A 278978-nucleotide genomic window follows, 5' to 3' on the forward strand; every position below is an offset into this window, starting at 1 on the left:
TCGGTTGAGGAATTTAACTCCCCGGTTCCGGAGGATTAGCTGTGGATCAAGTTTGGTTCAAGCATGACTTTAGCTATTTTAACATAAATGGACCCTGAACTAGTCCTAAACTGCACCTTTAACACCGACTTCAGAAGATAAAAGTTGCTGAACCACGGATTAAATATTTGTACAACTGGCCCTAAGGGTCAAAAACATTGAGGTGGAAAATTTCGAGGACGGAATTCTTAAAAAATCAACTTTGTTTTATGATAAAAATATAATGCCATAAGTAATTTTTTTTTTGTTTTTTGGTAACTTTTTTGATAAAGGTGAATATTACAGCCATACTTAGATAGGATACTGATTAAAAGTACTCAAAAAATGCAGAATTATGTGTATAATACCACATTATTTATTCAGATTCTAAGAGCGTTCCCGGAATTGATGTTTTGACCTAATTTATTTTTATTTTTTATATCACAAAGTAAAACGAAATATTTTTGAGATTATATTGTAGTGGCCTCGATTTTTGATCACAATATCACCAACATTTTAATCTAACTATACCCCAAAACAAGCGTTCCCGGAATGACCGTTAATTGATGTACGGCACTTAGAAATGAAATTAAAACTAGCTTCTCACATACATTTAATACATTTATCCATAAAAATAGGTGTGGAATGGTAAATCTATATAATATCAACTTTAAAAACTGCTTGCACACGGAGAAAACAGACAACATAGAATTAAATGGATCGCACCTTAATTTAAGCGGATTTCTGCATGGTTTTTTGCTAATATGACTTTCACCTTAAATTAAGGTGACAAGTCACATTAATTTCTTGAATGCCCAAATTAAAAAAAAAACTGGCAGCCACCGGGGATCGAACCTACAACTGTTGGGTTACTAGCCCAGTGCCTTATCACTGTGCTATCTCACTGTTGGAAATGAGTATGATAAACTGCAAGTAAAGCTAAAGTGTGACTATAATTTAAAAATTTTTATTTTTGGAATGATATCACCTTATTTTAGAGTGGTGTGCGCATCTTATTTTAAGGTGCACCACCATTTGTACGGGAGATGATTAAAATATTGAACTAACTATAAGAAATGTTGTTTTTCTTGGGACAAATTTTTTAATGCATAAAAAATAAAAAAATCAATTTTTTTGTGGTGTTGAGAAATGAAAAACTTAAAAATAATTGCCTTTAATGAGTTTTAAAGTCATTTGAATTTCAGTTTTTGAGTTATTGACTGTTTTTGAGTATATTAGCCCTGTTCTTTTGGCAGGTGGCAAAGTCCTACTAGTAGTTTACTAGCGATTTTCAATGGAACGCACTTTCAACGAATTCAATACATCTACTAGTAGTAAACTACCACCTCCAATGGAACAGGGCTATTAGATGCAATAAAAAAGCAATGGAAAATTTTCTAATCGAAACATATACATTCCTAGATGCGTGCCTATTATTTTAATTGGTACCTAAATGCGAAATTTCAATTAAATGTTGTTTTGATTAAAAAAACGCCTGGACATAAGATTTTCCACCTCCATGTTTTTGACCCATAAATCCAGATGTTAAATTCATCTATACAGTGTACAGTTATTTTGTCAAGTGTTTTGAAAAGGAAATAAAAGATAAATGCAAGTTATACAAAATTTATTGAATAACACAGGTCAACAGGTCAGGAAATTATGATAGATATATTGATACTCATCTGAAAAACATTTTTCTTTTTTTGCTTTTGAAGTCAGCAGAGCAATTTCCAGTATTCAAGAAAATCTGTCTTTTACAAAAATTGTCGGACGTAATTTTGGCAAAAACTCAGGAACGTCTTAACCGATTTGGCTGATTTTTGTTTTGTTTTCTTCATTTTAATGCTGTTTTCATATTCATATTCAGAAAATTAAAAAAAAGAAGAAAATTAAGAAGAAAAAAGAAAAATTAAATCGAAATTTTCGTTTTATTCGAATTTTTGTCAAATGGGAGCTTGAGGCATTATTTGATACCTTCTATTTTCAATATTTATGGTAAAAGTAATTCACTCTGATGGTACCAAACTGTAGTCAAACTAATTCATATTGAAACTCTTTATTTTTTGAAACATTAAATTAATTTGTTTGCAGAGTATTTTTATTATTTTGTTGCATATACAGGGTGTCTAGAAAGTAATGGATGAAACGAAACTTAAGATCTCTCAGAATTTGGTAGCTTGTTCAGCCCAAATCCTTACGGTTTTCGATAAAATATGCAGTTCTTGTGAAATTTCCCTACTTTGCAACAGTATTTTGCTTCCTCTGCTCATAATTGATTTTTGTTTTTACAATTCTTTCAATAAAACATTGCTTAACAATAAGAAACAATTAATTAATAAAAATATTTTTTATTTCATACGCCATTTTTCTGCAAATTAATTAACAGTTTCAAGTTTCGTAAAAACTCAATTTCTTACTTTTATTTCAGAGCAACAAGACGAAAAAAAATTGTATTGTGTGACTCTGGTTTATTATTTTTAAAACTTATCCCGGTATTGCAGTTTTTAAAAAAGTATAAAAGTTTCCAACGTTGAAGTTAGATCAAAAAATATTACAGTTTGAACTCAAAAAACAGGGTTTTTCAGAGCAAAAAACCCTTGTATTCATCATAACTTTTTTCTTATAATTTAAGTCGAATAAAGTGCTTTAGAAAAAATGTAGATCTTTCAATTTTATCTACATTTAATACCTTAACAGTTTTTTTGTTCAATGCACGGTTCTTGCACTATAGCTCATAAAACTCGTGTTAGACTCACAGGGTATGAAAATTGTATTTTTGCTCCCAACACTACAAAAGCAAATCTGAGGAGGGGAGGGGGATGATTATCTATTGTTTTGGTTTACCATGAAGCCAAAAAAGTGCAAATTAAACCCAAGCACAAAAAATATTTTTATTTTTGTCGATCTGTGTAATCACATAATTTTTTTTACTGAATTTAGTAGTTAGGATTTAAAATTAATTTTAATCCAAGCTAAAACAAGAGTGAGTTAGTGAGAAAAATGGAAATATGTAGTTTTAATGCAACGTGATCACACGGGAACTCTTTGATAAGGGCAAACAATATAAAAAATGGGAAATTCTGTTAAAAGGTATATAGGCTATAGCAAAGAGTGAACATTTTCAAACACATTTAAACAATGGAGCAGAAAGTTTAGATTTTGGTTTTAAACAATTTTTTAAATTAGGTAGGTACCTACTCAAACACCGCAGCTGCAAAGCACGAGTGGTGAATTGACGCAGTCTTACTACACTCATGTATGATTCCTGAGAATCAAATGGCGTCAAAAATACCGTAATTTAAATACGTATTTGTGTGTACCGGGCAACCTTAAATCCATTAAAAAAACCACAAGATGCCCTGCACTCTTCCTAGTGTAAAGTTAAGGAAAAGTGAAATGAAGTTAAAAGGAAAACCATGTGATCACTGTGGTGTATACGTACTTTTTTTCGAAATATTTTTTCTATACGATGACGAGTGCGCATAGAAAATTAATAATATTTCTTGGGGTTTCAAAATAGAATTTGAATGTTAGTATTTATGTATATATTTCTTTAAAAGACGTAAGCCTCAGATGACTGAAGTGATAATCCCCATAGAAGAATCCTAGTGGACTTTAGCCGTGTGACATATTGTGCGGCTAAAGTAGACTGGTGAAAAGTGGGCATTATCTAATTTCTTAAGTTTGTATTTTTTCTTACCGTTTTGTTGATGTTGCGTCTACAGTGTTCCTACTTGGATTCAAAAAATATAATAAACATTCACATATATTTTTGTTTTAAAATTAATTGTTTATTTTTTCATCTTTTTTAGTCAATTATATGCTAACACGAAACTCTATAATTTAATATAATTATTAATTTAATATTAATTAAATTTAATATAGAATTGCTAAAAATTTAACAATTGAACGTTTCTGCACTTTTTGTTAATAATAAATATTATTTTTTTTTTGTTGTTTTTTTTTTAATAGTTCCTAAATTTCACAATTTTTTTTTTCTCAATTTGAAATTTATTGCGTATCATATACAAACGCAATTCTGTTAGAAATAAACTAATTCGTTTTCTTATTCAATTTTAACTTAGGTATTAATATAATTTTTGTTGTTGTTGTTAATTTCATGATTAAATTCTTATACAATAATCAACAAGAAATTAAATAACATTAATTTTCTCTTCAATTCATTGAATACAGAAGAAAATAATATTTCACACTAGAGATATGAAAACAAAAACTACGGAAATAATAGATTTATGATTTATGTATGAGTATGAGTAAGTTTTGAAAAAGGCACGAAAGGATTGCTGTTTTTTGTTTTGTTGTGTAAAATAGAATTTTCTTCATGATCCTTAGGATGAATTTATCGTTAGTTTGACAATTGCTTGTGGTTATGTTAACTTTTATTTTTTTTTTTAATTTTGAAATATAACGTTTTTCCGATCTTAACTTATCGAAATATTTAATTCAATTTTGAAATTCTACAATCAAATTTAACCTAATCTTAAAGTGGTTTACCAATTAATTATGTTAAAATATTAAATGTATACAACCAATTTTTTATATTAATTTCTTAAAAATCAAAACGTGGTTTACTTAACCCTATCTATTTGACAAAAAAATTGAATAAAAGCAAAAATTCCACTCCAGTAAAATTTTAAGTTTTTGGGTTCCCACCATTTTTCATAGTCTAGCTAGAATCATATCTCTTTCTTGAGATTATTTCATTGCCCACTCACATTTTCCTCAAGGAAGAAATCTGGGTCCCTTTCGATTCATTCTGGTTATAAATGATTTAACATTATGCATGCGTTCGAGTGAATTTCTAATATTCGCTGAAAACATGAATATAGGAGATATGGGGTTCACATAGCTCATGATTCTTTTCTTCACTCCAAACTTATGAGATGTGATTAAATGCCTAATCAATGGAGGGAAAGTTTCCTTCTTCCAATCATGAATTTAATTGAATTGAATCTGTGGAGGGAAGATCAGATCATCAATACTAAGCTCTCTTGTTTGGATTCAACGCCTCCTTTGAGAAAAAGGTGCATTCAATAGTACCTAAAAGTACCAATGAATCTCGCCTAATAATCATCTGAAGGTCTAGCACAGCTTTACTAGGACGCATGTGCCATCTTGTTCTTTTTATGAGTAGCTCACTTGGACTAGGAGAAAATATTATCTCCCAGAAAAAGAAAACCTTTCAAAGAAGTACTTCATATTAAAAGGTTGAATATGGGGTACTTAATAATCATAAAAAGTCTATTCAATTTTGCAACAAATTTTGTGAATTGGTAATAAAATATTAAAATTAAATTAGTTTAACAAGCATTTTCAATCCATTTTTGCTTTAAGTGTTTGTTTTTTTTTTTATAAAAAAAACCAAACATTCGTTGAAAATTAAACCACATTATTCTATAAGGTTGAACTTTTTTTTTACATTGAACTCTTTTCTAAATTCTAGACATAGTATGAAAGAATGATAACTTTTAGGTTTCAACACCTTATGTTCTGTTTTTTTTTTTTTTTTGTTTACATAGTTTAAAATTTTATAATACATACCTATACTCGAATGTTAAAAGACTTCTTTTTTATAAATTTTTAATGCATGAACAATGCATGAACATTGAACATTATTCATTTAAATATGATCACCAAAAGAACGTTACTTTTTCGACTAGTTCGTAAAGTTATTTTCTTTTTTTCTGCATTTCAAATTTATCTACATTTTAAATACATAGTTGTTTTGTACAATAGTTATTTTTTTTAATTTTTATTTTTTTCAATACAAAAATATGTACTAAAACCTTAGTTTTCTATAAATTTAATTACAACAACACGATACAAGAGGTTTTTTTCTAATTTATCCTATATTTTTTGTAATATTTATAATTGCTTTAAGTAGTTGTTGGTTTGGTTTAATAGTTTAATGTTTTTTTTTATACCCAGTTTCTTCCATGTAATTATAAAATAATAACTACATTTTGGCATTTACTCGTATTTAGTTAGTTTAAATATACACATACTAACATTTTAAGGTACATGATTCGAACATAAATAGTGTTTTTAAGTGTCTACGAAAAAAAATATAGGTATCTAATGACAATAAAAATCTATATTTTCTGGGTATAAATGAAACTTAAGACAATAATTCATATGTCAAAGAAAAAAGAAAACAGGTTCGAAAAGTTAACAATCTGTACATTATAGATAAGAGATTTGATACCAGACATAGCTACAAAAAGCCTCAAAGTCAAGATTAGCACCTTGGCAACGTATGAATTTACATTTGTCGCGTTCAATGCTAGTCTTTCTCTCATGGTAAAATTCAAATAAGAAGCTATTTTACTCTTTATGACAGATAGCAAATTAAAATAAGACATCAAATTCAAGTGCAATACCAATCGGTAGCCGTCGCGTTTTCATACAATTTTTCGATAATGTTGACGCTTTGATAAAATTTATCGATAACTTTTCGATATAACAATTCATTCAAAGACGTTTTTCTGTCTTTCCTCACTTGCGCTTCAGAGAAAGAGATAGCGAAATGAGGCAGAAATTTTAAACAAATTAAAAAATCTTTGCACACTTTTTAACACTTGACATTTGTTTTTTTTTCTCTTTTTGTCTAAGGTTAGAGCGAGAAAAAATGTTGAAGTGATGACAATCCGCTGTTTTGTTTTTTAAGCAAAAGCTGCTTCAGAAAATAATAAATACCTACATGCAACTGTCAAATACCTAAACGAACTGTCAAATCCATAAAATGGAGCGTCTGAAACCTTTAAGGCTTAACCGTCTTTTTGTTCAATTAAACTCTTTAAAATAATTCCAACTTCTTTTTGACATCAGAAATCTTATTAAGTCCCAATTTATTCACACTCCACTAAATTTAAAGTCGCCTTTTAAAACGGGAAATTTTAAAATTTGTATGCGACTTGATAGATTTCTCATTTTTAATTGCGACTTTAAATTTAATGGAGTTCGAATAAATGGGGCCTTAGACTCATCTATATGTTACTTTTCAGTAGCATTTTGTTTTTTATGAGGAACAACAAAAGATCAAATCTACGAGTTCTGACACTGACATTTTCCAGTACGCACATGGAACAGCTGAACTAGTGTCCACGGATCTGATTAACGGTAAATAAAAAGTTAAAAGTAATTTTTTCGGTAGCTTCTATTCCATCCATTTTTTCTTACCAGAATTAACTGTGGCTCGAATTCGAATTAATCGTACGCAAGAAGTTTAACCATAATTAACTCAGTTCTTCAGAATTAGGTAAATAATTTTTAAAGATACCAAATATCTTTCGAAGTGCTATTTTATTACTAACTTGTGAGTACTTTACTAGCAATTTTCAATGTAACGCTCTTTCAACGTTATAATTAATGAAATTGGATTACAACAGGCAGAAAAGCATTAGTAGCTGAAGTAGTAAATGTATTAGAAACTAGATCCATTAATGTCCGAAGCTGTATGGAAATCACCTTTTAATATTGAAGAAAATTTCGATGGTGGTTTAATCTTGGTTTGGATAGTGAATTCCATATTCCAGTTCATGCTCTTCATATCAAATATGTAAATCAAAATGGCTTCGAACGCAAAACTAAGCTGAAAAGAGCACATCATAATTAAATTTCTAAATAACTATTTGATTTTATAAATTTTTGGAAAGAAATTTTGATCACAAAAAAAAAGTAATAACTATAAATGCTGTATGCTAAACAAATGCTTAACGCTCAAAATTAAATCTAGGCATGATCAATCATTTATGTGATCGATCCGCAAAAGTTGCTTAATGTAGGTACAGATGGTAAAGTGAAACTTTGGGGAAATTATAGCAATCAATCAGTCTAAAAGAATAAATCCAGATATAGCTATTTTCAAAAGACTAAAAATTTCAAAATAATGAAAAAAAAAAACAATTAAACACAAAAGAGAAGAAACCAAAAAATATTATTTATATTAAAATGATATTTTATTATGTATATGTATTTTTATTTAAACAAAAGACAGATTATATAAAAAAAGAAAAACAATGTGAAGAAATAAAAAAATTTAATTTTACACTACTTAGAAAAAGGCTGTTATAAGATTGTCATTTTTATAAAACATTATATATATTTAATTTAAAAAATTTAATTATATTTTTTTTTATATTCAGTATAAATTTTTATATATATAAATGTATATATATTTCTCTTTATATAGGTATATATTTTGTTGATCCTTTTATTTAAATTCCATTGTTTGTCTAGTTTAGAGCTAACCTATTTTTATTAAAATTTAATGTTAAAACTTTTTGAACTTTAAGAGTGTTGTGGTTGCAAAGATTTTTTTTTGTTGTTGTTTACGAGTAAGTAAAATTACCTAAATTTATATATATATAGATGAAAGCGAAGAATAATTGATTTCTATACAAACTTTATACCTAATCACAGAGTTTGTTTTTTTTTTCAATTATATTTTTTTAAATATACAATACAAATATATTTAACAGAACATTTAATGAAAACCTTTTTTTACTTTTGTTTTGCATTATTTAGTAAGAGAATATAGTGTTGTTTGTTTTGGGATTTTTTAAATTTACATCATTAATTTATTATTATTTCTACGATATTTTAGGCATCGACAGATGACATAGGCGTTTTGACAAGTAATAATTCATTATAGTCTGAATCTTCATTACCACTGTTGTCATTTTTATCCATTCGCCTTCTTTCGGATATAATTCGAAGGATTTCAGCAGAATCTGATTTGCTGAGACCTTCAGCGATATCAATTGTCGCTGAACGTTCATGTAGGGTTTTATTTGTGGCAGGTAGAAGAAGTGAACTTTCGTCTATGTCAGGATCTTCGTCAAGAGCTTGCTGTTTAAATAGTTGCTTTGTACTACCGGAACGACTGCGAGGTGGCATTGATCTTGGCACAGAGAGTAATGTACCGCCACCGATGCCACTGCCACGCCCTAGGCATCCTTGATCCGATGAAAGCGAACGGCCAAATGTCGATGGTGTTCTTCTTTCAGTTTTTGGAGGAAGGGTATCTTTGGTTGATGGTTGGGGTAAGATTAATGGAGGTGAACACTTGTCCGTTGGTATTGCTGGGCGAATACTGGGGCTTATGTCTACAAGTTTGGCAGTGCAATCCTCGCTACGGATACTTCGCTTGTCATAGGTTTGCTGTATTGTTGGTGGAGGACTTGTATCACTCTCGAGGCTTTCAAATATTGTTCGACTATCGGCTGCAACCCCACCCCACGGTAGGCTGTCGCAACTCATTTGCTTAGATTCGAAATTTCGACGACGAATGGCCTATGTCAAGGAAATAAAAAATTAGATTAGGTAAATATGTTGTAAACAGTCTTTTTAATTATAAAGGTTTCAAGCAAAGGATTAACACTGAGAAAATAAAGCTCTTTTTTTTGATACTCTGTTTCTGGAACAGAGTTAGAAAGGAACATGAAATGAGGCTTCTTCCCAAGGGTTTTTAAAGCTGAATGAACATTTGGTAGGATCCCTAAACTTCGGAAGAGGCAAAAATGACATTTTAGTCCACTGCTTTGAAAAGATAGTATTCCATTGGAAAAACAAAGATTTTTATTCCTCCTTATATTATTATTTAAAGAATTATGAATACAAAGAATAAGGCTTTTCATTTGCAATAAAAAGAAAACTGGAATGGTATTACCTTTCAATATGTAAATAATTGGATCTAGACTCTAGATCCCATTAGATTCTAGATTAAACAGTTAAAATAGACACTTATTGTACTAATTTTAAAAATTTTATTTCTTTGAGTTCAAAAACCTAATTTTGAAATAAATGTAAATGGAATTAAAAGGGGTAAATACTTCACATAAATGGGTTTATTTTTTATACATGGGTACATTTTACGAACAGCTTTTACATATTATTAAAAGGGCAAAAATTATAATGGAAGCCAACCAGAACTTAACAAAAACAAGACCTCTTTAATATTTACCTAAAACCCTAATAACGCATGTGTCTAATGTGCTGAAAGTTTTTCAATTTAAAATGAGTAAATAGTTTTATTAAAATAATTAAAAACATCGTACCTGTTCGTCTAACGATCGTTCCTTTGTAAGTACTCCCCGTTTTCGTTGGAATGTCGTACTACTTCGACGTCCCATTCTGCGACCTGTCACGGGTGGTACTTGCAAGCTGATGGCTATCGCTCGTCTAGCTTCGTCTGATTCATTGAAGTCATTACCTTCAGCAACCTCTTCAGATATACTATTTTTTTCACCAAGCATCGCCAACGATTGCACTGTCAAATTACCTAGATCTGTCAATCCCATACCTGATTGGTTAAAGTATTGCACCGTTTGTCGCCGTCCTGTATTTGTAAATTTCTTATCCAATGACGGAGTACTGTATGTAAAGTTTGAGGGTAGCGATGATACCTTTTCAAGGGGCTTTTTAGCAGCTTCTTTTTGCGATTGCAATTGCAAACAAAGCGCTTGCTCCTCCTCAAACTCTTGCTCGCGTACTAGTTCTCGCTCAAGCTCAACATCCATGTCCATTTCGTCTTCCATCTGTTTGTGGCTCTCCTCGAGGTGTTTCATCAGTACAGCCACGACGACATTTACTAACACAAATTGTGCCATCAGAACGAATATCACAAAAAATATCGGAGCTATCACTGAGCTGACGCAGCAATTGCGCACGCAATCGGCAGCGTCATCACAGTTATCTCGCAAGGTATCTTTCATGATGCCGTTCCAGTTATCGCCTGTCGCTACGCGAAACAATGTAAGGAAAGCCATACCGAAATTGGCGAAATGAGCATGTTCTCCTAGGCCCTGACATGGTATCTCATCAGAGCACTCTAGACGGCCAAAGAGTTCAACGCCCAAGGCGGCAAATATAAAGAACAGCAGGAAAAAGAGCAATCCCAGGTTACCAACTTGTGGCAGTGCCTGCATCACGGTATCGAGCAGTGCCCGAATTCCTTTGGCCATTTTTAAAAGTTTTAATACACGAGCAATGCGCAGCACTCGCATTACCCGGATTATTGTCGGATTAATTGGTATGATATTAGTCTCAAGCTCTTCCAAAACGATTCCCACTATGGAAAGTATAACAATGCCAACATCAAGCTGATTCCATTTGTCTTTCATATAGAGACGCATTCCCAATGCAACTACTTTCATGACGGCTTCCAATATAAAAACTGCAGTAAAAAAATAATTGAAAATCTTTAATACATATCCAAGGAATTCGGGCATTTTATAATATTCCATAGCCATGGTAACAACATTTAGGCCGATTACAGCGGCAATTGCCAGGTCAAAGTACTTAGATGTCACCACGTTGTGCACAAACAATCGAGTCGGTGAGTATTTCGAATAGTAGGGTGGCTCATGCATGCGTCGGCGTTTTTTCTCCATCTGTAGTGCACGCTTTGCAGCGCGTCGGATTTTTTCCTCCTTTTCCTGTTCCTCGCGACAGCGATGAAAATTCTCAACAACCACTCCGACGAACATGTTCAGGACAAAAAATCCGACGAGCAGAATAAACGCTATGAAGTACAGCAGCCGCCATTCGTTATAATTTACAATTGGCTGCTGATCAACACCGACCGCATCCAGGCCGGTGTACATTATGTTAACCCAACCGTCACGTGATGAAAGAACGAAAAGGGACATTAGAGCTTTTCCCAAATCGTCGAAATTGTATTTTCTATTTATCCATGCGTTGCCTTCGATTTTCAGACAATCACTCATGTTGCGGACGTTTTTGATATTCTCACCCTCACAGTAGTAGAATGTTCCTTTGAAAAGTTGGACACCAAGGATCCCAAATATAATAAAGAATGTACAACAGATAAGGACGATGTTTCCAATAGGACGGAGGGACGATAAGAGCGTTTGCACGACTAATTTCAAGCCCGGGGCCCGATTAATAACACGTAAGGGCCGAAGGGACCGAAGTAGTCGAAACACCTAGAAAATTAAAACAAAACATAATTAGTAAATATTAAATACAGGCTTTCAATAGGTTCAAATAAAGAGATAAATTAAAATGGACTCGATTATATAGTTGGGGTAAATGTTACAAAAGAATAGATAATGGTCAATTCTTAAAAAAAATAATGGGAATTCATTCAAAAACTATTTACAAATGTGTTTGGTTTAATTTTAAAATTTTAAAGGAATGATTCTTTGTTTTATTTACAATATTATTTATCTAAGTATTACTTTGTTTCTGGTTAGTGCCTAAAACACAGCTGATAAGCGAAACGAACATTCTTGTTTTTCTTTAAATCAAAAGCAAAATGTTTATGCATATCGCACCCTCAGTGCAAAAGAGCGATAAGTCAAAAAATGACATTTTTGAGATAATGATGAGGAAATGTTGCTTTTTAAATTATCTTTCTTTTGAAGGGCTGAACTTTTTTGAGTTCTCGCTCTTTTGCAGTGAGGGTGCGATATTATTCACATAGATTTGTATCATTAGCTGGGTTCTATTTTCATTGTATTTATTTGTGAAACAATAACAAAATGAAATCCTGCTTTTGTTGTAAAGCTAATAAAAACAATGATCTGATCTGGATCACGAGGAAAATAAAACACAGCTATTGACAAAACAAGAATAAATTCAAATCCAAACCTTTACGAATAAAAGGCTCAAAAATGTTTACTATGTAATTAGACAAAAAAAAAAGAACCTAAAACGATCAGTACTCGTATATTAAACAGCATTGTTATTGGTAGGAAATTATTGGCAGTAGTATGAAAATCACCCTATTTACCCCGTTTAAACTGCTTTTTTTTTAATGTTAATTCTTATAAATTTGAATTAAAAATCAATAACATTAGTTTTTTATGACTATAACAGGTTTTTCATTGATATAATATCCGGCCAAAGGATGCTATTTGACTTCTTTTAAAACATACATTTTTAGAGCCCCCGCAGAACAATACACACTTTCTATCGGCCGATAGTTAAGTCGGTCTCTTAATCAGTATGAAAATGTATGAAAGTTCGCACACTACAACGATTAAGTATCTGCCGATCAAAAATTGTTTTAGGTCGAAAATAAAGTTTGTTTTGCTATACACTTAAATATTTCATACCAACTCGACTATTTAGTTGGCTGACTGTGTGCACTATCGGGAGATAGTAAACAGGGTGAAAAGTTTTCAAAATCAAATGCACGACTGTGTCGCACATACTTATGCTCTTGCAGTTCAAAGCAATTTTATATTAGTTAACTTGTAGATTATAAAAATTTTAAAACATAAATTTTAAAAAGTTTGGTTGATTACTTTTGTTATTTGGCTTCTAAAAATGCAGTTTTATTGAAATTGCTTCCAAAATTACGCATGCAAAGTTAAATCAAAATCGTTAGAGCTGTTTTAAGGAAAATTGCCATAGCTTCAAAATTTTGTTTGGGGTACACTTTCTAAGCGAGATATAAAAAAAATCATGTTTCAGAATTCCATAAAAATCATCTGTACCAAATTTGATGAAAATCCGTCCACCACCTGTTTAAGCTGTGGAGATTTTTTTCGTTGAATGCAATACTTTACATATCTACACTAAAAACAGTACAAGTATTTTAGTGATCATTTGAAATGGGATATTTCGCTGTTTTTTTTTCAAGATTTTTTCCAATTAAGAATTATTAGGTTTGGCATTGCCAACAATTTCCGCCAGTAAGAAATGCTACATTTATTGATCAAAGAAAGATTTTTGTAAAATGTAAACAAAAACAATTTTAAACAATGAATGTTGGGAAGAGAAAAGTTGTGTGCAAAAAAATGGTGCAATACATCTTGTATGGACTTCATTGAATGATTTTAGAAGAGATAAGATTTTTTGTTTCGTGTCAGACAACCCAGACCTTAAAAGTTTGGACCAAAGTTATTATTTTCCTCTTTTTACTATTTTACATTACACTTCTCACTATTTCTTCTCATTTACTTAAATACGATGATTTCGTCAATTTTTTTCAAATCGTAGTTATATGCAAATATGAATTAGATTTGAAATACTATGACAACTTAATCAACTAAACCATCGGTTGTCAACCTGTGGTCCGTAAAATTTCAGGGGGTCCGCGACAGTTTTCCATAAAGCATCAGAAATACGTCTTTAACATTATTCTTATGTGACGCTCATCAAACTTTGTTCTTTATCTTTTTCACTAATTTCCTCACTCCATTGTATTGCATTTTATTACCCCTCTCAATATTAGATACATGAATCTAATTTTAATTTTAAAAGGGCCAGGAATTGCTTTTCTATGTAATGACATAGCCTACTGCCTACTGCTGCCGGAGCGAAATTTAATTTTCTGGAAATTCAAAATTCAACAACCCGCAAAATTTAATGATTTTTTAAAATATCTTTTCCTACCACTAGGGATCGCGCATTCCAATGCAAAAATTTATGCTTCCTTGTAATGTATTTTTTTTTTTATTTCTATTCAGCGCAGAGTTGATACTTATAAGGATTATATAAAATAAATTAAGAAACTAAACTAAAGTTTTAAACTGAAAACTAATTAAAAAATGTTTTTACTCCGTAGGCCCTGATCTATAGTTTGTTTTTTAGGTTAATTTTTTCAGGTTTCAATTGCAATGAGGAATTACTATTGGAGGCTTTTTACAGAAAAATAAACGCATAAATTAATTAAAAAAAAAAACAAAATGCAAAATTAATTAAACAAAAAAAAATGCAAGATATATGTGTTTTATAAGCCCATTTTGTTTTTTTAAATTTTAATTTTCAATGCGAATGCGCAACCGCGACCCTTAGCGGTCATTTTAAAAACTAAAAAAATCTTTTTATCCTTTTTTGAACCCAATGCAACTTTTGCGGGGGGTATAATTTTTAATTTAAAGATTCTTTCACATAATAATAAATTAAATTTATTCTTGAAAGGGGTCCGCCAACTGACAATTTTTTTGCTAGGGGTCCGCACACTCTAAAAGGTTGAGAACCGTTGAACTAAACCAATTCAAAAATTAAAGTATGTACTCGCAATAACAATTTGGAGTTTAAATCGTCTGAAATTGGGCGCTATTATTTTACAAATTGTTCCCGACAAAATGCCTAAAAAATATATGATTTTCTTATTCTTAAGAGCCGATTTTTCAATCTTTTAATAAACAGTCAGTCAGAATAAAGATATCTTATAAGGCTCATAAACAATAATTAGATAAAAACATTGAATTTTTCAATCAAGAAAAATTATTCTACAGAATAACAAAAAAAATGTCAAATTCAAAAAAATTCAAAATTAAACGTCATTTTTATTCATAATTGTTTTTTGTTTTCTTGTGTTCCGCTGTATTTTTTTCAAAATTTCTTTCAAACCAGCTTTGACAATTAACACAATATTTTTTTTGAGATTATTCCTTAGAATAATTTTTATTCGTCCCTGAAAGAAGCAGATAGTTTTATTCCAAGGAATTAGCTATATCTGCCTGTTAAAAAATTGATTTTTTCTCTATCTAGGGAATAAGTAGGTACTAACTGACTGTTTAACTGGCTATTGAAAAATTGGCCGTAAGGCCCATAAACCATCATATAACAACATTGAATTTTTTAATCAAGAAAGATCACCCATTCAGCTATTCTACAGACTATAAAAAAAATTCTAATTCAAAAATATTAAAAATTAAACGTCATTTTTATTCATAATTGTTTTTGTTTTCTTGTGTTCCGCTGTATTTTTTATCAAAATTTCTTTCAAAACAGCTTTGACATATAATTGACACACCATTTTTGTTAAGATTATTCCTTAGAATAATTTTTATTCTTCGCTGAAAGAAGCAGATAGTTTTATTGGTCTATTAAATGTGTTTTTCCTAGGAATAAGCTACATTATATCTGACTGTTGAAAAATTGATTTGTTCTCTATCTTCGAAATAAGTACTTACTGACTATTGGCCCTAAATCAAACAAATCACAATACTCACTCCACTCTTTGTACTATTTATTAAAATAAAAATAAAAGGGTGCTCAACTTGTAGGTATTGAAAATGTGAGAGTGTATCTACTTGTACTTATTTCTTTTACAAAGCAGGGAATACTGATAATTTTAGTTTTAGGATCAAGCAAAATGATATGAAAAGTAAGATATACGTGTAATCCTATTGAAGCAAGTATAAATAGTTCTTTAAAATTGCATATTTCTACAAAACCTATTGTTATATTTAACTTTAGACTTTCAAACTATAAAAATTCTTAATTTTGTTTATAAGTTGGTATAACTTAAATAGTAAATTAAAATAAGTGTTGTTTTTTTAGTCTTACAATACTTAACATCCCAATATTTGTTGTCTTCTCAAATTAAAAGCTCCATTATTTAATGCATCCCTAGCTTAGTCAATAAAATTAAAAATTGATTATTAATCTACCATATTTTTTTTGTGTGTGAGAACTTTTTTTTATGAATAGAACATTTAACACACCACATTGGTTAACCATTCATTAAACAATACCACCCACGATGATACTTCATCGCTTCAGGTTTAACCGCTCCTTATAGCTTACCCTTAAAATCCCAAATATCCTTGGACTCGATTCACTTATCAATGACATTAGCAAATCAATTATTGATATTGTTACAAGAGATCCATCCATAATGTTCCATCCAGATGTGAAGTAGGCATCCGGTCCATAGAACATTCCAGTGGCGACCACCTGTTAACAAATGTATAGAAAAAAGAAACAAGCTTAGATGAGGAAATAATGAACAATTGTATGTAGGAAACTGCATGTGTGTGTGTCTGGGTCATTGTGTATGGTTAAGACTCAAGCAGACTTTATAGGCTTTAAGGAACATAAAAATCCAATCAACGAAATATCCAACTGAGGGAGCCGCCACAGTTGGAGTTCGACAATAAAAAGGATCAGGTTGGCCTTCTGTGTGGTATAGAATGAATGCCTTTGGGTTATTCGAGATATCCTTGGTCCTTTATTGGGCGACAATAAACACAGAACAAACACTGGGCCACCTATTACATACACTTAACAAAAAAGGGATTTGAGAGGGTATTTTACCTTAACGAACATTTCCACCGTAAATACTACTGTGAACACGTAATTGGCTGTGCCTAGGAATAATCGTTCAGGGCTATTAGGTGGTATATTTGGCCTTTCCATTGCCAGTGTTATACAATTGAGGGCGATAAACAGCAAAACAACGTTGTCAAACCATTTTTGATTCACAAACCAGGAACATATCTGCCGAAACCTGTGGAAAAAAAAAAATATGTAACAACAATAAATTGGATGCTCATAAATCTATATCGATTTGGGTTGGATACAAAACTCCGTATAAAAGCTATTACCCACTATTTGTATAGGTATTCTTTAACGGCTTGCGTTATTTTGCCTTTGGAAGGGCTTTTATTATAACTAAGAATTGTTTTGAAAGTGAGACTTGTGTTTTGCTCTTCATAGCTCAACCGAGGAGCGTTAGATCATTGACCTCATAAGGTTAAAATTTGTGTCAACTGATAAATCAGATGAAATTAAAAAGGTAAAAAAATATATAGTTGGCTCTTTGGGCCTTAGTGGCGGATTTACAAATTTTCAAGATATAATCTGTATAGTTTTTGCCGTTCTTGTCCCTACATTTGTCATATCCTACATTATTTTTACGATGCAACATTTTCGTTGAAATTGCACGTATAAAATAATTTTTGGGTAGGTATATGTTTGAGCTAATCGAATATCAATCATGTAAACGTGAATAAATAAAAAAATTGCCAGTACTTTTAACCGGACTCGATCTTTATGTATTTTGATGCGCTTAATTAGAATCTAGGGCCTATTTCACAGCTAAATTGTTTACATTTGAAGAATGAATTAAAAAAAATTTTTTTTTTATTATGGACCAAATTTGTATACATATTGTATGTGTGTATTAAAATTTTTTAGTTCTAAGAGCAAGTTCGTGCGACCCAGGCGTGCATGCTAAATAAATTCTTGAAAATGAATTACATTGTATTTGTAATAAGGTATCTATAAAATGAGTCTTCAATCGTTATTGTAACCATCATAATACTGCATTATACTTTTCAATCAATGGAACGTCGAAATTCATAGTACCTACTAGTAAAAAGTGAGAAAAAAGCATGTTTTCTTCGAGAACCCCGATCAAATATTGGGAGGTCATTTGCTTGACATTTTATTCCAACATTTGTTTGCAAAAAGTTGAATTGGGGTTTGAATTTAATAAATACTTTTGTTAATTTTATTTGAAAAAAGGATTAAAAAGAAGAAAGAAAACAGAAAATAAAATAATGAAAATAAATTCATAATTTTTGTTTATGTTTTGTCGACTTTCTTCATCTAACTGACAGTGGCGTAACCAGAATAAATTTTGTAGGTGCTGAAAATGTGTTCAATACTTAATAATTGAGAGGATAAATGTACGAAAAATTTGTCTCTATTTTTAATTCCTCTTTGATCGAGAGTGGAGCGCTGTTCTGCGGTACTATGTAAAGTAGTTTAGTAGCATTTTACTGCTCTCGACAGCTTCGTACTACTGTCTCTTCCTTTCACATTCAAAGTAGTGTTTTTTCAAAGTTCCAAACATTTTACACAAACATCAAGGTTTTGAGTCATCCTTAAAAAAACACTTTATTTCGTTTTGGAATTGAGGACTTTGTCATTTGTGCTGAATTAAAACTGTTAACAGATTTATTCCTATCACGTCTAGTTTTTCTACTCAGTACTCACCACAATTTTCGATTTAAACGCCCATGTTCCGCAATTCGACCAAAAGTGAATTGAAATCACTTTTCAATTTTACGTGAAATGAAATAAAATGTTCTACATTTCGATCGATTTCAAACACTTCGAAATTGCTTCGAACTTTCAAAACTGAAGGATCATCCATTTTTATATTGTTTCTAAGTGAAACAATGCTGCAATGGATGCAATTTAACTGACAATTTTAATGAGAAAAGTAGCAGAATTTAAAAGAAAAAAAAAAGAAGATACATTTTGCAAGACAAATTAAATAAGTGAAATGTAGGACTTGGGTGATATTATTGCAAATTTTAAAAGAATAATGAATTAGGTAAAGTGTAAAGCGAATGAGCCTGCAAACACAGATGCAGTGCGCCATTCCCAGTGAACCTATCTATCCAAAAAAGTTATGAATTATGATATTTCATGCCTCATGTGTTTTATGTTTTTGTATTAAATCAACAACAAATAAACATTACAAAACAATAAACATATATTAGTTTTGATAATATTTTGCCCGAAAATTGCACATTCATTGAAAAATCACCAAATTCACGAACAGAAACAAAGTGAATTGAATTCGATCAGAAAATCTAAATGAGTGAAAAAATGCATAACACCTAATTTCACTTTCCGCAAGTTAATGCACAAAAATGCATTACGTGAAACTCTCAAATATATCCAATTATATGTTTTTTTGTAATATGTTGCTTTTTTAATCCAAATCAGAAGCGCAAACTGGAATTTGCTTAAAGAAACCATTAGTTATGTTGACCACTAAGATTTTGAGATATTAAAAATTTCTATTTCCAATATCTTTGAGAAAAATGTTATTTTTGAAAAAAATATATACTTAAGAATATCAAATACGGCGATTTGAGATTGCATTAAAAGTTTTGCAAAATTTAACGGTGATGTAATTTGACGTCAAAGGTCAAATACTATAAAAAAAATCTGTAGAATTCCGAATTAAACTAAAATCAGAACAAAATTTACGCCAACCCTGAACGTCAGCTAAGGCTCTTATTCAAACAAACAAAAAAAGCCGTTTCAGAATTTGGAGGGGACTCAAGCATCTAAGCTGCCCCTTAAACTCTAAGATTTACGAACAAGTTTTAGTTAATCATGCTCATTATGTTGAAATCAGCTAAATAATAACATGATCTTAAAGGCTTGGGGGCTTGAGCCCTCTCAGCCCCCCCCCCCCCTCCCCTCAATACGCCACTACTAACTGATGAGCCCAACTGTTGAACCTGGGCGAATAGTCCATAAATGTTAGGCATTTTTCAGCCCAATCTGCGGAAAAACTCCTACTGGGCTGAATTTTGGTATATACCTTCGTTACGACCTTTTGACCTCTATAACTTCTAGCGCCGGCACGATATCAATGGCGATTTTTCACATCTTCATTACAACGTCGTAACGAAGGTATATACCAAAATTCAAACTAGTAGGAATTTTTCCGCAGATAAAACCTAAAATTACTGGGCTAGAAACTCATTTTGGACTACAGGGCATAAAAACTTTTTAAATTGAAAAAAATATTAATGTAAACTTTTTATTTAAAAAAATGAAAAATTGTGAGGATGCTGCAGAATATGATTAATACAGTATTTAATATTCAATAGAAGTAAACATTATTCAATTTATTTGAAAAAAAAAAAAAAAAATACGAAACGGAAATCGCAACGTATAGAGCAAAGAATTAGTTTTTCTGTATAAAAATTAGATTTGAAAAAAAAAAACATGTGTGCTACCACAAAAAGCTTATAGGTTCACCATAGTATAAAAATCTCCCAAACCACCACTATTCAAATCAATAAGTTCGTCACGTTTCAATTAAATCCCCGGCATACAAAATGTTCTTTTTTTCCTTTTTTTACCAAATCCTAGAATCAAAAATATAAAATATCAAAAAACAGCAGAAACAAAATATAATAAATCCATTTGAAGGCATTTACACTACCCTATATATACGGACACCAACTGAATTAAGTAAAAACCGAATTGAAAGACTTTGGAATCAGTCCATAACTTTTTTTTTTCTGTTGTATCTAAAATCACCACCCAATCCGTATACAAAAACTCCCGCATCAAGTTTAAAAAATCCTTACCTATTGTCCTCAGGAAAAATGTACATCGAATACGAGTCACGTTCCTCGGTAAAATTTGTTGGCTTAAGGCGTTCTATAAGAATTTTTATCTTCGAAACTCGCTCCGAGTTTGTCAGAATGGAATGCGATTGCTGTTGATTTAGGTATTTTTCTTTCTTTTTTGCTGCCTTTTCATCTTTGGCCTGTTGCATCACTTCCGGTTCATTAAGATTCGACAGTGATTTTTGCCATTTATCTAAATCAATTTTTGAATTCGTATACGACAATGATTTTCGATTGGCCTCCAAGTTGTAAAAATTTAAATTCGACGCCTTTCCGAAGGCTATTTCAATAGATGACATTCTTCTACCCGAATAGTTCTTTATCGAGTTATGACGGTTTATGTTCTGGTAAAATTGAGAGTTATTGTAAGCACAGGAAGCACGTCTGCCTGAGCCACTGCCACTTTCAATGCCACCAGTACTGCTTGCCACTGATAGACGACGTATTGAATTTTGGGGACTATTTTTGTTGGTGTCTTTAGTGTTGTTTTGTATACGGTTGGCTGATCGTAAAAATGGGTCAGCTCTTTGAGTGCCCTTCCCAAGTAACTGGGAGGAGTCTCTTCCATTATTTAAAATAATATTTTCCTCATCAACTTCTGCCGAACCATCGATTGGAGGTTTTTTCTTTTTCGAACTCGAACGTCGAAAACGATTGAAGCTCGGTGTTCGCTGAACTTGAGGGTTTATGATAATTCCACTGCTATTTGAATTTGCTGAATTGGGTGTGGATTTAAGTTGATTATCGTCAGCAGATGATGGAGAAGTAGTGGAATTCTTTGTTATGTCATCTGTTAGATTTCGATTACTACCTAATTGATTAATACTAGTATTGCTTCCTAAATTACTAACACTCAATATGTTCACAGGCGCTTTATGTGGCATCACTGGAGAGGGTGGAATGAATTCAATTGAAGGAATACCTTCATCTAATGAACATTGAGCGTTGAGAAGTGTCGGTGGTTTAAGAAGTGAAGGCGAACTGTGACTTTGCTGTAGGTAAGAGAAAAAATAAAAAATTAAAAAAATATATAAATTTTGATTTGAGAATACTAAAAGTACCTTTAAGACACTTTCTAATCGAGCTGTTGCTGCTTCGAATTCTTGCTGATTCCAATTCTTGAAAGTCGTTCCTGACTCAAGAGTTGTATTGGGTGAGTCTTGTGGTGTTGCTGCTGTTGTCATTATTATGGGTGGGTCTCTTACTGGACGTAGTTTTGTAAGTTTTGCGCTCTCACTGCGGCGTTCCTTTATGGAATATGTCTAGATGGAAAATTAAGGTATTTATTATATCTGTTTTTGAAAATGCATTTGATACCTAATAATTGTATAATAAATGGTTAAAAAAAGGCTGTTTAAATAAAGTAGTCATTAAATGATTCGGTCGTTTAGGCCAAAGAGTTGGTCGTCTAGGCACAACAAACTTTAATCTGCGTGTGGAATGTACAAGCATTAAACAGTTCATATAGAACATGGCTGGTATTTTAAAGAAAATAGCCAGTAATTACCGCATACCTTTCCGGTGTGGTCATTCGTTTACGCGTTTTCTCAAGTTTTGGATTATTATAAGTGCGAACTGAGAAATTCCGCAAGTAGTCAGACTTTCACTTGAGAAAAATCTTGACATGAGTGACGACTAACGACTACGAATAAGAATTAACTTAAGGGAATGCTTAAGATATTTTTCAGCTTGAGTAATGACTATGAATTTCGCCCTTCTTCAACAATAATATTTTTTTTTTCCAAAACAAACGAGGTATTTTTTATGAAAATCAGTTGAAAGTGAGCGAGAAAAAAATTTTAAACAATTTGAAATCAAGTAAAAAATGCAGAAATTTCATTAAGAACAACCACTAAATTGCATTGTGCCCAAATTTTCAAATTTCTGCGCCTGGGTTGAAATCGTTTAATATTTTTTTCTTAGCCAATTTTCAAAAAATAACTCGATTAATTTGGAAATAAATATTATATCTGTATATATTTTAGATTTTATTATTAACTAAAAAATAAATTAATACCTTTTTCAAAATTTTTCTATCATCCTCCAGTAGCCTACTAATGTCTTTTTCTGATGACTTTTTAACAGCTGAATTAGACTCATTGACTTGATAATCAAGGGTTGGCTGAAGCATCCGTTGTTTTTGAATATTGCACTTTGGATCGATTGTTATTTCAGTTGCGTCATTAAGCTAAAGTGGAAGAAATTAAAAAAAAAAAAATTAAATGTTATATCGTCGGTGAAACCAGAAAAGTGTGTAACTCCATTTTAGCAAATTTTATAGGAGAGCAAAAAAACAAAATCGTTTTGAAGGCATTTGTATGAATTTTCATTTTCTTATTTGCTAATAAAATAAAAACTATGAACTTTAAGGGGATTCTGAGTTTGAGGAACGGTAGGTATTAGGTTTGTCTAACAGACGGCATTCAAATCTAATTTTCAGAAAATTTGGAGTTACACACTTTTCTGGTTTCACCGACGATATGCAAAAAAACAGAGTTACGAAATGAATAACCAACCTTTCTAACATCTTCAGCACTATGCCACTTATTGCGAATTTCATAGTAGCTTTCATTGGTTGATGATGAATCCGAAGTACTTCGTGATTCGTCGTACATTATATCACTGTAGTTCTCAGCTAAAGTCTCTTCACGGAGCTTTTTAACCAATTCTCTTTGCTCCCGTTCTCGACGTTCGTTACGCTGGAGACAGAAATTTAAAAAAAATTAATTTGAAATTTATAGAATACATTTTTCCCCCAATTTTTATCCAATTTTTCGGTACAGTGTAGAAATCTTTTTGTTGCAATGAGTACACATTTCGTACTCATTGCAATTGCCCACTTCTGTAATATGTTTTTTTTTCAGTTCATTATATCAATTAAGTTTTGGAAAATTAATTTACATGAATATGTAGCTTTTTTTTAAGATATACAAAGATTACAGATAATGGACCGAAAAATCAGAAACTGCACATTCTATTCGACTTCGTGTTCGTACCTCTGAACTGAATCCTTCAACAAGAATAGCAACAAGCAAATTAAAGAGAACATAATTGCCAAATGTCATCAATGCCACGAAGTACAATGCTGCCCAATGGCTAGTCTTTTCCATGCCATTGAACAGAACTACGTTCCAATCCTCTTGTGTAAGGATCTACAATTTGTCGTCCATTAACATAACTCATAATAAAAAGCTCATTCAATAATATAAATTTTGATTTATAAAAAAAAAAAATTAGAAAAAGCAAGAAATTTTGAAAAATAAAATCTATTATACTTTTTTATTTTTATTTTAATAAAATTGTCATTTTGATTGATTTTAGTAGCAGCAAACCGACGTGTGTTTAGTTAAACTTGAAAAACTTTTACTTCATACCAGCATTACAATAATTACATATAAATATAGAAAAGAAGTCACAAAAATTGGGGCGGTTATATTTTTTCGAATGCAGGAGGTTTCTAATTTTGAAAAAACAATTTAATTTCATAATAGTTTATAATTTTTTAATAATTTAAAAGGTGGGCCTTTAACATTCTAAATAATTGTTATATTTCTGTCCATCTAAATAAAATAAATTTCGAAAAATCATTCTTCAAATAATATATAAATTCTTAGCCGTTTTTGGTTTTTGGGTATTAAAATTTTAATAAAAGGCATTCAAATTATGTATAATATGTACAAGTTAAAAAGGAATTCCGCTATAAGTGTGCACTGGCCTTGCGACTTAAAAAAAAATGTATAAACTTTGTAATTAAAAAAATGCCAGTCCAAGCTTAGGCGTCAAATATTTAAAAAAAAAATTAGAGTTGAATTTTATTTCAATTTTTGTTATCAAAAACTTGAGTAAATCTAATGAAAAAAATTATCACTTTGGGCAAGATTATAGCTTGCTTTAGATGTTTTTATAAAACAACAAACATATGTTTTAAATGACAAAATTTCTAAAATTAATATTTCTTTTAATTCGCTGGTAAAATTATTGAATTTCTATTAATTTTTTTTAATTCAAATTATGATTGGTTTCAAATAAGATTACATTTATTTCATACCTAAAAGTTTACCGATCGATTCGCAATAATTTTTAATTGGTCGTTCATACCGAAAATGTTGTCTTTCTCATCTATTAAATTAGTGTATTTTTGTGTTAAATTTTTTTTTTGCGAAAAACCTATAACCTTTTTAAAGTAGCAATAAATCATGGAAAGAGTGTCATATAATATCAAACTTTTTGAACTTTGGAATTAACAGTATGAAACTTTTTTTTGGGGTGAAAGTTTTTGCTTTATCTTTTAAAATATGAACCTTAGAAGAAAAAATCTACGTTCGACACTTTACATTTCTAACGATATTTTTGTTTTATTGTTTTAACCAACAAAAATTGGTAAAAAATACGCATACGCCACAGTGACCGTTTAAATTTAAATATTGAAATAAAATAAATTTTGAATAAATTTTTTTTTCGTTGGACGTTCTGTTGATCTCTTAAATGATAAAATAATGACAGTGTTGCTTTATTTAACGCCTAACCAGTAACTGGAATTGGAGTGTAGAAAAAAGTTTAGTCTCGAATTGATGATAAAATTTCACAATTGTAACATTTGGAGATTTTTTATTTAAATTTCACCAGCGAATTATAAATAATAATTTTTTTAACACTATTGTAGGTACTATGTTTTATCACAAAACTAAATTCAGGTAAAGATTTCATTATTTTTTTTGAACGAATTTAAATTTAGATATACGTAATGTAAAATCTGAATGAATAAAAAGCATGCTTATAGCTTATATTTTGCAAAGTATGTAGGTTTTAAGCTTTTGTACAATTCTATATGAGAAAGAGTGAATTCTTAGGTGCAAATAATCTAAAATACAATAAAAAAAATATGATTTTTATTTTTTTTATATTTTTTTTTCAGTAACTGCTGACTAAAATTTAATCAAATTTGAATAAAACTAGCAAAGGACTTAATTTGTAACTATATCAATTTTATATTAAAAAAATATACGTTAGCTTACATAAGCTTAGTAAATAATAGTACAGGAAAGATAGACATTTTCGTGGAACGAAATACAGGACGGCTTAATTTTTCAAATCTGAAAAAGGGGTATTAGAAAAGCTTAAGTCCTGGTTTTCGGGACGCCACCCCCCTGGCGAAATCCGCCATTTTGGAAAACGCGAATCACTCTATATCTCCAAAACTATGGGTCCTATAGAAATGGTTGTCAGACCAAAGTTCTTGGAAATTTAATTATCTTTTTCTTTGTAGTACATTATTTTTCTCAGCGGGCAATAGTTTTGAGGTTATGTTGTTTTAATTTATTTTTTTTCGGTTTTCTTAAGATTATAACAATCACAGTACTAGTTACATAATTTTTTAAACAGTAAAAGTTATAGACCATCAAATTTCCAATAATTTGGTATATTTTCAAAAGTCATGCGATGTATGAGTCGAAAGTTATTGAATTGAAAACTATAGTCTAAGTACAGGAAAGTTAGTAAAGAAATCAGGCATTTTGTGGAACGAATTAAAGGGAGGCTGATTTTTTCAAACCTGAAAGAAGGGTATTAGAAAAGCTTAAGTCCTGGTTTTCGGGACACCAACCCCCTGGCAAAATCCGCCATTTTTTAAAACGCGAATTGGTCTATATCTCCCAAACTATTGGCTTGATCGAATAAGTTACTGAACCAAAGTTGTAGGTAATATAAATATCTTTTCTTGTGCATGCACTGTTTTTCAGCGAGGACAACACTTTTTAGGTTATGTTGTTTTATTTTTTATTTTTTCTTTTTTTTTAATTTTTCTCAGTCTCTATGATAGAAACATAATCATTAAAGTTGTAGAACATCAAATTTACATTAATTTGGGATACTTTTGAAGATTATATGACTTTTCAAACCAAAGATACGGAACTTAAAGAGCAATCCCTCTCAATATTTTCAAAAAATATACTAATATGTTTTTGCATAAGTTATGAAAAAAAAGGCTAAATCGGGTACCTAATGTAAAAACAAGAAAAATATGATATGAGGGGGAGTTATTAAGGTGGTTAATGGTAAAACTTACAATATTGAGGTACACATATTTTGTTTTAAGTCAATCATCATACTTTTATGATGCTAAAAAATTATGTTTCTATCTGTTTCTATCTTCTACTGAGAAAAATTAAAGAAAAAAAAACAGAAAAAAATTAAAAATTAAACAACATAACCTAAAAAGTGATATCCTCGCTGAAAAACAGTGCATGCACAAGAAAAGATATTTATATTACCTACAATTTTGGTTCAGTAACTTATTCGGTCAAGCCAATAGTGTAGTAGATATAGACCAATTATTCAAAATGGCTTTCACCAGGTGGTTGGCGACCCGAAAACCAGGACTTTCGTTTTTTTACTATCCTTCTTTCATCGTTCCACAAAATGCCTGTTTTTTTTACTAACTTTCCTGCACTAATATTATAGTTTTCAGATCAATAACTTTCGATTTATACATCGCATGACTTTCAAAAATATACCAAATTATTGGAAATTTGATGGTCTATAACTTTTACTGTTTAAAAAATTATGTAACTGATACCGGGATTGTTATAATCTTAAGAAAACCGAAAAAAAATAAATTAAAACAACATAACCTCAAAACTATTGCCCGCTGAGAAAAATAATGTACTACAAAGAAAAAGATAATTAAATTTCCAAGAACTTTGGTCTGACAACCATTTCTATAGGACCCATAGTTTTGGAGATATAGAGTGATTCGCGTTTTCCAAAATGGCGGATTTCGCCAGGGGGGTGGCGTCCCGAAAACCAGGACTTAAGCTTTTCTAATACCCCTTTTTCAGATTTGAAAAATTCAGCCGTCCTGTATTTCGTTCCACAAAATGCCTGTTTTTTTACTAACTTTCCTGTACTATAAATGAAAAACAAAAATTAGTTTGTATATACAAAATGTTTATTTATGGCATGGTGTGTAAAGAAGCTTTGTTTTTGTTTTGTTTAAATTAATTTAAGCAAGGCAACTTAAGAGAAACAAATATAATGCAAATTAAATGTGTTATCTTTTTGTTTAATACTTAAATGTAAGTTGTCACAAATGTGAATTGGTTTGTAATTTTCAATTTGTTTTTATCAAGTTTAAGAACTTTTTAACACAAGAACAACCAGTTTGTTTTGTTTGAGATTGGTTTTTGAAGAGCATTGTTCTTTGGCTTAAACTAACATGTAGTGTTTTCTGTATTGTGACTGATCGAGTAGTAGTTGACTTCCTAAAACATGGTTAGAACAGCATTGATGGTTCCATAAAAACCGAATCTCTACGCATCGGATGATAAGATTGGGTGAGGCACAGTTCAGTTATGCGGAAAGACTACTTTTTTTGGTTTTATACATGAAGCTGAAGATCGCTGTATCGATAGTTTGATTTTTTTTAGGAGAGGAGATCTCGGTTTTTTTAAAAGATATTACAAAACAGTAAAAAGCATTAGGTTGGGGATGGTTTTCTCTAGACTTTGTTGTTTTTTTTTGCGTTATTTAATATTGTTTTTATTCAAAAAGAGAATATTATAATGTTTATTTTTTTTTGGGAGAGGGATACCCACTACAAAAGTCATTTTTTTAAAGTAATAAAATATGTCACGTGTAGACAACTGAATTAAACTGTAGACGTGATGTTTTTTCTTTTTTTTTTCATATCGGTTTTTTAGAGTCAAAACTGCAAAACTGTGAGGAAATATGTGTACGCTTCAAACTCAAGACTGATAAATGATAATCTTTAAAGACAGACTAGGTTCTACAACGATTAAAAACCCTCAAAGTAATTGATTTTTTTTTTACTAACTATTTAAGGTCTAAAAAACAAGACTTTAGTTAGTTTTACTAACTATTTAAGGTCTAAAAAACAAGACGGGAGGGGTAATTTTCTAAAAAACGACATAAAATTTAAAAAAAATTATTACAACGGCAACACTTGCAGTTATGAATGATACTTTTTTCTAAAGCTAAAGTTATAATTTTTAAATCAAGTTATTTCAATTAATAGTTTTTGAAATAACCGATCTTAAAGTTTAAATTAGGGGACAAAAAGTTAAAAAAAAAAACACGATGAGTATATTTTTGTCAGGAACGTTAATTTTAATACAAAATTTACTGATGCAGCCTCAATTGATTTTCTATCAACTACTGAATGGTTTTCTATGACTTCTAGTTTTTGAGATAATTGCAAAATAAAAAAACTACTGTTTTATCAGATTTGTATTTTTATTGTGTTTTGATAACTTTGGCATTAACTGGTCCACCAACAAAATATCTTCGATATTTAGTATATAAAATTAGTTTGCAGCTTTGTGCTCCGAAGGTATCAATTTTGGAAGTACTCAAATGTGTGATTAACTTACATATAACTTAGCTTTAGGATCTAAATTAAAAATTACAAACCAAAATGTTTTATTATTAAACAATAAGATTTACTGTGTATTTTTTTAATCAGAGTACCTACTTGTTGGATAGTTGATTGTTTGCGTAATATTTTGTTTGTAAATGATTTAAAAAAAAAGAAAAAAATTAAGAAAAAACAAAAAAAAAACAAAACAAACAAAATTAAAATAATTGTATCATGTTAAGTTTAATCCATGAAATAAAAAAAATCCATATGAAAGATTTTATTGATGGAAAGTTTAAAAAAAAATCACATGATTTCTTTTGTCTGAAGTTTTTATTAATAATAAATGAGATGAAACATAAATAAAACAAAACCAAAAAAAAAAAGAGAAATTATGTTTTGATGTAGAGCTTACTTGAAAAACTGTTACTGTTGCCCATAAAATGTTGTTGAAATGTTTGCGATCACATTCACATAGTGGATGCTTGTTGATTATTTCAGGACAAGTACATTCCCTTTCTTGTCCAGATTCGTCCATAAATTTACAAAACTTACCGCCAAATAGATACATGCCAAGTATGCTGTATGTATAGTATATATTTATGTATATTATGTATTTTTTTCTATTTTTTTTTTTCAAAGCGATTATTTTTGTTTTTGATTTTTTTTTTTTGATTAATTGGTTTTTAAAAATAAATTATTTGTTATGTTATATAAATTTAATATAGGCAATGAGAAATAATATTTATTTGTTTTCTTCTGTTTCAATAATGATTTTGTTGACTTAAATTAAAAATCATTGGATAATTTGTATAAATTATTATATTTTTTTTTCTAACATAAAAATCATAAATTAATTGTTTATTTAATTTTTTAAATATGCTAGAAGAAATAGCAGTGGGTAGTGATGATAGTAGTAGTAGTTGTGGTGGTTGGGATGATGAAATTTGTTTGTTTTTTTTTTATTCCTTAAGGTGTGTTTTGGTTAACTGAGAGTGTTTTTTTTTTAATTTGAACTGGCAAGGGAGATTTAAATTGTTGATCAAATAGAATTTTTAATTAAGAAAATTTAAAATTAAAGTGAAACAAAGAAATTATTGAATTCAGGCGAATTATTTGAGGAAATGTATTACAAAGGAGTAACATCATGCTAATGTGATAATTGGTATCAAGAAAATAATGAGAAAACTGATTTGATATTTTTTTTATTTTAATTCTTATATGTATTTTTATTAAGTGGTTAAATCTATTAAAATCCGCTTAAATTTACTTCGTGGTGTTTTTTTTTTCAATATCTTCCAGTAATATAGAAATAATTTTCTTACTTTTTCTGTGTAATTTTTCAAAAATTTCTCAGCCTTTTGGGTAATTTTTCGTTCAAAAACTAAAATTTTTCCCCTTTGAATGTTGATAAATAAAGGGAGTCTTTCTCCAAATACTACATAATAGATTATGTTGTTCTTTTTATGATTAAGTATTGAAATTTGTATACATATTTTGCTTCATTATTCGTGCTGGAGCATAAAGCAGAAGCTCAATTAATTTCGGTAAGATATAGATATAAAATTGCATTAGGTTAAAAGATACTGCAATCCAATCTAAGTTTTCTTATAGCTGCACTGTGCTCCGCACATCACAAATAAATATTTTCTGAGATGTTATATAACTGAAGAACTATTTCGGTTATTTATTCACTAGAGTTAACGCGGATTTTCAGTTCTCATAATTTTCTTGTTAGACATTATAAAACATTGCAACATTTTAAACAGACATGCAATATATATTGAAACATTAAGGTTTATGCAACAGAGGTTATCAAATTGAATATTTAGTAAAAATGTCAAGTAAATAAAATATTCTTACCTGTTAATAAAGATGGCCACATGAGATAGCTCAATGACTTTTTATTTTTTAAACTAAGACTTTTGCTAAATATGCAATGACCTACAAGAACGTGCACATGAAATCTATTTAAACCAAAAACCTAAAGCTTACTTTCAAATAAATACGTTTGATTAAATTACTATTCACATATCTACAATTGTACATTATACATATATGTAATATATAAACACATAAAAATATATGTTAAGCCTTCTTTTCAACTTGTAAATTGTTTTAATTTTAAAACTTTTACCTCAGGCAGAAAATTTTAATTTTCATAAGACATATACTTTTCTTATAGGTAATTGTTACTTTTTACAATTCTACTTTTTTTTTTAAATCCCTAAACAAATGTTTTCCGAACAAAAAGAAATTCGGAAAGAAATATTTTTTACAAAAATAAATATTTCAAGCAAAAGCATTCATACTGATAAAATATAGTTTCTATATATATTAAAATGTAGGTTTCTTTTTTTTTTTTTATTTTGATTTTGTTTTAGTATTAACACCTAATAAACTTTGTATGTACAGCTGATTCGGTTGCCACAAAAAATACAAGTCCATTTATACGTTAACTTTACAAAAAAAAATTATTATACCAGACAAAACAAATTATTTAAACAGAAATATTCAAAAAACAACAATTTTGATTAGAAAGGATAAATTTTAAATTTTTATAAAATTTCAATCTGTATTCTACCTGAAACACTGTGACGAGCGCCCACAAAAGGGTGTCAAAATTCTTGCGATCGCATACCATCTCTCCTTTAACTTCTTCGCAGAATTTGCATCCAAACAGATTCATGCCGAGGATACTAAATTTTTGTTTTTATTTTTTGCGAATTGTTTTTTTTTTTATGAGTTACAAACATTGTTTTTGTTTTAATTCGATTTTAAAATTTTAAAAGTTTATATATGTTTGGATTAATCGATAATAATTACAGCAGATTTGTAGAAGAGGAAAGATAGAAAGAGAATAATTGAAGAAAGAAATTAAACAAATTAAATTGTATAGATAATAAAGTTAAAGATAAAATAAAAATTATAAAAAAAAAAATCAATAATGAAGAAAAAGATACATATATAAATAAATTTATTATGTGTGAATGAATAAAAATTTAAATCTATTGAATTGCTTTAATATTCCATCGAATACTCTAAGTAATTACCATAAAAGAGTTTGTAGAATAAATATTTTAGCGAATAAATAAATTGGATAAGGTGCTCAAAAATGGGGAACGAGTAGCACCTAAGATACACTCTTAGTTTCAAGAGAGTTTTTATGAGTAATTGGCTCCTAATAATTAAAATTGTTATATTATTTTGCATTCCAGAACCCTGTATAAGAAATATTGTGTAGTAAAAAGTGTGCTGTATTAAATTTCGCATAATATGCGTTAAGTACGTTGTGAGCTAAACCAGCTAAAATAATTAGAATTGTTGTCAAAAAGTTAAGCAGTTTTTAGAAGAACATTTAAACCTCTATGACATTTTAAAATTTTTTATTGTCGACATTTTTTATTTTAAAATTTATTTATTAAAAAACTGTTCATTGGAAGTCCTTTATTTCTAAATTAAACAATAGAGTCTAAGATGAGGTTGACAAATTTTGCATTTAATTTTTGTAATTCATGTGTCTTCTTCATTGCGAAAGAAAATTTTTAAATTTCCATTGTCTAATTTTTTAAATTAATATTTTAAGCATACTATTGTAAATATAAGTATCATACATTTATTTTTCCATAAAAAGTAAGGTAAGTAATTGCTTTCCTATATCAGCAAAATGTGGATTCTAGTTTTCCTATTTTGAGAATGTTAAGATTCTAAACAGAAATAAACAATACAAACTTTAAAATACATTTTTTTCCTGTAGGTATATCAAAAATAGAACTCATTGCGTTGGTAAAAAACCTTTAAGAATTTTTTTAATTATAGCAGACCAACCAACGCCAAAATGTATTGTAAGACAATTCTGTAAATGCAATACCTATCGTTATTAAATTATATGTTATTGAATTATTTCTGAATTATTGTGAAAGTTGTTTCAAAACAAAAAGTAAATGATATTAAAAAATAAAATATAAAAATTAAAATTAAAGTTGAAGAGGAAAATTTAAGCTTCTTAATTAAATAAAGAAGATTTAAATAATTATTTTGTATAGCTTTAATTTATATTGCTTCTACGCAAACATAATATTCAGAGTGAGTATAGAAATTTTAAAATTTAGCTTCAAGATTACTTTGAGTTTTGTTTATTTTCATATATTTAGTTTTTTTTTATTTCTTCTAAATCTAATAACAATTATTTATCTAAGCAAATAATTTGCTACACAAAAGAAAATTTTAATTATAAATTACTTAACTATTTTCATAAATAAATAAAGCTAACACATATAATATAAAGAGATGTATAATGTTATGTATGTGAATGATTAAAATTAAACGGAACAATTATTTTGAAAGATTAAGTCCATATATAAAAATATATATTTTATTTTAAAGTTGTGTAAAGAAATTTTAGTTTTATATTTAATTTTTAAATGTTTAAATAGCGAGGTTACAATTTGTGAAATTGTTTTGCTTATTTTATTTTGTGAGTGTTAAGGTAAATTTTTTTTTGTTAAGGAAACATTAATAAGTTGAGAAAAAATAAAAAAAAAAGACAAATAAAATTTGTGTCCTGTGAATTCTAGAAGCAAGAAGTGGTAATATTGAATCATTGAGAAAAGTGAGAATAAAGGGTACGAAATTTGAATTTATTTTGTTAAGGTAGAATAATAGAATAAGATTACGACAGCAAAATGTTTGTGTGTATATTGAAATAACTTTCTTAAATATAAGAAAAAAACAAACAAACAAAAAAATTAATTCAAGGTTGGATTTTTTGAAATAATAATGTTCCCAACGACGATGATGGTGATGGATTCCACACACACAAAAGTCTTCATTGGATGGGAAATGGAGGAAAGGAAAGAAATAATTATAGGAATAGCTGTATATTTCGGAGCTGCGATTTGAAATTTGAAAAATTGACTTAGCTATAGAAGAAATATGATAAAGGTATTTCTTAGAGAAGGCTAGGAAACAGAAAATTGAAAGAAATGATCATATTAGAGAAGGTACCGATTTACAAAAATTTTACGATAAAATACAAATATCTGGAAATTACAAAAACATATTAGGTAGGTATTTGAATTTTACTGAACTGGATTAAGAAAAAAATACAAACAAAAATTAAAACAACAAGAAATTGAACACAATTTTTACGAGCGTTATTGAAACATTTTTTTTTCCTTTGAAATACTAGGTACCAACTAACTATATGAACTGATTCAATTGCATATTTCAATAAAATATTTAAATATATTAAATACTCTTGAGTTTTTTCGACAAAAAATTGAAATGTTTTGCGCGTAATAACAATGATTAACTATTGAATTAGTGTCTTGTTTTGTTTTCCGATAACACTAATCTTGAAATCGAACCACCACATGTGGACTTATATTTTGAACCAGAACATGTTAATTTTAATATGATTTTCGAAACAAGTATAGGAATTAACTTTCTATGAAACTAACCAAAATAAAATTTTTGCATTGATTGATGGTCTAAAAAGCTGTTTTTTGCACCTACTAGTGATTTTTTTTGTTGTAAAAATTTAATTTTTGCTAAATTTGGATCTATAACCAATCAATTTTGACATTTTTAAAATTGAAATTTAGATCAACTAATGGTTTCGCGAATGATGTTTATAAGCTGGGGTCGAACTACGGCATACGTTCGATAACGTATGGTTGCTATGTGTCCCTATTTTTGTCTACTAATTAAATAGAGAGAACAATAAACAAAACGTTGACGGATCAACGGCGTATAGAAGGGGGGGGGGGGTCACGGGGTCATGACCCCCCCCCCCCCAAGAACTCAGAACTTAAAAAGGAATTTGTTATGTGATACTGAAATCTCTTGAGTAAGATTATTTTCAAAATGTTGAAGTTTTAGAACATGAACGAAAATTAAAAGTAAACAAAATTTTTGGTATTCAAACAAACTATTTTACCATATTTTGGGGATGTGGTCATATTTTAAGCGAACGCTATGCTGGATTAGGATTATTTTGATTCGTTCGATAATATTAGTTGAGCTATAGAGTTTTGTATAGAAACAAAATCCGGATAAGTATTATATCCAAAGCTTTTTAAAAGAAATTGAATCTAGTAGGTACACAAAAATAATATCTTAAGGGCAAGACACTGCTTACCACCAAATAAAAGAAGCAGCCATATCTTCTATTTTTTTATATGATGAAGTGAATAAAATATGTTTTAAATAGGGAAGCTTTCTGTGGCCTTGCTGTGTGGAGGTCAATTCTGTTGATAAAATTCGTCATCGGCAAAATGTTAAAGAAGGATATCATTTCTCAAATCAGTTCAATACATTCGTCTGATAAAATTTGGTGAATTTTGTTTGCTTACAGAATATAACAGTATTTTGTACATACTAAATTAGCTAGATCTGTTGCATTTTTTGAAACAACTATCGATTTGTTAATCATCAATGGCCAGCCAATTATAGAAGCAACCTTATCTAAGGCAATTTAAATATTATTATTAAATATCACTTAGGGCTAATTTTTTGAATAGTTAGATAAACCTAAGTTAGAGCTTATTCCTAGGAATAAAAGTTTTTTTTTATAGTGACATTTATTCTTCTGATAGTCTATCTGACGATTGAAAAAGCAGGGCTTAATCTAATAAATACAACTGAATGTTTTTTTATATTGTAAACCGCTGATTAATACCTGAAAACGGACAAATTCCAAAATATCGCCAAAATTATTTTTTTTGTCTTTACTATTTTAATAGAGGTATTTTAAATTCCCATACAATTTTAAAACAAAATTTAAAAAAAATTATATTTTCAATGCAATTTTTTTTACAAAACTTTGCGATTCGTTTGCCTCAGGTTAGGAAGACTTTTAATTCAAAAGTTAAAACTGTTATTAAGTAAAAACGATTTTTATATTAACTTTCTGGGCTAGCGGAAAACAATGAACAGTTGTTTTTAGGCAAATTATTCAATCGAAGTACTCGTACAGTACATTTTATTTTTAGGAGAGGATAGCCTCAATTGGTCAAAATTAAAGCCTAGTACGCTGCTGATAAGAAACGAAAAATCCCATACAAAAATGAAACAACGAAATGGTAAACCAAAAATTTCGTTCAACTTTTCGTTCTGTAGTACGCTGTTCGGCACAACGAAATTGAAAGTCTAAACTTCTTTTTCGCACACAAACAATTGCCGGGGACATTCATTGTGTGTGGAAAAATGAAATTTTGAGTTGTTTTTGTTTGTTTTTGTTGTTCATTTTGTCATTGCATGTCTTTCTGCGATGCGTGTTTGCTTTTTTTTCATTTATGTTTTGCAATTTTTGAGTATTTTTCGGTCCAGATTTCGCAAGCATTTCGTTGTCCTCGTGGAGACCGACGAAAAATTTCGTTTCACATCAGCAGCGTTCTAGGCTTTAAGGCTTAACGCTAAACTTAAACGAATCTCATACCGTTTTTGTTTGGTTATTTTTAGAACTACATTCGAAACTTTTCGATTCGAAATGCAAGACGCACAAATTTTAATGTTTAATAATTCAAAAAGCCCATTTTCAGGTTTATGCCTGCTATCAAAACTTTTGAAAAAAAAAAAAAAATTGGCATGACCCCTCCCAAGAAGCAAACCTGTATACGCCCCTGTGACGGATGATCGTAATCGTGTGAGGAAACTAAAAAGCTTATTTCGTACTCCCAACAGTATTTATAGCTCAAATTCCCAGAGCAAATCAATAAAGGAGAATGGGCATTTTGGACGTTTGGCGGCCAGTAATGAAATTGGTATCAAATGAAAGAACTATAACTTAAGAAAATTTTTAACTATGGCCGTTTCGTTGTATTGCATTTGGAATGGAATATATTGCAATATTAGTAATGTTAATGCATCGAGGAATATGCGATGGACAAATTGAATTACTATTTTAATTTAATTATGAAATATGATTTTATGCCATTTTGAAAACCTGAATCTTGATTATCCGACCAATGGAACACAAAATATAAACTTTTCAAGCCAACCACTTCAAGATTTTGTTTTTGAGTTACCAAAAGGAAAAACAAACAAATTAAAGAAAAAAGTCTTAAAATAGACTCGAAATTGATGTTTTGGGTTCTATTCGTTGGATATCCAAGATTAATATCACAGAATATCATATTTTGCACTTAAAAAACACGTTAAATTTAAAACATTGAGACAATCTGCATTAACTGTTAAATGCAAAAAATGCATTTTATCTGTTTGTGAAGTACGTTAGAAGGATAAAACTACTGCACTATGTATGTAAGACTTAACTATATACATCAAAAAATAACAAAATCATTCTTGGCCGCAAAATTGCCTATTCTCCTATTAAATTGTGTGTAAAAATTTAATGGTGAGATTTAGATGACTGTTATCCCATTGTCCTCCAAGTCTGTATGATTGAAGATTGATTGTTCAATTCACAGATTGAAAAGATTTTTTTTTTTTCAGATTTGAATTTGTTTGTTAGCCAGAATATATGAATATATGGTTCAATGCAGTTTAGCATGAAAAGTGTTAAAATTGGTATATGAAGAAAATAAATATCAAAATAGTTCCCAATAGATTGACAGTCATATTGGCAAAGAGACATTTTTTAAACTGATAGATGTCAAAACTGACGTTCACAAAAATGACATTGAGTTTGCGGAAATAACTCAAGATACATCGACTCTAATTTTAGAGAGATATCATTTAAATTAAAAAAATCAAGAAACTAAATACAAAACATAACCGCTTAAAGTGCTTATCTTGAGTTCTATTGATCGCACCGTCAAGATTAAGGTATTTATAGAGAGGTAAAATAGCATATCATTAGTCTGAATCTAGCCCACTTTCATTAATTGCAAGATTTAAGTAACTTAGCTCTCCGAACACAGATGTCATGATGAGAAATCTTTAACCAGAACAAGAAATTGCAACTTTTAAAATTTCAAAAAGCTAAAAGCGTTGAAAATATATGTTTTTTGCATTAGACTCTTTAAAGTTAAATTTATTCAAATCATTTTAACACCGTTTGTTTATTACCTTTTTGACATTCTACAAGACAAAAATGCAACGTGCATATTGGAAGAGCTTTATTTTATATCCAAAACGATGCCAATTTAACACAGACATCATAAAACTGGCGGTAAATTCAGAATGCCTTTTTTTAATCAAATCAAAACCAATCAGATCACTAAGTCAATGGATTTCGTTATCCAGGCTGACTACTACCTTTTATTTGTGTTACCAAAACATTTCTTTCAAATTCATCTAAAGTATGTTCAATTCCTTGTCATTTAACTTTTTTATTTATTTAATATAACTTCGAAGAGTAATTTAAAAACTTAAATATTACTCAACCAAAAATACAAAAATAAATCTTTCTATTAGAAAAAATATCTAAAGGGTTTCTCTGTTCAACCAAAATACCGTAACGAACTTTTTAAAATGAAATATTTAAACATGAACTTACCTAAATATAAAGATGAACAATACCAGCAGTGAGAAGAATACCGCCACATTGTCCATTGTTCGCAGCATCACAAATAATTGTCGTCGGAGATTTGGCATAAATCTAACCAGCTTAAGTATACGCAACAAGCGAAAAGTTCTAAGTACACTTAGACCGGAACCACCGCCGCCGCCACCATTACCGCTGAATGTCTGACAAATTTCAATGGCACTAGAGAAAAAAAAAAACAAAAGAGAAAATGAGACAAAGGTTAGATTCTTGTGCAAAATAAAACACAAAGAAAATTCGAAGAAAATCACGTGGAACGCAGTGAATCTTTGTGTCTTTTTTTTATTTGTTGTTTTTTTTTTTTTTAAGTTTGTGATACTAAAAAGGTATTTTGTTTATCTTTTACTCTGGGGAATAATTTGTATTTGATTCTTAAAAGCTTTGACTCAAATCTATAAAATTGGCTGGAACATGACTCGGGCGCAACAGACGAAGACGTGGTCTACTTGTACCTTTATCTCCCGGTCGTCCGATGAAATCCTCCAAACCAATGTTAAACCGTTAGAATAAATTAAGTTTATCATTCATTCAATGCTATACTGAAACAGGTTGTAATACAGTTTTACATGGATATTCCAGGTCACTGTAATATGATAAAACGAACTTATTTTTTTTTATATAGAACCATTTACAATTATGCGACTAGAAGTTCTGTTTAAGCAACTAAACTTCTGGACAAAATCTGTTGGGTTCAAAAACGTATTTTGATTTTATTTGAAAATTTGTTTGAAACGGTTTGAACAAAAAAAATTTTAAATATGAATTTGCTTAAGATGGAATTTAAAAAAAAGAAAGTTTTAAAGGTTTTGAAACCGACTTAAAAGCTACAAATTCTTGCCCCACGTTGGGCGCCACCTGTGTAACGGAATGGATGATCCTATACCACTATCTATGAAGTTATGCTTTTCAATGAGTTTCATCAATCAACAGGATCTCAATAATTCTCAAAAAAAAAAGTGGTTTAGGTTGCCCAGTCGACAAAGTGCGGGTAGGCACGCTAGCGATGGCCAATAGGCTTGCTCGTCGGAGGGGTGGGTTTTTGCACCTGCCACTGGACTGCCGTTTACGTATAAACGTGCCTTAATATGAAAATGAAATAAAAGAAAAACTAATATCTAATAACAAAATCACTTTGTTTAGCTAACAACACTTCACTTAGGGAAGTGGCATGAAGGAAGATAGTTTAGACGGGGTAAAGAGAAGACAGGGTTAGTTTTAACTCGACGTTACTTTAGGGGTTATCGCGAATAAACATAGAGTGGAGCGGTAACCAAGGCGTTTTTTTTGCTTAGTGCAATAAACAGTGGGAGGGTTACACTCGGGAACGAAGAACATCTGAAGTTCCCAAAGTGAAGTGTTGTTAGCTAAACAAAGTGATTTTGTTATTAGATATTAGTTTTTCTTTTATTTCATTTTCATATTAAGGCACGTTTATACGTAAACGGCAGTCCAGTGGCAGGTGCAAAAACCCACCCCTCCGACGAGCAAGCCTATTGGCCATCGCTAGCGTGCCTACCCGCACTTTGTCGACTGGGCAACCTAAACCACTTTTTTTTTTGAGAATTATTGAGATCCTGTTGATTGATGAAACTCATTGAAAAGCATAACTTCATAGATAGTGGTATAGGATCATCCATTCCGTTACAAGTTCAAAGCTGGCGACAAGCATTTTAAATCTTTTGCCACCAACGACCCACTACATACCTACCCCTAAAAAATATATCTGGGTACCTACCATCCGGAAGAGTTCTATGCATTGGCATGCTTGGTTGAGAAAATAAAGTTTATGGTGGCACAGCGTCTCGCGCTATTGTGGTAAAAAGGAAGTGGTTTAATGAAGGAGACACTTGTTGGCAGGTTTGGTACTATGGAGGAGTTTCAAAAGTTTTTTTTCTAGCACACACAAGGATGCATAGGACGTAGAAGCTTATAGAGGTACGTTGTAGGAGAGAGAGCTTCTTTTAGTTTATATTTTTCAATTTCAAAGTGAATAGCTATTTAAGTGTGTTAAGGACACAGTTTCTGAATAGAATATGGCTAAGCATGATTTAATGTTTTTCGAAGTTCTGAACAAGCTATTTTGGTTTTATAATATTTGTTTTGTGGATTGTTTAAAGTTTTGGTAATTTAAGTAAATTTATTCACATGGAAAAAAGTTTGATTTAGAAAGTTTTAAAAGGGTTTTAAGATGCGGATTACTTTGTTTTATTTTCATTGCAATTTTAACGAATGCTAGATTACGATGTGAACACCCTAAATTTGTCTGTAATATTTTTTCAGTGTAATGTATAGCATTTTATTTTCATTAGATAAGGTTTCATCAAAGAAGTTCCTACTTTAAAAGTGATAGTCCTATATTTTCCTTGTCAGTATCTGTCGCATCTCCGAATAATAGGTCTGTATGTAAAAGGTATGAATGTTGTTGAAAAAAAAGTTAAAATGTTTCTTATTAAAAGTCGAAAATGCTCCTCTCATAAACAAAACATGTATTTGAAATGAACGTAAGCTTAAATTCAGAGCTTTACGAATAGCTAATAAGAATCTGTTAGATATTTTTAATTAACTCACATCTCCAGGCAATTAAAAGCATAGCTCACCTTAAAATCACGATTATTCCATCGAACACATTAAACCCATTGGCTATATAAGAAAATGGGCCCTCAGCAACAACTTTCAATAACATTTCTACCGCAAATATGGCCGAGAAGACAACATTGCTGGTTTCCACAATGGCGGTCAGTTCCTCCGGTTGTTTGTGGTATTCAATTCCCATGCTGAGCGTATTGATGAGTATGGCCAGCAAAATGCTCTGCTGGAAATATTTATGCTCCACTAGACGTTTGATGTGGCGACGTGCAAAATGAAGTATTCTACTGATATAATGGTAGACCATGATGATTCCAGACATTAATTTCGATCTGTGCTTATTTTTCTCCTCGAGAGGAGATAAGGCGTTCTGGTATAAGTCATAACAGCAAGAATAGTCTTCGATGTAATTCCCACCACCTCCATTACCTCCGTTGCTACCAGCACCAGCTCCACCACCACCGCTGGAATGGGTAATGGTGGCATTAGTCCCTCGTAATATATTATTCGCATTGGAGCTCTCCAGATTCTGATGGTTTTTGAGTGCCTCAGCTGTGTGTGGATCGAAACGTGCTAATGAAGTATAAAACGACTCCAGTGTGCTCTGTCCTGTTGGAAGAGCTGCAGAAAAGGCAACTGAGAAAGCCAGCAGCTCTTGACACGTCATCGCGTCATGCAGACCCAGTTCTGAACAATCACTATAAGGATTGGCCAGAGCATGACTAGCAATTGTTTGTGGAAGATTAACCTGTCGATGAGAGAGAGAGATGATGAAAAAGAAGAAAAAGAAGTAGAATAAGCAAGCAAGCGCAAGCATTGAAAGCTGGTTTACGTGGCTAGAATGTTTGATTATGATTTAACGACTTACCTGCCAGATAGTACCATCACCGGTTTGTGTCATTTTCTCCGATGAACAGACGTTTTTGTCCTGAGTTGGTTCCGGAATAGATGGTGGAGTGTGCAATATTACAAACTCATTGAACATAACAGATGAACGTCGTCTAGCTGATGACGGTGGACTAAGGAAGCCCGAGGTACATGGGTGATTCTTTAATGAAAGATGTTTGAATATAAAATCGTCAATATTTTACTAAGTCCTGGTTATGTAATGCAAAAATGTGTACGTGTATTGATTCATAGAAAAGGGAAAAATGTAGGGAATGCAAACGATGGAAAAATAGGAAAAAGTTTGTTTTATTACCAGATTATGTGTTTTTTGAATGACAAAGAAATTTATTTGGAGTTTTTTGTGACCTTTAACTTAATTGGATAATAACTGATTTTTTTCCACAAATTATGTCCTTAAAAAGGAATTTTTATAAGGGCTTTAGGGCCATTTTTTTCACTCGGAGTTGAACATAACTTGAGAATTTTAAATATAAAAAATGCTTTGTGATTTTTCGGATACAAGAAATTCCAAATGAATATGTAGTTAACGAGTTGTACCTACATAGTTGGAAGGTATTAAAATTAATTACTGGGATCAACTTCCTCATAAAATAGTGACCTCAATATTTCGTTTATTTGTATTTGTGTTAAATTTGTATTTGTTATTTTTTGTTTTTGTAATATTTTAAAATTAACCCTTTCGGACCCAGCGTTACTCTCATGTAACATTTTTTTTTAAATTCGTAAAAAATATTAAATTAAAAAATTTTTAAGGTTTCGATGGCTTAACTAAAAGATAATAATGCCTAGTTACTGGATTATTACAAAAAGTTAGTCAAATATCACAGCTTTAATTTTTTTTTTATCGAAAAAGAGACTGAAATTCACATTTTTTTTTTTGCAAAAATTTTTTTTTTATATATGGTCATAATTTTGAAAAAAAGATATAAAAATGTTAATGCAGAAAGTGTTTTGTTTTTTTGCTTAGAAGAAGTAGCATACATTATAGTTTCATAAAAAGTTATTTTCTCAGTTCTCCGACTTTTTTTGGTGGTCATAAGCTGTGCATGTTACTTACATGTAACATGAGAAAAACACACTAGTTTTGCTATTTATTATTTTGGAAAATAACTTTTTGCTATTCATAATTCTTAGTTGTGATGTTTTTGACCCGATAATACCGAAAAAACATTTTTTAATATTGATTTTCATAGCTTGGGTTCGAAAGGGTTAACAGAATTTAAGAAGCTGAACAGATTTTAAATAGATGTCAAAGAAAATGAAGTTCTTCTTCTATTGTTGAGTGCATGTGTTATTTAATAACATTTTGAGTGTGTTGACACACCCAGGCCAAAGTTGTAATTCACATTATTTGCACGTACACTGTGGCGTATATGTACTCTTTTTTTTTTTATATATGTAGGTATATTTATTGGATTTTTTTTCAAACTGCATGTGAAAGTGAAAGAGTGTTGTAACACATTTTAACAAATTTAAGTGTTTTTACCAGCTTAGAAGATATTTAGAATATATCAATGATGTTAAAACCTTAAAAATGTCCAAAAATACTGTTTTTTTTATTTCAAAATTAGGACCTTATTTGCCAAAGTACACAGATGTTGTTGAACCAAAACTGTTAGAGCCGTTAACGAAATAAGTATAGGTTTTCTATACTTATATATGACAGGTGCTGCCAAACCTCTAAAAAATCAACAAAAACTACCAACTTTGAACCAAATCGGCTTACTGGTTTGGGCTGCTGCCTGATTCACAATATTATGTCTTTTAATGTTTTCTTTTCTTTTTAACTGTTCAACTATTGAAATTGAGATAACTTGTTTCCATATAACTTGCCTTTAGGATACAAAATAATAATAAAGATGTTATGATTTTTTTTACTCGATTTAATTCAAATAGGTTGAGTTTTTATTTTGAGTAGCTTCCTCACGATAGACAAAAGAAAGAAAGCAAGAGTGTTGACCGGGATTTTGGCATTTGGAAGTAAATCAAAGATGGCAACACTACTGTACCGATGAAAATCCTCTTTTTTTTTATAGATTTTGAAATTAATTTTGTAAATTTGCTTCATGATGGTGACATTCCGGGAAAATTTATATTCTATTTTGTTGGAGACTTTTTCAGTAATTTATTTTTTTTTTTTTTAAACTATCCATTTCTGGTTTTTAAAACGAATTAGGCCCAGTTTTATTGAAAACATAAACAAGAAGTTTTCCAAATGCCCTCTTAAGGAGGGCAATATTTTCAAATTGTTTGATTCCTTGCATTTTTCTTATTTGACTATACTCTTGATAAATGACAGAAACAACAAAAATTCAGATACAAATTACTTACAATTAACTGTTCCGAATCGATACCTGTTGGTATCTTCAGCAAAATCGTTTTTTGTCCACTGCTGCAACTTGTATTGTCATCCTTCATGTGATTTGGCTTGGTCTTCTTTAGATTCGACGCTCGTTGTCCATAAGCGGAAACCTCTGCCGATAGCTCAGAGTTCTCCGATGACGAATTATGCGTCCCATTGTTAGCCACCATAACTGGGTTATTCTGTTGGTGGTGATTGTGGTTAAGTGCATTCTGCACCAAACTGTTGTTGATTGTATTCCCAGTACTAGAACTATTGCTACCCACATTGCCCATTGGGATGGTGTGAGGATGAGGATGCAGGATGGAATTTATCGATGAGTAAGATAGATTCTGATTAAGTGTTATTGGCCCTCCTACAGCTATGACACCAGTACCAGTGCTTGCACCACCACCACCACTGCTTCCAACGGTTGTTGTTGCATGCATTGGCAATACAGTGGCATGAGCCACTGTTGACATTGCATTGCCACCATTGGCATTGTTTGTTGTGGCTGTTGATGTTGTTGCTGCAGCCGCAACAATTGTTGTGTTGACATTATTATTCGAGTTTAATGGCACCATTACAGTTATCATTTGATCTTGAATGTTGGACGGCTTCCGATTGATATATTTGGGGCATTTGGGGTGATGACATTTGATCCGGCTGGGCGAGAATGTTAAATTATCAGCATTCGGTAAAAGACCTTCCTTTTTCTGTTGACGTTGATGTCTGTGTTTATTAGTTTGGAATTGATTTTGAAAAAAAAAATAAATATTTTCTGTTAATAAAATGTCATTTTAAATTTTGTGTATTTTTTTTTCAACATTTATAAGAGATTTTTTTAGTTTAAACTAAATGAAATGATTCAGTATGAGTATTTGCATTATGCATGAGTCTATAAACTAAATAGGTATAGTTTGTGATTTTAAGCTTGAGGACAGTGATACTTAAAGAACTTTTATACAAAACCCATAGGCAATTCATATTTAAATTTACATTTTGCTATTGCACAAAGCATGAATATTTTGAAGATTATCTAGTGGTCTCAAAGTTGATGATATCTTATCTGGGGACTATTTCTTATAAAATTACATTTACTACTAGATCACCTACATAATATCAACTTCATCGAAAGAAATAAAGGAAAATCAGAGTAATGCGCAACAAAGATACACACAACACAGATATGAAAACTGAAGTTATGAAAAACTTGATCTATGTATACCGAAGCTATGAAAATGGCAGACACGATATTCTTGAGTGGTTTTTTGATTGGCAACATTTTTGAGAGGAACGATATGGAATTTTTAAAACATAAATAGAAGATTATTATTTCTCCTAAATTAGTAAAAGAAAGTGGTTTAAATTTGTAATTGACAAAATGGGTGGTAGGTACCGTTAGTAAGAATGTTTGAAAAAATTTTTTTTTCTAAAAGATATTATCAAAAAGCATATTATTCAGAATTGATCGGTCTATAAAAATCATAGGTGACTTTAGTGTAACTTTCACCAGTGAGACAGGGCAGGTAATGAAAGCCATTTTATCCATGATTTGTCTGTTTTTGTTGTTGTCTTATTTCGGCGTTATTTTAGAAATGGGTAATTCAACAACAAAATTAAAGCATTCAATTTCTACAATTGATTTCAAAGTGAAAAAAGTTGACGAATCTACAATTTTACTGAATTTGTAAGCAAGTATACGTTAGCATAGTGTCAGTAACATAACGTAGAAAATGTCTTAGGCTGGTAGCTGGTAGCGCACTTACAACCAAATAGTTTAATCACCAGTTGAACACTTCACAAACAATCAACGAAATAAACCACCACGTACACAATATCTCTACAGTCTTTCTTTTTCATAGATATTGAGGTTAAAAGTCCGCGCTGTTACAAACGATTCTATGTGACACAAACTTACAAACTAATTTGACTCAACCGTTTATTTTGTGACAAATCACAAATCATTTAGTTAATAATTTCCTCATATGCGTGCGGTCCCATAGAAGTCCATGTGTTTCATTTAAGAAACCAAACAATTGACAAACTAATTGCAAGTTGCAAGTGCGCAACTAGCCTTAGATTGCATTAAGTATTGCCCCTTGCAACTTTCACTATCCTACACAGAGAAAAATAAAGTATTCAAAAACAAGATAATGCTCTTTTTAAATCCCATTTACTTAAAAAAAAAAAATAAAATTTCTAATATAAATACAATTAATCCGTTTAACTCTAATGAAATTAAATTTCATTTTTATAAGAATTTTTTTCTTAAGAAAATTAAATACATCGACTAAGAATTAAATTAGTTTTATGTGTATTCTATTAAAATTAAAAGATTAAACAAAAATAAAAAGATGATCACCTTAATTTAAAATTACACTTTTTTCTTTTGGTACGTTTTGCAGCGTACTTATTTTAAGTCGGAAGTCTTCTGATGCCTTTTATAATAGGGTAATTCCATGAACAAGAAACTCTAAACTCTAAACTTTTTTCCTTTTTCCAATAGCAAATTACTATTAACAAACGGCAAATCTTTATGCAAGTTGCAAGAAAAGCTTCTTTGTTATATTCCCTTATGGCTAGAAATTAAATTCAGGGAGTTTAAATAATCTAAAAGCATTTTTAAAGAATAAGCTTGCCAACTCTACAGAAGAATTTTACATGAACGTGACGGAAAAACAAGCTCTTTGAAAACAAGATGAATTTATTATGAAACTTATAAGAAAATTGAAAAAAGTAAAGAAATTATCTATTTATCTAAAACAAGATGAATCTAAAAGTGACGATGACAATATCGCCTTGTAATTGCTCAGATAAATTAACATTTAAACAAGCTTCTTTACACAATATTCGATTTTAAAATTACTTTAATGAAAATGCATCTATTCTTTATTTTCGCAACAATGAATGCTAGGTAACATAAGTTAATTAATGTAACGTGAGTTACCTAAATAATTTCAAATTTTTCTTGGAAACATTGAACAAATGTTTGGTTTTGTCACTAATTTTGAAAGCTTGTGATTTTATATGTATGGAACCTTCATTAAAAACTATTTATGTATTGGAAGTTTTTGTGAATGTAACGTGAGTTACATGGAATTGCCCAATATTTTTTTGCTTAGGTACTACCCACAAAGTTATTTTTTTAAGATTTGTTCGCTTTCTTATGAGGACGCTATTGAAAAATGCTTTAGTTTTCTTTTAAGAATATGATAACCTTGTGTAAAAGTAAATGAAAATTACATTTCATCGATCATACATAAATATGTTATGTAGATGTAATTTAAAATATGAACTATCTTTAAGTATCACTGTACAACATAATAATCCATATTATAAGATATAATTCTTAGAGCATGCACACATCAGGGACAGTTTTAAAAAGTTTAACAAGAGTAAAATATTGCAAAGGAAACTCAGGATATAACACAATGAAAACAATGGATATGATACGGAAACCAAGTAAAACGTTATAAGTTTAGATAACCAAAACCAATAAACATAAAATAAAATATTTCAAGCTCACAGAGCCAACATAATGACTGATCTTTTTTTTTTTAATTAATTTAAGTAGAAAAGCTAGGCAATTTTATGAGGAATGAGATCAAAATCTGTATTGATGCTATATATTTTAAAATGAAACATTTACTAGCTCTATTTTTCACTAGAACAATCTTATGGCCTAAATTTTCATTTTCTTTAGCTTTATATGTATATTTTCTTTGCGGTTTATTTATCTTTTTTAGTTTAATTATTTGTATATACAAAGTCTTGGCCTCCTCGGGATGGGTGGTTGTGATGGTAGTTGGTTGAAATGCATATAAAATATTTTGTTTTTTTTTTTCTTTTAATAACAATAATGTAGGCATATATAAATATTTTCTATATTGTTTGCTATATAAAAACATTTTATATATTTTTGAACAAAATAAAAAAAAAATTATTATTAAATTTGTCCTCGGAAGTTTTATTTACAAACGTTTTGATATATTTGCAGTTGCTTATTTTTGGGGGGAAGTTTTGTTATAAAAAAATGTTGCGTTCTTTCTTGGGGTTGCACAAAATAAAAAAACGTAGAGGGAACCCAAAAAATTGAAAACTTAAAGTTTTTATAATAAAAATAGTAGAAAAAAACCGAAAGGAAAACTGAAATAACACCATCATACTTATATAATCTGTACTTCTTAAGTAGTCTTCTTTTGGAGCGTCTCCATAGGTGGGCGATGTATTTCACTATTTCCGCATAGCAAGTGGCAGGCTCTGAGTTATTGGTACTTGAAGCTAGTGTCGATGTAGATGTGTAGCGAGCACGTTCTTGACGCATTCGTTCCATTTCGCGCTTTTTCGTTTCGGCGAATTGTGTGGCAATGACGACGAGGCACAAGTTTATCATAAAAAAAGATCCAATCTGAAATGAAATAAAAAGAAGCAGTTTATGGTTTTATATTTTTAAGGTATCAGTTAAGTTATTAAAAGAACTTTTGCAAATCAAATTCACCCTTTTTCATCTACAATTCATTAACAATAAAATGCTTGAATTCATCAATTAATTGACATTAAATTACATTGCTGTTTTATTTTTCCTCAACCTGAAGACCTTGTCAATTCAAGGGACAGAACATTAGACATATACCATCAGGGGCGAACGCAGAAAAAAATTTAGGGGGGGGGGGGGGGGGGGAGAGTTTCAAAAAATGAACTTAGGTACTATTTTTTTTGTATTATTAATCAGCCCTTTTGAGCTTCAATTGGTCAATTTTTAGCAAGCTATTGCAAGTTTCATTGGAAGGAAATTAGCACTGTCCGCTAAACTGTTTTTTTTTTTTGTTTTGTTTTTTACCCAAATTTAAGTGAGCTGGGCCCAATTCCGCAGAGGTGAGTTTTTTTGCATGAGTTTTTCTGTGCCTTCTTCGCAAAGCAATTTACACTTTGTATATACAGATACTGAAAAAATGTTCAAAATACGAAAATACGAAATTCGGGACGCGAACAACTTGTCGCCTGCAACTCACAATACCTAGAAGAAAAGTGAAATTTAATTTTTCCGGGTAGAATCTTGTTGACGTGAAACTCACAATAGTGATGAATTTGTTTTTTTGGGGAACATATAGTCACTTGAAAAGCAAAGTGACTGTTGCCAACGTAATTCGGAACTAGTGCGAGCGGGGGCCTTAAGGTAGTGGGTGGTTGGCATGGGATTCACTACCAGAACGACTCAACGAACAAACCAAGCTCGTCAGTTTTTTAACTGTATAACTGGTTCAAAAACGGAACGGAACTCTTTCGAAACGCCTTCATAATTGTCTTGGTTCCTTTGTTTTGCGATAATGTGTGTAAAGTAGTCCAGTCAATGAGAAAAAATATGAAAAAAGTTATGACGTCAGCTTAGTTTGGATGCAGCATTGAAGAGGCGTTTCTTTTGAGTAATAATCTCAATATCTCGACAACGACTTGTGGCACAGAAAATTTGTGAAATATAACTTTGTAACTATATCAATTTCTCCCATTCACGCAATAGCTAAGATCGCATTCTTTATTTGTAAAAAATCACTTAGATTTTATAATAAGTAAAAAATGGCTTCAATCCATCAGTTTTCAATTTGTTTTCATCCAGGACCCAACACTCAATCCACATTCACATAGCGAAATTATAACATAATATGTATCTACTTTATAAGTCCTAAGGTTTGGGATTTTCAGCAGCATATTAGTGTTTCTTTTTTTCTTAAAAAAATTCGGGGGGGGGGGGGGGGTGGATGGTTTAAACCCTCAAAACCCCCCTGCGTTCGCCCCTATATACCATATAAAGTTTCTGGTTAAAATAAAAAATTAAGAAAGTAAAAAGTTAAGCCTCCAAAACATACATATACCCTTTAAAAGCTTATATTTTAGTTCAGTTCCTATATCTCGTGATTTGAATTATTTGAAGAAATTTTTGATTTTCAGAAGACGAATTTGAATTTGGTTTGCAAATGAATTTATTTTGCAAGATGAATATTTTAGTTTGCAAAGGGTTATCTACCATAATTTGGAAAAAGGTTGAGCTTAATATAAAACCTTTAAGTTATATTAAAAAAAACTAACACCAATTCAAGTCTAAAAAATGCTTTAAAAATAAAATAAATTTGTAGTACTTTACAGTACCTAGTTATATTATTAGGCCCAAGCGAAAAAAATACAATTTTTTGGTTCATGTCCTTGGATTTTTAAAGTTTTTGTCGAAATATCTCAAATTTTTTTTTGTCTCATTTACTTACACCTATCATGTAGATACGGATTGACTAAAAAAAAGTTAAAGAATTGATACTTTTTCATAAAAAATTACGTACAAAAGGGGAAAAGCTCCAATAGACGACTTTTATGGAATTCATGCCTAGAAAATTACCAGACCGGTCTAATACCTAAATGTTTGTACCGAAGAATAACGTGACGTTCTTAACTTTATGGCAAGGACCCCATCTTGCATAAATATAGAAGCTTCGAGCCTTGAGTCTATTTCGAAATCGTAGAATCAAAACGTTCCCAAACACCTTTTTGTATTGGTCTGGAATTAGGGCGTTTTAAACAATATAAAAGGAACCTTATCTATTTACTGAGATAGCAGAACAGCCAATAATGATCAGAGGATGTTTTTTTTAATAAAATAACGAACTGTGAAAAGCTCTTCTCGTCTGATCTTATAAGAAAGAAAAAACTACCACAAATCTTAGAATATTACGTACTGTCCAGACGATCGGAGCTTCTATATTTATGCAAGATGGGGTCCTTGCCATAAAGTTAAGAATGTCACGTTATTCCTCGGTACAAAAATTTAAGTATTAGACCGGTCTGGTAATTTTCTAGGCATGAATTCCATAGAAGTCATCTGTTGGAGCTTTTCCCCTTTTGTACGTTATTTTTTATGAAAAAGTATCAATTCTTTAACTTTTTTTAGTCAATCCGTATCTACATGATAGGTGTAAGTAAATGAGACAAAAAAAAATTTGAGATATTTCCACAAAAACTTTAAAAATCCAAGAACATGAACCAAAAAATTGTATTTTTTTCGCTTGGGCCTAATAATATGGCAAGGTACTGTACACCAGAATACAATTCGACTCTGATTACCACAAGAAACACAAACGCCTAGAATTTGATAGGTTTGGTGCTTTAAATAAAAAAGTTTGAATGAAATGAAAATCTTTTTAAATACATGCTAATGTGCACGATGATTTCCTAAAGAATAAATGTTAAAGACTTCCAAAAAAAAAAAAAATTGCTAAATGGTTTAAAAGGTACAAAGCATGTACTAAAAGCTCACCTCTCTTAAAAAATAATACTGCCAAAATTTAAACTGCCTAGAGACTCTACAATACATTACTCTGACTGCTGAGTAGATCCATCGTCTACCAACCATTATGAACATCCACAAGGCTCATAATAATCGTATTCAAAAATATGACCCTGCTCGTTAGATGCTTCATGTAGATTTATCTACATTTGCACAATAAACTGTGGAAACATACATCAGCTCACAGTCGAAGTCGACCTGTTGTCCTATTCATATGCAAATTTTATTGCACAATTTTATATAAAAGGACAACAAAATGAATATTACGGTGCACGTTTTGAAATACTAAAAATACTTTTGCCATGCATATATGGCTAAGAGCTCTTATTGAAGTGTGTTCCTTTTTTTTTTTTTAAGTTCACTTCACAAGCTACAATCTCCTCTGCAATGTACCTATACCTACTACTCATAGTAAGCAGTACAAATGGATTATGTGTATTTGGATGGTGTGTGCGGTGTACATATATGGTGGTGAAGAAATATAACACGTGCACTTAGGAAAAGTTCGACTGTACTATCAGCATGTTTTTCAATGTCAAGTGATGAAGCTTACATTTATTCTGACTAAGAACCTAAAGAAAATAGATGATCAATTTTTGTTTGTTTTGATTTAACGTTTCCATGCAGAAGAATTTTCGGTTTTATGAATTTGGATATAATCCTTGTTTTTGTCGTTCGTCATTTAGTTTTAACTTTTAGATTTTCAATTATGTTAGCAATCCTATCAAGACATTTGAGTATTATTTAAAAATCAGATCGTTTTTCTTATGAAGAATGACCAATACTCTACAAACTCTTCAGACGATGTATTGAAAAAAAACATCAGTCACATAAGACCACTCTTTTGGAGAATATTGATAATGCCAAAATAAGTCTCTAACATTATTTATGAGAAAGTACCCGTTGGGATTGCAAGCCTTCTTATAATATTTTATTTCCTAGAACCTTATCTAAATTTAATTTCTTTCCTCGATTTCAGTATCAAAACTTCGAACTTTAAATTAAAGGCGTGTTTTTTCTATTACTCAGTAGCTACTCATTTTTGATTTTATTCGCAAAACAGTAATAAAAAAATACAACTAAGTATTTGTTTTTATTGTTCTTCGAATAAAATAAAAAAAATGAGTAGCTACTGAGTTGTAGAAAAAACACGCCTTAAATTGAAGCAAAATGGCATAGAGCAATGAAAAATTTCCAAATAAATAAATCCTAACTATAAAAAGGATGTAAAATGTGTAATTGGTCCCAAAAAGTCAATGATTTATTTTATTTTAATTTTTGTTTAACGCCTGTTTTACCTGTTCTATATCGTTACTCTCGAATTCGGAATCTATGAATATCAAGAATCTATTACAAACAGTGTACAGTATACACTACAAAAATGGGTATACTTACACAATGGATAGAAACAAAAAAGCTGAGCAAAAAACTTCAGATGCAATCGAAAAACATTCCAAACCTGGTTCACAACATCAGAATTTTTATCTTAGCAAGTTTAGGATTTGTAAAAATATTTGAACTCGAAATAAAGGTTAGACATGCACCGAAAAAAAATGTTATAATAACAGGTATCAAATTAACATTTTTGAGTGACAAAAGTCGTCCAACAACTAAAATATCAATTTTGATATGATTTATCATATCATTTTGACATTTTTTAATTTTAGGAGGATAATGAAAATTTCACTTTGACATGTTGACTAGATTTTACGTTTCAGTTTATTAAAATGATATTTCTTTCTTTTTCTTTTTTATTATTTTTATAATTTTAAGTTCTTTCTTTCTTTTATATTATTATTATTATATTATTTTTCTATTTTCTCCCAAACTATGTGAAGTAAAATCTTATTGCCGATCAAATTTTCTCAGTAAATCATACATTTTACTTCGAAAATTCGAAAATAAGTACACATACTGAGAGTTTTTTATTTAATATTATTAATGGACCTTAAATTATAAGTTATTTTAAGAAGATTAGAAATTGTGCAACTAGTTTTGAATGTTTTACTCACACTTAAGTTGTTATAAATTAATACATGTGCAAAATTTCAAAAATATATTTGATAAATTGATAAATTTCGAAAATTTTCTAAAATACGTAGTTTGAATTTTCCATTTGCATCCGTGATCTTTGCACAAGTCGTCTTAACAACCACTTTTCTGTCTGTTTTAAAATTTTGAAGATTCAGTGAACCAACTAATGACTCGTCGAAAAACAAAAACCTTACGGTTTTAACCTCACTAAATTATTTTATTTTTAAAGAATGTAATCTAAACGCGATGTATGAAATTAATTTAAGGAATACATATAAAAGAAACTCCAGATATACCTTAGAAAAATCGTTTTTTAAATATAAACCGATAGAGAATCTCTTATATATGTAAATAAAGAAGGACAAATTTACCAAGTCAACAAACTTTAGTTCATATCCCAGAAAATCATGCTCTGGTTTCTTGAGAGCTCTTAAATTTTCATAAATGAGAAACGTTTATCACATTCGCTCAGTTGAGAAAATATAACCGAATTACCCATTTGAAACGAAAGAATTAGAACAAATTATGCTATTACCTCTGACTTTTTCTTCCTATATATTATATACATACATATACAAGTTGCAACCACCCCCATTCTTCGACTGAATCTGTTTTTCATTTTCAAAAAAATAATTAAAAAAACACCCAGGCTCTTAGGTTCATATAAAAATTGTATTTCTTGTTTCTTATTTTTCTAAGAAAATTTCAAGTATGCAACAAGTCACAAATATCTGAAGAAAAGTGTCTGAAACCACCTTGAGGGGTTGTTCGCTCCTGCAAGATTAAGTTGGTGGTGGTAATGGTATATATTTTCTTTATACGCTTGGGGCAAAGTTTTTTTCAGCCTCAAAATTCTTTTGCTGGTGAAGAAAATAGAATTAAAAAAAAAATATTCACTCCATCCCCACTGGCTAAAAGCGTTGAAATATTCCTTTATAAGCTAATTTTTTACTTCTTAAATTGAAAAATACGAAATTTTTCACACTCTTTGAATGCTAAATAGGAATGTCAAGGATTTTCAAATTGCCTGATGGTAGTCGGCGGGAAAAGTTTGTGGTTTTAATACATTTTTTTCCAGCTCATTCAAATAAAACGAACGACACGAAAGGTTGTTTTTGAAAAGGAAATTGAATTTTCTCTTCAAAGAAATAGTTGAGTGAATTCTAACGTTGCCCAATGTATTGGGCGTTATATAGGTATAAGATAATATTTACAATTTATTGTTACGCAGTAAAAAAAGTGTTGCATGCGATATGAGAAACACTTTTGGTAATTTTGACTTTCTTCTAGATATGTTTTCGTTTAAGTGTAATCGCAAAGGAAACTGAAAATGAAGACTTTAATAATTTATTAATTTAGGGAATTGTGTTTGCACCTATTAAACCGTTTTAGAATTTTTTTTTTAACTAATAGAAGATTTGCTAATCTGAAAAAGCGATCCCTGGGAGTCATGCGGGCAATTGATATGAAGACTGCCTATATCTCGATCAAATCGAAGGAAGAAAACTCTAAGAAACTGCTACAAAAGACTTCTAAGACAAAAATAAGGAACTGTAACCTAAATACAAGCCTGATAGAGGCAGGACAATAGCAATTATCTTACGGAACTGGCCAACAGGAGAGCACTAGAACATTTCCCTTGTAACTGTCAAGCTCTATCCCATACAGAATCATCAAGTCTCTGAGGCTCTGTTCTAATCACTTTAATCAAACTCAAACTCCCTAACATCAAGCAATGACAATTATAAGGACAGGAGTGACTTATAATCACAGAAACCGTTTTGTATAAGGGACTTGCACATCTTGTTTTCTGCTGAACGAACTTGCTTCAGGTTCTGGGCAGTGTTGCCAGAATCAAAATTTGTTCCATAAAATTAAAATCAAGCCTTAGAATTTGTTCTTTGTTTTAAAATCTGAGAATTACAATATTTTCCATGCTTTTTAAGTCATAGGTATCATTTTGTATTTTCTAAATTTAAGGTATAGTTCTAACAAATATTTGCAATGTGTGAAGTGTGTGGTAATCACACTGGAGATTTCTGGAGTAGAAATTCTAAAATTTTATGACGGCCAAGCCACACATTTTTGGGACAGAAAATTTTATTTTATGTTTTTTATATTATGTTTCAACAAGAAGGGGAAGTGCTCCGTAATTTGTATGATCTGTCTGTGATTGATTCAGTTAATGAGTCAGTCATCGAGTCAGTCAATCAGTTAAGATTTTTGTCATTGTTGAAGCCCTGTATTACAAATTTAATTTGTTTTTACTTTCATATTATTGTGTTACTTATAAGTTCGAAATCTTATTAATAATCCATTTATTCAAACAAGAACACAATTTACCAATTTCACATAGAAACTCATAGAACATAGCAACGAGTAAAAACAATTTTTCTGCTCATTATAAATCTTATCCATCTTACCTACATATATTTGGATTAATTCCAGGCCAAAAAAAATAATAAATGAAAGAAAACACGAGCAGCAGTCAAAGATTAATTAAAAGTCTCCTTTTTGTATGCCTGAAGCTATAGGTACAACAAATCCCAATACTGCATATATACACAAAAGAAAAAGGAAAAAAAAAATACTAAGTGAAACCTTTAATTGCTCCTGCCAACACCATTCTGTGTCGAAATTTTCACAAGTCCTGACCTACAACCCCCATCCCCCAAGATAACTAAGCCACTTAGCTTGGCCAATGATGCACAGGTTGTTTGCTGTTGCTGGTTTTCAGCAACAGGCGGAATGAAGTGAGGAAAGGTCTCCAAACCAGCAACGAGTCAGAAGATTTCTTTCAAAGAGGGAATGGACAAAAAAAAAAGAGTATTATATTGAAAAATTGTTTGCTGCCTCTTTTGCAAACTTTCCATTACGTTTTTTTGTTTTTGTTCGTAACATGGGTAAAGCTGAATTTTTTCAAACTTCAATATTTTTTTGTAAATAAAGGAACTTCTACCTTCAACATGTATGTATGTATGTATGTATGTGTAGTGTACATGTACAGACACTGTCTGAATTTTTCCCCATCCACATCTCATGTCTTTTTATTTTCAATGTACGAAATAGCATTACAGGTAAACTTTATTAACAACATTTTTGCTTCTTTTGTGAGGCATATTGTAGGGATGAATGGGGTTACATTTAACCTTACAATTCATGACATTTATTACCGAATCGTTAGAGCCGTTAATTTTGATCCCAAACAAATTTTTATTTTTCCCTCTATGGAATTACTACAAACTCTCAACTAAAAAGTTTGAAGCAAATCGCATAACTGTTGCGGTTGCCAGAATATTTTAGAGGCAAGGAGCCGATTTTGAAAAATCTTAAAGCCAAAAAGAGCCGCTTTCAAAAATGGTCCAAAATAACGCAAACAATTTTTTTGGTATGAGATTTTTTATATTTTTTTTTTATTTTCAGATAACTTTTGCTTACTAGACTTCAGGTATAAAACAATTACAAAAAATTAAATTCCTTAATTTGTGCTGTAGGTACTGAAACAAAGTGTTTCCTTAGGGCTACTTCTGCTGAGAGTAAATGAGTTTGAAATATTGAAGCCGTTCATTTGAGGTGTTTATGCAGCAAAAATTTACCATTGCTTAAATGTTAATAACTATAATAATAGTTGCCTGTCTGAGAGCTTAAATTTTCCATTGAAAGAAAATTTCTATGAAATAAAATTCAACTCGATAAATGTTTTTTGATACAGGTTGAAGATGATGACAAACAATAGCTTAACAATAATATTTTGATATAGTCGATTGTTAATTTCAGTTTAGTTGTTAAATCAACACTATTGCTTGAGTTAACTTGAAAAAGAGTCATATATTACAGGTGAGCGTTTTTAATTCATTAATGGACCATGTTAGTTTATTTTTAATTCCTTGTTAAACTGACATGAATAATTGAATTAATTTGACAATAGGTTAGTTTTTTATAGTTAAATAATCATTTTGAAAAAACAACAACACGATATTAAGTTGAATTTTGGTTGATTAGACGTTCTTATTTCTATGAGCATAAATCTGCTCTTGAAGTTCTTTGCTAGCATACAAAACTAAAGATTATTTCTTTTCCTAAGCAAGAAGATATAATTGCTTAAATGCAATTGAACTTTTATTTGCAAGGAAAAATTTTCCTGGAATAAAATCCAAAATGGATGATTCTATCAAAGGCTACTTCCACGTTTGACAGGGTAAGGACAGGACAGTTTTTCCTAAATTAGCACAAGTTTTTAAAAATAAGATCGACTCAAAGTTCTCCTAGTTCCCCTAAATCCAATTGTGTTTTTTTTTTTTTGTGTTCTAAAAGTTGTTCGCACCCCAAAGAGAAGGCATCAGGTGTAAAAAAACTGATACAACATGAAATTTATTCCAAATGGGTCGATTTTAACCTTTTGCATTTGAAATTTCCTAGATTTGACTGGCACTACTACTACAGCAGGTGGATTCTGAACTCGATTTATATTGCGGAAAATATCTGATTGCTTAGAATAACTTATCGTCCAGCTGGGGAATTCAAACTTTGATTTCCATCCATCAAATTGGTTGTGATGAATTTGGAGTTAATTTGATTTGAGTAACAATGGTGGAAGCACAATGGGAAGAATGGATTTCATTGAAAATGTTTAAATTTTTGCACAATGAAGGCTAACATTTTTGTTATTTTGCAGGTAACGACTGTTCAACTGCTGTATTATAATGGAAAAAAATGCATTTTTGTTTTAAAGGCCTAGACAATATTGGTGAAATGACATCTAAGCTAAACCTAGACTTCACACCGAACCACAGATTTGACATCAATTTTTTTGTAACACACGTAGTTGCTGGTTATGTTTCATTTCTTCCAATAGTTTGTCGAAAAATGTATTTGTTTTTACTTACCACAATCAAAAGCACAAAATATATCCAGTCCCAAAAGCTGTGTGCATCTTGAACATAGTACATTATATCCGTCCATCCTTCTAATGAAATAACCTGAAATGGAAAGTAAACTTAATTTATTGTGTCGTTCCAAAGTAAATTTTTTTTATTTAAATTAAATTTTATTTCTTTTTTTTATTAATAAAAGTGTTTTATTGTCAACCTTAATACGGCATAAAGAAAATTCTAACATAATATGAAAACAGCTTACACATTATGCATGTGCTTTGAAAAGTAAAATGGATCACATATTTATATTTCCCAAATAGCAATGAAATAATAATTCTAAAATTATTTCTGAGAAGTATTTTCTGTTGGGAATTTAAGCGCTAGGTAGTGGGTTTTGTTTTTGGAAAACGGTCTTATTTGGCGAAACCCTACTAATTCATGAAAAGTATCACAATGTAAATTAGATTTATTGGGTGTTGCTGTGCTAAATTGGTTTTTGATTAGAATACCTAGCAACACGAAGAGCATTTTCACATACCGGAAACTTCGGAATTATATTTCTGAAGTTAATGGGAATTTGCCTGCAAAATTGCACTGCAGATCGCCATACACGTTTAATTTACTGGGTATGCAATTATTGAATAGAATTTATATGGTTAAGGATTAAGGTTAAGGTTGGGTTAGTTACTCATGGATTTTTGTTCAAGTTTAATTTAACTGTGTACGTAGTTTGCGAAGCAGCAAAATTCATCTCCGCTTTTGACTTAATTCACAAAAATATTGATATCTTTATAGACAGCCAGGTTGCAATTAAAGCCATTCCCTCAGATGTCACGAAGTCCAAACTAGTTGACCGGGGTGTCGAGTGTCAATATATAGTTAGATCCCTAAGCACAACAATGTCCCAGGACATCGTGATATATCTAGAGGGCAATGAAATGACAAATGAACTGGGCAAAATAGGATCAACACTTGATCCGAGCCAAACCGTTTCATGGGTACCTACTTATGCGAATGGAGCACAAATAATCATTTTTATCAAAAAAACAAAACCGACTTCCATGATTAAAAACGGGGTTTTATGGTTTTTTAATAGTTCCTATGGCTTTAACTGAACGAAATTGAAATGGGACCACACTGCAGCCACTAGCTTTCCAATACAAAAAGAATTATCAAAATTGATTGACTCTGTCCAAAGTTATGCGGTAACAAACATAAAAAAAAAAAAAAAAAAAAATACAGACGAATTGAATACCTCCTCCTTTTTGGAAGTCGGTAAAAAAGCAGACTAATGCAAAGCTTGAACTCTGCAAATAATAGATGGTCAGCACTTGAAATCTGCTGGGTTTCAAAGAATCTGTGGCCGACCGTTTCTAAGAACAAAACTGAAATCATCAAGCTAAGCAGACCTCAATTGTCCCTTTTGGTCGGTATCCTTACAGGTCACAACTCATTGGGAACCCACATGAGCAGAATGGGTATTGTCTCATCCGACTTATGTAGAGGGTGTCAACACGAAGATGCTGAAGCAGTTTAGCAAAAAGTAGGAAAACAACTCTTCGATGAGCTAGATGACGTCTCGTCCTTGCCACATACATAATGAAATTCATCCAAATTTTGAGCCAACACCTAATTTCCCATAAATCCTTATCCATATCCTTCCAAACCTAACCCTGGGCACAATGGATCCATAGAGATCTGAGTGAATTCATGAATTTTTATAATTGGTTTTGACGCCAAATTTCACCTTACATAATATTGGGTTCGATATACCGCTTTTTATATGCCCGCTTTTCAAAATCTCACTTTTAAAATTCGGTTTTTTTATAATCCTCCGTGTTTCCGTTTTTTATAATCGGGATTCAGAGCTGGCCATAGTTGTTCCATCGCTATGGTACACATTCTGGACGAAATTAGACGAGAATTTGACCAAAAATGTATAACCTTACTTTGCATTCTTACTTTCATTCCATTCTTTGTTGGAAAATGCGACATTACTTTGGCTTTAGTGAAAGGGCTTTACGACTTATTGCCAGTTTTCTGATAGATAAGTTTCAAAGAGTTGTGGTAGGGGACAATTGCTCTAATGTTAGGGCACTGGTTCAAGGTCTTCCTCAAGGCTCAATCATTGGCCCCATTCTTTTCTCTCTGTACATTAGGGTGTCCGTTATTTCCCAAAGTGATGTTTTCGGGGGAGACACCCCCTAGATCGAAAGCCTAGGGCCTAAATAAGGGGAATTTAGCAAAAAAAAATTATTTGGAGGTCATTAACCCGTGCCTCTAGGGTCATACTTTCCCCATACAAATTTGTATGGGAAATTTTTAACTCATACATAAAATTTTTTTTCTCTCGAGTTAAATCATATTTTTTTTTAATGTTTGATAATCCTGGTTGGAAAACAGTTACTTTAAAAGATCACATTCAAAATTTCCCGTTAAAATTTTTTTTTATATTTTATTTCGGTTTTTGAAATTATTAGCTATTTTTGTAGTTTTTGCTTTCACCTATCACACAATTTTAAATGCAGTTTTATTGGTTTTTAATTCTTTTTAAATATTGCATTAAAAAATTTGTGATTAAATCAAAAATTTCAATTTTTTGAAAATTTTTTTGGAAATTTTTGCCGTTTTTATAATTAAAAAAATATTATTAAATACTTGAAAGGAGGATGTTTCTAATTATTTTTCCACCACTGTAAATGACCTACCATCAGTTTGCAACTATGCATCTATCCACCCCTATGCTGACGATGTCCAACTGTACTTTTCGAAACCCTTTTCTGAATTAGATGAGCTTGTTGCCAATCTGAATAAAGACTTATCATCAATTAACAAATGGGGCTTAATCAATGGGCTTACCTTAAACCCTACTAAATGCCAGGCAATCCCTATTTCTAACCGAACTTTTGAACTTTCTTCTGTACCTAACATTATTCTGTCAGAATCAAGGATAGAGCTGGTTGAAACTGTAAAAAGTCTTGGCTTTGTCATAAATCGTAATTTATCTTGTTACAACCATATTAACACGGTGGTTTTGAGAATTTATGCTTGTGTTCGGAGATTATGGATTTCCGCTAGTTTTTTGAAACCCGTAAAAGACTCGTTGTAATGCTTATCATGCACATTTATTAATTATGCTGACGTAGTTTATAGCGATCTAGATTCACTTTCAAGTAATAAGCTACAAGTTGCTTTCAATGATTCAGTTAGATACATTTATCAAGTACGTAGATACGACAGAATTTCCTTGATGGCGAGCAATATTTTACGTTGCACATTAGAACAGCATAGAATTATTAAAAACTGTTTATTTCTATTTAAATTAATTAGTACGAAAACGCCTGACTATCTGTACTCCAAGCTTCAATTTACGCGCTCTGTTAGAACTTTCAATATTGTAAATGCGGTTAAAATTTATAATTCCTTGCCTCAAAACATTAAGCGGATATCAAACTCTGGAAAATTTAAAAATGAGCTGTTGAATTTTTATGCATTTCAATAAAAAAAAAACCCTTCGATTTATCTTTCGTTCTCCTGATTCTTCTCCTATCTTCTTCTATCTCCCTTCATTTTCTTTTTCTTCTTTTATATATTGTAAGTAGTATTTGATTGTATTTGATTGAGTAAGATTATTATTAATTAATATCTTTTTCGTTTTCTTTGATTTATAAATTTATTTCTTTGTAATACTAATGTACTATAAAAGACTTTGTCTTAATGTATACCACTTAAAATTTAATAAACTTAAACTTAAACTAAAACTTAAACTAAACTAAATCCTGCTTTTTGTTACGCTTCCAGATTTATTAAGTATGAAATTTTTACACAGTCAAGTGGGCTAATTTATAATGCATTTTTGTACGTAAGTCACATAGAAAAAAATGTCATATGATAGATCGCCCTTGGCTTATATCAATATGTATGGTTTTTGAAAGTTCTAATGCATCAATCTAACTACAATAACGAAGAAAATAAAATAATAACGGATACCCGAGTATACGTGTACCCGAGAAATGCGGGAACCCGGTTATTTAGTTACCCGAGTACTCGTTTACTATAGTATATGAAAATAACGGGTACCCGTATACCCGGGTATTTGTGAGGACGGGTACTACCTGGTCGAAATCAAGAGCTATAATAAAATCGCATTGAACTTTACTTTTTCGTTTCGTGGAAGAGATATCAATCATGTGGTACCTTTTTTCAAGTTATCATCCTTACTAAAAAAAAACAGCATTGTTGATGCTCTTTACTCTATAAATACATCTTCCTACATCAAAATCAAAGACCCATCCAAGATACCAATAACTTTATGGTACATACATAATTCCTTTGGGACCTTAGTCTACCATTGCATTATCCCCAAAAAGAAGCAATCAACGTCATTTGAAAACAATCTAAGCTTATAGGGTGGTTCACAGATTCATATTGATTGTTATAATGTGTAAACGAGAAAACAAATGGATTTTAATGAAGTTTAAACAGATAAAACAATTCAAATATTCCACCCCCATGATTTTGACCCTTATTAATTTTTTGTTTTTAATTCTGAAACTAAAAAAATTCATATTTTCATTACTAATCAATAAAACGAAAATTCTCATCAACCCATCTAGATATTTTGTAATGCAATCATAACTAGAACAAATTACACATACATAAATAAATTCCAATTAGTTTAGCAAAACCACTATATTTTCAAATTACACAAGTGGGGGTTTTTAATATTACCTTGACTGAATGCTTAACCATATTTTCATTCCAACAATAATCCAGCAGCAGTGGATATTTCTTTGTTCCCACTTCAAACCCTTTGCTACAACTAATTCAATTTTAAGCGGGTTAAAGTTATATTTTGAACGTTTTAATTTACCTTCTATTGTATAAAGTTTAACATTCCCCCTAAAGAACAACTAAATAGGGCTTTCAACTTTGTTTTTGGGGATATCGTTGGAAAAGGATCATCCCTATTAACATTTACATAGCTAGTTCCGGAGTGACTAGGAAGTTTTAATACAACAAAATGTAAATGAGAGACGTTGATTGTGAATAGAATGAATTTTAATTTAGCAACCAAACAGTTCATGGCATTGGAATAAAAACAAAAACAATTTACGAAAGGGATACGCGTTAATTTTCTTTTTTTTTGTTTTGTTTTTCTTTGTAAGTTAGAAACAAAAGAATAAATTTACAAGGTAGGATTTATGTTGGACTTTAAAAGTGATTCATTTCTTTTTTTTTTAAATTTAAATGCTAAGTAACTAATTTTTTATTTAAATAAAGATATTGGTGGGCATTTCTGTTTCTTGTCTAGAGTCTAGCTCTTTTCAAAATGACAAAATCAAAGTCAAACTGACAATAATTTACAAGAAAAAAATGCTCTCAAGCTTTCTTATTTATGACCACATTTTAACAATAATTAACAACTATAAAGAAAAACTGGGCACATTTTTGCAGTGCTGCATGCTGGTCAACAATTAAACAAAAAACAGTTTGATCAACATGTGTCATGTTTGATTGTTATAATGTTATCTCAAACTTTTACTAATGCATAATTTGATACATTATAGAATAGTGTTCCCTAAAAGTATTGGTAAAGGCCCTCACAATTTTGTAGCTTGTTCTTCCCGAATTCTTACGGTTTTCGATTAAATGCTGCTGTTGAATTACCTATTGCAGACTATTATAAATACGCGCAGGTAGCTTCACTTATGCTTAGGAATATAGTAATATCCATATTAAGGATCAAAGTGGATGGCGACGGTTTATGGCATAGATCCTTTGTATACATGTAAATAGTTTTATCTGTAGAAGTAATTTAGATATAAGACATAGCTGTAATGTAGTTTAAGATTTCCTATCAATAAAGAGTTCAGTTTTAGACACGACGATGAGCTGTCGTTTTTATTTCATAATAAATGGTGTTAATTTCGTCAGCTGTGCTTGTGAAATTTGAAAAACCCTGCATTGAACAAGAATTTTTCTTCCCCAGCTTCAAACTTATTTTGGTTTTTTTTTGTTGTGTTTTTATCTTTGACTTAAACATTGGTTAAAATCATACCGCATTTCTCTACAAATAAATTAGCACTAGCAGTTCCAATTCCAAGATTGAATGTAATTCAATTTGAATTCGAAAAAACAGGACGTTGAGTTTTGTATCGAGTCAGGTTTTCCAATATGAATATCCAGTTTTCAAGGAAAAATCTGGAAAAAAGAAGTTGAAGTTCTTGGAGAACTAGACCTTTTAAAGACCTGGATTTTTTTTTCCATTAACGTCATCATGACGTTTTTCTCGAAAACTAGGAAGTTTTTGTTAGAAAATTTCTTTATTTAAACTTGTGGTGTTAAGAAAGGTTTCAAGGAAAATGAAATATAAGCAGGGAAAAGCATTTAAGAGTTTTGAAAAATTCTACTCCCTTTTCTACAAAACAAGAGAGATTAGCGTAAATATCAAAGCAGTCAGAGACAAAATTGTTCTCAAAAGAACCTCAATGTAAGTACCCATTAGGGTGCTTTTTTTTAATAGCGACCATCGATATTATTTGTCACTTCCATTTCAAAATTTTTTTGGAAATACCCAACACAAAAAATCCCTAAATATTTGGGCCCTTAAAATTAAGATTTAGCACTCGCCATCCGCGCTTGAAGATTTTTCATACAAAATACATGGAAGTTTGATAGAATTTTTTTTAATTAATACTTTTTTAATTAATTCTTTCAAACTTATGTGTATTTTGTATGGAAAATCTTCAAGCGCTAATAGCGAGTCCTGAATCTTAATTTAAAGGGCCCAAATTTTCAGGAATTTTTTTTTCTGGTATTAGTTCGATTAATGGGTGCGACTTTGAACAAAATTTTTTTTCGGAAGTTTTTTTTCAATTATCTTAAGCATTTTGCCCAGTCATTTTTCTTGTTTATATTGCTATTTATTTATTTATTTTTTTTTTAATTCAAGAAATTTGGATCTTTTTGCATCGTTATCGTTTTATTATGTTTTAGTGGAGTAACTAAAGTAAATTACGGATCTAATTTTTATAATTTCTGCTCTTAAACGTCGGAAATGAAAAATACTTTAACGTCTATGAGTTCACAATTGCCGGTGTTGCCGTTTTTTGTAAAAAAAAAACTTAAAATTTTTTTTTTAATTTCATAAATTAAATGATGTCAAAATCTTAGCTATTTAGATTATTTACAGAAAAAAATTATATAGGAGTGAAGGACAAGACTAAAACGTTTAGGCGGTAGAAGAATTGACTTCAAATGTAAAAAAATGTATTACAACACAACGGCAACACTTGCATTATTAATATATACATTTTTATAAAGCCAAACATTTTTTCCTATCTGTAAAATTAAAATCAAGTAAACTGAATGATGTGTTCTTCAAAAAAATGGTCCTTTGAGGTACTTGAAAATTCAAAATAAAAATTTAAGTCCTTCCTGTGTGTTACCTATACTTTTTCATTTTCGCACACAAACCAATACTGTTAAATAGCAAAAAAGCAAATGTTGCAAATTATACTACTATTAAAATTAAATTACACGAAATCAAACACTGCCTTCTCGAGGTATTATATCATTTCGTGCAACCACAATTTACGCCCGCAACTCATTAATGCATTATCATAAAGTATGTTATAGCGCCATCGCTAATGAAACACAAAACCGAGCAATATAATAAAACTGTAGAAATAAATGTACACACGTATGTGAATACAATACACACAGATACCGTAAGTGCCACCACCCACCCATCCACCTACAACAAAAAACCACCAATTCCTCATACCACTTTAATTCATAAATCCTCCCCCCCCCCCCCCCCCCCCCCAAAGCAATAATTACCATCAACACGAATATACAAAATTAAAAGCCACAGTCCCGTCATCTAAAGCAAACATATTTTTGAAACGTTTTACAAACACCCTCATGCCCAACTCGAGGGGGCACTGGCTCTAGCAATTTCCCTGATTAAATGTAGTGATAGCAACGACCCTCTATATTTAACTATCAAAACTTGATACCAAAAAAAAAACGACAAAAAAAAAAATAGCCAAATTGGCCATTAAACTAAATTGTGCTCATCGCACAACCATACTGGATACACAAGCCAGAGCATGGAGTTCAATCGAAAACAGGTGCTTGAACTCGACCCGAACGCATGACCGGCTTTTGTGAAGGTACCATCATCATTATCACCATCAGCGTCCTCGCACTACCATCAGGACAAGGACACAACCAACCAACAACCAAGTAACCAACAAACGGCAGGCAATAGGGAAACACAAACGGCTGGACTCTCGACTCGACTTCATTATTTGATGTGATGTCTGCTGGCATAGTAGTAAGGATTATTTGCGAACCAAGCAAAGAGGATCATTTTACAAAATTAACATTTAATTTGTTCCACATGGACACTGGAACAGAAGTCCATACGATACGTGGCCATAAAAGTCCTTCTATATATTTCGTACTAAAGCTGGGCCACTAAATTAGCCATTCTAGTTCTATAATAGAAGGACAAACAGTAAATTGCATGTCCGTAAAGAAATGGTCTGGTTACTACCAACCATAGTACATTATTTGGCCTATAGTGGATGTGCGTAATTTGCTTGAGGGCGGAGGCAGCGGACGTATCTTAAACGTTTTGAATGTGGGCTTTATATTGAGTTCAAGTGAACAACATTGTTGAAGTATAAACATATAATCTATGCATAGGAAATGGAAGTTTCTGTTTGTTTAGCGAAAACTGTTGCCAATGTAAACAATAAATCATTGAACTTGGTTATTTGGAGTTTATTTTTTTGATTCACAATATTTATTATTTAAAAGAACAAGACAGGTGGTTTATGAAATTAAGATATAATATGTAGAATGATTTTTTATAAATAATAATCGTGCACTCAGTGTTTCACAAGTAGCACCAAATTCATACATTTTTATCGATTTTAAATTGGTTTTGGTAGGTAGGTAGGGTACCTACTAAGCATTATTTTCAAGATCTTAACTTCACTTATAATTATATTGGATAGAAGAAGATATTCGGATTAAAAAAAAAAATCAGTGTTTTTTTTTAATTTCTTAATTAGGTACTTCTTTACTACTTCGTGAAAATGTATTATTCATTCTTCCTTTTGTAGAACGTGACCTTGTTGTTAGTGCGATGGGCTTAAACGCGAGTAGTTTTAAGTTCAAATCCAGCTTCTACTTCTCCGATTTTATCTTTGAAGAGTGTTAGTAATTGCAGAAATCCAATTTAAAAATCTAATAGAGTTATCAGACAGGCAAAAAATTGTTAGTTAATGATCTTTATGCTAAATCCTTAAAATACCTGTGAAATTAATTATGTTAACTAAGATATTATGGCATTTGACCTGCAAGCGAAGAAACTCGAGTTCGAATACCGGTAGGATGCAAAATAATATGCAAAACTGGGTCGCATGTACTTATTCTTATGGTAGAAGTTGCTTAGAATATTTAAGCTTCTTAAACATTTACTAAACAATATTTCAAATATAATTTTATAACAAATTCAATAATAAAATGAAAAATAATAAAGTTACAAGAACGAAGAAATGGTAATGTTTTGACCTTCGAACAAATTTCTTGTTTAACAAATCAATTTTTTAAAAAATAATTTTAAAAATCGTCACAGCCAAAAACTTCATTGCTGGCCAATTTGTTTGGGAAAAAAGAGAGGCTCACAAAAGAAACATTTTCTGAAGTGTAGCTAATGATCCAAATTTGAAGGTTCAATTTTGAGTCTCCACCGATATTTTAATGTTTGAAAAACAAACATTTCACTAAATTTTAACAAAAACTTCTTGGGAATCTCTTGCAATTTTGTAAAACCCCCAAGCGTTTACCAGCGTAGTTTAGTGTGAAAGTAAAATGCGGATTGACAACACTCCATACCGTTTTTAGCAGCAATGAGATTTGACTCTGGGATTTAATTTTATATTTCGGTTGAAAATTACCCCTTAAATTTTTTTTTAAATATTTATTTACTTTATATTTCTGGTTTCTACTCCAGTTGTAGTATAAATCATTCAATTCTGATATCAATTTTTTAAGGTTTTCTCTCACCCATATTGTGATTTACAACTATCAATCCATAGTTGATAAATACTAAATTTTCCTATTTTTTAAACCTAATTAATAGGAAAACTGGTCAACTTTCTAATGGAATTTTGTAATTAGATTACATTTAATAAGGGTTAGGACTATTCTCTGCTTTCAAACTACTATTGAAATCTTCTTGTTGAAAACTTTTTAAAGACCGTATCTAGATTTATTTACAATTTGTAGTTTTTTAGTTGGAATTCCTTTCTCAAGAGTGATTCAAGTGAAAATGAATATCGTATAAACTAACACGTTTCAAATTCTTACAATTTCAACGAAAAGCTTTAAATATGTTAAGGGAAAGGAGATAGTAAAACAAAACATACCACGTTTTCAAATGAGTTTGAAAAAATCATTTCATTGAGCCTGATCCCTGGTTCAGCAATTGGTCACATTTTGTTCTCTTTTGTTTGTTAATTTTGAAATAAGAAATGGTTTACAAATTGTTATTGTAATTGTAATATGGAGAAATAGCCCACTGATAACCGTGTGTCTATAGTCTTAGCCTCCACTGTTTTTTTTTAATTATTGAATGACCACCTTGGGTCATATGCATAACAAATAGTAATCAAGGGGCACGGTAGTGCCCAGCCAAGTTCTCTAGCAACTTTGGCACTACACCCTTATTTACAGGAAACAACTCAGGCCATTTTCGACCCCCCTCTAACTTCCACACCAAAGATGCTAGAAATTTCAAACTCGCTACATTTGTTGAGCTAGTCAAAAACAAACACATCACAAAATTTCAGCCTCCTACGATGAGTAGTTTCTGAGATATAGGGCTTCAAAAATCGCAAAAACCGTAACTGACTGACTGACTCACTCACTCACTCACTGACAGATCATCAAAATTATGGAGAACTTCCCGATATCGTAGAAACTTGAAATTTTACACGGTGATAGGACTCGTGGTGTATATAAGGGAAAAATCGAAAATTTGAGATTTTCAATTTAGGGGGCGTGGCATCCGCCCATTTCCACTGAATTTTCATCAAATATTATGGAGCACTTCTGATTATCGTAGAATCTTGAAATTTAGTGGAATGGTAGAGCTGGTAGTTTTTACAAAGGAAAAAATTTAAAATTTGAGAATTTCAGCCAGGGGGCGTGGCAACCGCCCATTTTCACTGAATTTTCATCAAATATAGAGATTTTCAATTCTACAGCCATACCTTGCAAAAAGTAGTGAAATCACAACAAAAACATTACTGTTAAAAAAAGAGCCAAGTTCTCCTATGTTGAAATTATGCTGGCACAAAAAGTATTGAGATGTAAAAGTGTACCAAGATCTAAAGTTTGGGTTCAAATTCGTATCAATAAAATTTTGATTGTTTACTTGGCAATTTTTGAAATAACTTTAAAAATCGATGGTTAAGAAAAATTGTCAAGAGAACAATCAAAATTTTATTGATACGAATTTGAACCCAAACTTTAGAACTTGGTACACTTTTACATCTCAATACTTTTTGTGCCAGCATAATTTCAACATAGGAGAACTTGGCTCTTTTTTTAACAGTAATGTTTTTGTTGTGATTGCTTTTACTTGAACTTTTTTATCCACATTTTGTGCATATCAAACCTAGTTTATACATATTAATTTTATATTGCCAGTATTTACTACTTTTTATGCATACGGGCCATTATGTCAATATTATATCGAAGAAATTTTGTTCGAATTAATTAATAGATAATACTTAAATAACCAATGTGGCAACCTTTAAAACTAGTCTTGATATATTCATAATAGTAAAACAGATATGTTTCTTGAAATTGTATTTACCAGAAATATTGCAACCCAAGCCATTCCAATGTTATCAAATGATATCGTTCCCTGAAATGGATTTGGACCCACAGCTGAGCAATTAGTGTAGTACTGGTTCCAATTCACACATGATACGTTTGTTGGATGATTGAAGGATAATGGAAGTGCAGATGCTAAAACAAGAAAATAAATTGGTTAGTTAAATTGTTATTTTGAATGTTCGTAATTTGAATAAAATTGTTGTAAAGAAGGAATATTAAGGAAGAAAATTGAAAATTTTCTTAGAAAACAACTCCTCAAATTAAGATGTTTCTGAAGTTTTTATAAAATTTGTTTAAAAAGAGTTTTGAAAAAAATTTTGATCGATTTACTGTTTGTACCTATCCCATGAAGAGTCGGGAAGGTTAGTTATTGAATCTCGATCCCAAATTAATTGAAGTTAAACAAATCTATCTAGATTGTTTAAAAAAGGTCTAAAGTCTGAAAATATGAACACGATGGCCTAAAACATCTAACTTTTCATAGGTATTTGTTTCATAACTAATATTTGTTTCCACAAATACACAAACTTTTTTTTTGTCATTTAAAAAGAAAATTACTGAAAAAAGGAACTTATTTCAAAGAAAGATAGACATATTTTGTATCCATTACCAGACTTATGATTTGTATTAAAAACATATAGGTTTCCTATTGCCTATATTTTTAAATTTTCAACAAGATAGAAAAGATCCCTTTTGTATGAATACATAACATAAATACATACAAACAAAAAATACTTACCATTACATACAAGCGCTCCAATACGATATGGTGGAAAGTCTTTGCAAAGATGCATTCCAGAGTCTTCTGGTATCGAACAAATGTAATCTTGTTCTTTGGAGAATTCATAATAAAATGAAATACTGAAAGAACACAATTAAATAAAACAAAACCAAAATCAGATATAAACTATTTTTTTGAAAATTCAATTTAGTCTTATAACCTTATATAGCGTCTAAGCAAAAATGCAAAAATTAAAGCCATATTTATAGTTCTTATAAAATAATTTTCTAAATATATTGGCTTGCAAAAATGCACATACATTCGATTATACACTTATTAGTTTAAAAAAAAAATTATCTTAATTTCTAAATCTGTAAATTTTAAATTATACAGAATTTATCATTTATGGTAATTCTGAATATTGTCTTGCGTTAGTTATATTTTTTTTGTATTAAAAAAGACTTTTTAACTTAAGAACTATATTTCAAAAGCCATTTTCAAAAAAAAACCTAAATAAGTAAAGTAGATTTTTCTTCCTGCTTGATATTGTTTTAATTTTTTTTTTCTTGCAAAAAATACACCTTTATGGAAAAAATTCAAAAATGTTTATAAAAAGAATTTATCGTCAGTTAAAGTGAAAAAAGTATTTGCTTTCTATATAGTCTGGTCGATGAAAATAATAATATTCTAAGAGAGCTAGGTTAACTCTTAAGTGTCATTGCTTAAATCATAACTTTTTTTAGAATAACAAAATATCTTAAAAGTCTTTCACATTCGAAAAGTTTTTGTGACATTTTGGGAAAAAAAATGAAAACTTTTGAGACATTGAAATTGGAGATTTTGTTGACCAGTGTAATTGTAGTGTACTCTTGACTGATAATTTTTTTTGTTAAAACTTTCAAAAAATAAAAAAAAAAGTTTTAAGTATTTTCTAGAAAATTATTTTTAAACAGGTACTATCACCCGTCTTATGTTATTTAAACTTAATTGAAACCCCATTTTAGGAACTTCAAAAACTGGTACAAGGGCTACTATACAAATACATGTCTAAATAAAGTCAAGTTAATATTTCATCTTAAACAAAATTTTGTTTTCTTTTAGGCAATACCTAGATTCTAAAATATTTAATTCGAAAATTATGTGCAAGTTTTTCTTCTTTTGTGTCTTAAAAAAAAAAATACTTAAAAACTCTGTTTTACAGATATTTACATTTTACTGTAAGCAAACATCTAAGCAATTTGTAAGTTTAATGTTTTTGTTTAAATGTTATTTTTTTTTATTTAAGGAACTTTTAAAATATTATGATGGGAGAAAAGATTTATTTTTGTTAATTAAGAAGTGTAATTAGTTGGTATTATTTTGTTATACATTTATTGTAATTTGTTTGGATATGGTCAACGAAGGTATAGGTAGATTATGTCAATAAATACTAAAGTGTTTTTTATTGTATGTGTTGGCTGAATTGTGTATAGAAAAACATTTATTGCAATAAATTTCATTTAAACATTATGAATACCTTTCTGCGAGTCTGTAAGTGTTAAACCTGCAAAAAATATAATTTTTTGAATTTGTTTGTGTTTTTTCTTTTTTTTTTTTAATTTCTGTTAAAAGAAAATATAAATTAAATAAGAAAATAATAAAAAATTATGGAAAGAAATAAGTTTTTAAAGCATACACACGAGATATTTTAGAGAAACCTTTCAAATACACAAACGTGTAGCTACATAATATGGATATTAAAAAAAAAAAAATAAAAAAATTAAACTTTTATGAGTGATAATGATTATTATATACACGAAGAAAAATGTGCTTTAAAAGTTGTTATTATAGATATATGTGTATATACAGCACAAGACCACTTTGACAAAAATCGTTCACACTAGGGTTATTACAAGTGCAAAGGCCCTTTTTCATATTCATTGATAAATAACAAGTAGTTATATTTGGTGTATAAGTGTTTATGTGAAAATACAAAATAATATTTTATAGTTTCATTTCATGATAGTTAAATTTTTATATGAATATGTAGAGTGAAGGTGAAAGTTTAAAAAAAATACCAAATAATGAATTTCTAATTTCTTCATTAATCTTATCACTTATTTTTTTTTTCAGAAAAAATTTTTATTCACCTGCCTGAAAGAAAAATTGAAATAGCATTTTAGAATTATGATCTAGATTATGATCTACATTCAAATCAAGATAAAAGAATATTCCACAAATTTAATTATTACAATGATTTATTGTATTTGTGTCTCTGGATTGTGTCTTAGCTTAAAACGAATTCTTAGGATCATAAAATTCTCGATTCACAAAATGAAATATTTTATAAAATATTTGAAAGGTCAGAAAATTTACTCAGAAAAATTGGCTCTTAAAATTTTAAATAAGAAACAAATGTTACGCATACACCACAGTGACCCAATTATGCTATAGTTCATGTATTTTGATATCTCTTTGACAATTCTAAGCCGGAAAGTTTATCTTCATGTAATCTGGCGATATCGTGGGTGCAAAGCCAAAACCACGAATCTGCAAAATTGTATAGTTTTGAGAAAAATGGCTTCAACATTTTGGAAACACATGCAAACTAATTTAAACTCGTGCAACAGAAATCGATAGTTTAAACTGCTTGGCAACTGATGGAGGATTTGGGCCGACCGACGCAGTGAATGGAGGGACTGATGACAAGTTAAATGGCGCATTAAAGTGAAAATTTCGTTCATTTTTAACTATAGGAACTATTAGAAAAGCCATAAAACCCAGTTTTGATCTATAGAAGTCGGTATTGTTTTTTGATAAAAATGAATGGAAATATATTGCCATATCCATTAAACTGTTCGTTATAAATTCTGACTTTCAATTTACCTATAAAAAAAAAAACACAAAACGGGCTGTTTTTCCTCAGAGTGCTTCGGTACTAGGTTAAAATCCTTTTTTTCCCTCAAAAAATACAATTCCATAAGAAAAAAATTAAAAACAAAACTTTATTTATTTATTTGATATTGACCAATGAAACCATATGGTCAAATTTCATTTGAGTACCATTTATTTTTAACAGTTTTTGCTTTTATTTTCTTGTATTAAAAAACTACTCTTCTTTTTATGGAAACATGGAGATTTATATGTTCGCTTTGATTGAATTCAGCATCCAAAGCACTTTGAAGTAATGTGTCATATGACCAAGTGGCGTCAACATAAATTTTCAAAATTTCAAATTCTCTTCTTGATTTCAAAACAGAATTCACTCAAAGTGACTAATATTTAAATAATTAAACGTCAAACCAAATTTCCTAGTAGAAAAGCCAAATAAAATTTATTTGATTATTCAACAATACCTACAAGGCAAAGAAACATGGTGGTGGAATGATGAAGCTAAAGCAGTTGTAAGTAAAAAGAAAATGGCTTTCAAAGCTTGGTCGAAGTGCCCCTCTAATAATACAGAGCAAAAGTCACGCCTCGAAGTGGAATACAGAAACTGCAAGAAAGAAGCGAAGAAGATATGTGCCCAAATTCAAGCCAAGAATACGGAAGACCTATATCGGGAGCTAGATGAAATTTCTACCCCGACTGCTGGTGCTATTCAAGAGCTACGACAAAACGTGAATAAGGGCGCAACCATTTTCAAAATAGCCGCTCAAAGAAGAAGAAATGCTCAAGAGATCTGTTCGCCGAAGTTTATTAACAATGCTCAAGGCCAACTACTTGTGGAAAACGACGAAATCCTCCACAGGTGGCGACAGTACTGTGACGAACTTCTAAATGAACAATTTCCAAGGCTACACTTTCCAATAGCTTCACCTAACTTAAGCGAAGTATCCGATGTCACAGTCGAAGAAGTTAGTGAGGCTGTAAAATACTCCAAAAAGGGAAAAGCTGTTGGGCTAGACGAAATACCCTCAGAGTTTTGGAAAAAGATGGGAGACATCGGGTCTAGATGGCTCATGGTTCTTGTTTCCAAGCTTATACGAGGTGATCGAATGCCTAATCAATGGAGGGAAAGTCACCTTCTTCCAATATACAAAGGAAAGGGTGATACTCGAAACTGTGATAATTACCGTTCGATTAAGCTGATGTCACACACCATGAAGACCGTTGAGCGAGTCTTGGGTAGCCGACTGCGAAAAATAATAAGGCTATCTGATGACCAGTGCGGGTTTGTTGCGGGTAAATCAACCACAGATGCAATCCAGAGTATAAGAATCATTATGGAAAAACATCGAGATTCCTTGGAGGATTTGCATGTGGTATTGGTTGATTTTGAAAAAACATTCGATCGACAACCACGAGATCTGATATGGGTGGCCCTCAGACAACGAGGAGTTCCGGAAACCTATGTGCGGATAATTATGGACATATATGATGGAGCAGTAACTAAAGTAAGATGTGCAGCTGGAGTCACCGAAGAATTCGAAATCACAGTAGGTGTACACCAGGGAAGCGTCTTGAGTCCTCTGCTCTTTATTACCGTTCTTGATTACCTGCTTGAAGGCAAAGTGACGGACCCAAAAGCCATCATAAGTGAAGACCCGATATCCCTGCAACGAGCACTTGATGTATGGGTGGATGTTCTAGAAGGTAGTGGGTACCGCATAAGCGCGAAAAAGACAGAATACCTATGCTGCCCATTTTCTGATCCACACAGGCCTATTCCTGACATTTATTTGAATGGTGTAGTGCTTCCCAAGTGTGAAAAGTTTAAATATCTGGGGTCTATGATAAATAACGAAGGTACTTGTGATGACGATATCAATCATCGCGTAAGCGTAGGGTGGATGAAGTGGCGGGAAAATTCTGCCATCTTCTGTGATCGAAAAATGCCCCCTAAGCTGAAAGGAAGACTCTACACCGCAGTTGTGCGTCCAGCACTCACATACGGTTCACAATGTTGGACAATGTACAAAAAGTATGAGAGTAAGTTAACGGCAGCTGAGATGAAGATGCTTCGTATGACAGCAGGAGTAACAAAGCTTGATAGAATTAGAAGTACGAAGATCCGAGGAAGCCTTCATGTTAAAAACACCATCTCCCAAAAAATTGAACACGACCGACTCAGTTGGTATTGCCATGTTCAAAGGAGAGATCCTGAGAACCCCGTCAAAAAAGCAATATCATACAACGTTCCAACACGAAATAGAAAGAAAGGTAGGCCTAAAAACTCCTGGTACAAGCAAATGCAAAACCACCAGCATTCAGTTGGCCTTAGAAATGGAACAATACAAAACCGGGAGGCTTGCCGCTGATTTCTGAGGTCAACCCGGCGAACCCCACAGGCGGATCACTAGTGTGAAGCAGTTACGTGGGATAGTTATGATCCCCTCGACATCGAGATCATAACAGCGCCGAGAAAAAGGAAGAAGAAGATTCAACAATACCTACATATAAAAAATTTCAGAATTGAGTGAAAGCGATTCAGACTGTTTTATTGGATTTCAGAATGATTAATCGAAAATGACATAAGTTTTACCTTAATAAAGAAACAAAAATCTTTCACTCAATCTTTCACAACTAAACAACCTACAAAACTTTTAGAAATCAATTTATATGAAAAGGGGGCTTTTGTTGAAGCTTAAGCCCTACTATTTAATTCCTTTCGGATGTGTTCGATATTCTAAGATTTAGAGACCACGCATGCTACAAGCTTTCTATCGGCCGACAGTTTAATCGGTTTCTTCATCAGTTTCTTGAGTATTGGCCAATTAAAAAGTTTGAATGATCGACAAAAACTTGTTTTGATACACAATTGCCTTCAATTTTGACATAAGTAAAAACGCTTTTATCGTAGAATCGAATTTCACAGTTTGGCCGCTTCAGTTAGTAGTTCTTAAAAGGTGCAAGAAAAAGTTGGTGAATATTAAGATAATATGAAAATTTGCTTGAGAAAGTCCCTTTTGTCAGTGGAAATATTTGAATAACAATTATAAGTATTGTACAAAAATATGTAGTACCTAAAGCGTTTGAACCTATAATTTCACAAAATTGTGTAGGAAAATACAATCTTCCATTCTTATAAAATTATTTATGCCTGATTTACACTATTGCGAGACGACGAGACGAAAGCGAGACGAGATTTTTTCTTGGTCATTTAAATTGTAAGCCATTTGGTAATGTTAAGATTTTTTTTTGGTAATTGTCTATTTTTGACAGGAAATAGAAGAATGTGTTTAAAAAAGAAATAAATTATTTGGCCAAACATCTAAAACTATATATCAATTTTACTCTCGCAGAGCTCTTTTCTCGTCGTCTCGCAATATTGTGAATCAGGCATTACACAAGAATGGTTGAGAGTGTTTAGTACAACTAGGTCACAAATTTATTAAATTTATTATTTATTATTTTATCGCGCCTGGAATCGAGGTCAAAAACATGTTTTATTCATTTGGCATCTATAACTATTATCATTGAATAATTACAAATAGAAGTGACACCGCAGATTACTCATGCGACTATAAGAGTACCGGAAGATAGATGAACTACAGGTTTGCGCCTCAACTATCATGTATTTTCGAGTTGAGTCTTAACTAATAATTTTTTTAAACCTTCATAAAAAAATTAATAATTATTATTATACATTTCAAAGAGCTTATATTGATATAAGTTTTCGTATTTTGAAAAGTCATATTAGTCTAGAGAACAAGGACGATGCCTTTTACTCCTACTGGCCTAGGTTCGAATACCGGTAAAATTTGAAAATTTTTTTTAAGGAGATTTTTTTTGAGAAATTTAATTAATTTTTATTCTAGTAATGTAAAAAAAAAAACAATCTCAATTTCCCGTCAGATTCGAACCTGGGCAGGTAAACTTAACAGACATTCACCTTAACCTCTAGGCTATCTCCACTTTTTGAAATAGGAAAACTTTTATCTATAAGTATAAGCTGTTTAGGATTTGATTTTGGGTTGCTGGATTTGCTTTTGGATTGTTGGCTTTGCTTTTGGATTGTTGGATTTGCTTTTTTAATTCAACGCACGATACTAGCGACTACAATTTTACAGCGGAAGTTTCCCTGGGTGTCCACTTCTATTTGTAATTATTCAATGCTATTATTTGTTTTTATTATCAAGCTCGGTATTCTTGATAGAGATTTTGAATCCTTTACTTGGTTGCTTTTTCTTATTTATTTTATTCAAATTAATAAAAACTACTTTATCTGTTGTGAGCTAAGGTTCTTATTGCAATTTAATGATTTTATATAAATATCAACATTAATAATGCATAAGTTCCTTGACTTTTTCTGTAATAATGTGTAATACACTGAGAGAAAAACCGCAACGTAAAACGTAATATGTTCAACGTTGATTTAATGTTGAAAAAACTAACATGAAACACTTTTAAAATAAAATTGAAACAACAAAGTAAGAAATTTTTTTATTTTTGTCGGACTTCAGCTTTTGTTCCATTTTATCACCCTATATTCCAACGTTAGCACGTTAGTAAAGCATTCGCCTAGAGCCCAAGAGTTGTAGGTTCGATCCCCAGCTGCTTCCAATTTTTTCTTTTTGTTTTCAATAAATTTATGCTTTTTTTTCAAATTTGAAACAACTTTGATTTAAAGATGTAATCAAAAAATTATCAAAATATTCCGAAAAATAGCTCAATCAACAAGGTTTTCGTTGGTTTTAAGTTGTTTTTTCCCTCAGTGTAGGAATAAAATTTTATATAAAAGTAAGTATAAACATTAGACTGATTCAAAAAAAAATTTTTTTTTTTTGTTCAAAGCATTGTTGAAAATATTGTTGGAAATGACGAAAAAAAAATACTGTAAAAGTTTCAGCCCTTAATGTTAACATTTAGTACCGCCGCATCGCAATTTTCTATTTCCCATACGATTTGTATGGGAAAGATTGTGTATTTGTGTTTAGAATTTTGTATCTTTTTAATGGTTCATCCAAAAGGCTTGACAAAATCATTTTCTTTTATAAAATTGTCCGCTCTACAAAAAAGCTCTTATTAATTTTTTTGATTTACCCCCGCGTTTCGAAGTTATTCAACTTTAAAATATAAAAAGTACTTTTTTCTCATTTTTTTCCGATTTTTTGACGAAATTATTATGTTTTTCAAAAAATTTGGCAAAATTTTCGAATATTTGTATTCTATGTTGTGTTTTGGTTTCACAGATCCTTTTATATAACTCACAAACCCCTAAAACTATCATATTAGATTTCTTCAATAAATTCGAATTATTCATTTTTTCAACTAAAAATTATTTTAATTAAATTTTCGCGTCCGTTTTTTTTTAATTTCATAAATGCAATCCTGTAGAGCGTTCAATTTTATACAAGAAAATGATTAAATCTAGCCTTTTTGATGAACCATTAAAAAGATACAAAATTCTAAACACAAATACACAATCTTTCCCATACAAATCGTATGGGAAATAGAAAATTGCGATGCGGCGGTACTAAATGTTAACATTAAGGGCTGAAACTTTTACAGTATTTTTTTGTCGTCATTTCCAACAATATTTTCAACAATGCTTTGAACAAAAGAAAAAAAAATTTTTTTTGAATCAGTCTAATAAACATAGTCAATCCACTACTTATTCTCTACAAGTTTATGTGCGATTTTGAAAATAGTGCAGTAATGTTGTTGAAAAAAATATAATTTATCTTTATAAGAAATCAAATAAGTAGATACTTTACAACATTTAAGTATAATATTCCAATTATTATTGTGTATTAAGTGTTTACTAAATATATTTTAAAAAGTGATAGAAATCAAAACATACATTATCTAATATAAATTGGCTTAACATTTAAAAAAAAAAAAACACTGAAAACATCAAACACCGAAAAATAAAATTAAAATTAAAATAAAAAAGTAGTGTTTCTAATCTATAACCACATTATATAAATAAAATTAAAATTAAAAGTAAAGTTCAGAGTATTTTGTTTGACAGTGATGCAATAGCACAGTTTTAGAGAAATGTTTTTTTTTTTTTTTTTTTTTAATTTAAGTTTTTTGTAATGTAGTACGAGTACGATTATTTAGATGAAAGAAAAGTTTGCTTGAAAGATAGAGGAGAGGTAGGTAGGTACATGTGATAGGCATATATTTTTAAATTCTTACGAGTTAACACGGACTCGAACTCTGTAATCGTCATGTAGTTCCCTGTAAACAAAAAACCCGGAATGATTTGGATTTGTTTCGTATGTTTTTTTTTGAAATTTTTTACATTAAATGTTGTTTGTTGTATAAAAATTCACACTACAAATAATAAAAAAAAATATATAAAAATAAAAAAAAAAAAACAAAAATTGTTTTAAACGCGTTTGATGTATATATTTACACAGTTAAAAATATAATCAATACAGTTTATATACATAAGTTGTTGTTGTTTTTTGTCAATAATTATGAACAAATTTTCTAAGATACAAAAATAATAGGTACAAATGTTGAATTTAATATAGGTATTTACAAAAAATCAAATTAAATAAGGGTTGTTTAAGTTGTTTTTAAAGAAATTTTTTTTAAATATAAGCAGTATAAGCATTTCTAATTTCTAATTAATTAAAGTTATAGTAATTTTTTTTTCATAGAAAGCAATCTTTAAAATAAAAGTATTTTATGTATCTTTAAAAACAACTTGTATTTTGCGGTATTGTGGGGTTTAATTCTATTGTCTTGAATATTTTTGTTTTTCTTTTATAGTGGTGCTTTATACAAAGGTGAAGCGCACATATATACAATACATATATGTAGATAAATACATACATACATATATTGTATATTAACTAAGCTTTGAGTGGGTTAAGCGATAAAAGGTGAAACAGTTGAAACAACAGAAACCATTAGTTAACATAGCACGCCTCTTACACATAATATTTTTGTCCCAAATGAGAATGAGTTTTGAAAAAGAAAATTAGTTTGTTACAATGATGTATAAATAATCAAAATTATTACTTATTTTACCTATATGCACTTTTCATTAACCGTAAATTTTAAAACATGAGTTTATAAACTTATAAAACGACGGACTAGATTTTTGTAAATAATACATAATATGCTTATTTAAGATAAAATTTTTATATTCATCAGTTGTAATACTCTTAAAATATTTATTTATTATTTCTATGTTTTGTGTTGTATGCGAATTCTGAAGCCTATTCTGTTTTGTTTGTTTAAATTTTTGTCAAACTAAAAGTACTTCATTTATACCAAATGAGAAACATAACGTTTATGTATTTTAAGTTGGTAACAATATTTAAGTTTCTTAAATAAATATTCGATAGTGAAATTCATTATGTAAGAATAATAAAATAATAAAATTAATTTTCAAAATAAGTCTTACAAAAGTTTTCAAAATGCAGAATTTGATTTCTTCTATAAAAAATGAGTTTTAAAACAAATTGAAACCCCGTTCAAAGAAAGCGTCAATAAACATATGATTTTCAGGAATTATTTAGAAAAATTTAAGTATGGTGATGTTTAGTTCAAATCTCTTTTAAAACGCCACTGGATTTTTTCTATACAGATGCATTTTCAATAGCAAAAAAGTTTTTTTTTCCTTTTTTCATTTACTACTACTAATAAAAACACTGTTTTCAAAAACTTGATTTTTCAAAAAAAAATTTTTGTTGGTATGTACTTAAATTCAAAAATTTTATTTTTGAATTCATATTGTAATTCTGATGGTGATAAATGAAAAAGTCATCATCCTAAAAACACCGATTTAATAAATTTAAGATTTAAGTTTGTGAATATAGGTACCTAATTAAGATCTTGAATTCTTGAACAAAAAAGGAATAAAGATTAAATAATAGTACCATAAATAAAATTTAAAAGTGAAGAGAGCAGGAATGAAGAGGTCATACTGAAATTGTGCTACTGCTACATGTTTGAGAGTCGACTGTTTGGTAGTTTTATACGACTTAAAGTATACTTTGACAGTAGAGATATCGTTTTAATATTCCGTTATTTCAAAATACTCCCAAAATCTGGGAAATACTGGCAACAAATGTTTATTTTTGTTTGTTTGTTCTATACATAATTGAGAGAAAAATTTAGGATATACCGGATTTGACGCACAGTATTCTGTGTATAAAATAACTGTAAAATTCTTTGAACTGAAAACATATCGTTTCGCTGTGACTTCAATTCGATCGAAGTAGCTGGTAAGCTCTAACAAGAATTAGTTTAGCTATTATAATACCAAGGTAATGATAGTTTTCACATTTCATTTTCATTCGAAACCAAATTGAAATCAATACTTACCAAATTTAAGCTTAAACTTTAAATATAAAAAAGTAGAAAAGTCGAACTTTTTTTTCAATAATGCTGTGTTAATGCTATTTAAACTTAGGGTTTTGAACTGAATAAAATTTCAGCTAAAAATTTGCACTTTTACTACCCAAAAAAAAACACTGTATACTCTGTACACTGTACACTGTGTACTCTTTTGATTCCCATATCAATGGAGTAAATAAAGCAAGTTATTAAGGAGCCCAGTCGAACAGCTCTAATTTTAATGATTTTTTTTGAAACGTCGGTAAATGAAAATAATTTACCTCTATAGGTTAAAAACTGCCGATGTTGCCGTATTGTTTTTTAAAATTAAAATTAAATTTTTTTTCCTACAAAACCATTGTTTTTGCTTAAATTTCATAAAATAAATGATACCAAAAGATTCTCTAGGTAATTTAAGGAAAAAAAAATATACGGGAGTAAAATACAATTTTCCATCATTTAAGCGATAAAAGCAATTTTCTCACAAACTGACTTTAAACACAAAACAAATATTTTGTACACAACGGCAACACCTAAAATATTTGCATACACGTTTTTAAAAAGCCTGAATTTCATTTCTATCTGTAAAATTAAAATCCACTAAATTTAATGAAGAGTTTTTGAAAGAATGGTCCTAAACTCAGAATTTTGGAATAAAAAACGTTATTAAAAATTTTTAATGACTTTTTTTCAAACTTTTTCGTAGTAAAATATGAATTTACTAAAAAAAATGTTTGGCCATAAATATTATCAGATGAATTTTGAAGAGGAAAAGGTATTATAGTTTTGAAAAAAAAAATTAAATTAAAAATTACCTCAATTTCCTTGGATTTTTTTTTGAGAAAAACTGAATTTTTGCATTGAAATAATAATTGATTTTCTCAAAGACTTTGGCAAATAAGAATTTTTAACTTTTGCTATTTAACTTTCAAATAAGGACTTTTGAATGACTTTATATTTAAATGTTGAACTTTAAAAAAAAAAAAATAAGTTAATTTTTTTTTTTTTACTTCTAAATGAACTTCTTCAAAAATGAAATGCTTTTTAATTTTTTTTATAAAATGTAATACATATTGACATTTGAAAAATAAATGCATTTTATATTACGAAAAAGTTTTAAAAAGGACATGTTAAAGATTTTTCAATAATTTTTTTTTTAAAAATCTGAGTTTAATTACCATTTTTTCAAAAACCCTTTCCTCAATTTACTTAATTTTAATTTTACAAATATGAATAAGCTTCTAGTTTATTAAAAAGTGTATATTTAAATATTAGCTGTGTTTTATTATCCTCATGATCCAGATCAGATCATTGTATTTATTTGCTAAACAATAACAAAACAAAATCCTGCTTTTGTTGTAAGGCTAATAAAAACAATGATCTGATCTGGATCTTGAGGAAAATAAAATACAGCTATTGTAGGTGTTATTCAAATATTTTTTTTTTAATCAATTTGTGAGAAAATTGCATTTATCGCCTAAACGATTTAAGATTGTCCTCTCCTATTTAGTTGTTTTCCTTTAATTGCCTAGACAATCTTTTGGCATCAGTTAATTTATGAAATGTATGCAAAATTTTTGAAAACAATTTTTTTGTTATCAAAAATCTTTAATTAAATTTAAAAAATCAAAACGGCAACAGCGGCAATTTTTACTCTATAGACTTTAAAGTATTTTGAATTACTGACCTTTGAAAAAAAAAGATCATCAAAATCATCATAAAAATATATATACAGGGTGTCCCAAAAGTAATGGATCAAACGAAGTATGCTAATAGGGGATCTTAAGGGCTCTCAGAATTTGGTAACTTGTTCATCCCAAATCCTTACGGTTTTCGATTTAATGCAATTCTTGTGAAATTTCGAAAAATCTCGACTTTGCAACAGTATTTTGCTTCCTGCTGCCATTATTGATTTTTGTTTTTTACAATTCTTTTACTAAAACATTGACAAATAATTAGGAACAATTAATTAATGAAAATATTTTTTATTCCATAAGCCATTTCGATGCAAATTAACTAACAGTTTCAAGTTTTATAAAAAATCAATTTTTAACTTTTATTTGAGAGCAACACCGCAAAAAAAATTTCTATGGTGTGAGAATGGTTTATTATTTTAAAAAGTTGCCCTGTTATTGTAGTTTTCAAAAATGTATAAAAGTTTCCAAAGTTGCAGTTAGATCGCAAAATATTACATTTTGAATTCAACAAAACAGGGTTTTTCAGAGCAAAAAACAACCAAAACAAACACATTTTCTCGAACTGTTACTTGTTTATTTTTCTTTGAACAAAAGCCTCTATTTTTGTTTGTATTTTTGCTTTGAAAAACCCTGTTTTGTTGAATTCAAATTGTAATATTTTGCGATCTAACTGCAACTTTGGAAACTTTTATACATTTTTGAAAACTACAATAACAGGGCAACTTTTTAAAATAATAAACCATTCTCACACCATAGAAATTTTTTTTGCGGTGTTGCTCTCAAATAAAAGTTAAAAATTGATTTTTTATAAAACTTGAAACTGTTAGTTAATTTGCATCGAAATGGCTTATGGAATAAAAAATATTTTCATTAATTAATTGTTCCTAATTATTTGTCAATGTTTTAGTAAAAGAATTGTAAAAAACAAAAATCAATAATGGCAGCAGGAAGCAAAATACTGTTGCAAAGTCGAGATTTTTCGAAATTTCACAAGAATTGCATTAAATCGAAAACCGTAAGGATTTGGGATGAACAAGTTACCAAATTCTGAGAGCCCTTAAGATCCCCTATTAGCATACTTCGTTTGATCCATTACTTTTGGGACACCCTGTATTTGTATTATTAAAAACAATTGAACAATATGGTACAAAATCTATTTTATAATAGACATAGAGCTTTCTTTCCTTTAATACAAAATTTTGTTTCTCATGAAAAAACCACCTCCATCCAATTAATTTAAGTCATACGAGTGTACCATATACACAATATTTGAGGTTTTGCTTGGTGGGAGTTTTATAGTGAAAAATACCTACGTGCAGCCTCATCCATCCATTGAGCATATTCCATCTTTGGCCAAACACCAAACTAACCAAATGTGTACATTTCCCTTGGATAGCCGCACACATTTAATATGCAAATTACTATGAGGAAAGTCTCCTTCATGAGCATATACATGTGCAAATACATATGTATGTGTACATCCGGATAGGATCCATTAAATTGTCACAGCTGGCAAAAGTTGGAAGTGCACATTTTCCTTAAACTATTTGATGAACCAAACAGAAATACAATTGCAACACTTGTGGCACGAACTTGTTCTTGTTACAATGACAAATAGTTACATTTAATGTATGACCAGTAAAAACAAGTTATAAAAATAGAACTTTTTGATATAAAAATAAAAAATGTTGTTTTCTATTACCTGAATGGGCTTAGCAACACGTTTGAAATTCGAAATCAAGACCCAAATACACGCGATTACCTTGTTTGAAAAAGTTTTATAACTATTAACAGATATTTTAAATGCAATTTGGTGAATTAACTTGTTATATTCATATGATTTATCATCAAAGCAATTTGAACCAAAATAATTGTTTTTTTTTCATAAATCCATAATGTCACCTTTAAAGTAGGTACTTTCATATATTGCAGGCAAAATGTAATACTAAGTGCTTAACTTTGGGATTTTATGAGAAAAAAAAAAATAAAAATAAACCTACAAGACACAGGAATAATTTCCAAAAAGCCAAAAACAAAGTGAATGTGAACTTTGTTTACACCGATTTTATCCTGTTGACATTTCCGTTTTGGATCTTCTGGTGCTGGTGGAATTTGAAAATGAGTTTAAAATTTGTTCTTAACGAGTTTTGTTGGTAACGAAATGGGAACTAAGTGAAACCTTGTTGTCTTTTATAAGTGTTTTGAATGACGACATACAGAGGTAGATAATGATTTTAAAAAGTTCAAACACGTACCTTTACACACACATATACATTTAATCGAATTTTCTTTTGAAAAGTTAAGAGGATAATGTTGATTGTGAAAATAAGTTTCTTTTTATTCTTGTTTTGATTTGAAATGCATTGAGATTTAAACGAATTCATATTTTGTCTTATAGTTATAGATACGGTGACCATATTTCTAAAAGCAAAACTGGGGACAAATAAAAAATTCGTTGGGTCGTTCTGAAAACATTGATTTTTCAAAAAAAAAAACCTAAATAAAAATTGAATTTTTTAAAAATGAGTTTTCATAATTTTTCCTTATTTTGATATCAGATTTCTTAATCTATTTGATGGAAGCATTTTCGTTGAAATCATTTAAGTTGTTTACGAAATCAGAAATTAAGAAAACGGTTATTGTAGGTATTGTTAATAACTTCTAAAAAAATGATTTGAAATTGTATATAATAATTGTATAATTAATTCAACTTTTAACATGTCCTAAAAAGTTTTGAAAATTAGCTGAATTCTTTACTCTTCCATATGTTGCTCATTATTCGAAAAAAACTTTTCCAGCTATAGCTTTTCAATCTGACAAACACAAGCTGGAACTTAATAATTTGCAAAAAAATTTAGAAACTAAGGATTCTCATACAAAACCAACTCAACGAAATCGTAAACGAAAATTTTGCTTTTCTTTGCACATAACGCAGCTTAACTAACGAAATTCTTACCCGTGCTAGAATATTTGGAGTGTTTTGAATCGTTTGTCACTCACATTTTCTTGCTCCAAAAGATGTTTTTGACTTTGCAGACTCAGAAATTGGCTTAATGATTTGATCCGAAAAATTAGAAAAACTTTTAATTTTCAACCACTATTTTCTCATTTTCGGTACAAAGTATTTAAAATAATTTGAAAACAAAAACCAGAGAATTTGTAAATACGTTAAAATCACGGGACAAATAACAAAATACGGGACAAGCTGTAGAAATACGGGACGGACAGTCCCGGGTAAACCGGGACGGAGGTCACCGTGGTTATAGAGGACATTGAGGTTATACCGATATGAAAAATTAATAGGATTGGAGCTCTTTTTGAAACTATACTGACACAATGAGGCCTTTTTTTATGACTTTGTGAGATCTAAAAAACTTTATTTTATAATTGTAAAAACAGTGGTGCTCGTGAAAACTTTTATAGCTTCAGTCAGTTCTTACCCGATTTATGAAAACAAAAAAAAAAAAAATAAAATGCCTGATTGGGTTGATCAAGCTGATTAAATTTAAATATTTTAAAGTTTTTAAAAGAAAAAAAAAAAAGAACAACTAAATAAATTTTTGAGCTCCAAATTAAGGACGCTACTGGATGTCTCTTCTTAACATATATTTTTTGAGCCGGTTAAAAAAAAATAATTTTTCACAAATAATTTTTTGAATCCCATTTATGAAACAAAACAAAAAAAAAACTTCGGAAGTCCATTAGGAAGTCCGTTAGGGCATTGCAAAAACACCAGGTTTCAGCACTGAAACAATACAAAACGGAAAAACAAAAGAAAACAAGGTATACTCGATAGATTTTTATCAGTTCGCTGTGACGTCATCGCCATCTCGCTTAGAATTAAAGCCTAACTGCATTGGCTCAAAAAGTGGAAAAGTACAAAAGTGAAAAGTTTTAAACGTACTTTTCTTATGGTATTTCCGAATGAAAAACCTTAAAAAATGATGCGGAGACAATTTGGATAAGTACATACTCTTTTTCACAAAAAGTGAGAAAATATTTCTAATCTTGCAAAAAGTGGTGAATGCGTAGAAGAAACAAATTCCAACAACAAACTCGACTGTCAAATTAGGAGATGACAATTTTCTAAAAAAAGACTCACAAGCCTATGTTAGAAATGAATCTGTTTTAGGGAATAGTTTGAAAAAATCTATTTCAAACGCAAAGTAATAAATGAAAAGTAAAATTTGTGACAACTGGTTTTTTTTTCAAAATTGTATGTAATAAAGTACCTAATTAATATGCTTTCAAAATTAATTAATTTTTTTAGTCAAAAACAGAAAACCGGATGCAAAAATGTCTTGTCGTTATCGAGAAATAAAAAAAAACAATATTAGTTTTTTGTGTTTGTGTTTACATAACTTACATAACTTTGAGGAAAACCTTATAAATTAATCTATGAACAAATGAACATGAATCATTCTTGTATATTTTTTAAAGATGTTGTGAGGATACAATACACGTTAGAGTGTCAAGACCAATTAAATATGTAGGTAATTGAAATTTCGTTTTTACCTCTATATGTTGCTTCTGCCGCTACAATTTTTTTAAATTTTTATATGGAAATTTGTCGTTTCTCTATCATGAAAATAAGAATTATTTCTCATATATCCAATTTTGTGTACCTATGGTTTTATATATATATTTCCATTAAACTTCTAACAAAATTTGTACAAATCTTAACTATTGGTTTAAACAAAAAAAAAAATATGACAACACAAACAAGTTAATAATCTCTCTCACAGAAGATTAACCACAACATTACTCAGAAATCATTTTCCCCCCAAAGGATTCAAAATAAGCCGATAGAAGTTAACTATCTGCAAAGTTGAAACTTTATCTCTTAAATTTCATCAACCATAATAATCTGATTTAAAAAACAAAAAATAACCTCAATATCGACACACAAATCCTTATTCGTGGAGTAAAATGTATTCTTCTTTGTAAACTCGTAATCCCTTAAAAAATAACAAGACAAAAACAAAAAGGTCGGAACCACACTACCGAACAAACGAGAAAAAAAAATCATCTTAATCCACCAAGCGATCCTATCTCTGTCTATGCAAAGTATTTTTCTTTTTTTTTTTCTTTGTTTTTGTGAGCCCCATATAAGTAGGAATTTGATTTCCCTTTCCAAAATATAAATACCTCATTCGCTCAAAGCCTCAAGTGGGGAACATGGAGCATCCGAATCAGAAACCAACAAAGTTACTTTCACATGCTTTCCACAAAATCTCAATGTATTGATTACATTGAATGAAAAACACTCGAAGTTGTGTTTCGATGCGAGACTACTTTTTCAAGGATGAAGAACCTTTCTTATTGTTAAGGGAATCTACGGCACCGGAAAAAAAAACTTAAACACAAAAAAGAAAAAAAAAACCTTAAAGTTCCACATTTTCATTCATTCATTCAATCCGTTTTCTCGCAAAAAAAAAAAACTTTGAGCTCAGTGTAACGAAAAAACAAGAATCCAAACAGAAAGCGTATTCTGCTCCACAAAATGGGAAACAAATTGCTTTGTGCTACTTTTGGGTTGTGTCTGGGCTGAGCTCACTGGCAGGTCATTTGGATGATATGACAAAAGGCGGATTATATCTACTTGCTTCCACGGTTTAAGGCCCCAAAATACATACAAATTTCTTTTCTCGTTATACAAATTAAAAGTGGCCTTAAGAGAAAAAGTGTAAGTCGGTTTTTTAATTCTTTCAATACTTTTATTCCTTTTTTAAGAAATCTTCTGCTAATTCAAAGAAATTCAATAACTAAACTTTCGGTGGAAAATCCAACCGAAAGTAACGAATAACGAAACGTTACTTTCTAAACTAAACTAAGGGATTAACGATTGTAACGAAATTAACGGAAGTACCTTAAAAGTACCAAAAATACTTCACCTACCAAACTTATGAAATACACATAGCAAAAATATATTAAAAAATACATAAAAGGACGAGTAACGATGTCAAACAAAAAGTAACGTTTACATGCAAGAACTCATTTTGTTGTTACTTTTACAAATAAATGTACAATAGAATATAATAAGTGACTAAATTTATAGCGCCCTTAATCCCTGTATTTTGTTTTGTTTTTTAAATCGACCCTGACAAGAAATACCATTTCCCATATCCTTTGGTATTTTTTGGGAGAATATAAGATAATTTGAAAAGTGTTTTTTATGTATGTGTGTAGCAGCCCACAATGATGGTAGCAAAGGGATATTGTTATCTGTGAAATAAGCTTCAGCATGTGGGTTGTTAAATGTCCAACCCACTACCCACCTGTGGCCCCAGAATGTCTAGGGGCTAAAATAAGACTCTGTTACAGATTCTACGTTATTGTCTGTTCAAATATTCAACATAATAATATTTTTTTTTTGTGTGAGTGTTAGTGAGGGGGTTTTCAAAGAGAGTTTCGCATTCTTTTTTTTTTATTTTATGTGTTTTTATTTTTTTTTTTTTTTGTTGTTCCAGCATAACTTTTTTAACAGTAACCAAAAATGAAAAGGATACTTTTAAAATAGGATATAATTAAATTCAATAACATTAATGTTTAATGGAGTTTAATAGAAACATTAAAGACCAAACTTTAATATTTTGTTTTATAAATAGGTTAACATTAAAGTTTCTTTAACAAAGTATTTCATTGGAATAAAGTACACGACACAAATTTTTAAAAGGCGTTATAAGGTTTTTAAAAAATATAAATGTTTTGTAGGTGTATGTTAAGGTTAAACCCCCATAATAGCCAGACGGGCTCCTTATTTGTAGATTTTTTTTTCAGTACCTACTCTAGGTGGCCCAGCCAAAATTTCAGGGTTAAGTCATTTGTGATTTGTGAAATTTGGAAAAAGGGGGGGGGGGGGGCGAATCCCGAATTTCGGGATATGATCATTTACAAAATGGTTGTTTTATACGGTCATTGACCGATTTCGGGGTCTGATCCTGGCGCACCTACACATATAAATTATACAAATTTCAACACATTTTTTTAAGAAAAATTAGCACATGCTGCGGAAGAAATTACAGTAGTTTACAGCCAAAATAGATACTGCAATCATTTATGTTATTCCTGTGTAGTTACACCTCCAGACCTCGGAAATAATAAATTAAAATTAAAATGGACAATCTTGAGCAATAAATCACCTGAATAAATTAGTAGGAAATACTTACAAACTCTTTCGAATTCTCGAAGTTTTGCACATGTATAGTGAAAAAAAAGATAGCTGTCTTTGATGACTTGTGCTTCGTTTCCCAGATATTGAGAGTTACGCGTTTTTTAAAATGGCGTTCGTCTCACAGAATTAAACATTACGCAAACTTTTATTTTTACTCAGAATCAAGGACGTATGCAATGGTGGGAAGGGAGGGGTGGTCAGTTGTCCTACTTAGAAATTTTGAACGGTAGAAAAAAAATAATAATAATAAACCTCTATCTAAATAATGATTTTACAGGTGATGTATATAGTATATGGTGTAAATGTAAAATCTTTTTCGACACATCATTTCACCCTGATCGAATATCAAAATAATAAGATAACGTAGAATGGAATCAGCTTAACGATTTAAATGTTAAAAAAATTGAATGAACAGAAAAAAAAAATAAATACGGTAAAAAATAAATATCATACATTATTGACTATTTGCTAAATTTTTTGCTATGAATTCTGAAATGTGCGTCAGAAATGTTTTCTTGTCTTTTTTTGTTTGGAACATTTATGCATTTGGTAAAAAGCCTATTTATTGACAGTCTTATGTCTCAGATATGTATTTAGTTAAGTTACATTAGTTTTGATTTTTTAAGTTAATATTGTTAAACACAATACTAAATATTACCATAAAAAAAAAATACTAATACAATACAGGCATAATTATTATTACGAAAAATCACAATTTTAATTATAATAATTATATATTATTTTGTTAATTAAATGTTTTCTTATATAAATATTATAAATATTATTTATTTTATAAATTTAATTTAATTTACAAAAAATTAAAATATTAAGCTAAATGTCACTTGAAATGATAAAATTATAAGCACAACAACATTTATAAGAATAAACTTACTTTGGCCATAGATAATTTTCAGGTATAGATTTGACACAGCGTTGTCTGAGAATTCCTTCCCACATTTGGACGCCAATTATTCCGAAAATGAAAAATACGAAGAAGCACAATAATAGGACATTGCCCAGCATTGGCAAGGTATCTAGAAGAAGCATAACCAAGATTCTCATACCTGTGGATTAGAAAAAGAGTTAAGTTACACCTTTTAAATATATTAATTATAATTTTATTGGTGGTTTTGAATTATATTGATAACATTATGTAAGGTAGGTGCGGGTAATAAAGCATGTCGTCTAATAAGGCCTGTGTAAAAGAAATTTAAATTAAAGTGACTGTAGTAGCTCCAAGTAGCTGTGACACTCATAAATGAAGGTTAAAATTGGTAGCCACGTCATCACTTATGTGCATTCGTCAGTGCTAAGTCATTTATTTTTTAAGGGATTTTGGCGCATCTAGAATAAGAAATCGACTTCTTCAATCGTAATAATTTTGTGTTAGATTACTCTTATGCAGGTATTTTATAGTACCTACAAAAATTAACTATATCTCTGTTTTTACCTAATATTGATCTCAGTTAGAAAATGTGCTGAATATTACCGAATTTTGGCCTTTATGGCCATATTACCCTACCATATTATAAGGGCCTATGCCTGTGTTGTCTTCGCTTACGCCAGAGGCTGACATGTTTTATTTACTTTATAAACTTTATTTGTTTTCATAAAGCATATTCATTTTATTTAAAATTTTTCTTAGTTAGGCCTTATTAGCCGCACTTACCTTAGTTATTCTTGTTTCTACATTTATATAGGATTTTTTGATTTGAATTTTTTTAGATCATACAAAATTAGGACACTTCAAAATATGGTCCACCCTAATCTAGATATTTCCAAAATGACCAGTCATAGGATATTTCACTTTATTCTTTCTCTCAAACTCCTATTATACGTGCGTATGTATACAAACTTGACAACTCTATAATTTCATTTTCAAAGAATGCTTTTATCTTATTATATTATTTAAACTGTGCAAAGTATATCTTTTTCCTTCAGAAAAACGTAATAGTCACAAATAATCTTGCAAATGCATCCAATCCAATATCATTGTATTACGAGTTCAAGAAATGACGTGAGACCAAGACTGCCAAAACAAACAAACTATAGGAAAATAAACTTGGTCGCATATCACGTAGGAACTACGAGTATACTTCTCTGTATATCTACTTCTATGTCAAGGATGAAGGAATGGGGACCACTCATGGCATCGTCTTTCCTAATCCACTTAGTGTTGTCGGTTTTGTTACATCTTTGTTGACGGATTTTATAGATGGGTTGGTTGGTTTACCCTGATTTCTATTTTTTTTTTTGAAATGTCATTCCTGCTACACTACACAGCTCTAGAGAAAGTAAAGAATCATCGTGCAGACGAAGAATTGGAAAATCACGTTTTGAACGAAAATGTCAAGAGAAAAAGTGAAGAGCAACATCTCGAATACGGATGAGAGAAGGTTTGGCAGGGTTATATTTTCTTTTATAAACTAGAAGCAATAATACGAGTAATTTGTGGACTTGAGCAGAAAAATGTCAATTAAGAAACTAATATTTATTATTATTTTTAATTAAGTATTTACGGCAAAACGAATTTTTAAGATCATAAATTGCATAAACACAAAAAGATTCTTTGTTTTTGGTTATTCTGGCTTAAATAATGCCTCTTGGTGAATAGTTTTGTTTAAAGTTGCTATATTACTCTGTTAGGAGCAAAAAAAAAAAACATTTTACATTATAACACTATGATTTAATATATATACAGGGTGTCCGGTAAAAAATGGATAAGCCTGAAATGGCTGATAGCTTAACTAATGACTGTACTAAAACCAAATAGAAAAAATTACTATCGCAACCAGTTTAGAAAATATTAGCTTTTTTTCGTTCAGTGTATTTTGAATTTCATCATCTTACACTGAGGGAAAAAACAACTTAAAATCAACGAAAACCACGTTGATTCAACTATTTTTCGGAATGATTTTGCGTTGAAGACGAAAATTTTAAAATCAAAGTAGAACATCGGTCGTTTAAAGTGGTTTGCCGTTATAGAACATCTTTAAATCAAAGTTATTTCAACTTTGAAAAAAATCATCAATTTATTTTAAAAAAAAAGAAAAAATTGGCATCCGCTGGGGATCGAACCTACAACTCTTAGGTCTCTAAGCGAATGCTTTACCAACGTTTTTCGATGCAAAATGTAAAAAAAAAATCTATAAGAACATAGGTGGCCAACTTTTTAAAAAATATTCACGTCCAAAGGGAATTGCGGAATGGTAAAAGTTTTTATCAAATCTAGAGTCACTAGGAAGTTATTGGTACCAAAGTGCAAAAAAAAGCCTATTAATTTAATAAATTATTTTAACTGTAAAATCTTAAGTTTTTCACATTGCTAACACAAATGCATGAATTCCATTAGTCATATTTTACAATAATCTTCTAATACATAACCATTAAAAAAATGTTATAACTTGTTATAACCGTTGAGAATAGTGGCTATAAAAAAGTAATTTAATTTTTTTTAAAATATACTACTTCTAATATACAAAAATGTTCTTAATAAGTTTGCATCACACCCATACAAAAAAAAAACTGTTTTACAATTATAAGAAACTAGATAGTGCTAAGGTCACTAGTAAATACCTTTAGCATTCTTGTCAAAAAGTAAATTTTCACTGTACAAACGCCGAAAAAGAAGTATAACTTTAAAAAAATAATTTCGATTATTAGATTATAGGGCATTTATTAGTGTTGAAGGTTTGAACGAAACAGCAACAAAAACTGATGTTTAGAGAGTAACTTGCAAATATCTACTCAACACTCAAGCTATTAAAAATTTCATAAATAGGAAGTTTTTATAACATCTCTAGCCTTGAAGCAATTAAAAAATGTTGATATATTGGAGTACATATACATATACAGGGTGTCCCAAAAGTAATGGATCAAACGAAATATGCTTATAGGCCAACTTAAGGGCTCTCAGAATTTGGTAACTTGTTCATCCCAAATCCTTACGGTTTTCAATTTAATGCAATTTTTGTGGAATTTCGAAAAATCCCGACTTTGCAACAGTATTTTGCTTCCTCCGCTCATAATTGGTTTTTGTTTTTTACAATTCTTTCACTAAAACATTGCCTAATAATGAGAAATAATTAATTAATCAAAATATTTTTTATTTCATACCCCATTTGCTGCAAATTAATTAACAGTTCCATGTTTTATAAAAACTCAATTTCTTACTTTTATTTCAGAGCAACATCCCGAAAAAAATTGTAAGGTGTGTCACTGGTTTATTATTTAAAAAACTTGCCTTGTTATTGCAGTTTTCAAAAATGTATAAAAGTTTATAAAATTTAAATTAGAACGAAAGATATTACAATTTGAGTGCTAAAAAACAGGGGTTTTCAGAGCAAAAAACAAACAAAAATCGAGGCTTTTATTCAAAAAGAAATAAACAAACAACAGTCGACAAAATTTGTTTATTTTTCTTTGTTATTTTTCTCTGAAAAGCCCTGTTTTGTTGCATTGAAATTGTAATATCTTTCGTTCTAATTTCAACTTTGGAAATTTGTATACATTTTTGAAAACTGCAATAACACGGGAAGTTTTTAAAATAATAAACCCGTGTCACACCATACAATTTTTTTTTCGGGATATTGCTCTGAAATAAAAGTAAGAAATTGAGTTTTTATAAAACATGGAACTGTTAATTAATTTGCAGCAAAATGGGGTATGAAATAAAAAATATTTTGATTAATTAATTATTTCTCATTATTAGGCAATGTTTTAGTGAAAGAATTGTAAAAAACAAAAACCAATTATGAGCGGAGGAAGCAAAATAATGTTGCAAAGTCGGGATTTTTCGAAATTCCACAAAAATTGCATTAAATTGAAAACCGTAAGGATTTGGGATGAACAAGTTACCAAATTCTGAGAGCCCTTAAGTTGGCCTATAAGCATATTTCGTTTGATCCATTACTTTTGGGACACCCTGTATGTACACAGATACTATTCGATTCATATTCAATTCCCGAATTTGATTTATGTTAAATTTTTCATTAAATGGATTTTTCAAACTTTTAAAATATTTATCATATTACAAAACTGACAAAAACTAATTAATTTTTGACAAATATGACATGCATAATAATAGTCATTCATTTCAAAAGAATTTCTCACATTGAGCATAAATATGATATAAAATAATTGATTCACAAAAAATATAACATGATTTAGTCTTTCAAATATGTACAATGTACCTGCATAATATAGCAAAATATTTCATATTTGCATTTTGATTATTTTGCATTGTTAAAATAATTCAAATTCAACCCGTTTATTTTAAATTTAGAATTTATATCAACGAGTGTGTAGTAATAAATTTAAGTTTTTTTAGTTATGAATTTACAAAACAACAGGGTTGTGAAAAATGCATCCTAAATTGAAGTATTCTCTAGTGTATGCGATGGACTATCAATCCAATGTTTCCGGGCTCAAATCCAGTTTATACTACCATGGAAAAATTACAGTTTAATTCATTAATTATACTATCTAGATTCAGAGGAACTGGCTACAAAGCCTTAGAAAAGCCTAAAAAACCCTTAGAAAACTCGATAGAAAAATTTAGATATCTCCCTGCCCCCTATTCTTGCAAAATAATTACACAAAGAATTAAGTAAGAGTTTTGTAAGGCAACAGGCTATTTTTCCCCGGATAATTGTATTTTGTTATCAGAGCAATCAAGTGCACTAATTTCCGCGACGAGACAGTGAAAATTCGGTTATATCATAAATAAATTAAACAGCTTTCCAAAAATCTGCTACTTTTGATGCTATTAAAGAGATTTGATTTTAAAGACTCCATGAATAAGGAAAACCTTTTAAAATAAAAACATTTAATAGATAACATCATACTCTTAAACAAAAACATTATCCTGAAAGTTGTCGTTTTATAAAACAGCAATGTATTATGTATATATTATAGTTTCCCATTGCATTCGTTATAAGTTGTTTAATACAATTATCATTCCATAAAGACAATAAATTGGCGCATATACCAATCCTCATTGATAACATATTGGAAGCGCAGCCTTTTCAATAAGTAAAAAAACAAAATTATTGTAGCTCTGCATCCATCAATGTGGTAGACATATGAACCAATTAAATTATTTATACAAACATATTATCCTTGTCCCCAAATGATACAAAAAAAAACCCATCAACCCCAATGAAAAAAGCTTCAATATTTATGATAATATTTTTGTGCGAAACAAAATTATATACTCACTTGGAATTCGATTGATAGCTCGGAGCGGTCGCAATACCCGTATCGTCCGTATCGCTGTTAAATTTAAATTCTCGACATGCATCACATATTCGAGGAGTCCAGCAAGGACAATGAAAAAGTCCAAACGATTCCACGAGTCAGCCAGATAGGTGTTCTTTCCATACATTCCCATGGCGACCATTTTGATGCTCATCTCCAGCGCGAAAAATGCAAAAATTATATCATCGAACATCTGCAAATAAAGCCCAATAAAACCAATCAATGATCTGAAGCATGACAATTCAATTAAATTCCCGCGCGCCGCCCGCTGACATACTGGTTAACGTTTGTGTCGGTCGTGCCGTAGCCGTAGCCGAGCCTTGAATTTCTTCGTGTTGTGTTTGTGTCTGATCAAATGCGGTTTTGATCTAAATCCTATAAGTTACTGCCAAAAGTAGAATTTTATTGTCTGGTGGTTCTAAAATGTACGTGTAGGTAGAATATAAAAATAACAGACAAATTGATGGTTTGGCTTTTAAATTTTGTATCTTAATTATTTATCAGAACGAACGTGGAGGCAAAATAATTATAATTAAAGAGAAGCTTTTTTCGTGTTCATTTTGTGGATGCCTTCTGCCTCAAGTAATAAAGTATTTTAATTGAGTCATATTGCAACGTTGTTGGTCGCCGCCGCCGCTATATGGCTTGGCACTTGTATGTCTGTCCGCATTTTCTTTTAGCAAATATTGGATTAACTAGAGCGAATGCATTTCGTAAATGAGTAAGAGAACGCTAATGCATAATAGATTAGGGATTTGTAGAGGTAATTTCCAAGGACATTACAAACGTTATGAACTTTGTGGTTCTTCTCACTAAAGAATATTAGATAAAAGGTCAAGGTAAAGAAAACCTTGAGTTAGAATGTTGTTTGGTGGTTAAAACCAATTTACAATAATTAAACCATTATTTTACCCTTGTTATGTTTACCTATATAAACAGTGTCATACATACCAAAAGCTCATGGCCAAATGCTCCAAACCTCTTAAGTACATCATAGTATAGAATGGTAATGACTTGAAGCAAGGTGATATTCATTATCCATTCAATAGAACTCCTACAAGACAAAGAGCCATGACATAGAGACACTTTGTTCCATACTTAAACACACCATACCGTCAATTAACATCGACAGCTTATATCTTAGTGAATCTCATCCCGCACAAGACACAACAAACGATGCTCAACAAGCATAGAAGCATGTCCTTAGTACTTAAATTGAATACGTAAGAAGGTATCTTTCCTTGGCAATATAACCCCACGTTTCTCTATACACAACCACATAATTGCGACGAAAAATGCCTCAAACAAAACGAGCGTTCTACAGGTTGATCTTTGTCGACAATAAAGGAATTCGGAAGTGTTTAGTTAAGAGGAGCATATAATGAGAGAGACGAAACCATCCAGATTCCAGATATAGACAAACCATTGATAGGTAAGTGTATACCTATTATGTGTTGTATCGGGCGTCGTATATGGCCTAATATACGAGTAATTACCATACCATCAGTAGTAGTTGGCGAGATAAAGTTATTATTTCATCTTGAATGATTTTTGTTAATTAGGAGTTTGATGTTTTACTCGAAGGGAAATTAGAAAAAATGTGTGTAGTAACGAAAAATTATAATTTGAATAATAGCGTTACGATGCTTTCGCAAAGAGAGCACGGAAGATCAATCCGCTTTAACAACGCTAACAGCAATGTGTATTAGAAGAATGGACTTCCTCGCGAAAATCATGAAAAAAGGATATTAATATTAAACTAGCTTCTTTGAAAATGTGAATGTATGTTCCCTCATAACTTCTTAAATACTTAACATAATTTTGTAATTAAGATATCACAAGAAGCATCTTGCTTGCTTGCTGAATATACATATAATATTGTAACGAATTACTGAACTTCTTTTAAGATAAACATCTGAAATAAACACCTGAACGCACCTTTAGTAAAAAGTGTGAACATGTCTTTAAATTTTCTGAACACACCCCTGGACTGGACATTCAAAATATCCCAATAGAAGTATGAAGCGCCCTCTCCTGGAAAGGAAGCTTCGAGAAGCAAAGACGAGAACCATCGAAAACATTCTCGAATTTCGAAATTCAGGTAAAAGGGCAGTGTGGACACCGACCGGGGACAATTTAATTTTGGAAGTGACAGATTACAGTACAATATGAAAATAAAGTGTTGGATATTGTTTGTAGTAAATAAAGTAATTTAAATAGTGTGCTTATTTGAGCGAGTAATAAAAGTAAATTAAATTGAAATAAAGTGTGTGTTTATTTTAACGGAAAGTAAAAGTGGAAATTAAACAAACAAAATATAGTGGAGTAACTAAAGTAAATTATAAGGGAACCCATCCGAACAGCTCTGATTTTGATGATTTTTTTTTTTCAAACGTCGGCAATTAAAAATACTTTAATGTCTATACTCTATAGGTTAAAAATTGCCTATGTTGCCGTATTGTTTTTAAAATTAAAATTAATTGTTTTTTGAATAAAACCATTTTTTTTTCTTAAAGGAGAATGGGCATTTTGGACGTTCGGCGGCCATTAATGAAATTGGTATCAAATTAAAGAACTACAACTTAGGAATAACTTTTATTATGGACGTTTTGTTGCAAAGCATTAAGAATGTAAGATATTGCAATATTTGTAGTGTTAATGCTTTGTGCAATGTGAAAAGGAAAAAGTTTTGATTATTGATTTTGAATGAGCATAATATATGCTCTGTCATTTTCCCTGAGCCTGAAAGTATTAATCTTGAATATCCGACCAATAGAACTCTTAATATAAGCTTTTTAAACCAACACTATCGAGACTTTTTTTAAGATTCAAACTAACAAGGTATTGAACAAAAAATTCAAAAAAAAAAAAAACTCAAAAGTGTGGTTTTAAAAATGTTATATTTTGGTCTCTATTTGTCGAATATTCAAGGTTAGGGTCTTCAGGCTCAGGAAAAACGACAAAGCATCAGCATTTTGCATTTAAGATATACTTTTAAGTTGCAATGTTGAGCAAATCCTTAAAAAGTGTTGAATGCAAAAATGCATTTTATCCATTTGTAAGACACGTAGCAGGAAAAAAAAAAACGTTTGCAAAATACTTTTATGACTTAACTACATCAATAAATGACAAAATCATTTTTGGCCGCGCAACGTCGTTCCATACAAATTTGCCCATTCTCCTTTCACAAAATAAAGATATACCAAAAGATTCTCTAGGTAATTTAAAGAAAAAAAAAATATATGGGAGTAAAAGACAATCTTCCATCGTTTAAGCGATAAATGCAATTTTCTCAGAAACTGACTTCAAACACAAACATAAAACACAACGGCAACAACCACAATATTTACATATGCGTTTTTAAAAAGCCAGAATCTCATTTCTACCTGTAAAATTTTAATCCACTAAATTTAATTAAGAGTTTTTATAAGAATGGTCCTCAACTCATTATTTTGTAAAAAAAATGTTATCACAAAATTTTAAATGATTTTTTTAAAACTTTTTCGTAGTAAAATATGAATTGTTTTAAAAAAATACAGGGTGTCCCAAAAGTCAACATCGAAACGAAAACGGTAGGTAGAGTAGGTGGTGACAGTTATCAGAAAAATAATAGAAAAAAACGCAGCCATATATTTTGTGAGTTATGGGCATTCGAAAAAAAAATCGAAAAAATGGTCACCCTGTGACGGTTTTTCATGTGCCGTGACTACAAATCTTAATTTTTCTCATTTTTTTTTTGTTACGGAACCTTGAATAACTCAGCTGCATCAGTTTTAAAGCAAATATTACTTTTTTTCCCAACTAAGTACTAAACAATTTTATAAGTTTCTAATTCAATGAACCGTAGTGTAAAAAAATGCAATACGATGTTTCGGAAAGTTACCTGAAAATTTGGTGTGTTCAATTCTCTTTTCAAAATGGTATAACATTGTTGAGAATATTCCATAAGTAACCGATATAAAATTTTTTTCTTAAGAAACCCCACTTTTTTATTAGGTAATTTTTCCATATTATTTAAGTTTTTGTATTCTGAAAGGTTCTGAAAGGGTACAAAACTTAAATAATATGGAAAAATTACCTAGCAAAAAAGTCGGATTTCTCAAGAAAAAAAAAAATTATCTCGGTTATTTATGGAATATTCTCAACAATGTTATACCACGAATTCGGCAAATAAGAACTTTAAACTTTTATTTAACTTTCAACAATAAGGGCTATTGAATGAAGAAAAAATAACTTTCCTAAATGTTGAACTTAAAAAAAATAAGTTAATTTTTTTTTTCAAAACTTCTATTAAAAAAAGTTCTGAAAAATTTTTAAAAAGGACATGTTAAAATTTTTTTAATAATTTTTTTTTTTAAATCTGAGTTTAATTACCATTTTTTCAAAAACCCTTTCCTCAAATTACTTAATTCTTATTTAACAAATATGAATAACATTCTAGCTTTTTAAAAATGTATATTAAAATATTGTAGGTGTTGCCGTTGTGTTCAAATATTTGTATTTGTGTTTGAAGTCAACTTTTGAGAAAATAGTATTTATCGCGTAAACGATAGCAGATTGTCCTTCACTCCCATAAAGTTGTTTTCCTTTAATTGCCTTGACAATCTTTTGGCATTAGTAAATTTATGAAATTTAAGCAAATATATTTCCCTAATATTGCCATTTTTTGAGCTTTAGTTACTCCACTAATGGTTGAAATCTTAAAATTCTCATTAATTTTTACGCAAACTTTACAGAACACCGCAGTCAGTAGATTGCCTAGGCATCGGCCTTTTTTTTCGTAACCTAAAGAACATTTCTACAGAACAGTACCTACATGAAGTTCTATATCATAGAATATCGCTTAAGCACGACACTAAATGAGTATGTTCTAACTTAATATTATTTGTACCAATTTTTTCCAACAGTTAAATTCTAACAAATGACCAAGTAACTTAAGAGGACATTGAAAATTGGTATAATATTAAACAAAAAACTTGGCCTAATTTAAAATGACGTTTTTTTGGTCCACGGTAGAAATGATACGCGGAAACTAAATTAGCCTTGGGGTTATTAAAAATTGCCCGCCTCATCAACCCAAATCACGCAAAATTATTTTGTGGTACAAAATACGCGGCCCACAAAAACCCAAGGGGCATAAATGATGTACCCAACGATAGGAAATTTTATCTAGATGTGCAGAATGTATACTTTGTTTATTTTTTTTTTACCGAAATAGATAAAAACAATAAATTAAAATTGAGGAAAAACACAAAAACAAATGTGCTGAACCACGCCCTCTCCCTTCTGGAAGTGGAAACTTCAAAAAGCAAAGACGAGAACCTTCGAAGACATTCTCGAATTTCGAATAAAATTAAGTGTTGCATATTCTTAGTAGTAAATAAAGTGATTTATATAGTGTGCTTATTTGAGCATAAATAAAAGTTACAATTGGCACTCGAATTTTGAGTGCGGGGTCGGCTAGTTTAAAATTATTTCATTTTCTTTTTGTTTTGGTTTTCTATAACTTAAAACATTTCATATCGATTATTTTTGTTTTTAGCACTTTTTTACAATTTACTTTCAAGTTTTTTACTTTGAGTGTTTTACATGTAAAAAATCCACAAAAATGTTGAAATAAGACTGTATTAAAAAAAAACATCTTATTGTTTATATGAATTCATTAAACTTACCTGCAATATTTTACATCGATTTGTGACACAAGCATCATCCACGCATGGCTGGTACATCCCCAGGGTAACACAGTTCAAAATGATAACCAAAATTGATATCCGCTCGAACCATGTGTTATTAAAAAAATATCTTATATCAGTTAAGGAAAATTTTAATATTTGAAATGTTCGTTATAAGTTTTACACAAGTAGCTTCGGTTTTTAAGTTAATGTTTTATTAAAAAAAAAAATTAGAACTTTCAATGTCGCTCTTAATACCAATTTCAGGAACTAAGAACCATGAGTAGGACAAGTGGGTGAAGAAAAAAGCCAATGACGAAAAAAAAAACTAAATCAAGTAGGAGAGTTCAGTCAACCTCGAAGTCAATAAATTCAATGAAGCAAACAATAAGAAATAAAAAATCATTTTCAACTGAAAATTATCTTTTGTAAAAAAAAATATTATTCTTTTTAATAGGCTTTAAATATTGTAACGATGAATTACCGAACTACTTTTAAGATAAAAGTCTGAACACACTACCTGCTACAGTAAAGGTAGAAATGTGAACGGACCTTTAGTAATTAAGAAACTACCCTCTGAACGCATCCAAAGAAATTCCCTCGACTGCTGAATATCCCAAAATATCCCACTGGACTGGAAGTACGAAGCGCCCCCTCTTGGAAAGGAAGCTTCGAGAAGCAAAGACGAGAACCTTCGAAGACATTCTCGAATTCCGAATTTCAGGTATAAAAGGGCAGCGTGGACACCGACCGGACACAGTTTAATCTTGAATGTGAAAGAGTACAGTACAAAGTGAAATAAAGTGTTGGAAATTGTTAGTAGTAAATAAAGTGATTGAAAAGTGTGTTTGTTTGAGCGAATAATAAAAGTAAATTGATTTGAAATAAAGTGTGTTCTTATTTGAACGGAAAGATAAGTGGAAGTTAAAATAAACGAAATAAGTTTTATTGTGAACCCGGAATAAAACATTACATTGGTGTCAGAAGTGGGATAAAACTTATTTATTTGTGCGAATCAGATAATTTCGCGAATAAAATAAAAAGTGCGCGTGTGTTTTAACAATAAACAAAGTGTAAAACATTTTGAAATAAGTAAAAGTGCTCGCATTTTAAAAAGTTAAAATGGGTAAGACATTAAATCAGTTAAGTTTGACTGAGCTGAAGGCGGAATTAACTAAACGAGGTCTTCCTACTGCTGGATCGAAAAATGACCTCATTATTCGCCTGCAAGATTATTTAACCCAGAAAAGCGAAGATTTGGATACATTTCAATTCGAAGTTGAAATGATAGAAGAACGAGTAAGTACTAGTTCCGATATGTCATCCATGATGGCTGTTCTCCTTGCAAAATTTGATGAACAAAGAGAACAAATGGAACAACAACGAACAGAGCAAAAGAGTGAACAACAGAATCTTCTCGAAAAAATGGAGAAACATCTAGAAGAACATCGCGATGAGCAAAAGAATCTTCTAGAAGAACAGAAAAATCTTTTAGAGGGAAAGCTTGGTGATTTCGAGAAGAAGTTCACTGCTCTTGACGAGCGTGTTGAAGAAAACAAAGAAGAGCTGTTGGCAATGGACACAAAGTTCGAAGAGAAATTCCAAGACATTACTAAAGAGTTGGACAAGCTTCGAAAAATTAAGGCCCGAGAAAGTTCTGGTGAGTATTCAAAGAAGAAGGAAATGCATCCACCAACCTTTGATGGACAAAGTTCTTGGTCGATCTACAAGAAACAGTTTGAGGCAGCTGCCACAACAAATGGCTGGGATGACGAAGACAAATGTATAGCGCTGACTCTTGCTCTTAGAGGTCCTGCTGCTGAGTTGTTACAAACTTTACCACCAGAAAAGAATGGTAACTTTAACGCTCTTGTCCAGGTCATTGAAAAACGCTTTGGAGATGGCCATATGCAGGAAGTCTTCCGCGTCCAACTCAATACAAGAGTCCAGAAAAGAGGAGAAACTCTGCAACAACTCCAAGCAGATATTGAAAGGTTAGCTCATCTGGCATATCCGACAGCAGGAGACGACATTATCAATCAGTTTGCGACAGAAGCCTTTGTACGTGCTGTATCTGATATAAATCTTCAGCGAGCAATTCGAACAGCTGGAAAACGTTCCCTTCCTGAAGCATTAGCGTTTGCACTGACTATGGAAGCAGCAGAACAGGCTTCTCAAGGCGTTCATCGGGTAAGAGAAGTTGCAGTGGAAGAATGCTCTTGTCAAAAACTCGCATTCCAAAGAAACCAGAGGGACGGAGCTGCTCGATGCTGGAACTGTAACAAGACCGGACATCTCCAGCGGCAGTGCAGATTGCCACCAAGAAGAACTGCTTGCCAACACTGTGGAAACAGGAATATTGCCCAACAACAGGTAAGCGATACAACTAACACTCATGCTCATCTTGATTCCCATTCGGGAAAACGAGTAAGAACCAACTTCGAGGGGCAGAAGCTGGTTTCTGGTATCAATGGCTCCAGAACCACAATTCAAGTCTCACAGACTAAACGAGACAACAAAAGTCTGACAGTGGAAGCGACCATAAACAACAAACAACACGTGGCTACAATTGACACCGGTGCCACCGCCTCTATTGTACGAAGAGACTTGGTGAAGATGACATGGCTACATAACACCAACAGCTACCGTCTGAAGACCGCCACAGGAGAAGCAGCAAGGGTGTACGGTGAAGTTCGTCTTACGATCCGTATGGCAGAACTAGAGTTTTCGCATGTGTTTTTGGTGGCAGATATATGTGACGAGTGCATCATTGGAATCGACTTCATGAAGGAGCATGGAATCATTTTGGATATCGGTAATCAAGTCCTGAAATACAGAAATGTAGAGATTCCAATGGTCTATGGCACTGAAAACTCGACAACAATTAGAACTGTCATCAAAGAAGACATGTGCCTGCCTCCTTCTTCAGAAGTTTTTGTGTGGACCAAGTTAAAGGGGAACTTTGGAAGCCATCGATACCTCATGGTTGAACCAGAAGTTGAGCAAAGTTCCGAAAACATCATCATCGGGAAGACTCTTGTGGCACCAAAGAACAACATGGTACCTGTACGGATAGTTAACATCAAACCGTACCCAATCAAGCTTAAGAAAGGCGAAGTTGTTGGGCAATGTGAATCTGTGGCCGCAATAACTAAGATCAACGAGGTGGACACACAGATGACTATGAACTCGGAGAAACTAAAGACTCAAATTCTTAAATCAGACAACTTGAGTCAACATCAGCTTAATGTTGCGGGAAGGCTTCTTCACGAATATTCGGATATCTTCTCTTCACCCAGCGGGCAGTACGGCCGAACACAACTCGTGCAGCATCGAATCGATACAGGAGATGCTAGGCCGATTCGTCAACCAGCAAGACGTCTCCCCTTGGCCAAACAAGGTGAAGTTGAAGAAATGATATCGACAATGAAGAAAGATGGGCTGATCGAAAATTCCAAAAGCCCTTGGGCATCACCGGTAGTTCTCGTCAAAAAGAAAGATGGAAGCACTCGATTTTGTGTCGATTACCGCAGGCTGAATGATGTGACGAAGAAAGACAGCTACCCACTGCCAAGAATCAGCGATACTCTAGATGCAATGGAAGGAGCACAATGGTTTTCGACTTTGGACTTGAAGAGTGGCTACTGGCAGGTAGAAATCCATCCAGAAGATCGGGAAAAGACGGCTTTCTCCACAGGAAATGGTCTGTGGCAGTTTAATGTCATGCCGTTTGGGCTATGTAATGCCCCAGCTACTTTTGAGCGCTTGATGGAGTGCGTTTTGAATGGATTAACCTGGAAATCTTGCCTAGTCTATTTGGATGATGTCATCGTTTACGGAAAAACATTTGATGACCACTGTGAAAACCTAAAGGCTGTATTCCAGAGGCTACGAGAAGCACATCTTAAGTTGAATCCAAAGAAATGTGCACTTTTCAAGACCGAGGTTAAATATTTGGGGCATATCATCTCATCCCAAGGAGTGAAGACTGATCCTGAAAAAGTTGACACTGTGAAGAACTGGCCAACCCCTCAGGACAAGCATCAACTTCGGAGTTTCCTGGGTCTGGCAACGTACTATCGACGGTTCGTGAAGGATTTTGCGAGAATCGCCAAAAGCTTGCACCAGCTTACGGAGAAGGGTAAACCCTTTAAATGGTCAGGTGAGTGTGAGAAAAGCTTTCAGGAACTGAAGCTACGGTTATGTGAAGCTCCTGTGTTGGCCTATCCGACTCCAGGCAAACAATTCATCATTGACGCAGATGCAAGTAATGTTGGAGTTGGTGCTGTTTTATCGCAAGTTCATGACGGAGAAGAAAAGGTCGTTGCCTATTTCAGCAAGGTACTCTCGAAACAAGAAAGAAACTATTGCGTGACCAGAAGGGAACTTCTAGCTCTGGTATTGGCAACAAAGCACTTCCATAAGTACATCTATGGACAGAAGTTCCTTCTTCGCACAGATCATGGTGCACTAAATTGGCTTTTGAACTTCAAAAATCCAGAGGGTCAAGTAGCAAGATGGATCGAGATACTCCAGACGTATCAATGTCAGATTCAACATCGAAGAGGAAAGCTACATTCAAATGCAGACGCATTATCTCGGCGCCCGTGCAAGCAAGACTGCAAGCATTGCACACGGCTAGAGGAAAAGGAAGTTGTCGCTGTAAGAAGAACGAGAGCTGATCCCATTTGCGGCTGGAGTAATGAAGAACTCAGGATGGCCCAACAGGAAGATTCGGACATCGAACCCATCCTTGCATGGAAGGAACATGAAGAGAAACCAGAATGGGCCGACATCTCCGACCGAAGCCCCAATCTCAAAGCATATTGGGCACAATGGGACTCACTTCATGTGCAAGAAGGGTTACTCAGGCGTAAGTGGGAATCCGCAGATGGTAAATCTTATGTAATGCAACTAATCGTACCTCAGTCAAAGGTTAATGATGTTCTCCGAGAGATGCACGAGGGAACTTCTGGAGGCCATTTAGGCATCAACAAGACGCTGGAAAAGGTACGCCAGCAATTCTACTGGTTATGTATGAGAGAAGACGTTGAAAAGTGGTGCCGAAAATGTGATACTTGTGCCGCTAGCAAAGGACCAGCTAGAAAAATGCAAAGCAAGATGCATCAGTACAATGTGGGCACACCTTTTGAGAGGATTGCAATAGACGTGGCAGGTCCTTTTCCCGAAACCAACAAAGGAAACCGGTATATCCTCGTAGTGATGGATTACTTCAGCAAGTGGCCTGAGGCATTTGCCATCCCAAACCAGGAAACCAAAACAGTTGTGGATAAGATTGTCTTTCATTGGGTGAGCAGGTTCGGAGTACCCATGGAACTTCATTCCGACCAAGGAAGGAACTTCGAATCTAAGATTTTTCAAGAGGTTTGCTCACTCCTTGGCATCAAGAAGACGCGAACAACACCGCTTCATCCACAATCTGATGGGATGGTTGAGCGATTTAACAGGACACTTAAAGAACACCTGTCAAAAGTAGTCAACGATAATCAACGAGACTGGGATCGACATATTCCATTATTCTTGATGGCTTATAGAAGTGCAACACATAGTTCCACTGGACATACACCATCGGAAGTCCTTTTTGGTTCTACAATACGGCTGCCAAGTGAGATAAAATTCGGATGTGTTCCAAATGAGCCACAGGAAATAGATGAGTATGTTGATAACCTGAAAGAAACACTGGCTGACATTCACCAACGGACAAGGACAAATATAAAAGCGTCTAGTGACAGGATGAAAACAAGATATGACGCGCGAGCGACAGCAACAGGGTTTCAAGAAGGAGAACTTGTGTGGTTTTACAATCCCCACCGACAAAAGGGACTATCACCGAAGCTACAACAAAACTGGGAAGGCCCTTACACAGTAATAACCAGAATCAACGACGTGGTTTACCGTATACAGAGAGGGGTAAGAGGCAAATTAAAGGTAGTTCATTGTGACCGTTTACATCGTTATAATGGTGAAAGAAGCAATGGAGTTGTTCGGGACGAACAATCCTAAGAGGGGGGCAATGTAACGATGAATTACCGAACTACTTTTAAGATAAAAGTCTGAACACACTACCTGCTACAGTAAAGGTAGAAATGTGAACGGACCTTTAGTAATTAAGAAACTACCCTCTGAACGCATCCAAAGAAATTCCCTCGACTGCTGAATATCCCAAAATATCCCACTGGACTGGAAGTACGAAGCGCCCCCTCTTGGAAAGGAAGCTTCGAGAAGCAAAGACGAGAACCTTCGAAGACATTCTCGAATTCCGAATTTCAGGTATAAAAGGGCAGCGTGGACACCGACCGGACACAGTTTAATCTTGAATGTGAAAGAGTACAGTACAAAGTGAAATAAAGTGTTGGAAATTGTTAGTAGTAAATAAAGTGATTGAAAAGTGTGTTTGTTTGAGCGAATAATAAAAGTAAATTGATTTGAAATAAAGTGTGTTCTTATTTGAACGGAAAGATAAGTGGAAGTTAAAATAAACGAAATAAGTTTTATTGTGAACCCGGAATAAAACATTACAATATACTCCTCAAAAGGAATATAAAAAGAAATCCATCAATATTATTTCTATTACTAAAGATAAGAAATTCCTATTGTCAAAATATCAATTTGTGTTGCTTCCATTTCTAATATTCATTGTTATTGTTATTCCTTCTTCTTTTTCCAAAACAAACCTTACGATTAAAGAAAAACTTTTTCTCGTAAAATAAATAAAATCCAAGGACATAATATATTTTGTTGTTTGTAATCCAACAAAAACCAAGAACTCGAATTATATTTAGCTCCTCCTCCTCACAAATTTTCAACAAAATAAAATTTAAAATATAAGAAAATAAAACATCGATTGAGTTTGTATTTATAAACTTCTTTTTTTTTGTGGTAGTATAATGATAATCTAGATCTGGATCATAAATTTTAAAATGTTTTTTTTTTTTTTTTTCAGATTGACTAACATGGAGGGAAGATTTTTACATTTTCAGGTATGTACATATATGTATCTTTAGATAAATAACCGTACGAGTGTATAAAGATGAACCCATTTGTAAAATGGGAGCACAAGCACACTCTTTGACCGCTTTTCTCTGTTTTTTTTTTTTACTTGCTCTATAATAGGGCAAGTATTGGTTTCATGTAGAAAAAAAAATTGAGATTTTAATCAAAACCAACATTACGATGATGGAGAATATCAAAAAAGTGGTTTTCGTCATGCCGTCCGTCGGTCTGTGCGTGTGTGCGTCTGTGCGTCCATCTGTACATCGAGCTAGGGCCTAAACGGATATATGTATTTGCTTGAAACTTGGTACAGATGCTTTTTACGCTATTCCCTAGACCCATTTTTTTTTTATTTTTTTAATATCGCCTTATTAACGCATATCTCCCATATAACGTTTTCGAGGTATTGCAACTTTCTCGAAAACGGCTCTAACGATTTTGATCAAATTTGGTATACGTAATAGACTTATTGATTCTAACAAAACTGCGTTTTTAGTTTTTCTCAAAAAATGAGGAGAACGGAAATATGGCGTTGCCGTTTTTCAAAAATTGACATATTTTTTAAGTTCATAAATTTCATCACAGCATAAGTCAATTTTATTAAAAATTTACAGACATCATTTTGAAGTATAAAATATAAAAAAAAAATAAATATTTTGAAAAAAAAAAATTTGAAATTAATTTTTTTTTTCTCCACACTAAACAAAATCTTAAATTTGCAATAGATATTTAAGATAAAGATACAGTAAACTACAAGAGCAAGTACGTGCGACCCAGTCGTGCATTTTGTTTTATTTTTTTTATTGGGAAGTTTATTTTGGTGGGTGTTGGTTGGTATAATAAATCGTATTCATCTGTGTCCTTGTGTGAACATGGCTTTTTATTATAGTTTGACATTAAAAAAGTTATGGTGTATAAAGTATTTCTGTGGCTCCAGATGTCCCAATACCAAGTTAACAACTTGGTTCACGGGTCTTCAATGGTTATTTTTTATATTTAATTAAGTATTTTTTCAGGTCAGAAAGATTTAAATCAATGGGGGTAAGGTGTGAGGTGGTGAGGATACTACTTATGGACACTAATATGGTGACACTTAGAGCAATGCAAATAGGTCATCCATGGTTAAAAGTAACTAATATAGTAACTAATTAAGTAATTATCCTTCAACAAAAAGTGTGTGTTAGGTACTTGTATAAAGTGTAGTAGCGATTTAATCGCATGGCATCTTGTTCTTAAAATCGTTATTCTTATTCTCTAGATTTGACGTAACTGAAAATTCTGTGATTTTTCGATGAAGGCTCTTGAAAAATTAGCAATCAATGATGGAAGTTTTATCTTGTTTTCTAGTTTTTTTTTTGGCGTAAAACCATGTCCACTAATTTTCAAACATAAACACATTTGTGTTCTTTTAGTTTTGTACACTTTTCTGAGCCAAAAAGCGTTCGGCTTTTTCTTAAAAACCTTTTTTTAACATGTTCTTTTTTTATTGAAACTTTTAGCTAAAGACGAACCTCAAAAATATTTAAAAAGATTTTTTTTTGTGATATTTAATCCTCTCGCCGTAAATGAATGTCAGCTTATGATTCTAAGTCTAACGTGATTTTTTTTTCCACTCATAACCACGAATGAAAATGGATATAGTCCTTTTCTTTGAAGAAGCATGGTGAAATGAACAAATCTGTGAAAGGATTTACTAAAGTTGAGTGATTAATCAAACCATTTTTTTATTTTTAACCTTTCATTATTATGAGTTTGAAAGAGACGTCGAGGATATATTTTTTACACTGAATCATGGTGTGAAGGATAAGGAAGTGCACTAATTGAAAGGCTGTCATCAACATTTTCTGAGAAATGTTTAATGGAAAATGTGAACGGTGAACCGCAAAAATATGCTAGCTCCTTCGTAGATGGGCTATACGATACTTTAAGTGCAGTGATTTGTGGGGATCAAGGGTAGAGATTCTATGTCAGGAGATTGATTTATATATCTTGCAACGATGTTGACTTAGATGAATAACAACTGTTGTTTAATGTATGATGGCTGGATGGTTTACTAAGAAAAAAATTATGAGTTGTTATTTGTAAATTCTATCTTCTTATGAAAATGTAGCGGCTGATACTTTTTCTTCCGACAAACAATAATGCACAATCATATAGAAAGAAATAGAAATTTTCTTACACTGTTTGGTACATAGGTTTCGAACAAATAAAAAAACAAAAAATTGCTTACTAGCTTCTATAAAACGTTGGCCTAAGAAATCTCCCGAATTTCAACAGAATGACTTTGTTGATAAGTACACTGAAGAATTTCAAGCCTGATATTTATAGAAGAATTGCTGAAGTGCATAAGTATTACAACAATATAGCCTCCATTCAAATAGAACATATATGTACCTAGAATAAACAAAAACAAAAAAACAAAAAAATACGTATACGCCACAGTGAACACACATATTTCTTCTTTTGCTTAGGTTGTGTGTTATTCCTCGGCTTTTAACATTTATGAAATAAAATTTAATACTAACGGTTGAAAAATTAATGTTAAACTAGTCCCTCGCTTGCAAACATTTCACTACTCAGAACATGGTCTACAGAATAGGGGAAAACATAATTGCATACAAATAATATTGAAAATTTCGAATTTCATTACATAGCTAGTGCTGATTTTTTTATATTTTACAAAAAACTTTACTTTCAAGTCTTGGTGTCGTAAATTTTATTAGAATTTGGTACAGATGATTTTTCGTAGTTTCTAAGGTTGTTTTTTTTTCTATCTCACTTGTAAAAAGTACCTCCCATACAAAATTTTTAAATTATTGCAATTTTCTCAAGAAAGCATCTATACTCTGAAAATTGTAGCATGAAGTTTTATGAAAGGCATCGACTTATAATTTAGTTTTCAATATCAGGTTTAGCTATATAGCTTCTTAAAAGAGGATATAGCTTTTCAAAAGATGGTATAAATAGACGGAAATAGAAAGTGGATGTGCGTAATGCTTTTTGCAGTATAAGAAAAATATTAACAAAAAACTATTGATAATAAAAAAGTAGAGTACGGGTTCTTTTAACCACAGAAAATGAGAAATAACCATTATAATATTTCGGGAAAAATAGAAGTTTTTTAAAAAGTGAAATAAAGATGTAGAACTTGTATCAAAACATCCACGTACATATTTGTATGAATTTTTTATTATTTTTCAATCTTCATAAACTATCACCCGTGTTTCTTCTTTTAGATACTTTACGAAACTTTAGAGAAAAACACTCTTTGTAAATAACAATCATACAAATTAATTATTTAAAACTTTCCGTTATTGTGTTTCCTATCCTGGACTAGCATTTAGTTTTATAATACAAATATGAGAAAAAAAACAAACACATAAGCGTGGCATTGCAGCACTACTACATCATTATCATTGAACGTACGAGTATATAAATTCAATATACGTTAAGTAGAAAAATAAATACGTATACGCCACAGTGAACGCGAGTAAATGTTTCTTTATTTATTTAGCTCATGTGGTTGTCTCAATTCCTACTTTAAATCCATACTGGTAGCGTCTTCAGTGTATCCCAAATTTTAAAAAATATCGAACATTTATGTTATACAAACCTTAAATTCAGTTACAGCAAAAACAAAACAGATACTAAAAGTATTCCACATTTTTCCCTTTAACAATTGTACCAAGTAAAAAAAAAAAAAAAAACAGAAAAAGCAATGAACACAAATAACTTTAGTAGTTTCACATATGAAACTTTTTTATCTTATCAAAAGAAGAATATTCAAAAGATTAATTAGAATTAGAATAAAGATCAAAAGAGAAAAATTAAACCTTTTAAGCTAAGGTAGACAACACTTTTGACTTTGTCATTCGATCTTACTTAGCAGTCCTTAATTCAATCGAAGGAATTTAAAATTCAATATGAACTCAATTCCATGACAACTCTTTTTTTAAACACTTATCTATGTGAACACATATATTTCCAATTGAAACTTAGTTTTTTTTTTTCATGTGCATAAACACATACCTCCTATGTATATAACATTCCGCATTGCATTCTAAACTTCGCAGCAGTTTTTACATTTTTGTGTCCTCGCAGCTTAACATTTCAATCTGAAACCCACACACAACTAACAAGGCAAAGGGATAATGGTTTGTCTGCAAAAAAAAAAAAAAAATAAAAAAAAAATAAAAAGATCATCGTATCCTTGTGCTAGTTTTTTATTTAATTATCACACCGAGCAAAGGAATTGTATAACTTTGTACCGTCATGTAATGTGACTCACGAAGTGTTATAGTGGTGGTGAAGTGTGTAGTATAGTCCCACATCTTCCCGGAGAAGTCGTTGTCGTCGTCAGTCGTCAGTCGTCACTGCATTGCATTGCAATTAGCGATGATAATTGCATTTGCTTTTATGCTAGGGAGAATATTTGCCCAAAAGAACTTTTACTCGACTTGTTTGGCGCGAGTGTCGTTTTGAGGATTCAGAAACTATTTAAATTTCCAAAGGATTACATTCATTTTACCAACCAGAATTGTGGGTGGGTGTGTGTGTGTTGCTTGTGCAATGTGTCTGACAATTATTTTGTCACCAGTTGATGGCGGCTTAAACAAGCATTTGAATGCTCTTATTTTATTGCTTGTTTCTTTGTTCCTGAACTTCCATCACACAGTTTTACACATACGAAGGATGATGCTTTGGTGATGTTGGCTCAATATAAGCGTGAAAGGATTATCAACATCAATTCTGGGGGAAATCAATTAGGTTATTAGGAATTGCTATGGCAATAGAGGGAGCTCTTTTCGGGATCTAATTAAAAGTGGCGCTAAGAAGTGAATGGTTGAATAAGCATAAAACCATGTTGAATGAAAACGAATACGTTCGAAAAGTTTTTTCATTAGAGTCATTCTCTCTCTTATTGATTTAGCTTTTATGGGCTTAAACGGATTTTAGGACGATGTTAATTAAATTGGGATGAATGAATGTTTTCAGAGAACTTTTACATGTATGTATTTTACCTGTTGTGCAAATTAATTCGTATGGTTAATTTGTTTTGGATGGCTTTTTGAACACAAAATTTTAGTGAAAAGAATTCTAATGCTACTTTTGTTCGTCAAAATTAGTTTTTTTCAATAAGCTACCAGCTTGTCTATGCTCTAACTTTGGACGTTACATTCAATATAAAGTTCGATAGTAGCACGTTATTAGATTAGTCCAATCGGATTAGAAAATGGAATCGCATTTTTAGAAGTATTATTCATATTATCATAGAATAGGTTATAGGTAGTTGGAACCGTAAGTTCTAAAAAGAGGATGGTTCTATTTCCATATTTATGTTTGGGTAATTTTTGTTTACTATATAAACTCTACATATTAAATTTTTTTAAGGAGAATTCCCTTCCTCTTTTGTACTTATTTATGAATACATTTTATTCAACCTTAGCTCACAGTATACTTATTTTAATTCTTCATAAAGCTCAAAGGAAACTTAACCACAATCATACACAAAAAAAATGGTTGTTTTCCCTCTCAAATATAAACCGAAGAAAACAATGAAGAAAATATGAATTTTCTTTTTTTTTTTGTTGTTTGTTCTGGCCGAGTGGTTCTGCTTCAGTGGGTCTAGTCAAGAAAATAGCGGATGTAAGCCTCTCGGCAACACTGATGCAAGACAATTTTTCCTTCTTCCGCTCACCATCCTAGATTCTATAGAAACATCAAGTAATCATCAAAAAGAGATGCGAAGTGGGCACAAAAAAAAATGCAAAAGGATACTGCAGTCACCGGCCATGAAAAACAATGGCGAAAGGTATCATTTTGTTTTGTGTTTCCTTTGGCTTTGTTATACCAAACTGTACCTATACATATGATTGCAAATGGAAAATACACTCAACAGAAAGTGAAAAGATGTTGAAAATTAAGACTTTTTCTAAATAAATACAAAAATAGAAAAGGCTAAATGTAAGAATAAATCAATGAACAAATCATTCAAGATGAAAAGTTGAAGAAAATTGTTGTTTAATCTTTAAACAAATATAAAAAGACAGTGGGTATTCATGTTATAACAAAAACTGTCTAGGCAATGAACAAAATAATTAAGGCATATAAATAAAGACTGATAGCATGTTGAGGTTATTTAAAACTTTTCAAGAACTTAGTAGTTGGTATCAATTTCAAGGGATTTCATCTAAAATACTTAAAATTAATTAATGTATATGGTAACATTAACAAAAAAAAAAAAAAAAAAAACAAAGTTTGAAGTTCTTGACGTTGCTTTGAGGGAAACTACGTTCAGACGATGTGGACAAGGACACATCTTTTGAATAAATAAATTGATTGTTAGAGAAATAAGTTTCAATAACAACAATTCAGTGAGCGACCCCATGAATACACAATTCTGTGCAATTTTGGATACCTATGTAGATCAAACGGAATTTCAACCAAATGAAGTCAATCAGTCAATGGAATTCAGTTAAAAAGTGACTTCGGCAATCAATTATGTTTTTGACCACTGTTAACTCTTTGTTTTCAACCCTAGTTTAATTACTTATTTATGTAACTTCCTAGCATCTGTGAAATATGGAAAAAATCGAAGGACCGATTTGCTTCAAACTTGGTAATTAAGATTACTAAAAGTAGAAATTGAAATTTACTTTACCTGTCGTATGGTCAATAGCAGAAAATTTATTTTTCTAATTAACCACTTTTATGAAAACTTTTGTGTGAAATATTGCAATCGTTTTTTATTATATCAACCCAAAACCATCAAAGACTGAACAATTAATGTTTGTTTAACATGGGTTCGACACTTTTATCTAAAAACTAAGGACGTTCATTGGGCCATAACCTTAAATTACTCTAATAATAATCAGAACTACCATATTTTTTTATTCTATTTTTTTAATTTAATACTAACTAGCTGACCCAGCCCTCGAAATTCGAGTGCCAATTTCTTTATTTTTTTTTTATTTGCAACAATTTTGAACACAATAATACCAAAATAGTTTCTTTATTTTTTATAGTATTTGTTGTTGTTTTCTTACGATTAACTACACTTTTTACACAGGAATATATAATATACCTACTTTTTGATATATTTTAAGCCTGATTTAGATATTGTTGAACTACGTTTTAACTACGCTCAACTACGTAAAAAAAGTATCGAAAAAGAAAATGCAAAGTGTAATCTCCTTAAGGGCATTGTGTTTGCACCTTGCATTTCAATTCAATTCAACCTGTTTCATGTTCCATTCGTTCAAATTCCATCCGTCAATCATTCAACCTCCACCAACTTCACTCAAATTTGTCATTCACACCATTTTTTTTTTTTTTTTTTCACTTAGCTTGTAGGAACATGAAAACAGACCGAGTTCTTTTTGCGATTGTGTATGTGTCCTTTGACAACAATTTTAACACGTACGTCAATCTGAAATCAAAACAACTTCTGCAAAATAAAACCAGAGATTCCTTTGATCAATAATTTTGTTTATTTTCTTCGGTAATATAAATTCAATTAAATCAAAATCAATAGGAAATTGCAGATATTATTAAGATCTGAGTGAAGATGAAGTAGAAAGTTAATTATTTTGGCCGTATGCTGTCGTTTTACAGAGACAAAATATCCTGAAGACAATCACGGGAAGAAAAGTCACAGTAATTTGACTTTTTCACAATAACTATGCCAGGAAAAAATATATTTTGATCGCAAATGGTTTTTTTTTTATTTATTTTATATTTTTCCGCAATAAAAAAACGATATTCAATTAGAATTTACTCTTTATTTGAAGTTGGTGTTCTCAAATTAACAATACGAAGAAAACTTTCAGCTTGACGTTTGAGAAATGTCTAATCTTCCAGGAAAATTTTAATGAATGCGTTCAGACACTTAATAATGATTAAAGATATGTTCACATTTATTAAAGGTGCGTTCAGGTGTAGATCTTCATAATATACAGTAGTAAAAAGGTAATCCGTGGTACTATGTGGTGATAAGCGACATTTTTTAATCAAACAAATCAATTCTTAAGGCATTACCACGACAACTGCGTCGCACAACAACGTTTTTTTTATGTTAAAACCATAACTACAATGACCTAAAAAGTGAAAAAGTGGGAAATTTACAAAATTAAATTTTTTTTTATTTCTTTCTAGCAATATTTGTTTTTTTTTTTTAATTTTTGGAAAAAACTACCAAACATTTTTTTTTGAAACCAAAAAATAAGCTTTTTGTATCATTATTTTTTATTTTGTCGTCGTAAAAACTGTCATAAAATGAGTTTGAATCTATCACTTTTTGCAAAAAGTTGCCGTTGTAGTTATACTTTTAAAGCCTTGAAGCTTAACTACAATGACCTAAAAAGTGAAAAAGTGGGAAATTTACAAAAGTAAAAAAATTTATTTCTTTTCAAGCTCCATTTGTTTTTGGAAAAAACTACAAAAATTGTTTTTCAAACCAAAAAATAAGCTTTCTGCATCATTATTTTTAATTTTTTGGTCGAAAAAACTATCACAAAATGAGTTTGAAAATGTTGACTTATTGACTTTTTGCATTAAGTGGCTTTTAACTACATTGGCTCAAAAAGTGAAAAAGTACAAAAGTGACAATTAAATTAAAACAAAAAATGCGAAAACCATATTTTTTTGCATAAAAACAATTTGTTAAAGGCATAACTACAATGGCCTAAAAAGTGAAAAAGTGGGAAATTTACAAAATTAAAAAATTTTTATTTCTTTCTAGCGCTATTTTTTTTTAGAAAAAAACTACAAAAATTGTTTTTTTAAACCAAAAAATAAGCTTTCTGCATCAATATTTTTAATTTTGTGATGGGAAAAACTGTCACAAAATGAGTTTGAAAATGTTCACTTTTTGACTTTTTGCAAAAAGTGGCCGTTGTAGTTATAAATTAACTCTTTTTTACAAAATTTTCAAATTCATTTTTTGACAGTTTTTCTTACCTTAAAATCAAAAATAATGATACAAAAAGCTTATTTTTTGCTTTAATAAACAAAAACAAATAGCGCTAGAAAGAAATAAAAAAAATTTAATTTTGTAAATTTCCCTTTTTTTTCACTTTTTAGGTTATTGTAGATAAGGAACAAAAAAGACGTTTTTGTTAGTTTTCCCTGAACCTCATAAGAAAAACGCTTTGCCATGCGGCGATAAAATATTAGTGCCTTTTATGCAAAAATGTAAACGTCTAAAAGTGAAAACTTGGTAAAATGGTAAAGGAACTGTCAAAGTCAGCTATTACATGAAGCGTCAAGAGGCTTGACTCTTTTTTCGAAATTTCTTTTGATAACACACCCATAAAAAAAAAAAAGTTCTGACCTGGGGTTGCGACTAAGTTTTTCATATAATTTTTGGGTCGCTGAAACCGAATCTGGAGTCCGTTTTACCCCATCACGTCAGGTTTTCGAGATAACCTAAAAAAATGTCACGAAAACAAAAAATTTTTTCTCTGATCTGGATATGCAAATATGTAAATCATATAGTTTTTGGATCACTGAATACAGATTCGAAGTCAATTTTGCCTTATCACGTCAGGTTTCTGAGATATCCTCAAAAAATGTCAAAACCAAAAAAATTTAAATTCTTATTTGGGGTTGCGTCTAAGTTTTTCATATAGTTTTTGGGTTGCTGAAACCGAATTCGAATTCTATTTTTCCGTATCATGTCAGGTTTTTGAGATATCCTTAAAAAAATGTCAGATAAGAAATTTTTTTTGAGTTTAGACATTTTTTGAGGATATTTCAAAAACCTGACGTGATACGCCAAAATAGACTTCTGACCCAAAAACTATATGAAAAACTTAGACGCAACCCCAAATAAGAAATTTAATTTTTTTGGTTTTGACATTTTTTGAGGATATCTCAGAAACCTGACGTGATAGGGCGAAATTGACTTCGAATCTGGATTCAGTGATCCAAAAACTATATGATTAACATATTCGCACATATAGATCAGAGAAACAAATTTTTTGTTTTCGTGACATTTTATGAGGTTATCTCGAAAACCTGACGTGATGGAGCAAAACGGAATTCGGATTCGGTTTCAGTGACCCAAAAACTATATGAAAAATTTAGTCGCAATCCCAGGTCAGAACTTTCATATTTTTTTGTGTAGCTGCCCTACTAACAATTTTGCTTCTATAATGGTTTAAAGAAGCAACAATTGCATCTGTAAAGCTTTATAGAACCAAAATTGTTTGTCGGGTGTGTAATCATTCTGTGAGGCGCGTACTATTACACGATGCCTCTTGAGTCAAGGACTCAAATTTGACATTTATATTTTGAATTAAAATTTGTTGTTGTTGTATTGCACCAAGAAGCAAAAAGAAATGTGAGGGAATGTTGAAAAAAGAAAAAGTGGAAAAAGAAACGTCAAAAAAGAGTCTCGGACTCACGACCCACGACTTTCCGGTCGGATAATTTTTTCTTTCATCTTTTTTCTTTTTTGCACTCATTATGTTTAAAAAGAGTCGCGCCTCTTGAGGCTTCATGTAATTGCTCACAAATTCTTATGTTCTTTCAAGAGAGAAAAGGACGAAAATAGATTTCATTGGTATCAAAAGTGTTTACAAAAGTAATAGACTTGATTTTAATAGAATTCGATTTTAACAAAAAAATTCATGGTAATAAAACAAACATCTTACTTTCTAAACTTAGATAACTAAAACAATGAAAGTTAACCATAGTTTACGTGCGATCTTAAAACAACGCACCAATGTGAACCCACCTTAATGTTTTTTGATTTTCGCTGAATGCTTTCATTCATTCATTCAGTCATGAATGACATTTCATTCCAGTCGATTGGAAATTTTCCAATAGAATTCCAGTTGTTTTTGTTTTTGTTTTTTTTTAATTTTGTATCGAATTTTAATTTGTTTAATTTCGTTATTTCGGTTAATAAAAAGTAAAAAAAAATGTGATTCTGCACATCTACGCGTCATTCTCTTTCGTTCCGTGTATAATTTATGCCCCTTCGGTTTTTGGGGGCCCGGTAATTTGTACCACAAAAACTATGCTCGCCGTTTAATTATATGATGATGATTATTGTTTTTTTTTTTTTTATTTAAAAAAATGAATTTTTGTAGCACAGATTTTTAAAGATGTTGGCTATGTCCTTATAATAACATTTATGCAAATAAGATTCTCTAATATATTTAGACAAAACGGCAAAATATTTTTCAACTCTCCCTGTATTTTTTATAAGTAAAAGGAAGGATTTTTTTAAATATACCTATAAAAATGATAGAACTTTTTTAAATCCTATAGACACAACACTCCTGGAAGGAAGCACAATAAACTTTAAATGTTGCAGGTGCAATTTTCCCACATCAATTCATTCATTCAAGCTCATTAATTAGTTGCTTGAAGTTAAAAAACGAACAATGTGAAAAAATATTTTCATATTGATAAGGTTTTTGGGGGTATAATGGTATATAAAAAAAAATTTGTTAGTATCGTACCTTTGAATCAAGAGTGTATGTTGCAGTCTTTTGAAGACCAAGTCAGCGCACAATTATTTGTTATCTGCTAAAATCAACTATGTATATTATTTTAAATCATCACACATCAGGACGTCCTCAATTCTTTATTATATTCATTAGTTACATACATAGCTGTTTTCCATCCATTTTTCCAACATTTTAATGTTCAGAAAATATTGAATCGATGCAATTGTAAGCGAAGCTGAGAAGGTCTTGCAGATTTTCTTGAACCTTTTATTTTTTTCTTTTGAATCCTTTTCACAAAAAAAAGTTTTAAAAATTCGGTGCGAAGTTATTTCAATTTTAATTTTAAAATTTAAAAACAGCGAAAGTGACAAACTCGATATATGTACCTACGTATAAAACTTAAAATATTTTTTAGAGCAAGTAGTTTTTTTTAGAATTATTTTTTCCCTTATAGTTTTCGAGATTTTTGTTTTCAATTGTGGACTTCTATGCCCAAACATTGTTCTATAATGGCAACAAAATAAGAAGTAATTTTCTAATTTTTAATTTCTTTATAAATTAGAGGAAGAGGCTAATAATACAGTTTAATTTTTTGCATAAGCAGAAAAATAAAGTTTTGTCTGCTAAATGTACCTAATTCAGTCAAATAAGGTGAAAAAAGAGATAAACATCAGAATGAATGCCAATAGAATTGTTGTTCATGGTCAAACCGCGAATTGGAGATTTTAAAAATCGAATTCTTGTTAGAAAAATAATTTGTTCGCTCATTACCTGGCTAAAGGTTCTAAGAAGATCGTGTGAAAATTTCAAGCCGATCGGTCCAGTCGTTTAGAAGATATTTTCCTCACCGACTTTAAAAACACCGTTTCGAGAAAAACGAAAGAACCATGCAAACTTAGTTAAATAGTCTTTACAAATACACTTTTTTCTTCGAAACTTTTGGACAATATTCTTATACAGGATGTCCGGTAAAAAATGGATAAGCCTGAAATGGCTGATAGCTAAACTTATGACTGTACTAAAACCAAAAAGAACAAATTTCTATCGCAACCAGTTTAGAAAACATTAGCTTTTTTCGCTCAGTGTATTTTAAATTTCATCATCTTACGTTTTCGTTCACCACAACCACGAAGTTTAAAAAAAGTTAAATTACTTTTTTATAGCCACTATTCAACGGTTATAATATTGGTTGATGGTAATGTATTAGAAGAATCATGGTAAAATATGACTGATCAAAAAAACTGATGGAATCCATGCATTTTTGGCAGCAATGTGAACAAAATTTAGATTATACCTACAGTTAAATTAATTTATTAAATTAATAGGCTTTTTTTTGCACTTTGGTACCAATAACTTTGTAGTAATTTTAGATTTGATAAAAACTATTACCATTCTGCAATCCCCTTTGGACGCGCATATTTTTAAAAAAGTTGGCCACCTACGTTCCTTTAGATTCTTTGTATACCACAGGTGTTTAAAATTTTTCATAAAATATTTTTTTTTTACATTTTTCATCGAAAAACTAATTTCAAAGAAAAGGTGTAACAGCTGTAAAAATTTTTAAATGCTCATGGTTTTAGTGAATTATTGTTGAAAATTATAAAAAAAAAAGAAATTAATAAAATTCATTCATTCGTGGTTATGGTGAACGAAAACGTAAGATGAAATTTAAAATACACTGAATGAAAAAAAGCAATATTTTCTAAACTGGTTGCGATAGAAATTTTTCTTTTTGGTTTTAGTGCTCTCATAAATTTAGCTATCAGTCACATCAATTTTTTACCGGACAGGATATACAGGGTTGTATATACATAGGTATGTACATTAGGGTGTCCGTTACTTCCCAAAGTGATGTTTTCGGGGGTGACACCCCCCAGATCGAAAGTTTAGGGCCTAAATAAGGGGAAATTAACAAAAAAAAATTTTTTGGTCATTAACCCGTGCCTCTAAGGTCATTCTTTCCCCATACAAATTTGTATGGGAAATTTTTAACTCATAAATAAATTTTTTTTTCTCTCGAGTTAAATCATCTATTTTTAAAATGTTTGTTGATTCTGGTTGGAAAATAGTTCCTTTAAAAGATTACATTCAAAATTCCCCGTCAAAAAAAATTTTTATATTTTATTTCGGTTTTTGAAATTATTAGCTGTTTTCGTAGTTTTTTGAATTTTGTTTAAAAATTATTCACCTAAAAAATGACACCAAAAAAGTTTGAAACAAGAAAGGGTAAAGTATTTAATAATATTTATTTATTATAAAAATGGCAAAAATTTCAAAAAAAATTTTAAAAAATTAAAATTTTTGATTTATACACAAATTTTTGAATGCAATATTTGAAAAGAATTAAAAACCAATAAAACTGCATTTAAAATTATGTGATAGGTGAAAACAAAAACAACGAAAATAAAACAACAGCTAATTATTTCAAAAACCGAAATAAAATATAAAAAAAATTTTTAACGGGAAATTTTGAATGTTATCTTTTAAAGGAACTATTTTCCAACCAGAATCAACAAACATTTTAAAAATAGTTGATTTAACTCGAGAGAAAAAAAATTTTATGTATGAGTTTAAAATTTCCCATATAAATTTGTATGGGGAAAGTATGACCTTAGAGGCACGGGTTAATGACCTCCAAAAAATTAGTTTTTGCTAAATTCCCCGTATTTAGGCCCTAAACTTTCGATCTGGGGGGTGTCACCCCCGAAAACATCACTTTGGGAAATAACGGACACCCTAATGTACATTCAAAATATGCAACAAAAATCATTTGATTTTTTTTTTTTTTTAAATAGGTATAAATAGATAAAACCACTGGACGCGAATATGTTTTGTTTAAAAAAACAGATTTTCTAATGCTTTCAATCAATGTAAATCGGTGTCTGATAATTTTTGCCTTCCATGAGCCGTTTTCGGGAGGCACGCATATTGTTACTATTAAAAATTAACTTTTCAATCTTATCTTCTTTTGGATTTAACTTTGACAGATAATTTCGACTTATATTGCTTTCTTGTATCAGCAGAAATACTTAGTATTCAACCCAAGCTAAGCTTTCCCTAAAATCATTTGCACAATGAACGATTCGAGTTAAAATCAACTCAGCATAATGTCACACTCTAATTCATGACATCCTATATCGAAACCACTTCCTTTAATTCCTGTTGACTGTAAACATACCCTACTTGTGTTTTTTTTTTATTATCAAGTTTTATCATCTCTTAGTCAACACCCAAGGGCATATGCAATCATATTAATGGTAGGTTGATCGCTATCGAAATAGGCCATGTGAGAAATCGAAATTCCTTTTGAAAAAGCAGCGAGAAAATCGATGAAAAAGCATTTTATGATTGATTGTTGAATTATTCAGGAATGATAGAAGAGTGCAGTTTTATTTTAGTAAGCTACACGCAAACCTTGTTCGTGTATAAGTAACACTATTTGACATTTCATAAGGAGTATTATGCTCTAATAAATTCACGAAAGCAATTGAATTTGTGTGAAAAGAGATTAATTGGCATTGACATTGAGATATCTATTTTTAACCTTCATGGCAAAACCTAGCAAGGAATGGTTTTTGAAAAGTTCAAAAAATCTAACAGAAAAATGGAAAAAGAAAATATTTCTTAATATGAAAATTTTGATATTTCTCAAAGAATAACAAAATGATATCAAAAATGTTTTAAAGTTTAAAGTTTTAATTAAATACAGATGAAACAACGTAGTTACATTATCTCTTGAAAATAAAATTTAATTTTCCACAATAAAGAGCAACACAGAGAATAATTTTAATGAAAAAGCGAGTTTTTTTTTAATTTTTTTTATCTCAGGAAAATAAACAAACTTTTTGATAAAAAGAATGTCATGCGAATTTCAACGTTCCCTCTTGTCCTTCATAAAATAATCTCCCTTTTAGTGGATGAAATTCCAACAATTTTTGTGCTACCGCTACATTATATGCAATGCGCAATGTGGTTTTTGGTCAAGTCCCCAAGTCGACTTTTTCTTTTCTTTTTTTTTGGTATCCTAAAGCATCATCACTCTCCCATGGAACTCATCGTTACAAAATTGTTACATTTTTATGGCACTTGTAATGACAAGGGAAATTCGTGTTGTTTGACTGAAACAAATTTTATGGGTCTAGGAACTGCATCAAGGGCTGATGGTGACTTTTTTGAGATCATGTAATTTATTTTTATGTGTGGTAAAGAAAAAAGAAGCAAAAAATCATCAGGTTTTATACAAAAATTCTTTTTCGTAGTTCGTCAGACGGATGCGTCTCCTTTAAGAGTATCCACCGTTTTGAAATTGTTTTTTTTTTTATTTAATTTGGAGCTGAAACTAATTTGTATCGGTTTTATTTAAAATTTAATACTTCACTATTTGTAGTTACATACATACTAAGATTTCATGATTTTTAAAGAATATAAAACCCGTCTGTGTAAAAGGCATATATATTTTTAAGTTAGGTAGTTATAATTTTTGTTATTTGTTTGACATAGGTACTGGAATTTAAAAAAAAAAAAAATCAAAGTTCAAAAATGTGGGTTTGAAAAGCTGCAAAAATTTTGTTGATACTAGTTTTTATGGGCTAAATTAATGTTGTTTTTACTTGCTGTATCGGGCAAGTATTGGTTTCATGCCGAAACAAAAATTTTTTTTTTTTTTTATATCTCACTTAGATAGTGTACCTCCCATACAATTTTTTCAAATTATACCAAATAACTGGAAAACGGCTCTAACGATTTTGATGAACAAAATTTGTGTAAATTTTACAAACAAGACCCATCTTTTGATTTTAAAATCATAGAACCGTTTTTTTTGGTTTCAAAATTTCACTTACAAGACCTACCCGATTTCAACGAAAATTTTTGTACAAAAGCGTTTAATTAATCGTAATTTTCAAAAAGCACATCTCTGGATTTTTAAAAAAATATTTCAAATTTTTTTTTTTTTTTAAATAAATTTTTTGAAAATGGGTTTTTGAAATGTTTCGAAATTTAGTTCTTAAGTGTAAATTAATTATTTCTTCAAAATGGCATACCAACTTTTTTTTAATTTTAGGAAATTTTTATATATAAATAATTAGATTATTTTTAAAAAAATACGGCAACGATTTTCAAAATTTTTTTTATCAAAATTCCTTTTCAAACAAGAAATCAGATGGCATACTGTTTTGTAATCAAAACCTTTAAAAACGGTGTTTTATTAATTATAAAAACAGATTTTATGTACTTTTTTACATTATGGGAAATGGTTTAATTAAATCTAATTATAATTTTGCATCATTGTCCGATTATTGTAATCAGGAAAGTTTTTAACGGTGTGCTTTTTCTAGTATGTTTTAATAAAACTTAAACCGATAGCACACAAAGAATAAATTCACAAATTCAATTTTATCTTCTGATATGGTAGCGAATGTAAACATAGAAATTCCTACAAAGGTATGCGCTTTCAAACGACTAACAGAAAATCATAAATATTGATTCGCATATAACGACATACAACGATTTGAATATGGTTCCCACGTAAAAAGCATTCATAAAATGTTTGCAATTCTCTCAAGCTCGTGTACTTGTTCGTTCGTAAATTCATGATATTTGTCCTCGAAAATCATGTTAAATTGATCAAAAGACGGCAAAGGATATTTTTTTCTGCATCCCAGTATACCTAGTTTAGTTCAAACTGATATGCGATGTTAGCAAAAATATCTTTTAAAGAAGTCTAGGCGAATGGGGGCTTCAATTTCAAAGAACTATTTTCTACGTTTTAGAGCGCACATTCATGATAACTGATGAGAATAATACAAGGTCGTATTTAATGATATTAAGGCCTTACACTAGTTCGAAAGAATATTTTGTGATATTGGTTCCTTGCATTTAGAACGAAGTCATTTAATGGAAAATATATGTATTATGTAAGTCTTGGTTTCATGTAACTTCATTTTAAGAAACTTAAATTCAAATTCAAAAGTATTAAATAAAATGGAAAAATTTTAAAGTCATATCCACTCACGAAGTGTTGAACTAGAAATTATAATTTAATAAAACATAGAAGAGTCAGTATTCAATATTATTTTTAGTGAAGCAAAAACAAAACAATCAAAATTTAGAACCATGGATAGATACGTTACAAAATGTAAGGCCATGCATAACATTATCAAATCTGGACATGAGTCCGAAAAATCGTTTATAGTGTCATGGTAGACCAACATGTTCAACAAATGGAAACGGGTTGGTTTCGGTTGATTTCAATGTAAGAGATATGCAGGTGGATGCTTTATAGTGGTCATATCCAGATGGGAAATTCGAAATAAAACTGTTGGCAATTGAAAAGATTCATGATAGACGAAAAAGGTTTCGGTAAATGTATAGTTAAAAAAAAAAAAAAACAAAAAAAAAAAAACAAACAAACAACAAATTTCCTAAGAGACTGATTTATAAATGAAGAAAATTAATAAACAAATGTGTAGTCAAGTCTTAAATACAAGAAGAAACCTTACATTCAAATAAGTATGGTAAAAATCTTGTATTACACACTGAACGGATAGGTACTATGTAGGTAGTGTTTTTGAAGACAATATAGAAAAAAATAATTGGAATTTCATCATTATTTTGGACCAAAAACAACGTTACGAGTCATATACCAATTTGAGTAAATTTTAATTTTCTCGAAAACGGATCCAACGATTGTGTTAAAAAAAATTTAAATGTTAGTTCGCAGTAAACATCTATCTTTTGGTGATTTTTTTACCATAGAACCGTCTTTTTTAAATCTTTATTTCTCCAAAACGACTAATTCAATTTCATTTATGAAATTTAAACATGAGCCAAAAAAATTAACTTTTTGATAACAAAAAAATGATTTTCTTTTTGAAAAATCAAATTTTCGAACACGTGATTGGAGGCCAATTCAATTTTTCTGACTTCTTGTGGCAAAAACCTTTTGACTAGTGTTATTAATCCAACTGTTCAAAAAGGCAGACAAAATTAAAGGTGTTTTTTACTTATAAATACAAAATAAGTGTTCAAAAATATATTGCACTAACTTACTGAATTGACGTAGTTGAAAAATCTTCTATTTAAAATTTCTGTTTTAAAAAGACTCTAATGAGAATAGAAACAAACTAAAAAAAATCACGTATACGCCACAGTGAACAAGAAAGTAATATTTCTTTGCTTTCGAAATAAGTACAGTTTTTAATCCAAATTCTTCTTCGATCGAAAAAAATCATAAAATGTGTATCCTACAATACCTCAAGTAGCACAAAAGTCTAAAATACACCAAAATATTTGGTGTATTTTTTGCACTTTCGTGATATACATTTTGAATATAAAAAATACACCATTTGCTCGTATATAATAAACTCCGGTGGTTAAAAAAATATACCGATTTTTGGTGTATAAATGGCGCTAGTGGTATATTAAATGATCTGGTTTTTGGTGAAAATTATCCCTTTGAAATTGAAAAATACACAATAAATCTATGGATGAAATACACCATTTAAATTATTCTGATTTAAAATTTGAGCAAAAGTTTATTTTTTACCTCAAACAGTTTGATGAATTCTAATTCACACCATTTCTTATGAAATAAATGAAAATGAATTTGTATTCACTTTCATAATATTGCCATAAGAAACTAATGGTTAAATATGAATTTTGTTTGCCAAATTTTAAAACGAAACACATTTTGTCTACTAATTTTAGGAACTACCCCCTCTAAAAATCGAGCGCCTCAAAAATGTCAGTGAATTAATGATTTTTTTTTTTCGATTTTAAAAATCAGTTTCTCAAAAATTATAATTTTTTTGTTGTTTTTACATTTTTTTAGAAGAGTTCTTTTATAAAATAATATACCGAATCGAAAAAACCAAGAATGTGGGATAATTAGGTCGATAAATATACTATTATAGTAAAATAATTAATCGCTGTCTTTTTTTTTTAAATGGCGGCGAATATGTCGTTAAATGGCGAAAAATATGTCGTCTCCCACTTTTGCATTCTGTTGAATTTTATGTCCACTGGGTGTACTTCCTACACCAAAGAAAGTGTACAAAATATACCGTTTTGGTTGATTTCAGAATCGAATAATTTTATGCACCATTAATGGTATATTATAAAAACAACTGAATATAGGTGTATTTTTTGCACTGAATCTTAAAAAAATGTTTAAATTTTTTACAGAAAAGACAGTGGTATAATTTTTATACCAATAATTTTGAGAAATACACCATATTTTTTCAATTTCCTCAATTTTACACCAAAATTAATGAATTTACACCAATTTATACACCAGTGTGCTACTTGAGACTGTCTTTCGTGTTTTAAAAACTATCTCCCACAAAGAGGTTTTTTCGATAAATGATAAAAAGTCTAATTTTGAATTAAATTCATGTTCTAAAGAAGTACGAGTATTTAATCGTTTTAATTTGTTATAGGTAGGTATAATAAATTCTTGTTACTGAATTGGTACCAAATCACATCAGCTTACAGATGGAAAAAAAATGCTTTTCGCGGTGGTATGAGTCATAAGTAGTGGGCTCAAAAACCGGTATGTAACATTATAACAAATATGTTACACAAACTATTTAGTTTTTTTTTGTAAAGAAAAGTACAAGTTATTTAACTAAATGTGATTTTATTTATTTTTAATTCAAACTACCAAAGAACTGACGTGTGCCCCACACAAAAATTTATTACACTCATTGAGATTTATCCAATGATAAAGGGACCTATACACCTTCGAAACCGCCCATTCAGATTTTGTTTATGAAAAAAAAAAAAAAAGAAATCAAAATTAATTAATAGAAATGGTAAGCAATCTTTAAAACACAATTTCCCTACCTTTATACTTGCTGTAAAATAAGAAATAATATTTTCATAATTTCAAAAGGATATGGATTTGTTATCAGCCTTAAGCACCAATTTCTCGGTCTTGTATCCTGAGTCAGGTATTTAAGTGCTACTGCAGGAAATCCCGGGTATGGCAGGTTTGGCTCACCGGATGAGGTGGAGTTCGAATCCCCGTCTTCACTGCTGCACGACCCACTGCACGACGATGATGATGATGAGCCGTCAGTCGAAGACACAAGACTTCTTCGTCTCTGATTGCCGTGTTTCCGGCGATGATGTCCGGAAGATGCACCTCTAGAAGGTGATTTTCCACCACCCATCGAATGCATTGTCGATTGACTGCTATAGAAATTATCTGAAGGTCGTTGCTGTTTGGTTGGTGTTGACGAAGTTTCTCGCCGACTTCGTCCTTGCTGAGGCTGACTTGTTATAGGAGCACCATTTCGTCGCCGTCTACTACTCACTGCAGTCTCAGCTGCACCAGTTTCACTAACACTTTCACTCGCTTGGCGTTTCATTCTACTACTAGTACTTAAACTACTGCTCTTAACATTAATAGGATTCTGAGAAGAAGTTTTCACATCCACTACACAACCCGCGATATTTGTACCTTTTTCGCTAGCAATTTTGGGCTCGTTAGAACTCACTAGACCCGATCCGCTGCCGCTGCTTTCTCTGGCACTCGAGGAACTTAAACTTTTAATATTCGGTCGTTCCTTGTTGCGAAAACTACCACCACTTTTAGTGGCAGTTGTGGCACCACCATTGCTGTTACTTTCCATGCTCGATGTTGGATTTTCTAGCCTTGATCGATGAGAGTTGCTGATGTATGGCTTTGGTAATCGGTACGCACTGATATTTGTTGGGTCTGAGGAGATGGTTGATGGTTGAGATCGTTTCGCGTTGCCATTACTTGACGAATCACGGCAATCACCTTCTGTTATATTAACTGAAGGATTGTTATTGATATTGATCGTCTGGTGATTGTTGGTGTTGGAATTGATTTTATTATTTGCAAATATTGTTTGTTTTCTTGACTCCATAGAGGAGTATAACATTTTCCACGAAATGATTAATTTATGATTTAAATATTAATCTTTTTTTGTTGTTGTTTTGAATTTGTTTGTTTAAATTTAGATTTCAAAATATTGTATGGAATCACTATTTATTTTTGTATGAATTGACTTTGTTATCTTAGATTTGTTTTGGTTTGTGATGGTTTATAATGCGACATTCTGTAAAGAAAGAAATAAACAAAATATTGTTAGAAAGACAATTTAGCATTGATAAGAAATATTCAATATAGGTTCTAACATGTCAAGTTTTTTTTTTTTTTGTAATATTTTTTGTTGTAATATTTTTTGCTGACAATTTCTCTGCGAAAACTGTTGCCAAAAGTTTCCAGCAGGCTGCATAACAAACAGGTGTTTTTAAATGGTATTAAATGTTCAAAGAGAATTCATAAAGCGTTGAAACAATGAGGGTCCAGGACATCGACTTATATGTCGCTCGTCAATCAAATCAAAGAATTCATGCTCTTAAAGCGATTGACGATAATAACCCAGTAAAAAAATTGTTTCAAAGACAAAAGGACAACTTTTAACAATATTCATTTTATAATGTAATGTATTGAGAATTTATCAGTTCAACTGAACTAATTGGAATTTTTAACATCGCCCTAAGCTCCTATCCTGTTTTTCCAAAATATTCGAATTCAAACACACTTTAACAAAAAAAAAATTTTACTAAAACATTAAACCAAAGTATTATAAATGATGATAAACATTAACTTTTTGTTATTATTTTGTTTCCTAAGCCGACATCACAACCATTTTAGGGAAATTTCTTTTAATAAATGTTTAAAAAAAACAACGAAACGAAAAAAATGTTACACCGTAATGTTGAAGGTCTAATTAATTCGTTTAACTAACCGACAACAAAAAATAACTTCATCGTTTCTTTTCATTAGGAACCCAACATAACGCGAACGTATATAAGCACTTTGCATATAATTTGAATATTTTTATACATTTCAACTAAGGAGTTGTGGGGTAAAGTAACGCCCCATCGAACTGATTTCCACACCACATTTTCGTCCAAAAAAAAACCCAAAATTGCTATGTGTTGGATTAATGAAACGAAACTTTGTGGCAAAATTGAACGAGTAGCTATAGCATTTCCTTCCTCATCCTCGAACTACCCATTGGCATATACAAAAAGAATTAATTTACAGCCTTCACTTTAACAACGCCTGCCCGCCCAGATGCCATCGTTCTTCCAGGAGCACGTTCTCACTCAATATATGTACGCAACGTAAAGAATCCAACAGCAGTCTCGACTCGACAACAGAAAACAGGAAAACAACCCGTAACCAGTCTATAAGGATGAATTCATTAAAAACCTTCCATTATCCTTTATTCAATTTGGTTTCATAGGCGAAAGGCGACTTGGCTGGTTCGTTTTGACTGCATGCGCAAGCGAAGGCATGAAGCAGGGTTCTGTAAAAAAATGTAACGATTGTAAGATGCTTCCACTTACAAATAGGAAGGTCGGTTAGTATTTCTGAACTCGATGTGAATGAGTGATGATGTAGTCAAGATCCGAGTTCTGTATGACAACAAGAGAGTAAATGACTGCTTGTCAGGTTGTGGAACTAACTGTATTAGGTTAGGGTTAATGTCATTAGGTATAAAAAGGGACTAAGTAATTGTTCTGGGAACAATCGAGTGTTCTTCTTTGTATCTATATCTTAATGGTACTTGTGTATATTGTTCTCAAAATCATAAGATGTTTCCAAACAAATATTTACCGTTCTTATTAGAACATATACTTATACTATGTATCTTCTTCAGATAAGATGATTTTGATCGCACTTTTGGGAAAAGGATTTTCGTTAAGATAGATAAGGACCTCTTTTAGCTAATTCCTTCAATGAGCATTATATTTGTAATTAGTCTTTAATTTTAAGAAGATAGATTGGTGCCTTTAGGAAGTACATGAGAGTAATATTATGATGTATTTTTAAGCCTACAAGCTATTCTATTATAAGCACCGCATAAAACATTCTAAAAATACTCACTACCACTGGTCTCCAAAATTTATCTTTTTTTTCTCCTTCAAATAATTTTTTGAAATTATGAAAGATTTGACTTTCCTGGATCTAAATCTGGTTTCAGAAAAATTCTAGCCTTTAATTCTTTTATCAATTTATTTTGAAAATACATAAAATTGCAAATCAATTTGATGGATATTGTGCAAAATTGTTTGTATAAAAATAAAACAATTTAAATAATAAAAAATGTACAACTCAACAATGTTCTACATTTATTATTACATCAAAAGATATTTTAAGGAAAAAATTCCACTTGAAAAAACATGTTCCAATTCACTGAAATATTTACTCAAAATTTACTGAACAAAATGCCATTACAAATTAAGGTTACCCCATTACTTCATCAAGTCGAAAAATAGTCCATTTTCAAAAGTACAAAAAAAAACAAAAAACAAGAATAAGATTCGGATTCGTGGGAAAAGAAGAACAACTACATAAGGGCAACTATATAGTACCTACCTACAAAAGTAAATCACAGAAATGAAACAACAAATAAAAGAAAAATAAAACTTTCTTTTTATTTCAGTCTTTTTGTGTAGGTATGTACAAAATGCTTCATTAAATAGGACGTCTGCGTCAGTGGGAATGACTATTTTAAACGGCAGCAGTTCCTTACACTTTATTATTTAATAAACCATATTGTTCACATATATAACCTCTTTGAGACTCTAGCTTTCACTTATGAATTCAAGAATAATGCTGTATGAAATGAACCAGGTCATCTACCCTGAAAGCACTTTATGTATGAAGTATGACACAAGACATTGTAGTTTTTTGTGAATATCACTGCATTGCCTTGTAATTCAGAACTTCTCGCAATAAGTGACTAAGAATAAATGCCATCTAGAAAGTTTGTGACACTTTTTCTAATTATTGAAGGTCTTCATACAATACCTTAAATATGTTTATTGTTGTCATGAGAGAAAAGAACTGACAGGAAACATGCAAACAATAAATTATGTATAAGAAATGAGAGGATTAATCAAAATCTTTGAAATAATTTCAAAAGAAGTATATTCTGGAGTTAAACAAAAGTAAGTAACAGATCACACTGACAAAACTAATGAATCAATAAATGCAGTTTTAACAAACGGGGGCTTAAAAATATCAATAGGTAATTCGTAATATGTAATTGTCTTTCACAGCAAATGTACTAAGAAAACAGATAGAATTAAAATTGAGTTTCCAATGAACTTTGGTTTGTGAAATTTTGGTAATCAAAATGGCAGAAAAGGTCAGGGCCGGATAATAAGTTCCACATTGTCTTAGGAGATCAGTTTTCAGTTTTCTTCTTTTCTAGCACACCTCGCTCTATTCTCTATTGATGTGAAGGTCAATAAATTCAAAGCCCCCAAACGGGACAGGTCCATCCCAAAAGAAGATGATTCAAATAAACTAAACTCAAAATAATTTTGTTTTCCAATCGAAAATTGTGAAGACTTTTTTTTATGATTAAACATGATGAGTTGTCCTGTGATGATATGTGCTGTGATATGTAAGGTTGATTGTTGAAAAAAACAAATCACACTTTATATTTGATTTTATTTCGACAATGTGACAATAAGCATCCATAAAAATAAACTTTTCTAGTTTCTTTTATGTAAGGTAAACAAAATATGATTATGTTGAGAGTCAATCATCATCAAGACTAGGTAGGAATGGCTATGATATGTCATGAAAAACTTTGTCCATTAAAATTATGTATTTGAAACTTTTGCAAATTCTTCTTGTTAGAATTCTTCTAGGATTTATTGTTATTAATAAGAATATTAAAAACATTTATGAAACTTTTCAAATCTTTGATATCAAGAGCCTGTAGGTATTTCGGAAGGTGAGAGAGATAACAAAACATGATTGATTGTTATTATTATTGAGTAGGTCTTTGAATTATGTATGTATGAATAGGGATTTGAAATTCTAGCAGATCCTCATGGGAATAGTAGTGATTTTTTTGCAGATCCTCATGGAAATAGTAGTGATTTTTTTTGTGTTGTAATTTAATTTTTTTTCAATACAGTGTCAAATCCTTTAATTCGATTTTTACGAGATACACTGCCGGTCACTTGAATACGTCCACATTTTAGTTCATCTTATTTTTAGCCTAGCTTGATATTTATTGCAATGGTACATCTTTTTTACATACGTAACGAGAGAACATCTTTATGCGCTTAGCTTAGGAGAAAAAAAGTTGTCTTGGGACCTACCGTTCTTCTCACACGGTAGCTAGACAAAATCTATTCATAAAAACAAGTATATTTTTTGACTCATCTGAATAGACTCAAAAGCAAAAATGTTAATAAATGATGAGTTGCATGGGTCAGTTGTACTCAAAATTGTGTCTGTCAATAAATCTGATTGTCTATAACCTATAAGGACGAAAACGGGTCTAAAAAATCATTAGGCGCGGGAAAAATGGCGAAAATAAAAGAAGTCTTTCAATTAGGCCGAAATCAACGATGCATTGGGACAAAAATTAACACAAGTTAAAATTTAGTAATCAGTTATTCGCGCAATATCCAAGGGTATAGAAACAACATTTATAATCGAAGTTGCTTAGCCACAACATTGGCTGATAGATGTGCAATGATCTGAACAGCATGACTTCGCGCTAAAAATTAAGCTGAAAACCGGTATGAAATGCAGTTTAACGACGGAAAAACGGGTTGTCAGAAGTGGTAAACATTTGAGAAGAACAAATCTTCGCAAAAACTACCACTTTACAAACCACGAAAAGAAACTCGCCTCCAATAGTAAAAAAAACTGTGTTAGAAATTGCAGATCGAAAGTTTTCTAGAAAAAAATAGCTTGCACTTAATGACACTCCCTTCACAGTTATGCAGACAACTTAAAATAATCCTTCTCTCTACGAAGGTCATACAAATAGGAATTTAGACCTCAGGGTCAACTTAATTCATTTTTTTCCTTTGTAAAATCACCGGTTGGAAATTCGACTTTCACGACATGTTTTTTTTTTTACTATTGGAGGCGAGTTTCTTTTCGTGGTTTGTAAAGTGGTAGTTTTTGCGAAGATTTGTTCTTCTCAAATGTTTACCACTTCTGACAACCCGTTTTTCCGTCGTTAAACTGCATTTCATACCGGTTTTCAGCTTAATTTTTAGTGCGAAGTCATGCTGTTCAGATCATTGCACATCTATCAGCCAATGTTGTGGCTAAGCAACTTCGATTGTAAATGTTGTTTCTATACCCTTGGATATTGCGCGAATAACTGCATACTAAATTTTAACTTGTGTTAATTTTTGTCCCAATGCATCGTTGATTTCGGCCTAATTCAAAGACTTCTTTTATTTTCGCCATTTTTCCCGCGCCTAATGATTTTTTAGACCCGTTTTCGTCCTTATAGGTTATAGACAATCAGATTTATTGACAGACACAATTTTGAGTACAACTGACCCATGCAACTCATCATTTATTAACATTTTTGCTTTTGAGTCTATTCAGATGAGTCAAAAAATATACTTGTTTTTATGAATAGATTTTGTCTAGCTACCGTGTGAGAAGAACGGTAGGTCCCAAGACAACTTTTTTTCTCCTAAGCTAAGCGCATAAAGATGTTCTCTCGTTACGTATGTAAAAAAGATGTACCATTGCAATAAATACCAAGCCAGGCTAAAAATAAGATGAACTAAAATGTGGACGTATTCAGATGACCGGCAGTGTATGTATCAAAATTTTTAGTTTGAGGAATTTTTAAAAGTTCGAATGAAGGCAATTATTTATTGTTTTGGTCAATGGAGGTTCAACTAAGAAGGAGTTATTATAAAAATTTGCTGCAACTAAGTCAGTTCTCTCACTTTGTAAGTACCTAAACAAAATGTGTAAGCAAAACCAAGTATCACTTTGTAAGTACCTAAACGGTATTGATTAAAAATAATGTTATGTAGGTGTTAGTATTAGAGAAAGACATATCTAAGTGGAAAAAGAAACAAGATTGTTTGATGAAACAATAAAAAAAAAAGAAATCTCTGCATTTTCTGATGTATTTTTTAAAATTTCTAAGAAAAAAAGGAAAACACTTAATTCTGGAAAAGATTAGAAAAGTTAAAATTTTGTTCTCAATAAAAAGGATAACATATCAAAAATAACTCTACCGCACTTTCGTTAAGTATTGATGACAGGTGACATTTTTGTATTGCATATTAACAACACTATCTCGTACCGATTCCGTCAAATTCAAAATGTTTATTTTTGAGTGTTACATGATAAAAGTATTGGTCACTGCCTACTGAACAAATCTACATAGGTACATATATATTTACTAGCGAACAGCGACAAAATTAAGTGCTATAACAAACATTTGCAATTATTGAAGCAATAAATTAAAATATACATTGGTACCACCAAGAAAAAATACCTAAAAAAACGCCAGACAAAAAGATGTGTTTTTGTCCACAAAGTACTATAAGCATTTTTCCTTTTCAGTATTGGAAATATTACAATTAGGTGCTGTTTATAAGTAACGATTTATTTAAATGGGCTAAAAGGGCTTTTATATAAAAATCACCTCCTAAATTTGGAAAAAATGGAGATAATACTTTTCAAATGGAACCCAAAGTAACAAGTATCTATTAAACAAAGCATTAAAAAGCTTTTAGAAATAACCCTTCATTAGATACAAAAAAAATCCTTTATGTAATAGTCAGTTATAAAAGTCTACTCCATACCTTTTTATCTAATCAAGTATTAAATTGGTATCGAGTGATAAAAGCAGAAGAAGTGCAAACTTCTTAAAACAATAATACCAAATTCAAACTTTTAATCTTTGAATAATGATGAAGAAAACCTTCGACAAAAATGAAAATAAAAAAAGTGAAAATCATTTATAACCACCGGATTGCTTTCACACATAAATTAAAATAATGGTCAAATGGTCCTATTTGTCCAGAGACCGTACCTTTTCTCGTTTGGTCCGAAAAATGTTGTTTGATTTTCTGTTGCTCTTTTCCGGCAAAGCAAATGACTTGGAACCCTGCCAACGGTTAAAGCAGTAAAATTAGGAATAACGAAAAAAAAACAACTTGATGGCCACTCTCATTTTGGGTCGAGTTTAACACACTGGAAATTTAATAAAAAAAAAATAATGGATGTGATACCTACACACATACTTTGTGTTTGCATTTCGACATTTTCGGTTTGGAGTTATTGTTCATTAGTGTGAAGGGGGTTGATTTACTAGCTGTTAATGATTAAACCGGAAAAGGTTATAGGCTGTTGAATTTGAATTGAAATGTAATGCTTTTTCTACGGCTGAAAAGGCAATGCAATTGGGACATTTTAAATTGTTATTGCCCATGAGAGTTATTAGGAGAATGCCGAATGGGTATATCGGATATAGCCATAAAACTGAAATAGGAAAACAAATAGAAAATTGAAAGTAGGTATCTTTTAAATGGCAAAAGTTAAACTTTAATTTTTGTTTTAATGGATTAACTTTAAATGTGTTTTAAAGGGGTATGCAGAAAGTAATTTAATGGACCAGTTTTAATTTTCGTTTGAAAATATAAAAAAAAAAAAAAAAAAAACAGGAAGAAAGAAGTCTACCCTAAAATTGATTACAAAAACTGATATCCTGAGTTGAGATAAGAAAAGATGAAAATCTATGAACCTTTATTAAAATTCTTTTCCTGTCCTGTGTCTTCCTTTGAAAATGACCCAAATTCTTTTCGATTACAAACATTGAGTTCACCCATTAATAGCAAAAAGGTATATTGAAAAATATCCAAAAATTATATATTTTACACCTACTAAACATCAAGAAAGTTTAATGCGTTTTGTACTTATTGTTTAATGTTTGTTTAAGCTTACAGAAATTGTCTTAGCTGTCGTGGGGCAATAGTATTTAAATAGAAATATTTGATATTGTTGAAATAAACTAAAAAAAAGTATTTTATAATTAATCATGATATATGGAATCCATTTTACTTGCAATACAGGTTTTATAGGCAAGTTTAGCTTATACGTGAGAATAATCGAGTTCGAGATGTTGAAACATTTATAGTAAACTAATTTTTTGAAAAAAAAAACAGTTCAAACGAATTTCAATTTTATACGAGAAATGGAATGGCGTTTATCCGTTTATAGTTTAGAGGCCAAAATTTTTGAAATATGTTGATGTTCTTGTAGTTTTTAAAAATAATTTCATAAGCTAGGTTTTTGACAAATTTCCTATAAAATTAAATTAAAAATATTCTTTCATAGATTTTAAACAGCTTGAATATTTAAAGCAATGTTACAATGTTACATTTTATTAATTTAATGCAGCTACAATATCGTTTAACTTGAAAATTCTCGCAAATGTCTGTAAGGATATAGTAGGTATTTGTTTTTTAAATTTTTATTTCATAGTTTTTCGATGATTGCAATTCTTGAGTCAAATTAAAACATTCTCTCGGTTGAATATCTTCTCAGGCATGTTTTCATTATTACTGTTGCCTGATTGGTTCATGAGTGATTCTCCGTTAAATATTCCTTTTTTAATTTAAGTCTTTATTTTTTTCATAAGAAATTAAAAATATAATAGTTTCAAAAAATGAAAATTAATAAAAACTAAAAATATTACCTACTCAATATAAAGGTGTTCAAATTCAAAGAAATTTAGAACGCATCATTTAAAGTTTAACTTGACCATATCTGGAAGAATGTAAATAAATTGACGTTTTATTTTCTAACTTTTTTATGAGACCCTTACTTTGAATATATTTTTGAGCTTAAATCACACATACCTATTCTTTTGTTTTATTTATTTTTTAATTGCTAAGATAAAATTAAATTACATTATTTTAAATGATAAACACGCTTGAAAAGGCCAAAAAATAGTTAAACATATTTAAGTTAACTTGAATATCGTATAAAAAGAATACACTATAATGTTGGCGTTATTGAAAAAATAAAGTATCTTTCGTAATTTTCAATTTTCTAAGAAAATAAAAGAGATTTCAGATTTAAGTTTTATGTGCTCAACTTGAACTTTTTTTGATCTCATTCGCAGGATATATAGCGAAGGTTTTATTTTTGAATTATAATTTTACTTTTCTGTCGACATATCACGTGTGGTTACACGCTTCTTCAGGACTCTAAGAAAAGTAATTATAAAATATAAAATTAATAGGTACGTACTTATCTTTAATGTTTATATTTAAAATGTCTTTCTTGTGGTCTTAATATCTGATTCAGCCTCTGTTTTTCAAATTTTATCTATATTCATTTCCTGTTGTTGAGCTAAAATAATTCTTTTCCAATTGTCTCTGTTCTCAAAATATGTGAATTTATATATAAAGTTCAACATAAATTTCAGTTTTAATAGGCTTCAAGGGGAACAATACATTCTAATTTCTAATGGATTCCAATGCCTACTTTGATATACTTAATTCTTACCCAAAGCAAGGGTCAAAAACTGAAAATCAATAGATAATAATAGGGATAGGTATGGAAATTTTGCTTTGTACAATATAAAAAAATAAATAAGGGGACAGCACTGCGTATACATAAATTAAAAGACTGTATTTCATTCCACTTCGGAGGTACGTGTTGGCACATTATGCAATAATTCATCTATAAATAGGGTTTTAAGTATAAACATACTATTAACGCCGCACAAGTAGGTATATTTTTACCATAAAAAGGATGTGTGATTTTATATAAATATAGGGTTTTATGCGCTTCCTATATGTTTGTAAGCCAATATAGGTAACATTTTTTTATTTTTATTCTGCGGAATGTATGCGGTTGAATAGAAAAAGGTGTCATTGTCTCGTAAACGACACCACCAACTGTCAGCGTTTCCGTATCCTTGCAAATTAATTGAATGCGTGCTCCACTTTTATTTGTTATTCCTCTTTGTCAACGTAGCTATTTTTTCATTTTAAATCGAGTTACATATCGATATGTTTTACTATCATGGTGGCCATATCGATTAGGTAGTACGTATTTACACTGCATAGAGTATCTACATGTATTTGATTTTATTGAAGTAGTATCTGTGGTTATTGTGACAAACACCTGCTATATATCAGGTAACGAATAATATTGACATTGGTTAAAATTTTTCAATGTATCTATACGAGGAAAACTGTTTGCAAAGTGAAAATACAAACTAATATTTGAATAATTGTGTTTGATTTTAAGGATAAATGAGTCAAAATATAAATCCGAAATACTTTCATCAAAACCATCAACGTAAATGTAATTTGTTAGCCTTTTTGTTTGCATAAACAACCTATATGGTTATAATTTTGGTAATTAAGGATTTGAATAATGTAGATAGGGTTTTTTTTTTTAATTTTTAAAAGGATTTAAAAAATTGTGCTTGCCGAAGCAGTTATATTTAGAAAAATATTCTATATCCTTACGTTGCACACACGGCAAAATTGATGATTTAGCTGTACAAAAGTCAAAATTTTAATGTTCTTTTATGCTTATTTAAATATGTAACTACGTGCTTAAATGTTTACTCAACTTAAAAACAGTAAAATTTATAATCAACCGTTATTCACTTTTTTTTCTAGAAGCCTCGGTACTTAATGAATGCTTTTCGTTGCTCATGCACCTCAGTTAGACATGTGTGGCGATCGTGTTCTTATCACTGTTTAACTGTATAACTTTTAGAATCTATTATATTTTAAAGAACGGCCTTTTACAAGTAAGTTCTCAGGTTTTAGGTAATTTTAATAAATAGAGTTTAATAAATAATTAAATAAGATCTATCAAATTAATTAGAAAATACGACTTTCATACGCAACAAAAAAAAGTTCCGGGAGTTCCCTTTTTTAATTTTAATAATATTGTTCTTTAAGGCTTTTAGAAGGTACACAAAAAATTTTAGCTATCATTTTTGATCACTTTGGAAGTTACCGTTGCATTTGTATAAAGCTATCGCGTAATCAGTTTAAAATAGTTTTTTTACGAACCTACCTATAAAATTTTTCCAAAAAAGATTTTGGTATGCCATTAAAGAGGGAATATTAATGCACTCATGAAAACAAAAATCATTTTCCAGTTTTCAAAAATTAAAAAAAAAATATTTTTTTGAAGATCTATCCCAATTTTAACATTAAAGTTAATAAAACATTTCTGTTATGTTAATATCAACAAAACATCATTATTTTGTTATATCTCTGCTCAGACAATAAACTTAGTATGTAAATTATTTTTGTCCACCTAAATCGTTACTTTTGCCGTATGTGCGTTGTGAGACTGGTATTGCAACCAAGTCCACCTTAGTCTGAGTCACTCAAGGTTCAAGGATATCAAGCGGCAAAACTTGTGCCAATTGATTGCCAGAACAAGCTTCTTTTGTGAACGACTAGCTAACTCACACCTGATCAACGGCTTTATAACTTTATTGAGCTTTTAACTTAATTCAGGTTGTCGGAATAGAGTTTTTAGCCTTCACTTACACGGTTAAAAATTCTGTCGTAGTTTTTAATACATTCTTTGGAATTTGGCCATTTTCAAAAAAAAAAATTATTAGTTTTTAATATTGTGATTTTTTTTACACAGCTCTTTAATAATTTTTTATTAATTTCATATAAAAAAAATTAAAATGTAATCAAAAGTATTGAAATATAAGAAAATTTGAAATTAAAACTAATTCCTTCGCGCCTTTATCTGGTTAAGAATTGAAATAAAATACTCGTCTTCTTTTTTTTAATACAAGAAAATCAAATTTGAAGCAAAATGTATTAAAAACGTAAACGAAAATGGAAACCATTTTAAAAAAGGAAAAACATTTTTTTTGTGTCTGGATTTAGGGTTATCGTTACCTGAAAAAGTACTTAATTTGGGTTCTTTTTTTTCTGATAAAATATAAAAAAATTAAAAATCTGAATTTGCAATATTTTCAAGTCGCTTTGCGTTTTTTCGAAGTAAAATGTATGAATTACTAAAAAACATTGATCGGCAGTAAGATTTCACTTCACATAGTTTATGAAAAAAAAAAAATAAAAGAGATAATAACCTAACCATTGTTATTTTTATGATGAGTAATCACTTTTAGAAATGTTTTGTTTCAGTTTTAAGAAGTAAGAAAGAAAATACTTAAAATAATAAAAAATAGTAAAAAAAGAAAAAGAAAGAAATATCATTATAATAAACTAAAACTGTAAATTGAGGAATACATACGTCCTTGATTTTTAATACAAAAATATTTAAATTTTAGTGCATCTTGTATTAGACTCAAAAATGTATACAATCAAGTCAAAGTATTAAATTTAAATAAAATTTTGGTGTTGTTTCGATTCAACCTGTCTTGCAGATTTCAGGAGTAACAACTCCACTTTATTGCCTCTTTTTTCCCACTCCAAGAGTATTATTGTCATGAATGAGTTCTTCTAACGCTGCGGTAAATTAGAGGTACAATTCATTCTTGCAAATTAATTGCTTGCACACAAGAATGGTTGGCAGTTGCAAGTCACTAGGCCTTACCTACCGTTGGCAAGCCGAAAACCAAGGAACCATTAATTTATCAACGAAAAAGATGTAAGCACATACGAGCAATACATTTTTCTGCACAAAATTGCATTTAACAAAATTTGCAAGTTTAAACGAATCTGAAAACTGTTTGATTGCAACAAGCAAAAGTATTTTTCTTCTGCAGTTTTGGTTACATGCAATATTTTGCATAAAATGTATTGCTCATCTCTATCTAGTTCAAGAATAAGTGCATGGGAACCTAATCATGCTCAATTTTTACATTATGAATCATATTCAAAAACAAATGTGTTATTATTATTTTTTTTCTTATAAGAGGTGCCAGTGCCATACTAAATATCATCGCAGAGATGACAGCTGACCCAAATGTTTCTGTTATTTCATTTCCATTTTTGTTTAATTTTTTTTTTTTTTATTGAATAAAATTTCAACTGTCCACATTGTTCATACAACTCTATCGTTCTTGCATCGTAGCAAAGTTCAAAAACTTTTCCTACAAAACAAAAACTTTTCTTTTTATTGAGTATGGACGTACAGTATACGAAAGTGTTAACCATAAAGTATTTTCAAACATTTTATTGGCCAACAAAAGCTTTTTGTGCATCCTACAATGGGAGGGATTAGGTTTATATTTGGAATAAAATTTTATAAAATATTGAAATTTTTAAAGTTGTAGTTAAAGTCTAATTATAGATATAAACAGGTTTATCATACAAAACAAATAAAATATAGAAGCCAAGACTGAAAACTTCTTTGCAAAATTGAATTAACTTTTTTTCAGATAACTTGGTTTATTGGAATTAAAGTAGTTTTTCAACAAATTACTCGAACTTATTGAAACCTACTTACTTGAGGTGGAACTCGCAAACTCACTTACTTAAGGTGGAACTCACAGTTCAGGATGGATCTGGTCCTCAACCAACTTATGGAAACCATATTCAAATTTATTTTTCTATAATTCTACAAAAACCACCCCACTGTTCCATAAAACGATTGGCTTGCTACTTGATTCTGATGGTTTTTGTTTTGTGTGAAATATGTTTTAAAATTCAAAAAAAAAAACAACGACCTGTCAAGATACATCTCTACAAAACTGAAGACAAGTATTTTGGAAAATATTTTTTGTTCGGTCTTTGGGGTAAAAGTTTTCCCTCTCCCTCTCTGCCACACTGACGCTTCAGGAAAAAAAAACACAGTATAATGGATGAACTTGATAATCTTTTTTTTCCAATTTCAAAATTGTTTATAAATTGAATACTTCATGAGGAGTTTCTATTTCTCGGGGGATTGAAATTGAAGTGCAGAGTAAAACGGATAAATATTTGTGAAAAAGTTTTTTTTTCTGTGGGCTATAAGACAGGTTTCTCATAAATAATTCAACCATTGAGGCTTTTGTCTACTCACAAGGAAAATGTTTTTCATATCTTAAATGTGCTGCTTGGTGGAAACTTTTAACGTTTTAACCTCTCAACATCATTATATAGACCATTGGATAATATTATGGAATTCAAAAAGAGATAGGTACTATTTCGTATAGATTTATCCAGAGCTGTCGTAGTACAATAAGAATTAATAAATCTAAATAAATATTAAAGAAATTTTGTGTATGTTCTAGAAGAGTCGACATAGGGCAATATTTTGTTAAATGATTTTTTTTTTTTTTTTGTTATTTGACTTTTTTGAGAAAAACTAAAAATGCAGTTTTATTGCAATTGCTTTGAATATTACGTCTGCAAAGTTTAATCAAAATCGTTAGACAAGTTTTCGAGTAGTGTGCTACAATTTGAAAAATTTTTATATGGGAGGTACACTTTCTAAGCGAGATATAAGTACCAAATATTAAGAAGAATCGTCCTCCCGTTTAGGCTGTGGAAGTGGAAATGTGTGCAGATGGACGCACAGACATACAGACGCACGGACGGAATTGCGAAACCCGATTAATTTGTGGGACTTCTTCATAATCCTAATGTTGGTTTTGATTTAAACCTCAAACTTTTCTTTTAGAGCAAGTAGAAATGAGTGAACAATTGTTTTTTAGTAGTTCCAAGGTTAATAGTTATATTACAAATTAATATTTGTCTCGATTATTATTATTAAGGCTCACAGTACAGGATGGATCTCGCTCCATAAATAGCTGTCTATTTATAATTGCTTTAGCTTTGTTTAGTCAAATATTTCACATTTATAGTTATTTATTTTTTTTAACCTTTAAATTTAATACCAGCTAACTATTGTTTTGTTATAAAATATATGTAATGTTTTTTTGTAAAAGAAAGTATCAAGTTGAAAATGAAGTTAGTACTATTGGATTCAAACGACAGCACAGAATACCTATTTAATTTATTTTTATCATAAAAGGTGTTTTTTCTTTTTTTAAAATAGCCAATAGCGAAAGACTAATATTAAATACCAATCAATTTTTATTTCTAGCAATATCATGACATGAGATTAAATTTTTAGCTGGTAAATTTACAGCTAAAAGGGGATGTTTTCAATAATATTTTGGACAAGCTACATACACTCATATAGTCAATATACCCTCTTCCGGTATTCGATAAGGGAGCAACTCAATTTGATGAAAGATATTAATATTGAGGAGTGAGTTGTTATTCTTTTTCTTTTCTCAACAGTTCATGACAAGTTATTCCTAGAACTTATAAGTAAATTGTGCTTCATTGTTATAAATAATTATTGGTTTCGTGCATAATAAAAACAAAAACAAAAAAATGAGTGACTTACCCCGCAGATTATTCTGCAGGGACGTTAGTTGTTTACGGAGACCCTAACCATGGAAAAACAATGTTTTTTTTTTTGGTAAAAATACAACGATAATGTTCAAAAAATGTTAGAAAAATGTCAGGGCTCTCTCTAACTTTGTATTACTAAGGGCCATTTGCTGAATCGAAACCCAAATAAGTTTTGTAGAACATAAGTTCTTATTCTCTACTTTTTCCTCTGCGTAAACTGTCACATAAGGATTTATGTTGAACTTAAATGCTTGAGTTTCGATTCAGCAAACGGACTAGGTAAGGCCCATTTGATTATACTAGTCATAAATTCTAATCTTAGCTAGGTCAAACATAACTTTTATGTTTTACTTACTATTCTAAGTTTCTAAAAAATAATTATGTTCAACCTAGCAACGATTTACTTTCATGCGAGAAATCGCTGATAACTTCAAATTAAAATGTCAAACCACACAAACGTCAGTTAATTTGAATTGTTTTTGAGCAATTTACCGGGAATAATTCAACAAATCTATTATTTTGGCAATTTTAATTGCAGAAAAAAAGTGTAAAATAGTGAAAGTGGCAATAAAAAAAGAGTGTTTAATTTAATAAAAAAATTATTCATTTGACAGAATTTGTTTTGTGAATATTTTGGTTTGTCAAAAATTAATATGACCAATATAAAAACAAAATGTGAACAATGTTTCAAAAATGTGTGTTGTTAATTTTGATGGTTAATTCTAATGAATGTGAGTAAATTTATAATAAATTGATAATTTATTTCCTTTTTTACCACATACATCAATTTTTGAAGCCGTGTGCTTTCCCTTTTGGTTAATAAAGTACTTCAAGTAGAACATAAAATCTAAATTCAATCCTAAGTGGGCTTGAGGTCTTGTTTAATTTTTGACTATTTCTTACTCCGACGTTTCGACTGTGTTTACAGTCTTCTTCAGGGCTAATTATTTAGAAAATTAAAAAATCGTGATAAATGCTAAAAATCTAATTTTCTATACTTACAGAATATTTTGTCTTTTAATCTTAAGAATTTAATCTTAAGAACTTCTAGCTTTGGTTGGTTTTTCTTTGCTTTTATTGATTATAGTTTTAAATATTTCAAAAATTCAAAAAATTCGAAGTCTTGAAAAAGACGTTTCAAATGATCGAAATTTCAAAATATAAAAATGTTTAATTGTTTGATAACAAATTCAAAATTTCTTATCAAATCTAGCCTACAGAATCAAGTTAAACATAAATTCAACCTAAAATATTTCTTTGAAGAAACTGACTATAAATGTTACTGAGCCCTTCATTTATAGTCAGTTTCTTCAAAGAAATATTTTAGGTTGAATTTATCACGATTTTTTAATTTTCTAAATAATTAGCCCTGAAGAAGACTGTAAACACAGTCGAAACGTCGGAGTAAGAAATAGTCAAAAATTAAACAAGACCTCAAGCCCACTTAGGATTGAATTTAAATTCTTTAAAAAAGGTCACGAAGATAGGAATATTTATTAGAACATAAAATCCTTAAGTTCTACTATTACTTCCCCCTAAGTTATGTTAAACTTAGTGCAATTTATGACACAATTTGAAGTTCGTGCAAACCACTATGTAGAACTTAAGGGTTTATGTTTCTCATAAATATTAAAGACTCGTTTCAGCAAACGGACTAAGGCCCAATTTATTGACTCTCCATTAAACTTAAATCGCCATTAAAAACGGGAATTTTAAAATTAAAAACAAAATTCGTTTAATTCAGTCTCTGTTAAGGATTTTTTTGAAGTTTGGAATCATTAACTAATTGAACATTAAATTTAAAAGTCCTTTTAGTTAAAAAGCCAAATTCGACCTTTTAAGAGGGATTCTTAGAGCAAATGGAGGTTTAAAAAAGAATTTCTATTTATTCACTCTCCGTTAGCGTCAAATGTCATTTCAGTTATTATTTCATTATTATTTTATTTGAAAAAAAATTTGTTTTTGAAATAAGCTGAGAAATCATTAAAACAAAAATTTTGTATGTACCTATAACAGTCCAGAATAGAATATTTTTGTAGGGACAGACATAGGTATTTATTCATATGTATTTATTCCATAAATAAGTTACAATTTAAAATGACTACCTACGGCTCGCCAGAAATTTTTTTCTATGCGGGTATGACGTATAGGGGTTAAATAGACAACACTTTATTTTAGATTTTCTCTACCTACTTCGCTGAGCGCAGAAGAAGCACATATAATAGATCTATCAAAAACTAGACAATCTTCTTCACTTTAAAAGAATCACGAGGTAAAACTAATCAAGGTTGAGATGCTGCATAATGTAATCATCCCAAAACATTGCAATTGTAACAGTCTTTGGTTACCACTGATGGTATATCGTTACTCTCGTATGTGTGCTTTCGCCTGGCGTTTTACGGCTCCAAAATACTTACGGGCCATAGCTCTTATGTTTTTTGTATTGTTTTTTCTTTCTTCAAATCATCAAATTTGAAAACATTTGACATTTTTGTTTTAGTAATCATAACCCACTTATTTAAAAAAAGCAAATTAATCAAATAAACGAATCAAAGTTGTTGAGACAAAATTCCCTAACCAAGAACAAGTTTTGCTTCCGATCATTACCTTGCTAGAAGATAAGTCCTAGTTTTTTTGGTACTATGAAGGGAGTTATTCATTAGAATGTTTAAATTAACATGCCAATCCATTGTTTCCTCCAAAAACTACACCACCATAATTGATCTACTAGCCTAGTGTGACCGCCTATAGAACGTCACCAACAACCTGATCTGCCCCTTTTAGTGTGGTTTTAGGCGAGGTAAACTTTCATGGATCAAATCTTCACACTCTGATTAATTTTAGAAAAAAACCCAAAAACACCAAATCGATAGATACACACCACTTCTTTATCGATTTTAAAGTCACCTATGATAGCGTAAATAGAGACGAGCTTTGTAAATCCATGTTACGCCTTGCCTGGGACCCCTGGCAGACTCGTTCAGACCATCAGAATGAACATATTTAATTTTGACCTCGCACATTGACATCAGTGCAGATGCAGAGATATCTAAAGTGAAGAATCACTCTCGCCAATCGCTGTTTCTTCGAGAAAAGAAGACATTTAAGCAGTAAAGCCCTGTCTCAAAGAACCAAAGAAGCCCTATACAAGACCTTAATCATTTCAGTCGTGATTATGGATCGGACGAAAACCTTCTGGGTTGCTTTGAGAGAAACATTCTTCAGGCTATGTTCAGTCCACGTCCAGTGTGCGTCGACGGAAAGTGGAGGAGAAAATACAACAACGAGCTATTCGGACTTTACAGCGTCGATGGCGCTGGTTATAGATAAATCTAAAAATTCAGCGGTTAAGATACAGGGTTATGTGGACCGACGTACCAGCCCGTCGAGTTTTCGTATCCAACACCGATGGGCAACGTGGAAGAGGAATACCTCATCTTTGGTGGCGCGCTCGCAATTAAAGAACAACCTCAACTAACTTGAAGTGCGCAACTGGGGACAGCCAGCTTAGGGACCGAGTTGACTGGAGAGGCTTATTTGTTCTGGCCGAGATTGCATCTTTTGAACTGTGAGCATAACCTTAAGTAAGCAACTGTTAGGATATATATAACAGCAGTCATAGCCGTAGCTAGGATTTCATTTCGGGGGGGGTTAGCTCAGACCAAACAAATATTTTTTTTAGAAATCACAATACTTTGTATCAACTATATGTAACTGCAGTCGATTCTAAATCCCGCTAAATCAAATAGTCATTTGAAATGTGTAGAAGCGAAAAATTTGCCAATATCCTTTTTAAGTATTTTTTAGGAGAGGAATTCGTATTTAAAAGTTTAAAAAAGCCCTGCTTACGGTAAACGAATTTAAAAATGGCCGAATATTCAGCGGCATCTCTAGTTTTGTAGGTACAAAGAGTGATAAGTTGGTTGATATAAATTGCGAGCGTTAGCGAGCAAGAAATTTTTTTTTAAGAAACAAATTTTAACCATTCTAAGGCTTTATAAAAAAAATTATTTCGTACAATTTAATATATAAAACATTGAAAAATGGACTTTTTCTTGCACTGAAATTTAGTAGCAGAAAATTGACAGGTACATTCTATCTATTGAGTTCTAAATGAAATTAGCAATACTTAGAAACCAAAATTTTAAATAATCCAAGTTGTTTGACATGAGCTAATTACACTCATCAACAAGGTTTTTGTTACAGAAACCAAGATATACTTTTCTAAAGGTTTTTCTAGTGCTGAGCTCGAATCCGAACTCAGAAAAATTCTATCACATCGCGTTTTGAGATATTCCCGTTAGAAAATCGAAAATCCCGCTTTTTACCAGTTTTCGAGGTTATTTCCTAGCGTTGGTAGATAATACAGTCTCTGAATAAATCGATAAATTTATTTTCGCTTACATACTGGATTTAAGGTTAACATAGAACAAAAGTGGGTAATAAACAACTGAAGATATCTCGGACATAGAAAAGATGTCTGAAAGATTTAAATAGATTTGAGGGTAATATTTCAAAAACGAGATGTGATCGAATAAGTCCGTCTTTGGATTCGAGTTCGGCCACCGAAACCCTTTGAAAAAGCATAGTTTAGTCTCGGCACCAAAAACCCTGCAGAAGTACTTGTGGTATTTAAAGGGTTTTTAAAAGAGCATTTTAAGGTGTTAACATAGTGCTTAAGGAAATGGTCAAAGAGATTAAAACTCTTTGTAATGGACCAAACAATTTTTGTTTTCCTTTATACAAACTTCATCGACAGCTTCTGCAACGATGCAAAATTGGCAGTGATTTTAAGGGAGATTTTCATAATCAAATCACTAAAATACAAAAACAAATCATTTAGTGCTGCACATATTAGACTTGTAGGTATATGTTTATAATATAGGTATCTTTTGATTTTCTGAAAAAAAATTTCGGGGGGGGGGGTTAAACACCCAAACCCCCCCCCCCCCAAATACGGCTATGACAGCAGTATAAAAAAAAACAAATTTTGCAAGCTTCGAAAAAATTGTCCAGGCTGATAGCTTATAATTTCCCAAGAGGCATATTCTTGATAAAATTACTAAAATCCAGTTAAAAAAGATAACTGGACATCATTTACAAAGTTAAAATTTTTTCCACAATTTTGTGGGTCTTCTGTGTGGCTTTTTTTTGATCAATTTTGTACAATAATTAAATGGTTTTCTGTTAGGAGATGCTATATTCCTTCCAAATCGTCTATATTTAATTACCACTTCTAGGTATAGTGAAGCAACAAATACTTATAATTTTCTGTCCTTATCTAAATTTAATCTATTCACCGACAAAAAACATCATTTAAAAAAAATGTGCACTCAAATTAAAAGACATCTTTTGGCATTATTACTATCAAATTGACTATATGCCAAGTTTGAAAAAAAAAAAAAAACTTACACACGCTCACTTTAACACCAATTTGCAGTTGTTATATGCTTATCTATGTTTATATATCTAGGTATGTGTGAACCCACATGTCACAGTTATGCCGCCTCCTGCATTAAGGACCAATTCCACGCCGGAAGTCTTGCATGCTGTGCAAAAATACTTACAAAGTGAATACGTAGTACCTACGTATGGTATACCTACACACTTTCAAGTATAAAAAATACTATAAAGTGTCGTATTATCTTTCGCATATACGACTACAACTACGGGAACTTTTTTTCAAGTCCTTGAAACTAAAAAAAAGGCTATATACCTATTTACACAAGGTGAAAAGTACCTTGAAGAACTGTAGGTAGAAAGTATATGAGAAAGGACGAAAAAAAGAAAAAAAAAAAGTACTACCCCAGCCACTTATCGCTTTTAGGGGGAAAATATCCAACCCAAAAGAATAGTATAAAGAAGTTAAAAAGGATCCCCTCTTCATGAAACATTCTTCTTTTTTTTTTTTTGGAAAATAATAGGGTGCCAGAATACAACCTCACTAGAAAGCTATACGAAAGAAGAGGGTGGGCGTTGGGTGAGCTCCTATCATTTTTCATGTAATGTTCCTTTTTTTGCCACGTTTAAGGGATCTACTTCTTTAGAGCTCCACAACGAGACGACGATGACTACCATAGCCCATGATGGGTTTTCATCTCGAAATGGCGTGCCACTAATGGCTGGGTTCTGTTTTTTGTATATTTGAAATAAAGTTCATGCTAAATGAGATGAGATATTATCTGATATCTCATTTTACTGTTGCTATTTCTCCATTTGAAACATTACTGTAGAAATAATGAAATCCATTTAAAATTACATTGTGGCTCCTCTCATCAATTCACTGTCACTTGATTTCGAAAAGGATTCCCAACATCTCTGTTCACAAAAAAAAAAAAAAAAAAAAAATGAAAAACAGAAACAGCACACAAAAAAGGGTGACATTGATGGGGTGGTAAAATTAGTACAACCCTCTTAGGAACATATCAAGAATGATAAGCATCCCAGCATCCTATATCACAGTCATCAGAGACCAATTTCTATAGAATTTTCGTTTGCCGTTGACATTTTAATATTTACTTTGCAGAGAAATTGAATTAAAGGATCCTTGTCAGTTTCTGACATATGAGTTTTTTTTTGGCTTTTGATGGTTTTTGTACACATCAGTTATTTTTCTCGGCGTGTTTGATGGGTGTTTTGCTAACAAAAAAGCTATTGTTGTGAGAAATCTCTTTGGCTTTTGAAGCGTTAAAATGTAATACGACAACGACTTTGTTGATGAGTATGGTGGTTGACTTCGAATACAGATTCGTCGGATTAATTTTGAAAAAAAAAGTATAGAATCTAAAGTTTGTTTAACGAATTGGAACAATTCACAGCTGGGTTATTTATTCACAAACTTTGTATGACGACAAAACAACTTGATTTTATTTGAATAAGATTTGTATCTAACATTTAAAAAGAAAAGGGGAAACTACTGAGCAGTAGAAAAAACACGGCCTAAATTGTTTAAATAAATGAAATGTTTTCTGTGTCGACTTACTTGATGTTATGATAAAAAAATGTTAAGCATGTTAAAGATTTTCATTGCATTAATAAAAGAATAATGTTAATTTAGTTTTTTTTCATTTATTTTGTAAGAAATATAAACTTAATAATAATAACATTACGAAAACCCTACTTTAAATTGTTTTACCTCAAAACGAAGTATTCTATTTGATTTCTTATGAAAAGAAAGCAGTTTTTTTGAAAAACATAATTTCCTAAGCAGGGTGTCCCAAAAGCAATGGTTCAAACGAAATATGCTGATAGGCCAACTTATGACTTTAAGAATTTGGTACCTTGCTTATTCCAAATCCTACCTGTTTTCAAATAAATGCAGTTCTTGTGAAATTTGTAAAAATCCCTATTTTAAAACAGTATTTTGCAAGATTTCAATTGATTTCCATTTTTCAAACTGATTTTTGTAATATAACATTCATAAGTTTCCTTCTCTAAAAAAAAACACCCTGTTACTTAATCGGTCATTAAATTGTTGCTTCCCATGACAAATAAAACGATTTTAATAATTTGTGTATAATAAGTTATTACAGAATAAAATTGATTACAGCATAAAATTCTTCCTCCGAAAATAATTCTATGCAGTCTCTAAATTGTGGGTTCTTCTCCAATTCTCATATTTTTTTTCCAATCTAAAAAAAGTACCCTTCCATTCCATCCACTATATTCTTGTATTTTGAGATTTGAATAGGGTACCCAGGTATGTATGTATGTACTCGTATGATTGATAAAAGTAAGTGACTTATAAAATCAAAACAATATCGTTGTTTTAAAGGAAAAGTGACATAGATAAGTCAAAAAATGACATTTTTGAGAAATAAAAACAAGAAAACTCCATCTACCTGGTGAACATAACCTAATCAGCACTTTATTACTGCTTTTAGTTTTCGCGTTGTTTTTCCAATTTGCACTAATATCACTGTTATTTAAAAACTTTAAAAAGATCTCGTTGAATTTAGAATTGTTACACTTTCCCGTAAAAAGACGTAAAAAGACCAATACCAATGTCTTCCATGCTTAATTTTAATTTATCATCTTATAGATTTGAATGACAAATATAAGTAGTACAGATAATGCACACAAATGTGGTATTTCACTTATGGTCCCTTTTTTTAACAACTGCCAACACCATTATATTAACCCTCCTTCAAGAAAAAACTTTTTACGATATTTTTGCATCTACTTTTTAAAAGGCAGAACACTAATCTGAAAAAATGTAACCTTATAAAATGTAACTCATTTTCATCAGATCTCAAGCATTTGAAATATGCAGTTATAAAAGAAACTTATGGTTTCCATTTTTGAAAAGTCATTTTGAATATAAAATGTAAATGTAGTGTGAGCATTGTATCGTATAGAATGTTGTTTTTTTTATTTTATCAAGAATATGGAACAAGATGAAGAAAAACCATTAAACTCAAGTAACAATCTAAAACGTACCAATATTCATTGTTTTCACAAATGAATTTTAAATCAGGATACATTTTTTGTATGTCAATCACTTTTCAGTATGAAGCTTTTTTATTAAAAACAAAATTTAAAAAAATTGTACGATTGAAAATACAAGTTCACGTTGAATATAAAACAAGAAAATTGAATAAATTATGCATCATGATATTAATCCTAATCTGGAAACACCATTCCAGTGATGACAGCGGAATGGATGGCATGGCGGGCGCACAGTGTGGGAATTCGCTAATCTAGCGGAATTAAATTAATAGCGCTTACAAGTTTATGTTTTTTGTTATTTTTTTTTTTGCAAAATTGATCTTAAGCATATGAAAAACTAAATTTAACTACAATCCTTACTATATTTCATGAAATTTTTGATGTACAGAGCTCCAAAAGTACAAGTTTCTTGCCTTTTGCAGACCCATTTCAAAAAAATTAATTACGATTACAAAAAAAAAGTCTTTTGTTATATTTTCGTTCGAGAATCATGATGAATATATACAACAAAGAATAAAACTACTATTTCTTACATATTAAGAAAATTTTGTGATTTACGGAGTTGTGAAGGTGCACGTTTTTTGCACTTTGGTAGACTTTTCTAAGTTTCACAAAAAAGCAATTTGTTAATTCCAATTTGTAATGAATATACACAAAAATGAAATTAGACTAAATAATTTATACAGCAACTAACTTTTTATTGAGGGGACTTTAAAACCACAATCATTCACACTTTAGAAGAAAAAAAATATTTTAAATTTGTCGTATGTGGGCATTAAATTTGGAACAAATTTGTTGAGTTTCTGACGCACAATCTCATATTGATGAGTGGATAGCTGCGCATCCACAGGAGGACACTTTTTTGAGTGATTTCTTTAAATTTGTACCTTAATTAAATCAAAAGTAAATAAATGTTTATGATACAATATTGAAAACAAACCTTCTTTTGGGGAACTAAGTGCCAATTTTTTAATTTATAGCAGCAGTATCTCTCTTTCCAATTTTCCTCAAGTTTTTTTCATAAGCCGTTCCAATTTCTTCAAAGCTATATGAATCCAAGAGGCTTTGCACTTTTTTCATTTTAATTTTTTCACAGCACTCTTCAAAATTTTTTTTGGCCTTCCTACTTTTTTAATATTTGAAGTGGATGGAATTTCATCCAAAAATTTATGTGGCAGAGTTAGGGTTTCATTAAGCCAGGAAGAATTAATGCGTTCGAAAACGTCCCGTTTCCTACCACATTTGGCCCACCTCTCATTAATTTTAAAAGAAATCTGACTAACAGTCGCCTTAAGTGCTTTGATTGCATCCTCTGAAAATTGAATTCCATCAAAATAGCTCATAATAAATGAAAACACCGCTTCAACACGCTTTATTTTGGTTTTGGAAATCCAAACCCCAAAAATTTGTGTTTTTGTGATTTCGATAGACATTCTGAAAATTTCAAAAAACAAAACCATATGTGAAAAGCCTAAACGCACCATAAAAGTGAAACATTGACTTGTACGTACCACAAAAGACGACATTGGACACAACAAAACTAATATTAAAGTCAGAACACAACTTAGCCAAATTTTTTTTTTTTTTTGACACCACTTCAAATGTGAAAAAAAATATTTTCGCACCTCTTCTGCAGCACTTTAGAGCTTTAAATGATAGATAATATATCAGGCTTTCAAATACATATAGTAACTAAACCGAATAACCCGAAATACATAAAGTTTTTCTCTCATGAATACAAAAATTTACTAAAAATGCCTATTTTTTTTTATCCCAACCACCAAATAAAAATGTAAACACCCTATAAACCAAAAATTTTACTTACTTTTCAGTTCACTGATATCGTATTTAATAACACAAATCAAAAGTTTTTATAAAAAACATACACAGGACTCACAAGAAAAAAAATACCAAAACTACTTTTGCAAGCCAATTGATAGTGAAATTATCACCAACTGCAACTTCAAGACTAATTATTTTAATTTTACATGCTTCCCACATAAAAATTTTTTCTTATTCGCTTATTAGAAGGTTTAGGCTGCAAGTAAAACCTGTTTTCGCATCAATTTGTGCTACTCATTTTTTTAATTAAATTCCGCTAGATGAGCGAATTCTCACACTGTGGGGCGGTGCGTTCTTGTTTAAGATGGTTTAATCAAAGTGTGTCAATCCCTACCTTGAATTAATGTATAAACGTAATTAATTGCAGTTGATTGATTTGCTTATGGTTTGGGTACTTGGTTTTGTGGATGTGTAGACATTGAAGGATATTTGCATAATCTTAATTAACTTTCAAGGAGGTTCATAATGAATGTTCTATATTCTGGTTACTGTATCCAATAGATTATATATGTTAATTTAAGTGGATAGATATGAATGAGTTGAAAGTGCAGAATGTTTTAATTTTATGTTTGTTGCCTTAAGCAATAACCGAAAAATAAATATACATATATTAACATTTTTGGTAAAGTGAACAAAAGAATGTTTCTAACAATTTTTTTTTTCAATTTTGATTTCTCTTTATAGTTTAAAGCTAATAAAGAAAAAAATAACTTTTTCATAATATAATTCTGCAATATTTTTTCCTTAGGAGAAATAATTATTTCCTCTGAATAATGGTTTTTATAAAATCGCTAAATTTCTAGGGTCTAGAAAGTTGGTGTGTTCAATTCTCTTTTCAAAATGGTACAACATTATTGGGAATATTTCATAAATAACCGAGATAAAATTTTTTTTCTGAAGAAATCCGACTTTTTTTTAGGTAATTTTTCCATATTATTTAAGTTTTTGTATTCTGAAAGGTTCTGAAAGGGTACAAAACTTGAATAATATGGAAAAATTACCTCATAATAAAAGTCGGATTTCTTAAGAAAAAAAAATGTATCTCGGTTATTTATGAAATATTCCCTACAGTGTTATACCATTTTGAAAAGAGAATTGAACACACCAACTTTTAGGGCATCTTGCCGAAACATCGTAGTGCATTTTTTTTACACTACGGCACATTGAATTAGAGTCATGTAAAATTTTTTAGTACTAAGTTGGGTAAAAAAGTAATATTTTCTTTAAAACAGATGCAGCTGAGTTAAAATTTTTGAATGCATTTGATAGCAGGGTTATTCAAGGTTCCGTAACAAAAGAAAAAAATGAGAAAAATTAAGATTTGCAGTCACGGCACATGAAAAACCGCCACAGGGTGACCATTTTTTCGAATTTTTTTCAAATGCCCATAACTCCCAAAATATATGGCTGCGATTTTTTTTATTATTTTTCTGATAACTGTCACCACCTACCCTATCTAAAGTTTTCGTTTCGACATTAACTTTTGGGACACCCTGTATACAAAAAATTAAAAAAAAACAACTCATAATAATTGTTTTTCAAAGGGATAAACCAACCTTGAAATCAAATTGCCCTCCAAAACAAGTATGCAAATTCGTTTGTTTTGTTAAAAAAAATAATTCAAATTTTTTTTAAAAATCAAAAAATTATTTTTGGCTTATACTGCAATTATATAAATGATTTTTTACAAAAAGTTTCGTTGTAATCGAATTAGTAGTTTCGCAGAAAATCGGATTTAAAAAAAAAAAACGGTTCTATGGCAGGTAAGGTTGATAATGATTTTCAAGTTTTTTTCATTAAAAGATAGACCTTGTCTTAAAACTTACAATTATTGTATTTTTCCACAAAATCGTTCGAGCCGTTTTTGAGGAATTTCAACTTTACTAAATCGGTATATGACACGTACCGTAATTTTAGGTCCAAAAACCCGTCTGAAGAGTCGCCAAATAACGCTGCATACCAAGTTTGACATTAATCGGTCCATCTGTTTAGGCTGTAGCTTCGTATGTATACAGGCAGACAGACGGACTTCCGGGACCCACTTTTTTGGCATTCTCTATCATCATAATGTCATGTCTGATTGTTATCCCAATACGGCCAAATACCTTGGAATGACTTTAGATGCAAAGCTAAAGTGGAAAGAGCACATCAAAAAGAAAAGAGAAGAACTAAACTTGAAATATAGAAAAATGTACTGGTTACTTGGTAACAACTCTGATTTATCAACCCAAAACAAAATAATGCTGTATAATCAAGTACTAAAGCCTGTTTGGACCTATGGAATCCAATTATGGGGTTGTACAAAGAAAACAAATACCGAAATCATCCAAAAATTCCAAAACAAAGTCCTTCGTGGAATAGTTAATGCACCTTGGTACATAAGAAATAGCGATCTACATCGTGACTTACAAATAGAAATGGTTACAGAAGTTGTTAAAAAATACGCTGTATCGCACAATCAGACACTGTAAAGTCATACTAATTCTGAAATGGTGGTCTTAGTGGTCAAGAGTCCCGCACTACTTGGTGTCTAATTCTGCCAAGTGTCTTCTGAAGATTTCCTCCCGTCAAAAAAAAAAACAAATATTTTTCCGTTGCAATAAATATTTTTTTTTAATTTGTAATGAAAAAAAATGCTTTAAAAAATAAAATGATTTTTTAAATGGTATGTAGTACATGTTTTGGTAATCCCAAGAACCAACGGCGGATCCACGTGCCATTACATTAGTGTTTTTAAAATAGCGCAACACGCCACAACATTACATTACCTATATATTATTGAACTGCCGGATATGTAGAACAATCTTGTAGAGCTTGCCCAAGATTGCACCCCCGAAAATAAAGACCCCTTTAAAAAAAAGCTCCTCAAACACGACCCTTCGTTCAAATTTCAATCCGTGAACTCCCCGGGATAAACTGTATTACCGATCCACGAAACCACCCTAAACTGCTTACCGACACATGTCAAATGTCATTCTATCACTTCCGCACCGGCGATTTCAGTAATAGGAAATCTGACAAAAGTGACTCTCTTTCCCGCCGCAGTGCTTCTGCGTCTTCGGTAATAGGCATGATTATGTTATTGAGAAAATTCCTCCAGGAATACCTTTAAAAATAAGTAAAGAAATATGGTTCCGTCCGAATTTCAAAATTCAAAAGAATTCGTGCAGTAGTTTTGAAGTTATGAGGGGCACCGGTTTTGAAAACATTAGTTGTGGGGAGAACGATTTAAAGTTTTGAACTCTGGACTAAAACGTTCGTAAGCGAAGTATTAAAATACTCATAACTTGGTCAATTTGACTCCAACAGACCTACAATTTGAACACAATATTCTTGAGATATAAAAAAATTTAATGCAAATAAAAAAAAAAAAAAACAAAACTGGGTTTCCCGGGAAAAAATCATGTTTCAGTTTTTTTTTTTATTCTTAGGAACTTTAATATTTATTAGAATGAAGTCTTTAGTGTTTGACTAAAAACTACCAGGTCATTAAATAATGGTATAAATATGTCTATAATATTGCAATATTTTATACAAAATCAATTAAAAAACGAAAGCATTTTTTTTTTCTAAATTTGATCTTTAAAACTTAATTTCTCAAAAACTATTTAGGGCCAATTTTTCAATAGTCCGATAAACCTAAGTTAGAGCTTATTCCTAGGAATAAAAGTTTTTTTTTTATATTGACATTTAATCTTCTTATAATCTACATAACTGACGATTGAAAAATCAGGGCTAATTGAAACAATTTGAGTCAAAAAATAAAATAAAGATTAAATTACTTACTTTAAGAAAAGTTATAGCACAGGATTGTACGTACATTTTTTGATTTTTAATATTTTTTTTCTCCCGGCTAATCGGGAGGTAAGTCGGTGAGCACTTAAGTGGCTTTTACTGTACCAAGAAAATGAAAATTTTTAATTCCGAATAACTTTTTTGTCATTTGGTACCTATTTGATGTGGAAAGTGTGCCCAAATATTTTTAGCCAGGTTTTAGACCAGAATACCGCACTGTGCGTCGCGTCGTTAAAATTCGCTGCTTGTCAGTAAGTCGTATGATATTTCACTTTATTTCTAACTGTTATTGCTGATTTTTTTGCCAATCAGTCCCTTGTCCCCCCCCCCCTCCCAGAAAAAAATCCTGGATCCGCCCTTGCCAAGAACCAATCGCTAATAATTAAAATCGTTGAGGTAGCTCATGAAGTTCTATGACAAATATAAGCAACACGGCAAAGGTTGGTAATAATTATCATATTCAAAACTAATGCCCTTAAAGGCAATTAATTCCTTTCAGAATTTAACACTTTCGTTGCAAAATTAAACATTATCTTAAAAATAAAACATCTCAATCCTAATTCATATGAAGGTTCATAAAATTCAAAGTGTTTAGTCAACTATTTTTTAAAGCTGTTCTCCTTGTGTTTGCAAACATATTAAATCATTTCCTTTACAAAATTAAGTCTCATCCATCCACTCCTTAGCTAAACTAAAACTAATTTAAAATCCACAAGTGCCACCTTATCTTGTCTAACCCTTTCCCAAAGACTCATTTTATCCACCCAACTTTAGGTGGATATACGTATATATACAGACACTCTTCTCTGCGATAAATTACCTGTCTAACTTTTAATTGGATTTAGGTAGCTACTGATTTCTTCTGCTTCTCTTCGTTAAAAAATATGTCAGCTGATGCAAGCGATAGGTTTAAGAGCCTGCGAAAGTTTTCCTCTTCTATGTTTTTTTTAATATTTCCCCAACTTTAACAGATTTCCATCATATTCTCATTTCATAGTTTTAAGTTATGTATGTATATATTTTTTATTTAAAAAAAAAAAATTTATAAAAATTCTTTTCTGGGTTTGTCAACTAGACTAAGCCGAAGGCTAAGTGGGATAATACTTTACTCTGAATCGTTTCGTATCTATACTCTGTTGTTTAAGGAAAAATTTTTTGAAACTTTTCAGAATAAAAAAAAATAAATGTTGGCTCATAGCATTATGTGGGATAAACTTCTTTGCTTTCATATTTTTGCTAAACTAAGGATTATGTGACATTTCTTAAGGACATGTTTACATGTCTTTTAGAACGAAAGAAATTTATATACGACACTATGACGACGACCACAACGCAACACCCACAGGGGCATTTACTTTGTGGTGTGCAAAAAAAGAGACTTTTGGTTAAAGGAATGTTTTCCTGTTGATTGCATACAATAAAATCTTACGACCAACATATATGATGTACTTACATATAAATTATTTTCTCTAGAGAGCTATTTCAAAATTGATTTGTACAATTTTGGTACTTATCCAAGATTTTTACTTTTCTGTTGTCATCAGCAAAAAGAGTGAGTTTGAAATTATATGAAATACATACATTAGTAAAAGAGATAGGTACATAATCTCAATTTGTGAAAGAAGAACGAGTTAAAATTTGATTCCTTAAACTGTTTACTGTATGAATTAAAAGTTACAGTACTTTACTTATGTATGTATGTACCTATTTTAAGGGGGGAAATCCCTCTGGAAGACAGCTTTTTCAATAATTTTTTTTGGAAAACCGAAAGCATTTGTTGAAATTTGGAAAAGTATATGATATTGTTGACATTATGAAGTATTGATACAATTTTTTTGAAGTAAAACAAAAAACTAAATGGCGGCTCTACAGCTCTTTGAAATTGACGCCTCGCGTTAGCGCCGTGCAATGCCCTGGTCCAGAAAACTATTTATGATCAAAAAAGAAATTTTTTTCCAATAAAATATATTTATACGCATTGCATGAACCTAAACTTAGTAAAAACTAATCTAAAATAAAAATTTGAGACAAAAAAAAGAAAAAACACAATGTTTTTTTATAAAGAAATTGTTAAAAAAATGTTTATTGTATGTAATTATTTTATTAAACTTTTAGGTTCATGCAATGGCCATTTATTTAACGAGTAATTTGCCTTTTATTTAAAGTCGATAGCTTCATTAGTTTTTGAGTTACGTTGCACGGGGCGAAAAAAAAAGCGTTTCGAGAAAAATGCGTTTAAAGTTTACGTTTTCGTACTGTGGTAGGTTCAGAGCGCATGGGATTCGGGACTATCTAGGGTTTTTTGAGGCTTCATTTAAGGCTAAGACCACTGAAAATAGTTTCTTCGGTTGATAAATGAATTTATTAGACAAAAAAAATGATTCAAAAATAAAAAATTCCAGAGGGATTTCCCCCCTTAAGCCTTCATCTTTCACTATATGATCAACAAAATAATTTTGTAGTAGATATAATTTTAAAAACTTGAAAATAAGTCCTTTAAGTTCCCTTTTGGGAAGATTCTTTTAGGGAAAAAGGTTTTTATATTTTCTTTTGATGTGAAATCCAGTTGAAAATTGTTCGAAAATCTTTCCTTACTTAACACGAATACAGAAGAAATATTTTTTGAAATTTCTTACCCACTTCAAAAGATATTATTTTTTGTGTTTATTTTTTTTAACGCTGACAACAAAAAGATGAACAAATTGTCAATTATTGAGCGCAAGTCTTCATTTAATTACGATAAGAATATGTTAGCATCCAGGCCAAAGTTGTAATTCACATTATTTGCACTATATATATGTGCACTGTGGCGTATACGTACTTTTTTTCTATTTCTTACCCACTTCAAAAGATATTATTTTTTGTGTTTATTTTTTTTAACGCTGACAACAAAAAGATGAACAAATTGTCAATTATTGAGCGCAAGTCTTCATTTAATTACGATAAGAATATGTTAGCATCCAGGCCAAAGTTGTAATTCACATTATTTGCACTATATATATGTGCACTGTGGCGTATACGTACTTTTTTTCTATTTTTTAACCGCATATGTAGAGGAGAAGAGAACTGTTGATCAAATTTAAGTTCATACAATCTGGCAATATTTCCTGCTGTTGCAAATTAGACGATTGTAAAGGAAGGTGGTTTTTTTGTTGGTATTTTTGGTCTGGAGAAGAGATAAATTGTGATAACAAAACGTTTGATTTTTTTGTTTTTTCGTAAATTTATTTTTTATTTAGAAAAATATCGTGCCGGCAGAGGTAATTTGTAGCATTTTCTGGGGTAAGTTGAAACAAGTTAAACTTACTTATATTCAAACAAAAATTGTAGAGATACGGCTTTTTTCTTATTTGTAATTCATTTTAATTGCTATTTTTCCATTAGAAGGAGGTCAAGAAAACAAAAATGGTTTTTAGCTCTTCATCTTGAGAACCAGATGAGCAATATTTATTACTTATATGACGTAACCTATTTTCTTATCGAACCTAATGCATTTGGGTTCACTTAGCCTGGAGCTCTAATTTTTTTTTATTTTAATTTTTCACGTTTTGGGGGTAGTTTCATACTTTTTTTTTTAGTTTTTCTTATAACAAGCGTTTTTAAGGTTTTGCAGAAAAAATTTATTTCGAATGTAATGTATTTCCGATCAGTAAGTAAAATAAAAATACAAAAAAAAAAATTTTAAATAAAAAAAAATTAACAAAAAACTAGAGCTGTTAGAAAAAAACTATAATGTTGTTTTCGGACAGAGTGTGTTGTGTTGTGTGTTGGACAGAGTTATTTATCCTGAAACATGGTTTATGGTATACGGTTATGCCCATTAACAGAATATTAGAAGATATGAAAAATGAAACTGATAGTCATCTCTTACCTCCACATTTGAAAAAGTTATCAGATAGGTACCGTAAATTTCCTTCAGGAAGTGTATGACATAGGTTCCTCAGCTCATATAAAAAAAATTTACAAATAAAATGACCCGATGTAAGGCCTTACTACCAATTTGTTGTCTTTTCCTAGAGATAAGGTTAATAACCTTCAACGTGCACTTCAACTTGTTTTATTTGTTTTTCTTTTTTTAGAGAATAAAATAACATGTTGAGTTTCCCAAAATTTGTCCCAAATACCAAACACACACATAACTAAAATAAGACAAACACTCTTTTATGATGAAACACTTCCCTTCACAAGTTTGTTTTTTTTTAACAAGACCTATACACTTCATGTGTAGGACTAAAAGTAGCAACAAACAAACTCGTCCGTCCATTCAATGTTGACTGGAAAGTCTACAACACGTCAGTGCTCAATTCTCATTTAGAATTATCTACTCCCTTACAGCCTTGAAGGTCTGCCTGCCTGCACAGACCTAGGGACAAGACCTATACACAGCTACTCATAGAAGTCTTAGCAAAAAAAAAACAAAAAACTAAAACTAAAGGATAGGATAGGATAAAATGGCAAAAGCCTACATTTAAAATTTAGATGACAATCGTTGTAAGGCACATTTCTCAAAGTCCTTGACTGACATCTTCTTTTGAGTTTTTGTATAGCAAAAAGGAAAAAAAGAATTAAATAAATAAATAAACTGACGGAGAAGTTCTTAACTTAGATATTGTTGGGTGTTTTGATCTGCAGGTGGAACTTTCTTCTGAATAATATCAAGTCCTACAATTAACATATTTATAGGATGACATAGGTAAGTGAAGAAAGCACTCATCGTGATATAGCTCTGTCTTTTCTTGGATGTGTATTTTATTATTCATTAAATCAAGGATATGTCAAAATCACAGTATAGTTTCTTTTGAATTAAAGGACCAAAACAGAAGATTTGTAGTACCACTTGAATTAGGATTTTGTGTGTGCTTACGTGGAATATATGTACATATTACCCAGATTACGACTGAAAAAACTTTATTTCAAAATTTAAATATTTATTTTTGTTTGCGTGCTGCTTTATTTAAAAAAATCTTTTGTGATTAAATTGAACTGTAAATGATTTATTTATTTTTAATAAAGTTCCATGATAAAAATAAACAATTTCTAATGAATTACCGAAATTGATGCTATTGTCTAGAGTTTCCTTTATCCCTGCAGAATTACCTATGCTTAAGTAATGAATATTATATGCATTAAGTTATTAATTTTTTTAAATAACTTTTTTTAATTAACTGAGCAAAGATTTTTATCAAAACCACTTTAGAGACCCCTGTTACATGTTATTAATATGGATTGCCGTTTTTATCTCTATCTCTATAAACACCCACATTATATAGTTCAGTGCATTTTAGATCTCATCTAGCAATCTCTACCTTCCACTTCCAATCATTTTTTCTCATACGATAGAGACATTCACAACCCTGATTACACCGGTCTGTAAGGAAATCCTCCTTTTAATAAAACTATACTTTTCTAAAGGAGTTTTTATGCTGATTCCGAATCCGAAGTTAGAATTGGCCTAGCACGTCACGTTTTTTAGATATTCCCGTTAGATATTTTGGCATAAGGTAATATTTTTCAACTAAATTTTTTACGGTTTATGAAAGAACTTGTTTTTTTGTTTCAAATTCAGTTTCAATTTTCTCAATACCTCTTCTCCGAGATATATAAATTTAAGTAAGTTTAGTGGGTTTGGCATATCTTACCATAAATAAACTGATCTTTAAAAATTCATATTTCTTTCTCCCAAGAACAAAAGTATACTTTTCTAATGGATTTTAGTGTGCTGATTTTGAATCCGAATTCAAAAAACTTTCGTTTTTGAGATATAGTAGTTTTTTGAGATTTTCTATTTGAGTTTGTGATACTTTAATACGTATATCTCAAAATCCTGACGTGATAGAATTTTTTCCAGTTCGGATTTTATTTCAGCACATCAAAAACCGTAAGAAAAGTATTACAATTAGTTACATTAGTTACTTTAATTTCATAGTTACGTGTAACTAATTCAAATTTGTAAAACTCGCGTAATTTCCAACACTGCATTGCATAAAAAAGATAAGAACTCTTTTAGGGTGATCTTATCAGAAATCAGATTTTGTAGGTATGACCTATCGTTTCGATATTAATTTTCTTTTTTCCTTATAATTTTTTGAGTGTTTCTTATTTAATGAAGTTGATAGTTACAATTTCACTCTGACTTCAAATTTACATATCACATCAAGTTTTCGAAATATTCTACTCTTTACATGTGAAAATGTTTCAAAAATTGGGAAAAACAAACTGCAGCTAAATTTAAAGTCAGATTAATTTCGTTGTCATCAACTTAAATTCATTGAGAAACAGTTAACAAATTTTAATAAAATAGAAAACTTGTTTAAGAGGCCAGAAAATACATTTTAAAAAAGTGCTTCTTAAAATCCAAATTTATTATTGAATTATATTCTATGTACTTAAATAAAATTTTATTCGATTCGAGGTGATAGAAACTAATTAATTTTTGCAGGTTGTGGGTTTCAACACCATTGAAACATGTCAAATCAAGTGAAATTTGAAACAAGTTTATCTTAGCAAAAAAAAAACAAAGAAAAAACAACTATGGGGTATCGATGAAAAATTGTCTTCTTTTCATTTAAACCCCTGTATCTTTTTGCATGAATACATTCAAATTAACCTGTTTTTTTCATCATTCCATTAAATTCAAATATACTTTGAAGCTATATAAGAGGAATCTTCATTGTTTTTAAAAGAAAAAACCCCAAAGAGAATATTATTATTTGTAATAAATTATTGCTGACATTTTTTTTTATTCCTTATAGAAAACAATTCAAAAGATTGTATGTGTGCTATGCAGTGTATGTAGGTTTATTATCGTATACCTATATATCCCCAGGGACAAAAGTTCCTCACTTCTTACCACCTATGTTGTGGTTTTGTTGAAAATGAGGATCCTTGGGAGTAATTTATCTTGAATTTTTAATGCATATATTCTACATATATAAATATTATATTCTGCTAACCTAAACCCAATGTGGAGTATTGAAAATGAGCCAAATAAAGTCGAACACACGTGTAAGTATATGTTGGTAAATAATGTTTCTAGAGTGAATTGAAACAGAGTAGTCGTATCAAAGGACTTTAAAAAAATACATTTCACTTTTTTCCAATTGATTTTAAGATATGGGTTGACTTGTGAGTTACAGAATTCCGAGAATCAAAATTTCACGTGACAACTTGAAATTTTTAGATCGAAATATCTCTCAAGAAGTAATAAAGTATCTTCTTCGTATTGAGGTAAAGTTCTTGTGATTTTGTGAATCATGATTTATTAATTCACTATACAAAAAAAATTTCAAGATGCGTTTCCATTTTATATTTTTTTTTATTAGTGAAAAGATTCTCTAACAATTTCGCCAGCTCTGGATTCCAAGCTAAGTGTGCATTTCTAATAACCAAGAATGATAAATAATGTGAGCATGAATTATGTCCAAATTAATTTAACTCTGAGGTCTATTTTAAACAGAAGACACGATGGACAATAGAAAACTACACAATACACGTATGTATACCGCAAAGCTCATTTCAATAATTGGAGTAAAAGCTAGAAAAACCAAACGGTAATCGGAGTATTATTGAATAATAAATGACAACATTTTGGATTTATAAGCTAGAACAAGAATCCTACCAAAAAAAAAGTACGTAGGTAATAAATACAAGAGGTATAATTTAGAAGGTCCTTCATGAATAAAATATTTTTTTCTAATTCAGATTTGAAAAGAATTTGCCATTTTTTTAACACAATCATTTCCTATTATTTTTTTAAATTATTTATAGAATATTTTTGCTACATGAAAGAATTCTTTGTCGGCCTTGGCTCTCAAAATAAAAAAATAACTTAAATAAAAATTGTATATTAGTAACGTAGTTTTTTTTTAATAAACAAAAATTTGCATACACTGAGAAAAATACCACCTCAAAAAAAGCAGATTTCTGCATGATTTTTTGCCAAGATGACTTCCCTCTTAAATTAAGTGGAAATCTACTTAACATAATTTAAGATAAAAATATTCTTATTATCATAAAAATCATTTCATAATTTCTGCATGGCAAAGAAAACATGAAAAAGATTCGCTTATTTAAAAGTGGTCTTTTTCTCCGTTATACAGAAATATTCGGTATATTAATACATTTAGGGACGACGACGCTCAAGGAGAGGTTAAGAATTTGGAAGTTTATGATAAAAAAAGATAACATCTTATTAACTTATAAATTCAGTTTTTGAGAGTTAATCATTTGACTTTATTTCATAGCAGGACCGACTTCTTTTATTATTTCTATAACAAGTGAAATAAAGCGCTTAACATGGAATAAAAATGATAAGGAAGCAACAATATCCACTGCTTTATTTCAAAACAATGAGGATAATCATTGATATCCGAGGTCAGGTTAAAACAACAAACCTTACTCCTTCCAATGACATTCATGATATACATAGTTCAAGTAACGGATAAAGAGGCAGAAACCACAACAACAGACATACATTTTTTACATACAAAAATGATCCATGAAACTTATTCTCTGTCAGCCACCGCGCAATGAAGCAGCTTGAGATCGGCTATATGAAGTTCAACGCAAAACCCTCAAGCTACATTGTTTCTATGGCTTGACATGAGTGGTGTACCTTGTCACACCCAACTTATCATATCCCTTTGTGTAGATTTTTCCAACAAAATCCATTCAAGCAAACTGTTGTTATAAGTTACAGTCATGGTGACCATATATTTAAAACTAAGATATAGGAAAGTAAACAATTTTTACACAATACTACAACATGCATTTTAATTTAGCTTAACTTCTGGTAAATTATCACGTTTTCTCTTATTTGTGTATCCTGAAGAAAGTTGTACGCCATGAGTGAAAGTTTGGTCTTTAAAATAAAATCAAAGGACACTAAACTTTCTTTCAAACAAATCCGAATGGTCACCTTTGTTGTGGTAGCAGCCTCATCACCACAGTGTTCCTGTGCACTGTTTGTTGTTGTTGTTTTGTGTGCCCGCAAAACTCATAGTCATTTTGACATGTTACAGATATAGAGGCTGGGCTATTGTTGCTATGGAAAAGATAAATGCTGCCAAATGTCAGGTCTCATGGGGGACGAAGCAAGATTTTTTCTTTGGCCATAATTGGAAAGGGGATTAAGGTTACAACAAGCAAAATTGTTTTAGTCAGTTTAAAGGACATGGGTAGAATATGTTTTATGTGTGCGACAAGACAAGGTTTCTTTTTTGCTCGAATAGAAGTGTAGCAGGTGGGCTAATTTTGTGGCATTGTCATTTTGTGTTTATCAAAATTTGAAGTTGGTTAATTATAAAATATTATTTTTGTACCTCTACCTACTTCAAATCAGTTAAAACTGAAAGTTCATATTGTTTTAACCCACCCTTGCTTGGTGAAAATTAAAAAAAATATATAGGTATATATATATTTAAATAACACAGGCACGTTTAAAATGCTTCAAAAAATAATAATAGTACAGTGTAACAAGGTTTTGAGAAGGACAAAAAAATAAGCAGCATTTTTATAGCTGCTGTAAAAATGTAAAAGATTAATCATGTTGTAGAAATTCCACCACTACCATTTGGGTATATTATGGGGGAGAAAGGGTGTTTTTTTTTTTAATACACAAAACTTACATATATTATAACTTTTGAATCTACTTACATTGCATTTACCTAAATCTTGAAAAATCGACAGCTCTTTGCAGACTTAGAATATTTATAGGTCTGCAAATAAAGTTTCGTAATTGTATGGTCTAAAAATGTTTCTAATCAATTTTTAAAATTATTTCCAAATGGCATATTAAAAACTTGAGGTCGAAGTGTTTTCAGCTCTCTGGACTATAAAAAAAAGAAAAAAGGATAAAATGTTATTAAGCGAATAACAAGGCAAATAAAGCTCAATGATATAGCCATAATAATTATTATCCAATATTTAAACTGAATTATCAATACACAGTTATGATATTATCAGGACGTGTGCAGTTGTGCAATAAATACTTTTCTCACAAAGTTACATTGGTAGAAATCAATTAATTCCATTAATATCAAAAAAACACTCGTTAGCCTGACCATGTATTATGTTATTTTTCTACAATTAGAACATTAAACATTCTGTGAAAATAAAATTAATTTAATCAGCTTAGTTAGAAAATAACAAATTCACCAATTTATAATTTAATTTTCAATCTGCCCTTGAGAAATTACTGACCAATGATCAATTAACAATAAATTAAGGACGATATATTTTATTTATTTTCTTGATAGCTATGAGGAATTGAATAATTTAATATTTTTTATACAAAAAAAAAATACATTTTCTTTCACTTAGGTATTTGTTTTTAAACAATTCTAATCCTTATGATGTCTATTCCCCTTGATGAAACATTTTTTTTGAAGATTCTATGACTACCTACTACTCAATCCTTAAAAAACTAAATATTTTTTTTTAATTGTTTACATTTTTAAATTTGAAATTACATACACTTGTACACTACATACAATATGTACTGTTCTATATTTTTAATATTGATATACATATTAGTTATTAGTCCAGGAAAGATAGACTTTTTCGTGGCTGATTTTTTCAGATCTGAAAGAAGGGTAATAGAAAAACTTAACTCTTGGTTTACGGCTCAAGTAGCACACTGGTGTATAAATTGGTGTAAATTCATTAATTTTGGTGTAAAATTGAGGAAATTGAAAAAATATGGTGTATTTCTCAAAATTAGTGGTATAAAAATTATACCACTGTCTTTTCTGTAAAAAATTTCAACATTTTTTTAAGATTCCGTGCAAAAAATACACCGATATTCAGTTGTTTTTATAATATGCCATTAATGGTGCATAAAATTATTCGATTCTGAAATCAACCAAAACGGTATATTTTGTACACTCTCTTTGGTGTAGGAAGCACACCCTGTGGACATACAATTCACCAGAATGCATAAGTGGGAGACGCCATATTTTTCAATGGCCGCCATTTAAAAAAAGAAGACAGCGATTAATTATTTTACTATAATAGTATATTTATCGACTTATTATCCCGCATTCTTAGTTTTTTTGATTCAGTTAATTATATTATAAAATAACTCTTCTAAAAAAATGTAAAACAACACAAAAATTATAATTTTTGAAAAACCGATTTTTAAAATCGAAAAAAAAATCATTAATTCACTGACATTTTTGAGGAGCTCGATTTTTAGAGCAATATTATGAAAGTGAATAAAAATTCATTTTCATTTATTTCATAAGAAATGGTGTGAATTAGAATTCATCAAACTGTTTGAGGTAAAAAATAAACTTTGGCTCAAATTTTAGATCAGAATAATTTAAATGGTGTATTTTATCCATAGATTTATTGTGTATTTTTCAATTTCAAAGGTATAATTTTCACAAAAAAAACAGATCATTTAATATACCACTAGCGCCATTTATACACCAAAATCATAATATATTTTTTTAACCACCGGAGTTATATATACGAGAAAATGGTGTATTATTTATATTCAAAATGGATATCACGAAAGTGCAAAAAATACACCAAATATTTTGGTGTATTTTAGACTTTTGTGCTACTTGAGGGGACGCCACCCCCAGATAAAAATCGCAAATTTTTAAAACGCGAATTGGTCTAAATCTTCCAAACTATTGTTTTGACCAAATAAGTTACTTCATCAAAGTTGTGCGTAATACTATATTATAAATGCGTTGATTTTTTTTTTTCCACCATTCACATAATCACTGGCTCTATATGGGAAAAAAATAAAAAACTCCAAACTCAATGGTATATGATAGGTATTGGTGAAGCGGTTTGCACTAAGAAAGGTTTTTACTCAAATCGCACATTTAATAGGGTAAAACGGGGCAAAATGGCAAAATGAAAAAATTATCTAAAATCTAAATGCGATGTCGTAGAGAGTTGATTTTTTTTGCAATAGATAGATAATCATTTTTTATGTCAATGGACTTTTGGTAAAAAATTTTTAAAAATCTAAATCGGTAAGAAATCGTTAGGTTTTGAAAAGCTTATCAATTTGGGGCAAGTTGAGAAAGGGGTGATTACGAGAGAGGAGAATTTTTCTGGGAAAATCTGAGTACACCAATGAATAGGTGGTGGAAAAATATTCGAGACGTGTGTTGGGATTTTTTTTTAAAGTGAGTAGTTTTTGAGATAGAGAGTTTTGAAAAACACCTATTTTTTGCGTGTTAAAATTGGGTGGGTTTTTATTTTTAGAAATATTTCCGAGTGCTCAAAAAATCTGAAACTTATAGGGTGTATAGGTGGAGTATGTATGAGTGTATGTGCAAAAAATTGGAACTCTACAATGAAATTTTCCATCAAAATCGAGATGAAGAAGTTTTTTGGAGCCAAGTTTTTTGGTCATTTTTTCCCGTTTTTAACCGTTTTTTATTTTTATCTTTTTTTGTTTAACTCATAAATAAATGAAACTTAGAGGGTAGGTAGAGTATTGGCAGGACTATATGTGTACAAAATTTCAATCAATTTCGTACACACAATTTTGAGATAACGGTAAATTAAAGTGTGAGAATTCAACAGGTTATAACTATTGATCTAGAGCAGATAGAAATTTGATTAAACTTTTATGAGCATCCTGATACAATTACCTTTCATTTGGTATATCACACATAACGGTAGACTAACTACAAGCTACACAATGTTAAATCAAGAAACTTGCGAAAACACTCAAAACACCAGTGGAGATCTGTTGATCATGAACAGTCACCAGTGTAGGAAGTACCGTAATCTCAGTCTGGAAATTTGACATGGTTGACTTTAAAAAATTCTAACTTTTCTTGTAGGCAACTTGGAAATAAGATTGAACCGTCATGTGAAAGGTAAAACAATAAGCTTTAACGTGATATAAAAATTTTAATAGGTTGCCATTGAAAAAAATTGATTTAATAGCATGAGAAGAAAAAAATAAATGTTTTTTTTGCTTTTTTTGATGAAAATACATTGAGTTCAAAAAATTCTAGCTCTTTTTGTAGATGTCTCATAGACCTGATATATATATATATTTTAAGCTAAGACAATAAGCTTTTATATGGTATAAAATTTTTTATAGGTTGTCATTAAAAAAAATTGAATAAATGACGTGTGAAGATAAATTTATAGGTTTTTTTTGCTTTTTTTGATGAAAATGATTGTTTTCAATAAATTATTTTTATACTTTTTGAGCATTCTTGAAATTTTAATATGGCTTTATTCTTTATTAAATTTTATAAGCTTTTTCATGGTGTAATTTTTTTCTAAGCTTTTCATATTAAAAAATCGATATATTGATAAAAGAATAAAAAAAAAGTGTTTTTTTTTTGCTTTTTTTGTAAAATTTGATTGACTTTAAAAAATTATAACTTTTTTTCTACAAAACTTACAGATATAAATTAAGTCTCAATTTCTAGCTTAAGTAACAAGCTATAACATGGTGCTATTATTTTATTAATTTTTAAACAAAAAAGTTGTAAAAAAAAATCAAATAATAATATTTTTTTGTTTTTTTTTTTCAAGAAATAAGAAAATTTAAAATATTACAATCTACCTACACATGATTTGTCACAGTTTCTTTGATACTTGCTTGATTTATCTGATTGAGGTATCAATGGAAAGGTAATATCACATATAAAATTAAAAAAATAAAATCTTTTGAAATTCTTAAAAAAAATAAAGCAATAAACCGCTTTGATTACTCTTCTTATGCGTTAATTATAAATCTAATTTATTATTTTTTACACACACGTATGCTTAATTTGACATATCAAACATTATTGTACGTCAATTATAAGCGTCTTGAAAAATAATTGAATTGTGCTTATACGCAATTCTAAGCAAAATTCAAGGTATTTGGTTGGAAAAATTTCATATTCTAAAAACTCTGATGTTGATTTCAGAAATCCTCTTATTACTTCGGTATTTGTTTTTAAATCACAATAAATGGGGTCTCTAATAAATAATGATATTTAAAGCTGACATACATACATTTTGATCAAATAATAATACTGAAAATTACCATAATTTTTGAATGTTTTATTCCTAAAATACAATGTTTTCCAGTGTTTTATACTAATATTTTCTCTGTCTTTTTCTGACCACCTACATATACATTAGGGTGCTTCTTATATGGTCGAAAAAATCTTTTTTTTGATTTTTTAATGGGACACCCCTGCATAATTTTCTACTATATAAGCATAGTATATGGTATTTTTTCCAATTTTAATATTAAAATTTAGGGGTCGCTACCATTCACTAAAGATTTAAGTAAAAAAAAAAGATCAATTTCAACAAAAATTTTTTTTTTTGTTACAATAAAAAGTACGCTTAAGACCCGATTTTTCAATCTTCTAATAAACAGTCAGTTAACTGTCTGTCGAATAAAGATATAAGGCTCATAAACGATCAGATAAAATCATTGAATTTTTCAATTAAGAAAGATCACTCAGTTAGTTATTCTACAGATTAACACAAAAAAAAATGTCAAATTCAAAAATATTAAAAATTAAACTTCATTTTTATTCCGCTGTATTTTTATCAAAATTTCTTTCAAAACAGTTAAAGATTTAATATAAAGTACTTAATTCTGATTACAAATTTTAAAATTTTCTGAAAAAAAAAAACAAAATTTGGTGTATTTTTTAAAACTTTGAATTGTGGTAGCGACCCCTAGAACGTGTTTAAACTGGACCAAATTTTACCCAATTTATATTTAAGGCAGGAAGAACAAAATGAAAGGGTGTCATATTAAAATTTCGAAAATTGATTTTTAAGAAGCACATTATTATTTGTATTATCATTAAAAAGGGATCGGGTCAAAATTCTGCTTTTCAAAATTCTGTTTTTTTAAAGAAAATTCTATTTTTCAAAATTCTGCTGTTTTTCTATTCTGCTTTTCAAAATTCTGCTTTTTAAAATTCTGCTTTTCAAAATTCTGCCAGCATTATACTTGAACAAAAAAATTCTGCCAATTCTGTTTTTTTTTTATAGCATATGCGCTGACTAAAGAAAAAAAACCTCATTAATGTAATTCAACATTGGCACTTTCCTAAATTTTTTTGTTTAAGTGTCGCAAATATTTTTTAAAATGCATAGACTGACTTTCTTTCAAATAAAATCTATAACTTATTGGAACCGATGTTGTTTGATACAAGATATTCCTTTTCTTATTCAAATTTTTGAATATTCATTTTTATTTGATAAATTAAAAAAATTTGAATTATTTTCGGAAATGTTTAGTATTCAAAACCTTTCTTAATATTTTCAAATTTATTCATTTATAAAACAAAAATTAATATACATTCAAAGAATGCAAATTATGTAGGTAAGTAATCAAATAAACAGATAATTTTTCAAGAAGATGATTTTACAGAATTTTGCAAAAAATTAAAAAAGGGTTTGGAAAATGTTAAAAAGCGCGCGCTTTTGAACATTTTCCAAACCCTTTTTTAATTTTTTGCAGAATTTTGAAAAACAGAATTATGAAAAGCAGAATTTTGAAAAACAAAATTTTGAAAAACAGAATTTTGAAAAACAGAATTTTGAAAGCAGAATTTTGTAAAGCAGAATTTTGAAAGCAGAATTTTGACAAAAGAATTTTGACCCCGGCAGAATTTTGACCCCAACCCCATTAAAAATAGTACTCAAAATATTCATTAATATATTATAATAAAAATTATTGCTTTACAATGTTTACGAGTTTAAAAATAATTTTTGAAATATCACAAAATCAGAAATTAGGTAAATCTATGGAAAAGCACATCATTCCTCACAGTTTTATTAATAATTTCTGGATTTTTAATAGAACGGCAATATGATATATAAAATTTAAAAAAAAAATATAAACCTTGAATATTCTTAAAAAAACTCAAGCGAGAAAGTCTTAAATTCCAAAAACAGACTAAATATTGCACTTAACTGTTATGATTATATTTTTTCCGCAAACTTGATAAATTTAATTAATTTTTTAAAACAATAAGCACTTTAGTTGACATATCAAACATTATTCTACGTCAAATAAAAGTTTCATGAAAAATAATTGAATTATATAGTGGAGTAACTAAAGCTCAAAAATTGGCAATATTAGGGAACCCGGCCGATCAGCTTAGATTTTGATGATCTTTTTTTTCAAACGTCGGTAATTAGAAATACTTTAAAGTCTATAGATTAAAAATTTCCGGTGTTTCCGTTTTGATTTTTTAAATTTAATTGAAGATTTTTGTGAACAAAAACAAATTTTTTTCAAAATTTTTTCTTAAATTTCATAAATTAACTGATGCCAAAAGATTGTCTACGAAATTCAAGGAAAAAAAATATATGGGAGTGAGGGACAATCTTCCATAGTTCAAGCAATAGATGCAATTTTCTTATTAATTGACTTCAAACACAAAAAAAAATATTTGAACACAACGGCAACACCTACAATATTCAAATATAGATTTTTTAAAAGCTAGAAGCTTAGTAATATATGTAAAATTAAAATTAAGTTAATTGAATGAACGGCTTTTGAAAGAATGGTAATTGAACTCAGATTTTTGAAACAAAAAAATTATTGAAAAAATTTTAACATGTCGTTTTTTAAACTTGGTCGTAATATAAAATGCATTTATTTTCAAATTTTTTTGGACGCATTTATTATGATTTTAAATTATAAAAGGAAATGTCAATATGTATAACGGTTTATGAAAAAAATTAAAACGTATTTTATTTTCGAAGAACTTTTTTTAATAAAAGTTTTGAAAAAAAATGTAACTTATTTTTTTTTTTAAAGTTCAACATCTAAACATAAAATTATTTTTTATTCATTTAATAACCCTTACTGTTAAAAGTTAAATAGCAAAAATTTAAAGTTCCTATTTACCACAGTCTCTGAGAAAATTAATTATTTCAATGCAAAAATTCAGTTTTGATAAAAAAAAAAAACCATTGAAATTGAAGTAATTTTTCATTTTTTTTTTTTAAAGTGTGATATATTTTACCTTTTTTGCTTCGAAATTCAACTGATAATATTTATGGCCAAAAATTTTTTTTAAATAAATTCATATTTTATTAGAAAAAGTTTGGAAAAAAGTCATTTTAAATTTTTCTAATAACATTTTTTTTTTTAATTCTGAGTTTGAGGACCATTTTTTCAAAAAGTCTTGATCAAATTTAGTGGATTTAAATTCAAGAGATAAGAATGAGCTTCTGGCTTTTTAAAAATGTATCTTAAAATATTGTAGGTGTTGCCGTTGTTTTCAAAATATTTTTTTTGTGATTGCCTTTTATATATTTTCCTTAAATTACCTAGAGAATCTTTTGCTATCATTTGTTTTATGAAATTTAAGCAAAAAAAATGGTTTTGTTAAAAAAAAATTTAATTTTAATTTTAAAAAATAATACGGCAACACCGGCAATTTTTAATCTATAGACTTTAAAGTATTTTTAATTACCTACGTTTGAAAAAAAAAATCGTCAAAATCAGAGCTGTTCGGCCGGGTTCCCTAATAATTTGCTTTAGTTACTCTACTAATACTTATGCGTAATTCTAAGAAAAATCTAAGGTATTAGGTTTAAAACATTTTCGTAATATAAATTTATTTTTCAAATTTTTTGGCCACATTTATAAAGATTAAAAAAGGAAATATCAATATGTATTACAGTTTATGAAAAAAATTAAAAAGTACATATTTCCTTTTCGAATTCAATTGAAGTTAAAAAAAAATTAACTTATTTTTTTTTTTAAGTTCAACATTTAAATATGTATAAAGCTATTTTTACTTCATTCAATAGCTCTTATTGTTGAAAGTTAAATAGCAAAAGTTTAAAATTCTTATTTGCCAAAGTCTTTGAAAAAATCAATTATTTCAATGCAAAAAATCAGTTTTTATCAAAAAATCCAATGAAATTGAAGTAGTTTTTAATTTTTTTTTGTTTTCAAACTGTAATAAAAATTACCTTTTCCTCTCCATAATTCATCTGATTATAATAATGGCCAAACACTTTTTCAAAATAAATTTGAATTTTACTACGAAAAAGTTTGAAAAAAGCCATTTAAAAATTAGTAGTAACTTTTTTTCCAATTGAGGACCAATCTTTCAAAAACTCTTGATTATAGTGAATTTAAATTTTTACAGATGGAAATTAAATTCTGGCTTTTTAAAAACGTGTATGCAAATATTGTAGGTGCTGCCGTTGTGTTCAAAATATTTTGTTTGCGTTTGAAGTCAGTTTGTGAGAAAGTTGAAGATTGTCTTTTACTACCACATACTTTTTTTTCCCTTAAATTACCTAGAGAATCTTTTGGTATCATTTATTTTTTGAAATTTAAGCAAAAAAAAATGTTTTTGTTAAAAAAAATTAATTAAAAAAAAAAAAACAGTACGGCAACATCGGCAATTTATAAACTGTAGACTTAAAAGTATTTTTGATTGCCGACGTTTTAAAAAAAATCAAATCTGTTCGGCCGGGTTCCCTATTAATTTGCTTTAGTTACTCCACTTATAAAAATTATTGCAATGTCTACGAGCTTCAAATTAATTTTTCAAATATCATAAAATTTAAAATTTCATAGGTAAATCTATGAAAAAGTTGAAATATTGTAAACCACCTGCACATTATTGCTCACAGTTTCCTTAATAATTGCTGGATTTTTATATCAATAGAAATGCAATATGATGTACCTATAAAATTAAAAAAATAGATAAAAACTTTGAAAATTTTGAAAAACTAAAGCAAGAAAGTATTAAATTCCAAAAACCGACTAAATATTACACTTTTAACTGTTATGATTGCATTTTTTCCGCAAACTTGATAAATCAAATGTGCGTCAATTACAAGCTTCATGAAAAATAATTGTATTATACTTATGCGTAATTCAAAGCAAAATTCAAGGCCTTTAGTCAGAAAATGAATTAATTTTTAAGCTCTGGATGAATCTTAAAAAACAATTAACTATAAATTAGGAAATTAATTTTTGATCATTATAAATCCGATTAATGAAAGCTTATTAGGGGAAGTGGGGCAAGGCCGCCTGCCCTTTCAGTGTTTGACTGTGTTAAAACCAATAAAAAACTTCTTCTAATTAAAGTAAAGGGGCATATTAAAAGTCGTTTTAAGACCCCGGTTTATCTTAGACTACGGTTTACCCAATGTTATTTAAATAGGATAAACTCCAGTCTTTCTTAGTAATAACTTAGACAGCGTCAATGAATATGGCCCATAGTCTTTTTTCATTAAGTTTATTTTTTTTTTAGAAACTCTCAAAATTAATAAAAAACACTGAAAAGAAGATAATACGTTTTGAAAAACATCAAACAAAAAACTTTCTTGCTTCCACATGAGTGTAAGACTGCCCTATCAAATTTTGTTGGTAACAAAATTGTTTCTTTTGTTGACAATCTATTTGTAATAATAATAACACACGTAGAATAATATTTTCATTAGTTCTTCCACCAGCCATTTATATTTTTGGCAACTTTAACGGATACCTTATTTTTTCACTTTTTTTAGCTACCAAAGCTTTCAATTTCGCCCAATGCACCAGTCATAGGTATCCTATCTGATTTTAATATTTTTTTTAATGTTGTCTTTACGACTATACATCTTTCACAGAAAATACTTTTGAATATTTACTATCTATTATAGAAAAGGAAATGCTAAAAATACTACTGACATACATACCAGAAGGCACTTATTTTATGTTACAAGTGTTGCCAATATTACTTTTTTTCATGCAACAAAGTGCAACGCACTTAACCCTAGATGAATTTTTAACAAAAAAGAATATGTATTAGAAATTGCAATTTTATATGAAAATATGAATATTTTCAAGCGTATTTAGCAAATATTTTCTTTCCTTTTATTAAATAATTTAATTTTTTTTTTTGTAAAAAACGCAATTTTTTTTTAATAAATCTTTTAAAAATTATATTGCTTATAGTCTTTTACTATCATATTTTGTTTTCCTTAAATTACGAAGAGAATCTTTAGTATCATTTATCTTATGAAATTTAAGCAAAAAAATGGTTTTGTTAAAAAAAATTTAATTTCATCGGCAATTTTTAAACTATAGACTTTAAAGTATTTGATTGCCGACGTTTAAAAATAAAAAGATCATCAAAATCAGATCTGTTCGGCCGGGTTTTCTAATAATTTGCTTTAGTTACTACACTAATAAAAATTATTGCTTTATAATGTCTACGAGCTTCAAATTAATTTTTCAAATATTATAAAATTTAAAATTTTATAGGTAAATCTATGAAAAAGTTGAATTATTGTAAAACACCAGCACATTATTGCTCACAGTTTCCTTAATAATTGCTGGATTTGTATATCAATAGAAATGCAATATGATGTATAAAATTAAAAAAAAAAAATAAAAACCTTGAAAACTTTTTGAAAAACTAAAGCAAGAAAGTCTTCAATTCCAAAAACTGACTAAATATTACACTTTTAACTGTTATGATTACTTTTTTTTTCGCAAACTTGATAAATTAAAAATGTATCCATATCAAACATTATTGTGCGTCAATTACAAGCTTCATGAAAAATAATTGAATTATCAAGGGGCACGGTAGTGCCCAGCCAAGTTCTCTAGCAACTTTGGCACTACACCTTTATTTACAGGAAACAACTCAGGCCATTTTCGACCCCCCTCTAACTTCCACACCAAAGATGCCAGAAATTTCATTACATTTGTTGAGCTCGCCGAACCCAAATTCCTCACAAAATTTCAGCTTCTTACGATGAGTAGTTTCTGAGATAAAGGACTTCAAAAATAGCGAAAACAGTAACTGACTCACTGACAGATCATCAAAATTATGGAGACCTTCCCGCTATCGTAGAAACTTGAATTTTACATGGTGATAGGACTTGTGGTGTATACAAAGGAAAACAATTTAAATCTGAGAATTTCGACCAGGGGGCGTGGCGACCGCCCATTTCCGCTGAATTTTCATCAAATATTATAGAGCACTTCTGATTATCGCAGAATGTTGAAATTTTGTAGAACGGTAGAGTTGGTAGTTTATACAAAGGAAAAAATTTAAAATTTGAGAATTTTAGCCAGGGGGCGTGGCATCCGCCCATTTCCGCTGAATTTTCATCAAATATTATAGAGCACTTCTGATTATCGTAGAATCTTGAAATTTGGTAGAATGGTAGAGATGGTAGTTTATACAAAGGAAAAAAAATAAAGTTTGAGAATTTCAGCCAGGGGGCGTGGCAACCGCCCATTTTCACTGAATTTTCATCAAATATAGAGATTTTCAATTCTACAGCCATACCTTGCAAAAAGTAGTGAAATCACAACAAAAACATTACTGTTAAAAAAAGAGTCAAGTTATTCTATGTTGAAATTATGCTGGCACAAAAAGTATTGAGATATAAAAGTGTACCAATTTCTAAAGCTTGGGTTCAAATTCGTATCAATAAAATTTTGATTGTTTACTTGGCAAATTTTTGAAATAACTTTAAAAATCGGTATTTAAAACAAAAATTGTCAAGTAAGCAATCAAAATTTTATTGATACGAATTTGAACCCAAGCTTTAGAACTTGGTACACTTTTATATCTCAATACTTTTTGTGCCAGCATAATTTCAACATAGAATAACTTGGCTCTTTTTTTAACAGTAATGTTTTTGTTGTGATCCTTATCTCTAAAGCAAAATTCAAGGCTTTTAGTCATAAAATGAATTAATTTTTGAACTCTGGATTAATCTTAAAAAACAATTAATTATAAATTCGGAAATTAATTTTTGATCATTATAAATGCGATTTTAAATGAAAGATAACATTCAAAGCTTATTAGGGAAAGTGGGGGAAAGGCCGCCTGGCTTTTCAGTGTTTAACTGTCTTAAAACCAATAAAAAACTTCTTCTAATTAAAATAAAGGGGCATTAATAGTCGTCTTAACCCTTTCGAACCCAAGCTATGAAAATCAATATTAAAAAATGTTTTTTCGGTATTATCGGGTCAAAAATATCACAACTAAGAAATATGAATAGCAAAAAGTTGTTTTCCAAAATAATAAATAGCAAAACTAATGTGTTATTCTCATGTTGCATGTAAGCAACATGCACTGCCTATGACCACCAAAAAAGTCGGAGAACTGAGATAATAACTTTTTATGAAACTATAATGTATGCTACTTCTTCTAAGCAAAAAAAAAAAAACACTTTCTGCATTAACATTTTTTATATCTTTTTTTCAAAATTATGACCATATATAAAAAAAAATTTTTTTTCCAAAAAAAAAAAAAATGTGAATTTTAGTCCCTTTCTCGATACAAAAAAAATTAAAGGTATGATATTTGACTAACTTTTTGTAATAATCCAGTAACTAAGCATTATTATCTTTCAATTAAGCCATCGTAACCTAAAAAATTGTTTAATTTAATATTTTTTACGAATTTTTAAAAAAATGTTACATGAGAGTAACGCTGGGTCCGAAAGGGTTAAGACCCCGGTTTATCTTAGACTGGGGTTTTTAAAATGTTATTTAAAAAGGATAAACTCCAGTCTTTTTTAGTAATAACTTAGACAGCGTCAATGAATATGGCCCATAGTCTTTTTTCATTAAGTTTATTTTTTTTTTAGAAACTCTCAAAATTAATAAAAAAAAAAACACTGAAAAGAAGGCCCTCATGGCCCCACATGAGGGTAAGACCGCCCATTCAAATTTTGTTGGTAGACAAATTGTTTCTTTTGTTTTAAATGCAATCTATTTGCAATAATAACACACGTATGATAATATTTTCATTAGTGCTTCCTCCAGTCATTTATCTTTCTGGTAACTTTTTTGAGCTACCTATCTGATTTTAATATGTCTTTTAATTTTATCTTTACGACTTTACTTCTTTCGCAGAAAATATTTTTTGAATATTTACTATCTACATATATAGAAAAAGAAATGCTAAAAATACTACCGATTAACATGAACGATAACATTTGATGAAAAGTCACAAAATTTACTGTCTCAATGGAACTTGCTCAAACTTACAAACGTAGTTGACCACATTGTATATATATTTCTATACTACTATCATGAAGTCGAATTTAGTATTACTTTAAGTCACAACTATTTTGAGGTAGCGATCAGTGCATTTATTTCATACAAATTCTGCTTTTTTAAGCTCCCACTAGAGTTTCTAAGATCGTTTGTCTCCTTGATAGTACTATGGAAATATATATACAATGGTCGACCATACCAGAAGGAACTTATTTTATGTTACAAGTGTTGCCAATATTACTTTTTTTCATGCAACAAAGTGCAACGCACTTAACCCTAGATGAATTTTTAATAAAAAAGAATATTAGAAATTGCAATTGTTTTTGTAGGCTTATATGAAAATATGAATATTTTCAAGCGTATTTAGCAAATATTTTCTTTTCTTTTATTAAATATTTTTTTTTTTTTTGTAAAATACGCAGATTTTTAAAAATTATATTGTTTTTTAATACTTTTGAGTACTTATGACAGTTTTGTTTTTGAAGTGAAAACTTCTTTAGTATCGTAGTGATTTGAAACAAGATGAAACGAAAAAGCGACACGAAAATTCATTTGATTATAACTTCTTTGTTTTAATAGATAGATGAATTAAATTTATACTGTAGATAGGTAATTAAATAAACTATGACTGTGTAAAATTTCTATTAATTTCATATTCAATATCCTGAGATAATTATCATACAATCAGAAATCAATATTATGTTCCGTCAATAGAAAGCATGAGAGATAATTGAAACAGGAGATGTACCTATAATAAAATTTTGTAGATTCAAAAGTTGATACTTGATCATCAAAATACATAATATTGTTTAAGTTATAATAAACTTTGCATATAAACAAACTCAAACCCACTTTACTGTTAACCCCACTAAAACTTTAACCCCGCCCTTATTCCTATAACGTGTCCAAGAAGTAGTTTTTTAAATGATTAAATGTATTCATGTGTACAACAAAAACAAAAAGAAGTAACAAGCACCAAACAACAAACAAGGACCAACAAACAACCAAACACCCCAATAACCAACCAAACAACTTAATAACAAAAAACAAACACCTAACAATAAACATGAAACAATGAACATCAGAGAATAAACAACAATTAACAATCGACAGACAAAAAACAAGAGGCAACCCAACAATTAAATCATTATACAACCAAACAACAAAACACTTACAACAAACGAACAAACAATCAAACAAACAATCAAACAAACAATCAAACAAATAATAAAACAAACAATCAAACAAATAATCAAACAAACAATCAAACAAACAATCAAACAAACAATCAAACAAACAATCAAACAAACAATCAAACAAACAATCAAACAAACAATCAAACAAACAATCAATCAAACAAACAATTAAACAATCAAACATACAATCAAACACAATCAAACAAACAATCAAATAAACAATCAAACAAACAATCAAACACACAATCAAACAATTAAACAATCAAACAAATAAACAAACATACAAACATACAAACAATCTAACCAACATTCAACTATATACATAAAACACTATATACATAAAACACTATTTAATTCCACTCATAACCATAGCAGCGAAGCGCTATGCAACGGGCAGGTCGGCTAGTACTATATTATAAATGCGTTGATTTTTTTTTTTCCACCATTCACATAATCACTGGCTCTATATGGGAAAAAAATAAAAAACTCCAAACTCAATGGTATATGATAGGTATTGGTGAAGCGGTTTGCACTAAGAAAGGTTTTTACTCAAATCGCACATTTAATAGGGTAAAACGGGGCAAAATGGCAAAATGAAAAAATTATCTAAAATCTAAATGCGATGTCGTAGAGAGTTGATTTTTTTTGCAATAGATAGATAATCATTTTTTATGTCAATGGACTTTTGGTAAAAAATTTTTAAAAATCTAAATCGGTAAGAAATCGTTAGGTTTTGAAAAGCTTATCAATTTGGGGCAAGTTGAGAAAGGGGTGATTACGAGAGAGGGGAATTTTTCTGGGAAATTCTAAATATACCAATGGATAGGTGGTGGAAAAATATTCGAGACGTGTGTTGGGATTTTTTTTTAAAGTAACTGGTTTTTGAGATAGAGAGTTTTGAAAAACACCTATTTTTTGCGTCTTAAAATTGGGTGGGTTTTTATTTTTAGAAATATTTCCGAGTGCTCAAAAAATCTGAAACTTATAGGGTGTATAGGTGGAGTATGTATGAGTGTATGTGCAAAAAATTGGAACCGTTGAATGAAATTTTCCATCTAAATCGGAACGAAGAAGTTTTTTTGGACCAAGTTTTTTGGTCATTTTTTCCCGTTTTTAACCGTTTTTTATTTTTATCTTTTTTTGTTTAACTCATAAATATATGAAATTTACAGGGTTGATAGATTGTTGTTAGGACTATATGTGTACAAAATTTAAATCAATTTCGTAAACACAATTTTGAGATAACGGTAAATTAAAGTGTGAGAATTCAACAGGTTATAACTATTGATCTAGAGCAGATAGAAATTTTATTAAACTTTTATGAGCATCCTGATACAATTACCTTTCATTTGGTATATCACACATAACGGTAGACTAACTACAAGCTACACAATGTTAAATCAAGAAACTTGCGAAAAACATCAAAACACCAGTTGAGATCTGTTGATCATGAACAGTCACCAGTGTAGGAAGTACCGTAATCTCAGTCTGGAAATTCGACATGGTTGACTTTAAAAAATTCTAACTTTTCTTGTAGGCAACTTGGAAATAAGATTGAACCGTCATGTGAAAGGTGAAACAATAAGCTTTAACGTGATATAAAAATTTTTATAGGTTGCCATTGAAAAAAATTGATTTAATGGCATGAGAAGAAAAAAATAAATGTTTTTTTGCTTTTTTTGATGAAAATAGATTGAGTTCAAAAAATTCTAGCTCTTTTTGTAGATATCTCATAGACCTGATATATATATATATTTTAAGCTAAGACAATAAGCTTTCAGATGATATAAAAATTTTTATAGGTTGTCATTAAAAAAAACTGAATAAATGACGTGTGAAGATAAATTTATAGGTTTTTTTTGCTTTTTTTGATAAAAATGATTGTTTTCAATAAATTATTTTTATATCTTTTGATCATTCCTAAAATTTTAATATGGCTTTATTCTTTAGGAAATTTTATAAGCTTTTTAATGGTATAATTTTTTTCTAAGCTTTTCATATTAAAAAATCGATATTTTAATAAAAGAATAAAAAAAAGTGGTTTTTTTGGCTTTTATTGTAAAATTTGATTGACTTTAAAAAATTATTACTTTTTTTCTACAAAACTTACAGATATAAATTAAGTCTCAATTTCTAGCTTAAGTAACAAGCTATAACATGGTGCTATTATTTTGTTAATTTTTAAACAAAAAAGTTGTAAAAAAAAATTAAATAATAATATTTTTTTGTTTTTTTTTTTTTTAATAAGAAAATTTAAAATATTACAATCTACCTACACATGATTTGTCACAGTTTCTTTGATACTTGCTTGATTTATCTGATTGAGGTATCAATGGAAAGGTAATATCACATATAAAATTAAAAAAATAAAATCTTTTGAAATTCTTAAAAAAAATAAAGCAATAAACCGCTTTGATTACTCTTCTTATGCGTTAATTATAAATCAAATTTATTATTTTTTTACACACACGTATGCTTAATTTGACATATCAAACATTATTGTACGTCAATTATAAGCGTCTTGAAAAATAATTGAATTGTGCTTATACGCAATTCTAAGCAAAATTCAAGGTATTTGGTTGGAAAAATTTCATATTCTAAAAACTCTGATGTTGATTTCAGAAATCTTCTTATTACTTCGGTATTTGTTTTTAAATCACAATAAATGGGGTCTCTAATAAATAATGATATTTAAAGCTCACTGTATGTATTTTGATCAAATAATAATACAATGTTTTCCAGTGTTTTATACTAATATTTTCTCTCTCTTTTTCTGACCACCTACATATACATTAGGGTGCTTCTTATATGGTCGAAAAAATCTTTTTTTCGATTTTTTAATGGGACACCCCTGCATAATTTTCTACTATATAAGCATAGTATATGGTATTTTTTCCGATTTTAATATTAAAATTTAGGGGTCGCTACCATTCACTAAAGATTTAAGTAAAAAAAAAAGATCAATTTCAACAAAAAATTTTTTTTGTTACAATAAAAAGTACGCTTAAGACCCGATTTTTCAATCTTCTAATAAACAGTCAGTTAACTGTCTGTCGAATAAAGATATAAGGCTCATAAACGATCAGATAAAATCATTGAATTTTTCAATTAAGAAAGATCACTCAGTTAGTTATTCTACAGATTAACACAAAAAAAAATGTCAAATTCAAAAATATTCAAAATTAAACTTCATTTTTATTCCGCTGTATTTTTATCAAAATTTCTTTCAAAACAGTTAAAGATTTAATATAAAGTACTTAATTCTGATTACAAATTTTAAAATTTTCTGAGAAAAAAAAAACAAAATTTGGTGTAAATTTCAAAACTTTGAATTGTGGTAGCGACCCCTAGAACGTGTTTAAACTGGACCAAATTTTACCCAATTTATATTTAAGGCAGGAAGAACAAAATGAAAGGGTGTCCCATTAAAATTTCGAAAATTGATTTTTAAGAAGCACATTATTATTTGTATTATCATTAAAAATAGTACTCAAAATATTCATTAATATATTATAATAAAAATTATTGCTTTACAATGTTTACGAGTTTAAAAATAATTTTTGAAATATCACAAAATCAGAAATTAGGCAAATCTATGGAAAAGCAGATCATTCCTCACAGTTTCTTTAATAATTTCTGGATTTTTAATAGAACGGCAATATGATATATAAAATTTAAAAAAAAAATATAAACCTTGAATATTCTTAAAAAAACTCAAGCGAGAAAGTCTTAAATTCCAAAAACAGACTAAATATTGCACTTAACTGTTATGATTATATTTTTTCCGCAAACTTGATAAATTTAATTAATTTTTTAAAACAATAAGCACTTTAGTTGACATATCAAACATTATTCTACGTCAAATAAAAGCTTCATGAAAAATAATTGAAGTGGAGTAACTAAAGCTCAAAAATTGGCAATATTAGGGAACCCGGCCGAACAGCTTAGATTTTGATGATCTTTTTTTTCAAACGTCGGTAATTAGAAATACTTTAAAGTCTATAGATTAAAAATTGCCGGTGTTGCCGTTTTGATTTTTTAAATTTAATTGAAGATTTTTGTGAACAAAAACAAATTTTTTTCAAAAATTTTTCTTAAATTTCATAAATTAACTGATGCCAAAAGATTGTCTAGGAAATTCAAGGAAAAAAAATATATGGGAGTGAGGGACAATCTTCCATAGTTCAAGCAATAAATGCAATTTTCTTATTAATTGACTTCAAACACAAAAAAAAATATTTGAACACAACGGCAACACCTACAATATTCAAATATACATTTTTTAAAAGCTAGAAGCTTAGTAATATATTTTCAAATTTTTTTGGACGCATTTATTATGATTTTAAATTATAAAAGGAAATGTCAATATGTATTACGGTTTATGAAAAAAATTAAAAAGTATTTTATTTTCGAAGAACTTTTTTTAATAAAAGTTTTGAAAAAAAATGTAACTTATTTTTTTTTTTTAAAGTTCAACATCTAAACATAAAATTATTTTTTATTCATTTAATAACCCTTACTGTTGAAAGTTAAATAGCAAAAATTTAAAGTTCCTATTTACCACAGTCTCTGAGAAAATTAATTATTTCAATGCAAAAATTCAGTTTTAATAAAAAAAAACCATTGAAATTGAAGTAATTTTTCATTTTTTTTCAAAAGCGTGATATATTTTACCTTTTTTGCTTCGAAATTCAACTGATAATATTTATGGCCAAACATTTTTTTTAAATAAATTCATATTTTATTAGAAAAAGTTTGGAAAAAAGTCATTTTAAATTTTTCTAATAACATTTTTTTTTTTAATTCTGAGTTTGAGGACCATTTTTTCAAAAAGTCTTGATCAAATTTAGTGGATTTAAATTCAAGAGATAAGAATGAGCTTCTGGCTTTTTAAAAATGTATCTTAAAATATTGTAGGTGTTGCCGTTGTTTTCAAAATATTTTTTTTGTGATTGCCTTTTATATATTTTCCTTAAATTACCTAGAGAATCTTTTGCTATCATTTGTTTTATGAAATTTAAGCAAAAAAAATGGTTTTGTTAAAAAAAAATTTAATTTTAATTTTAAAAAATAATACGGCAACACCGGCAATTTTTAATCTATAGACTTTAAAGTATTTTTAATTACCTACGTTAGAAAAAAAAATCGTCAAAATCAGAGCTGTTCGGCCGGGTTCCCTAATAATTTGCTTTAGTTACTCTACTAATACTTATGCGTAATTCTAAGAAAAATCTAAGGTATTAGGTTTAAAACATTTTCGTAATATAAATTTATTTTTCAAATTTTTTGGCCACATTTATAAAGATTAAAAAAGGAAATATCAATATGTATTACAGTTTATGAAAAAAATTAAAAAGTACATATTTCATTTTCGAATTCAATTGAAGTTAAAAAAAAATTAACTTATTTTTTTTTTTTAAGTTCAACATTTAAATATGTATAAAGCTATTTGTACTTCATTCAATAGCTCTTATTGTTGAAAGTTAAATAGCAAAAGTTTAAAATTCTTATTTGCCAAAGTCTTTGAAAAAATCAATTATTTCAATGCAAAAAATCAGTTTTTATCAAAAAATCCAATGAAATTGAAGTAATTTTTAATTTTTTTTTTGTTTTCAAACTGTAATAAAAATTACCTTTTCCTCTCCATAACTCATCAGATTATAATAATGGCCAAACACTTTTTCAAAATAAATTTGAATTTTACTACGAAAAAGTTTGAAAAAAAGCCATTTAAAAATTAGTAGTAACTTTTTTTCCAATTGAGGACCAATCTTTCAAAAACTCTTGATTATAGTGAATTTAAATTTTTACAGATGGAAATGAAATTCTGGCTTTTTAAAAACGTGTATGCAAATATTGTAGGTGCTGCCGTTGTGTTCAAAATATTTTGTTTGCGTTTGAAGTCAGTTTGTGAGAAAGTTGAAGATTGTCTTTTACTACCACATACTTTTTTTTCCCTTAAATTACCTAGAGAATCTTTTGGTATCATTTATTTTTTGAAATTTAAGCAAAAAAAAATGTTTTTGTTAAAAAAAATTAATTAAAAAAAAAAAACAGTACGGCAACATCGGCAATTTATAAACTGTAGACTTAAAAGTATTTTTGATTGCCGACGTTTTAAAAAAAATCAAATCTGTTCGGCCGGGTTCCCTATTAATTTGCTTTAGTTACTCCACTTATAAAAATTATTGCAATGTCTACGAGCTTCAAATTAATTTTTCAAATATCATAAAATTTAAAATTTCATAGGTAAATCTATGAAAAAGTTGAAATATTGTAAACCACCTGCACATTATTGCTCACAGTTTCCTTAATAATTGCTGGATTTTTATATCAATAGAAATGCAATATGATGTACCTTAGGGTGGGTCAAAAAAATCGAATTTTTTTTTTTTGATTTGGTACTCCGAAAAATCGATTGCTAGACCCCTCTAGAATATACACACCAAATATGAGCTCTTTATATTAATGGGAAGGTCCTCCGCTTTGCAATTTTCCATTTTTACATCAAGCTTCTACTTAAAAAAAATAATTTTTTTTATTAATTGACTTTTTAGCAAATTTCTTTTCATATTCTTGTAGGAAATTAAACGCTCTACAAAAAAGGCGTTATACACTTTTTTCGTTTATCTAACCGTTGAATAGATATTTGAGGTCCAAAAATCAAGAAAATCTTTAAAAATTCGTTTTTTGTTCTTAATTTTGTAACAAATTGAAAAATTATAATGATCAAACGCGCAAGACATATTCTTGTTGGAAATTGATTGCTCCACAAAAAAGGTCTTATTAACTTTTTTCATTAATCTAACCATTCTAAAGATATTCGAGGTCAAAGTTAAAAAAAAAATATAAAAACTTTTTATATTTTTAAAAAAATTCCAATTCACTGAAACTTCATTATTTTAAAATTAGCAAGATATATTCTTGTAGGGGCTTAAACGTTCTACAAAAAATTCTTTGGAATGAAATTGATTGCTTTAACCGTTTAGAAGATATTCGTATCCAAACCAATGCTCACTGATTTCAATAGTTTTCTTATGACCCGTATACATTGCGATTTGGATACGAATATCTTCTAAGCGGTTAAAGCAATCAATTTCATTCCAAAGAATTTTTTGTAGAACGTTTAAGCCCCTACAAGAATATATCTTGCTAATTTGAAAATAATGAAGTTTCAGTGAATTAGAACTTTTTTAAAAATATAAAATGTTTTTATATTTTTTTTAAACTTTGACCTCGAATATCTTTAGAATGGTTAAATTAATGAAAAAAGTTAATAAGACCTTTTTTGTGGAGCAATCAATTTCCAACAAGAATATGTCTTGCGCGTTTGATCATTATAATTTTTCAATTTGTTACAAAATTAAGAACAAAAAACGAATTTTTAAAGATTTTCTCGATTTTTGGACCTCAAATATCTATTCAACGGTTAGATAAACGAAAAAAGTGTATAAGGCCTTTTTTGTAGAGCGTTCAATTTCCTACAAGAATATGAAAAGAAATTTGCTAAAAAGTCAATTAATAAAAAAACTATTTTTTTTTAGTAGAAGCTTAATGTAAAAATGGAAAATTGCAAAGCGGAGGACCTTCCCATTAATATAAAGAGCTCATATTTGGTGTGTATATTCTAGAGGGGTCTAGCAATCGATTTTTCGGAGTACCAATTCAAAAAAAAGAATTTCGATTTTTTTGACCCACCCTAATGTACCTATAAAATTAAAAAAATAGATAAAAACTTTGAAAATTTTGAAAAACTAAAGCAAGAAAGTATTAAATTCCAAAAACCGACTAAATATTACACTTTTAACTGTTATGATTGCATTTTTTCCGCAAACTTGATAAATCAAATGTGCGTCAATTACAAGCTTCATGAAAAATAATTGTATTATACTTATGCGTAATTCAAAGCAAAATTCAAGGCCTTTAGTCAGAAAATGAATTAATTTTTAAGCTCTGGATGAATCTTAAAAAACAATTAACTATAAATTAGGAAATTAATTTTTGATCATTATAAATCCGATTAATGAAAGCTTATTAGGGGAAGTGGGGCAAGGCCGCCTGCCCTTTCAGTGTTTGACTGTGTTAAAACCAATAAAAAACTTCTTCTAATTAAAGTAAAGGGGCATATTAAAAGTCGTTTTAAGACCCCGGTTTATCTTAGACTACGGTTTACCCAATGTTATTTAAATAGGATAAACTCCAGTCTTTCTTAGTAATAACTAAGACAGCGTCAATGAATATGGCCCATAGTCTTTATTCTATAAGTTTTTTTTTTTTTTAGAAACTCTCAAAATTAATAAAAAACACTGAAAAGAAGATAATACGTTTTGAAAAACATCAAACAAAAAACTTTCTTGCTTCCACATGAGTGTAAGACTGCCCTATCAAATTTTGTTGGTAACAAAATTGTTTCTTTTGTTGGCAATCTATTTGCAATAATAATAACACACGTAGAATAATATTTTCATTAATTCTTCCGCCAGTCATTTATATTTTTGGCAACTTTAACGGATACCTTATTTTTTCACTTTTTTTTAGGTACCAAAGCTTTCAATTTCGCCAAATGCACCAGTCATAGGTATCCTATCTGATTTTAATATTTGTTTTAATGTTGTCTTTACGACTATACATCTTTCACAGAAAATACTTTTGAATATTTACTATCTATTATAGAAAAGGAAATGCTAAAAATACTACTGACATACATACCAGAAGGCACTTATTTTATGTTACAAGTGTTGCCAATATTACTTTTTTTCATGCAACAAAGTGCAACGCACTTAACCCTAGATGAATTTTTAACAAAAAAGAATATGTATTAGAAATTGCAATTTTATATGAAAATATGAATATTTTCAAGCGTATTTAGCAAATATTTTCTTTCCTTTTATTAAATAATTTAATTTTTTTTTTTGTAAAAAACGCAATTTTTTTTAATAAATCTTTTAAAAATTATATTGCTTTTTTAATGCTTTTGAGTACTTATGATAATTTTGTTATTTTAATTATAGAAAGCATGAGAAATAATTAAAACAGGAGATGTACCTATAATACAATTTTGTATATTCAAAACTTAATACTTGATTACCATAACACATAATATTGTTTAAGTTATAATAAACTTTCCATATAACCAAACTCAAACCCTCTTTACTGTTAACTCCACTAAAACTTCTCAAGTAGCACACTGGTGTATAAATTGGTGTAAATTCATTAACTTTGGTGTAAAATTGAGGAAATTGAAAAAATATGGTGTATTTCTCAAAATTATTGGTATAAAAATTATACCACTGTCTTTTCTGTAAAAAATTTAAACATTTTTTTAAGATTCAGAGCAAAAAATACACCTATATTCAGTTGCTTTTATAATATACTATTAATGGTGCATAAAATTATTCGATTCTGAAATCAACCAAAACGGTATATTTTGTACACTCTCTTTGGTGTAAGAAGTACACCCTGTTCACATAAAATTCACCAGAATGCAAAAGTGGGAGACGACATATTTTTCAATGGCCGCCATTTAAAAAAAGAAGACAGCGATTAATTATTTTACTATAATAGTATATTTATCGACCTAATTATCCCTCATTTTTGGTTTTTTTCGATTCGGTATATTATATTATAAAAGAACTCTTCTAAAAAAATGTAAAAACAACAAAAAAAATTAAAATTTTTGAAAAACTGATTTTTAAAATCGAAAAAAAAAAATCATTAATTCACTGACATTTTTGAGGCGCTCGATTTTTAGAGGGGGTAGTATCTAAAATTAGTAGACAAAATGTGTTTCGTTGTAAAATTTGGCAAACAAATTCATATTTAACCATTAGTTTCTAATGGCAATATTATGTAAGTGTATAAAAATTCATTTTCATTTATTTCATAAGAAATGGTGTAAATTAAATTTCATCAAACTGTTTGAGGTAAAAAATAAACTTTGGCTCAAATTTTAAATCAGAATAATTTAAATGGTGTATTTTATCCATAGATTTATTGTGTATTTTTCAATTTCAAAGGGATAATTTTCACAAAAAACCAGATCATTTAATATACCACTAGCGCCATTTATACACCAAAAAATCGGTATATTTTTTTAACCACAGGAGTTTATTATATACGAGCAAGTGGTGTATTTTTTATATTAAAAATGTATATCACGAAAGTACAAAAAATACACCAAATATTTTGGTGTATTGTGGACTTTTGTGCTACTTGAGTTTAACCCCACCCTTATACCAATAGCGTGTCCAAGAAGTAGTATTTTAAATGATTAAATGTATTCATGTGTACAACAACAACAAAAAGAGGCAACAAGCATCAAACAACAAACAAGGACCAACAAACAACCAAACACCCCAATAACCAACCAAACAACTTAATAACAAAACAACAAACACCTAACAATAAACACCCAACAATAAACATCAAACAATAAACAACAATTAACAATCGACAAATAAAAAACAAGAGACAATCAAACAATTAAATCATTATACAACCAAACAACATAACACTAACAACAAACAATCAAACAATCAAACAAACAATCAAACAAACAATCAAACAAACAATCAAACATACAATCAAGCAACAATCAAACAAACAATCAAACAAACAATCAAACAAACAATCAAACAAACGATCAAACAAACAATCAATCAAACAAACTAAACAATCAAACATACAATCAAACACAATCAAACAAATAATCAAACAAACAATCAAACAAACAATCAAACACACAATCAAACAATTAAACAAAATAAACAAACATACAAACAATCTAACCAACATTCAACTATATACATAAAACACTATTTGATTGCACTCATAACCATAGCAGCGAAGCGCTATGCAACGGGCGGGTCGGCTAGTACAATTATATTTATATATGCATAGGTACACTTCATTGTTTAAGGATAATATTAAAATTTTCAAGAAAAAAACTGTAAGAAAATCAGAATAATAATATATTTTTTGTACCTGATTTTTTTTTTTTTTTTTTGGTTTAAAATATTTTATTATTATTTTATTTTTTAAAAGCATACAAAAAAGAATACAAAGTAAAAGGTAAGTGTGATTCAGTCATGCATTTTATTTTTTAACATTTTGAGTTTCAACATTTTAATAAAAAATACCTTTTTCTTTTTAAACCATCGTTAATATCCTGAAATCCACCACAGATAAAAATATGACCACCTAAAAACTAACAGATTGCATTATTGAGCTGTTTTGCTAAGAAATCTTATTAAAACTATCAAATAATATGATATTTCTATAGAGAAATCTTATTGATTTCATGAAGAAAATCTTATAATCAAATAATGAGATTATCTTATTAATATAAGATTTCAATGAGTCGAGCATATAATTTTTTGGTTCAAAATCCGTAATAAGGAATTCTTCTTTAATCAAAAAGATTTCCTTATTATAAATTACATCAAAAACTTATTAGTTTTAAAATTAATAAGGAAATCTACTAAAATCAAGAAGAATTCCCTTTTAAAACTAGAAGTTATCTCTTTGTAACTTTTTATCAAAATCAAAAGACTTCCTTATTAAATTTCAAATAACTGTACTTTGAAGAAAAAAAAATCTTCTAAAATTAAAGTTTCCCTTTAAAAACAATAAGTTATCCCATTCTTACAACTTTTTATATGGAAATCTTCTGAAATCAATAAGATTTCCCTGTAACTTATAGATTTACAAGGAAATCTTATTGATTTCAGAAGGTTTCCATATACAAAGTTGTAAGAAAGTGTACTGTTGTCTTATAATTATGTACTTTGCCAACGGTAAACTCATTTTGTATCATTTCAAAGCGAGCGTTTGATCTTTATACTCGTAAAAATTCAAAAGTGCTAAAAAAATGGAAAACGAAAATATCATAAACGATAACGAAATTATAAGTGTCCCATGCATGACATGGGATGCGAGTGATATCGAAGAAACCCACAAAATATACAAACAATGGGGGTTACGCATCTCCACGTGCGTTGGTTGTCTTGAACATTTATGGGGTCAATTCCATAGATGTTTTGGAAAAAATGGAAACGAAGGACGTGGATAAATTATTCGCGAACATTGATAGCGCCGGCTTCTTCGGGGAACGGGTAAAATTTAAGGCTGGATTAAGAAAGTGGCAAAAAGAAAGGGTAAGTTGTAATTAAAATATCTATTTTATAAGGTAGGTACTCCCAATGTAGGTACTCTTTCGTAATAGTTTTAAATATTTTTCCAGAACAAACCATTACTATGTGACCAAGGCACCCCGTCACCACCATCAACCCGAAAAGTGATTGAATGGCTCGAGAAAATATCCAATGATTTAAATGCCCCTTCTTCTCGAGCCTCTTCACATTCTCGTGTTGCGGAAGAAACAGACCTCTTAAGTGTTCTTAGGTCGTCTGTAAGAGGAAAAATGCTATTATCCTACTATGAGCAAAATGGACAACTAAACAGTAAGAACCAGAAGGTTCTTACTCATTGCATTGTGGAGAGGTTTGTGGGATGTGGAACGAAAATGTCATACAGGGATATGAATCTATGGGCAAACGCAATTGTAGAAACTTTTCCCACAGAAAATAAGGTAAGTACCTACCTACCCGTGTGTATAGTTGCGTTTAATCAAAACTCTTGAAAAGAGTAATAAATGTATCGTCCTTTCGTCTCTTATATTTGATGTCAATTGGAAGGAAATTATATCTTTGGAACAAAAAGTTAAAGTTATGAATATTATTCTTATCCGACGAATACTTAAAATCAATTCTTGTTATGCTTACGATGTAACTACATAAATAATTTATTATTATTTTTTTTTTTTTTTTTTTTTGTAAAAATTGCAAAATTGGACTTTATTTTCCAACTAGCTTCTAGCGTCATTATTGTTTGCAGAAAATTTAAAAATATTTTCAAAACCAAAATGGGGAAGTTCCAACGAATGTCATTTCTGGGGTTCACATTGACCAACTTACCGGACAGACCGATTTTCATTTGGCCTGATGGGCAGATGATATTTTGCGTTCACACTTATCAGACAATTTTCATCAAAACCCATTTTTCAGCTTATTTTTAATGTTTCTTTCGCATCTTCTGTTCTCAAATTAAAGAAAATGGAATATCATTGTCTGCCGGACAGACATGTCGTTCAGTTGACCAACATGTCCGTCCGACCACCAAAAAATAAAAATTTTTTGAAAACCATCCGGCAAACCGGACAGGCCGTCGGATGAGTATTCCTGTTCACATTATTAAAATACCATCCGACCAGACCAAATGGCAGCTGGTCTGTCCTTCAAGTTAGTCAATGTGAACCCCTTATTTGGAAAAACAAAGGTGCGTTCTTTTTCTAACAATTGTTAAGCAAGAAGTGCTTAAACGTCAAAGTGTCCACTTTGATGAACCTGACATTTGTTTTTCTATTAGAAAACATTTTTGGGAACTATAGTTATGTTTTTTAACAAAAAAAAAATTAATTTGACAAGAGTCTTTAAACAGTCAGCAACGATTTAGATAATAAGTTCATATGAAAATTAATTTAAAACCAGTGTTTTATTAAATTTAAAATTTGACAGATTCGCTTACATCCCTATTGTTAACTATCGTTAACTATTGTCGTTCACATTAGCGGGGTTCACATTGACTAATTTACCGGACAGATCAGCTGCTATTTGGTCTGATCTGATGCTGTTTTGATAATGTGAGCACCCGACGCCCTGTCTTGTTTGCCGAGTGGTTTTCAAAAAATTTCGATATATTGGTGGTTGGACGGACGTGTTAGTCAATTGAGCGAAGAAAACTTCTTGAAACAATACGGAAAACTTATTGAAAGTTTGGATTTTTAAAAACTTTCCATATGATTTTAAAGAGATTTCCACATGCATTTAAAAAGATTCCTTATTATTTCTAAAAGAACTCCACATAATTTTAATAAGTTTTCCGTATTGTTTCAAGAAGTTTTCTTCATACTTTCAATAAGATTTCCATTTAATTTCAAGAAGATGTCCTACTGAAAAGGATGTGAAATCTTATTAAATATAATTATGTGACAATCTTATAGAATTTACGATATTTTAATAAGATGTTCTTCATTGTTTTAATAAGGTTTCCTTCTTGGATGAAAACCATAGAGAAATCTTATTGTTTTTATTCTATTTTATGTGGACTTTTTTTCTCTGTGTTTTTCTTAAATAAATGCTTTTCCTTTCAACAAATTGATGAGATAGTTTTCTTTAAGTTGAAATTCAATCGCTAACGTAAAATTTGCTAATGATATATTATTTTTCCTTATAAGCATAATAAAACAATAAATGAATTTGTAACATTACAAAAAAAAAAAAAATTATTTATCGAAGTACAATTGACTATTGGAAAACAAGATAGTTGGAAATTGAAATAATAAAATTATTTTAAAATAAAACCGGATTTTAATTTGTTGCACTAATTTTTGTTACCGTAGATTTTTGTTTCACACAAGCGTTTTCAAATCTAATGAAATCAAGAACTTTAATTTATATATCAATATATATCAATTGCATATTAAAAAAATAAAAGCGATTTAAATTATTTTTTTTTTTTAATTTCAATATTTCGATTTTTAACAGCATATTAAGTCGTTTTATGACCATTTTTTATCTCGGACAGAATAAAAAACAACCAAATATTAATTGCATTATATTAAAAAAAAAAAAGGAAAACATTTAACCACTTATATCTATTAACTTTATGTTCGGTCACTGTGGTGTATACGTGATATTTGTTTCTATCGAATAAAATATTTTTTTTTGTTAGCATTAACACGTTTTAAAAGGCTTACATAGTTTCTTTCAATCATTATTCATACGAGTAAAGGATATTCATCTGTGAGTTTTTAAAAATTAATTCTAAACATGAACGTGAATCTGTTTTCTTAAAAAGTGTATTTAATAAATATAAAGAAGAAATCATTGGTGCAATATACTTCTGATGATTCACTAGTTTCATCTTTTTTATTCTTTTAATAAATACTCTTGAAAATAGTCTTTCAAACATATTTATAAGTTATGTTAAGTCCCCTTATATCTGTAAATATTTGTTTGATTTTGCTTTTAAGAAGAAATAAAATTAATCTATCCGTGAACATTTGGCCTAATAGTATGGCATCGATAAAAATCTACTACCCTATTTTATTTAAGACCTACAACATCAAAACCATAAACCACTCTTTTGTTAAGCACACAATGCTGCATTTTTAGGCGATTTCTATTGAAACATTTTTTTCTAGAAAATTACTTCGACACCATTTGTCTTCAATTCCAATGTTTTTTTTTTTTTTATTGCAAAAAAAAGTTCTTTATTAAACAAAAATAAACCCAAAGCTAGAAATATTTCAAAGCAATTCATATATGGGCTGAAGTCCTAACTGCTTTGCAATTTGAAAACGTTTTCGACAAAAGAACAACTTATTATGAGATTATTATTGTATCCTTCGCACGTTTATTTAACTACTGCTTTTATCAGTGAAGAAAATCAAGCTTGGGAATACTCGAACCTTTACAGCTGGTGCAAATCCCTCTATAAGAATAGCCTCCTTCACTATACACACCATCTTCTACATCAAGAACCATTACGAAGTCATAAAGTCCTTAACAAAATAGACCCTAGAAAACTTGTGTAGGCATCTTGAATAAAATCAACAGATATCCCATTCACACGTATTCTCATACACATATCTACGATTAAGCATCTGATCCGACCGAAATCATCCCATCTTATATCCCAGCTCTCTCAGCCCAACCACCACCAGGGTATAGTAAAAGTGTAAATTGATTTTTTGTTGGTTTTCAATATCGGCATGTTTCAAAATACATATAATATAAAATGTAGTTATGTGTGTATGAAAATCCGTTCGCATGGAACGGACGCACGTTCCTATCGTGCTGCTCGTTTTAAAAGACCATTGGGGAGGCCTTGCGCACAAAACTAAGGAAATTGAAAAAAAAAAGATTCAATTTTGTTTTGTAAGAGGTAGGTGGAGAGAGTGGGGCATTTATAGATTTGTTTTTTTGAAGGCGTTCCTGGTATTTGTTCTTTTTTTCTGTTAGAATAAGGGCTGATGGGGATAATTTATGAGATTTTGAAGCGAGAAAAAAGGTTATCGCAAGGAATCTCGCCAAAAGGTGATTTGTATTCTGTTTTCACACTTGGTGGAAGGCGGAAGTAACAAGGTAAAAGTGAAAAACTTTTTTTGAATGATGTTTTGAAGATGAGTCCGATATAACTTTAGGAAATAATATCTACATAAAATTCTAAGCATACAAAATTTTGAAAATGCAAAAAAAAAATCTCATTCCTGCTTTTGCGAGAATAACGATAGGTAAGACATAAAATATTTTATGTAATTTCCGACACTGATAGGACATGGTCGTTTGCTTAAAATGTGTCTGGGGAACATTAATATCGCTCTTTTGCTTTAAAAAAAACCTATAACATAAGTTATGTTGGCAATAAAAATCGTCATGAAAGTCATAAATTTGCTTTTTTTCTAAAAACCCTTAATTTACGAACCTATAGTCATCGCTCATAAATAAGGTTGGCAAATTGATGTCTATATCTATGAGTTAAAGGAGGATTCCCCTTTTAGAATTGGTTATTTACATATGTACATTGATTTACGTAGATATAAATAAAAAGGAGAAACATTTTTTTCTGGTGGCAGGTGGTCTAACCTTAATTTTGACTTATTTAGGGAGAATTTTGAAATTGATAGGAAAATACAAGTTTCGTTTAGATTCAAAAGTTTTCCTTTGATGTTAGACACTGATGCTAAGACAAAAAAAAAACTGACAACAATTTGATCTGTTTCTTATTCAATGTTTGTTATGTTATTTAAATAACAAAAACAGAAGTTGCATCGTCAAATACAGTGTTCTGAACATTTCCAAGCTAGAAAAAATATTTTTCCGAGAAATAGAAATAGACCATATTGAAGTGTTTAAAGACATATCCAGTCCTTTCCGTCAATCAAACTCAAAGAATTATCAACTTAATTTGATTGTATAGGTCTTTTCAAATCAAAAGTCCCATGGAAAATTGAGCAAAAATAAAAAAAAACTCATTCGCTTACTGGAAGGAAGCATTTATGAGGCAGCTGAACTTTTTGTAAAATTACGATGAAATATAATGAGAACAGTTCTTGATATCCCTATTTTAATTAATTGAACAGTCTGTGAGATTCACTGGGTTAGCCTCAGAAAGCGGAGGCAGGTCTCCCGGGCTTGCAACACTCCATATCCGCGGGCAAAACAAAAAAACATTCAATTATTTAACTATTTATCATTTGAAGGGAGTTGGAATAACTTTGCCGAAGATATTGTTATAGGACTAGGTGAAGATGAACCAGAAATGTCCTGTTTATATGATAGCAATTCATAACTATTTAATTAAAATAGGGATATCAATACTGTTCTTCGTTATTTTATCGTAATTTTAGAAAAAGTTCAGCTGCCTCATAAATACTTCCTTCCAGTAAGGAAATGAGTGTTTTTAATTTTTGCTCAATTTTCCATTGGACTTTTAATTTGAAACGACCTATATATAAAAATCAAAGTTTACTTTTTTCAGCCAACTTTCAGCTTTATCTGACATTTCTAGCTGGAAAGCTGACAAATCCATTGAAGTTTTATTTATATTTTATTTGATTTTGTGTATATAAAATATTTGATTTGTGTATAAAATAGACAACTATTGTTTAATTCTGCAAATAAAAAAAAATACTATAATACTATTTTTAAAGTTTCAAAGATATGAGGTAACTTCAGAGTGCACCAAGAACAATGAAATGTTCGTTTTTTTTTTTTGTTAGTTTATAGCTTATCTAAATTCTTAAAAGTGCATCCTCTGATTAAAAAAAAAAACTAAAAAGAGAAAAAAATCTTTATTTCAAGTGGTTCAGTATTTGGAAATTGATATAAAAATGAAAAATTGTGGTCTTAAAGTTTTAAGAAACGATCAATATCATCTAGTTTTTAAAGTATGTTCCAAAGCTTGCATCTGCATGGCTTAAGAAAAACTTAACAGATTAGGAATCCTTATTTTAGAAAAACCAGAACAAAACAAATTAGAACATTCGTTGAAAAACTCTCAGAAACAGAAAGAACAGAAAAAAGTGCTTTATGTTTACCATGGAATTTCGAAAAATTCAATCCTGAATGCAAAAACCTCGAAAGCGAAAATCTCGACAAAAAATTGAAATAAAATATCGATTAGAAAACGAATATCTCGAATGAGATAATGGTTATACTTCATGCGGGATAACACGTCTCGTGCAAAAAAATGAGATCATGCAGGAACTCAAAACAAACGCGAACAAAAAAAAAAGTAGAAAAACGATTTATAGGTTCAAAAGATTCCTGTATACAATTCAAATTTGTTAAACTATATTAAGTTTTTTTCTTGTTTTTTTTTTTAAAGCTTTATTGAAAATTTTCGTTTTTTTTTTCAATTTCATACGAAATTTTCTTCATTAGTTAATATCTACTTGAAAATAATTTGTTATCAATGTTCTTCTTATAAAAAAAAGACAAAAGTAGAAGTTTGTCGGCAGCATATAAACCAATCAATACCTGCACTGTCAGAAAAATATTATTTTTGTTTTTATAAAATATAACATTTTATTGAGTAGATTTTTTGCTGTCAAGAGATTCCGAAATGCTTAGTAAATATCTTCATTTGAACACTCTAACTCTATAACGTATAATTTTACATTAACATACATACATACATGAAAAATTTCAGGAAAATTCCTCGTCAGGTCTAGTAAAGTATAGAAAAACGTAGGTACACGCATTTTTGCATCTACGATCAAAATTACGGCTTTGTGACATCTGTGAGATATGTAAGTTATTTGCAGTTGTTAAATTATATTCTTCGTTCATTTTTTTGTTTGGTTAACTTAATTTGAATATTAAGCATTAGATCTCTTCATTCTTTTAAGTTTTATACTGAATTTTTTTTTATTTAGAATTTTAAATCATTCTCGATAGTATTTTTCGTTCTGTGCTTGTTAGAATTTTCCCTTTCGACTTGGGCATTTCATACGTAGAAAAATAATGGACCTACCGATAGGTTTTTTCGGTGGGTTAAAAAAATGTGTTAAAAATAACGTAGTCTTGGTTAAAAATTACGTAGTTCTCGTTGCTAAAATCAACGTAGTCGCCTCGGTTTAAATTTACCATTTTTGAGAAGGTTATTTTAACCGATCAACTTGTTTATATTAATCAAGAAACTCGGCTAAATATTAGTAAAATTTAACCGAGAAAGTGGGTAAGATTAAGCAATTTTGCATAACCGAGTCGACTAGAGTCTATAAAACACCCGTAAGTTGTAAAACCTCCCAAATTTAGCCGATATCGACACAGCCTTGACTCATATATTTCTTGTAAAACCGTAACTCATATAAACAGTTGCGTACAATCCGTGCATTTATTTGTAAGAGAAATTCCATCATGATTATAAACTTATTTTCTCTGAGTGTACCATTATGTACAAATATTTGTTTTGGCTGGCGTACAAAAAAGCTTTATGACACTCATCCATGACGCCTCTGTGTCGTCGTTTGAATAGCAAAACAATGCTGTCTTTGCCCCTGACATGGCGCTATCTTCCACAGCAGTCATCAAAAGTCGAGAAAAGAATATTCTTAAAACAAAAATCATCGAACTGTAATATAACTTTCAAAAGTCCCCGTCTGTTGGGCATACAAATTATCACCCATTGCCCATGAAGCTGCTGCTTTCCATCTCTTGTATACTCCATGGGGGACACAAATTATTGATTTTCGGTTTTATATCTTATAATTTCAGAATTCAACCGAAGCGAAGGTAAATCCAAGCCTCAAGTGGAAGGACTTCATCTTAATTAAAGACCATTTGCCAAGGGAACAAAAGAAATTCTGGTTGAATGTGGATGTCCGTACATATTATATAAATAAAGTTCCTTGAACCTGCAACATTTCGTAAGGACATATAAAAAACATGTTACATTTATACAATAGAAGAGTGAAAAATCTAAAAAAGAAACTTTTTCCTCCCTCAAGTCCTAACCCAAATCCGGCGAAGGTTGAAATAGAACTATTAAAGGGGATTGGCATACAAATATAAAGATATTTGTACAACAACAGTAAAAGAAGATGGATGCAAAGTTAACTAGGTGGGTTGGATTGTCGTGTTGAATACCGTTGTGTGCAAAAATTCAATAGAATTTATCGGAAGCAAAGCTACGAAGCAACTACGAGGACGACGCTCGGCGACATCCTTGACAAAAGAGATGAAGACAGGTTTTTCTATATAAAATGGATTTATATATTTCAACTTGATTCCTTGGCGTGAATGTGATTTTATTCTTTGCTGTCAATGCCACGATATCAATGGAAAAGGAATGAAAAGTGCAGACACATCCGGATGAATTTGATATGATCTTACTTAAGTATCTTAAGTGAAAATATATTAAAGCTGGAGAGAAGTATAACTAAACTTAATTATAAAATAACACGGAATTTTTCAATAACTTGACATGAAACTAAAGCTTCAAGTGTACAGAGAATTCATTTGAAACTTTGATTTTAAAATACAATACAGGTAAGCAATAACTAAGTTTTGTTAAACGACCGGAATTAACTGGTGTTTAATAAAGTTTTTGAGCTTAACTTGATAGTTTCCACAGTTACGGCCATATTATTCACTAGTTTAAAAAATACATCTGGATGTTAAATTGTCAAATGTCAAAAATAAATCCAAATCCAAAATAGTTATCCCGATTTTAACTATGAAAATAGTAAAAAATTATTTTTTTTTATCTGTGTGATAGTAAATATTATGGATTTGGATTTATTTTTGACATTTCAATGGAAATCAAAAGTCATTTTCGAAAAAAGGTGGAGTTATGAGGTTTCCTTATGAACGAAATGGACTAGGTTTTAAAAACCTTCTTTACTAATCAAGAAAATATACATTTTTTCCCAAACTTTGTGAAGTAAAATCTTATTGCCGATCAAATTTTCTCAGTAATTCATACATTTTACTTTGAAAAAACACAAAGCGCCTTTAAATTAGTACACATTAAGAGTTTTTTATTTAATATTTTTCAATAATTTGGAATGAGAAACAAATGAAGAATTTATATGATAAATTGATAATAAAATATCAAAAAAAAATTTCAAAAATGTGATACTTAAATATCAAAAATATTGTTTGGATATTTTAATTATCACAAAACACATTTTTCCAGCATTTTTTGATGATATTTAAAAAATGTTAATTTGATATTTAAAAAATGTTAAATTGATATTGTTTTTTTTTCGGTGTACGCAATATTTATATAGAACAGATATGACAATTTAAGTGAAGAGCAACGAAAAGATAAAATTCAATCGAAAATAGGTACTGCATCACACAATCAACAATTTCACGGTACTTCAGGGTAATTAAAAATAAAACCAAACCCAATCTGCTGATATAAAAGCTATTGAAAAAGTTCTCCCGTAGGAATATGAAATTTAAGATGTATAATCATTTGTCAATCTCTAGATTGTTTCTTTCTCTAGTGATTTGAATGCAGTAAGAAAGAATCCTATTCAACTTGATACACTAAGTAATCGTCTTTGCGAATTGCTAATAGTAGTGCAAAACGAAAAAATGTGTATTTGAAAAGGAAATACATTTTTTATACATAAATGGAAAAGAGTTTTTCTTTACTTTTTGTCGCAAAAAATGGACGACATAAAAAGTTACAGTTGTCGTTTAGTCTCATTTAAACTCATTTAGTTATTTTGAAAATCTTCAAATCAAAACAGAAACAATAAAACAGAAAGAATAAAATATTCATAACAAAAACATAAAACAGAAAAGCAACAAAATAATTGTATTTAAATTTTCATTTAAAGTCTATATTTTTTTTACTAACCTTTTTAAAAACTAGCCTACCCAACAATGGTTCCTTCAAACCACAAACCGCATTATCAAACAACACATTTTTTAGTATCCACAGAGAATTACCACTGTAAGCAGCTTAAACTAACTTTTTTCAAACATACTTTTCCAGTTTGCAATTCATAAAACAAAAAATAAATACAAAAACGCTTCTGAGATAACACAAATGATATGACAATTTTTTTTATATTTTTTACATACATACATATTTACTTCTACATACCTACTTGTTATTATGTCCTGTTTTTATTTTCAAAGATGAAAGCAAAAGTCATGAGAATTTTTTTTTTCGCTAAATAAATGAATATAAAATTCTTTTGATGTTATACGAGAATTTTATAGTTCAGAGCTCTGTAAAATTTAATGAATTTTCGCTTTTAAATTCTTTTGGGTGTGTTATTTTTTTGTAATAGTGGGTAGGTTAAAATTTTTTTTTTTTTGCTTTGAATTTTATTTTATATTTTCAGTTTGCTTGACCTTTTGCATAGCAATGCCAGAGCAAAGTTTTTATGTATTTTATATGTTTCTATAGAAAATTTTGTTGAATTGAAAGTTGCATAAGGGTTGTTTTTATTTATTTGAAAAAAAGGAACTTTTTATTCAAAATGTAAATTCTTGATAATACACCGCAGTGTAAGGATAAAAAGTATAAAAATAATGAGTCCAAGTTCTATTCTCAATGCTCATGTGTATTTAGAAAAAAAAAGGTATTGTTGTTAAACTGTTTTTTTCGTATTTTAAATCTCGATACTAATTGGTTTCGTTCTCATTATAAAATTTTCTACACATAAAAGTTTTTTAATGAAAGAGTGAGTAGACTTATATTGTTCGTGCAATACTGTGGGTTTATTTAATTGTTTATTAATAAAATAAAAGCTCTTCCTTACCCCACATATTTTTCCTCACAATTTAAGTGTTAAAGACATGTTAAGCCTTTTATATTCAAATTTGTTTTAATGAACATTTTTATGATTGCTACGTAGAAAAACAAAATATGTAAAGTAAATAAAAGTTTTCTTCAATTTAGTAAAATAACGTTCTAATTGGTTTTGAGTTCTAAACGATATGTACAATGTAGGCACACAAACATATTAGGGTGGTCGTTATTTAAAGAAAAATTGGAATTTGTATGCTCCCAAGAGCTTATATGGTTGGAAATAAATTTTAAAAAAAATATTCCCTAACCTTCAAGTCTCTACCTTAATTTTAACCCGTGCCGCCAAGCGGTTGAAGTTTCTTATAGGAATAAAATGGGGTTTCAGACCTTGTCCGATCAATTCTAAATTCCAGCCAAACTATTTGTTTCAAAAATTTGAAACTTTTCAAACTTAAACCCTATATTTGTACCTTGTAGCTATCATATGGATTTTTTCAGATTTTTTTAGCTGTTATAATTTCGAAGATTCAGTTTGGAAAAGAAAACAATTTTTTTTGTTCTTTTTCAAAAAGTCGCTTTTTACACATTTAGGTAATGTCAAAAAAATCAAAAATAAACATTTTTATTCACAAGGAAGAATATGTAAGTACTTCTAATATACGAGTAATAAATAATTTATGTTTAATTCAAAGTTATCTATATATATATTATTGGTTGTGCATTTTTTTTTGTAACTATTTTGGGGCAAAATTGTCGGGCGAAACATTGCTAAGAATGGAAAAAAATGTCAAAAAATACTCGAATTTTAAAGTCAATAAATTCGGAGCCTAAGACAATCAATGGGAGCTTAATTGTAGTTTCCAAGAAATAGCTTTTTTGCTTTTTTTGTTGGAAACTAGTTCTGATCACAATTAGATGAATTAACAAAAGAAAAAATAATAATCTATTAGGTAGGGGGAAGTGGTCAGTGGTCACCCTTCGTACAGTTTTTACTTATTTTTTTTTAGTTATTTATTTACTCACTCCAATTTCGAGAAAATGGACTTTATTTGTAATATGTATATTATTACACTTTACAAAAAAGTTTGACACTTCTAAGTCAAAGGCTTAAATAGTTATAGCCATTTTACTGGGATTAGATTTTTGTACGAATCCTCCCCACCCGTGGGGTACCTTCGTACATTGTAATTAATGTTGTGATGCGGTTTCGGAATCTATCAGACGAATTTATTTTGGTCTTCGCTCTTTAAGATCGTCATCACGTATTTTGAATCCTGCATTAAAGCAACATCTTGTGAAAAGCCTTCTCTTGCCCTTTTTTACCTTTAACTGCTCTGTCTATCCAGCATTAGATTTTGAATGCAAGCGTAAGCTTAATATTGCATTTAATGATTGTTTGCGCTTCATCCACAACATCCCAAGATTTGTTAGCGTATCTAACATTCAGTTTTCTTTGTGCGGACTGAGCCTTGACAAATATCTTCAGTTTCGCAGTGTCATAAATCTTCACAACATTATTAATAAAAAATGTCCGGAGTATTTGGAGGAATTTCTTCAATATGCCCAGTCACAGAGAGGCTTGCGATTGATTCTGCCGCGTTTTGCATATACCGTTGCGGAGCGATCTTTTTTTGTAGCTGCTATACGATTGTGGAATGGTCTTCCATTCGATATGCAGCGAATTACCTCACCAACCATTTTTAGGAAGAAGTTTTTCGTATACCTTTCAAATCAAAATTAGTTTTTATAATTTTCTCTCTTTTTTACTATAAATTTTTTTCATTTCTCATATGTTCATATTGAATTGTACATAATTTATATTTATATTTTTATTATACATATTTATATTTTTCTTTTTGATCATAATTAAATAACTGTTAATTTTAAACACTTGGTAAGCATCTCTAGATACTAGCAAAAGATGTAAATCTTATTGTATCATGTAAAAATTATTCAAATACAAATACAAATACAAATACAAATAGTACAGCACATGGGGTACATTCGTACAGGATATTTAAAACGTTAATTTGACTAACTTTTGATTTGTCAAATGCCAAATTTGAGTTTTAAAACATTTAATTACTTATTAATTTACTAATTAATTGAACTTGACTCAGAAAAAAAACAAAAACAAATAAAAAACTTAATTTTTCGCGATTCGACGATTCTGAAACAAATTATTATTTACATATATAAAAATACCAACCTTAATTTACTATAGAATGCGAAAAACTTATTATAGAGGTTTAAATTTCATTTCAATAAAACTGTAACTCCGTGTTTTGATTGTTATCTGCTCAAGAAAATTTACTGCCGGGCATACGTATGCGTACGAATGTGCCCCATGTTTGACTGGACGAATGCTCCCCAAGCTGTACATAATGCAGAAAAATCGATTTTTGAAAAAATGTACTGAGATTTTGCAATATTTATAATTAAAACACAAATTTAACACTTTAAACAACAATTCTTCACTACTGTTTAGCCAAAAACATACTTAACTTAAACACAACATGACATCAAATGTACATAAACAAATTACTCAGAGCACTAAAAAACACTAAAAGTCTTGTGGCGACCGAATCCGTTGCACTTAGGATTCAAAATGTATCTAGCAGCTCGGCGCCTACTATGTCTATGCACACTAGTAAGCACGTGTTTGAATCAGTGCTGCCATTTTGAAATTTAAAAAAACATGATAAAAAACATGATTTCTGTTGAAAAAACATGATTTTTAAAAAAAGCAAAAACAGATAGAAAATGAACATTCATATCGTGACTAAATTAAACTAAATTATTTCGAGTTCATTCAAACTAATTTTATGATGCAGAAATCATAGATATTGGCTTCAAAAATTTAGTTTATAGTTTTTTTTTTCTGGAAAATTGCCTTTTGTAGGAAAAAATAAATTATTTGCTTTTGTAATTTTCCCACTTTTTTTCAAAAGGTGGCCATTGTAGTTATAACTTAAATTACAAAAATGGCAGGAATAAAACTTGAAAACATAGATACATCAGTTTATAATTTGTACTCATTTACGGCCATATTATTCACTAGTTTAAAAAATACATCTGGATGTAAGGAAATTGAAATGTCAAAAATAAATCCAAATCCATAATACTATCATACAGAGAAAAAAGTCATTTTTAACTATTTTTAACTATTTTCATAGTTAAAATCGGGATAACTATTTTGGATTTGGATTTATTTTTGACATTTGACAATTTTACATTCAGATTTTTTTTTAAATTAGTGAATAATATGGCCGTTAGGGTTAATTTCATATATACGTACTTCATGTAGGTATTAAATAACTTATTAAAAATAACAGTTCACCTATTGAAGATTGTTGGTTTATAAATTGTTGGATGATAAAGATTTTTCTCTTGGATTGAAAAAAAAACATGATTTTGGGCACGAAAACATTAAAACATGATTTTAGTTCAAAAAACATGAAAATCATGCTAAATCATGATTTCTGGCAGCCCTGGTTTGAATACCGTTTAGTTTTTGTTTTAAGCTCACTGTACGAAGGGTGACCGTGTACGAAGGGTGACCACTTCCCCCTATATTATTTTAACTCTAACTTGCACAGTTATTAATTTCACTGAACAATACTTTTTATTAAGTTACCATTGTAATGATGCTGTTGGAGAAACTACCAAGTTAACGGTCTTTTGAGTTGTATACCCGACAGCACGTAATTTGTAAACATTCCACGTGCAATTTACGATGTTTGTATTCTACTTATGACTGAAGAGATATGCTTACAATGAGGCAAAACTCTGTCTATAAATTACTGAGATTCGAATAAAACAAATCCTATCCAATGGCTTAGGAAGAAACGAAGCATATTGAAACAAATCACTTCAATCTGGGAAAATCTTACAAATAAAATAATCACCATTGAATCGGGGGAATGGCAGCCAGTAGAATACCCAGAAGAAGAAGAAATAGAATCCAGAGCCAGCTCATTAATATTTATTTCGAAAAAAAAGAATTCTTGGAAGAATAAAACCCTCCACCACTACCACTGACACATCACACAGTCTTAAGGAGCTAAATGTATAAGAAACTCGCTTAAAAATACACCACCACCAGCACCACCTATCCAACTGGCATGGAAGATGCTCTCAATTTGGAAAGGATTAAGTAGTAATGCCCCAACTCCTCGAACCTGGATGTTAAATAGGAAATTGTTGGGATCCTTTTCCCAAATGGCTTTTGTTAGAAAATAAGAGTTTCAAAAGGTAGATATACGGTGGGACTTAGGAGTTTGGTTTTGTTTTGCTGGTTACAGATTTTTTTTTCTTTCTTTAAAGTAATTACCGTCGTTTCTAAGCAATAGCCTTATATTTCTTGTGACTGAGTATCTTATGGGGGGTGTGCGAAGAAAATTAAGACTTAAATAATTAATAACTTAGTTAGGTAAGGAGCTTTTGATGCAAAACTTACGTATCTAATATTCTTCCTTGATTTTTTTTTTGATAATTACCTGAAAAGAAAAACGTCAGATTAATATAATTTACTGAATTTAAAGCATCAAATTGATTGCTTTAACCGTTTAGAAGATATTTGTATCCAAATCGCAATGCATACGGGTCATAAGAAAACTATTGAAATCAGTTGGCATTGGTTTGGATACAAATATCTTCTAAACTGTTAAAGAAATCAATTTGATGCCCAGGAATAATTTGTAGAACTTTAAGCCCCTTGTGAATTTGAAAATAATGAATTTTAAGCGAATTGGAAAATTTTTAAAAGTAAAAAATTCTTTTATACCTAATTTTTTTTTAACTTTGACCTCGAATATCTTTAGAATGGTTAGATTAATGAAAAAAGTTAACAAGACCTTTTTTGTGGAGCAATCAATTTCCTACAAGAATATGTCTTTCGCGTTTGATTATTATAATTTTTCAATTTGTTACAAAATTAAGAGCAAAAAACGAATTTTTAAAGATTTTCCTGATTTTTGGACCTCAAATATCTATTAAACGGTTTAATAAACGAAAAAAGTATATAAGGCCTTTTATGTAGAGCGTTCAATTTTCTACAAGAATATGTAAAGAAATTTGCTAAAAAGTCAATTAATAAAAAAATGATTTTTTTTAGTAGAAGCTTGATGTTGATGATGAATTATTTAAATTTTTTTTAAATTACAACTAGGTATAACCCCTTAGAAGAAAAAACATATAAAAATTAGTATAAAAAATTGAAAAAAAAAAGGTTATTAAAGATATATACTCGGCAAAGTTATACAGCATTTTACGTAGGGGAGAAAGAGCTGCTTCGATTTAATAAGAAAAATTCAAATAAGTAAGAGAAAAATTTGGGGTAAAAGAAAAAAAATATTTCTTGTTGATCAAACGCGTTTGTTATTGCTTAAGAAAACAAACAGGTTTAAAACACATGAAGCTCTCGACATGTGCCAGAAACAGTATGGTTACAAAATGCATTAATTCTGATCCATTTACAATAACTCTATTTTGTTTTTTAATCCTGTTTACGTCACCGAAACAGACTCCTAAACTACGTGATAATGATAGAAAATCACGTGTAGGTAAAATAATTTGCAGTGCAGACAAAGTTGACTTTGACATTATATCCACACCATACAACAAATTATTAACAAGATTTTCTTAGCATTTTAAAACTGTTTGAAGTCCAAGATATTAAAAAAACAAAATGGCGTGTTCAGTGTACACCCTTTCCCATTTCCCAACTAAATTTTTCAAATTGATATATTGTCAATTCTTACAGATCATATTGATAAAGTATGCTAGTCAAAATTGTTCATCTTAAAATTTTTGAACATTTAATTGGATATAAACAATCTCAAAGAAAAATTTCTGAAAACACATCTGAGTAAAAAAATTTTCATATTGGATTTAAAATTCCAGTAACGCGTAGTTCGCCACTATATATGATTGTGTGTGTTTAGTAATAACTTTTCTATCCAAAAATCAATAAATTTCTTGAAATGGAAATATTATTCTTACGGCCACAATAATCAAAACATTACATTGAATGTGCAATATAGTATTGCAATATTATGAACTTTTACTGTTTGACCCTAGAAAGGGCTTCAATAAGGCTACTATCAAAAAAGGCAATGAAAAGTATAAGAGGCAAACTAATATTGGAGTAGTAATAAAATCGTGGAAGGAATCCTATGCATAAATGGTTTTCGACTTGTTTCGTTTTCAGAGCTAAATTATTTCTGTCTTTTCTTTTTAACGTGTGTATATTACATATTTCTAAATCTAATAATAGCCGTGTTTTATTGGTAACTCAGTACTTAGCTCAGTAAAATTTTACACGGGAAACAACAACAAATGATTGCTAAGGATAAACAAATGTTTTGTATTTGTTGGTTTACAGAGAAAATGTTTTTATAGACTTATACATTTTTGACCCTTCAACAATATAGGATTATAAAAAATAAATAAAAGTTATCGTTTTTTGTTGTTTGCAGCATAAAATATTTACTTAGTAAAATACTGAGTACCAATAAAACACGGCTAATAATAATTTTCTTGTAAGAATTTAAAAATACATTTATTTAAAAATGCAATTATTTTCTATTTTATTGTTCGTCATAGAAATGAAATTGATACAAAATATTATAGGGCAAAATAATTGTTAATTTGCTTCTTTCGCATGTTTTATTTGAATAAAGAATACCAATAAAATAATTGAGTAGGTACTCAAACAAACAATGACTTGTTGATTTTGACATGCAAACTCCTTTACGTGACAATATAAAATATATACAGTATAGTAAAAAGCTTGACAAATATATTTTACAAGATATACGATTTGTTTCATATATGTTGGCTTCTCCTTCAATATTTTTTGATATGTGATATATGTATATTTATAAAAATATCTATATGCATACATAATGTGTAAACAATTATAATAATAATGCTATTTAGTGTTTTTTTTTCTACCATTGAAGGTTTAATCGGAGGAAAGAGTTTTGAAATAATGTAATTACATTCATAATTAATTTACTTTCTATGTAGAACAATGTTTCAAAACACGTTTTTATTTTATTAAAAAAGGGTCACTCTGGGGTACTGATACGGAATATTTTTCTTTCCAGAAACTCCAATTTTAGCTGGCCCTCAAGGTCACCCTAAGTAACTGAATGATCCGATGATAATAGCTGTGTTTTATTATTCATGTGGATATGGATCAGGATCAATTTTACATTTAAAACAAAAACAACAATTAATTCTGCTTTCTATCTCTTGACTGTGGAAAATGACTTGTGGGTCACTTATGAAAATGGAACGTGAGACTCAAAAAAATGACAACAATAACGAGTGCCCTTAGCACCAGCGTTGCCACAAAGTGCCCGATCGGGCCATTTGGCCCCCTATTTTATATTTTGGCCCTTTGCCCGGGCCAGTTAGAAATGGCCCACGAATCCAAGTTTTAGTAGATTCATCTTCATATCGTGATTTTTCTCACGTCAGTGTTTTTATTTATTTTAAATAAGTGGCTCACAGCTAAAAGATGTCTGTGAATTAAAAGTTTAAAATGTACATCTGTGTTTTTTTTTTATTTCTTTTGTAAACTAATAAGATTTAACAAATGTATGGCCAATAAAGGCCTTTTAAATATTTATCGTTTTTTGTGTCCCATACAAAAAACGTTATTAAAAATTTTAAAAGCCTGTTGAATGTTTATAAAATGGGTTATTAATGCATTAAACAAATAAAAAAGAATAAATAAAATTTTTAATAAATTGCATCTTTATGTTTTTAGGAAAAGTTTGTTAGTAAAATATTTGGCCCACAATTTTGTCAAATGGCCTTCAAAAAATTCGAAATGGCGCTCTCTCTTCGCGGCAACGCTGCTTAGCACTACATATGTATTTAGTTCTCATACAATTGTAAAACAGTTTTGTTATGAATTTCTGTTATTGAGAAGTATAACTTCAATCTTGTGTACAGACTCTTTTTTGTATAAAAAAAAATTATTGAATTACAATAATATTTTTTTCAATGCAAAAAAACTGAAAATTGATTGATTGTATGTGATCGATCAACCAAAAATTTTGAGCGTACTTTCGAGAAAGTGAATAGTGTTTCTTATTCATTTCTCTGACAAAGGACTTAAACTATTAAAAATATTGTTAATCTGAAGTCCTTTTAATTATACATATTAGACTGATTTGGTATACTGGCGATCGAAAAGTAAGTTATTCATGAGGTCTTTCTAACTCTGCAATGTTTTCCAAACATTCCATTACAAAATATTTTAATATTTTTTTGAATAACCTATTTTATTGTATACCTACACCTTATTCTTGTGATATTGAAGGCCACAAGAATATGTAACTAAAGAAAATTATTAGACAGTAACTTTAAATTGATTTGCATCTACAAAAAAAAAAACTGCAAATCACGGAGCTATGGATGGATTGTCTTAAATTCTTTAACCAATTGAGATGTCTGACGTCGATTTTATTTTCCATCAACAAAGAATCTTTTTTCTTTGTAGTACACCGAAAAAAAAAACCAATATCAATTTAACATCAATTTTTAAATATCAAATTAACATTTTTTAAATATCAGCCAAAAATGCTCTATAAAATGTGTTTTATGATATTTAAAATGTTAAATGTCACATTTTGGAAATTTTTTTTGATATTTTATAATCATTTTTTCATATCAATTTCTCATTCCAAATTATTGAAAAATATTAAATAAAAAATTCTTAATGTGTACTAATTAAAGGCGCTTTGTGTTTTTCGAAGTAAAATGTATGATTTACTGAGAAAATTTGATCGGCACTAAGATTTTACTTCACATAGTTTGGGAGAAAATAACAAAACAATTATATCACCTATAATAGAAAAAATAATATCACCACTATTTTGTAAATAATATTCACTTTCAGTAATGTTTTGAAAAAAGAAAGAAAATACTTAAAATAATAAAAATAATAAAAAAGAAAAAGAAAGAAATAGGTTTCATTATAATAAACTAAAACGTAAAATCTAGTCAACATTGATATTTTAATTGTCAAAGTGAAATTTTCACTATCCCAACTGAAATTAAAAAATGTCAAAATGATATGATAAAATATCAAAATTGATATTTTAATTGTTGGACGACTTTTGTCACTGAAAAATGTTAATTTGATAGCTGTTATTATCAAATTTTTTTTTCGGTGTAGCTCCGTTTTAATATTTCTCAAGCTATAAATTGATGCCACCAACATTGAGGCGCCACCACAATCGCATAGATTTTTATAGCACCAACTGAGATTATACAATGATTTATTGCCATCGAAATGATGGATTGACGAGTTGTGATCATCACAGTCATTCTAAATTACTTTCCCACAGTTCAAATATATAACAGATATATATATATTAGGGTGGGTCAAAAAAATCGAAATTCTTTTTTTTTAATTGGTACTCCGAAAAATCGATTGCTAGACCCCTCTAGAATATACACACCAAATATGAGCTCTTTATATTAATGGGAAGGTCCTCCGCTTTGCAATTTTCCATTTTTACATCAAGCTTCCACTAAAAAAAAAAATTTTTTTTATTAATTGACTTTTTGGCAAATTTCTTTTCATATTCTTGTAGGAAATTGAACGCTCTACAAAAAAGGCCTTATACACTTTTTTCGTTTATCTAACCGTTGAATAGATATTTGAGGGCCAAAAATCGAGAAAATCTTTAAAAATTCGTTTTTTGTTCTTTATTTTGTAACAAATTGAAAAATTATAATGATCAAACGCGCAAGACATATTCTTGTTGGAAATTGATTGCTCCACAAAAAAGGTCTTAATAACTTTTTTCATTAATCTAACCATTCTAAAGATATTCGAGGTCAAAGTTAAAAAAAAATATAAAAACATTTTATATTTTTAAAAAATTTCTAATTCACTGAAACTTCATTATTTTCAAATTAGCAAGATATATTCTTGTAGGGGATTAAACGTTCTACAAAAAATTCCTTGGAATGAAATTGGTTGCTTTAACCGTTAAGAAGATATTCGTATCCAAACCAATGCTCACTGATTTCAATAGTTTTCTTATGACCCGTATGCATTGCGATTTGGATACGAATATCTTCTAAACGGTTAAAGCAATCAATTTCATTCCAAGAAATTTTTTGTAGAACGTTTAATCCCCTACAAGAATATATCTTGCTAATTTGAAAATAATGAAGTTTCAGTGAATTAGAATTTTTTTAAAAATATAAAATGTTTTTATATTTTTTTTTAACTTTGACCTCGAATATCTTTAGAATGGTTAGATTAATGAAAAAAGTTATTAAGACCTTTTTTGTGGAGCAATCAATTTCCAACAAGAATATGTCTTGCGCGTTTGATCATTATAATTTTTCAATTTGTTACAAAATAAAGAACAAAAAACGAATTTTTAAAGATTTTCTCGATTTTTGGCCCTCAAATATCTATTCAACGGTTAGATAAACGAAAAAAGTGTATAAGGCCTTTTTTGTAGAGCGTTCAATTTCCTACAAGAATATGAAAAGAAATTTGCTAAAAAGTCAATTAATAAAAAAAATCTTTTTTTTTAGTAGAAGCTTAATGTAAAAATGGAAAATTGCAAAGCGGAGGACCTTCCCATTAATATAAAGAGCTCATATTTGGTGTGTATATTCTAGAGGGGTCTAGCAATCGATTTTTCGGAGTACCAAATCAAAAAAAAAATTTTCGATTTTTTTGACCCACCCTAATATATATATTTTTTTCATAATTATATCTCGCGTGTTTCCGTTCAGATTCTATCATTTCAAATATTAATCAGAAAAAAAAAATCATAAAAATAAAAACCACACATTAATCTGTCTTGTTTATGAACAATAATAATTCCCAAATGAAGATGTCACATAACAACATGTAATGTGTCTAACATAAATGACTCGGTGTTTTATTTTGATAGAAACAAATTATTTTTGGAAAAACTCATAAATAAGAATAGAAAATTCTTTAGATATACAAATAAACAAAAACTCTTGAACCAGGGATGAAAATAATTAACTTTGCATTTTTGCACTTTTTCAACATTAGCACTAGTATCAAAAAATCGATTTGCAAAAAAATAAAAATTTACTTTTTTTTTTCAAGAAAAAAAAATATAACAGCCTTAACTCAAAAAATTGCATGCAAAAATCAATTTGTTTATAAATTAAGAGAAAAATTGGAAGGATAGTACTTTTCCAACCCACTTTTCTTTATATCGAAAGGGAAACTTCTTTTAAGACATTGTCAGTGTATCTTCAATGTAATATTTTCTTAACTTAATTTACCTATTCATTATTGTTTTTGATGATTTGTTGATGATTACTTTTATTTTCACTTCAATTAAAACCATTTTTCATCCCTGATCAGAGCGCCTATTTCAATGTTCATACTGCATTAGGCAGGCGCAATATCTTCCAACACCAGGCATCATGTCGATGATGGAAGGAGAATGTTAAGATTTTTATATAAATATTTTTATTTGTACTGGTTCAATGAGTCAAAAAAAAATATATAAACACATACCTTGCGCTCGTTTTCGAAATTAACTCTGAACGTAAACAGAACCAATCAAGCAATGGAAAATGGTACACACACAAAAATGTATCTTCAATTACTTTGGGAATATTTTTTTCAATATTTAGTAAAAGTACATACATACATATTACATAGTCAATTTGTTTTTTGTTAATTAAAAATAAAACACAAATAAATAATAATTTGATAATTAATAGGTACTTTCAAAACTTTTTTTTTCCTTCTGTGGGTTAATAATTATTAAATTATGTCCACTAGAAAAATCATAGTCGCTTTAGAGAAAAGATAATTTTTTATCAAAAGATGGGTTAGGTATGTGTTTGATAGGATCAATAATCTGGTAGGTCTTCAATTCGTACACAAATTTCATAGAGACAACGAATATACTCAAATCTCCAAACTTAATATTTGTTGTCTTTTGGAGACTCATGTATATCAAAATAACGCTGGCTATCATCTTCCTCTCTACAAAACCTTAGGTACTTATAAATTTGGAGTAAAGAACCGTGAGCCATAGGAGCTCAAGGACACAGAGAAAAATATGACCCGCTAAAAATTAACAGATTGCCATATTGTTTTACCGTCCATACATTTCATAAGGAAATCTTATTAAAATCAACGATTAATAAGGTTTTTTTAAGGAGATTTCTTATTATTTTTAAAGAGAAAATCTTATTAAAATTTTACTGAAAAGTTGATTTTTTTTGCACTAGAACAAAAATCGCGATCAATATTTTCATGGCAGGCTGGTTCAGGTGGTAAGTTGGACGACTAATGATTTGAAGTCTCCAGTTCGATTCCCAGCCTGGTCATCGTTTTTTTTATTTTTTTGCAGATTTTAAAACAATAAGGAAAACCCGATTGTTTTAATAAGGTTTCCTTCTTGGATGAAAACCATAGAGAAATCTTATTGTTTTTGTTCTATTTTATGTGGTCTATTTTTCTCTGTGGAGTCTTGATATCTGCCAACTTTCGATTACTTACGCCTGGGCCAATCAGTTTGCTAATCGATTTTAGTTTTGCCAGGCTCCTTAAACATTTCACTCACTTTTTCATTTTTGATTTCCAATTTATCAAAATTTTTCTTTTCAAATTTTGAACTTGGTGATTTAAGGCTTTTTCAAAATAAAAGCATTTTACAACAAAAATCAACGAGAGAGAAAAAAACAATTTTCTTACATTTTTCATTTTTATGTATTAGTGAGGCGGCTTAGCATTAAAAAAGAGTTCAATCGTGCACAGGCAATACGAAAGCTATCACTTTTTTTCAAGGAGTACTTGGTAATATTCTTACTCTAGCTCTTTGAGTAAAAGACAATTCATAAAGAGTCCAATAACTTTTTACATAATGGTCGAGACATTTTGTTAATGATTTTATTCGATCGGGCATTAGAAAATACCTCGAAATCATGTATAATATTAATAAAAATGTTTCATTGCCTATACTATGATATGCAACAAATCGAGTGCAACACAGAAAAAATCTTGTATCTACCCTTCCGGATGGAATACAAGGTGGCCCAATATCTCAAAATAGCTCTATTATTGAGTACTAACAACGATGTTAATTTCATGCTTTTATCACAAAGTGCACGATTTTATTGCTAAGCCGCCTCACTTTATTAAAAATTTAATTTTCGTTCGTCAATGAGCGTGAAAACCAAAGTTTATTAACAAAATGAAAAAGCAGCTATTTTCGGCTCTAAGATTTTTCAAATTCGGCTTCTTGCCTCTAAATTTTATGGCAACACTGTTTGCTTATACTGAAGTCTATACCCTTATTCATGTTGACATTTCTCAATTCCAGAAATGTCTAACTTTCGCAAGTAGCTGGTAGAGATATTTCTTCTGGTTCACAGAACATATCTTAGAGTTTTAAAGTTTTTGCAGCTATTGATTCCCTATAACTGGTAGAATCCTACCAAACTTGGTAGATTTTTTCGGCTTTGGTAGGTTGGCAGGTTAACCCTTTCGGACCCAGCGTTACTCTCATGTAACATTTTTTTTTTAAATTCGTAAAAAAATATTAAATTAAACGGGTTTTTAGGTTTCTATGGCTTAATTGAAAGATAATAATGCCTAGTTACTGAATTATTACAAAAGGTTATTCAAATATCATGCCTTTAATTTTTTTTATCGAAAAAGGGACTGAAATTCACATTTTTTTTTTTTTTTTTTTTTGCAAAAAAAATTTTTTTATATATGGTCATAATTTTGAAAAAAAGATATAAAAAATGTTAATGCAGAAAGTGTTTTGTTTTTTTGCTTAGAAGAAGTAGCATACATTATAGTTTCATAAAAAGTTATTTTCTCAGTTCTCCGACTTTTTTTGGTGGTCATAGGCAGTGCATATTATTTACATGTAACATGTGAATAACACTTTAGTTTTGCTATTTATTATTTTTGAAAATAACTTTTTGCTATTCATGTTTCTTAGTTGTGATATTTTTGACCCGATAATACCGAAAAAACATTTTTTAATATTGATTTTCATAGCTTGGGTTCGAAAGGGTTAAAACTCGATTTGATAGGTTTTTTAAGTCACATTTAAAAACTATTTTATAGTTTTTAGAATGATTATTATTAAACGCGTTATTCTCAAGTCAATTACATTTATTTAATTTCTTTCTCATACAATATTAAAAAATCTTTTTCTTAAAGTTGCAATTTCAATGTCTTAGTAAGAAAAAAAGAAATATAGCTTCAAAACTTCAATTAAAAGTTCTAGCGTCCTCTACTTCATAATGAGTTTCATCCAGATAACGTCAGAAATCGACCAAAATTGCATCTAACTGATGAACCCACTATCGTACTTAGACAAAACTCATTTTAGGGGAGAGGTCACTATCACTACAAGTTATAATTTATTTTCATTCAACCACTCCGTTTAAAACAAACTTCAGATCTTTGAAATACCCATTTTCAGTTTTGAAATGATAAAAGCAACGAAATTTTCTGAAGAGCATCAGAAAATCTTCGTAAAGTTTTTTTTATTAAAAACTAGAACTCAGCCTTTTTCTTCGTTTTGCTTCATTTTTATTCTCTGCAATTTTTTTCATTTTTTTTTCTTCGTTTTGCTTCATTTTTATTCTCTGCATTCTACAATTTTAGCAAAAAGTGGCCTTTGTAGTCGTAATTTACATACTTTAAATGTAATATCCGTTTTCGAATTTTGAAACTTTTTCATTACTTAAAACAAAAATTAAAATTTGGTAGGTTTTTGTATAATTTGGTAGGACTTTGGGGAATTTTGGTAGGAATTTTTTTTACCAGTGGCAACCGTGATCACAAGTGCACTGGAATATCAAAAACAGGTATACCCGTTAAATGACCAATACACCAGCACTTTCCAGACTACTTTCATATATCATTCCAATTATACTTTGAAGACATTTTGACGCTTGTTATCCAGTTTATCTCATTGAAGAAGCAATCTTTTTTCTTGAAACTTTGTGAGTCTTAAAGGCTCATAATAAAGTTGATGTTCTAGAAGTTTCACGAAAACCTAATTAAACATAGACAAATTATTCACAAACAAAGACGCTAACGAAGAAGACGAATTAGCGTCTAATAGATGTTCAAATACTGGGCACAGATTTGTATGAACTGAGTACAATTTTGTATGTGCTGAGAGGAAGATTTTATGTAGTGGGCACAAACTTTATATATTTTACATAGCCTTGAATGTTTTAAAACTTTGTATATAAATAACTTAATTAATTTTTTTTTTAATTATAATTATAATTTAAAAATAACCACCACCGACAAACATGGCTCTTTCTCAAATTTCAGATTTAAATATCCATTATCTCGTCTCTTTTATATTGGATATGATTCAAAATATCAGCTTGCAAACAACCAAAAAAACAAAAAAAAAAATAGCAATAACTTATCCATACATAAAACTTTTCCTCCCAAACTTTTGTTCAACTTCATAGAAACAATATTAATTAATCATGTGTAAGTAAACACCAAAGGCTATAAATTAATCCATTGCCACTGCATGTTGATGTAAAATCAATAGCATAAATCATAAGCACACATTTCTAAATCTTCGATAAGGATAATGGCTTTATCGACGAACGGGAACAACACAAAAATCAACTCCACATGTTAGTGTAATCTTCTTCGCATTTTCCTGGTGCCATCGGCAGAAAATGTATAGCAGCCACATTATTATTTGCTTTTACCTATTTAATAATATCTCACCAATATCCAATTAGTTGCTATGTTGCCTTTATCTTTCTTCAATGCCAACCCTTGTTTCAGCACAAAATATATGTATAAAAATAAACGCCTGCTGCTTCCGCACATTCACACAGCCCTTTGATACCCACCAAAATATTGAACTGAAATTGAGTTTCTTCAACAACAAAACGGGACAATCAAACCACGCGTCAAATATCCTGCGGCTATCTTTTTTCGTCATATCTATACCTCCACTCAATATGCCGAAATTAATTTGGGTAAAAATAATAATTTCGTGGGTAAACGATGAGGGAGCGAAAGGTGGGTGCGAATGTTAAAAGCTTATTTATTGATTGAAAAATATGGACACAAAAAAATGGTGGCATACTGAAAATGTCGCTGGGCAAAGTGTGAATGTCATCAAATTCGATTATACCTGAGGAATGATTTCGTGTTTTTATTACGTCACACCCAAAACCGCACAAGTTTGAAAAAGAAAAAAGGAATAATTTTGGTTAGATTGGTTGGAGGGTTAGAAGGTCTATCAATTAAAATATATCAAATGTTTATTTTGTATTTATTACAAAATAAACCAACAACGTAAATTTTTATTAGAACTCAGGTTTGAAAAGATTGACCATTAAGTGTTGTTGGGGGTTTTTTCAGTTAAAAAATAGAAATTTAAACTTGGAAAATATGATTTCACTATGGTAGGTATAAGACATGGATATAAAAATTTGAATCAATATATTTTAATATCTCTTGATTTGGAATAAAGTTCAGAAACCTTAATAATAATATCTTTCAATAAAAACCTTAAACAAAAAAAAATCTATTTTATTAAATTCGATTCTATTTATCTATCTATCTATTTTGACTCAAAATGTTTAGTACCTTCGATGAAGTCACACCTGTGATACCTAAAATGTTTGCATATTGCATAAAAATCTCATTCCTATTAAATTATATACATACCTTACTTAACTTAATAGAAGAAAGAAATGCGAAATCCAATTGTGAAGACGATGACGACGACGACAACGTGACGTGGCTGAAGAAATGATTTCCCTTGAAGCTATAAAGTCAATAAAAAGTCAATTTAACGGGTAGACTGTTCGGGTGCTCCTTTTAAATCTATTTTTGGAGTGACATTGTATTGATATGCTAATGATATTAAGTTGTTTATTAGGGAACAGAATTCTTTTTATATGTAGGTAGATATTATCGTTTTGTTTATTTGTTTTGACTTTTGCAATTAAGGAAGGGATTGATTCTTGTTAGAATTTTTTTTTATTTCATTGACATATTATAGGTACTTTCAAACAAATTTTTTTTTTAAATCAAAATATTTGGATTTTTTTATCGTATTGATTTATTTTTTTTTTTTTAATACAGTCAAATAAGGAGATAAAAGGGGTAAATCTCGGAATGAATGTTAGTAGAATTTTTTTTTGCTCAATATCTTCCTTTTGCCATTCTATAACATATCTCAAAAGTCTAGAAAAATCTCATGTCCGCTTGTCGCGATTTCAAGGTCAAATCGCGAAATGGAGATTTTCAAAATTAGCAAAAATAGGCTATGGTATTATATACACATATGATACATGATTACAAGGTATTTTTTAATGCTGATTCCAAAAAATCTAAAATCAAGACAATCTGACGTCTCTGGAAAAAGTTATACCTGTTTTTCATCTGTCAACTCATATTATTATAACAGTTGCAAACTTACTGCCGAAAAAACCCTTAAAAGTTATGGTAGATGAACCAAATTTTGCATGAAGATTTTAGAATCCATCATTATTAAAAATCAAAACAATCCATTACAAAAAATATATATACCTACGAAATAATGGTATTTTTTGATGGAGGGGCAAATTTTAGGATATGCACTAAAGAAGATTCTTGTTCATCTTAGGAATAAGTGCTAATAGGCTAATTTTTGCATTTTAATCTTTGTTTGGATATTCTTTAACTACCCTCAAAAATCTAAAAAAATCTCATGTCCGCAAGTCCTAATTTTCTTGGTTTGAAGATAGGGTGCAGATTTGAATAAATTGAAAAACTACTCTTCAGATATTTGTGTCAGATCAACATGAATAAGGTGCATTACTTTTCAGGGATGGTCAGGTTGACTTGTTTGTAAGTTTTGTTGGAATAAGTGTTAAAAAATACCTTTAAATCATGTCGCTTATGTTGGTATACACATAAAAATTTAAACTTTTATTAATTTTTTAAAATCTGCACCTTATTTTCAAACCAAGAAAATTTGGACTTGCGGAGATGAGATTTTTTTAGATTTTGTAGTGTAGTTAAAGGATATCCAAACAAAGATTAAAATGCAAAAATTAGCTTATTAGCACTTATTCCTAAGATGAACAAGAATCTTCTTTAGTGCATATCCTAAAATTTGCCCCTCCATCAAAAAATACCATTATTTCGTAGGTATATATATTTTTTGTAATGGATTGTTTTGATTTTTAATAATGATGGATTCTAAAATCTTCACGCAAAATTTGGTTCATCTGCCATAACTTTTAAGGGTTTTTCGGCAGTAAGTTTGCAACTGTTATAATAATATGAGTTGACAGATGAAAAACAGGTATAACTTTTTCCAGAGACGTCAGATTGTCTTGATTTTAGATTTTTTGGAATCAGCATTAAAAAATACCTTGTAATCATGTATTATATGTGTATATAATACCATAGCCTATTTTTGCTAATTTTGAAAATCTCCATTTCGCGATTTGACCTTGAAATCGCGACAAGCGGACATGAGATTTTTCTAGACTTTTGAGATATGTTATAGAATGGCAAAAGGAAGATATTGAGCAAAAAAAAATTCTACTAACATTCATTCCGAGATTTACCCCTTTTATCTCCTTATTTGACTGTATTAAAAATTTAATTTTAACCCTCATTTAAACGCTTCTTATTTTAGACTTTCACGTGAATCGAAGCAGAATAGGGCCGATAAAGCCTAAAAATATTTAATATATATTTTTGTATCTAAACAACGCAGTTTAAAAAAAAACATATTTTTCAAAAATCTCTAAAAATCCAAATTTCTTCGATTTCTTCCTATATTTTGAGCGAACCAAAGATATTAATTAAAATGAAAATTGTAAACGCAGGATTTAATTTTGAGTAGCAATGCAACTTTTAAAAGCTATTACATTTGAAAATTCCACACTTTTGCATTTTGACGCACCCTAATGTACATACATACATAAGTGAGTATAATTTTTTTAAGTCAACCTACATATTATGTGTACATCTCAAAAACCACTTTCATTTTCTCTGAATCGGTTTTTATGTTATCTCTTCAAAAAATGTTTAATTTTTTTTTGTATCAACAAAATAATAAACATAAAAATAAAATATCAGTAAAATTAATATAATCAAAGTTTTTAAATTTAAAAACCACATCTTTTTGCAATTATGTATTTTTGATAAGCAATTGTTTCTGATTGCAAAGTCTAGTTTTTAAATTCTTCTTTTTGCAGTTATAAAGTTCTCTTAATATACAAATTCGAATTAAATTTTATCTTCTTCGTTGGCTATAGGTCTTGTTTTGATTTTATTTTATCTTCTGTGTCGAACTTTCACGTGTAGGTACTTACACGCTTCTTCAGGACTACTTAAGAAAAATAACTCTAAAAAATGCTAAAAGGTATGGAATCAATACTTATCTTTAATATTTAAATTTTTTTATTTGTTCTTATGATCCCCAATTCATTGCTGTTAAATGTTTTTTAGGTTTTTTTGTCTCGCTCAAATTTTTTGAAAATCAATAAAAAATTTCTTGAAAACGACGTTATTAATTATCAAAATTTCAACAGGGTTATCTTTGGTATTGGGGTGATTTACAATCTGTGCAAAGCCCTGAAGTATTCTCTAGATGATATGCCCGTTATACACTGAAAATAATAAATTTCGTAAAATTACGAAAATAGTTTCATACACTACATTTTCGTTGGCCCAACGAAACTTTCGTTGGCTCAACGAAAATATGTAATTTTTCGTAATATGAAAACCTTCATCAATTAATGAAAACGTTTCATACACTTTTTCTCCCTTTTTAGTGCCAAAAAATCCAATTCAATGAAAAGATTCATCAATTAACGAAAAATTTCATACTCATTTTAAAGAACAAAAATACGATTTTTTTCCTTACTTAATCAAAGTTTTAATTAAGTAACGAAAAAATTCATTAACTTATGAAATTCAACATTAACTAACGAAAATCTTCATAAGCTTATGAAAATTCTTCATATACTAATGAAATATTACATTGGCTTATGAAAAAATACATCAGTTAACGAAAAAAATCGTTGCCTTGGGTGCATTTCTGTTTTAATGGTTAAAAATTGAATCTTGCTGGATATAGTTCACATTAGGTTTTGTTTAAAAATCTATGTAAGTTGAGCTGAATATAAAAAATATTTGCGTATTGACAAGGTGTCTCACGGATAAGTCAACTGATGAGTCCAAGTGAGCTCCACCGGGTCGAAACGTCATTTTTTTGTTTGGACTGTATTAAATTAATAATAATTTAATAAGTCCAATAAATATTTAACAATAATCTACTAAAAAAAAAAATTAATACAACGAAAAGTTTCGTTAGCTAACGAATATTTTTTTCGTAATTTAATATTAAAATATTCATTAAATTTACGAAAAAATTCGTTAGCTAACGAAAGTTCTTTCATAAATTAATCAAAAAATACATTGACTAACGAAAAATATGACCGTGGTTAATTAAATTTTACGTGAATGAAAAAGTTTCGTAAAGTGATGTAATAATTCATTAATTCGCGATCAAAAATGTTTATGAAAAATTTCATTAAAATACGACAGTTTTCGTTAGTTGATGAAGTTCTTCATTAACGTATGAAAGCCATTTCGTTGAGCCAATTAAATTTTTCATTGGCTGAAAATTAATTAAATTTTCGTTGGCTCAACGAATTTTTTCGTTGTATTTACGTAAGGATTTGGTTCAGTGTAAGGGGCAAAGGGTCTAAACACGTGTATCTTAAAAACAGTAGGTTTTAAACAGCAACAAGTTCCACAAACTTGAAGGTGAGCCAATTTGAATTAAAATCAAACCGACGGAAACAACTCCGATTTTGATGATATTTTTCCAAACGTCGCGTGCGTCGGTAGCCGGTAATTAAAAATACCTCAATTTGTATGGGTCAAAAATTGCTGGAAATTTATTTAAAATGTTCCCACAAATTGAGCTCAATCATAAAAAAAAAATATTTGAACAAAACGGTAACACTTAAAAAGTAAGTAGCAAGTAAGTGGTTAAATATTTGTATAACAAAATTGTTACGTATACACCACAGTGACCCCTTTTCTTTTGATTCTTGAATCTTGATTTTTCATAGTAAATTAAATACATACCTTAGAAACAAAAAAGTCTTTAAAACTCTATATTTCTAAAGCGCATTAGTCTTAGACTATGTTACACCAGTAACCAGCGTCGCTGGGTGCATGGTTTTTTTGTGTGTATTTCTAATACAAGTATCGTAATACCCCCTTGGCGCAATTTTAGTTAGTCCAATGGACTGTTGTGCAAGAGATCAGGGTTCGAGTCAAAGCCTCCGCCACCTAAAATTTTTTTTCCGAGTGTACTGCTGCTGGCGAGGAATTGATAAATCCTCCAAGAGTATCATTGTCATGAAAAAGTGCATCTCTGCTTAGCCGTGCGGACTTGGCGGTAAATGTTTCCTTCCATTCTTGTTCACGCATATAAGAATGGTTGAAAGTGTCTTGCTACAAATTTGTTTAAATACGAAAAACGAATGGAGCAAATTTCTGGTTTTCGCTTCAATGTCGAGATAAAAAAGTTTTATAATTTTGAATGTTATTTCTCTTTGTCAAACTACATTCTATTCTGAAAATTATTTGAAAATCAAAAAATGATATTTTTTTTTTCAATTAAAATGAGCTTTGTAAAATGAAAATTACGATCTATAAAAAAATAACGATTTTTTTTATTTTGAGGTATCTTTTGTAGATATCTGGGAAAACGGATTCATTTTGAATTCCAAACTTTAAAATATTTTTTTACGAGTATAGTTTTTTCTAGAATTTGCCAGTAAAAATAAATTAACTTGTCCAAAATATGTTGCCAATACATCTCCCTTTTTATTGCTATGCCGTTGACCAAGTGTTATTATTGATTTAGGAAAAAAAATTTCAAAGGAAATATAGTGTGGGAGTTGCGTATAAATTTAGTATGCGAAAACCTTAAAAGAGACGGATACTTCAAAGCTTAAAACAATTGCGGATAAAATTCTGTATAACTATACAGCTTTCTCCTAGTTTACTTCAATGGGTGCTTTGCCATTTTAAACCATGTATGATTCCGTACAGTGCGATCTGTGAGGTAGTAAGTCTGGTTTTTCGTAAAGATACATATCCGAAACAGTTTTGAGTTTCGCTCATCCTTCTGATGATCATCATTACTAAAGAAAAATTAATAACATAGGGACGCCAATTGATTATTTGGAATGAAATGATAATGCTTCAGAGTCTAAATTTTGCGATTTGAATGCAATAGTGTAGTGCACTTATTCAAATGCTCACATCAAATGAATACATTCGTCCTGTACTCCTTATAACTATAAGTTAAATTTAGCCTTTTATTCTAGAAATTATCCTTGCTTCAATGATTTTGACAAAACCTATTCAAATATATGTACATGGAGTTCAAGAATGAAACTCTATTTACAAAAGTACAGAAACTATACAAAAAGAACCTATAACATTTTACAAACAAAAGCAATAATCCAAAGCCAAACAAAACAACAACTGAACCATCACAAATAAATGAAATGATACTTTCTTCTTTAGTTTTGAATCTATTGTTTCGTTTGTTGTTATGGAACTTCTGATTAGATTCTATATCGAACCCAACAATGAACTCAAATTTATATCCAAAATTATGCTCGAAAACTTCTAGAATCACAAGAAGTATGAACGTTCGTAATAAAGCTTTTTGCACTTTGTTACAAAAGAAACTTTTCTCTTACTGAAAATAATTGTTTCCGGCTATTTTCGAAAGATAAATTCAATTTTTTTTCTTTTTCTTTATTTAGGTATTTTCTTTTCAAAGTTTATTTACGCTTGACAAGTTTCACAAAATTACAAATTAATACACTTAAAAGAAAGAAATGCTCGCTTCAAAATACCTACTCTATTGTCTCAAATCAAACAACAACAAAAATAGCTAAAAAAAAGTCCTTAGACAATTTCTTGGTTAGAAACTGGGGTAGCTAAATATATAGAAAAATTTTCGTTTTCCTTCCGCAACGTTTTGACGTTGGCCCCAAAGGTTATAGAAATAAAAATTGATTTTACGTTTGTGTGTTAACATTTCGAATAGGTATGAGTAGTTTTAATGAGATATTAAAATGTATAATGCGTCTTGCTCTGCGCAACTTTTTTTTCTAATAACAACATAATAGAGCTCTTGAATTACTAAAGCTAAGGCACTGGAGAAAATTGTTTTTAATTTAAACTTCATTTACTACGAGCGAGCATATGTAATGTAATGTGATAACTTGCAGAAACAATTCGAATATAAGGGCATTGAAATCATTTAGAAGTAGATAGAAATTCCAAGGTTCGTTGTAAATAGAAATTATTTTCACAGTTTCTACAGAAATAAAATGAAAATGAAGATTTGTTTTATTGAATTAAGTTTTTTTACATAGGGCAAAACTATACAAACGCCCTAGTATTCACTTGCAAAGTGTACGCGGGAAGAGACCTATGAAATTTTGTAGATCTTTTTGCACTGACTACAAAACGATATGTAAAAATCCGAAACACCCCCAAGATCTGGACTAAGAGCTAGAGCCAAAATGAAATTTCAACTGAAAGTTGTATTTTTAGTAAAAGTTAGAACAGAAAAAAAGGAGGCTCGATTCAGTAGGTAAGAATGTTCATTTCTTTCCACGGTTGATTTCACGAGTTTTGAACTACAAACATACTTAAATTGCAACAGAGACAGTGACTTTACCATTCACTTTCGTGTTGAAAGATGTTAGTTTTATATTTTATCATTTGTGTTAAGATGAATTCTTTAATGTTGAAAATTCGGGTTTAAATGGAGAAGTTCACAACTACCAATTACACTGGTCAACAAAATTGAACTTTTTATTTGCCACAAGAACCAAGATATACTTTTCTAGAGGTTTTTGATGTGCTGTGTTTAAATCTGAAGTCAGAAAAATTTGACTAGCTTTCGTTTTTTGAAATATTACGTTATAAAATGCTACAGAACGTCATTTTGGCTGTTTTCGAGGTTCTGTTTTTATCTGGAGTAATTCATTATAAACAAATTTGTAACGGTGATTATAAGAACAGATATTCTTCTTTCAAGCACTGTTTAAATTTTCCCGATATCTCTTTTATTGCTCGAGATAACTTAAGTTTCACTTAATAAGCAGAAGAGAAACTAAACTTAATCTAAATTTTAAGTCACTGGTCTGGTCACAGAATTTTTGCCACAAGAATCAAAATACACTTTTCTGATAGATTTTGGGTTGCTGAACTCGAATCCGCAATCAAAAAAATTCTATTAGCCTCCTTTCTTGAAATATAACCGTTATAAAAAAACATAATAGAATTTTTCTGATTGTGGGTTCGACTTCAACAGTTCTTGTGGCAAAAAAAGTTTAATTTGGTTGGCCAATTACGTTTTTTAACGGTAATATTTCAAAAACGGAGGTCAATAAAAATTTTTTGACTTCAGATTCGAGTTCAGCACATCAAAAACCTTCAGAAAAGTAGGTATATTTTGGTTCTTGTGGCAAAAAAAATTGTTGACCAGTGTTATTTTTTCTTATTTTGTATCCTATTATAAGCTGTGAGAGTATCAATTTTCTTACTAAAACTTTTATTCTTCGAAAAATATACATTTTATCTTTTTCAATATTTTTCATCGCATAGTATTTTGTTTCTCTTTCTCATTTTTGCAACTTTTCTGTTTGGTAAGATATAAAAGATGAAATTTTATAGCTAAGACTTTGTGATAAATGTTAATCATTGTTAACTTAAAAAGCTATTAGCTGGAGTTTTCAAAAACTAGTTCTTCAAGAGTAGCGTTCTAGATGCGCAACCAAATTCTAAATTGAGTTATTCAGCGTGAATTTGGTTTTTTGGATTTTTGCTTACGAAATCCTTCAAAATTCTTCGATTTAAAAAATTAATACACTATAAACTCTTTTCAAATACAAAAGCGTTCAACATTGATAGCTTGTGTATGTGTAGCATTTGGTATCTAGCTTACGTTACAAAAATTTCAAATCAAAATATTATCGTATAATTATTTTTTCAGTGACCTTCACCTTATAATTTTTTAAACAAAGCCTTAAATATTAAAATATCATATTTAATAAGAAAGTAAATGTGACGATTTTCATAAATCAAACGGTCCAACCACAGCGACAAATAAAATTAACTTGAATTAAACTCAAATGAAATATACAGAAAAAAAAACATTCAAGATTTTAAGGTCCAATTTACCCACACTCTATTAAATTTAAAGTCGACATTTAACAAGTCAAATTTTAAAATTTGTAACCACTTCAAATGTTTCTAATTCGGACGCCTTTGTTTCCATAATTACAAAAATTACTCATGGCGAACGTTTTTTCTGCGCCAGTACAACTGACAGAGTCCAAAAACGCTTTTTTTTTTATTGAGTGTGGAGACGAGGGCTTGGAATAACCACTTTGTTTCGACAAACGATTCCTTAAAAAATTTCAATTTACTATAAATTATTTTGAAACTAAAAATATTGACGCAAAATTTTAAACGATTTAGTTAATTGCCATTTTAGTATTTTACTAAGTTAAAAATCAGTAACTTACTAAAATGGCTTTAGTATTTACTAAATCGTTTTAAATTTTGCGCCATTGAATTTATATTTGAAAAAAATATATTTCGCTATCGTGAATTAAAACTGGTGCAAAATTCGATCAAACTTTTCGCCCTTTCGAACAACGAAGAAGCAGAGAAAAAAAATTATTTCAAAAAAAGACTACAAAAATTGTTTTTTATACAAAAAAAATTCAATGCTCATTTTTTTTACAAACTCTAAGATAGCTCTTAAGAGCTTCATAGCATTTGAAAATCAAACTATGTGAAAGTTCAGAAAATAAAGGCAAAGGTAAACTCGACTGATTAATTACTCAAGCATAAAACAACATCAGATTTGCATAAAAAAATATATTACACATCCACCACAGTGACCCATTAAATTTAATTTTTGATTAAAACCCTACATTTTAGCTGATCACTGACTCTATCAATACTATTAAGTTTAAGGGTCTTAATTTAATAAAAATCACAAGCAAAAAACGCAATGGAACTCATTTTGTATTAAATATTTATATTTTGCTTAGCTAAATATTGAACATAAAGATTATTATTTTTTTTTTTTTTTTCAGTTTTAAAACATGGGGAATCTGTTCAATTGATGTGTAGTAATAATAATCAACCACGCATAAAATGGATGAGATGAAAACAGAATCCAGGTTAATTTATTTTTTATAAATTGCCAAAGAAAAGAAAATGAAAAAAACATATAACTACTATCGAAATCGATATGAATTAAAAACTTTTAATAGAGGTCACGCATTATACAGAATTTGGTTGAATTTAAGTAAACTGTTTTCTCATTTAACTACTTAAATTTCCAATATTTTAAAAATGTGAATCAAAATTAATAACAAAAACTTTAAAACAAAAATAATTTCATTAAAAATAACATTACCTTTTATATATCAAGCTCTTTATATTCGTTCTTTTCCTTCCACAACTAGTGTGTTACACGTCCAAAAATATCCAAACCATTCACAACCTTTACTTAACTATACATATTTATATCGACATCTTTATAATAACATCGTTTTAATTGCTACAACACCAAATAATTTTATTAACAAACACATGATGTCTATATAGATTGAAGAAAAAAGGTCAATGAAAAAGATTTAAAATAACAACACTTTTTTCAAATGGGTCGGTATGCCTATGTAGTTTTTTTTTGTTGTTAATTTTATAACACTATAACACGATCAAAAAAAAAAATTTTTTATTAAGTACTGGAAAAATAAAAATTATTCACCAACAGATACAAGCTCGCGCGGAAAATTAGCTCTTAATCTCTTTTTCATGTTTCTCTATATAATAAACAGAAATAATGCCAATATATAGGTAAATCTACATTTTTAATACAAATCTAAATATTTATCCCGAACAGCGGCGTATTAAAACAAAATGCACGAAATACACAAATTTCCACAATGAAGCGCACAGAAAACGAATCCAAAAGATATTTTTTTCTTTTTTTTTATTTCTTTTTGTTTAGTTATTCACTTTTCTGCCCTGCACTATGACTTGATTTTTTTTTATTCTTTTATTTAGATAGCCAGTGTTGCATTTTCCAAAGGTGCAAAAACATTTCAAAATTTGTTCACAGAATTAACATTTGCTTTTCTATACTACAACAGTTAGCTATGTATGTATGAATCCCAGTTGAAAAACTTTTTCGACTTTCCACTCGAAAAAAAGGATAAATCCTTGAAAATTTAAAACAACACAAACCGAACACAAAACATGAATCTCACATTCATCCGTAGTGGCTGTGGCTGGAACTAAGAGGAGCACTAATTAAAATTTGCACAAGTGAAATGTGTGAGTTTTTTTTATCTCAACTTTTATGAAACACAAAAAAAACATCCAGGCTGCAAAGTGAAGATGTTTCAGCAATGCCAGAAGGCTAAGTAATTTAGTTTTTTTTTTTATTTATTTAATCTATTTTTTTTTTTTTTTTTTTTTGTATCTTTCGAAAAACATTTAATGTTTACATTCAACGGTTTTCGGGGAAGTTATTTAAACTTTTCCTTGCCGCCATCATTTACACTTTTCATTCTGTTAAACAATTTGATTTTTGAGAAAAATAGAAAAAAATATTCAAGTATTTAGATTTTTTTTCGTTTTCTTTTTCAAAAAAATATATTTTTCAAAAAACAAAAATAATAGTGAAAACACGAAATCTTGCACTTTTTCAAGCCCGAGGTTCACTTTAAACCTTTAAGGCTCACGAATCGATTCTGGTTTTTTTTCATACCCAGATTCATATCCCACTTTGTGTGAATATTTTATACCCGATCTATATGTACAACTTTTCCTTTCAAGAATATATTGAGTACAATTTTGGCACGATAGTATTTTTTTTTTTTTTTGTTTAAATTAAGTTTGAAGCTTAAATTTAAAAAAATTTGTGAAACTAATTCTAATTTTAGCAAAAATTGAATTTTTTATGAAAGAAAAAAATTGTATTCGCAAAAAAAATTTCGCAAGATTTTTTATGGAAGAAAACTTTTGTTATCCGCTCGGAGGCTGAGAGCCTACTAAAATTGAGGAACTTGTATTCCCTTGGATTTATCGGCATACAGGGTAAGAGGCCTAGGCCCAGAGATGTAGATACATCGGGGTCGATTGGGGAGCAGGTAAATTTCCCACAGAATTTATAATGAGATATATTTTTATGTGAATACGGGGAAAATAGGAATTTTTATTGTTTTGCGCGGACGCGTACTCAATACTGGAATTTCCATGAGAGTTGAGGAATGAGAGTGGCAACAGCATGGATGAGTATATTTATAACGGTGTATACGTAAAATTGTTGAACAATGAATGGGAGAGATTTTGTTTATTTAAGGAAGCAAAACAATCCGAGCAACAGATGAAAATTTCCATGCGCTATTCCGTTGGGAGATTATTTTGATTTTTCTTTTTTTTTTTTGTTGGTTTGGAGAAAATATGAAAACAGGTGAAAACAGAGAGAGAGAGAGAGAGAGAGAGAGAATAGAGAGAAAACGTATTTTATGGATGGATAATGTGGGACTATGAAGTATGGGACAACTAAGGTAAGTTATGATATGAGACAGAGAAAATTTAGCAAGGAGCTGTTTTTACTGAGGTGTTTGTGATTTTTATGGAGTTTCAGGGGTGAAAAACTATTACTGATATAGTATTTGACTTAAAAATGATAAGCGCATATTAAAATCATACAATTTTGAATGAAATCATTGTAAATTTTGTATTTTTTTTATTTAATTTGGAGTTTCCAAGTTATTTTTTTTTTTTTTTTATTAAAGCAAAATCAAAGTTTTTTTAAAAGCAAATTCATTGATAAATTTTATTTTTACTTAAATTATTTTGCATAAATAAACCTGTTCTTACTCATTGTTGTATTTCGTGAAAGAAGATTTTAACATTAAGATCACCCCTTTTGTAAATTGTTCATTTTGAAAAATTAAATCAGTATTTTCTAAATTAAATTCAATCATTTTTAAATCAATTTCAGCCCTTTGCAAATCAAATTCACATATGAAATTCAAATTTTTTTTCTAAAGGTAAAATTGAAATAATTTTTGTAAACCCAAAATTATCGGTAGGTACTTGCCATATATGTACATATATGACCATTATTTTTTTTTTTAAATTTTTTTTTTAAATTGTTATCTAAAATATATACATACATATTTAATATATATTTTTTGTTAAATTGCATTATAAGAGATTTTTTTTAAGTTACATAAACCATTTTTTTTTTATTTCATTAATGGCCAATTTTTCAATAGTCAGATAAACTTCAGTTAGAGGTTATTCCTAGGAATAAAAGTTTTTTTTATATTGACATTTATTCCTCTGATAGTCTAACTGACGATTGAAAAATCAGGGGTCGAATTACTGCACACGATTACGATCATACGTTAACATTTTGACTATTTCTTTCTCTATTTAATTATTAGAAAATGATAGGGACACATAGCAGCCATTCGTTAACGAACGTATGCCGTAATTCGACCCCAGGGCTAAATCTAATTTCATTTAAAAAAATCATTTATGTATGAGTTTTTAAAAAGCTTTTATATTTTAAGGAACTTATTACATCAGAGAAAGTACGTATGACCCAGTCGTGAATTTTATTTAGACAGATATCTATAAAAAAAAGAAAACAAAAATACAAAATGCAAAATTTAAAATGTTAGCTCATGAAGACTTTTTTTTTATTCGGTTAATTTATTGTATTTATTTTAATACTTCTCTTTTGTCTTGATATCGTGTTGAAAAGTGTTAAAAATTAAAAATTTAAGTTGAGACCATCTCTCATTTAACATTTTCGGGTTCCATCTCTTAAATACGAATAAGTAGTTGGCCACTCTATTCATATCTTGAAAAAAACCCAAAGTTGTTTCAAAATTGACAAACCCTACCAAAACGTTATAGGTAGCCGCCTGAATATATTTTGATATTTTAATCTATAACAAGTGTATAATTAGTATTGTTCAACGAATTTCTTCATTAAAGAAAATTACTTAAGACTAGTAACTTACTGCAGTATAAACTTCAAACAAATATCACTAATAAAACTCTCATCGACACAAATTTATCTAATGCATACATACAAACACGATAGTAAATATTTTATGATATCATATAAATTTCATTCAGAAAATATTCTCTTTTTTTAGGATTTTTTACTAACAAATACCTGATAAGCATAAAGGTTAATAAACTTTTTTCTTTGTTTTTATTTTTATTTTTATGTTTTATTGAAATCTCAAATCAGATTTAGATAAACTTGCGAATTATAAAAATGAAATACCTTTAAATATGAGCTCGGGTACAAGATTTAAATGTAAGTTAATTATAGACAATAAATAATAAACCAATACGTGCTGTCTATCATGTTAAAATATTTTTTAAAAAGTAATCAAACTTTTACATCTGAATCGTATGATTTCTTATACCGTCCTTTATAACAGATGAGATCACATACCTACAGTAATCGTTTGACTATAAGTTTGAAATTTAGATATGGTAGGTTTGATTGTGCTAAATTATATCGTTTACATTGCTGGTGGTACGAAATTGCTCTTAGAGTTCAAGCTGCTTAAAGTTTTAAATCTTTTTAGATATCTATAACGAGCCTAGGGAACGAAAATAAAAAAAAAATAAAATTTCGTCCTTGAGAGACAAAAAACAACATCTTAAATGAATTTGAGTGGCAAAACAAGTACCTACAAAAGTAATTTGATTAAGTGCCAATTTTTCATTAGCCAGATAAACCCAAGTTGAGGCTTATTCTTACGAATAAACTTTTTTTTGTACTGACATTATTCTGCTGATAGTCTAACTGACGATTCAAAAATCAGGGCTAAGATGAATTTTTTGGAAAAAAAAAACTAAAAATCGTAAGTCATTTAAAACAAAAATTATTTTATTTTAAATATTGTAACGTTTTATTCCGGGTTCACAATAAAACTTATTTGGATTTATTTAATCTGCACTTATTTTCCGTTCAAATAAAAACACACTTTATTTCAACTCAATTTACTTTTATTATTCGCTCAAAGAAACACGCTTTTAAATCACTTTATTTACTACTAACAATATCCAACACTTTGTTTTACTTTGTACTGTACTCTTTCACTTTTAAAATCAAACTATGTCCGGTCGGTGTCTACGCTGCCGTTTTATACCGGAATTTCGAGATTCGAGAATGTCTTCGAAGGTTCTCGTCTTTGCTTCTCGAAACTTCCTTTCCAGGAGGGGGCGGGCGCTTCATACTTCCAGTCTAGTGGGATATTTTGGGATGTGTTCAGAGGGTAGGTAGTTTCTTAATTATTAAAGGTGAGTTCACATTTCTACCTTTGGTGTAGTAGGTAGTGTGTTCAGACATTTATCTTAAAAGTAGTTCAGAAATTCATCGTTACAATGTTATGTAATTTTTTCAAAAAAAAAAAAAAAAATTAAATTTTAATTTAGAAAAGAAAAGTACCTGCTCAATCTTCCTTGTTTGTTTGAATAAAGTCCATACTTTCTTACGATAACTCAGAAAAAAGACAAAGTTAGAAAAATCCGTTCCCTGGTTATCAGCTTGATTAAAAATAAGGCAATCGCTAGTGAGAAGTATAGCGCCAGCAAATATAATTTACTTTTTATAGAAGCGAAAGAAAAGATTTACTATTTACGATTGTGTTGCGCTTTCTCAATTGTAGGTTTATAATTTCACTACCCATATATTAAAATAGTTAAGATAAAATACTTCATGTTTTATCTGATAAAAAAAAACTTAAAGAAACAAAATTAATTAATTATTTCAGTTGTAGTTTCTTAGTGAATCGGTTAACATGATCACAAAAGAACTTATTGTGCTCCTTGTTGTGGCGTTAGCTGTTGACACCAGCCAGGTTTGCTACTATTTGATAAAAAATAAAAGAAAAAATTAAGTTTCCATAAATAATGGTGATAATTAAAAGGTTTCGGCAAATGTCACTTTAAACCATTTTTTTAACAATTATTCTTTTAATTCGCTTAATGCGAGTTATCTTAAAGTACCTATACAATGGCTAGATTATAAATATTTTGGAACACAAGGGCCTAAATTGTTTACATTTTTAAATGATCGTTAATACCTTATCTTAAAGTTCACAATGGCTAGATTATAATTATTTTGGCACAGAAGGGGTGGAGCTTGTTAACATTTTTAAACAAATTTTCATGAAATTGTCGATGTGTGTTGTTTTTGTTTTGTGAATCAGGTTCATTGACATAATAATGGTGTCGGTGTTTGTGGGGGTCTGACTCAAGGTGTCAACGTAGAATCGGATGGGTTCTTCGTCGAAGGTATTTAACAGTTCCTTACGGAAGAAATCTCTAAGTATCACGGTCGGGATTGGACTGCTGGTTAAATTTCTTCACGAAAAATGAAGAATTGCATTGTATACCATTCAGAAAATTCAAATCGAATGACAGTTTAATGCTGAAAAAGTTATTTTGAGTTGCTTTCAGAATTTATTTCCATATTAATTTCAATTTTGAAAATTACCCTATCTTATCCAGGATTTTATCAAAGATCTAAATCGTGACCTTCAAAATAATTTAATACATACCTACACATTATATTAGCGAATGTTGCGAAAAACTTTCCGGAACTGAAATAGCAAATATTTTGCAAATACACAAACAGATCGCAAGTAGTTACGCTTAGCTTAAAATATTAAAACTTTTTTTTTGTAAAAGATAAATTTTCAAATATATTTTATTTTTAGTCAAAATGAAGTTTAAATGTTTTTTATATAGGTATATTTCTCTTCATTCTACAACAAGCCTTTATTCTCTTAAAAGCTAGCACCTAGCCAACATTTTCTTCAAATCTTGAATACTTTTCTGGGATGGCTTTCAAATCTTTCTTTAATTCGGTTCGTATCTGATCTACCCACTCAAAAAAGTGTCCACGGAGAAGTCTACCTATTTATGTATTTTAACAAATAAATAAATAAAATTCAGCGTTTTTGGAATTCAGATACAAACTTTAAAAACCTTTTAACCCATTTTGAATTACAAATCTTTTTTTTTATTCTATTTATTACTATTTATCTATTATTTTTAATGCTTTTTTTATTCAACAGACTTCAACTCCATCATCACCCTTCTACACAGCAGGTGTAGTTGAATTTAAAACAGCTTCAAGTACCTTCGATGCTTCACAGCAAGTTAATAATAACTTGGCTGCATACCTTGAAATAATCGCATCACAAGAGGCAGCTGAAACTGATATAATAGCCTTTCCAGAAGGAACTTTAAACAGCGTGCTGCAATCCACATTTGTTCCTGATCCAACAAGTAATATTGTTCCTTGTAAACAATCTCAATATGCTCATTTTTTGCAAAAGCTATCATGTCAAGCTCAAATTTCACAAAAATACATAGTCGTTAATTTAATTGAAAAAGAAAACTGCACAAAGGAAACTCAAGCAGCTAAAAATGATCCACGACCTTGCTCAAATGATGGACTAAATATCTTCAATACGAATGTGGTATTTGATCGGAATGGAACAGTAATATCTCGTTATCGGAAATTTAATTTATATTTCGAACCCTATAATGTTACCTTGAATTCAGAGTACGGAGAATTTAGCACCGATTTCGGTGTAAAATTTGGCCACTTTATATGCTTTGACATGCTGTTTTATACGCCAACTACAGAACTGGTAAAATCAAAAATTACTGACTTTGTTTTTACAACAATGTGGTTTTCAGAACTTCCATTTTTAACAGGTAATCAAATTATTAAAGTGGGTGCTTGAAATTTGTTTGAAAATTTTATTTTTCAGCGGTTCAGTATCAGCAATCATGGGCTTACTCATACGATGTGAATCTTCTAGCAGCGGGTGCCAGTAATCCGTCAGTTGGTAGTACTGGATCAGGTATCTATGCTGGCCGAAATGGTGCTATTGTCTCCGTTATGAAAAGCTCTCCAGAACGAAAATTGTATGTTGCTAAAGTCCCTAAGAAAGGTTTTAAAGAATCAGAATCAGTACCAGTGAAACAACTTCAAATCCGAAAAAAGCGAACAATAACAAGCTACATGAAAAATCTACTTGTAAAACGGGACCCACAACTCGATACTTTCACAAGTTCTCCATTAAATAAATCGGCCAACCATGACAACCTCTGTCATAAAGATTTATGCTGTCATTTCCATTACAAAACCACAATATTGACCCCCATTGCAAATTCCAGATCATACCAATACCGTTTGGCAGTGTTTGATGGAGATCGGATTTATGAAGGTATAAAGCCTTTGGGTTGGTCTGTTTGCTCAATTCTGGCTTGTATCAACAATACAATACAGGGATGTGCTTTAGCCTTTGACGAAGATGTAATAGTTAGTCCAGATCTAAGATTTGATCATATTTTGATTGAAGCAAACTTTACCAAAACCGAAAATGGTTTAATTATGCCGAATAGCGTAGATGACAGTCTTATGCCTTTGCCAGTGAACAGTTTTCAATTTAATATAACGGACATTGGGTAAGACTTATGATTTTGAAAAGAGAATTTGATAAAAATTATTCCTATTCGTTTCAGATCAAAAACGAACGCACGCTTTGAGCTTCTGACTCCTAAAGATGACCTAATTCAATTCGGAATTTATGTTAATTTCTTTGGTGAAAGATCCTCGGCTTCCTTAGGTTTAGTATCTAACACTCTCATAGCACTGTGTTTATTATTATTTATAATGGAATTTAAACGTTGGCGTTGGTAAATTAAATTGAAGATAAAATGCCGGTAAACTGAAAAAAAACATGGTCAGCTGTAATAGTACAGGAAAGATAGACTTTTTCGTGGAACGAAATATAGGACGGCTGAATTTTTCAAATCTGAAAGAGGGGCATTAGAAAAGCTTAAGTCCTGGTTTTCGGGACGCCACCCCCCTGGCGAAATCCGCCATTTTGGAAAACGCGAATCGCTCTATATCTCCAAAACTATTTATCCTAGAGAAATGGTTATCAGACCAAAGTTCTTGAAAATTTAATTATCTTTTTCTTTCTAATGCATAATTTTTCTGAGCGGGCAATAGTTTTGAGGTTATGTTGTTTTAATTTATTTTGTTTCCTTTTTTTTAAGATTTTATCATTCTCGGTAATAGTAACATAATTTTATATACAGTACAAGTTATAGACCATCAAATTTCCAATAATTTGGTATATTTTTGAAAGTCATGCGATGTATGAGTCGATAGTTATTGATCTGAAAACTGTAGTCTAAGTACAGGAAAGTTAGTAAATAAAACAGGCATTTTAAGAAACGAAATATAGGGAGGCTGATTTTTTCAAATCTGAAATAAGGGTATTAGAAAAGCTTAAGTCCTGGTTCTCGGGACACCAACTCCATGGCGAAATCCGCCATTTTGAAAAACGTGAATTGGTCTATATCTACTAAACTATTGGCTTGACCGAATAAGTTACTTAACCAAAGTTGTAGGTAATATAAATATCTTTTCTTGTACATTCACTGTTTTTCTGCGAGGACAACACTTTTGTTTTAAGGTTATGTTGTTTAGTTTTTTATTTTTTCGGTTTTTTTTAATTTTTCTCTCTGATTAAAGTTGTAGAACATCAATATTCCATTAATTTGGTATACTTTTGAAGATTATATGATTTTTCAAACCAAAGATACGGAATTTTAAGAGCAATCCCTTTCAATATTTTCTAAAAATATACTAATATGCTTTTGCATAAGGTTCATACCTAAAATACTTAATCGTGTACGTAATGTAAGAACAAGAAACATATGATATGAGAGGAAGTTAGTTATTAAGGTGGGTTATGGTAAACCGTAGAATGTTGTGGTACACATATTTTGTGTTTTAAGTCAAACATCCAACTTTTATGATGCTAAAAAATTATGTTTCTATCATAGAGACCGTGAAAAATAAAAAAATTAAAAAAAAAAACAACATAACCTCAAAAGTGTTGTCTTCGCTGAAAAACAGTGCATGTACAAGAACAGATATTCATATTACCTACAACTTTGGTTAAGTAACTTATTCGGTCAAGTTAATAGTGTAGCAGGTATATACCAATTCACGTTTTTCAAAATGGCGGATTTCGCCAGGTGCTCGGCGTCCCAAGAACCAGGACTAAAGCTTTTCTAATACTCCTCTTTCAGATTTGAAAAAATCAGCCTCCCTATATTTCGTTCTACAAAATGTCTGTTTTTTTACTAACTTTCGTGTACTTAGACTACAGTTTTCAGATCAATAACTTTCGACTCATACATCGCATGACTTTCAAAAATTAACCAAATTATTGAAAATTTGATGGTCTATAACTTTAACTGTTTAAAAATTTATGTAACTAATACCGGGAATAATAAAATCTTAAAAAAAAGGAAACAAAATAAATTAAAACAACATAACCTCAAAACTATTGCCCGCTCAGAAAAATAATGTATTACAAAGAAAAAGATAATTAAATTTCCAGGAACTTTGGTCTGATAATCATTTCTCGAGGATAAATAGTTTTGGAGATATAGAGCGATTCGCGTTTTTTAAAATGGCGGATTTCGCCAGGGGGGTGGCGTCCCGAAAACCAGGACTTAAGCTTTTCTAATATCCCTCTTTCAGATTTGAAAAATTCAGCCGTCCTATATTTCGTTCCACAATATACTTGTTTTTTTACTAACTTTCCTGTACTATAAAGGCAGTGTTGTATTTTCCTTTTTCTTGCCATTGGTATGCGGGGTTTCAAGAAATCAGTAGTTTTAGCAATAACGTATTTATTTAAATTTATTGTTTGACAAATTCAATAACATAAAGCTATCGGATAGCTTTTTCCCGTTCCCGTTTTAGGGAAGTCTTTTTTATTGGCAGTATCATGTGCATAGTCTTCTGAGAGAGTCTTGCACTCGTATGCTCGTATTTCTTTGAAATAAAGTTGAAATGGTCGGAAATCGATGGAATTTGTTGAAGGTTTTCTCTCTCCTATATCAGATAAAATTCAATTATTTCTTTGTAAAGGCTTAACATCATTGGCCCCTTTTTGAACAAAAGTATAAATATTTTGTTTTCGCTATTTCAGTTGTTGATTTGTGAATGATGTTGTACAAATTGTTTTTAGACCAAAAACTTAGAGTTTTCTACATTATTTTTTTAAAGTTTTCCATCCGAAAAAACTATGAAAATTACGTTAGAAAAATTTCACTTTTGCACTTTTTACATTTTTTGATTCAGTGTAGTTAAGCTTAGAAAGAAAAAATTTCAAGAGAAAATATAAATTTAAAAGTTTCAAATATTTCTATCTGAAGGAGTTGCTTAGAAAAATTTATAAATAAATAAATAAATAAATAAATAAGTTGCCTTTTCGAGACAAAAAAAAGTTGAAACTAGTTAAAAAAAATGGAACATATTCACCCTAACGATTATAATATAATAACAATAATTATAAATTATCATTTTTAATTGAGTTAAAAAATAGAACTAAAATATTTCAACCCGATAATGGATAGTGAAAAGATTTTCTTTTTATGATTACCTAATTTGGTTATAATTAGTAGGTAGGTACTTAGTATTTCTGGTTTATACCTTATCTATTTTTGGACTTTGTATTACATTGAATAAGAAGAAGTACTAATTGTCAAACTTCTTTCCATTCTGATTAAAATTAAAGTAGTTATCGGTCCTTAACTGCCTGATATCACCTTCTATACAAAACTGATGAGACATATGTAATTGGCTTTTATCTGGTTGACGTTGAAAATACAAAAAATGACCAACTCATGCGAACTAAGCTCGATAAATCCCCACAATTAATTTCATTTACAATTAAGTGCTTTTCGGATTAAGTGACTTTAAAACATCCACACATAACTGCCGATAAGAAAAGCCTGTGTACACGAATGAAAACCTTCAGATGCGAAACAAAAACGAAAGTTCTTTGTAAATTAATTGACTGAAAACATGTTTCATTGTTTGCTTAAAAGGTGTTCTTGTCTCTTTGTTGTTTGATGACTTTGTAGGTAATCTTTTAAATTGAAAAAAAAAAACACAACATTCAGTTGAATGAAATTAAATCACAAACAATATTGTATATATAAATTCAGATGTAGTGGAGTAACTAAAGCTCAAAAATTGGCAATATTAGGGAACCCGGCCGAACAGCTTAGATTTTGATGATCTTTTTTTTCAAACGTCGGTTATTAAAAATACTTTAAAGTCTATAGATTAAAAATTGCCGGTGTTGCCGTTTTGATTTTTTAAATTTAATTGAAGATTTTTGTGAACAAAAACAAATTTTTTTCAAAAATTTTTCTTAAATTTCATAAATTAACTGATGCCAAAAGATTGTCTAGGAAATTCAAGGAAAAAAAATATATGGGAGTGAGGGACAATCTTCCATAGTTCAAGCAATAGATGCAATTTTCTTATTAATTGACTTCAAACACAAAAAAAAATATTTGAACACAACGGCAACACCTACAATATTCAAATATACATTTTTTAAAAGCTAGAAGCTTAGTCATATATGTAAAATTAAAATTAAGTTAATTGAATGAACGGCTTTTGAAAGAATGGTAATTGAACTCAGATTTTTGAAAAAAAAAATTATTGAAAAAATTTTAACATGTCGTTTTTTAAACTTGGTCGTAATATAAAATGCATTTATTTTCAAATTTTTTTGGACGCATTTATTATGATTTCAAATTATAAAAGGAAATGTCAATATGTATTACGGTTTATGAAAAAAATTAAAAAGTATTTTATTTTCGAAGAACTTTTTTTAATAAAAGTTTTGAAAAAAAATGTAACTTATTATTTTTTTTAAAGTTCAACATCTAAACATAAAATTATTTTTTATTCATTTAATAACCCTTACTGTTGAAAGTTAAATAGCAAAAATTTAAAGTTCCTATTTACCACAGTCTTTGAGAGAATTAATTATTTCAATGCAAAAATTCAGTTTTAATAAAAAAAAAACCATTGAAATTGAAGTAATTTTTCATTTTTTTTTTTCAAAAGTGTGATATATTTTACCTTTTTTGCTTCGAAATTCAACTAATAATATTTATGGCCAAAAATTTTTTTTAAATAAATTCATATTTTATTAGAAAAAGTTTGGAAAAAAGTCATTTTAAATTTTTCTAATAACATTTTTTTTTTTTTAATTCTGAGTTTGAGGACCATTTTTTCAAAAAGTCTTAATCAAATTTAGTGGATTTAAATTCAAGAGATAAGAATGACCTTCTGGCTTTTTAAAAATGTATCTTAAAATATTGTAGGTGTTGCCGTTGTTTTCAAAATATTTTTTTTGTGATTGAGGTCAGAATGTTAGAAAATTGCATTTATCGCTTGAACGATGGAAGACTGTCCCTTACTGCCTTTTATATATTTTCCTTAAATTACCTAGAGAATCTTTTGCTATCATTTGTTTTATGAAATTTAAGCAAAAAAAATGGTTTTGTTAAAAAAAAATTTAATTTTAATTTTAAAAAATAATACGGCAACACCGGCAGTTTTTAATCTATAGACTTTAAAGTATTTTTAATCACCTACGTTTAAAAAAAAATAGTCAAAATCAGAGCTGTTTGGCCGGGTTCCCTAATAATTTGCTTTAGTTACTCTACTAATGATGGATAAAATATTCTCTGAGTGCTTTTTAATATCTGAGTAGAAAAATTAATTATTTTATCCTACGACTTTAAGAATTAAGCTTCACTTAAGTAAATATTTAAAATCAATACATTGACATTTTCAACTGTGACTTGATTTACTATCGAAATAGATTAAATAATAAAAAAAAAAAAATAGAACTGGAAAAAAATATATATGTATAGGTATAAAGATTTATCGTTTTTAATAAGAGTTGTAAGAGATTGAAATCTTTTTTGAATGCAATCTTTAATTACTTCAATCGAAAGATAGCATTCACTGACGTACATTTGAGACTTAGACTTCAAATTTTGCAATCACCAATCATTTTCCGTAAAATGATTGCAATCTTTTTTATTTACCAATCAATTGGCGTCATTCAAATGATTGCATAGTCTTTTGGGAGTGCATGCAGTCTTATTTGCATTCTTTTTGCAATCTTTCCATTTCTTGACAGTCTTTGCAATCCTTGACAGTCTTTTGCATTAATTTGCATTCCTTGGCATTCTTTGCATTCTTTTGCATTCTGTTTGCAATCTTTAACATTCATTTGCATTCTTTTGCAGTAATTTCCATTCGTTTGCATTCTTTTGCATTCTTTTACATTCATTTGCATTCCTTTTGCATTCTCTTGTATTAAAAAATTATGCAAAAAGAATGCAAAAGACTGCAAAAGAATGCAAAGGAATGCAAAAGAATGCAAGAAGAATGCAAAAGAATGCAAAGGATGCAAAGACTGCCAAGGAATGCAAAGATTGCAATCATTCAGTCAATTGATTGGTAAAAAAAAGAATGCAATCATTTCACGAAAAATTATTGGTGATTTCAAAATTTGAAGTCTGAGTCACAAGTATAGTGGAAGGTGGCCTAAAATGGCCCCACTAAGAAAAATGTCCCAAATCTCAAAAAAGTAACATTCAAATGCTTTATACTTTTAAGTTTAATCAATTACTCTCACATTTTTTGCATTTCGAGTTAAAAAAATTCCAAAAAGTTTTTAATTTTTTTTTATATTCAAGAAGTGTCTAAATTTCACTGATCAAATTTACCCGGGTAAAATGAATGGCACACTATACAAACATACAGTAGCGAGCAAAAAAAAATGCAAACAATATAAACATTTGCATTTTTTTGCTCGTCTAAAAACGCATATTTAGGTAAAATAAATTGCCCACAAAAAAATTGGGGGAAAGGGGGTGGGTGGGCGAAAAAGTAGGGTGGGTGTCAAAAATCATGGTTTTTTACGATTTCTGTCAAAATCAGACGTCCTATCTAAAAAAGTCAAATGCAAAAGTTGTAGGTAGTATAAATGTCTACAACTTTTACTCAAACATTTTTTTTCTATAGGTAACCTCAAAAATATTGAAAAAAATGCAAAAATACGAAAAAAAACTTTTTGACTAGTGAAATCGAACAGATATGTTTTTCTTATGGTTTTCTGTGCTCGAATCTGAAGTCAGAAAAATTCTATCACATCACGTTTTTGACATATTACCACGCCAAAAATCAGAAAAATAGTGCTTAGGACGTTCAAAATTCAATATCTCAAAAACTTTGCACGTTAGAGCTATTCTAGTGCTTGATTCAAATTAAAAAGGTCAATGACCATTAGAAAAGTATAATTTGGTTTCTACGGAAAATTATTTTTCGCCAATATTACTGTCATTTACGGAAAAATCAATCTTAAAAATCGTTTTTTTGTTTTTTTCAATTTTTCTCAATATTTTCTAAAACAAGTATAGTTTTTCCACACAATCTTTAAAAAACGGTTTTAAGCTAAATAATTGCATTCCACACTTTTCAAAAATCAAAAATTTTTTCGGTAACTTTTTTGATTGCAAAATTAGCTATTTTTTCAAATTAAATTCGTCAAAAATCCAAAAATTAATTTTTTGCTCAAAAAATATTTTTAATAGATAGAAAACATAACAAAGTAATTTTTAACCAAGTTTTGTTAAAATCCAACTATTTTTGTAAAAGATAAAAATCAAAAATCAAAAAATCATATTTTTGTATTTTTTTTCACTATTTTTGAGGTTATAGAAAAAAATTGTTTGAGTACAAGTTGTAGACATTTATACTGCCTACAACTTTTGCATTTGACTTTCGATAGGACGTCTAATTTTGACAGAAATCGTAAAAAACCATGATTTTTGACACCCACCCCACTTTTTCGCCCACCCACCCCCTTTCCCCCAATTTTTTTGTGGGCAATTTATTTTTCCCTTTTCATATACCATTTATCCGAAATTTTCCCACCACCCATATGCTGCTAATAATTTTTTTATTTTCAAAAATTATTGGCACTGGTCTATTAATAAGAAATGCTTCCTACATACATACATTAACTGCTTTCTATAAAATACAATGTTTTTTATACCTACAGTTTTTTTGTAAAAACAAAATTTCACAAAATTTTAACGAGTGTCCTTTTTGAGGTGACTAAAGTTAATTTGACCTGTCAAATTTCAAATAATGGCTTGAAGTTGCTAAAATTTGGTATATGTCGGTTTTGCCAGATAAACGCATTAGGCACCCTATAATTCTGTTCGATTCTACGATTTCAACCAGGGGGCAATTTTACCTTGGGGTGCCATTTTAGGCCACTTTCCCTTAAGTCAATGAATGCAATCCTTTTTTAGAATTGTATAACTGAATTTCAAAGACTGCATTCTTTAACAACCCTGCGAGGTATATCGTATATTTATAATTGGTAACGAATTTCAAGCGAAGTTAATGTTTTTTTAATTTTAATTTAATATCCCATATAAATGTATTATACCTAAAGTAAATTTTAAAACAATTAAAAATTTGAAAATAAAATGATCCAGTGCACACACGATTTTGATTAATTTTGTTTGTGTATAAAATATGCTGTGGGTACAGGTAGTTATATCTTTAATTTAAAGGAACATAAACTTTAGTAGGTACGTGCTTTTGGTGTTATTTGCATCATTAACTCATAACCAAAGCAAAATATAATCATGACGTGATTGCAGTGAGTAAAAACTTAATCCAAATATACCTACTCACAGTTCATAACTACGCTTACAAAATAATAAATTTAAAGCATTCAAGGACCAAGAATTATTGTTTTTTTTTTAGTTTCATATAGGTACAATACCTTCTAAAAAGCTGATTAAATATGGGAAATACGTATAGTAAAACTTTAATTCATTGTAAAATTATGTTTAATAAAAATATAAGATTAATGTTTGTTTTGTTTTAATCTTCAAGAATAACAAACCAAAAAAAGCGTGATCACGATAAACCTCATCCGCTCTTATTTTGTTTGAATCTTTCGATTAAAGTTTACCCCGAGAGGATTCTAACCATTAGCGGTTTCATTTACTAGTCCACAATTAAGAAACGCGGCCAACCTTATGAGCGTGAGAAATTAGACCACGGATGTGGATGTTATCAGAGTTATTATATGGAAAGGACACATGTTTAAAAATACTGTGACATTTACCAAATACTAAATCCCAACACATTTTACATTAGACTAGATTAGACACAAACCTTTCAGTAACTTTAAAAGCGAACATGTTGTATAGCACTTGTTGTATAACACTTGTTGTATAACACTTGTGAAAATAATACATTTGTATTCTCTTATTCGGTTCTGTTATCATCTCTATGTATGTGGAAGGAATCATATTTATGCCACACAAATAGAAGCGTTTGTTCAAAAATGAATAAACAAAAAACATTATTTGTTATTATCATTATTTTGTTTAGGTGACGTGAAATAACGCTCTACGAAATAAGTCCCCATTTGAAATGCGGCTTTATTTCCATGGAAAACCCGAAATAACGACCGACGGGCCTTATTTCAGTTCAGGTTGTAGGGGGCATCATCCCTGTATACGCTCTGAACTTCAAAAATAACATTTAAATTTTTTTTTAATAATGAAGTTTGGAAGTTCAGATGTTCTTGTTTTCTACTTCCAAGTGAAAAAAAAAAACGAAATAAGGCCCGACGTCCTTGAAATAGAAATAAGGCCGTAAACATTGTCAGGGCCTAATTTCTATTACAAATGGAAATAAGGGCCTATGCGGCTTTATTTCGTAGGGCGTTATTTTACGTCACCTTTTGTTTATGCTCTGAAAATACCTGTTTTTGTATTGCATCTCTAATATCTTTCGTTCTAAGATCAACTTTGAAAATTGTTCCTACCTATACTTTGGAAACTGGACTGCAATAGGTACCAGGGCAAGTTTTTAAATTAATAAACTGGTGTCAAATAATACAATTTTTTTTCAGGTTTGCTCAAAAATAAGAGTTTACAATTGAGTTCTATTAACATTTGGAACTGTTATAATTTGTAGAAAAATGCTACCTAGCTACACCACATAAAAAAAAGTTTTGATAAAATACCTTTATTAACTATTAACCAATTAGACCAAGACATGCCAATAATTTTTAAAAACAAAAAATTTATTAGCAGCATGAGGGTGGTGGGACAGGACAATTCAGGATAAATGGTATACCTACCTATATAGGAAAAGAGAAAAATAAATTGTCCACGATCAAATTGTTGAAAGGGGGTGGGTGGGTGTTTGGGTGGAAGAGTGTGGTGGGTGTCAAAAATCTCGTTTTTTTTACTATTTCTAAAAGTAGGCCTCCTAGATATAGAAAAAACTTAATTGCAAAAGTTTTAGATATTAAAAATGTCTACAACTTTTACTCAAACCTTTCTTTTTTTATATAACCACATACACCACAGTGACCCTTGAGGTTATATTAAAATGGAAAACATTATAAAAACCATTTATCCCATTAAAGCACTGTTTACATGAGAGCGACCAACGAATGAGCGAATAAACGAATAAATGAAATTTAAGGTAATTATAAAGTGAAAGAAAAACTGTATTAAACAGTAGCAAGCTAACTAGTGTTTAATATTTTCAAAGAAAATTATAACATTTCAATTTCTAAAATAAGAAAAATATTAGAAACCAAATTGTTCGTACGAAAAAACTTTTATTCGACCAATTTGTTTTTTTTTTTTTTCATATACATATTTCTTATTTTAGATATTTAGCCCAGGAAAATTATTAAATCAAATCGCATTTTTCGCGGGACAACATTTTTTTCATGGAATGTGTTCGGGTGTATGTCTTTATCATAAAAGTCAATTTGTTGAGATGATAGGACGTCGTCGGGAGCAGCCGCCATCTTGGAAAAGACTTTGGTGAGGTTTTTATTCAATAGATCCATTTTTACTCATTTAAACTAAAAATGTGCAAGCACAGACTAATTTTAAATAAAATTATCTAAAAAATGATATACAAATGAATTCCGTGAGTAGACAAGTTCAATTTAAAAGTCGGTCAAAGTCGAGGTTTGTCTCGCGAGGTTGGAGCAAAATGACATTTTTTCAAATATCTGACGAACTTTTGATTTGTTTGGATTATTCTTCAAGATCCCCCCCCCCCCCCCCCCCATCCAATACGATTTTTTTTCTTGTCTGAGTGCAACCTACACACTTTTGGTTTTTGTTACACCTTATGAAAATTAACCTGTGTTAGTACCTTTGTCCCTTTATAAAAATTCCAATTTTTTTTAAGTTTCTTGCCTAAAGATCGAAAACGGTATGTCAAATCGAAAAACCGTTAATATGAGAACTAATTTTCAGAAAAACCCCAAATTATAGAGATATGACAAAAATAAGAAAATCACCCTTTGGCGTGTTTCAAAAAAAAACAACCCTAACTCTTAAACTGAAGGGATAATCGAAAAAAGATTTTTCTGTAGATTCAAAAATACTTGAGTTATGTAAAATTTTATAAAAAACAAAATGGCGGTCAAATGACTTGATACTCTTTCGAGTCCTGAAAATACATTTTGGGATTTTTTCTCAGACCTCATATAATAAAATCTAACTTTTTGAACCCCTTTAATGCCCCTACTCAGGGTCTGGGCCAATTCTAAGAAGGTCCATTAAGTTTTTACTACATTTCTTGTTTGTTAGTTCGTCACGAGCTAGTAAAAACTAAAAACTATTCCAAAAAGAATATTAGAAATAAACGTGGAAAAACATGTTTAAAGTAAAATAAAGAATTCCAACTCTTAAATAAATGTGATCTCTTAAAAAATCGTAAATAAATGAATTTCGTTTCCATCTACATAAATCAAGCCAAACAAAAAACTCGAATATACCGAAATTTTAGTTTCAAACTGAAATAGACTGGTACAAATAACATTTGGCAATGTAATGTGCCAAACTAATTTCCATCGCATATCCAAAGCTGCAAGGCTGGTGTTGAATTCCTCTCTGTCAGTCCAGCTTTAGGGTTTAATTTATAACTTTTCATATCCCCATGACAACTGATATTTATGTTCAACGTTTTACAAAACCAAAAATCAGGCAGAAAACAGCAGCAGACGAAGCAGCTTGCTGATGAGTTGGAATGTGGTCCGCGTTCCACAAACAGTAATTAATACGGATACGGACTCTCTGTTCCAACCCCTAGGGAACTTTTTTTAAAGTAATGTATTAAAATAATATAATCTCAACCCAACATACTCGTTCATAGAAATAACATTGGTTGTGCTCCGATTCTGTTGTTGTATCTATGTTGTATAGTCCCGTGGATATGTGCCACAACTATGGATATTGTAATAAATTAAGGCTTTTATACGTTAATCCTTATTCTGTACCTAAAATATTTTAATTAATTAAATTATATCGTGTTATGTAGTTGGGTCAAAATTTTGTTATTTCTCTGACTTACGAATACTGGCTTAACTTCTATCCAAACTCTTTAAAGTGAAAACCAAATATATAACGAACTAAGATCATAAAGTTGACCTAAAACCATTAAACATTTTTTTTACACGAAGCCAACATTTACCTTTTAACATAGTCGCCCAAAACCTTCTACTGGTATTATTTCAGTGCATTCAACAAAACAAACACACAAATCAAAATAAACTTTTTTTTCAGTTGGCCTTCACCCATTGCAATTTTTACAGTGCGAACTGTAATTTTCATCTCAGATTTCCACATCGATTGGCCGGACGGAAAAATAGAAACTTTCAATTTCCGGATCCGCTTCTTTTCACTTTTTGCTTTCTATCTTCCGCTTTGTTTCATTTTCAATTTTCTTTTTTCATATCGGCAAGTAACCAATTCTATAGAATCAATAATACACTTCTTCTAGAATCGGAATGGATGGCCCGTCTTTTGAAAAACTTCCAAGTGATTAAACTTAATACATAAGTCATCCTGAAAAAAACTTTTTTCTTTTCTGTTGTGATGTGACTTTTTTGTTGTTGTATTTGTTATTTACCCTTTGTGTGAGTAAGCGAACTGATTTGATTATTGGACTTTTATTTTCCTTTTTTGTGTATCTTTTTTACCTTGGACGATAACTTGCAAATAGGGAGTCAGACAACATAAAATTATACTATACAAGGACTGTTTTTATGCAGGACTGTTTTTATGCACTAAACGTGACACTTCCTTTAGTCTTGAAATCGAATTTTTCCTTAAGGTTAAAACGAGAGATGAAAAAATAAAATAATATTGAAAATTATCTAATTTAGTTTGGAGACCAGACACAATTATATGGAACAATGATTTGCTAAAGAAACAAAGAATTTTTTGCTACGAAAAAAAGTTAAATTGGGGCAAATTTATTCGAGTAAGTGTTAAAGGTGTTTTATTGTTATCTTATTTTTAAAATATATTTATTCTGTAGTCATAATAAGTCCCTTGTAAGGTAAGATTTTGTTTCGCTCAATGATTTAGGGGCCAGTTAGAGCTATCATTGAATTGAATCATTGAACTTTTTTATTTCCGATTTTAAGCCAGTGAAGCAAGCAATAATGATTATGAGGGGTATCAGCATGGCCCTTATAAGTTGTGAGTGTTATTCTTATTACTAAAAACAAATAATTGATTTTCATTTATGCCTGATTTACAAGGCGATTTTTTTCTTGATCATTTAAATCGTAAGCCATTTGACAGGGAATAGAAGATTATGTATGTGTGAAAATAAAGAAATTATTTAGCCAAACATCGAAAACTGCATATCAATTTCACTCTCGAAACGCTCTCGTCTCGTGTCGTCTCGCAATATTGTGAATCAGGCATTAAACTTTTCTTAAAAGACCATTTTTCATTTCACTGACTGAAATTGATTTCAATGAACTGCTGATTTTCTTTTCCAAATTTTAAAAAAAAATCGGAAAACACTGAAGATGTTTGCATCTCTTTCTGTTCTCATTCGTCAGTTTTTGTTTCAAACTCTAACTTCAAATGTCTAACTGCCAACGGCGTATACAGGGGGGGGGGGGGGTCACGGGGTCATGACCCCCCCCAAGAACTCAAAACTTAAACAAGAAATTGTTGTGTTCTACTAAATTCTTTTGAGTACGATGATTTTCAAAATGTCGAAGTTTTAGAACAAGAACGAAAATGAAAAGTCAAAAAATTTGTTGGTATTCAACCGAATATTTTTGCCATATCTGGGGATGTGGTCATATTTTTAGCTATTATTTTGATTCGTTCGATAATATAAGGCATTGATAGGCTACAAGTTAAGCTGTGCTGTAGAGCTTTGTATGGATTTAAAATCCAAATAATTTGTTTAATTTTGACTAAACCGAAAATAGATAAGAATATAGCCAACCTCTTCTAAAGGCAAATTAAATATTTAAGCAAGCTTAGGTCACTTAAAATAATCTCGAAAATCGATTTAAGAAAAACTAATAAATATAACTGAATATGTTTTATATTTTAAACCGCTGATAAAAACCTGAAAGCTGATTAAATCAGAGCCGAATATTATGAAATCCTTCGTAAGTGATCTAAAGCATTTCTTTAATTAGTAATGCCGTTTGAAATTTCGAAAAAATATCTAAACTATACTCTGTCCGATAAATATTGGCAGTACAGGCCTTATGGGAGAGCTTTTTCAAAAACAATGGGACCTAACGATTGCTAAAAAGCAATTTACGAAAAATATGCCCCTGAAAAACACAAGAACACCACAGACGTGCCATGGCATTGTTGTTGTTATTTCTTTATTAAGCGAAGTACACCCTCCTATGACCGATCTGCCTCACGATCTGTGGCAGAATGGAACTCAATCATAAAAGCTGTTTATTAAAAGTATTCACAATACATAAGAGTTACCATTGGTAAACTTCCTTCATAAACTACTCCTTTTTCTATTATTTTTCTGAAAGAGCTTTCAGGATTAATGCTTTTTTCAAGCTTTTTGAACGAAAAAAAGCATATGTGTTGTCGTGGTGTTGGTGGTTATTTGATTTTTATTTTGTGTATGTAGGAAAACAGTTAATGTCAACATTTTAACATGCATTTTAAGATTTCAACAGGCAAAATTTTGTACCCATGCGTGGGGTCGGCCTGCGTCTTAAATGAGTGAATTTTTCATTTGTTATTTTGGTGTTAAACGAAAAATTTATTTTTTTTTTTCGTTTTTGTGAAATTTTACTGACAAAATGGTAACGCTGGTACCAATTTGATACGGCATCGCTAAGTGAGCTTTTTTATGTGATAGACATATCCAGAAGGCGTGAAGCAGAGTGAGATGCAAATGCCCTACCTTCCCTGTACTGCCAATTTTTATCGGACAGAGTATAGCATAATTTTGTTTAATATTTTCTGTTACGCCAAAAATATTTTTTTGTCCTTACTATTTTGACAGAGGTACTTGAATCCTGTATCGTCTTAAAAGAAAAAAAAAAAAACAAAATTAAAAAAAAAAATGTATTTTCAAATGCAATTTTTTTTTTTGCAAAACCTTGCGATTCGTTTGCCTGAGGTTAGGAAGACAATTAATTCGAAAGTTATCAGTGTTATTAAACTAAAAAGATTTTATTTAAACTTGTAAAATAATTCTGGACTATCGGAAAACAATGCAGAGTTGTTTAAAGGCAAATTATTCAATCGAAGTACTTGTACATTACACTGTATTTTAAGGACAGGATGGTCTTAATTGGTGAAGATTTAAGGCTAAACAAATAAAAGCAAACGAATCACACAACGTTTTTGTTTGGTTATTCTTAGAACTCTTCGGAACTGTTCGATTCGAAATGCAAAACAAACAAATTTTAATATTTTTAATTTAAATAGCACATTTTCAAGTTTATGCCTACTACCAAAACTTTTGTAAAAAAAATTTTGGCATGACCCCCCCCAAGAAGAAAACCTGTATACGCCCCTGCTACCTGCAGTAATTAATTTCAGTACACTCCTGCTCAAAATTAATGCATACTTTCTTACTTTTAGAGTTAAAACCCTTGTATTTCATTTTTAATTATACTCTAAAATTTAAGTGCGTATATTATATAGGTGTTTTTGTTGGTTTTATTGTGGATATGATCGCTATAATAGCTGAGAAATAAATATTTTACATAGGTAGGTACGGTACCTACATATTTTCCTAAAATAATTTCGTAAGAAAGAGTTTGCACATGGATGGCGCACAGTGGATCGACTACAGAGTCTCAAGTGGGGGCTATTTCACAATAAAACATAATTATGATGTTTTTCTTAGCAATTTTAATACTCTTATATCTGGCTCATTTTTTAAGATTTCTTCTTGAAGTAAATTTTTTTCATTAGATGATGATATCTAAAATATATATTTAAGACAAAAATCACAAAATTATATTTTGAAATAATTCTCAAACACGTTTTTCTATAACCCTTTTTTGCAAATTTTACTTAACTTTGAAAAGGCTTTTAAAAAAATGCTTACATATGCATATTCAAGCTTTCTAAGTAGTCTAGAATGAAAGCTTAATATTTTGAGTGTAATATTTTTTAGATTTTGGATCCGACCGAATTCGACCCCGTTTTTTAGAGCACCATCTTTGTAAATTTAACCCTTAAGATAGTATTTTTTCCAATCTGCAAAGGGAAGGCTTGGTGTTATTTAGCTATAGCTAAAAGTGGCATGGGGTAGTTAAAAGCAAGAATATAACTAGAACTACTGAATACATAATGTCAAAAACAATAATTTTTTAAGTTTTTTCTTTTTAATGGCGTTTTCGATTGGCAGTCCGGAAGCGTCCGGAATCATTCTGACAAAATTTTATTCACACAAAACTGTCAGTTTTGTACGAATAAAACGCTTTCAGAATGATTCCGGACGCTTCCGGACTGCCAATCGAAAACGCCATAAGTAAAGCACTGTCAGATCGATCAACAAATGAACGAACATATATGAAATTTTATATACGTACATAGGTATGTACTTATGTATTTTATAACAAAATCTGGATTATAAAGTAGCAATTTAAATAAAACCTAAATTTTTCAAAAAAAAAAAAAATATTACATTTCAATTTATAAAGCCCATTATCCTGCTGAAGCAAAACGGAAATTTTCAATCAAAAACAGCAGAAAGAAAAAATTTCTTATACTTTTCTTTTCACAGCACAACAGTTTGGCAAATGACATTCTTACCTGTACTTGAATACTTGGAGAGTCTTTAATAATTTTTCAGTAATATTTCGCACTATGTAGTATTACAAGACTGTAGTAACTCAAAAAAAAAATTCTCGCTCAATCAGAGAAAAACTGTTTATTTACAAACTGTTCCAAATTGTAAAAAAAAATAATTTTTTTATCAAGTTCCTATATAAATATAAAGTTATTGTGTAAAATATGATGTCACCTCACGCAAAAAAAATTTTGAGTTACTACAAGTCCGATTTGTTCAGGTCAAATTTCTTGGTCCAAAAGAAATTTGCGCCTTGTGAATTTTTATTTATTGACTTTCGCTATTGACTTTGGAGACTTAGAAACATTTTCGTTTCGCTTAAGCAGCGTACTAAGTAAGCTTAAAATAAGAAAAAAACAAATTGGTGGCTTCGAATTAAAAATTGTCTTACAAAAAATTTGTTCTTTTGAATTGTTTCTTGTTTGAAAATAAAATGTATTTTTTTTCGGTTTTTTGAAAAATTTAAACTTAAGATAGATAACTACTAATCCAGTTTTTTGTTAAAAAAAATTGTTTAAAAAATATATAAAATTTCATTATTATGAATCTATAAGAAGTTTTTTTTTTTTTGAAAATTAACAGTATTTTAAAAGACTGTTAAACAAAATTAACGCTTTTTTTTAATTAATAAATGAGACAACAATGTAAAATAATAATTTTCTGTGTAGTAAAATAAGGATTTGGTAATTTTTGTATGCTAACTGATATTTTAGGTAAAAACAAAATTAAAGAATTAAAAAGTTTTTGTAATTTTTTTACTGAATTCAATTCTGTAAATTTCAAGAAGCAATATAGCGAAAACCGTTTTAAAATCCGTTCATTAGATCAAAAGTTACAGCCCCACTTTCTCACAGCTTCGATCCACTGTGTGGCGTAGTGATATCATGTGAAGGCAACTAAAAAGAAAAAGTTTGATTTATAAAAGTCACGCATACAAACAAAAAAATATAAAAGATCTACCGCTCGAGATATATTTATTCAAGAGTCAACCAAAACTGTCAAATTCAATGTTTGAGAAAAATTTCATCAAACAAATTAACCACGAGGGTTTTTTTATAAATAAATTTATATTACCTCCACAAAATTTTAAAATACTTTTCTCGGGGCCTACATAGATCGTTTTGCAGATCTTTTTAAATATAGCAAAACTGCATAATTTGTTTTTTTTTTTTTTCAATGTTCTTCAAAGTCGAGATTTAATGACAAAACAAAAAACGTTTTTAACGTTTTACCTTGAGCCATTGCAAAAGTTTTAGTTTCATTATTCTTTGTAGAATGCAGAATTATCGGATCTTTTGAGAATTGGATAGATTATTTTTCCAAATTATTACGGGCAACCTAACAATGTAGTAATAAAAAAATTAAAAAGAAGGACCTTGATCTTTAAAAACAAGTAATATCTAAACTCAACTATACGTGCGAGATGCGACTTATAGTCAATACTGGTGCGTTTTGTTCGTCTATGTTTTATGTTTAATGTTTACTATCTTCACAAAACGCCACAACCGAATCAATAAAAGCATAAGATGTCATATCAAAAGATTTATGAAGGATGGCTTAAGAACAAAACATTATTTTTTTTTTTCGGAAGATTTACTTGAAAATAACGAACATGAAAACAATACATAAAGTCTTTGAAGGCCAAAAGCCAAAACCAGGGAACTTATTTTGATTGCTTTCTACTCGCCAGTATGAAGAATGAACTCATAGATTTCTCCTTCTCTCATGCATGGGACGCTGCGTTTCAAGGTGAATCCGGATAAAATATAGCGTTGAAAACAAAGCCGCACCTACATACATACATCTCCTATTCTAAGGATATTTGTGAATAAAATCGATATGTTGAAAGGATATACCTGATTTTTATTTTTTTGTTTACAATGAACTTACGAGTAGGTATTGAAAACTAAGCAAAAAAAAGTCAATTATTGAAAAACTGAAGAAAATTTTCTGCGAATGAAAAACTTCTGGTTATCCTTTGTGAAGGTTGAAGGACATTTTCTTTGACAATGGGCCTGTCTAATCCAGTCAGCGTTTTTATTGTTTTTCTTTGCAATAGTAGTTTATTGCAATTTACTTAGCTTTTCCATTTCAATCGTTATTATTTTAATTTTTTCGTTTTCAAATTTTCTCAATTTAAACTATAATATATGTATGTACCTATTTTTTTCTGTTAAAAAGTACCTATGAATGATTTGATAATAATACATAATAGGCATTAGGCAATCAGTCAGTCAAAGTGCTTCTTCAAAAGTTATACGCTGTGAAGAGTGAAGCGTATTCATTTGGAACATTTTGATCTGAAAATGAATCAATAGAACTTTTCGTTTCGTATAAATATGAAGAAATTTTAATAATTTTTATAGTTAATCATCAATCTGCTGAGTTAACAAGTTTGAAAGCTAAATAATTCCATAAATCAACATGTTAAATTATATTGTAAGTTTGCCTTATGAATAAATTCCAACATTTTAATAGTAATCTTCTTTCATAGTTTGTCCTCGTTTTGGCTGTTCTTTTTGCAATTGCTGCTGCTGAGCCACAGCCTGATCCTTTAATTGGATACACTGCTTATGGAATACCAGCACTTGGGGCCAGGATTGCCGTTGTTCCCTCTTATGGAGCAATTATTGGATAATTGAGTACAAAAAAATACTTAATCTGAAATTGTCAATAATTGTTTAATAAAGGACAAAATATCTCCATAGCAATTTTTGGTATTTTTTTATATATTCAGCTTTGTTTGAGATTTGTTCTACAATGGTCGGAAAAAGTATTTTGACAAAATGAACATTTTTCTAATTGATGAGAATAATCTGTAACCGTTAAACATAAAATAAGAAAGTAGACGGTTATTTAATAAGTATATTATGGTGAAACCAGAGTTCGGACTTCAGTTTCAAAATTTCGAAGCAAGTTTGAAAAAAAAGTGAAGTAGATCCAAAATTTCGGAAGTAGATTTCAAAATTAAACTAAATTTATTTACAAAAATGTATTCTAAACAAATTATTTTTCAACAAAATTATTTTTCTTTATACTTATTTTATTATGATCTTTTCTAAAAAAACCTTTCTCATCTAGTGGTTGTAACGGTGCTTTGGGGTATAACTACGGTGACCATATTTCTAGGAGCAAAACCCGGGACAATTAAAGATTCGTTGGATCGTTTTAAAAATCTCGATTTTTCAAAAAAAAAAAATATTTTTTTTAAAATGACTTCATATTTTTTCCTTTTTTGAGGTCTAGATTTCTTTAACGATTTGTATGGAAATTTTTCGTTGAAATCATTTAAACGTTCACAAGGAAGTCAGACATGAAGAAAACGGTTTTATAATAGGTTCTGTTAATAACTTCTAAAAAATATTTTTATTGCTTTTATCCGGAAAATAAGAAAAACTTTTATTTTCCAACCACTGTTTTCTTGTTTTCCTTAAAAAGTAATTAAAATTTTGAATAAAAAAATCAGGGAATTTACAAATACGGGACAATCACGGGACAAATTTCAAAATACGGGACACTTTACGTCCCGGGTTTCTTAAATAAAAACCCGGGACAAGCTATAGAAATACGGGACAGTCCCGCACGGAGAAAACATAACGCCAGGGATAACTTTACTTCTAGTATATTTAATCAGAATAAAGTTGAATATACCAGAAATAAAGTTAAATATACCAGAAGCACAGTCATCCCTGCCTTATTTTTTCTCTGTGCGGGTAAACCAGGACGGATGGTCACCGTAATAACGATTAATTTAGCATAATCTAACAAATTTTTCATCAGGAATTCTTCAAAATTAGTCAAAATTACTTTGATAAACTTTATTTATATCTTGAATTCGAAGAATAATTGACCTTCATTCTTTTGAAATTTCAGTTGAGCTTTTTTTCTCAATGCCTCGACCAGATTTAAAATTGAAGTTAAATCCCTTTCTCTAAATTTATTATTTGAAAAAAATTTTTCAATCAAGAAATAGAAGTAGATCCTGAAAAAGAGAAGTAGGGAAGTTATTATTTTTTTCCCAAAACTGAAGTAAATCTACTTCGATCGAAGTAAAGTCCGAACCCTGGGTGAAACTCATGATGATCAATGTCAGTCATATACCTAGATGATATTATGCTTCGTGGCTGCATTTTTTGTATAAAAAGTGCTAATTTTTGAGGGAAAAAAGTATTTTGACAAACTTTCTTTTTCAACGTTGGTAAGGTAAAGTAATGCATTTTACGTGTTTCAAGCACGTTTAGAACTGACAGACTTATTAAGGCTCCAATTTGTAAAAAATTGGGCAAAACGGCGGAACTTAACATTGAAATTAGTGCATCTTCTTTTGCAAGTCATAATTTCGGTGTGTCTGTTAAAAAATCGTTGAAGAACTGAATTTTTCGCGGGAAACTATAAATTAAAAAATATGAAAACACAAAAATATTATTATACTATTCAAAATTTACCACAAATGGAGAAAAAATGCAATAAAAAAATAGACGCATTTTGTCATTTTGAAAAATTCACTTTAAATCGTGGATTTGGACATGACATTCTTTCATCAAAAACTTTGTTAGCAAAAGTACCCTTTGCATTGAGCTCAAAGAAGACAATTTTGCTATGTTTAGGGGAAGATTATACAGTACATACCTCATAAAGCAAAAATTGAAAAAAACTGAATTCTCAAAGTTACATATTCGTTTGCTTTTTCATTCAAAAACAAAGTTTTATGGACCACATGCCCACAAATTTCTATCTCAATGATCCGTGAAATGCAAAGGAACCGTTAGAGCTCCGTAAAAATTTGGTCAAGTTTTTGGCACAACTGTGGCAAACTGTTATTTTTACGATCCAATTTATTGTTTGTTCTGAAGTTTGTTCAACTCGCTTAGAAAAAAATTATGTCATAGAAATAGAAAGTTGCACGTTACTACTCAGACGATTGTATGGGAAAAAAGAAGTGAGCATATTTTTTCTATAGAGATTTTCGAGTGAACTTGCCCATATGAAGGTACATAGTTCGATTGTTTTTATTGGCGTTGATGTAGGTTTAAGGAATTTTTCTATACGAAATAATACAATGTTGTTATTTGCATGTTTATAAATGTGTTTGAATTTGAACTAGTAGATATAGAAATTTATCTAAAATTAGGTATTGAAAACAGGCTAATATTAAAAGATAGCATATAAGTGTAGTGTTTTTGAGAGTATGCGCCCCTGTATCTCTGCGCCCTGTGCATTTGCACATCTTGCACATATGGTAGGTCCGGTCCTGGATACCTTACAGTGTGCTAAGAATAATAAATACGTGTTTCCAAAATGAAAACTAGGGTTAATACAAAAACCCAGCCAGCATGTTCAGGTTTTCTACCTATAGCACTTTTTCAAGTTTAGTTCCTGGCACTGATAAAAGCTGCTCCAAAAATCAAATGAAGTCACTTATGCGAAACAATTTTAAATTACTTCTTAATTTCAAATCACTAGAATTTTTTTTATAGAAATACCTGCATAACTCTTTGTTTCTAAGAAACACTACAAAAAAAATTAATTAACAAATGCTCTTACATGTCAACATTTTTATTGATTAAAAAAAAATAAAGATGAACAATCGAACATGTTTTAATTATCCATAATATCTTCCATGTCCTCCATATCCTCTACCATGACCTCTATATCTAGCTACAGGTTCAGGAACCGGTTCCGGAAGAGGACCAGGAGCAGGAAATGGAACAGCAGCTGCCATAGCGAAAAGGACTGCCACAAACAGAACGAGCTAAACAATAATACATTTTAATAAGATACTAGAAAGAAAATTGAATACCACTTACATATTTCAGCATTTTGGGGTAGTAAAACTTTGTCGACCTGTAAATGCAATTTATCAAAAGAAACTAATAATAAATATAAAAAATTTCTTCCATTTATATTGCTGATTCTAATAGTTGATTGCATTCAAACGTACCTACGCTTCATAGCCCATAGTTTTTCTAAGGAAATGCAATATTTCATTTGAATTTATTTAAAATAAGAAATCAATACAAATAAAAAGATATTAATTTTAATAAATGTTCAATTAAGCGCGATACATTAAATAAATCTTTTCTTCGAAAAATTATTAATTAACAAAATATCTGTTTGAAATGAAATGAAACTGATAGTCTTTCGGTATCAAAAAAAACTATGTGTTGTATGGTGTGCTAAGCACGAATTAGAAATTGCCCAGCAAAACTTCGTACCTTGTTATTTTCTTGTGAATAACGTAATACTTGAAAAGTGATATTTTTACAAAAACAATTTGTGTATTATTGAAAGAACACATTTTTGGATGTATTTTACTTTGAAACTATTCAATGATCTTTTTTAAACTTTGTTTTCAATAAATTTTCTTTTTAAAAAATATAAAAAAAAATATTTTTCTAGAGTTCTCTAATTTATATATGTTATTGTAACTATGTAGCTAAAAAATGTTTTATTTTTTCTTCTCACCCCACCCTTCTTTTGAAGATTAAATCATCTAAATAGATGGTTTTTTTTAATAAAGAAATTTTATAAATTTTTTTACATTTTTACGTATATTTTCTTGTGGGTACATGATTTAAAAGTTTATGCTATTTTTACCGACTTCCAAAAAGGAGGAGGTATTCAATTCGCCTGTATTTTTTTTTTTTTTATGTTTGTTACCTCATAACTTTGGACTGAGTGAACCAATTTTGATAATTTTGTATTGGAAAGCTAGTGGCTGCAATGTGGTCCCATTTCAATTTCGTTCAGTTATAGCTATAGGAACTATTGGAAAAACCATAAAACCCTGTTTTGATCCATGGAAGTCGGTTTTGTTTTTTGATAAAAAAGATTACTACCGACTTCCAAAAAGGAGGAGGTATTCAATTCGTCTGTCGACCACACTGCAGGCACCAGCTTTCCAATACAAAATTGGTTCACTCCGTCCAAAGTTATGAGGTAACAAACATAAAAAAAAAAAATACAGACGAATTGAATACCTCCTCCTTTTTGGAAGTCGGTAAAAATGATTATATTTTCTAGGTTTTATTGACTTCCCTACCTCCAAAAATCGCCGCCTGATAGAAACCCGAAAGAATTTTCTAGACCCTTTTGATGCTTCTTTGCAAGTAACTTTTTGCCAAGTTTCATGAGTATCACAATTTATTGTATTATATTTATTTTTGTACTATTTACATAGAATTTAAAATTTACACAAAAAACTCAATCTACAAGTCGTACAGAAAATTTGATATTTTGTTATACCTAATTTATTAGGACAGACGACCTTCCTTTGATTTACTTAAAAAACTTTTTCTGAGTAAAAATAAAATTTTTTGATTTAAAATAAAAGTTATTCGATCTTCAAACACCGTCTCCTCGCCGCACCACCTAAATTGCAAATAAATTCCACTTCAATGACTCTAGGTGACTATGTTCACTCGAATGAATTTCATTCAATTTAAGTCGTGAATATAGAGTAAAACACTCGATTTCATCAGAAGCTTTCATAATTGGGATTTGAGAAGAAAATAAGGGAAGCTGTATATTTTCTTACCTTATTTTCCATTAATTTGATTTCCCAGACAGCTTCAGTAGGCAATTTGCAAGAAAATATAAAGGAATTACTTCCAATTTGCATGAGCCATGGATCATTAAGTTTTTATATGAAAATTGTTCAAAGTAAAAGTATTAAATATCAAAAAATTAAATTGTATACGCATCAAAAGTTTCCCTAGCCAGACAGAAAAGATGATATTTTAACAGTACCATGTGGCATGATAAAATTATGAGATCGATAAATATATTTTAAAAATTGATTTTAATTGTTTTACTTAATTTTTGAAGTTATACTTCTTATGGGAGGGTGGGTATGAAAATTTACTTTTTGACAAGAATGTCAAAGGGATTATGACGCGATCACCCTGGGTAGCAGGGCTGTCGTTTCACCTTTATAGTAGGCAGTACTTTAGTATTTAAAAATGCAGTACGCCGCAGTACGGCAAACATAAAACACACAACACGTTGCAAGTTACATGGGTAATGTGGCAAGTTGCATGTGGCAAGTTGTATGTTTCAAGTTGCATGTGGCAAGTTGCATGTGGCAAGTTGTATGTGGCAAGTTGCGTGTGGCAAGTTGCATGTGGCAAGTTGCATGTTGTAATTTCCATGTGGCAAGTTGCCAGGGTTGCAAAAAGCTCACATTTTAGCTCAGCTCCCTAGGTACCATAGCTTAGCTCATTTGAGCTGAGCTGAAAGTGAGCGCCCCAACTTCCAACGCCTATATCTCGGAATTTTGAAGAAAATGAAAAAAAAAATTTTTTGATGCCAAAAGGTAGCGGGGACTCTAACCTACATTTGAGTACAACTCTCATGCCTGTAGGCCCACGCGTTCTCGAACCGGGAGAACTTAGAAGTAAAAAAAAAAATAGGCACGATTCTGAAAAAATAGGCATGATGTGGCGGTTTAACATGGAAGATGATTTTTTAAAAATCTGACAATGTGCAAAGCGTAGGCCCATGACACAAGCTATCATTTGGCATCACTCCCAAAAATTGCTCTCAAGCGGTTTAGCTTCCAGGAGCGTTCAAAGATTCGGGGATTTTTTCGAAAAAAAATTTTACCCCAACTTTCAAACACGATTTTCTCGGAATTTTGAAAAAAATCGAAAAACCGGATTATACCACTATCGGGTAGCTGAGAATATAAGCTTTCATATGGCACCACTCCCCTGTCTCTAGATCAAAGCGTTTCAACGCCTATATCGCGGAATTTTGAAGAAAATGAAAATAAAATGTTTGATGCCAAAAGGTAGCGGGGACTCTAACCTACATTTGGGTACAACTCCCATCCCTGTAGGTCCACGCGTTCTCAAACCGGGAGAACTTAAAAGTAAAAAAAAAAATAGGCACGATTCTGAAAAAATAGGCATGATGTGGCGGTTTAACATGGAAGGCGATTTTTTAAAAATCTGACAATGTGCAAAGCGTAGGCCCATGACACAAGCTATCATTTGGCATCACTCCCAAAAATTGCTCTCAAGCGGCTTAGCTTCCAGGAACGTTCAAAGATTCGGGGATTTTTCGAAAAAAAATTTTACCCCAACTTTCAAACATGATTTTCTCGGAATTTTGAAAAAAATCGAAAAACCGGATTATACCACTATCGGGTAGCTGAGAATATAAGCTTTCATATGGCACCTCTCCCCTGTCTCTAGATCAAAGCGTTTCAACGCCTATATCGCGGAATTTTGAAGAAAATGAAAATAAAATTTTTGATGCCAAAAGGTAGCGGGGACTCTAACCTACATTTGGGTACAACTCCCATCCCTGTAGGTCCACGCGTTGTCAAACCGGGAGAACTTAAAAGTAAAAAAAAATAGGCACGATTCTGAAAAAATAAGCATGATGTGGCGGTTTAACATGGAAGGCGATTTTTTAAAAATCTGACAATGTGCAAAGCGTAGGCCCATGACACAAGCTATCATTTGGCATCACTCCCAAAAATTGCTCTCAAGCGGTTTAGCTTCCAGGAGCGTTCAAAGATTGGGGGATTCTTCGAAAAAAAAAATTTGCCCCAACTCAAATGAGCTGAGCTTATGGTACATAGCTCAAAATTTGAGCTGAGCTGTGAGCTGAGCTCAGCTAACTTTTGAGCTTTGTAGCAACCCTGCAAGTTCCATTTTGCTACTACTAGTGCTGAAGCGCACACAATTCTCATAAAATGACCATATCGCACATTTTATGCGCAATTCATTTACTTTCGTTAACCATATACCGTACGTTTTGAACCGCACAACATGAGTAAATTTCACAGAATAAATTGAAAACTACATGGACGCAAGGGGCCTTACCAATAATCAAATTTAAAGCTCAGTTAAATATTTAACTGAGCTTTAAATATTTCTCCATACCAATAACCAATTTAATAGTCAGGTTAAGGGTTAACGCCACGTTAATTTTATAGTTGGGAAACTGAACTATAAACTCACGGTTAAATGTAAACGCACGGTTTGCACTGTCATTTGACAGCAAAAAAAAAAAAATTGTCAAGTCACGAGTTGTTGAGAAAAATTAATAACATTGGCGGCAATTTATTAAATAAGAAAATGGAAAAATGTATTGTTTATAAATATTTATATTTTTATTAATAAATATTCATTACTTTCAGAAAAGGCTGAAAAAGAAAACTAACCCCCTGAATACAATGGTGTAGCTGTGGCTGTAGCTTGTAGCGCAAGTTCAAGAATTCTCAACTTTTTGCTCAGCCGACGCCATTGTTGTTTCCCTCAGTAAAATTTTGGCAGTACTACAAGCCACAGCTACACCATTGTATTCAGCAAGTTAAAAAGAAATAGAACTGCAAATTTTCATCGTCGTACTTCACGACACGATAGAAGAACTTTTTTTTAAGCACTTTTGGCTTCCTTGCTTGGGCTCCATTTTTTAACTTTTACAACCAAAATAAAAATATATGAAGATATGTAGGTATTTTGTAGTTATGTTTGTGTTCATTATTACATTACATGCATAAAATGTCACTTCAATGATGTCATTTTGACAACAAATGTAATAGATCTGGTAATAGAAGCACAATTAGTTAAACGCGTCTTTATTTTGATTATTAGTATACACTCAATTTAACGCGACGGTAAAATTTAACCCGACGATACTTAAACGTGTGTTTAGCGATTCATTATTGGTAAGGTCCAAGGAGGATGAAAGAATTAATTTATTGTTCACTTGATAAAAATGTAAAAAAACGAAGTGTGGATTAATTAATTTAATAATAGAAATTAAAAATGTCAAATGAAATGCATTTACATTTACTGAATGAGAAGTATAACTTCAGTCGCGTGTACATGTACACACACTCTTTTTTTATTTTAGTGAAAACAGAAAAGTTTTCAAAAATTCATGTATTAATTCATGGGTTTTGTTGGGATTTTCTATAGTATTTATATGAGTAAGGGTAGAGTCGTTAGTGGTAAGTGTGCGCAGCCGATAAGTGTGCGCATTGCTATTTTCTCGAAACTGGTGTAAAAAATTAAATTTCTGCTAATGCAGAATTAATTAGATACCTGATCTTCGTCGAAGTCCGTTATATTTAAGCTTATGTTGTTTTTAATGTTTAGAGAAAAAGCAAAAGAAAAAAACGCTAACTTTCCCTAAAATTTTTCACAATTTTCAAACAGTGATCTGTCTTTGACTTAAAGTGAAGGCAATTGATTTTTTTTATTGAGCTTACTATTTGAACTTTATGTTCTAATTAAAATGTTATTGTTTTTAGTATTTATTTATTAATATTTTATCAAAAACAATAAAAAACTGCATTTGGGGTAAGTGTACGCAAAAATTTGGGGGCAAGTGTACGCATGCAAATGCATGGGATTTCACTGAAAATATATATATTTGCATAAAATGCTTCAAAATGCATCAAAATTTCACAGTGTATAGAATGGATCAAAATAATGATAAAATCGTATGGGAGCGGGGGTCTTAGATCCCTCGTTTGTCTTTAAAAATTGAAAAAAGAGAACAATAGATATTCATTAAGATTACTAAGCAAAAGTACCTGCGCACACTTACCGTACACCCTGCGCACACTTACCCCTTCGAAGGGGTAACCTGTTTTGGTTTTCTTAGAAAAACATAATTAATTTTATAAATATTAGTTATATTTTAATTGAATTTAAGAAGTCAAAACATGTAACTCTAAAAATCAATTTACCTTTTTTATATACATACTATATTTTGCTTGTAGGTAATACATCTTCAAAGTCAAAAGTGCGCACACTTATCACAAACGACTCTATTGCTGCCAACTATTTCCACCAATAAAAATGCTGGATAGTATTTTGCCCGGTTAGTTGATTGGTTTCTACGATACATAAGGTAAAAGTCGGCGCAAGAAATGTTTTACGTTAAAATTATAACACCAACAATATTATTTTCTCTCAAAACGTTTTCTCATAGTTTTTAATTTTATTTGAATCGTATAATCCTGCTATCTTTATAGCAAAGTTATGTTTAAAGGTCTTATAAGAACTTATCTCATAACAAAATGCATTAATAAAAACCAGACTTATGCGTTTCCATTTATTGAACAAATGTACTTCCCTATCCCAAATATATTAACCAAACAACTTCAAAAACACTTCCATTAAGCACCCTACCTTAAACTGACTTACACTCGCTGACACTGCAGTAGTCGCAAAATGTACAACACAAGAGTGCTCTTCTTCCATATCGTTTGCATTCCATAACAGTTACAAAGTGTTTAAGCGAAAACCACTGCAAAACCAAAGGAACAACACCAGCATCATCATATATATCTAGTTTATTCCTAGCAGAAGTGTATAAATTACTACAAAGGAACTGGAACATACACACCATTGTCTGCTAAATACACAGCCGTAATTCAGTCAGAGTTTTAGCGTCTAATAAATTATTTTATGGCTTCCAGACGTTCCACTTCTGACCTTCCACCATTACCACTTATTTCACTCCAGAATAATGGTATCATTTGCAACTTAATTAAAACGTACAAACGTAAGTTAAACTATGAAAAGGAAATATGGTTATCCTATTGTCCCGTTTAGGGCAGATAAATTTTGGAAAACATAAGTTCTGTCTGTGCATATTATACATAATTAAGTTTACGAAATACTCTTTGTTTACTTTGTTGAATAAAAATAGAACGTTCGTACTTTGTGATGAATATTTTTTGGGGAAAAACTAAAAATAAAATTGTGTTAAAGTTCCTTAGAATTTAAATGTTCTTTTTAAAAAAAACATTTGTAAATGTTAAATTTTGGATAAAATATAAATCGCTATCACTATATCCAAAACAATGAGCTTCGTAAACCTACTTCAATCAATCCTCTTTGGATTTGGGCCTTAACCAATAATAAGTTTCACCTGCCAGCTCTATCCTTAGCTCGCTGCTTCCAGTTTCGCTCTAAGATCATCTTCTACTTGCGTGAGTCCCCTTAGACGACATCCCTCTGGGTTGGAGTGGAAAACCACAATATATTAAAGAATAAATCTTAAAAGTCAAATAAGTTTGAGGACCTTGTAATTTTTACTACATCCAAAAATAAAAGTGGGAGGTTGCTATAATACACTAGCCCAAAAAATAAAGCGAACAAAAAAAAAATCGTGATTTTTTTTAGTGATTTTCGATAGGCTGTATCTCAGTAAAAAATGATCGCATCATGACAAAATAAAAAGCATGTAAAAGCTCTATTCTTCTAGTTTTAGGATTAAATGTTAAAATATTTTTAGAAAATTTACCGCTATTAAATTTCTATGGGTGATAAGATTAAACTGAGGCTTAATTATTGAAGCTTAATATACCTGAAATTAATATGCAAAGTTTCAGACTTATTCATCAAGCAGTTTTTCTGTTGTGAGGGTTTGAATTTTTGAGATGAAGTAAAACGCCATATTTCTGCAGGTCTAAATGACTTACTTCTTTGAACTTTTTTGTGAGCAAAATCAAATTCTTTTGAGTTTATTTGAACATTTTATTGATAAATATCGTTTAAGTTTTAGATAAACCAAGGACAAATTATAAAAGTATTCAAAAAAAGTTAAATTTTTGGATGTTTTTCCTAATTTTGAATTTTTTTTTGTTTTTCCTTGGTTTATCTAAAACTTCAACGATATTTATCAATAAAATGTTCAAATAAACTCAAAAGAATTTGAAATGTGTCCATGAATATTCTGTTCAGTGATCCGTTGTTGAGATATTGATAGTCAAAGTCAAAAGTATGGTTTTTGGTTTGATGACTGATATTGCAGTTAAAAAAAAAAAAAATCATGTGTGGAATTCACACGTGGTAGAAGTGAAACCTTAAAAAATCATTTTTCTTGCAAAAAAAAAAAATAGAAAAAATCTACCTATTTTTATTCTACCAACTTCAAATCCATGTTTTTTATATGACAAGCTATATAAATTTTATATCATCTGAAAGCTTATTATCTAAGCTCAAAATATATATATCGATCAGGTCTATGAGACATCCACAAAGAGAGCTAGAATTGTTTGAACTCGATCAATTTCCATGAAAAAAAGCGAAAAAAACACTGATTTTTGTCTTCTCACGCTATTAAATGCATTTTTTCCCTAATAACCTGTAAAAAATTTCATACCATCTGAAAGCTTATTGTCTTAGCTCAAAATATATATATCGATCAAGTCTATGAGACATCTAGAAAAAGAGCTAGAATTTTTTGAACTCGATGAAATTTCATCAAAAAAAAGCAAAAAAAACATTTATTTTTATGTTCTCATGCTATTAAATCAATTTTTTTGTTTGACAACCTATACAAAATTTTATACCATGTGAAAGCTTATTGTTTCACCTTGTAAAATGATGCATAAATCTTATTTCAAAGATGTCTACAAGAGAAGTTAGAATTTTTTAAAGTCAACCATGTCGAATTTCCAGACTGAGATTACGGTACTTCCTACACTGGTAGCTGGTCATCGCCAACAGATCTCCACAGGTGTTTTGAGGTATTTTAAAATTTTTTTCAATTTAAGATTGTGTAACTTGTAGAGCACGTAACGTTATGTGTGATATATCAAATAAAAGGTTATGTTATCAGCATGCGTATTAAAGTTAAATCAAATTTGCATGTGCACTAGATCTAAAGAAAAAACGGGTGTTGGAAAAGAACATCTTTTTACCGTTATCTCCGAATTTTGGATATGAAATTAATTGAAATTTTGTACAATTATAATTTATTTAATTACCTATCTACAGTACAAATTTCATTTATCTATCTATTAAAACAAAAAAGTAATAACAAGTTGAAGTCGTGTTGCGTTTTCGTTTCATCTTGTTTCAAATCACTACGATACTAAAGAAGTTTTCACTTCAAAAATCGTAGAAATTTGAAACAAAATGAATCTTAAAGCCAAATAAATAGCCTTTCTAAAAATAATAATCATTTTATTAGAATAAATTTTCCCACTTTCTTAAGAGAAAAGTAAAAACAAACAAAAATTGGAAAATTTTTGTTTTTTAACAGTTCCAACGATTTAACTATTTTACCGTTAGAAAGAAAAATATTTTAATATTTAATCCTAAAACTAGAAGAATAGAGCTTTTACATGCTTTTTACCGACTTCCAAAAAGGAGGAGGTATTCAATTCGTCTGTATTTTTTTTTTTTTTTTTTTTATGTTTGTTACCGCATAACTTTGGACTGAGTGACCCAATTTTGATAATTCTTATATTGGAAAGCTGGTGGCTGCAGTGTGGTCCCATTTCAATTTCGTTCATTTTTAGCCATAGGAACTATTTTAAAAACCATAAAACCCAGTTTTGATCCATGGAAGTCGGTTTTGTTTTTTTGCTAAAAATGATTATTATTTTGTCATGATGCGATCATTTTTTACTGAGATACAGCCTATCGAAAATCACTTAAAAAATCACGATTTTTTTTTGTTCCCTTAATTTTTTGGGCTAGTGTATGTAGCAATCGAGTTGCTTAGAATATTGAAGGTTTTTATCTTAAACTTAATGAATAGAATTTTTTAATTAAATTTTATAAGAAATTTAATAAAAACTTAAAACTATTTATAAAATTTGATTTTAATGTAACAAAACTACCATTTTGCATATAAAATTTATATAAAACCGTTTTCAAAAAAAAATTTTAAACAAAAAAATGTTCATTTTATACATTTATTTTTATTTTTTGTTTAAGTTTTAACAAAGGTTACTCAAATTTTTTTTTATTTTCCGTTATTTACCTTCCTTTAATATGAGTTTCAAAAATACTTTTTTATTTTAAAAGTTATTATTTTATACACATTTACCTAATCAAAATCGTTAAAGCTAATTTTGAGAAAATTATTTTTTTTTTCATTTTGGTAGGTAATAAAAAAATTCAACTTCACTTCTAAAGAAAAACCAACTTTGAAGAAAATCGATTCAGTAGTTAAGGCTGCAGTTCAAAATAGATTAGAAAACATAACTAACGAACTGAAAAAGAAACATTAGAGGAAGACTACTACTGGCTGGAGAAGCTTACTCGTTTAAGTAAAAATCCATTAAAAGCCACTGTATTGTTAGACACTGGTTTCTTTAAGATCCTCTAAATCACATAAATGTGCATCGTATTATCTATACTAGCCGACCCAGCCCTCGAAATTCGAGTGCCAATTTCTTTATTTTTTTTAATTTGCAACAATTTTGAACACAATAATACCAAAATAGTTTCTTTATTTTTTATAGTATTTGTTGTTGTTTTCTTAGGATTAACTACACTTTTTACACAGGAATATATAATATACCTACTTTTTGATATATTTTAAGCCTGATTTAGATATTGTTGAACTACGTTTTAACTACGCTCAACTACGTAAAAAAAGTATCGAAAAAGAAAATGCAAAGTGTAATCTCCTTAAGGGCATTGTGTTTGCACCTTGCATTTCAATTCAATTCAACCTGTTTCATGTTCCATTCGTTCAAATTCTATCCGTCAATCATTCAACCTCCACCAACTTCACTCAAATTTGTCATTCACACCATTTTTTTTTTTTTCATTTAGCTTGTAGGAACATGAAAACAGACCGAGTTCTTTTTGCGATTGTGTGTGTGTCCTTAGACAACAATTTTAACACGTACGTCAATCTGAAATCAAAACAAATTCTGCAAAATAAAACCAGAGATTCCTTTGATCAATAATTTTGTTTATTTTCTTCGGTAATATAAATTCAATTAAATCAAAATCAATAGGAAATTGCAGATATTATTAAGATCTGAGTGAAGATGAAGTAGAAAGTTAATTATTTTGGCCGTATGCTGTCGTTTTACAGAGACAAAATATCCTGAAGACAATCACGGGAAGAAAAGTCACAGTAATTTGACTTTTTCACAATAACTATGCCAGGAAAAAATATATTTTGATCGCAAATGGTTTTTTTTTATTTATTTTATATTTTTCCGCAATAAAAAAACGATATTCAATTAGAATTTACTCTTTATTTGAAGTTGGTGTTCTCAAATTAACAATACGAAGAAAACTTTCAGCTGGACGTTTGAGAAATGTCAAATCTTCCAGGAAAATTTTAATGAATGCGTTCAGACACTTAATAATGATTAAAGGTATGTTCACATTTATTAAAGGTGCGTTCAGGTGTAGATCTTCATAATATACAGTAGTAAAAAGGTAATCCGTGGTACTATGTGGTGAGAAGCGACATTTTTTAATCAAACAAATCAATTCTTAAGGCATTACCACGACAACTGCGTAGCACAACAACGTTTTTTTTATGTTAAAACCATAACTACAATGACCTAAAAAGTGAAAAAGTGGGAAATTTACAAAAATAAATTTTTTTTTAATTTCTTTCTAGCAATAGGTATTTGTTTTTTTTTTTAATTTTTGGAAAAAACTACCAAACATTTTTTTGGAAACCAAAAAATAAGCTTTTTGCATCATTATTTTTTATTTTGTCGTCGTAAAAACTGTCATAAAATAAGTTTGAAATCTATCACTTTTTGACTTTTTGCAAAAAGTTGCCGTTGTAGTTACCTATACTTTTAAAGCCTTGAGGCTTAACTACAATGACCTAAAAAGTGAAAAAGTGGGAAATTTACAAAAGTAAAAAAAATTTATTTCTTTTCAAGCTCCATTTGTTTTTGGAAAAAACTACAAAAATTGTTTTTCAAACCAAAAAATAAGCTTTCTGCATCATTATTTTTAATTTTTTGGTCGAAAAAACTATCACAAAATGAGTTTAAAAATGTTGACTTATTGACTTTTTGCATTAAGTGGCTTTTAACTACATTGGCTCAAAAAGTGAAAAAGTACAAAAGTGACAATTTTCAAACGCATTTTTGTATGGTTCTTCGGGCTAGAAAATTAAAGCAAAAAATGCGAAAACCATATTTTTTTTTGTATAAAAACAATTTGTTAAAGGCATAACTGCAATGGCCTAAAAAGTGAAAAAGTGGGAAATTTACAAAATTAAAAATTTTTTATTTCTTTCTAGCGTACCTAATTTTTTTTTTAGAAAAAAACTACAACAATTGTTTTTTTAAACCAAAAAATAAGCTTTCTGCATCAATATTTTTAATTTTGTGATGGGAAAAACTGTCACAAAATGAGTTTGAAAATGTTCACTTTTTGATTTTTTGCAAAAAGTGGCCGTTGTAGTTATACCTTAACTCTTTTTTACAAAATTTTCAAATTCATTTTTTGACAGTTTTTCTTACCTTAAAATCAAAAATAATGATGCAAAAAGCTTATGTTTTGCTTTAATAAACAAAAACAAATAGCGCTAGAAAGAAATAAAAAAAATTTAATTTTGTAAATTTCCTTTTTTTTCACTTTTTAGGTTATTGTAGATAAGGAACAAAAAAGACGTTTTTGTTAGTTTTCCCTGAACCTCATAAGAAAAACGCTTTGCCATGCGGCGATATAATATTAGTGCCTTTTATGCAAAAATGTAAACGTCTTAAGGCTTAACTACATTCACTTTTTGATTTCAAAAAGTGAAAAAGTGAAAAATACACACATACTACTAGCGACATCTTCATACAAAAATGAGTATCAAAATTGTGTTTACAACTTTAAGATTATCTGTCATTTGTGAAAAAAAAAATTGTGCAGTTATTTGTTTTTGTCTTGTGAGTTGTGAGTACTAACAATTTTTGTTTCATTTCTTAAGATTTCATTATTTTTATTTTATAATTTCTTTTAAATACTGTGTGCATTCATTTCCGTTGTTCATCTAGCTCATCGCCGCCCGCTGGGAAAGAAAACAACAACCAAACCAAAGAGTCCCCGCTTTTCCGAGAATCATCACAACATGGTGTTTTCCAACTTTAATAGGATTTTGTTATTGCGCTCTTCATGCAAACATAAATATTGGAAATAAACACCATTTGCTGGGTGATGGTGTGGTCCAGTATGATAGGCTTTAAGGATAGATTCTTTTATTGGAGTAGGAGATTGTGATTGGTGGTGATGTTGCGTTGCCCAAAAATTTTCTTTTTGGAGGTTATAACCGAGCTTTATACCGTCTCCTCAGTCGGTGGAAAAGCAACGAAACAAAAAAGAAACTAAAGGGAAATGAGCAATTATTATGTATCCTTTTTTGGCCAAAGAAAAATTTTAAATTAAAAACATGAGTTTTGGGTTTCATTTATTGTACTATACCGATTGTATCAAGTTATGTTGCAAGGCAATTTGTTTGGAATTTATAAATTTTTGCTGAACATTTTTTTTGTTTACAAAAAATCATCTGTCAAAAAAAGGCATGTTCATTGAAAATTATCCTTTGCAACGCCATCTAGCAATCATGTTCTTAAGTTGTTGGTTTGCATGTGTGGGTGTTTTCAAAAAGTGAAAAAGTAAAAGTTAAAAATGTTTTAACTTTCACTTTTGTTTTTCTGAGATGAAAGATAGAATTTT

The 278978-nt window shown here is 29.9% G+C and overlaps 4 protein-coding genes and 1 long non-coding RNA gene across 8 annotated transcripts; 3 read left to right on the forward strand and 2 right to left on the reverse strand.

Moving 5' to 3' along the window:
• Nucleotides 1-8076: 8076 nt before the first annotated feature.
• LOC129911653 (voltage-dependent T-type calcium channel subunit alpha-1H) lies at nt 8077-236487 on the reverse strand. Its single transcript, XM_055989517.1, has 26 exons — nt 236194-236487; nt 234835-235994; nt 130917-132108; nt 103548-103657; nt 97837-98068; nt 92510-92681; nt 80590-80631; nt 73040-73066; nt 71542-71663; nt 70780-70934; nt 58890-58982; nt 48806-49047; nt 44627-45368; nt 42255-42434; nt 41398-42134; nt 38753-38962; nt 29705-29870; nt 23915-24070; nt 23435-23617; nt 22936-23106; nt 21980-22180; nt 20877-21910; nt 17065-17257; nt 16555-16704; nt 10101-11990; nt 8077-9336 (listed from the first exon to the last, which is right to left on the reverse strand). The coding sequence occupies exons 3-26, from the start codon at nt 131929-131931 to the stop codon at nt 8644-8646; spliced, it is 8916 nt and encodes a 2971-aa protein (XP_055845492.1). The 5' UTR covers nt 131932-132108; nt 234835-235994; nt 236194-236487; the 3' UTR covers nt 8077-8643.
• LOC129911654 (uncharacterized) lies at nt 197078-206103 on the forward strand. 2 transcript variants are annotated; one of them, XR_008771682.1, is made up of 2 exons: nt 197078-197604; nt 205291-206103. XR_008771682.1 is itself a non-coding variant. In XM_055989518.1 (2 exons), exons 1-2 carry the CDS (start codon nt 197380-197382, stop codon nt 198087-198089), a joined length of 624 nt encoding a protein of 207 aa, XP_055845493.1. In that variant the 5' UTR covers nt 197078-197379; the 3' UTR covers nt 198090-198193. The 2 variants fall into 2 exon arrangements, 1 of the variants encoding a protein (XP_055845493.1); XM_055989518.1 differs by lacking the exon at nt 205291-206103 and adding an exon at nt 197691-198193.
• A 3728-nt stretch (nt 236488-240215) lies between the features above and the next one.
• On the forward strand, nt 240216-243243 carry LOC129911711 (vanin-like protein 2). Of its 2 annotated transcripts, none has more exons than XM_055989584.1 (4): nt 240216-240328; nt 241550-242198; nt 242255-242954; nt 243012-243243. In XM_055989584.1, exons 1-4 carry the CDS (start codon nt 240269-240271, stop codon nt 243187-243189), a joined length of 1587 nt encoding a protein of 528 aa, XP_055845559.1. In that variant the 5' UTR covers nt 240216-240268; the 3' UTR covers nt 243190-243243. The 2 variants fall into 2 exon arrangements, with proteins under 2 accessions (XP_055845559.1, XP_055845560.1); XM_055989585.1 differs by lacking the exon at nt 240216-240328 and adding an exon at nt 241232-241339.
• Nucleotides 243244-261799: 18556 nt separating this feature from the next.
• Nucleotides 261800-262271, forward strand: LOC129912746 (uncharacterized). The gene is made up of 2 exons (XR_008771901.1): nt 261800-261999; nt 262055-262271. It is a non-coding gene; the product is annotated as an uncharacterized LOC129912746 (long non-coding RNA).
• Nucleotides 262272-265100: 2829 nt separating this feature from the next.
• LOC129908221 (uncharacterized) lies at nt 265101-266903 on the reverse strand. Of its 2 annotated transcripts, none has more exons than XR_008771236.1 (3): nt 266806-266903; nt 265368-265404; nt 265101-265312 (listed from the first exon to the last, which is right to left on the reverse strand). XR_008771236.1 is itself a non-coding variant. In XM_055984583.1 (3 exons), the coding sequence occupies exons 1-3, from the start codon at nt 266689-266691 to the stop codon at nt 265163-265165; spliced, it is 276 nt and encodes a 91-aa protein (XP_055840558.1). In that variant the 5' UTR covers nt 266692-266720; the 3' UTR covers nt 265101-265162. The 2 variants fall into 2 exon arrangements, 1 of the variants encoding a protein (XP_055840558.1); XM_055984583.1 differs by lacking the exon at nt 266806-266903 and adding an exon at nt 266603-266720.
• Nucleotides 266904-278978: the final 12075 nt, after the last annotated feature.

The sequence above is a fragment of the Episyrphus balteatus genome, chromosome 2, assembly GCF_945859705.1.
Source record: "Episyrphus balteatus chromosome 2, idEpiBalt1.1, whole genome shotgun sequence".
Lineage (NCBI taxonomy): Eukaryota > Metazoa > Arthropoda > Insecta > Diptera > Syrphidae > Episyrphus > Episyrphus balteatus.

Bases quoted from the DNA above. Each gene is read 5' to 3' on its own strand.
- LOC129911653 (XM_055989517.1), bottom strand. From the start codon at position 131,931: ATGTTATACTCCTCTATGGAGTCAAGAAAACAAACAATATTTGCAAAT. The intron at 21,911-21,979 runs GTACTTTTAGTA...TCTTACCTACAG, and splicing joins GATTAGAAAGTGTCTTAAAG to CAAAGTCACAGTTCGCCTTC. The intron at 17,258-20,876 runs GTAAGGATTTTT...TTTTTTCCACAG, and splicing joins ATTTTTCCTGAGGACAATAG to GTTTCGGCAGATATGTTCCT.
- LOC129911654 (XM_055989518.1), top strand. From the start codon at position 197,380: ATGCGAGTGATATCGAAGAAACCCACAAAATATACAAACAATGGGGGT. The intron at 197,605-197,690 runs GTAAGTTGTAAT...ATATTTTTCCAG, and splicing joins GAAAGTGGCAAAAAGAAAGG to AACAAACCATTACTATGTGA.
- LOC129911711 (XM_055989584.1), top strand. From the start codon at position 240,269: ATGATCACAAAAGAACTTATTGTGCTCCTTGTTGTGGCGTTAGCTGTT. The intron at 240,329-241,549 runs GTTTGCTACTAT...TTTATTCAACAG, and splicing joins TAGCTGTTGACACCAGCCAG to ACTTCAACTCCATCATCACC. The intron at 242,955-243,011 runs GTAAGACTTATG...TATTCGTTTCAG, and splicing joins TTTAATATAACGGACATTGG to ATCAAAAACGAACGCACGCT.
- LOC129908221 (XM_055984583.1), bottom strand. From the start codon at position 266,691: ATGAAACTTGGCAAAAAGTTACTTGCAAAGAAGCATCAAAAGGGTCTA. The intron at 265,405-266,602 runs GTAGGGAAGTCA...TTGCATTTACAG, and splicing joins TCAGGCGGCGATTTTTGGAG to GTCGACAAAGTTTTACTACC. The intron at 265,313-265,367 runs GTAAGTGGTATT...ATTATTGTTTAG, and splicing joins ACCCCAAAATGCTGAAATAT to CTCGTTCTGTTTGTGGCAGT.